A 288,358-nucleotide genomic window follows, 5' to 3' on the forward strand; every position below is an offset into this window, starting at 1 on the left:
AATGAAATCAGCTAAGCAGGAGCTGTGATGGTAAAAGGTTTGGGGGAATACCACACCAAGGATCTTATATCTAACAGCAGTTAACAGTAATTGACCCAGTCCCTTGGAAAGAAAGCGGTGGGAAGGAAATCTGCATGTAGTAATTAGCTTTTCACACTACACTTGTGCTGGGACAGACCAGGCCCACCGCCATTAAGGTGAGAACACAGACCTCTGGAGCCAACACAGAAGGGGCTCGCCCTTAAATTTTGTTAGGAAGGAATCACACAGCTGTGTCTGCTAGGGGATAAGCTCAGAAGAGCTCTTACGAGAGACTACTTAAATTCATCATTTTGGATTGTCCCATAATGCTGTTCAGAAAGTTTGGGTCAGAGGTGGAGGGACGATGTAGCATCCTAACATTGAACAGGAGTTCCTGGCCCCAAAAACTTCCCACCGCTGCTTAAAAATCCTTGCAAAATGAGAAGGCCGTGGACATGGGAGGGACAATGTTAAATGAATGCCCAGGTAGAAGGAAAAGACAACTGATGCTCTGTAGACATACATCCAGACATGTCCTCTGCACTACTTGATGTATTACTGCAGATACAAAAGACAATTAAAGGAATTTTAAAGTTTTTAGTAGGGGTAAACAAAAATGAATAGACCCACTCATCTCTCATGCAAAACATAACTGGATATTACAAAAGTGATTATCTGTTTATCTACAATAGATGTGATGCCAGAAAATGAGCCCACCAACCTGTTGAATTATTTGGCAGGAAAACATCATCTTATTAATGTTTTACCTTCTGATATACAAATAATCAAGCAAACACAAGGAGTTGATGGACGGAAACGTTTCAGACACTCACCCCCAGTCACAGATCTGGGTTGAATCCTTCATTGTTCTTTAGCTCACTTTGCCACCCAAGTTCAGACCCAGTCGTATGCAAATAAGTCTTGATTCTGTTTCTCATGGGAACAGTCTGGACCGAAGTGCCAAGCCAGGTCTTCCCTGTACCAGAAACAAGCATCCTGGGACCAGTTTCGGGGTAACCGCCACCAAAGCATATAATAGCAGTGACAGTGGATACCCCTGTCTGGTCCACCTGGAGATGTTAATGCTAGCAGAGACTGCATTACCCACCACTACTCGGGCTATCAGATCTGCGTATAATTTTGAGTCAAATGAAAATCTCACCAGCACTGCAAACATGAACCTCCACTGAATAAATGCTTTCTCAGCCTCTAGGAACATGGCCACTGCTTAAAGTTCCAGGTCTACCCTTTGTAAGGTTCAGAAGAGCGTTGTCAAGTTGTGAGTCAGACTATGGCTGGGGACGAACCCTCAGAGTACCCGCCTAGGTTGCCCCCGGACAATTCCACTCTCGGTAGCATCACGTTGTTGATTATTTACTGACTTGTTTAATCTCATTGTTGGCTGTCTCCTTAAAGTATACTAGTGTTGTTTAATACTTGTAAGGATGTGCACCACCCCCGTTCTCTGAAATGTACTCTCCATATTGACTATTTCCTTCTTGAAGGCATCCAGCCTGCCCCTTAAGGAGCGAAGGACACCCGCATGTTTTGAGAACGTGATCCCTCAGTCATAGGCTTTAAAGGCTTCCCATACTGTTGAAAGGTGGCAACTGAGCCAACATTGTGCTGGAATTATTCCTCTAAGGTTTGTGTCAGTCCAGCTCAGAAGACAGAATATAGTAGAGTACTGCGGGAAATGCCAAATAAAATCCGAGACTCTTCGCACTTGACATTCTAGTGTCAGCTCGACTGGAGATTTCAGACCAATGGAGATCAACCAGTAATCTATTTGAGTGTGCTTGTCATATACTGAGGAGTAGTGTGGGAATCCTTCGCTGGTAGGGGATCTGTGTCTCCATAGGTGGATCAAATTCTCCCTCCACATAAAGTCCATGATGGCACAGACCACCACTGATAGGAGCCTTGGGAGACCTTTGGAGCGATCTATATCTGGATTTAGTATGTAGTTAAAATCACCTCCCCAAATCTGTGGGAGCCCTGCCATTGATACAGCTGTGCCCCCAAAGAGTGATAGAACTGGAGGGTCATTAATCATACTTCGGCCAGTACACTCCTATAAATAAGAAGGCCAAATCATCCTTATAACACTTGGCTATTATGAATCTGCCTCCCAGGTCCTGGCAAGTCCCTGTTACCCTCACCCCAGAGTGCCAGCCCGCCCAAATCAGAACTGCCCTGGCATGTGATGTAAAGCCAGATGCATAACACTGGCCCTGCATTGTGCACTGTGTCAGTACATTATTGTGCTCTTTAAGATGGGTTTCCTGCAGAATTGTGACTTTTATTTTGTGCCTCTTGAGGTATGCGATGACCTCCCTGTTGTCATCGAGGCCCTTGAAGTTCCTAGTAAGTAGCCTCAAAATCTGCCTGTCAGCCCGGCCTGTAGCCCCTTGGTCTACATCTGTAGTTGGGCCATGCAAAGTTCTGTTTGTGTGCAACACTTGGTCTCAAATTCAATCATATTTTCTCCTGATCAGAACAGAGCAAAGAGTGCAACAATAAAATTCCCGCTCATGCTATATGTACCCCCAACTTCCATAGCTTCCACGCATTCCTCCCACCCACCACTAATCAGTCCCAACAAAAATAACATCCTATAAGCATTACACTGAGTGGAACACACATGGAGGCAATATTGCCAGCTCTCCAACTCCATGACCTTCCCCACCCCCAGTTATGTCACGTAGCATGCTGGAAAAGCCCCTTCCAGTCACATAAAGCCCCAAAAATGCATGGCCCACAATACAAATCCTTTATCATAAATGGTACACCATATGCCATTTTGGACAATGCAGCTTCAGTATTTTACACAAAGTCAAATGCACCTTCCTACTTTGTCTACAACACAAATACAATGCCTTTGCCGGGAATTATCGAAACTGTCTGACCAACATCCAGCCTCTGATGATCCATCTGGAGCAGTATATCAATGCCATCAGTGACTGGAGTGCAGGAGAGAAGGACACTACAGTCATCCTTCTTGTTATGCAAGAGCTTGTGCTACAGTAGAAGATTCCAGAGAGTGCCGAAAGTGCAATCTCATACCTATTGCCACCTTTGCAGGTCCACTTGTGCGATTCATTGCTCCTCTGTAATTCAGCAGTCTAGCAATAATGGGTCTCGGGGCAGCCCCCGGCACCGGACAAGGCGCCAGTGTCTGATGGGCCCTCTCCACAAAAAATATATGGGAAAAAGTGTTTCTGTCCAGCAACTCAGTCAACACCTGCTCTACGTACTGCTCCATGTTGTTTATGTTGATCGATTCCACTATGCCTAGGATTCTAACGCTGTTCCTTCTTGACCTCACTTCTAAATCCTCATCTTTGGTTTGGAGCGACCGCAGGACCTTATACATTGATTTATGTGCCATGAATTTGGCTTGCAGTGCATCCTCCACATCAGAGACCCTTTTTTCAACTGTGCCATTCCTCTTGTTGTGCTTGTCTAAGCATTCAGACATCCTGTCCATACAAAAGGTGGGGGGCATCAATTTTCCAGTCAATTTTCGACAGACTTTGTTGCATTGTGTGCAGTTTTGTTTCAGGTCTGACTCTAAGAGTGGCTTGTGTCATCAGACACCCACCTTGCCTGTAGTATCGACATCCCGAGGCCTGGGAGTTCTGCACTGGTTGAACTGTAACTCTGATTGTGACTTGTCAAGTATGTCCATCTTGTGGATTTGTGAGTGTGCTGTTTGTCCACCACTCGATCTCAGCCTGTGACATGGATTCACCTTGATCAGCACACTGATGCACATGTCAAGGCACTTTAGCACTCTGATGGCACCCTGATTAATGTTGATCCTCCAGTGCAATGTGCCCACCAACACTGTGGGAGGTCACAAAGAGCAAGCTCTCTCAGTTGTTTCTGTCCCACAATGTGGCACCTATTGGTAATGAGGCCATGGCCTATGCGCAATCCCTCTTGGGCTAGGCCAGTTCCCACTACCACCAGGTTTAGGCCTTGTGTTTACTGTTGTATGTTTCTGACTCAGACTATTGCCACATTCATGGGTGCTCAGTTCCCCAAGCAACAGTGCCCAATTCAGATGGTGGCGCGCCCCGGGGGGCCTTCAACATGCCACGCATGCTGGGATTGCTTCACAATCTGTTTTCCGGACCTATGGTACCCACTAGCATGACGGGACGTCCCCACGGGGGGTCTGACCCACTACTGGGTACCACAGCCATTTGTCCCTTGCCTCAGGGCAGCACCACTCTCCCTGACCGCCTCTCCACAGAACAAGCTGAGGCGGCCACAACACAATCGCGCCAGTAGACACGTATTCAGCCCCGTCACAGCAGCCATGCAAACCAGGCACTGTCCACAGCTCAACAGGCTACCCTCTTATTGTCGGTATTCCAGCTCCTAGCAGGCACCACCTGATGATCTGATAGCCTCCAATGCATTCCACCCTCACTGACTCGCTGTTTGTGGTGGCACAATATTGCGATGCCCAGGTAAGGGCTGGGTTCTTGGGGTTTCTCATCAGCGCTCTCCCGTCTGGACTGGGAATGACATCCGTAAGTGACACCGAGGCCACGCACATGTTTGAGGTGGTAGGCTGCGAATGTGTCTGCCGGTATCAGGGTTCCAATTGATGATTTTGCAGGAGTTTCAGTTACTCACTCCCTTCCTGACACATTCTTAGCTGTATCAGGCCAGTCAAGTCAAGTTGTCAGAAAAGGATACTTTGAAGCGGCCCCCTCAGGAACAGATGCTCTTGCCCCAGCACCCCCACCGACTAAGTCCAGAGACTGCCTTTTAGAGCTTGCAGTCCATAGAATTAGCCCGAGGGGGAAAGGGGAAGTGGAAGACAAAACAAGAAAGACTGCTTCTCTTCTGGCACTGAGCCTGCCTCTGGACGAACCTGGCTACTCTCGCTCAGTGCGTGCAAGGAAGCTAGCTACTCTCCAAAATGTTTTGTCTGTTATATATTGACAATCTGAAAACCTGAAAGAAACCCTGGTGCTTGGTGCGTTAATCCTGCTTAACATGACACCTTAGTTCAAGTTCCTCTCTCAAAAGTCTTTTCCTCAAGGTGAAAAGATCGTCTTAGCTCAAGCCAAAATAGTTCTCTCAGTTTTTTCTGAAAAACAACGAGCTCTCACAACATCTCCTGGAATTTCTTGACAAGAAACTAACTTTGACACAAGTCTTTAGAAGTCTTGAAATTCTCTGAATAGGTTACAGTCTTTTCCTCTGGTTATGACTGGCAGTACAAGAATAGTCTCTATAGGCTCGAGGCGATAGATACTCTCAACTGTTCATATGAGAGGGAAGACGCCTCTGGGTCATAGCCTGAGACTCAACAAAAATTCTAAACATGCTTACTTGAGAATGTGGGGTCTTCTCTTGACTGAAGACGCCCCAGGAAAGTCTGCTCCTCCTCACCAGACTCTAGAAGGTGAAAACGCCAAAAGAGCTTCTCTTCAAACGATGAGTTCTGAGGAAAAAAGGTTTAATTAAGAAGCGCTTTTAACATCTCACTAAAGCGCACTTTTCTTACTTCCCTCTTAGTAGAAATTCTGAAGCCATAAACAAATATTCTGAAATGTATCGAATTCTTTGACAGAGAGCGTGAGGGAAGCTCTCACTCAGGGAAATCGTCAGTTGAAGTGCACAGCACGCAACGCGCGCATGCGCGAAGAAGGAACGCTCTCGCGACTGAGGAAATCAGCTAGACTGCTGACTTCCACCGAGAACGGAACCACTTCAGCCTTCGTAAGATGGCGGAACGCTGCAATTCTGCCAACAGCTGCCGCAAGGAGGTCTTCCAACACGGGTACCTGCGATTGCAAGGTCCTTTTAGGTAGCGACTTCGTTGAGAAGAAGGATGGATCCTGACACAAGTCAAGTCAAATTAGTCTTTATTCGATTTTGTAATCATAAAAGACAATAACCGTAAAAAATTAAAATTCATCCTTAAAATTACAAGATATGAGATCCCCAGGACATGATCCAATGTTGCATATTCAGAACATAAAAAGTACAATAAGTTAATATAAAATTCATTTTAAAACTGTAATATCCATGATACAACCACCATACAAATTCCAGGTTCAATAAAAACAATTAATACAATCACATCTCATAAATTCATTAGTTATTCAAGCCATATTCAGCTGCCCCAGCCAAGGGGCGCCGGGACGCCCCTTGGCTGGGGCAGCTGCACGCCTTATAAAAACTATTAACATAACATAACATAACATAAGCAAGGAGTATCCACATTCCATGTAGGAATTTAGAGATAGCAATTATACTTAGATCGTTCCCGTCTGTTTTTAAAATCCTTAAGGTTTCAGTGCCTGAGGTAATCCCCATCAGTTGACAAATCGGCTTTAGCCATTTATGCCTCAAATTCCTATAGACTGGGCAGATAAAGAAAACATGACTAATAGATTCCACTTGTGATGGACAAAACGGGCATGCTTGAGCCTGTACCCATTTACCTGTAAATGATTTGATAGGAAGGGTGCCTGTCCTAAATTGGTGGTACCATTTCCTATCACTGGGAACTGTTATAAGGTCCCAATACTTTTCATAAACGGGTACATGTTTAGTCTCTAAAAAAACCCTGGACAGGGAGTTGCTCGTCATAGACGAAAATCATTTAATCATCACCATATTCCAATATAGCCTCTTTAGTTCTTTACGGGTCGGAAATGGAACATTAGTTGGATTTTGCCACAACAAGTTCAACCCCAGGTCACACAATATTGACTTGACCTGCTTCAAACACAGAAATGCCCCCACACCATCTGTATCCCTGAACTCCAAAAGAGCATGGGCATACTCATCACAAACCTAACTGTCACCTTCTGCAAACAGTCAATCAGGATGATGGGCCTATAATTTCCTGGATCTTATCTATCCCCTTTTTTAAAAATGGGTAAGATCTCCGCTCCTTTCCATGACTCAGGGATTGGGGAGCCCTTTGCTATCACCTTTACAAGAATCTGTATGTAGGTTACCCAAACTACCTTATTGTGCAAGAACAGATCTGCAGGAACACAATTGATCCCAGGAGCTCTGCCACTTTGTACACTGTTTAGGGCAGCTTCAACTTCCTGTTTGGTAAAACATAATACAGGAATACCAACTTGATTTTCCAAGCACCCCTGTAGTGTGTTACAGTCTCCCTGTTCCATAGCAAATAGTTTTTTATAATCAGAGACCCATTTCTCGGGCGCTACATGATTAGTTGGTGGTTGGCTGAATATACCATCACCCCACTTCAGGAGATGCCAGAATCCAGCCATATTCCTATCTAAGCTGGCTCCATACAACTCTTGCCAGTATTCCTCTTCCCACTCCTTCTTGGCTTTGTATTGTGCCAGCTTATACTCCACTCGAGCTTGATGGATAATATCCCTATTCTTAGATGTAATTGCCAAAGCTAATGCTTTGTAGGCCACCCTACATGTATTCCCATACCATGAATCTACGGAAACCTTTGCGGGATCTTTCTTGTTAGGTATTTTAGAAATAAAATAGCCTTTCAGCTTATTAAAAAAATCATTGTGCATCATTGCAACTTTGGACGCATTTCCCGGTTTATCTTGACAACTTAAGAGATCTACCATTGCTTTAGACACCAAGGTATTTATAGCCTCCAACTGGTCCTCTTTTAATATTATTTTAGACTATTTTACCCTTCTTGTGTCATTGCTTAGATGGGTTTCTACTCCCATGGTGGGTACTACATCTGAATTTTTACCCACACATACCGTTTTCAACAACAGGGGGTTATGATCGCTCTCCACCCTTTCCTCAATAATCATATCAATTAGGTTTGCCCAGAATTCCTTATTCACAAGTATGTAGTCAATACGACTACTTCTTGTCCCGCAGCTGTATGTTGGTGACCCTTCCTTATCGGACATCGTTCTCCCATTTGCTGCTCTAAGTCCATGCTCCAAGCACATGACTTTAAGTTGTATGGCCGCCTCCGACCATTTCATAATCGGAGCCAGGGATAATTGAGGAATATCAAATAGCAAGTCTTCTTCCTGCCCTAAATCGATAATATTTAAGTCAAGTGGCTCAAACGTACTGTTAAAGTCACCAGCGACCACTATATCATTCACTCCTTTAAACAAATTAGAATAAAAATCTAAAAGAGCAGCCCTCTTGCATATAAATTAATAATTATGAGGTCCCTAGCACCATTTCTTTTTATCTTAATTGCCAATATATCGTTGCCATCCATATCCAACTGCTGAGCTGAGTACCTATCAGACTACCATACCCAAATGATAAGCCCCCTCATCGGTCTCCCCCTTTGGGCAGCAATGGCAGGTTTATAAAAATTAATATATCCTGATCTAAATGCCGGGTCTACTAGCCATGTCTCCTGAAAGACCACAATGTCATTAGTATCAATAAAGGACTGCCAATCCAATGACTGTAGTTTATTTTTCAGGCCAGCTATATTCCATGAGATAGGGCCAGGATTGCATACCTCGTTTCCAATATCTCCACCATTTAGCAACACACTAGAACTTTCCTCGCCACATATAACAGTCCCAACCATTTGTGGTGACATTACCTCATGAGATAATACTAGGGGACTTACAGCTGCCTCTGAGATAATTTCCTTACACGATTGGCCAACTAAGGGATTGTGAACCCCTCTGTTGATGGCCAGTCTTATGAGAACCCATCTTTCCTGAAACCCTGTTTACTAGTTGCACGTAGTTACAGTCTTGAGATGGGTAACCCAGTCAGTCATTTTCTCCCAATGATCTCAGAGCCTCATATCTATTATGAATAGGGACAGCATAGTTAGTACGTCCCAACATTTGACCCTGATACATAAGGGTTGCCCCTCTTTTAAATGGGCTAGCAAGATAGAAAAACCCCAAGGGAAGAACTGAGGGGATGAAGCCCTTTCTAAAATACACCTGACTAACTTGGGGGACCTAAAACCGATGACTATACAGTCCCCTACCAAACCTTTCACTGATTTACCCACCCAAGCCACCCTTCTAACCATCAAAAATTCATCAAGTAAATGATTCCCAAGCCCAGTTTTTGCATCCAAGAAGTGAAGAACCTTATTTTTTAGTGAAGGCCAGTGTTCTTCCTCACAAGGTCGCAATAGCGGAGCATTTGCCAACACAATGGTATAGGGTGTTGCCTCTGGGGGTAAGTCTAAAAAAACCCTTTGGGTTCTAACACCGCTGCCCTCCACCCTAGGCCTCAACACCGTGCCAGTTGGTGATTGATTACACAGGTGTAAAGCATTAGATGATAGTCTTACCGGGAGAGGTGAACTGTTAGGACATGCCAGAGGGGGAGTACAGTTAGGGGGATCTTCACTAGCCTGTATTTAGGCATGAGAGGTCACAGTATTTCCTGCCCTCATGGGCCCTGATGCTTCACTGGGACCACTCCCTTTCGGGTTAGCAATCGCTTTAGAGAGAGGGTCTTCTATTTTAGCTAACCTTTGATCTATTATGTTTAGTCTACACAAGAGTGGATCCAGTAGGACAGTGAATACATCTTTGAGCTGTTTCATAGAATCTTCACTAAGCTCATTAGAGTAACGATGTGGCTACCCATGCTGCAAGAGACCCATAGCTGGTGCATCATCCCTAGTATGTATTAGCGCAGTTGTTACCATGTCAGACCCTCCTCTCACAGGACCTGTACTTCTATTTTTAGCTAATTTTGCAACTTGAGCACTTGTTCTCGGGGCGTTACATGCTTTCCTTTTCTTAGTTTGAACAACTGTACCAGGGGTTATTGTTGCTTTCCTTTGCCTGGTTCTGGCCTTACTATCGGAAACTACAGCATTACTAGCAGTTCTACAGTCATCGGGGGGGTCTAGCTGAGAGCCACCACTAGAAAGAATTGAAGATTGAGAGCACCTTGTGGGACTAGAAACTAAATCTTCAGTAACGACTTGTCCAGGGGGTAGGCTTACAGGATCTAATGAAAATCTCCTTTCCATTATCTCAATTTCTTACATAACGACACTTTTTGATTGAGAAAAGCATCCAAGGTCCTAACCACTCCTGCTCCCCCTTTACGTGTGTTCTTATTCATGACTGGACCAAATTAGCTTAAACACAGTACACAATACTCAATACAGATATACAGCAGTTTTGCTCAGAGTCTTAGTGTCCTTGAGTGGCGTTAGGGGGGTGGCCCAGTACAGTCTCTTTCAGTCGGTGACAGGCGTGGACAGGCCCGCCCTTGTCCCGGGCTTTGCCCGGAAAGTACCAGGGCACGCCCGCGTGCGTCCCGCGCTGCGGGAGGTGCCCTGTTGTTTTTAAGTACCTCCGGGCACTGATTGATGACGCTGTGAGGATGCGCAGCACAAGGACGCCGGGAGAGCGAGTCCCCTCACAGGCAGGCGAAAAACCCATGCTCCGGCAGTGCAGAATGCCGGTAAGTCCGTTTAAGCCTGTGAATTATTGGCAGTGGCAGAAAAGTTTTCCAAAGTGATCCCGCGCTGCGGGATCGGCCCTGCTGTTTTTAAGCGCCTCTGGGCGCTGGTTGATGATGCTGTGGGGATGCGCCGCACAAGGACGCCGGGAGAGCGAGTCCCCTCACAGGCCAGCAAAAAACCCCAGCTCCGGCAGTGCAGAATGCCGGTAAGTCCGTTCAAGCCTGTGAATTATTGGCAGTGGCAGAAAAGATTTCCAAAGTGATCAGTCAATACTTGAAGGGCACCAGGATTCTGTTGGATGGTGGTGGTGGCTGTGGGAGCTTCCCCAGTTAGCTGCCATCTTGAAGACAGGCAAGCTCCACCCCCAGCCTCTCTCCCTATTTAACCAAACCCCAGGATTAATGGATATTCATTAATTAGATCTAAAAACAGTGGGCTTTATGGAAACTAAAGAAGTAAAGAAATTACATTTCATTTCATGATTTCATTCTTGGCTGCAAATACATCTGTAAAGCTGAGGAGGGTTTGAACTCTTTGGGTTTGTCTCCAAGATTGGAGATTGAAACATATTCATCAATGGTGGATGCTTTGTTGTTCTGCATCTACATGAGGGTATGGTGGAAAACCAAGTCTATTTTCATCAAAATCAGCATATAGATAGTACCTACCCTACAGATGAAAGCCAAGGAAGTGTTGAATGTCAGCCCAAAACAAGAGAGAACTTGCATTTTGTGGCTACAAACTATCTATATTGAACTAAAGGCAGTTTAAGACTTTTTATTAAATATAAGTATTATTCTCCTCCTTAAGATTATAGCAAACATACAGCATGGTTATGTGGAAAATGACCATGTATATGTACATAAGCGGCGTTCATTTGTGTTCACCATACCCCTCTCTGTAAGCAGAACGAATACCGCGAAGCATTGACTGCATCATCCCGCCAGCGTAGGCCCATGCACGCACGTACGCGACAGCCATTTTAGGCACCATGGCTTCTTTGCCTGTTTGTTAAATCCCCAGCACCCCCCGCGCATTGAACACCCCCCCGCTCTCTCATGCATAGACCATAAAACCCTCTTCCTCTGCGCGACCCTACTCTGGAAGTGACACCCCCGCCTGGCCCACACCCCCTGTATTTCCCCTCAGGAACACCCTTCCCCTCTTCTGATGACCCCCCCTCCCGGCTACACCTGGCCTCTCGACCCGGTCCCAAGTCATAAGACCAAGCCTCGGGGATGTACCCCCCCCCTTTTTATTGCCCAGCATAACAAAACGTGATACATCAACTAAAGTGCCCGATCTTATCGCCTGCCCACCCTTAGATCTGACCATCCCCTCTCGCCCTCGTGTCCTTTTGGAATGTCCGGCTGCAAGATTACAATCACTTGTTACATTTGGGAGGGGGAACGACATCCGAGCGACGGGTATGGTAATAGGCCTGAAGCTGGGATTCCAAACATGCCCTTTTGTACTTCAAAGTGTCTTTATTGCAATAAGGAATGTTTGTGCATCGTAAATCTGTGTATAAAAGACGAAGCCTCAGAGAAACTTGTTAGAGCACCTCTTGAAGACACTGTGTGCGTGTCCGAAATGACAGGCTCTCCTCATGAGAAATAAAACTCTGTTCTTGCGTCCCTGCTTCCAGCGCCCGTCTCTTTATTTGGTAACTGTTCAAGATGGGAACTAAGAGGCGTATTGTGCCAGCAGCCTGGGCATCGGTTGTAATTTGGGCTGATTTTCCTCAATTGGCATCCCAACGCGGAGTCCATCAGCGACATAAGGTCCGGTAAGAGAGGTCCAGACGATGGGGTGAACATCTAAACGATTGGAGTATACCTGCCTTGAGAGGGCCCTCGTCCGGCTGCCGATCGAATGAACTTCACCGATTCCGAACGGACCTCTCTCAGGCGACCTACTGTCCTGACTGGAATCCCACAGGAATGCTGCGGTAAAAACATGGAGTAAGAGAACGATCGGGCGCTGGAAAGGGAAGGCGAAGAACTGTCCACACAGTCCGGTCCGGGTAAGGTTAAGTAGGACGTCTTTACGTCTGATTGATAGGATGGCTTTATCCATCTGATTGATTGATTGATTGTTTGTATTGGAATCGGTATTTAAATACTGGGATTTTTCATTGATTGGCTCATTTTGCCTTGGTTGCTACTTGAAGTATTGGTTCTCTTTGAGACATTCTCTGTTTGCAAACAGCGACGAATAGGAACGGTTCTCTCTTTTTGCAAATAGGGAAGGATAGGTAATGCAGACTTTTGTCCCCCATTGTAATCCGTCATGCCTATCTTTCTCCCCACTGATTGTTTGTTATCGATTTTTATCGATTATCGCTCTTTTGAGATATTCCCAGTCTACAAACGGAGAAGAATAGGAATATTCTGTCTCCCTTTGCAGATAGTGAAGGATAGGTAATGCGGACTTTTGTCCCCCGTTGTAATCCGTCATACCTGTTTTTCTCCCCACTGATTGATTGATTGTCTGGACATTTATTGTTCAAGGAATAGTTCTTTTGAGGTATTCTCTGTCTGCAAATAACGAGGAATAGAAACATTCTGTCTAGTCTTTGCAAGTAGTGAAGGGTAGGTAATGCGGACCTTTGTCCCCCGTTGTAATCTGTCATACCTATCTACTCCCCACTGATTGGTAAACTAGTTCCACCCGGACCATTTATTAGAGGTAGATCATCTGGCTCAACCGGAGGGCACCCCTAATAAAAAGGACATATGAAAAATACGAAGTAATCACTGTATCCTGTTAACAGAAACTTTAGCATGAAACACACTCGAAAAGGAAGAAAAAAGAAATCGAGCAAAATCAGTAGGCCACTGATGAGTTTGTGACTTCGCTAGAAATGAGAAACGTTAGAAACAGCCCGCAATAATAAACATGAAAGTGGTGAGAGAAGCCAAGCTTGACATCACGGCAGCCACAAGGTAGCTAGGCTCCACCGCCCCTCACTGCTCCAAACATGTCTGTCTCACCGCCCGCCACGCCCAATAAAGGTAACATGAGATAGATACAAGTCAGCAGATACCTACCCCCATTCCGGAAACTCCCGAAGTGCAACAGGCCCACGGTTACGCCCATCCGGAAGATGAGGCCTCGACACGTGCAGGGCGGGGCCCGGCTAACCGCCATCAGCCGGAGAGGTCGTGGGATGGTCGGCCCGGAATGTACTGGTCCTCCCATCCTCTTCTGGCGCCTTGCAGGCCACGGGGGGGGGATATCTTGCTTATGCCTCCGAACCCCCCCTCTTATCGCCTGGTCCGGCCATCACGAATGTCCGCGCCGGGAGACGGGGTGTGGTGTGCTGGGAGGAAGAGGCGGCGCGGACGAGCCTCTCCCACCTCCCCAGGTGGAGGCCCCCAGCTGCACCCCCAACGCTCCACTCACCCGACAAGGGTTCGTCCACTCTTGCGATGCAGCGGCGCTCCACTCACCCAGCGGGGTCTTGTCCACTGTTGCGGTGCAACGACGCTTTGCCCGAACCAGCCGAGCTCATGAAATGGGCAGTCGACCCTGCAGGAGCGGGCCCGGCGTGAAAGGATGGCCAGGTCGCTTGACAGCTAGAAAATGAGTCCCAAGACCAGAAGTGTTCTCCTCGACTTTGAAGATTCTATGAGAGCCGCGTGGGGGAGGGGGCCGACCCCCGCGGGCACCCTCGATGGGGAATGACTGCCATGGTCACCCACGGAACGACCATGATGTAGCCACGAGACGATGGCGCTCTCATGCCGGCGCCAGCCTCAGTGTGAATGACTAAAATCCTGCAGACTACCAATTTGATCAGTTCCGGTGGGACACCAGTATGACCCGGTAGGAAAGATTGTTGCCTCCCTTCCCCTTTTTGACTGATGGTTCATATCGCCAGTCCCTTCTGTTGCCCTTTTACGAAAACTATTTGGACTGCCGAAAGAGGTTCTGGTCCAACCACGAGTTGGTGGAGACATTTTGACTATACTTGGACCTGCCTGACCTCATCCAAAATGGCGCCGGTACAAATGAAACTCGCAACTCCTTGTTGTGTCCTGGTTGCTCAGCCTTGATATCATGAGATATGTATGCAGTTTTTAGCACATGGTGGGAGGGGATGGGTACTGATTATATGTTCGGACAATGAATTGATATGGGATGGGTACTTATTAAACATCCGGACAATGAATTGATGTTAAGTTTTGGCGCATCATGTTATTGGAAGTTCGAATTTTCGAAGCTTATGGTACTTGCTCACAATGAATTTTCAATATGATTTTATTGCACTTGTCGCACTTTTATTATGAAACCAATGACCACCGACTCCGTTACGCTTTCCACGAATAAATATCCCCTCATGCACAGTTCCAGTCTGCTCCATGGCCGGCCCACGTGGTTGTAGGCCCGTATTTGTGCGCCAACATTTTTCAATAAAGGTTTTTGAAAAACAAACATAGTTATAGCGCTTAGATTGGCAAGTTTCGAATAAATGGCCACTGCCTCCGATATAAGTAAAATACAGGTGAAACGAAACAGCTCAGAGATATTACAAATGTAAATGGTCCAGGTTTGTTGTATTTTTTTTTCATTTTTGTGCAACGTAAAGCAATCGATAAAGATGCCGGTATTTAGCCTTTACTTTATATGCCACATGTATCAGGGAAGTTGTTTTAGATGCCCTAAGCCATTCCGAAGGAATGCCACCTAGCCCTCTATTTTCCGTGCCTGACGAACGAAAACGACCCTGTACCACTGTAAACCATCCCTCTTCCTCAAAGGAGAGCACGAGCTCACCCCCCCCACTCTACACCGACTGCCCTTTTGTTTTGACCATTCCCTACACCGACCTGAAATGCCACGCTTGAGCGATCTATGCAAATACACAGACCATCAATAATTATCTCTCCCGCACTACCGGTCCCTCTGGGCTTAAACGCTGAGATGGTAGGGACTGCATCCCGTGGAGATAGGTCGAGTATGTGGTAAGTAAAAGCGTTTTCGGGTTATGCGCGCTGGTGTGTTTTAAAGCGCTGCCCCCGCCCCCTTCTTTTTCCCTTCTTTCCGCAGGTCACATCGGAACGTCGATTAAAGAACGGAGAAGTGATGATCGAACGGCCTATGGAATGGGGAAAAGGGGTCCAAACATGGTGCCTATACATGACGAACAAACAAAGATATAGCACTCCCTTACTTAGAAATGACCATTTCTCTCTCTGAACCCAGCGACTGGGAGGGTGGTCTGAAGCAGAAACTTGACAGGTTATTACAGTATGACAAAATATGACTCCAACCGGTACCCCAAATAATGCAACCAAGAATGACGTGCACCAATGAGTAAATTCATATGTTAACTAAGTAGGGAAAGGTTAAGGAATATTCCGGGGTGAGGTTTACCCAAGTACCCTCCGCCTGGAGGACTAGAAATGTTGCCAAATGTTTAGGATTTACCGCCCCCTTCTTGCACCCTCATAGACATGAAACTCAAAGCTGCCCCATTGTTCTCCCGACTGACACCCTCCGTTGCCTCAGCCTGGAAACACATTCGCTAAAAATGATTTGAAAATCCCACCATGAGTATTAGCCCGACCAGGTTAGTTCCCGACCAATTGACAAAGGTGTAAGTATTTGCAACCAAAGCCACCAGCAAGGGCAGCCTACAATAAGAAGGAAGAGAAAGGTAAAAAGCTCAGCCCCCAGATGAATTAAGTAGGATACTAAGGATGCGCAGCATGCAGGAAGAAATCTTTGTGGCCAGAAACTGTTCTATGTTTTGTCTTGGATTTTTGTATGTAATACATGTACTATCTCCCCCGCCTGAATTTGTGTGTACGTAATGTGTGGATCTACGTCGTCCTTCAGCCTGTGTTTCTATATAACTTGACCCCTGCTGTTCTGTGTTGTGTGCGCACTAAACGGCCTATTATTGTACACGACTCTCTCTCTCTTTTTCTCTCTCTCCATGTCGTACGTGTACCGAATAGCTCGTTTACAATGCGGACGACTCTCTCTCTCTGAGGGTCCCCCTGTTCCCTCTTCCTTTGTGTAGTAACGTTGTGCCCCACCGGCACAAGCCTAATTAGTTTTTTAACACAAAGGTGTTCGGAAAAAATTGACAGAAACTAAAACGATTGTAATTTGCCATATTACTACCTCTCCTTTCTGCGAAATGATGGAACTTGAATTGGCTAAGAAGGAAAGGACAGGTAAGACGACTGATGTCCCCTAATCTGGCCTTTTTATAGGGGGAATATATGTCAGTGGCCTTCCGTTTTCAGTTCGTTAGAAAACAATCTCCAATGTCCAGATTGCCCCACCTCTCCGCATCCAAGTACGAATGTCCAAAGCGTCCTCGCTTCTCCCGATTGACCCCAGCTCCATATCTGCTGTCCCCGAAGTATAGCAGATGACCCTGATTAACCATTGCTCTCCGAGAAAAGAATGTTTAGCCTCTGTCCCTCTCTCATGATGTTAGCACTCCCCCCTGTTCGCAAGAGTTAGCCGACTCTGAAGGAAGATATAAGACTGTCAGGACTCGGGTTAGAAAAGCGAGTCTCTACCGAAGGCCAATTTTGAGTTTGATAGAATATGCAGTCGATAGGAGTCTGACTTCTCTCCATATACGCCATGAATTAACACCAACTAGACTTAGTACAAACTCAGTAGAAATGCCCACCTACATACTCCATAGTGACGACTTCTGACCGTGACCGATGAACGTATCCCCAACTACTTAGGATTGGGGACGGAATTGAAATGTATAAATGTCTTCTCCTGCCGGTTCTCTAAAGCTTGTTTTGTACCCATTCAAGGATACACAATCACCGGAGAAGAGGGATCGGATGTGACGCTCAGCCTGGCCACAGATCATGAAGCACATGTGACCTCGACCAAAGGTGGAGCCGCAGAGCAACGAGACGCGGGACGAGGCAAACTCTCAAACACGGAAAATAAAAGGATGAAGGGCTGCCTTGAAGCCCTCTGTTTTGCTGACCCACTTGTGCCAGAAGTCCCCCGCCCCTCTGAGCCCGATCAATGGGCCTGCCTACTCGTTATCCTTTGCTCCCTTGGTTTGTTTCAAAGATCTAATCCCGCTCCGCCCTCTCTTCCCTCGGTTATCCAGCAACACCCCCGTTTTCCACATGGATTTTGACTCAGAAAAGAAGAACAGCATTTAGGTAGAATAGGGTTTTGCCACGGAAGGAGAAAGAAATGCAGGTGCCCAGCATGAGGTTCCCCTAAGAAGATTAGTTAGGAAACAGGACTGTGGTCTAACAGCAGAGGACAGATCGCACCCTGCAACATGTAAGGTTGGATCCGAGCTGGACCTATAGCTCCACCGCCGGTGCTCAACAGCGCCAACGGAAGAAGACGGACTACTAGAGCCTACCAGTGATGGCTCGCTGCTAAAAAGACACTGTGGCGAAGACCCCCCCTTTTTTTTGAACATTGTACCCCCCTTGACTAAATGCTTGTATCGAACTGTATTCCTCCCTCTACCACTTTGTATTGCTTTCAAAATGTTTTGTCGGTCACTTTTAACTGTACATTGATACCACCAGAGAGAGAGAGTCAAAACATGGTTCTATAATGTGTCGGAACATTTCCTTGATTGACCCCGACTGAGTAGTACACCGGTCTCCAGACTCGTATGTATAACACAACAAATGTAAATTCATATGTACTGCACCTCGTCTATCGCTTCGACTGCACATGGTTATATGCAATCCACCAGTATTGACAAATGCTATTTCATTGACCACACATGGCTATATGTACACCCCGTCAGTTATGATAATCACAGAAATTAACTAACTTATGTTAAAAAGCGGCGACTGTGGAAAATGACCATGTATATGTACATAAGCGGCGCTCATTTGTGTTCACCATACCCCTCTCTGTAAGCAGAACGAATACCGCGAAGCATTGACTGCATCATCCCGCCAGCGTAGGCCCAGCCATTTTAGGCACCATGGCCTCTCTGCCCGTTTGTTAAATCCCCAGCACCCCCCGGCGCATTGAACACCCCCCCCCGCTCTCTCGTGCATAGACCATAAAACCCTCTTCCTCTGCGCGACCCTACTCTGGAAGTGACACCCCCGCCTGGCCCACACCCCCTGTATTTCCCCTCAGGAATACCCTTCCCCTCTTCTGATGACCCCCCCTCCCAGCTACACCTGGCCTCTCGACCCGGTCCCAACTCATAAGACCAAGCCTCGTGGATGTACACCCCCCCCCCTTTTTATTGCCCAGCATTACAAAACGTGATACATCAACTAAAGGGCCCGATCTTATCGCCTGCCCACCCTTAGATCTGACCATCCCCTTTCGCCCTCGTGTCCTGTTGGAATGTCCGGCTGCAAGATTACAATCACTTGTTACATTTAGGAGGGGGAACGACATCCGAGCTATGGGTATGGTAATAGGCCTGAAGCTGGGATTCCAAACATGCCCTTTTGTACTTCAAAGTGTCTTTATTGCAATAAGGAATGTTTGTGCATCGTAAATCTGTGTATAAAAGACGAAGCCTCAGAGAAACTTGTTAGAGCACCTCTTGAAGACACTGTGTGCGTGTCCGAAATGACAGGCTCTCCTCATGAGAAATAAAACTCTGTTCTTGCATCCCTGCTTCCAGCGCCCGTCTCTTTATTTGGTAACTGTTCAAGATGGGAACTAAGAGGCGTCTTGTGCCAGCAGCCTGGGCATCGGTTGTAATTTGGGCTGATTTTCCTCAGTTATCTCAAAAGTTCAGTGCATTGGATTTATTATAAGGTTCCTTCAAAATTATTAGGAAAACAAAACTTCACAAAATATATAGATTGGGTCCACTAATATCATCAGTGATTATTAGTTTATTGTGTTAGCTCACAGTACCACATGTAAACTCCTAACTTTACCGAATTATAGATGTTGTTAATAACCTGACCACTCCGATTCCCAAGGAATTCATGGAAACAGATCCAACCCTTTTGTTTTTCAATTTTGCATGCCTAAGGTGTCACAAAGAATAGATATGATAATGCATTTTCAAATGTTTATTAAAAAGCTTTAGTCTTTGTAAGTAAAATATAAACTGTGTATATTAAACAGATAAAACACATAATTACTAAAAGAATTATTAGAATAGAGGAAAACACAAACAATTCAACCATGTTAGTTGTTCATAATGTTACTAAGGTTATTCCTATCTATCATTAGTACCTCTACTAATCAAGAGCATAGCGAGAGTACCCTTCTGACAGACCTGTTAAAATGATCTAACCAGATACCTTGCTCTGTGTGTCAACAAGCCAACCTCAGTGCATTAAATAATGTACCCATATGTAGGAAAGTAAGATCTGCTTTTATGGTTACCCCCCACTTTTTTAACCTGGTGTTATGTTGTTTCTGACTAATCTGACTGGTATCCTGCTAATTGAGACCCCAGTCTCTGTACTTTCTCCCCTAAATTTGACATGGTGTGTAATTTGGTACATCCCAGTTTGTCTACTGGTATACCCTTGTAAGTCCAGAGTAAATGATACAGAGGTACAGAGGGCATAGGTACACCAGGGGTCTCCCATGGGGTGAACCATGTATTATGCCACCCATGAGAGACCACTGAAACTGTGACCACAAGCGTGCCACTGCAGCCTGTGTAAGCTGGCGCTAACATCACTTATGACAGATATGGGTTTGCTTATATCTGAGGTCACTGCACTTAAAACCTATAAGTCACCCCTAAGGCAGGCCTTTCAATCCTGAAGGCATGGTGCTCGGTTCTAAGTGTAAGGGTTTCACTAGCATTAATTGGACACCCCTAAAACCTTCAGAGTGCATTTGCCTGGGTTGTAAGTGCATCAGCCGTTACGATCTATAGAGTGGCCATGCATCATTATGCAAGGACCATCTCTAAACTGGCTGGTACGAAACCTGTCATGTTTGGTATCAAACATGTTGAAATCATACCGCTACATGATTCCATGCACTGTAAATCTACTTCTGGAGGCCCTCAGTGCTCCTGGTAACAGTCTTTCAGAACCCGAGAGCAAGCTAGGGCTGCTGCCAACCTGAGACATGATTCTGCCCCTGTGCTGCTGAGCCAAGCTCGAGCAAGGGAAGGGAGAAGAATAGGTATCCTGTCACAGTGACCCCCTCCCAGATAGGGTTTAGTGAATTGGGCCAGTGTGGGGGTGCATGCCAGTGCCACTCAGACTGCTTGAGGGGCACATTTGATGCCCTGCTTGTATACTCCAGCACGGGAAGCCGTTGGCTCCCACTCTGGCTCGAAGCTGGGCAAAGGACATGGGAGTATCCTCCCCACTGTCTGATACCTCCCCTGGGAGGGCCCCCTGAATTGTCTCAACTCTTTCCTTAGGGTACTTAAAGGCTTACCTGTAGGTGGGTCTCTAGATTCATTGTGGGATTCGATCCAGATCAAACTCTGCATCCTCTTCAACCGTCTTGACATTCTGACGAATCGTGCAGATGGTGTACGACTGACCGCAGGCACCAAAACACAAGCCAACCGATTTCTGATCCTGGTATCCAACTGGATCGGTAACACAGGTGATGGATCTACAACTTCTTCAAAGCCTGCACTGTCTTAGGCTGAGTCTGAGGCCAGTTTCCCACATCAACACCACTGGAACCAAGGTCCTGTTCACTGCGTCAGCTGGCTGTTGCTAAGGCTGGGTAACTCTTGTCTCCAGAGATCTTTGGGCCCTGTCGACGGTCTTCTTTGATATGAGTGGGCTCCCCCAGTTGAACATGGAGAGTCCATTGGGCCTTGCTGGTCCGGACACTGCATATTTTTTGCTTGCCATGTTGTTTGCAGTTACCAAGGCTGGTTGGTGCTCCCGACGGACACCGCCCCTCAACTCTCGAAATCTGACATGGGACAGCCTGTGAACGGCTCCTGCTCTTCCATAGCATCACCTAGTCCACACAGCAGCAGCTCCAAGGTCACCGTCAACTCTTCTGCAATACCCAACATCAGTGAACATTCATCTTCTGTGCCTCCTGGCCACTCCTGAGTGCCCCCTCTGCTTGCATGTACTTCTCATTTTGAATCCACCTTTGGGTTCCACCGGACACTTTCACCTTCTTCAACACCAGCATCTTCTTGAAGTCCACCATTGCGTTTGACTGTGGTTTCCGATGCCACTTCACACCTATGCACCCAGCTTCCATGGTGTAGTCCCAGTTCCGGGTGGGGTATCTCTCCAACTTTCTGTCTTTCACAGGTTTCTTCAGGGTCCACTGGGAAGGGTCCTTCTTCTTTAAAATTACAACTGCAACTTACCATTCCATTCGATAACTTTATTTCGGTCTCAATGGAACAATGGAACATAAAAGTTCACAATAAAATGCATACATTGCAAAGATTAAAATAATAAATACAGACTACACCTAAAACACAATAAAATGCACAAATATGTGAATTAGAGCTTTAGCACTATACAGTACCATAAAACCTGATTAAACATTAAATTAATTATCGAAAATTCACATTGTGTTTAGAACAGAATAATTCCTACTGGTCAATGGCTGCATTAATCAATTTCCTACGTCTATGCCACATTCTATTTAAAAAGCTCAAGAGGCGAAAATGATAGGGGGGTGCGTATCATATTTTAGCACTCTAAGTGCTAAAGAACACTGGCGGAAGCCTAGGTTATTACAAATCGGTATCACCCAGTGTTTTCGTACAGCCTGATACACAGGACAAAAAAAGAAGACATGAGTTTCATTTTCCAGGTAGTGTTCACAGGCTGGGCAGTCCGTGCTCTTATTACTATCCCATTTGCAGGTGAACACTCTAAGTTGGAGAGTACCCAATCTAATTTGCATATATCATTTTCTTGCTGATGCAGGGTATATCAAGTCTAAAAATTCTTCCTTTTTATAGTCAACTTTAATTTTGAGGAACTCAGTGGTCAGTCTCCCTCCCTGAGAACTGGCATGGAGGGATGCTAAATTATCATTCCTGTAGTGGCAGACCAAGTCAGCTTTGGTTAACTCTGGACAGGTTACATCAGGATTTTCTCAGAGCTCCGATAGACCGATCCTGGTACTGATTGCCTTTATATGAGCCAACCACCAATTTTCGGGCTTTTCAGTGCATCCCAAATTTCCCGAAATTCGGTTTTATAGCAAACGAGTTCAGGCACGGACTATAACCTTTTCCAGTATGTTAAAGGGCGTAGTGTCATAACCTTCTCAATAGGGAGTAGGCCTAGGTCCATACGGAGAGGTACGAGCGGAGTGCTCACAGGAACACCTAATATGTTCCTCATGAAAGTGTGTTCTACCTTGGCTAATTTGGAGATTTCAAGTGGCCCCAAAGTTCGACCCCATTTAATGCTGCCGATCTAGCCTGTACATTGTAGATTTCAATGACTGGGGCTGCAGGCTTAAACTCAGACTCTCTGTGCAACTTCTGGATCCCCCCCACCACTTTTGTTAACTTGAGCGCAGCTTTTGCCAACTGAGAATCCCAATCCAGGTGTTCTCCCAAGGTGATATAAAGTACTCGAAGGTCTTAACTCGCTCCAATGGAATTCCACCCAGAAGGGGGTTAGGGCTAAGCATGGGCGGAAAATCCGTTACGCTCGCGGATTTTGCGGATTTTCGGTAAATTCGCAATCCGCGAGATTCGCGAATTTCCCGCAAAATCCGCAAATCCGCGAGCAGCGGATTTTATGGCTTGCTCGCACTGTTCGCGTGAGTTCGCGGCTTCCCAGTTCAACTTCGCGCCCCGCGAATAAGCGCTAAATTGCAGAAATACGATCTTAGCAAAACTGAAACTACTTACCAGGTTCAAAAGTTCAAGCTCATCATTTGTAGCCATTTCCTGTAGTGCTTCCTGAGGGGCCCCTCCAGAGTTCAGTTGCCTACTTGCAACTATTATGTGACCCTGCTCTGACCCTCAGAATAGTTACACAAAGGTCCTGAATTACAGCTAAGGCAGACAAGCAGGAGCCAGGCTGGAAGTTCAAATCCAGTGACACATTAATCAGCCCCTAATTCATTATTGTCAGTTGGGGCAGGGCAGGTGTTGTAACTAATTTTGCAACAATGAAAGCACTTAGCAAGTGCAAAAGATCACTAATCAGGAAGCACTAAGGAAGCAGGTGCCAGCTAAAAAAATATTCTGTGACACATTAATCAGCTCCAAATTAATTCAGGTCACTTGAGGCAGGGAAGGTGTGCTTTACTTTGCCGAAAATAATGTACACTGGACAACCAGAGGGTGCGGTGATGAAACAGAGGGTGGCATGGGTGGGCCAGAGGGTGGCATGAGTAGTCAAAGAGTGGCAGTGGTGACAGAGAGTGGCAGTGATGAAGAAGAGTGTCCCAAACAGGCTGGACACGTAGAAACAACAAGTTCGCAAAACTTGCGACCCGACAGGTAAGTTCGCGTTTGCGAAACTGTACAAAACCCTCGCGAACTGGCAGAAACCCGCGCGAACACAAAAAAAAAATCCGCAAATTCGCGAGAATTCGCGGATTTTGCGGATTGCGAGTTCGCAAATCCGCAAAATTCGCGAACGTGAGATTCGCAAAATTCGCCCATGCTTAGTTAGGGCGAGTCTGCCTCGGGGGTTAAAAATCATAAACTTAGTTTTATCTAGGTTTATCTCCAGACCCCTGGATGCACAGAAGTCAGCAAAGCCATCCAAGGTTCGTTGGATGTCCGTTGATGTCTTGGACAACAACAAAGTGTTGTCCGCGAACATCAAAGTGGGCACCCAACCTGTAACTAACCTCGGGGCATCTATATCCTCGGCTTCAAGTAGGTGATTGACTAGTCCATTGATGTACAGGCAGAACAAGGTGGGAGCCAGGACACATCCCTGGCGCACCCCTTGGTTCACCGGGAAGCGGGCTGACAGTTCGCCGTGCTTCCGGCACCTAACTTGCGCATAAGTACCAATATGGAGCCTCATTAAGACATTCAAAAGATAGCATGGTAGACCAAGTTTGAGTAGTACACTCCACAGTTTGTCCCTGGGGACCAGGTCAAACGCTGACCGTAGGTCAACGAAGATCATGTAGAAGCTGCCACCCTCTACAGTCACCGTTTTCCAGTATAAGACCTGGAGTCTAAATAACTTGTCCACAGTTGAAGTGCCCTGCCTAAAACCAGCCTGAAATGGGGTTAGAATCTCATTTTCTTCCATCCAACTCTGTATTCTGTCTAGGATAATCCGTCCCATCAATTTTTGGGTAACGTCTATCAGGCTGATAGGCCTGTAATTAGACGGTTTAAGGGGGCAGCCTTTTTTTTGTAGATAGGGACTATTTCGGTGTCACGCCAAGTGTCTGGAGGATCCATACCTTTTTATATGACATTATGAAGGACACATAAATATGGAGCCCATATTTTTGGTTCAGACCAAAAGAAGTCCCCCGGTAGCTTATCTAGACCAGGAGCCTTGTTAGGAACTAGTTTGGAAATAGCAGTTTCCACCTCCAGGGGGGTAATCTCCCAGGCCCCCTCCAGTCGATACTCGTGGGGGAGGCTTGGGCGAGAAATTACAGGACCGTCATTGCTCGGGGAAGTGTACAGGGCCCCAAAATGTGCTTCCCAAGCGGACGCAGCTATGTTGGGTTCATTTGCCAAATTGCCTGCCCTACTCCCACAGCTGACAATTGTCCAAAAAGATTTCAAATCTTTGGACTTTAGTGCAGTTCTGAGGTCTTCCCAGTTGTCTGCCTCCCACTCTTTCTTTTCCTTCTAAATGACCTGCTTGTACAAGTGTCGATAATGCCTTATCCCTGTCTTATCCTGTGATTTAATCGCAAGGATCAGATCCTTTTTGGCTCTCCTGCAGTCGGCATTATACCATGGATGGACCGACGCTGATTTTGCCTTCAATCTTCTTTCCGGGTAGAACACTTCGGATAGTTTCAGAATAAGCCCTTGATGAATGTTCAAGGGCTTGTCTCCTGGTACTAGGTGCAAGGCATCAACCTCCCTCTCGCCCATGTCACTTAAGTGCAGCAGGGCCCTTTGATATAAATCGGCAAGTTTATTAGGGGAGCCTAGTATCTGTGGCCATTTAACTCCCCACCTATTGTTAGTTAATAAGAGCGGAGGAACTATTGAGTTAAGATCAGAATCTGGATTAGACAGACCCAGACTCCCTCGTTTTAACGTCATGACCAGGGGGTTATGGTCACTGTCTTTCCTAGAGTAAATCTGGAAGTCTAGAACCAAGCCCCATGTGCTAGGTTCCACTAAGATATAATCAAGGATGGAATTATGGCATTCTCTATTGAACGTCATTCGGCCGGGTCTATCCAATTTTGTCCTCCCATTGCAAGCTCTAAGAGAAGACGAGAGGGTAAGGGAGTTCATTTGGAGCACCAGCGGGGAGCAAGCTCTAACTACCGGAATTTGATGTTCCGGGATATACCAATGGTGATCCTCATCCTCTAGGCCATCTTGGGTTGTAAGAGTCAGTGGTTAAAGCTGGTAGTTAAAAACACCACCCACTATTAAGGTGAATGCTGGATCAAGTCTACTGAAATAGGCAAACATCACTTTTCTCCACAAATGATCCAGAGTCTGGGCAAGACAGTTTATTTTTGATCCCAGCCACATTCCAAGAGCCCCACCCCTATTTCAGGTTGCACTTAATTAAAGCAGTCGCTCCGAGCAAGCGGATCCTCGGTAACATTCCCACTAGAGATTCGGCCCGTCTCCTCTATCTCCCTATCAGAAATCCTACCCACTTCCGCCGGGGCTGCTGCACAACTCACATTCACCTGAGTAGTAAATTGAGAAGTTCCAAGCTCTTTATCAACCGTGTGGATCCCACTAACCCCCCTGCCCACATACCTTGGAACCTTCCTGGCTGAATGGCCCCCCCTGGGGTCTAGATACAGTAGTAAAACGCACATATATCTCAGTGCCTACACGGGCACTGAGGGGAACTGGGGTAGACAGGTAATAAGCCATCAGTCTATTTGGTATAAAATACTGAATCTATTGCTCAAGGGAAAGAAGTCACTTCTAGGGATATAAATGTTATCACCCATCTTGGGAACTTGTGCCACCTGAATCCTAGAGCCAGAAATGTCACGACCTCTCCAAGACTGGGCCCCTCTAGGACCGGTAGAAATAGGATAGAAATAAGTCAGGGGGAGAGATTGGATTTGAGTTCCGGGACACACCGGGGGCCCAGTTAGAGATGTAGTCCACCACCCAACTGTTCCTAAAGTTAATTACTACGCAATCTCCCCTTATAGTTTTCGCCCTTGGCCCTACCCAGTCCACGCGTCGAGCAAAAAGAATTTCGCAGTACGCGTGCAGGGGTAGTGGCCTGTTGGAATTCAACCAGTGGATACATTTCTTCTTGAGGTCACCATAGGCCTCCCTTTTCCCCTGGTCCAGGGCCGCAACCCCAGTTAGGACTATTACATACAGAGCAGACTCCGGGGGAGATCTTGACTCTGTCCCCTTCTAAATTATTATTTAAAATGCTCTCACTAGACTAAACCACATGGTTCCCAACCGGTACGCTTTGGGTGGTCAAGCTGGCTAGATTGTTCAGTTGAGGTAGCACAGGAAGATGGCAGGTTACATTGTCACATCCTTGGGGTCTTTCTATATTGACAATTCCAACCATTGCTAGAGGACCTACCCCCTCCCCCGAAACCGCTGGATAAGTTGTTCGAAGCATAAAAGTCTACTTTCGATAGCATTAAGTCTGTCATGAAGAGGGAGACAGGTCTTAGTAAAGATGTTTTCCATTTTAACCCAGAACTCTTCTCCGTATTCCGTCGAACATGCATCATCCGGGGCTGGTGAAATCATAGACGTTTGTTCATTCCGCTGGTCAATAGCTGGACTATCAATAGTTGTTGACGTTAGTCCTTCCACCATATTGTTACATTTCTGGATTTTAGCTTTCCTCTTATTTATAGCGGGACCTCCCCGCTTCCCTTTGAGACTGTTGCAGAAGCTTCAACACCCGTCTTTAAGCTACTAGCAGATCTGGTTTGCAGTCTCAGAGCAAACGGGTCCAGTGAGTCGTGATTTTGGACAGAGGTACCTTGAACAATGGGTACAACATCCACACTGGCTAGAGAATCTGATGGTCTAATTTCTATTTGAACCTGATGACGGCCCTCGTTGCCTGCACCCAGAGAGGCAATATCAGCAGATCCTTGCCGGTTAGGCGATGGTGCCTGCGCCAAACAGCCCAAAGATGACCGGTTGTCAAAAGTAGGGTCAAGAGATAGCCTCCTTTCTGTAATATCTATTTGATGTGCCAGCATAGAAGATGCCCTGGTAAGAAATTCATCCAGGGTTCCTACAAACGATCCCCCTGGAATCGACTTTCTCCCCTTTCCCACTTTGGAGGACGCCATTACAAGGTTTGATTTCAGAGATAGCTCCTCGGAACAGGTAGAATGTAACTAATACTGAAAAAGTCAATCAACAGGGACAACTAAATTATCTTGGTACTAACCTTGGCTTGATCGATCGATCACAAGCGAAAGGGGGTGGCCCGTCCCATCCTCGTTCGGCCTCGAACGGGCTCAAACGAGGCGGCCCTGGGCCCGGGCTACGCCCGGCGGGTGCCCGTGCGAGTCCTGCAGAGCGGGAACGGCGAGGTCCTTAAATGTAATCAGGCCAGGTGCGGGCGTGGTCAGCGGCCCCCTGGGACAGCGAGTCCGTATGCAGGCAAGTAGGAGTGATGGCGCTAATCCCCTGCAAGCGCTGTGGCTCCCGTGGAGCGGGAGCGGCGAGGTCCTTAAATGTAATCAGGCCAAGTGCGGGCATGGTCAGCGGCCCCCTGGGACAGTGAGTCCGTATGCAGGCAAGTAGGAGTGATGGCGCTAATCCCCTGCAAGCGCTGTGGCTCCAACTTACCCGTTCCTTGGGTCCCCGGCACTTCTATGTCTTCTGGGTATAGAATTGACTTGAGTCGTGGTTCGCATCCCACTAATTTAGTATATGGTTTTGTCTCCCCCTGGTGACCACTGTGTATTTGTGCTACTTACCTGTTTTGTTGTCAAAGTATTGTGTGCATTGTTTATATATCTGGGTAGGAGATATTTGTATGTGTTAGTGAGCGTCTAATAATAAATAAATATTTTTATAAATACACTGTGTGGTTCTTTTCCACTTAATCTAGACCAATAGTATTATGTTCTGGTAAAACAAGCAGCTCTACACTGCTTCTGGACTAAGCCTGAAGGATGCTCTACACAGCTACCACTTGGAGAGCCTTCTAAGGTTGTCTAAGACTACTAAAATTACCATAAGTGTTGTCTGGTTTAGTGCAAGGTGCACACCTAATAAAATGGGCACCATATAATAAGTCAGCCTCCTATACAGGCCTGCGCACTTCACTCGCCCGGTTACATTCATTCTCAAGATAAAGGTCGGGTCAGCAGGTCTGCATCTCAGTAGCAGCTCTCAGCAGCTTTCATAATTACTCAGGCGCAAAGTGAAGCACCCCCCACCGACTTTAGAATGGATGCTGTTCAAATGATAAAACAGCAAGCTTATCATACTGTGCAAGGGGTGCAGATCAACATCCTTAATTAGTCTGTTGAGAGCAAAATATCACACAATATCCTATTCTAGTTGGGTGACCCTGAAGTCTGATTCAGCAGACTACAGACTGACAATGCCTACCAGAATAAATGTTTGTGTGGCACAATCTCTAATTAGGGAAAAACATGTGCAGACTACTTTTTAAAAAACAATGCTAGGCTAAAAAGGAGAGCTAAAACTGAAACCAAATGGAAGCTCTACAACAGATCTGGAGCTCTCTTTCAGCCTAAAGTTATTTAGTTGGAATGTGCAAGGTAATCAACAATGTGCAAAGGGGGAAAACTTCAGATTTTTTTTAATGAATAGTGTGTTATCTTTCTGCAAGAAATATGGTTGCTTGAGAACCCAAACATTGAAGGGTTTGTATTAATTTGTAAATCAAGACATACCAGGAGATAAGGGAAATTATCCGAGGGACTGCTTACGTTGACCTCTACAAGGATAATAAGTAATATACGAAGAATAGAATCTGAATGTATATGGTAACAACTACCTATTACTAAGGTGCAGATAGGATTATACCAAAAAGAAACATCAATCAATCAATCAATCAATCAGGAGTTTGTTAAAGCGCGACTACTCACCCGTGAGGGTCTCAAGGCGCTAGGGGTGGGGGGGAGGGGGGTGCAGGTTCCATTCCATCAAGGAGGGGGTCTGTCGAAGAGCCAGGTTTTGAGGTTTCTTGCGAAGATGGGGAGCGATGTTGTCTGTCTGAGGTGGAGCGGAAGGGCGTTCCATGCTTTGGCCGCGAGGAAGGATAAGGAGCGGCCTCCCGATCTGGTCTTTCTGGTGCGAGGGAGCACGGCGTAGGAAAGCTGGGCTGATCGTAGGGTCCTTTGGGGTGCTTGGAATTTGAGTCGGCTGTTCAGGTATGCTGGTCCGGTGCCGTGGAGGGCATTGTGTGCGTGGGTGAGCATCTTAAAGGTGATTCTCGCCTCAACGGGGAGCCAGTGGAGTGTGCGCAGGTGCTGGGAGATGTGGCAGTGTTTTGGCAGGTTGAGGACCAGTCTTGCGGCGGCGTTCTGGATGTTCTGTAGCTTGCGGATGAGGTTTTTGTTTATTCCGGCGTAGACTGCGTTGCCGTAGTCGAGTCTGCTGGTGACCAGGGCGTGAGTGACTGTCTTTCGGTGGTCGAGGGGGATCCATTTGAAGGTCTTACGAAGGAGGCGGAGGGTGTGGAAGCAGGAAGATGAGACAGAGTTGATCTGGCGGTCCATTTTGAGCTCGGAGTCCAGGATGATTCCCAGGTTGCGTGCATGGTCTGTGAGGGTTGGCGGGTTTCCGAGGGCGGTGGGCCACCCGGTGTCGCTCCAGGCGTCGGGGTTTGGGCCCATGATGAGTACTTCTGTTTTGTTGGTGTTTAGTTGTAGGCAGCTGTTTTTCATCCATTTGGCGATGGCTTCCATGCCTTCTCGAAAGTTGCGTCTGGCGGTGTTGGGCTCGTTGGATAGGGAGAGGATGAGCTGGTTGTCGTCTGCGTATGACACGATGTTGAGTCCGTAGGTTCTGACGATGGGGGCAAGTGGAGCCATGTAGACGTTGAAGAGCGTCAGGCTGAGGGAGGAGCCCTGGGGGACTCCGCAGGTGGTAGGTGTGGGGTCCGAGAGGAAAGGGGGGAGTCTGACCCGCTGCGTCCTGCCGGAGAGGAAGGAGCAGATCCTTCACATTAATCTAGTAAAACTATAACTTCACAAGGAGGCAAAATCAAACTTAACTTTTTGGAAAAACTAGGAGTCATGTTGTCTACACTAAGATCTGAGTGCATAGAATAAATTCTGATCATAGCGGGAATTTGAAAATTCTAAATTGATTAGTTGAAAGTGGATGAATCACTAAATTACATCATACAAATGAATAATATTCCAAATGCAATTTTTACAATAGCCCTGCCTTCGGAAGAATCATATGTGCCTGGTTTTGTAGAAATTGTTGATTTGCACAAGATTATCCAGCTAGAGAGACTTCAAGGTTTTGATTCCATCACTGCCAAATTGACTATTTTATTTATTTATTGTTTTAAAGAGCGCAAACCAGACCTGTGAGGGTATCAGAGCGCATTACAGTAGTATTGGGTGGGATAACAGGACAAAGGGGGAGGAGAGCAGAAGGGATAGGGAACAAATAGAAAGATACAGTACATGGCAAGACAAACAATCATAATATCTGACTGCCTATTGGGATAGGAACAAAATGATACAATAAGCTGGAAAAGCAGTCTCAGCACCCTGGAAAACTATTCGGAAGAGCCGGGTGGGTAACATAAGGAGAGGAGGCCAAGGGATAATGTTTTGGTCCTGATGATTTATTTGTATTTGAATTTATTTTAGAATTATTTTGAGAATTAGCTATATTACAGAATGACGGAAGTGGCCAATTGGTATTACCTGGAACACTTACTCTAAAGTAAGAAGTCCTAGCTGAAAATGGGTTCATAATTAAATGGATTTTTCACAAAACTAGAGTACAGATCCTTGTGCAGAGCAACTCCATGCATTTTTGAAATTTCGGCTGTCCTATGAACCCGATAATAACCTTTCAATTTATACGAATACATTTGTATGGTTTGCTTACCTAAATGACAATTTACTTGCATGTTTATGTTCATATTTGAACACAGTTTGAAAGATGAAGAATACATTATTCTAGAAATCGGAAAGAGAGTTGGTTTAACCAAGATTGTATAAAAAAGAAGAAAGCATTTTAGAAATCAATGCCCTCTGATAGGAGTGGGTTTATATTTTGTAAAAGCAGAAAGGATTCTCTGGTGAAAAATAGTTTAGCAAAAATGAGATGGGAATGTTATGTCATAAAAAAGGAATGATCATACAATCAGGTGTTTAGAAAAAAACTTTGGGATTTGGTAAACAATATATTTGATACACATGCAGCAGCACATCCCTATACGATATCTGAAGAGGACTGGGCCATACATGTATCAAATGTATATGGCTCCCTCTCGTTAAATGTACATGAAAGCAGGCATATAGATGGCCCACATATAATATATTTAACCACAGTGAAGCCAAAAAAGAACAATATCTGCATTTAAATTAGGCATGGCTATTGGACACAATAACTTTCCAGCAATTATTATGAAAACTAATCAATTGGGGGGCAGAAAATCTGAAGATCCTCTTCCATTGGATATAAGAAAGTGGTTGTTTTCTTGACTCATGGAGGGAGTTTGTGATTAAACCATTAAAAACACTGGTGATGAGATAATTAATGTTAATTAAAAGTTAATTAGCCTGTTATGTGCATCTGCAAATATATTCTCTAATATCCTTCTCTCAAGTTTTGAGGTTGGGGTCTCAGAAAATAAACTTTTGTCCTGGAACAACGTGGTTATCAGGCTTCACGTTCCACGGTTGACCATAGTTTTGCTCTATGGGTAATTACAAACAACTGTCTATAGAAACAAACCAGAGGCTTTACGGTTGTTTCATACACTTTTGCACCATTATCAATACAGTGGATAGAGGGATTCTGTGGAGCAAACTGCTAAGTTGGAATGGAGCATGGAGCCTATTATGCCTTATCTAAACATTGCACACTTCTCATTGAGCCCAAGAGGAAATTCACTCTTTGGGCTATTTGACCAGCCGCGTCCCATGTAGGTAAAACGATGTGGTGGTGGGGCCAGGTGAGTGGGGATTTCGATGGATGATGAAGAGGGAAAATTAATTATTTATTAAATTTTCCCTCATCATTGTCCGCGGAAATGCCCCCTCACCTGGCCCCACCGCTCTTATCGGCATGGACCGCCGCTGCATTTGATTGAAAAGCTCTCTATAGGAAGTGGTCTGCGTCAAGGCTGTGTCCTAGCCCCAATTCTTTTTATTCTTTACATGGCTGACTTACCAAGTGTTTTAAATAAGACAAATTATTTTTCACCAAAAATGTGGACACGTGACATACCCTGTTTAATATGGATGACCTTGTTATATTAGGTTATACTCCAAGAGGCCCACAGAAAATAGAACAGAGGCACAAGAAAATAGAAAAAGAAATGCAAAAAAACGTGAAAAGGGGGCAGGGTAAAAACACCCTGACCCCCTAGGCCTGCTTAGGGGGTCCCTCAAGGACCGCGTAGGGTATGCGTACCCTGCTGATTCCCCCAAAAAAATTAAGGCCCCACTCTGCAAACGAGCCCCCTGGTGCGTTTGCAGAGGGGGAAATAATTCCCCTTGAATACTGGAGGTCCCTGGCGGCCAAGTAGCCCACCAGGAACATCCAGTATGTGCCAGGGGGCTGCCTTGCAGAGACGTGTAAAGAGGCCACGCCCCTTTTTACAACTCTCTGCAACACAAGCCCCTGCCGTATTTTGGAGGTTCCTGGTGGGCTCGTTGGCCCCCTGGGAGGGACCCCAGTATTCAAGGGGAATTAGTTCCTACTCTGCAAACGCACCAGGGGGCGTGTTTGCAGAGGGGTGCAATCTGTCACCTCAAGTCCCGCCCCCTCCCTGCACCACTCTGCAAACGCGCCCCCTGGCACGTTTACAGAGGGGGAAGTAATTCCCCTTGAATACTGGGGGTCCCTGGGGGCCAACTAGCCCACCAGGTACCTCCAGTAAGCGCCACAGAGCTGCGTTGTAGAGTGTTGTAAAAAGGGGCGTGGCCTCATTACACCTCTCTGCAATGCAGCCCCTGGTGCATACTGGAGGTTCCTGGTGGGCTAGTTGGCCCCCAGGGACCGCCAGTATGCAAGGGAATTAGTTCCCCCTCTGCAAACGCGCCAGGGGGCTGCCTTGCAGGGAGGTGTAAAAAGGGGCATGGCCTCAGTACACCTCTCTGCAAGGCAGCCCCCTGGTGCATACTGGAGGTTCCTGGAGGGCTAGTTGGCCCCAAGGAACCACCAGTATGCAAGGGCAATTAGTTCCCCTTCTGCAAACGCGCCAGGAGGCTGTGTTGCAGAGAGGTGTAGAAAGGGCCGGGGCCTCCTTACACCTCTCTGCAACACAGCCCCCTGGCGTATACTGGAGGTTCCTGATGGGCTAGATGGCCCCCAGGGACCCCCAGTATGCAAGGGGTATTAGTTCCTCCTCTGTATGGCTGAGATACCCACCACCCCCTCTCAACACAATCCCCAAGGATGGGAAACCGGAAACAGTTCTGAACTTTTGGAAGACGGGAGGGAGTGACCCTCCCGGCCGTATTTATTAAAATATGAAACAAAATTAAAAACATTAAAATAACAGTTTCATATTATGTACAATTTCATTACGACATTGCGATGTTTGGCTAACCTTAACATATTCTCTAATACAAAGGTTCTCCTAGCCGAACTAACATCCTACAAAACATTTAACTTGAAATTCTGAAATTGTACATCCTAACGTTTAAGGGCCAACGGCACGGTCGTAACCGGTGTCAAGATCCCTAAACCAGAAATATCCCCCTCACTTGTGAGGGGCGACCGCACAGAGGTGTACCTCAAGTGCAACTACCAATTTCCCTTGACTTGACGGGGGCCCCAATAAACTCGACGCCACTTAAAGGTCGTCCGAGGACTCGTGTGAGGTATCTAGAAGGTAGCGTAGACCCCCCCCCCAAACTCCACACAACTTACCACATCTGCCGTCGCAGATGTCCTTGCCCCGGGAAATTCTCCAGGAGGGGGCTGTAGCCCCTCCTACCCAGGAAGGGGCCTTGACCGCCTTTCCTTTCCTTTCGGTGGACCATCCTTAGAAGGGACCGCCTCCCCGTTGAGGGGCCAATGGCCACCTCCCCCGAGCGCTCCCATCCGTAATGGGTGACGCCCACTCATAGGGATCTTCCAATTAGTGCTCACCGATCATGACCTTACCGCCCGACCAAAAATAAATACGACAATTCTAAACTAAATGACTAATTTACTTAAAAGACAGTAACAACAACAACTTTATTAAAAGTATGCTTACTGATCAACACTAAAGCAGGATTACTTTATTAGCACAACATACCACAAATTGACCATTCTTTATTGCATATTCAAAGTTATCACGATAATAATCCGAACCTGCAAATAAAATTAGAGTTACCACATCAAACTTTATTCAAAACCACTTGCTGTCCTCAGGGGCTGGTGGGTGGGTCAAAATTGGCTCTTCGTTCCGTCTCGAGCTCACGTGCAGCGAGGTGGTGCAGCTTCAGAGCACAGGAACAAGAGGATGCTTCCTTGGCTTGTTGCTCCTTTTATCCGTCTTCAGGGCGGGCGTAAACCCGCCCCTGCCTGCCCCAAGGGCGTGGCCGGCCGCGTCAGTGTCTAGGCCAGCCCACTCCAGGGCGGGAAAAAGGCGCGCCCCGGCTACGCCGCTTCGGGCATACCAGCCGAGACTCGCCTCCCGCCCAAGATGGCTTCCCGGGGGGATCGTGGTACTCCACCATACGTTCGGGGGGACCGAATGGTCACCCCTTTCCATATGGCTGAGATACCCGCCACCCCCTCTCAACACAATCCCCAAGGATGGGAAACCGGAAACAGTTCTGAACTTTTGGAAGACGGGAGGGAGTGACCCTCCCGGCCGTATTTATTAAAATATGAAACAAAATTAAAAACATTAAAATAACAGTTTCATATTATGTACAATTTCATTACGACATTGCGATGTTTGGCTAACCTTAACATATTCTCTAATACAAAGGTTCTCCTAGCCGAACTAACATCCTACAAAACATTTAACTTGAAATTCTGAAATTGTACATCCTAACGTTTAAGGGCCAACGGCAAGGTCGTAACCGGTGTCAAGATCCCTAAACCAGAAATATCCCCCTCACTTGTGAGGGGCGACCGCACAGAGGTGTACCTCAAGTGCAACTACCAATTTCCCTTGACTTGATGGGGGCCCCAATAAACTCGACGCCACTTAAAGGTCGTCCGAGGACTCGTGTGAGGTATCTAGAAGGTAGCGTAGACCCCCCCCCCAAACCCCACACAACTTACCACATCTGCCGTCGCAGATGTCCTGGCCCCGGGAAATTCTCCAGGAGGGGGCTGTAGCCCCTCCTACCCAGGAAGGGGCCTTGACCGCCTTTCCTTTCCTTTCGGCGGCCCATCCTTAGAAGGGACCGCCTCCCCGTTGAGGGGCCAATGGCCACCTCCCCCGAGCGCTCCCATCCGTAATGGGTGACGCCCACTCATAGGGATCTTCCAATTAGTGCTCACCGATCATGACCTTACCGCCACAGGCCGGATAGTTGACCGGCTATCCGGACCCCCCACAAAACTCCTACCTAAAGGTCATGTTATAACGTCTTTAGCCATGCTAAGAAGTCTCCTATGAGTAACTCGTTCCCCACCCGGCACAAATGAACACCATCCCCCAAATACATACTGTCACCAGTAATACAACCATGTGAAATAGAATGCAGTGTATTGGAACGGAACAATCTACTCACTTTGTTATTAATTTTTCTTACTGAATGATTCAGAGCAGAAACAGAAATAGCCCCCCGCCATACTTTTCGTGGGATCATATGGGACCATGCAATTGTGCACCCTGGAACTCTCCTCGCTAACCAACTTACAGTGGAGAGCATCGCCTCAAGAAGAAGTCGTCTACCAGTGGTGACCAAGTCATTGCCCCCAAGATGTACTATGACTATAGACGGCGGTGACCTCGTCCGCCCTAGCAAACCCTCGAAAAATGACTGAAACTGGTCAATACAGAGTCCGCCCCTTCCGTAGAAGGACACACTGTACCCGTATTCCCCAGCCACGTGAATCATGTCACCTGCTTTGAATACGTCCGCGGCACGCCTCACGTATGAGTGGCCCACGACCCACACCTCCTTTTTCACAGCCGGTGAAGTCTGACCGCTGGCCCGGTGTTGGGTCGACTGCATAGTCCGCCCCGCCTCGTAGGCTTGCGCAACTGAAACCAAACAAAAACAAGAAGCGTGAGTACAACATTACAGCTTCACAACATGTGCAACCGCACATACCTTTTATAACAATTGGAGGACCAACGCCCCACACGTTTAACTTGTTCGACATTCAGACCCCTGGCTGTAGCCTCTGTAGCAGCCCCTATCCGAAAGGAATGGGTCCCAAACTCGCCCGGGTTCAAGCCCGCAGCGGTAATCGACATCGCAAGCACCCGCTGAAACTGAAACCTCGTCAGTGGGGTGGCGTCAGCGTGTCTCAACAAGGTCCCCCCCATGATGCCACCCTTTGTGCTAAATATTCCTCTACACAACTCACCGGGCACATGGAGGACCCGGGAATCCTTTGTATGATTATGCAATCACCCATCGCACCCTGATCGGTCTTGGACCTGACAAACGAGACAGTCATTGCCCCCCCTCTGACCTGAACGTGCTCTCGGCACAGTCCCCCCATCACATCCTGCTTGTTCCTTGCCACTAGTTCGCTTACCCGCATAGCCCCATGGAATGCCAGCGTAAAAGCGGCTCGGAATAACACTGTTTCATACTGGGATGAACACGTTGCAGGGAGTATGGATAACAACAGGGCCAACCTATCCAAACCTATCGGGCGCCTTTCATCTACTCTGCGACCCTCAAGGCGTTGCCACCCACGTAGCGCTTTTTGCACAACGAAAGACGCTGTCGGGTCCTGGATCCCATGAGCCCTAGCCACAAAGGAAATGGCGGCCCGATGCCTCTGGGCCGTAGCCACTGATTTGCCTGCCTGATGTAAAGACAGCAGGAATTTCACTACCAACTCCTCCTGGCCCCAAAGCTCCCCTCTAGCAGCCCCCAAAAAGGCCCAATAGGAACGGAACGCCCCTTCATATGACTTCCTCGTCCTGGGTGCTAAACTCTCTCCCACGAGGTTACGAAGTTCGGGGCACCGAGAGACCAGAGAGCTTCGGGAAAGGGTGCCGCCACCGGGTCCGCTGTGGGCAGAAAACCCCAGAAGGCCTGCATACGAAAACGAGAAAGGGCATCAGCCGCCTGGTTCATCACCCCCGGCACATGTCTTGCCTTAAATAGCACATTCAATTGCATACACAGTAATACAATTTCCTTGAGCAATCTCAGAATCCATTTGCATCGTGCTGCCTGGCTATTGATACACTCAACCACGGTCATGTTATCAGACCAGAATACCACAGAGTGATCTCTGAACCCCTCGGGCCAAGTTCTCAGGGCCACCAGAATGGGGAAAAGTTCCAGAAAAGCAATGTTACTTGTCAGTCCACTATCATGCCACCATGACGGCCATTTTTGTGCCGACCACTGAGTGCCGAATATGGCACCAAAACCAATGCTCCCTGCCGAATCTGTCCACAGCCCCAGCTCCTCAGAGGACACCGCCGGTTTGTTCCAGACAATTCGACCATTGAAATCCGCCAGAAATGCCAACCAAATGCGCATGTACTGGCGAACCTCTGCCGAGAGCCTTGTGCGATGATGACCCTCCTTCAGGCCGACCATGGCTTGAGCGATCGAGCGGGAAAAGGGGCGGGCCATCGGTATTACTCTTAGGGCAAAATTCAACTGTCCCACCAATTGTTGTAACTGATGTAGCTTAACCTTAGACTCATTTATACACATTTGCAGGGATGCCCTGAATCTTAACACTTTGTCACCTGGTAAACGAAAACAACCTTCTTCGGAGTCGAGCTCGATCCCCAGAAACTCGAGGCAAGTCGAGGGACCCACAGTCTTACCTGGTGCCAATGGCACGCCAAAATGATTCATCAATACACAAAATTCATTCAAAGCCTGTCCACATTCCGGATCCCCGGCTGCCCCCAGAAACAAAAAATCATCAAGATAATGCATAACATGTTGAAACCCCGTCTTCTTTGTGAAGACCCATTGCAGGAAACAACTGAACTTTTCAAAATAGGCACAAGATATAGAGCACCCCATCGGCATACACCTATCCATGTAATAGTGACCCTGAAACATGAAACCAAGGAGACGCTGATCGTCTGGATGTACCGGGAGCAACCGGAACGCTGACTCAATATCTGATTTAGCCATCAGCGCACCGGGCCCCAGGCGATTCAATATGGCTACGGCCTCATCGAAGGATGCGTACCGCACCGAACATACTTCCGGGTCTATCGCATCGTTTACGGAAAGACCACGTGGGGCTGATAAATTATGTATCAGCCGAAACTCCCCCGGGTCCTTCTTGGGGACCACCCCTAAAGGGGAACAAACAAAGTTAGCAACTGGTGGCACATTAAATGGACCGGCGACTCGACCTCGAGTAACCTCTTTCCCGATCTTTTCCTGTACCACGGTCGTATGCTGCAAGACCGATATCTGGTTTTTACATTTCGCTATACCCTGAAACTCCCCCACTGGGATTCGGAAACCATATGAAAACCTGTTCCGCAACACCCCAGCGGAAGCGTGATCCGGGTATTCGCTGAGCCAGGGAATCATTGCCATGGTATCAATCGGGGTAGGTAAAGGCGCCCCTCGGACTATGTCAGACCTGTTTGGCGCCTCCTCTACCCCCGTTATCACCCGTTTTGGCTCTGCACATGGACTCAGGATGGGATGATTGCCCACACCCACCACATTCGTGCCTAAATTTGCATGACCCCTGGGGCCTGGTACATTTACCCCTGTTAAAATTCCAGCAAATCCCCCTTTTTCCTGCGTTGCCGATTGGCCTCGAGTGGTTGTCGTTACTCGTACCTGATCGAAAGGGCGTCCCAGCATATTGGCGGGAGGATTCACCCACGCTACTCCCTACCAATGGCAACTTCAACATACCAGTATCTTCCATTTTGGACCAAGACACAGAATCATAACAATCCCAAGTTAAGTTTTTATCATGTTCCTTCGCTTTTCTGAAAATATTATCGTAACAGAACCATTGATTGCCCTCGTGTGATACAGAATACCCCATGATCCGTGACTGATAAATCGGCAATTCGGACAGCAAATCGGGCCTACGTTCACCCATGATGGATGTAAAAATCCCCCATGCTTTGCCCCAATTGCCAATATTTTCATTTACCTTAAAGGCGGCCATCTTTGCGCGCCAAACACTCGGATGCATGAGCTCCTTCTGGCCCTTAACATGCTCCATCTCATAATGATCGGTAAGCAACGAGAAGATGTTTATATACTCCCCTGCCCATATCTTCTCTTTGATAGCCAGAGGGACATGTTGACCCAACTTTTCCCTCCGAGAGGGTGCCGACTCATCCCTCACAATCGGCAATGGCCGCTTACCTGAACCGGAAGCTGTATCTGCGACTGGACCTGTCCCAGGTGGTTTCTCTACTGCCGCAGCCGGCGATGGTGCCTTCGTCGCTTCCCTTGTTTCACGCAGTTGCTTCATCAACACCTGCGCGTCGTCAGCCGTGGCGCCCTTGCTACCTTTACCCAACCACGCTGCTAATTGTGCTGCCAGCTCGGGCGGCATATCCTCCCCGGACACGGGGGTGACCACTACGGGAATCGGATTCCCTTCCTCCGGCACGGGAGTTGATGCCTCAAGCGGGGCCTCGAGTGGGGTACAGGGAACCGGGATGTCTCCCCCAGCTGCTCCCCTTCTGGGCCTCTTGCCTTTTCCTCCTGGAGCTGCTCCTGCCAAAGGACGTTTCGGCCCCCCTTCCTCGTCTTTATCCGCCATTCGCTTCTTTAGGTCGGTCACCTCTTTCATAAGAACACGCAGCATCTGGTCGGTAGTCATTCGCTTTCCCGCCTTCTTGGGCATTCTCCGACAGAGTATCTGCAAAACAAACACGAAAGATTACAACGCTCAAAATTGGCTCTTCGTTCCGTCTCGAGCTCACGTGCAGCGAGGTGGTGCAGCTTCAGAGCACAGGAACAAGAGGATGCTTCCTTGGCTTGTTGCTCCTTTTATCCGTCTTCAGGGCGGGCGTAAACCCGCCCCTGCCTGCCCCAAGGGCGTGGCCGGCCGCGTCAGTGTCTAGGCCAGCCCACTCCAGGGCGGGAAAAAGGCGCGCCCCGGCTACGCCGCTTCGGGCATACCAGCCGAGACTCGCCTCCCGCCCAAGATGGCTTCCCGGGGGGATCGTGGTACTCCACCATACGTTCGGGGGGACCGAATGGTCGCCCCTTTCCACAAACATGCCAGGGGCCTGTGTTGCAGAGAGGTGTAAAAAGGGGAATGGCCTCATTACATCTCTCTGCAATGCAGCACCCTGGCTCATACTGGAGGTTCCTGGTGGGCTAGTTGGCCACCAGGGACCCCCAGTATGCAAGGGGAATTAGTTCCCCTCTGCAAACGGGCCAGGGGGATGCACTGGAGAGAGGTGTAATGAGGTCACGCCCCTTTATACACCTCTCTGCAACGCAGCCCCCTGGCACATACTGGAGGTTCCTGGTGGGCTAGTTGGCCCCCAGGGACCGCCAGTATGCAAGGGAATTAGTTCCCCCTCTGCAAACGCGCCAGGGGGCTGCCTTGCAGAGAGGTGTAAAAAGGGGAATCGCCTCAGTACACCTCTCTGCAAGGCGGCCCCCTGGTGCATACTGGAGGTTCCTGGAGGGCTAGTTGGCCCCAAGGGACCACCAGTATGCAAGGGCAATTAGTTCCCCTTCTGCAAACGCGCCAGGAGGCTGCATTGCAGAGAGGTGTAGAAAGGGACGGGGCCTCCTTACACCTCTCTGCAACACAGCCCCCTGGCGCATACTGGAGGTTCCTGATGGGCTAGATGGCCCCCAGGGACCCCCAGTATGCAAGGGGTATTAGTTCCTCCTCTGCAAACATGCCAGGGGCCTGTGTTGCAGAGAGGTGTAAAAAGGGGCATGGCCTCATTACATCTCTCTGTAATGCAGCACCCTGGCTCATACTGGAGGTTCCTGGTGGGCTAGTTGGCCACCAGGGACCCCCAGTATGCAAGGGGAATTAGTTCCCCTCTGTAAACGGGCCAGGGGGGTGCACTGGAGAGAGGTGTAATGAGGTCACGCCCCTTTATACACCTCTCTGCAACGCAGCCCCCTGGCACATACTGGAGGTTCCTGGTGGGCTAGTTGGCCCCCAGGGATCCCCAGTATGCAAGGGGACTTAATCCCCCAACTTAGAACATGCTACGGGGCGCGTTTGCACAATGGTGAAGGTAGAGGCGGGGCTTGAGATGATATGTGTGCAAACACGCCATGTGGCGCGTTTTAAGTTGGGGAATTAACTGCTCTTCAATCCAGAGGTCCCCTAGGGCCCAACTAGTCCAACAGGTACATCCAGTAAGCGCCACGGAGCTGCGTTGCAGAGTGTTGTAAAAAGGGGGTGTGCTCTCTGAACACCTCTCTGCAATGCAGCTACCTGGCGCATACTGGAGGTACCTGGTGGGCTTGTTGGCTCAAAGGTGACCTCAGGATTGAAGAGGAATTAATTCCCCAACCTAAATTGTGCCACATGGCGTGTTTGCACACATGTCACCTCAGGCACACCCCCTTCCTCCACTATTGAGCACAATATTCCTCTAAAATCAGCGGAACTACACATTCCGATTTACTCACCTGTTATCACGAGAGACATCAGTGCTGCATCTTTGAGCCCAGTACGGACCCTGAAAAGTAAATCTAAGCGTACTTACCAGTAACTTGTATTTCCTTCCATAGGAATCTATTGTGTGGTTTTCACCTGAAACGTTTTTGTGTCTATTTTTGAAACGTACAAATATTCCTCTAAAATCAGCCGAACTACAAATTCTGATTTACTCACCTGTTGTCAGGAGAAACCTCAGTGCTGCATCTTTCAGCCCACTATTGATCCTGAAAAGTAATTCTAACCATATTTACAGTAACTTGAATTTCCTTCCATAGGCTAATATTGACTGGTTTTACTTGGAAATTCTTCTAAGTGTGGAGTTTTGGAACTTTAAAAAATGCCTCTAAAATCAGACGAACTACGAATTCCGATTTACACACCTGTTATCAGGAGAGACCTCAGTGCTGCATCTTTCAGCTCACTACTGATCCTGAAAAGTAATTCTAACCATACTTACAGTAACTTGAATTTCCTTCCTTAGGCTAATATTGACTGGTTTCACTTGGAAATTCTTTTAAGTGTGGAGTTTTGGAACTTTAAAAAATTCCTCTAAAATTAGCCGAACTACAAATTCCGATTTACTCACCTGTTATCAGGAGAGACCTCAGTGCTGCATCTTTCAGCCCACTACTGATCCTGAAAAGTAATTCTAACCATACTTACAGTAACTTGAATTTCCTTCCATAGGCGAACATTGACTGGTTTCACTTGGAAAGTCTTCTAAGTGTGGAGTTTTGGAACTTAAAAAAATTCCTTTAAAATCAGTCGAACTACGAATTCCGATTTACTCACATGTTATCAGCAGAGACCTCAGTGCTGCATCTTTCAGCTCACCACTGTCCCTGAAAAGTAATTTTAACCGTACTGACCAGTAACTTGAATTTCCTTCCATAGGACATCATTGCCTGCCATACAAAATATATATATATTAAAAAAATATTAAATTAAAAAATAAATATTACAATTTCAATATTTTTAAAAACATTTTTTTCAATTTATATTAAAAATATGTAATGTAATTTAAAAAATAAAATATCTAAAAATAAATACTTTGAAACAATGTAGTAAATCAGTATAAACAAAATATAACAATTAATACATTTAAAAATTATCATTTACAAAACCTTTGAAATTCACTGAAAAACCATAGGTTTCAGCCACGTTATAGTTAGGAATTAGCATTTAAAAAAAACCTTAGAAATTCACTGAAAAAAAACATAGGTTTCAACCACGTTATAGTTAGGAATTAGCATTTAAAAAACCTTAGAAATTCACTGAAAAAACCATAGGTTTCACACATGTTAAAGTTAGCTGGACATTTCACTCATACAAAAACATTGAAATTCCCCCGTTATAGTTAGTTCAGCTAACTATAACATGCGAGCCCACAATGCACTGCTGATGACGTCACATATTACATCATTCATGACAGGGTCAGTGACATCACTCATTACATCACTGATGACATCTCAAATGACATCACTGATGACATCATCCTTGTGAAAGAGTGGCAGACCTCCTCTCACCCTAATATAACCTTTGATACACACATTCAAAAATAGAAACTACAATGTTCAAAACAATGAAGATACCAATACCACTTACAACAACCTATTCAGTAATTCCAAACTCTACATACACATCCACTCATTCACCAACAGTTCTATATAGTCACTCATACATGTACTCACTCATCATATACCTATACATCCTGTTACACACCGACACTCATTCATAGAGTTACTCACACACATACTCACACATGCAAATAAACTATCAAACATCCATTTATTTGCATATACAGCTATACACACACCACTACACTTACTTCTACAGAAACGTACACATACTTACTCTCTTAAACAATCACTTATAGAAACACATACATATTTATAAAGGAACTCTTCCAATCTCTCACTCTCACATATACTCACTTATATACATAAATACTCACATTTGCTAGTTTAAAACATATGTAGTTACTCATAAAGATACTATTGAGACAGTCATTTACTCACTAACACACCCATATACACACTCATTCAGCCATACAGCCCTGCAGACATGCTGTTTTCAAAACACATACAAACAGTGAGTCAGTCATTCATGCATCTATGTGCTAAGTAATACTCCCCACCAAAGCATACAGACACTCATACCCATATTAAAAAAACAACTAATACCCATATAAGCACTTGTGTAGCTACTCACAAACCCATGCAGCCACTTATGCACAAAGTGAGACACTGATATATATATTTACATATTTAAACATTACTCGCTAATATATGTATTCACTAAGATACACTTAATAAATCAGTTATACAATCATTTTCACAAAAAAATATCCATTTAGACACTTATTTACTCATTTTTTCTTCCATTGACCTTTAGATATACATATATAAAAAATATTTATTTTTCAGAAAGACACACATTCACTGGATGATATCATCAGTGATGTCATTTGAGATGTCATCAGTGATGTCATCAGTGATGTCACTGACCATGTCATGAGTGATGAATTTGTGACGTCATCAGCAGTGCATTGCGAGCACACGAGTTATAGTTACCTGAACTAACTATAACGGGGGAATTTTAATGGTTTTGTATGAGTGAAATGTCCAGCTAACTATAACATGTGTGAAACCTATGGTTTTTTCAGTGAATTTCTAAGGTTTTTTAAATGCTATTTCCTAACTATAATGTGGCTGAAACCTATGGTTTTTTCAGTGAATTTCCAAGGTTTTTTAAATGCTAATTCCTAACTATAAGTCTATAACGTGGCTGAAACCTATGGTTTTTCAGTGAATATATATATAAATATATAGATATATTCACTGAAACAACCATAGGTTTCACACCAGTTATAGTTAGCTGGTCATTTTACTCATATAAAACCTTTGAAATTCCCCCGTTATATTTAGTTCAGCTAACATTAACCAGCGTGCCCGCAATGCACTGCTGATGACATCACATATTACATCACTCATGATATGGTCAGTGACATCACTGATGACATCACTGATGACATCTCAAATATGACATCACATATTCCCAGATGGAATATGTGGATGAAGAAGTGATCATTTATGTGCCGAAAGTTATTACTTTTACAAAGGAAAGTTTGGCTATGGCATCATGATGATGGTTTCAGACTGGTATGTGAAGATGGTGCCAGAGTCTACCTTTCATATTTGACTCAACCCTGTCCAATCATTGGGATGCAGCAATCATACTAACAGATCAAGTGAAATGAAAGACCAGTGGCTCACCTACACACTGTAACCTCTGGGCTGTGAAGGAACCAAGGGGCATATTAGCAAGGGGAAGTATCGCCGCTTTTTCGGCGCATTGTGCAGAGAAAGCGGCGATACTTCTAGAGCCCTATCCACAAGGGCATTTTAACGCCCGGCTCAAGCCCACTTTGCATGTCGGTGACAAACATCACTAATGACATGCAAAGTGGGTGTTCCCACATCCAACCACATGTAAAATGTGGTTGGAAGTGGAAACACCCTATTACCAAGGCAGGCGTTGGGAGAGGCAGACCTGCGATAAACTCGTTTATCGCAGGTCTCCCAATGCCTGCTCTGACCAGGTGTTAGGGCATTGATAACATGGGGGTGTGGATCATAACGCTGATTCCACCTCCCCATAGTATCAATGCACACATTAACGCATGAAAACAACGTTTGTTTTCATGCGCTAATGTGCCATATCGCCAACTATCGCCGGATTTCATTTCGCCTCCGTGATGCGCATTGATAATTGCGCGCTATCACGGCAAAAAAATCCGGTGATAGCCGGCGATATGGGAATGTGCGTTGTGTGTTTTCTAATGCACTTCTAGGTAATATGTCCCCTAGAAACCAGAATGGAGCTGTAATGCAGGATTAACGTCTAGAAGTAAGCCTTTTTGCCTGGTGATCTTATGCAACAAGCAAAAGGCTACGATGATCTTGCAACTTCTGTTCTAGGGAGCACTACATCATCCGATGTATGACCAAGGCATCTGAAATGGGGCTTGGCAAAGCCCAGCACCACTTGCAACAAAGACTTGTGATCTTTGTTTTACTGTTGTTACCATGAAAATACTGCTGATATTCCATTTGTGCATGCAATCAATGTTGCTATCATGGGTCTGTTGGGTTGGGGTGAAGTTATGAGTGAATAGCTTTATGAAGCCATTTTATGGGTGTGCATGCAGTTCCAGTGTTAGTTAAATAGTTTTTCCTAATAACTACAGGTAACTTAAACCCCCTGCGATGAACTACCTCTCACAAACTTAGTGTCAAAATGTAGCTGTCTTGTGTGCACTCTGGAAAAATAGCATACACTTAAGTGAAGTAGCCCCTAGCAATGCACAGTAGAGGCTCTTACTGCTCCAGCGTTTGCTTGTCATGCACCAGACACAGGAGCAATAGAAGTGAAATGTTAGAAAGACTCAAGATTAGAATAATCATTCTTCACTATAAGGGAGGACAGGCTATGTGTGAGTGACATGAGTGGAAATTATCGTGCACATAAGGGGTGATACGTTTTGTTTGAGGACAGTGTGAAATAAGCGGAAAGTCAAAATCTAGTTGGAGTATAAAGGTGATTTGCTCTTCTCTGGCCCTGGAAAAGGCATGGAATACAACATGTCAGAGTGCATAGATGAGAGGATACACTCATCAGAGAGGCTCAAGCAAAGGACAGATACAGGTCAATCACCAGGTAGAGCCATTGCCACCTTTATCCTGGGAAACTTCACTATCACTCAACTCCTCTTATCTGGCCATTTCATTTTTCGATCTCACACACTGCATTTCTTAATTCCCAGTTTGCCCATTCAGTGACCACCAGGCCACATGGCCCCCTTCTCCACACACTGTGTGGAGGAAGACCATGAAGTACCCTGCAGTGATCCACTACAGTGTTAACTACAAGCTCTGTCTCCCCCTCACGTCAGTTCCTCTACTTCTGGATCAGGATGGGATGGCGTACAAAGGCTGATACTTGAAGTATGACCACCATGTCTTCCTCAGTACAAGGGGAAGAGCACAGGGGATGGGCTGTCTTTATGTGCTTCCAGTGTTAATGTTTGACAGGTGTGTGGTTTTACTCAGGTTTTGGCTTTTATCCTATTCTTTTCAATTCATACATATATGTAGTATATGCAAATAGAATAGCCAATCCTGCAGAAAGATACGTTATTGGCATATACTTAAAATATACCCATAATGTAACCAACAGTAACTTTAGACTTGTATTTAGAGCTGTATGTGTCCCCAGAAATCCAGGTAGGTGTGTGCGGACATGAAGTCCGACTACAGGGCATAGATATCCTGCTAGAGTCTCTGGCTTGCACCTCGGCAGATATTTACACCTGCGTTTAGGTGTGAATCTATTTGTGTGTAAAATTCCACTGATGAATTTACAAGAGTGAATTGGTTCTAAATCATCAGTTCGGCCATGTGCTCAACTCCAGACCCCGGACTGTTTTCCCATCATGGAAAATCACTGCAGTCTGTCCTCTGGTTCCTATGCCGCTCCCTTTCTCAAGTACTGTGGGCTTTTTTCGGGTAATGGGGAGCAATCAAGTTGCCAGGAGCGATGCAAATCCTTACCAGCTTGTCACTTGACTGTCAGGAAAAGAAAATCGAGGATTTGTAGATGTGGCATTAGATTAGTCTTCATTTCAACTTGGGTTTGGCGCTCTCCAATGCATACTGATGAGCTGTTTTATTTGCCTTTCATTCACATTTGTGATCAGCTGTATATATAGTACAGAGTAAGAAGTCATATGGCCTACTTCAGGAATTATTGCCCTAGTTTTCTCCCTTTTATGAGGCTCATTGTGAAGTGTTCCTACAGAGGAATGTTGGGCTGAGTACGTGGTTAGAATTCATAAAAAAAGTAAAAATGATAATGCGGGAAACATCATCTTCTAGGGTCACCTGGATGTCACCTACACTGTCTAGTAACACCTAGGACCCATCAGAAAGCACACCTTTAAAGTCATATCTTCATATGATCAATGGTAGACAGCTTAGGGAAAAATAAGAAACATCGATGGTGGCAGACAAGACAAAATAAGTAGACATTGACTAAAGCTGCTTGTGCACATGAGATGGCACACTCAGAAAGATCTATAACAAAGCAGCAACTGGTTCATGCATGAATTATCTGTAGTGGGCAGTTTGGAGCTCCCCCTACACTTTCCAACTTCCATCCTACACCTATGAAGGTTTGTAGGTTGCATTAGCTTTCCAGTGTAAGAAATTCGGCTATTGGATGACTGCGGTGGAAACCCCTCTCAGGTAACAACCACATTCCTTGTTAGGGTGAGCCATAAAAGTCACTAAATTGACCTGTGCTTACTCTAAGGAAGCTTGGCACAATGCAGTCAGCCTTAACTTAGAAGCAATGTGTAAGGTATTCATGCAGTACATAAACAGCAGTAAAAGAAAAACATAACACAAGAAAAATCACAAACCAATTTAGAAAGATAGAGTATAATAATATAAGTAGAATGATACCAGAACAAATCAGATCCAATAATTAGAACTGGACATATGTAGTTTTAAAGTATTAAATAAGTATAACATCTTAAATCACAAAGCACCACTTACAGTCATCTGGTCGTGCTAGACAGGAAGAACGTCACACAAGTTCAGGCTGCCCACGATGGAGCATGGGCCAGATCCAAGAACCAGGTTAGTCCAGCTGAAAAATGTATCTTCTCAAAGTCTGATGGATGGTCATCGCTGTAGCATGATTACAAGGCCTGCCACTGCAGACGATCATTGCGGTAGTGAGAAAATCCAGTTGGTGTCGCTGTTGGTCATTGAAGGAGCTTCACATTGTTGGTCACCTTGGGTTGTCATTGCTCTCCTGCAATGGGCAGATCTCACATTGCACTGGAATTCGCTGTATTGTGAAGAGTTGGGTACACCAGAGCTTCGCACTAGAGGACTTTGCGGTGGCTGAACGGGCTTGTTAGTGGTCACGAGAGCACAAGACTTCAGGATATCACCTTCTTCCATAGGAGAAGCTTAACTGATGCCACCCAAAGGTCTCAAACCTGTGGAGACAACTCTTGGGGATCAGGAACTCTAGCAGAGGCCAGTAGGGGTCAGGGATATCCAGTTGCAGGTCCAGTGCAGCAGGTCAGCTGTGTTGCTGTAACTCAAATAGTGGGCCAGCCAACTGACTCTTCGAGTCCCTCCGGTTAGCCTGCGATGCAGTGAGCCGGTCCAGTCTTCCTTCTTATACAGCAGGGCAGGCCTCAGGCAGCATAGCAGTCTTCTGGGGAACAAGATAAGTCTCAAGCAGCAATGTAATCCTCTTGTAGCAGTAGGTCAGTCCTCTGAGGACCAAGGCAGGCCTCAAGCAGAAGTGCAATCCTCTGCAAAACAAGCCAGTCCTTCTTCTGTAGTGGTTATTACTTATTAAGTGTAATAAGGTAGACCCATGTTAGTTAATAGGAGAGATAGGCCTTGCAGCAATGAAAAACAACTTATGAAGTTTTTCATTACCAGGAGATGTAAAACGTAAACCCACAAGTCCTACTTTTTAAACACAACGCACCCTGCCCTATGTGCCTTTAGTGCCTACCCTATGGATCACTTATATGTATTCAAAGGAAGGTTTAGGCCTGGCAAAAGGATTATTTTGCGAGGACCAAATGGCAGTTTAAAACTGTACTGCAGGCTATAGTGGCAAGTCTGAGACATGTTTTAAAATGCTACATCAGTGGGTGGCACACTGAATGCTGTAGACCCACTACTGCCATTTAACTTACATGCACTGGGTACCATGTAGTACCATTGCCAATTGTGCCATGTTTTACTGAGAGAACAAGCCTTCAGTACTGCCTAGCAGTGGTAAAGTGAACTATTTCATATTGCCACCAAAAGAGAATTCAGACAACAGGAGGGGTGAATGCAAGGAGGTTTGGTGGGGACCCTAAAGAGAGGCCCAACCCCAAAATCTAGAAATTTCTTAAAATTGTCGACAGAGTTTTAGTCGCAATCTATTCGTAAATGTGTGAATTTGAAAGCAAATTCTAAGCTTCACTTAAAAGAATATTCACAAGCATATGTTCGATAGGGGACCAGCGAATATGTTTTAAATGTGAACACCACTTATATTATTTATAATTGCATATCAAGGTAAATAATTTCGTAACTGCCTTATTCGTTAAAGGAACTACAACTGAAAAAAACTACTAAAATGCATTACGTCATTGTCCAAACCTATTGACAGTCACTTTTTAAAATGGCCTTGTACATTTCTCGGAGCTTTCACTGACAGCAGTCGTGCGCCATTTTCTAGAAGAAACCTTGAATGAAACACAATGCAAAAATGTCCTCGCATTTTCAGGTTTTATAACCGCTACCCCAAGGTGAACTGCCTAATATGAATTGAAGGTGAACTCCGCCGCTATTAATTAGGTTCACTTAGAAGGTTGCTTCCAGAAAATCGCGTCTAAGTACGTAAAATATTGCAAATAGGTGATATTTCAGGGTTTAAATTTTATACCAAAGTCTAAGTGACATTGAAACTGAGAGTGCAGAGCGAAAAAGACAGATGATATCTTTGGAGATAACATACCGCATATATGATTAACAGTGATGAAGTGCCGTAGTGCCAAGTATCTGTCAGCGCTGAGCCAAATACAAGATGAGGTGAAAATGGAACTTTCAAGGCTGGTATGAACATTTTAACCGAAATCGCAAAATAATGTTCTATGATAGGCCTGCCACCAGCTAAATGTGTCGTCTATTGAAGTTCAACTGCAGTGACATCAATCTACTATAGTAATTAACTGGTTAACCATTAGATCTGAATAAGTATTGCATATTTAAGTGAAGTACAAGCCATGCAGCAGTAAGAGAGTATTACTAAAGTCCTGGTGAATTCTCTCATGTGTGTGTGTGTGTGTGTGCGTTTGTGTGTGCGTGCGTGTGTGTGTTGTATGCAAAAATGTTCATTTTTTTCTTCTACTTTGCTATATGTTCGGACATAACAAATGGGTGGTATGTGCACATGAGTTAAAGAATATCGCTATTTAGATGCAGGACTTTTTATTTGTCACATGCTGATTAAAACTTAGTGATCATATGTCACCAAAATACAAACACGTTTTCCACCGAAAAGATGTGTGCAGACGAGATCTATGTGGAAATAATCAGTGTGGTGCAAAACCTTTCTCCTGATGTGTCCACACCAGGAATTGACCAAGGAATTTCAGTGCCCAAGTCAGAATAGAAAACTTTCTGCTGCTACCTTTCCCTTTTAAAAAGACCATTTTTCAATCAGCTATTTAGCAGTAATTTTCCACAGCACTAGGGCTAAATGTATCAATCAATTTTGCATTCCGTTTGTAAACACAAAAAATACTTTTTACATGTATCAAAACCCATTTTGCGATTCGGTAACCTGTTACCGAATTGCAGAATGGGTTTGCGATTTGGCATTTGGAAGGGGAGTGTTTAGGGCGTCCCTTCCAAATAGCGAATGGTATGTATGAATGAATGTTTTATGACCGTGAATGCCATCGTAAAACATTCACATTTTACCACCTACTTCACATAGGTGGTAACACATTCACAAATGGTTAGGGGTCCCCACAGACCCCTTCCCCTTTGGGAATAGTTGTAAAAACGTTTTTTAAGAGCAGGCATTGGTCCCATGGACCACTGCCAACTCTTAAAAAAGAAAAAGGAAACATTATTATTTTCTTTTTTTTTAACGTAACCACTTTTTATTTAAGGAAAATGGGCTGCATTTATAAAACACAATTGATTTATTTAAAATCAATCACGGATATAGTGGTCTGCTGACCCCAGCATGCCACCTGTAAGATCCTTGACAGCAGAGGAAAGGATCACGCAAAGCAGGTTAGCAGTAAATCTTCAGGTTTACTGCCGTGTAAGAAGAACCCATCCAGGTCCCAGCCAGTAAATCCAAACAGACCTTTTCTTCATTTGAACAACTGCAGTCCATGTACCTAGGATACCACCAGTAGAGGATGCATTACCAGCGTACAATGGAGTCAGAAGCACAACAAGCTCCAGATGCCACACCACCATCCCTAGAATTTTAGCAATTCCTACGGGGTCGCAAATTGCGATCTACCTCATTAATGTTAATCAGGTAGAGTGATTTACGACCCCCTAGGAATCAATATATGAAACTTTGAATTTCATACATTGTAAATTGCGATTACCTAAACCCGATTCTCAGAAATATGCAATTAGGTATTTGCAATACAACATTTTGGAAAGGGGCGACCACTCGGTCACCCCGAACGTATGGTAGGGGGCCCGGATCCCCCCCGGGAAACCATTTTGGGCGGGGGCGTGTCTCGGCTGGTATGCCTGAAGCGGCGTAGCCGGGGCGCGTCTTTTTCCCGCCCAAGGAGGGTTGTCCTAGACACCTACACCGTTGGCCACGCCCCGTAGGCGTACCAGAGGAGGGTACACACCCTCCCGAAGAGGAATAAAAGGAGCAACAATCCAAAGAAGCATCCTCTTGTTCCTGTGCTTGGAAGCTGCACCGTCTCGTTGCACGTGAGCCCTCGACGGAACAAAGAGCAAATTTTGAGAACTTGTAATTCTTGTGTTTCTCTTTCAGCGACTCCGTACCTTCGGATCCAGGACCTCGTACGCAACAAGGATCGAATATCCGACAACGATGCCCGGCAAGAAGCCCGGAAAGAAGGCAGGGACTGACCAGATGCTCCGCATGTTAATGAAGGAGATGGCGAGCATGAAAAAACAGATGGCGGCAATGAACAACTCGGGCAGACCGAAGAAGGTAATCGGCCCAGCATTGCCGGGAGTAGTCCCCGCTGGGAGAGGTAAAAGGGCCAGGAACAGGGCGACAGGGGGGAGGCCCCAGTTCCCGAGTCACCCCCGGCAAGCCCGGTTAGTCCAGTGGAGACCCCGGTTCTGATCCCCGACGCAGGCCAACCAATTCCAGTTGTAGTGACGCCCACTAACGAGGAGGATATGCCTCCGGAGCTGGCCGCCCAGTTAGCCGCATGGCTCGGCAAAAATACCAAAGGTGCTACGGCACCAGGAGACACGGCCAAAGAGGCCAGATTACTAATGAAGCAGTTGCGGCAATCGAGAGATGCTGCGAAGGCGAATCTCTCTCTTGTCCCCCCACAGGTTCCCTCGGAATGACCGGCGTCTGGCGTGGGAAAGACACGTGACCAGCTACGGATTCGGGTAAGCAGCCACTGCCAATGGCGAGGGAGGGAGCGATACCCTCAAGAAGGGAAAAGGTGGTCCAACATATTCCGCTGGCCACGAAAGAGTTGATTTGGGCTGATAAATATGTAAATATGTTTTCTCTGTTGACTGACCACCACGAGGTGGAGTATGTTAAAAGTCAGAAAGATTTGTGGCACCCGAATGTGTGGCGTGCAAAAATGGTGGGATTCAGGGTGGATGAGACGATCTCAAATTGGGCCAGGGCATTTGCGATGTTTACCGCTATCATGGGGGAACGTAGGCCCGAAGTGTTGACCGAATTGGCCTGCTATCAGACGCGTATAATGGATTTCTATGAATCATATGAAGGCAATGAATGGTTGGGTTATGATAGTAAGTTTCGTAAGGCCAAGGAGCACGATTCATCTCTGACGTGGGATTGTCCCAACTCCATCTCTTGGCAGAAGCAGCTCCTGCCGGGCCCGACGAAGTTGTCTGCGCCTAGCGGGAATGGGTCGGCGCCCTCCCGCCATCATTCGGCGGTGCCCTTTCGAGCAGGCGCCAATGGTGACCACCAACCAAGGAGTGGTGGGAACGGAGGTAAAAAAGGGGTTTGTTGGAACTTTAACAGAGGCAAGTGCACGAGGCCACAAGTGACATGTAAGTTCAGGCATGAGTGTGCAGGGTGCGGACACTCTTCACACCCTGAGAGTTCGTGCAGAGCCAAGAATGGTGATACAGGGGGTAGAGGAGGGACCAAACAGGTTTAATGTCGACCATGGGGTACCGCTACCTACCCCCGTAGATATCATGGCAATGATCCCTGGCTAAATGAATACCCTGATCATGTCTCAGCTGGGGTGTTGCAGGATGGCTTCTCGTATGGTTTCCACATCCCGGCGGGGGATTTTCGGGGGGAATCACTGTGTAAAAACCAACTGTCGGTGCAGCAGAATACGGCTGTGGTGGAAAGTAAGATTGCAAAAGAGGTTGCCCGGGGCCGGGTTGCTGGCCCATATAGGCACCCGCCAGTCCCAAATTTCGTTTGTTCACCGTTGGGAGTAGTCCCCAAGAAGGACCCAGGTGAGTTTAGGTTAATTCATAATTTGTCGGCCCCAAGGGGTCTTTCGGTGAACGATGCGATTGATCCAGGAATTTGTTCGGTGCGGTATGCATCCTTCGATGAGGCCGTCGCCATGTTGAATCGCCTGGGGCCCGGAGCGCTGATGGCTAAAACGGATATTGAGTCAGCGTTCCGGTTGCTCCCGGTACACCCACTGGATCAGCGTCTGTTAGGCTTTGTGTTTCAGGGACGCTACTACATGGATAAATGTATGCCAATGGGTTGTTCTATCTCTTGTGCCTATTTTGGAAAATTCAGTTGTTTTCTGCAATGGGCGTTCACCAAAGCCACTGGCCATACCCAGGTTATGCATTACCTAGACGATTTTTTGTTCCTGGGGGCTGCTGGCGACACACAATGTGCACTGGCGTTACAGGACTTTTGCACTCTCATGAAGAGTTTCGGGGTGCCATTGGCACCCGGTAAAACGGTCGGACAATCCACTTCACTCGAGTTTCTGGGAACTGAGCTCGATTCGGTGGAAGGATGTTTCCGTTTGCCGGTGGGGAAGGTAGCGAAGTTCAGGGCTTCCCTGGAACTGTGCATTAGCAAAGAGAAGGTTACTCTCCATCAGTTGCAACAAGCAGTGGGCCAGCTTAACTTTGCCCTACGAGTGATACCAATGGCCCGCCCCTTTTCCCGCTCTATTGCACAAGCCATGGTTGGTCTCAAGGAAGGACACCATCGCACCAGACTGTCTGCAGAGGTTCGCCAGGACATGCGCATATGGTTGGCATTTCTGGCGGATTTCAACGGTCGAGTGGTGTGGGGCAAGTCACCAGCGTCCTCGGACGAGCTGGGTTTGTGGACCGACTCGGCAGGGAGCGTGGGATTTGGCGCAATCTTCGGTAATCAATGGTCGGCACAAACATGGCTGACGTGGTGGCACACCAGTGGGCTCACAGGTAACATTGGGTTTCTTGAGTTGTTCCCTATTTTTGTGGCTCTGAAGGCATGGCCGGATGAGTTTCATGATCGCACAGTGGTGTTTTGGTCCGACAACATGACCGTAGTTGAATGTATAAATAATCAGTCAGCACGCTGCAAGTGGATATTGAGATTACTGAAAGAAATTGTACTACTTTGCATGAGACTGAACGTACAGTTTAGGGCGAGGCACGTGCCGGGTGTGTTGAACCAAGCGGCTGATGCACTCTCTCGTTCCCACATGCAGGCCTTCAGGGGTTATCTAACTTCCGCGGACCTAGTGGCAACACCATTTCCCGAAGCTCTCTGGTTACTCGGTGCCCCGGATTACAGGACCTCGTGGTAGCAAGCCTAGCCCCCAGGACAAGGAAGGCATACGAAGGAGCGTTTCGTTCCTATTGTGCATTTTTGGGTCCAGCAAGAGGGGATAATTGGGGGCAGGAGGAGTACGTTCTAAAGTTTTTAGTAGCACTCCACAAGGCAGGCCGATCAGCGGCAACGGCCAATAGGCACCGGGCCGCCATTGCATTCATGGCACAGGCGCATGGCATCAAAGACCCCACATCGTCCTTTCTGGTAAAGAAGGCACTACGTGGGTGGCAACGCCTCGAGGGTCATAGAGCTGACGAGAGGCGCCCGATTGGGTTGGAAAGATTGTCCCTGTTGATGTCAGTACTCCCCGCGACATGTTCCTCCCAGTCCGAGGCAGTGCTGTTCCGGGCCGCTTTCGCATTAGCATTCCATGGGGCTATGCAGGTGAGCGAGCTGGTGGCAAGAAATAAGCAGGATGTGGGGGGAGGACTGTGTCAGGAACACATTCTGATAAAGGGTAATTCAATGGTAATCACAATAGCCAGGTCCAAGACCGATCAAGGTGCTATGGGGGACAGTATTGTTATCCAGCGCATGCGAGGGTCCCCCATGTGCCCGGTGAAATGCGTTGAGGAATATTTAGAGCAGAGGGCGGTAACATGGGGGGGAAGCTTGCTGAGACACACCGACACCACCCCACTGACTAGGTTTCAGTTTCAGCGGGTGCTTACAATGGCAATCGCGGCAGCGGGCTTGGACCCGGGCGATTTTGGGACCCATTCCTTTAGGATCGGGGCTGCTACAGAGGCTACAGCCAGGGGTCTGAGTGTGAAAAAGGTGAAACAATTGGGGCGTTGGTCCTCGAACTGTTATAAAAGGTATGTGCGGTTGCACATGTTTTGAAGCCAATGTCATGCACTCACGCTTCTTGTCTTCTGTTTGGTTTACAGTTTCGCAAGCATACGATGCGGGGCGGACTGTGCAGTCGACCCGACACCTGGGGACCAGCGGTCAAAGATCACCGACTGAGGAGAGAGTGGTGTGGGTCATGGGCCACTCATACGTGAGGTGTGCCGCGGACATATTCAAAGCAGGTGACATGATTCACGCAGCTGGGGAATACGGGTACAGGGTGACCTTCCACGGAAGGGGCGGGCTCTGTATTGACCAATTTCAACGTTTTGTTGAGGGACTGTTAGAGTGGACAAGGTCACCGCCGTCTGTAATCATAGTACACCTGGGAGGCAATGATCTGGTAACACTCGGTAGGCGAGTACTACTCGAGAGAATTCTATCCACTGTTAGCTGGTTGGCAAGAAGGGTCCCGGGGTGCATGATAGCATGGTCACACATGATTCCCAGGAAGGTGTGGCGGGGGGCCCTCTCTGTATCAGCTTTGAATCATTCTGTGAAGAAAGTCAATAACAAGCTTGGTAGGTTGTTTCGCTCGGCGCAGTTGCACTGTATTCTGCATGGATGTATTCGGGGGGATCACATGTATCTCGAAGATGGGGTCCATTTGTCCCGGGAGGGAAATGTCTTACTCATAGGAGACTTCATAGCATGGTTAAGGGGTTTGTAAAAGCATGACCTTTAGTAGGAGTGTGGGGTGGCCAGATAGCCGGTCAACTATCCGGCCTGTGGCGGTAAGGTCATGATCGGTGAGCAGTAATTTCAAGGTCCCTAGAGGGGGGCGCCACCCATTATGGATGGGAGCGCCCGGGGGGAGGCGGCCATTGGCCCCTCACACGGGGAGGCGGCACCCACTAAGTATGGGGTCGCCGAAGGGAAGGCGGTCATAGGCCCCTCCCAGGGGAGGAGGCGGCTAGATGCCCCTCCTACGAATTTCCCGTGGCCAGGATATCCGCGACGGCGGATGTGAGAAACAGTGTGGGGTGGGAGGGGGGTCCACGCTACCTTCTAGACACCTCACACGAGTCCTCGGACGACCATTAAGATGGCGTCGAGTTAAATAAGGGGCCCCCGCTAAGACAAGGGAAATTGGAAGTTGGCACAGAGGTACAGTCCTCTGTGCGCCCGCCCCTCACACCGTGAGGGGGGAATTTTGGTAGTGGGGACCTGACACCGGTTACTACCTTGCCGTTGGCCCGTAATGTTAGGATGTACAATTTTATTTAGAAAGTATGCATTTGCAGGATGCTTAGACTCGGCTAGGAGAACCTTTGTATTAGAGATCTGTTAAGGTTAGCCAATAAACATGTCTGCATCGTAATGTCATAAATAGAAAATTGTACATGATATGAAACTGTTATTTTAATGTTTTAATTTTGTTTCATATTTTAATAAATACGGCCGGGAGGGTAACTCCCTCCCGCCTTCCAAAAGTTCAGAACTGCGTCCGTCTTCCCATCCTTGGGGATTGTTTTGGGAGGGGGTGACAGGCATCCCGGCCATATGGAAAGGGGCGACCACTCGGTCCCCCCGAACGTATGGTAGGGGGCCCGGATCCCCCCGGGAAACCATTTTGGGCAGGGGGCGTGTCTCGGCTGGTATGCCAGAAGCGGCGTAGCCGGGGCGCGCCTTTTTCCCGCCCAAGGAGGGTTGTCCTAGACACCTACACCATTGGCCACGCCCCGTAGGCGTACCAGAGGAGGGTACACGCCCTACCGAAGAGGAATAAAAGGAGCAACAATCCAAAGAAGCATCCTCTTGTTCCTGTGCTTGGAAGCTGCACCGTCTCGTTGCACGTGAGCCCTCGACGGAACAAAGAGCAAATTTTGACCCACCCATCAGCCCCTTATGGCCACGTTAGTATTGCAATAAAATTTGTTTTGGCTTTGATAATATCCTTTTCTCCTGATTTAGTGGTTAATAAAGATGTCGATGTCTGTACTGCAATAAAATGATTTGCTGCATAACATTTTCCTCCCCAGTGAAGCAGAGTATCACAGTCTAATTGAAAGATGTGTTGAATGTTTAAGTTAAGATGATAAATATTGCAACGTAAAGTTTAATTTTCTTTCTTCAATAGGTAGATAAAACGTCGTATTTATTTTTTGGTCGGGCGGTAAGGTCATGATCGGTGAGCAGTAATTTCAAGGTCCCTAGAGGGGGGCGCCACCCATTATGGATGGGAGCGCCCGGGGGGAGGCGGCCATTGGCCCCTCACACGGGGAGGCGGCACCCACTAAGTATGGGGTCGCCGAAGGGAAGGCGGTCATAGGCCCCTCCCAGGGGAGGAGGCGGCTAGATGCCCCTCCTACGAATTTCCCGGGGCCAGGATATCCGCGACGGCGGATGTGAGAAACAGTGTGGGGTGGGAGGGGGGTCCACGCTACCTTCTAGACACCTCACACGAGTCCTCGGACGACCATTAAGATGGCGTCGAGTTAAATAAGGGGCCCCCGCTAAGACAAGGGAAATTGGAAGTTGGCACAGAGGTACAGTCCTCTGTGCGCCCGCCCCTCACACCGTGAGGGGGGAATTTTGGTAGTGGGGACCTGACACCGGTTACGACCTTGCCGTTGGCCCGGAATGTTAGGATGTACAATTTTATTTAGAAAGTATGCATTTGCAGGATGCTTAGACTCGGCTAGGAGAACCTTTGTATTAGAGATCTGTTAAGGTTAGCCAATAAACATGTCTGCATCGTAATGTCATAAATAGACAATTGTACATGATATGAAATTGTTATTTTAATGTTTTAATTTTGTTTCATATTTTAATAAATACGGCCGGGAGGGTAACTCCCTCCCGCCTTCCAAAAGTTCAGAACTGCATCCGTCTTCCCATCCTTGGGGATTGTGTTGGGAGGGGGTGACTGGCATCCCGGCCATATGATACATGCAGCCCTAAGTGGCCCCCTAACCTGGGTTCCCTCATTGTGTGTAAAGGCTAGTCCCTCCAACAAAAGAGCGAATGGTGATAGACACGATGCACTGACAGAAATCCATGCAGGGCTGGAAAAAGCTGTGCTGCCCTGACTGTCCATTTTCTCTATCCTATCCAATATGTCGCCGCACTGGACATGGCAAACTGTAAACCAGCCAATGGTGTTTTATATACTTTTTTTTGCAATCTTTTACAGTAGAGCCAAGACACTACACTAAGGACCTCTTTAAATGATCCTGGATTTAGGTCTAGCTAGTATCCTTTCTTCTAAAAAGTACAAGTTACTTCTCGTAGAATGAGCAATATGGGGACCCAGCAATACCGGCTCCAAATCTGCACATTTTATCCTGGAGTAATATCATGCCTGGTTTGAGGTCAGAGAATGTGAAGGGAGGGCTAGGTGAGCATTTACAGAACAACCCAATTGATACTGAGCGCCTCTATTAGAGATGATAGTGTGCGGCAATAAAAGAAGGTGAAAAATTTCAGTCTAGAAGGGTTGGAGAAAACAGAACCATCTTTAAAAAAGTGTCTGTTGTCACGATTTTCACTCAACCTGAGAAACTGAACATTCTGTTATAAAATCTGTACAAATCATATGCCACGGTTTGGGGGTCACTGATAAAGGTTGAAAAAACCCAAAGTGCTTGGAGTACAAAGAGAATATAAGCAAGAACATATTCTTGGACCTAATTGGGCACCACAACAAATGTATGACCAAATTCAAGCTGTCCTAGTTCCTCTGCAGCTGAATGTATATGAATCATGATATATAGTTACAACTTCCACCCGTAATACCTATTTTGAACTTAAGATAACTTGGGGACTAAAATACAGCCATTTTATTAAAAAGGGTCTTTGAGTTTTAAAGGAGGATTTCATTGAATTCCTGAAAGAAATACAATCATAGAAATAAAAATGAATACAATATTAGAACGCAGAAAAATAACAAGATCAATAAAAATAAAGTGGAGGGAAAGTAAGAGGAAGATTTAAGCACAAACAAAATAAAATCACATATATGTCTGATTGTAATTACATTAATAGTATTAAGATATAAAACAAGTATAAATACTAGAGAAAAGAATATTGCAGCAAAAGTGGAAGTCAGGGAGGTTTGAGTACTTCTTGAGTTGCAGGTAGAGGTGCAAAGGATCTTTTGGCAGAATCATCCAAAAACTGAGTAATGGGTGTCCAAAGTGCTCGAAACAAGAGATATAGGTTACATATAGGCAGTATCTAATCTATGATAGTAACACTTTGCATGCCAACATGCTTTAGACAACAATTGCTTAGAGTTCTTCCAATGCTTTGTACTTTGTTGGAAAGCAATTGCTAACAAAATGTCCACTACTTGCATATTCATTGAAACATTTCCCCACGCATTAGAAACACTTCCAAAGGGTACTTCGAAAATAGAGTAAGGAATATTCAAACCAAAAAGGGAGTTAATTTGATCTTAAACTTGTAGCCAAAAAGTGGAGACATAGGGATAAATAAAGATTTATGGGCTGATTACCTGATTACGATGTCGGGCAGACTTCAGTCCACCCAACACCGACTCGGTCCTGGGACCGACTGACTTCCGGTCGGCTGTCCCGACCGGGGCATTACAATTTGACAAAACACTTAAGTCACATGAACCCTCTTCTCAATGGGAGCTCATGGTACGGCCGGAAACCAGCTGTAACACAAGCTCTCATTGAGAAAAGGGAAGTCAAGTTCATCCCTGCCCCCGTGGCAGGCACCACAAGGTTCTTGCCATGTGGTGCAGTATTCAACACAGGTCTCCTTGGTCCCCAACCAGAGGCTGCAAGCACAAGGGGGGCCTACTAGGAGCCCCCAAGCACACTTTCTGACATGGTTTCCACGTCAGATAGGCCAGCATGGAAACCGTGCCAGAAACCATGTATCTTAATCTCAAGGGCAGGAAGGCCCGCCCCCAAAATTACTGGCCAATGGGCTCCTAGAGCCAATTGGAAGCCAGATGGAATGACCGGCTAGTTTAATTTCCGACTGCCTTAATCATAATTAGGCTGTTGGAAAGTAAACCCAGGCCAATTATGATGCGGCCTTGAATGCTCCGACCTGTGGTCAGAGCTATAACGGGCTGCATCGTAATCGGCTGCTAAGTACTGAAGGTCACTGTGTTGTGCAGAGCAAGTCCAATAAGTGTCTGTAGCATCTAAATGAATCTTATGAAGGAGAACAGATGTTGTAAAAAGTCTAATATAGACAAATACATTTTTGTGTTGTTGTTGCTGCATCAGAGAATCTGCTTCCAGGTAGAAATATTGCAGATAGAAATAGGCAGGGTGATTCGAAGATCATTTTCCCAAGTAAGTTCTGATGGTGATTTAGGGTGATCATTAAGTGAGACTTGAATAAATGGAAGAAGCTTTTGGATTTGAATATACAATATACAAGATAAGTGAGATTAATGAAGGATGTCATAAGTAGGATTGTATGGAGTAACAAAGATTCACAATTTGCAGGTGTCATTAAAGATCGGGACATATATTTTTGGAGGTTTATGCATACATTTGATGATTTCACCTAATGAGAAAGGAGAAAGGAAATCTCCCTCTAAATCTACCCATAATGAAGTAAATGAAGATGACATCTAATGTGTGTTTAAAAGTAATTGGCACAATTCAGGAAAATGTACATCTCCCTCTGATTTAGGACATTTCAGCTTGGATTGTGACATACAAGATTTTTTATTATTCCCAAGTAAAGAGGATAACATAGAATACTTTTTAAAGATGATTTAAGTGGAATATTTAACTGAATATTGGATATAGCAAACAGAAGATTAGGGTCTAACATCATTTTAATCATGTCAATCCTACCCCACCAAGATAAGTGTAGAGAATGCCATCTAGCTATTAAGGAAGTAATCTTATGGATAAATTCATCTAAATAATTGGAAATGGAAGTATTACGTGATTGAGTAAATTGACAAACAAGATATGTAATTTAAATAGGTTGCCATTTATAATTGGAGAAAAAAAATCATTCTTAAAGGGGAATTTAATTAATGGTAAGATTTCACATTCGTCAATGTTTAATAGTGTCGAGACCAGAGCATAGGATGCAACCTTTGACGAAAAAGGAGGGAGGCAAGAATGGGTTTTAATATAAATAGTAAAATATCAACTGAATATGCAGCTAGTTTGATGTGTTAAACGCTATATGAGAAACCCTTGACAATTGAGTTTAGTCTAACTCTAAATAAAAAAGGTTCAAGCACCAGATTAAATATAAAAAGAGAAAGGGGCATCCCTGCCTTATTCCCCTACCTAAAGGAAAGAAGGGAGAAGCAAGGCCATTTGCACAAATGGCAGCTTGTGGAGAGGAATACAGGAGGAATATTACATTATAACTTTAGGGCCAAAAACAAACCAACTAAGGGTATGAAGTGATAAGAAATTAATATGATGCTGATATCTGCAGTATGTGAAGATTGGGTAAAATGATGTGAAATAAAAATATGATGTATCCGAGATTGTGTACGATGAACAGGAAAAAAATATGTATACTCCCTCAGAGAACGACTGCAAGACCGCCAAGCATCTGTCAAGTGTTGTTGACTAAAAGCATGTACAAATGCTTTTTGTGATATGTTGGGAATATAGTGGGCTGAAGAGTGTCTGCCTACAATGGGATCAATACAATGATTACAGTCTCATGCTAATAATAAATTATCGTTTGAGTGCTGTAATAATTTCTGGGCAATAGTGGACCAAAACTGACAATCTGGGGCAGTCGGACCATATATATTGAAGACAACAATGGGAACTTTGGTAAAAGGTAATGTAAGCAGCAACCATCTGCCTTCTGAGTCTAACTCTTGGAAAAGCAGTTGAACCTGTAGCGATTTGTGGCATAAGATAATAACATGATTTCTCTCACCATTTCCTGGCAGAAAAATCACAACCCCCACTAAATCCCTATGTTTTTTCATTCAATCCTGTTTATTAAGATGTGATTCTTGCAAAAATGCAATGTGAGCATTAAGATTCTAAAGTGTGATAGGACTATTTGACGTTTGATAGGGGAGTTTACACCCCTCAAATTCCATGAAACTACTGTCAAATTACTTAAAAGAACAAATGAAATGAATACAATCAGACTTATCCTTAAAAAGGTTAGAAAGCATCATACAATCCATTAGAAACAAAAAATGTAATAAAAGTGAAAAAACACAGTTTCATGTCCAAAAGAGATATACAGTGTTGAAGAAAGAACAAGAAAGTTAAAGAGGAGAGACAGATAATAGGAGAGGAGAAAAAAGAATAGGATGTTTGAAAGAGAATGCATGAAAGAAGAAAACGGTAACAATAAAAATAAACATGCCTTCAAGAAATGTTTATGAGGACTGAGGGGGAGACCACATGAGAAGACAGGACGTTGAAAACCCAGAGGAAAGGGAGGCACACAAAGGGCAATTAAACACATTACAGGAGACAGGAACATGTGACAACTCAAAATCAAACCTGCAGGGGAAAAAGTATTATAGTTAGCGAGAGGCAATAAATATTACCCAACAAACTCTTCCAGTATTGTATATGAAATTCAAACTGCAAGTTACCTTTGGGAACACAACTATCCAATTTCTCCACATATTTTAAGTGAAAAACCAGTACAGTAGAAGTAAAAAAGTTAAAGTCATGAATCGTCATTTTGACAAATATGATGATACAGTAAAATCAATTTTTTGTCTTCCGACTCGCAAGGCAGTCTTTCAAGTGAGATGCATCATCATATATAGCAGTTTTAATATTGTATGTGACTTTTAACAGACAAGGGTGGAAAAGCCCAAAACGAGTTCCAAGCGAGCAAAGGATTAGTTGAATACTTTATAATTCCTTCCGCTGGTCTGCATTAATCTTGGCATAGTCCTGGCAGAAGAAAAGATCATGTCCAGACCATGATATACTTTTGAGTTGTCTGGAAGCTGAAATTGCTGTGTATTCTAGAAAGTACAAGATGACTCCTCGTGATTTCTTAGATGTGGTCTGAACTTTAAGAGAGTGGGCAAATCTATGAGCCCATTGGATGTTAAGAGACTGACCTTTGGGAAGATTTAAAATCTGTGGGAGGAAAATGTTAAAAAAGGATATAGGTTTAGTGTCCTCTGTGCTCTCATGTAGCACATAAATGCAAAGGTTTTTTCTTCTATTATGATTTTCCAAATCCTCAACTTGCCAACACAAATGAGTTACTTGTTCCTAAAGAAGAATAACCTTGGAAGGAGTATCCTTGAACTCACCAATTTGCTGTTTCACACTGGAGATACGTTCCTCCATAATATTCCATCTGTCTGAAAGATTTTGTAGCCCAACATCAGTTTATTATATGAATGGGGGCAAAGCTCTAATTTCGTCCAGTACCATGTCAAGAGATGCATTAGGAGGAGACTTAGAAGGTGACAGTGGATCGGCCTTTAGTCTTTTAATTGATGTGTTGATGATATTAGCTTGAGCAACTGTAGGAGGGGAGACTGAGGGAGGAGATACTGAGTCATTCTTGTGTTGTGGAGCAGTCTCCATTTTGAAGTAGTTGCAAAGTGCAGGGGTAGGTTTAAGAGACTTGCCTGTAGAAATCCTGCTCGAGCACTTCTTATTTTGTAATCTACTCATACGTGAGAGCCAAATATCAGTTGCTGAGAAAACGCTCCTCCAATGGAGAAGGAAAAGAAATGCAGACCTGACCAGTGCTTGAAAAATGCCCCTGCATATAAAAATTGCCTCTAAAGAAGCTTTAAGTGTATTGAAAACATATTAGAATATACTCTTTTAATCCTTAGCAAAAATTAGAAAAAAGAGAAAGCAAGCAAATACTTGCTAAAGAAAATACATACACAGTTGATGTAAATTGTCCATGAAGTGCCAGTCAGAAGAGAGAACAGTTCAGAAAAACATAAACTGTAGACCGAAAAAAGTTACTAATGTCGAGAAATATCAGCTTCCAATTTGGCTTGCTCGAAATAGTTAACAACTCCAGTAAAGCCTCACTAGAAAGGGTTCAATGCAGAAGCCTTTGTGTAAACTCTTTATGCTTCAGCACTTCCCCTTAGGGCACCATAAATTACACCCATGAAGGAAAGACCAGTTCCTGAAAGATGAAGAACTACACTCTCCCAGCCCATAAAAAGATAATCAGCAGCATCCAGTGACCTTTGTGTGGAAATCCCTGGCAGAGAAGCCGGTTTGAAAAAGGAAAGCAGCACTGCATAGGTCTCTTTGTGTGCCTTCACTGGGGGCCTCAGTGGCGCTCAGTCATCTTCTATCAGAATCAAGCCGCGCCCCAAACAAAGTAGTCTTTAGATGAAGATCTTGACATACCTTTGACCAATTTTTGTGCAGTCTTAATACCTTTCAGAAATGAATTAACTAAATCAACAATATTTTTTTTAGAAATTATAGAGTGTTCATCAGGAAATAATAGCTCTCAGCAACAGTGGAAAAGCCATCTGCCACTACATCATTTAAACCACGAATATAAATGATGATGCAAATCCAACTGTGCAAAGAAAAATGCCCGTCATGTCTGACAGATGTTCATGTATTGAAGATTTCTCAAACCTTTCAAATTACGAATGTGAGTTCAGATTTTAAATGGTTCTTCGGAGATCATAAAAAATGGTCTCAATTTACCATAACATTTTCATAGCCAAAAAGTTTCTTTTAGGTACAGAATAATTGAGTAAATAATCTGAACATAGGACAGGTAACATACAGGATGTTACTTAACATCAGCTTTTGCAGTATAACTGTTTACAGTGCTCTCTTAAAGGCATCTGTTTCCGCAGTGAACTTGAAGTGTCTGGATGACGCTGGAGGGCACTCAAACACACATTCTTTTAATGCCTTGAAAGTTCTTTCTGACAGTCCTAACAAACTCCTTTCTTCAAATTCTCTTACTTTTAGTTGTGAGTAATGTAGCCAGTAATTTCTGTAAGACCTTTGATACACATTTGTGAGCTGAAGTAAGCTTTAGGTGTCTTTAGCCCTTGCAAGAGAAGAACAATTCAAATGATCAACTACTTATTTCAGATTCATAGAAAGGCCAGAGGCATTTAATCCCAAGATATTCAACTTCCTCTCTTTCAAACTCACAATTCTCTGTTTTACAGAATAAATAGTATTTTTACAGTCTGAGCAGTACCAGAACAGGATTGCTTTGTTTCTTGTGGGTCTTTGGACATACCAAAATGTCAGTAAAGCAAGAAAATCTGATTTAAGACATCAAAGAATACTGAGTCCATGAAGCATTAGAAATGGGCTGGTGCATTGCACAACCCAAATGGAATCGCACTATATTCATAGTGTTCAAATAAGGTGGAGAAGGTCGACTTCCCCTCATCACTTCCTTTGATACATGGCAGATTATATGCTCCTTGTACGTCTAGCTTTGTTAAGTTTCATGCTTCATGAACTGATTCTAAAATATCATCTATCAAAGGGAAGAATTTCTATCCATAATTGTGATCTTATTCAAACCCCCATAGTCAATACAATGAGATTATTTACAGTTCGGTGTCTGGTCTGTTAGTCTGCCATGAGAGAGAAGGGATTCACTGCCCTTGTGGAAGATCGAGCACCACTTGCAAGGCAGGTGGACATCTCTTTGCAATCAGCAGAGCAACATTTTTAGTGTCTGAGTTAAAGCCCTGGAAGTTTGCTGAGTGCCCACCATGTTTAGTTCAGCAGCTCAGCAAGGTTAATAGGGAGTTGTAGGGGTCAGGGATTAACGTTAAGGGGTAGTAGGTATTTTTAGGGTTAGAGAAGGTTAGCATTAGGGCAAGGTTTGAAGTTTGTAAGGTTCATGGATGGATAGCATAAAATGATAGTAAGAGTGTTTTTATGGTTCAGAGAACGTTAGCAACAATTGAAAGTAAGGAGGTTGTTTTTCAAATATAAAAAATAAATGTCACTGACACACTGAGCATTGTCTATGAGTGTGTGGGGTTCTTTTTTGGATTTCTTGTGCAGAACTGCCAGGCTTTCCCTGGACGCCCCAAACAGGAAAATGTTACATTAAAGCAACCACCACAAATAGGGCTGCTGGTCTCAGTTATGTTTTTTGTCAGTCGGGTCGTCAATCAAAGAAATTGAATGCTCTGCTGGCAGAGCCAGTGGAAACATGGCAGTTCCCCAAATCTAAACAGAGTGGGCAGACAGCGATTTTAGTGTACAGGGTACTCTGCCACATTTGTAGTGAATTACACAAGCAACCAAATTCTAAATTAGACCCAAAGTCTTGTTCCGTCTGAGGTACTGAAAACAAGGATGCCCCAACAGATCATGAAGATGCAACAATCATCCTACTATTTTACTGTGTCAGATGGTAATGTATCCAACAAAAAAATGGAGTAACCCTTGACCCCTGGCCTTTGCTACTCCCTCCGCTGCCACTGCCTAGCTGTTTTAGATGCCTGCTTTGCTGGCAGCCCTGAGTCTGCCGGTTCCAGTTCCGTAGTCCCACTGTCAGGTGACCGCCTAGGACTGCTTGTGTCCTTCTGTTGATTTTGCCTAATCTTACAGGTACTGTTATTCCCTTGGATGCAGCTGCCCACTCTTAGCCGGTAAATTCTCAGTGTCCTCACTTGTATACTTGTGTTTTCTTTTCCATATCTTTTTTGTATTCTGCTCCATTTACCGCTGTTTCCTTCCCACTCCTGCTGTTTCCCAGCTTGCTGCCCTCCCTCCTCCCAGGACTACTTATGGAGGCTGCTGCATGGCTGTACTGTTGGTGAACTGAATAAAGCCTGTATGTGCCCATCCATGCCTGGGCCACTCCCTCCACCAGGAACCCTGGCCCTCGGCACTCCCACAGGAACTCCACCACGTATCTCTGTGCCCTGTACCCTGGAGAACCAACAGCTGATACCTCCCATCGGCTGTGTCCATAGTAGACCTTTCACCTGCAGCTGCTGCCGGTTCAGTTCCACACCAGGCCAACCACCATCACAGCAACCAACGCCACACAGGCCGCGGTGCCTGAGACCTCCCTGGAATGACTCAGATGCCTCCTAATCAATGCCAGGTCGCTCTGTAAATACACCGCCAAAGTCTGGGACACCATCTCCATTTGTGCTCCTGATGTGACCTTCATCACAGAGTCCTTGTGCACCCCTGTATCAGCCCGGTACATTGCCACCCTAACACCCATTAGCTACAAGATGAAACACTATGACTGCGCCAACAGACACAGGAATGGCATTGCCATTGTTCACAAACAATCAATCACCTGCATGACAAAATCACACCAATCATGGAACACATGAATTTCCAGCTCTGTACTGATGCCAAAAGCACCATCAAAGGAGCCCTCACCTGTAGACCCCCAGGTCCAAGAACCGGTCTCAGCTATGCCATTGCTGAATTCATCCACCCGCTCACCATCGAATCTGAATACTTTGTATTTCTGGGATACCTCAACTTCCACCTGGAAAACCCCACTGACACCAACTCCATCAACCTCTTGGAATGATTGGACATCAGCCTCAAAGCAACTGGGCTCAGACCCATGTACAAAGCAGGACACAAGCTGGACCTCATTTTCACGTCCAGCAACCGAATCAAGTACAGCCACACCACAAAACTCACCTGGTTGGATCACTCCATCGTAAACTTTTCCATCGCCCCCTTCCACAGCTGGACCAAGGTCAGTCAGCACCAATGGACCAACACTCTCATCATCACCCAGCCCATCATCACCACAAATCTGAACCAGGCAGTAGAGAACTTCAATGCCTTGATCATGAATGCGGCTGACTTAGTTGTCCCACAAAACCGGCCTGAACGCCCGGTTTCGCTAAACTGGAAGAAAGTGGCGAACCTGCAGGAAAAAGTGACAGAGCCACCTTCATGTGGGCTCTCAACAACCACCACTGCTAGCACAAAGCTGAGAAAAAAAGGACCCTGATACACCAATTGAGACCAGCACCACCAAACCATGAAACATTTCACCATTGTCAGAAAGGTCATCTGCCCATCAGGAACGAAAAACTTGATCCCTTTGTCACAGCACCTGTGCAACACCCTCGCTGATTACATCCACAACAAGATATCAACCATCTACAGAAACTTTGAATCTAACCCACCCATCTCTTCAGCATCCCATCAACCTCTGCCGCCGACCATCCGCTCACCACATGTGAAAAGCTCAGCAAACTGAACACAAACACTACATCCACTCTGGAGCACCCACTGAACCATGTCCCTACAACCTTGGAAGAAACAAGATCAGCTGATAGCTCACCACCATCCTCAAACCCTCCATTGCCACTGCCACTTCCTGGATGCCTGGAAACACACAGAGGTCACACCACTTCTCAAGACACCTCAGCGAGTTAAAGAACTAGCATCTCATCTCACTGCTCCTGTTTCCTGTCATAGGCCTAAAGAGGCCACCAATCTCCAACTCACCAAACACCTGGAGAGAAACAACCTGCTGGACCCCTCCCAATCAGGATTCAGGGCCAACCACAGTGTCCAGACAGCCCTGATCACTTCAACAGACAAGATCCACACCCTAATTAACAGAGGATCAGCCGCCCTGATCTCACTCGACCTCCCTGCAGCCTTCGGCACTGCCTCCCACAACACACTCATAGATTGACTCCACATGATAGGAATCACTGGCAGAATGCTCAAATAGATGTCTTCTTTTCTCACTGTGTGCCCCAAGAGAATCTGTATCCCACCCTTTACCGCTCAACCCAAGCTCACCATCTGCAGCACCCCTCAAGGCTCATCAATTAATCCAATCTTCTTCTACATCTACATGACACCACTCATTGACATCGTCAGAACCCACAGCATCAACATTGTCTCCTACGTTGATTACACCCAACTAATCTTCTTGTTCTCAGAGGACACCACCACGATGAAGAACAACTTCCACAACAACATGAAGAACATTTCAGCCTAGAACTAAACACAGACAAAACAGAAGTACTGATCATTAGAACACCCCCCTTCCTGGTGGCCCTCGGAGCTCAGACTGACCTCCACTCCAAAAGACCATGCCCGAATCCTCGCCATCATCCTGGCAGCAAACTCTTCATGAAATGTCAGGTCAACCATGCCTTTGGCGTCTTCCATATTTTCCATACGCTCCCCAAAGTCTTCAAGTGGCACCCCATCACAACCAGGAAAACTGTGACAGGCCTTTATCACCAACTGGCTGGACTATGACAAAGTACCACCGCTGAACTCCTGAGGAGACTCTAGACAATCCAGAAATCAGCAGCCAGACTGATCCTCAACCTGCAAAAAAGGACCCATATCAACCAGCATCTGAAAGACCCCACTTAGATGAATCACTGCCTGAACTTCTGCCTACCTTCCAGGAACGTCAGCTCTGCTCACCTTGCCCTCACACAGGTACCACGACCCCACTATTGCAGCACCAGAGGACTCCCCTTCTCCCTCCTTGCAGCCAAGTCTTTGAACACTCTTTCCCTCCACCTTCGCACTTCACCTTTTCTGACCCACTTCAGGAAGGGACTCAAGACCTCCTCTTCAGCTGAGTCTGCAGCACAGCACCTGGAGTCCCTCTTGGGTGACATGCACTGCTTTATAAGTACAGTATGATTGATTGATTAATCAGGTTCAGTAGGAATAGTCCAACCATATTGTCAATGAGGAAGAAATAAGCAAGCTTCAGTCTTAGAGAGAACATTAGAAAAGACGTTATGCTGCAAAAGCACTGAAGTGAGGGTAGACACTATAATATTGAATGTGGCATGTCTCATTTCATCAGATGGTGACCATTAACTTCCTGAGTAATAACTAGGATCACCCTTGTGTTTAGAATGATTTCGAATGATTTAGTTATTGTTGGCCAGATTATTACATTATCAAGGAATTTAAAAATTTACAGAGAAGCTATAAGGTCAAAAGATGACACCAAAGTATGAACATCAAAACATACTTGCAATGGAGAATACATATCACATTGTGGGATAGATGTTAATGGTAAGCCATCAACACTTCTTATCTCTTCAGGCATCTTCTTCAGTCTGTTACAAAAAAAAATCATATGGCATAATCCTAATGAATAAATATTTCATATCCATCCATCAAGTCAGAGATAAACTTTCCCTCTTCTTTCTTATTACATTTAGTAAGATGGACAAAAGTTTATCAGCTTTGCTAGTAGACGATCTGATATGAAGGAGCCAATGCACTCCCATCTTCTTCACAGGAGAACTTGGTGACTTCAGCTTTCTAGGACAAGTCTTAAACATATGTCTCTTGTTCTCACAATACAAACATACCGTAGCTTTATGCTAGCACTCCTCACTCTTAGGCAAGGGACTATTCACGGCTCCAAATTGCACAGGCTGTTCCTGTGACACTGTGTCAATAGGAATCTCTGATTTCCTGGATGAAAAGACTTTAGGGAATACTAGATGACGAACTCACAACTTCCTGTTTTCCCTCTGCCTTTCATATAATTAATGTTCATTCAAGAGTGTCAAATCAATAAATGTAGAAAAACAAGTAGGACACAGTGATCAAACTAACTCATTAATTAGTTTCTCCTTTTCTCCACATCAAAATAATATCATGTAAGTTCTTTCAACCAAGGTGGTTTGCAAAGTTATTTGAAGTAACTGACTCACCAAAATCAATATATGTATTCCTCTTTGCTGTATATCATCCAAAGCCCCTTTAGAAGAGAATACTGAATCATCTTTTTAAAGGCTGATAAAAAGACATTATTGGACTGTCAAAGCCAATGCATATATAGTAAAGCAACTGATAATCTATCCCACTTTGATGTGATCGTGATTAAACTGTGCAGGGTAAAATGCAAAGAGAATCATAAAAGAGAGTCCAAAAATTCACCCCAAAAGCCATAGTGTATTTGAAGGGACTACTGGGTGTCTCCATATCATGACAATAAGATCTGTTTTACAATATCATTTTCACGGCACAATTATTTAATCACTTTCACCAGGTTCTGAGCAGGATCTAGAGTACTACAGAACCTACAGTGTCAAAGGTATTGCGATTTTTCACGGGCAAGGTGCTATCAAGTTTTGTTAAGTACCCTTCTAGATTGTCCAAGGAAAGCGCCACTGCCCTCATGACCCAAGCTGCTACGTTTCACAGAATACTGTACCTGAGAAGTGATGTCTCTCCTCTAGAAGGTCACAGTTTGGAGGAAAGCTGCCAAATGAAGGAAAAATATTTCCTTTGCCAATCTTAGTTAATCTTGATTTAAAATGAAGATAGCTTTGTTGACAATATAAACACACCATCAGGAGAAATAATCAGTGTCAAACATTCATACAAAATGGGCGCTGAGCATGCTGAAAAATCATGGAACAAAATTAATTATGATGCAACATCCCTTCCTTGCCAGAAGGAGAAAGAATAAGAATCAAATGTTCATAGCAAATGGACATTGAACTTCATACAAAATCAGGGACTGAAATGTATGGTCATACAACATCACGTTCAAGCACTGCTTTATATATATGCTTCAAGGGGATTGACATCACAGGAAGAAACACTGCTAGGTCTTGGATTAGGATACACCAGTAAGTTCCAGTGGACTGACTCCTATCTTGGGAAGTGCATTTTATAAAGTTTAATTCATCTCTGTTTGAAAATTCATGCCATCCATTCCACCTTAAAAAAGAAGTCACAGTTTGACATCCAGTTCACCATGGAGCATTCTGAAACTCTGCTACTGTAACATGCACTACCTGCAATCCACATGAAAAACCTTTGTGTGAACATTAACATGCAATCAGCGGGCCGACTCCAGCAGCGAAGGAGCTCCCTGTCTGACTGAACATGGTGTTCTTCAATGTGCTAGCGTAAAGTAAGTAAGAAACAATATTATCTTCTGAATCTACTTAACCATAGGTGAGCTTGTGATAATGTCTTCTGCATGATTGTGAAATCCTCAGGTACCGCTCCAGCCACTTGTAATGAGGCCCTTAGATCATGCATTTAAAGTGTACCCTCACTCTATGTTAAGGGTAGTTCTTCTCCCTAACTCCAGATTTGGACAATAGTGTTTGGTGGTACCTTGTTAACAGGCAATGTGCACTGGCATTGTTACCTGTACTCTTCAAGTGTAACTGGTCTACTTGTCATACCTACATAAAATTTGATTAGTCCTCCATAACTTGAATGCTTTTCTTCCTAACTCTGTGATCTTTGTAGTGTAGAAACAGTATGGGTGTACAATGTGCGTGGTGCCAGGAGACCTTGTCTAGGATAACTGATGCCTACTGAGAGACCGTTTTGAGCCAGTAAGAAAAAGATAGTTCCTGTAAAATATGTTTTAATACTCTAAAACACGTGGGACATGAATTCCTACAACTGCGTTTTTCTCGTTTACTGGCCTGAAATTGTAGCTATCTGTCCTTTTACACCAGTTTTCCCTCCACTGAAATTTTTCCCTTCCTTTGTTCCTTTTTTTGCTGGTCACCTGGCAATCAGGCAAGCCGGAACCTGGCTTGTATATACTGTCTATTTTGATCAGTTCTGACAAGCCAGAACAAAGCTTGGCTGCCTTAACAGTAATAGAATAGTGAAGATAAATGTGCACTTTCTTGTGGATGTTGTTAGATTTCAGATTTTGAAAAAAGCTGACATGTGTGCTGTCTCTAACTTCCAGTCAGTGCCTTCAGCTCTGAATAAATACTGAATCTCATGGCCAAGTACATATTATTAATCTGAATGCGAGAGGTGGTGCTGTCTATGAAGTAGACTAGTGAAAATAGTGTGGGCAAAAGTAGACTGAAAAAAGTTTCAAACATTGTTGTCTACTACAAAACAGCATGAGAAATAGTTGTGGCTACAAAAACAGAACAACACCTTTTGTGCCTTATAGGGCAAAGGTAAGTGTTCTGGGAAAAGGGTAAGCGACCGTCCTCTGGCTGAAGTAGAGAGGAGCCTTTACAGCGCGGTACGGTGGGAGGGGGAATACTGAAGGTTTTATAGGATTCAAGGATGGGACACGTTAAGGGCTGTTACCTATTTATAAGGGATCAACGATTAGTAATGTTTAAGGGCAGTAGGTTTCTTTATGATACAATGAAGGGTTGTCACAATCCTAGTCTCCAAGAGAGTCCTTGATATGTGTAAGCCCATCAAAAGACTCAAAGGCTGTCAGATCATGAAAACCCCACCCACTCACACATGCAACTAGGACCTCTGTGTTGGTGTGTTTTTGTCTCTCATGATTTGTACAAATGAGAGTGTGTTTACATTGCTGCTTTGTTGTATTCTATTACAGTTGGCTGTGATAAATGTGTACTCAGTTGCTTAGGTAAATTGAAGCGGTCTCACATCTAATTAACACCATTATTCTTTTGTTTTACTTTGTTTATGTATGGGTATAACCATTCTCTTGATGTTACAAGAGGAAGTCTGCAATTACTGACACCAGCACCGGTGACAATGCATTGCCTATAGCGGGATCTGCAGGGATTTTGTATGATCTCAGCAAAACCCCAGCGGCCATGTTTGGGGAGGTTTGTCTAATCAAACCATGCCCACCTTCTGGAAGCTGCTGTGCCTCGAGACTCGATCAAGGCAGCGGCTCGTCTTTTGCTCCCACAGCTTTATTCTCTCTCCCTGAATTGGACGTACCTGGGACCTTGATCCCGCCTGGCAATGGGATTCTATGTCAGGACCGGAGGCTTCAGATTATGCGTTTCTCTCTCCGCTGTTTATTAACAGAAAACACATAGCAGCCAGAAAAGCAAAACTTTGTAAAGGATATGCTATACCACTCAACACTGGGATAAACATATCGCAAAAAACATCAAACACATGGGATAAACTACAACTCCCATCAGTCCATAAACATAGTCCTTCCATAGTGTCCACTGCGCTAAGGTAGGGCGTCCATCTTGTGATCCCCTCCTCTTTCTTCGCTGCTGCGCAGCCAGTTAAGTGCCTTCCCTGTTCTCTCCCTCGTTTTTGGGTGTGGTGAGAGCGTTTGGGGGTTTTGGTACTGCGTGTGTTAATACGATTGTGTGGGCTCTTGTTGTGGGGGTTTAAAACGTTTTGCTTTTCCCTTACAGAGCCCGTGTTTATTGCCTTTGTCGCGGGGACGTTTCGCCCCTGACGCGACTGTCCCCGGAATTGCGGCTCGTTTCGCTTGCCGCTAGAGGGCGCTGCCGCGTCTCGTTCTCCTCGGCGCGTCTTTCCCTTCATCGGGAGCCGCGCTGAGGAGAGCGATCGCGCCAGAGCCTTCGACTGCTGCCCCACCGTGACGCCCGGCCAGGGTTGTACTGCCCCAGTATCTTGACGCCCGTTTGTGGGTCTGTACTTGCGGTTTACCGCGCTGACGCCTACGGGCGGTATTTAGTTCAGCACTTGCCGATTTTACTCGGCGTGATTTGCATATTGTTCTGTGAGCGCGCTGGGGGGCGGCTTGAGACCCGGTCTTGATTAAGATGGTCATCGCGTTACGAGGAGTGCTGCCTCTTGCTGTCTGGTGTGCCAGATATTCAAAGCCTTTGCTAACCTCTGGTTAGCCCACATTGCTGGTGCCTGGGCCAGTCTAACCCTCCTTCCCCCGCCCTAAGGGACTTAGTCATGGCAGAGGGATATTATGTGGAGGAGGAAACCCACCAATACTTGGGGGATGACGAATTTTATGAAGCTGTAGATCAGTCCATCTATAGGTGTGTGCAGGAGATCGTGGAGCCAATGGAGGATAGACTCTCGGCCCGCATTGTGGAGGAGTGCACTAAATTGGCCTCTACGGCACTGGGTGCCCAGGGTTCTGCCCCTGCCACTTTTGAGATTAAACCACCTGCCCCCAAGAAGGTATGCAGGGATAGTGGCTCCGGGGGGTCGCAAGGGGTGGATAAGGACGCCTTTGAACGCCTCCGGGATGCGTTCCTGGCTAAGGCAACGGAGCCTGACACCCCTGCGTCGCTCCCAGCCCCAGGCCCTTCGGGGTCGACCGCGACAGCCCCTTCCTCCCCGGGAGGGCTCTCCCCGGTGGACACGGATGACGACGAGGATTCAGTGCGCTCGTGGCGCCCGTCCGGATCAGCGGCGGAGTTGCCTCATGATGCCTCAGGTATGCTTGACCCAGACGATATTATCCATCCGAGGTCGGCAGCCTGGGCACCGGGCGACAAAGTCGCGAAGTTCGTGGCGGGACGTCTGCGCAGGCCACTGGAGAAGGAGGCACGTAGTTGCCTCAGGGGAGAGTGTCCGCGGCCTACACTGGAGGGAAAAGTGGCCCTGACCCCTGAGTTAGACGGGAAAATGGCTACTTTTATGGCAAAGTTTGTTAAAGACCCGCGAAAAGGCATTGATCGTTCCTGGCGGTCATGCCAAGACAAGCTTTTAGATACAATAGGCCCCTTAACGAAGATCCTAGACATGGCGGAGGAGGCCAAAGTTTCCGGTTCCACCATTTCACCGGAAGTTCTCTCTAATTGGGCTCAGAGGGCAGTGATATTTTTGGGCAACGCTAATTGCGCCCTTTCAACAGAGCGTAGACGCTCGCTGCTCATTAAGTTTGATCCTAAATTGGGAGACCTAGCCTCGTCAGAGGCGGGAGCAGTAGCGCAGGGCGGCCTATTTGGAGATCCATTCATAAAAGAACTGGGGAAATTGGTCTCCACCTTTTCATCCCTAGACAGAGCACAGTCCACCATAAAAAGGGTGTTTAACCAACGTTTTTCCCGGGGGGGCGGTCGTGGAAGGGGCCTCACGTCCTGCCGTGGTGGACAGAACCAACCGAATAAGGGTCAAGGCTCCGGCAGAGGTCAATACAACTCCTCAGCCAATTACACTAACTTCTACCCCTCCAGGGGTCAACGCTTCAGAGGAGGCCGCGGCGGCTTCAGGAATGACGCAAACAACAACAATTCTCACGGTGAGTGTAATCCCGGCGGACCAGGTCCAGATTGGGGGGAGACTGGCCTGCTTCCAGGAGGCCTGGTCAGCACTTACGAAGGACGCGTGGGTTCTTCAGACAGTGCGTGGGTTTCACATAGAATTTTACGATCACCCGATTCAATTAAGGGATCCACGGCCCATTCTTTTTTCCCAAGGGGATGCCCGGTTGATCGACGAGGAGGTCTTGGCGCTGTGCCAGAAATGCGCCATCTGTCGTTCAACACGGCATCCTTCAGGTTTCCGCAGCAACATCTTCCTGGTGGAAAAGACGGATGGCGGGAAGAGACCGGTGATAAATCTCCGAGAGTTCAACGGTTGGTTGGTTTACAACCATTTCAAGATGGAGGGGATCCATCTTCTCAGGGACGTCCTACGGGCGAACGACTGGATGGTCCGTTTGGACCTGAAGGACGCTTACTTGGTAGTGCCCATCCACCCGCCTCACCGTCGGTTCCTGCAGTTCCTCTGACGGGACCAGGTTTACGAGTTCACAGCCCTTCCTTTCGGGCTCTCCTCGGCCCCGTGGTGTTTCACCAAATTGTTACATCCAGCGGTGGAGGTCCTTCGGAGTCAGGGCTTCCGAATGATCGTCTATCTAGACGACATCCTTTTAATGGCGCAATGTCCCAGCAAGCTGATTCTTCAGCTCAACCAAACGATAACGTTATTGCAGGGTCTGAGTTTCATCGTCAACAAGGACAAGTCTGTCTTGACGCCTTCCCAGAGAATGGTGTTCCTGGGGTTCATAGTGGACTCGGTGCAGGCCTCCCTCAGTCTGCCATCACGGAAGATGGCCAAGATCAGGCACGAACTCCGGCAGACGATCGCCAAGGAGCGCACGTCCCTGCGTCAGATCGCCAGGGTGGTGGGCCTCCTCTCGTCCTCCATCCAGGCGATCTTTCCGGGTCCGCTTCATTATCGGGCCCTTCAGCGCCTCAAGGCGTACCACCTTCGGAAAGGTCTATCTTACGAACAGTTGGTCCCATTGTCCGAAGAGGTAAAGGAGGAGATGTCCTGGTGGCTCTCCCACATGGAGGCCTGGAACGGCCGGGCGATTTTCGGGTCGGTTCCGGATCTAGTAATAGAGTCGGACGCCAGCAGATCTGGTTGGGGCGCCCGTTGCGGCGATTTCTCCACAGGCGGAGGCTGGTCGTCAGAGGAGCAGCAACTCCATATCAATTGTCTGGAGCTCCTCGCAGGTTCTTTCGCGGTCCGTTGCTGGACCAAGGATTCAGCGTCATCGTGCGTCCTTCTACGGATGGACAACATCTCAGCGGTGCGCTATGTCAATCACCTGGGCGGCCCTCGGTCCAAAGCCTTGGCGAATTTAGCAAAGGATTTTTGGGACTACTGCCTAGCCCACCAGGTCTCGGTGACAGCAGAGTACCTACCGGGTCGAGCCAACCAGGTGGCGGACTGGCACTCGAGGTACCTGCGGGACTCGAGTCTCTGGAAGTTGGACACACAGGTGTTCCATTGGCTACAGACCATTTGGGGCCCGTTCTCGGTGGACCTGTTTGCGTCCCGTCTCGACTTCCAGTTACCAAGGTTTTTCAGCTGGAGGCCGGATCCTCTAGCGGAGGCCACGGATGCGTTCCTACAAGACTGGAGTCAGGAGCGCCCGTATGCTTTTCCACCTTTTTCAATGATAATGAGGTCGGCGGCCCTTCTTCACCGCCAGCAGGCGGAGGTGGTGATGGTGACGCCGTGGTGGAGGTCGCAAGTTTGGTTTCCGGTTCTTCTGGAACTTTCTTGGGATTTTCCAATCCTACTCCCCCGGCTCCCTCATCTTCTCCTCAATCCAGACGGGGACCCGCATCACCTGATAATGCAGGGTTCTCTCCGCCTCATGGCATGGAGGCTTTCCGGAGACGCTGGTTGCTCCCTGGCCTTTCGGGAGCAGCTGACTCCTTTTTGTCTAAAGCATGGGCCAGCAGTACCACGAAGAGATATAGATCAGCGTGGTCCAGGTGGGTGCGTTGGTGTCTTCGACGGGACCTGGATCCCCTGGTCGCAGGAATCGTTCACGTACTGAATTTCCTGGCGGAACTAGCGACTAGTGGTTTGGCCTATCGAACGATTAATGCCGTTCGCTCGGCGATTTCGGCGGCACATGAACAGATAGACGGTGCCCCGGTTGGGGAACATCCCCTGGTGTGCAGGCTCCTTCGGGGGGTACGTCTTGATTTGCCCCCGGAGCCAAGGTATTCTGTCCTTTGAGACGTTAATTTGGTCCTGAACCTTTTCCTTTCTTGGCAACAGAATAGATATCTTTCTCTGAAAGAACTATCGGCAAAATTGGCCATGCTATTGTGCCTGGTGTCGTGTCGGAGGGTGTCCGATGTACGTGCTTTGGATATCTCAGCGAGAGTGTTCTCTCCGGATGGAGTTACCTTCACGGTGGGTCGTCGAACGAAGTCCGCAACGAGATCTATATCTTACCCGGCCTTCGTGGACGTTCCCAAACTATGTGTGGTCCAGTGCCTAAAAGCATACGAAGATATGACTTTAGATCTTCGTCCTCCGGGCGCACAGCAGCTCCTGATCGCACTGCGAAAACCGCATAAGGCGGTATCCTCTCCCACCATAGCCCGTTGGTACGGTGGATATTGCAAGAGGCTGGCATTGATACCAAGCAGTTTGGAGCTCATTCGGCCAGGGGTGCTATGGCCTCGAAAGCTTTCTCCTTGGGAGCGCGTTTGGAGGACTTAATGCGTGCTGCAGATTGGTCCTCGGATTCCACTTTCAAACGGTTCTATTTCAAGCCAGTGGTGGATATTGCGAGTTTGGTGGTCGGTCAGCTTTAAACAAGCATAATCTGAAGCCTCCGGTCCTGACATAGAATCGAAATTTGCCTAGCATAGTAACGGTAAGTTTCAATTCTATTAAGGACACGGAGGCGAGGATTATCCCACCCACTCTCCGGCGGAGATCCCTCCCCGTATTGGTGTAAGTAAAAATTCTTGAAAGTACTTGCTTCTAACGTATTGGTGTAAGTAAAAACACTTGAAAGTGCTTGCTTCTAACGTGTCGGCATATTTATTGTTTCTTACCTTGTTCAAATCACTTATGAACGTTTGCGGCGCTGACGCTGTTGCTTTTTTCCTTCCAGGTAGCGAATCTAAACAGGATCGTGGTTGATTTGGCGTGACTCGCGCGAAGAAAGAGGAGGGGATCACAAGATGGACGCCCTACCTTAGCGCAGTGGACACTATGGAAGGACTATGTTTATGGACTGATGGGAGTTGTAGTTTATCCCATGTGTTTGATGTTTTTTGCGATATGTTTATCCCAGTGTTGAGTGGTATAGCATATCCTTTACAAAGTTTTGCTTTTCTGGCTGCTATGTGTTTTCTGTTAATAAACAGCGGAGAGAGAAAAGCATAATCCTCGCCTCCGTGTCCTTAATAGAATTGAAACTTACCGTTACTATGCTAGGCAAATTTCGATTCTCCACTCGGCTTCCTGAAGGTCATCCTCAAAACAAAAAAGAAAGAACAAAGCTGTAACTAACTTTTGGCATTACCTTTTGGCACTAACTTATGGCACTAACTTGTGGCACCATCTTTGGGACTAACTGCACAAGTTGGGCTTAATACGGCTGGGTACCTGGGTACCTGTGGTGAGAAACAGGCTACCGGCATTTCATGTTGCAAACTCCCTGTGTTCCCTTCAAAGGTCGTAGGCTACCCCACCCTATGAGATCTATGTCTATCGCTTACCAGTATGTTGTGGTGGCATGTGTGGGTGATGGAAGGCCATTGTATGTGTTCTAAATGGTTGACATGATTATACTTGCTCTTGTTATTAGGTCCCTGGTAAAACCAGTGTTATGGCCTTCATAACCAACAGCCAGAGCAGAATCTGATGTAAAGACAGTAGCCGCACGAAGAGTATTCCAGACACCACCAGGACATCACGATTCTAGTAACTGTCTTGCAGGAAGGAGGGCTGGGGTACACTTTAGAGAAATTACTAAGCAAAGATAGGGACAAAGCTGCAGGACGTAGGTTGCTAATAACCCATCTCTTTTTCTTGTCTTAAAGGTCTTTCAATTACATAAGGGCATCCACAACAGTCTCCATACTCAGGCCCTACTCCGTGGCCCTTACCAAGCTCCCCTGTGTCCATTCATAAAAACACAGGCAGTAAGGTAGGGTACGCGGAGTTGGCTCTATATCGTCATTGCAAATCAAGCAGTGTGGACTATTATGTAAGCACTGCATTGTTGCGGCCTAACAAGGGTAGCATTAAGCAGAGGATTTGGGTTTTTAGGGCTCATGAATGGATACCATTAAAGGATAATAGCAGTTATTTAAGGTTCTGGAAAGTGTAGCATTAAGGGGAAGTAGGGAGTTTTTAGGAACAGAGAAGGGCCTTATTATAGGATAGTAAGGAGTTTTTAGGGTTCAGGGAAGTGTAGCCTTAAGAGATAGTTTGAGGTTTTAATGGCTCGAGGATGGAGCTTGTTAAGGTGTTATATGCGATTACTAGAGTACTGTGAGATAACTTAGAAAATAAATGTAACATAAACAACTTTTAAAATTTGAAGATTTTTGGGATTGTCATCAGTAATAATGAAGGACACAACATTATTTTATTTAGAGTTTTTAACTCGTCTTTAATATAGTTGACATTTTAACAGCTGACTTTATTACATACAACCTCTACAAACAAAACTTCTTTTTGAATGGGACACAGCATAAGACACTGTTAGAAGGATTAGCACAATACCCTGCTCAGAAGTATGAGGAGCCTGAACTGTCCAGAGAGGAAGGAGAGTAGCATGTCCTGACCAAAAGTGAAAAGAGAAACGACCAATTGACTTATGCTTTCTTGAAGGTTGTTGCAGAGGATCCACAAGGCCTTCAGATTCCATGAACCTCTACTTAGTATTAACTCCAGGAAGCTTGATCTGCCTTTTTTTGGGACTTGCAGGATCTCAAATGCACTGACTTGCTCGGCTTTGCACCTGGAACTGAAGAGTTATTGGGTCAGCTGTCATGCATAAATGTAGACACTTTATTTTTCAGTCAAGACAAAATCTCTCTGCCTGTTGGATGTAAATAAAAAGTGCTAATCGTCACTGATGTATATACATGCGTACATGAAAATTGGCCTTCCACAATGCAGAACACAAGTATATTGGATACAAAATTATAAAATGTATTCAATAAGTTACACAACTCTCGAGAAACTGAAAAAGAGAGAAATATCCCGATGGTGGGAGGTGGCATCATTAAGACGCTATCTAGAAGTAAATCGAATTCCGTGGGGGCTCCGAACAATGATTTCCCCTTCATCTGAAAACCCAGATATTGGAATGCTTGAAGAGTGGGCCGAAAATAGTGCTGGGAGTTCGAAAAATATGATGCAAATACTTCTGAAGTACGCGGAGAAAGAACGATTGGAAGTAATTGATAAACTAAAAGATCTGACTGAAATATTGGACAAACATTATGATAAAACAAGAATTGAAAAATGTAAAACTGATCTGAAGCCCAAACTTGAAAAATATGAAAAACGTATCAAAGATAGGAAGTCCACGAAATTTATAAGGGACCACATAGACTATGAAACTGGGCGGATTTATACATTCGCGAAGAAATTCGACATAGTGAGGCGCCAAAAGATCTTCAGTGGACAAAACATCCAGCAGACACCAATGCAGAGTGATGCAAGCTCTGAAACGGGCTCGGAACAGGAATCAGATGATGGCAGCCGGAAAGGACCAAGTGATGTACGGTTGCCAGTAGCTGACGAATTCCGTTTTATGATCATGGAGCAACAGTCAGACCATCGTACGGGGAAAGGAAGAGGATGGGAAAGGGGCCACGGAAAAGAAGACAAAGACGAGGGGGCGAAGGGTACAGGAGGAGTACAAGGCTGGCAAACAAAAATCTCTACGTTCGAACAGCAAGAAGTAGTTAATATTGCCAACAAAGACACCACAATTATCAATCTGAGCTCAGTTCAATTGACCAGTGAAGATGAGACAATCCTAAAATTGGGGCTCTCCTACTGTGACACTAATGAATTTAATTATCCGAACAGCAGGATGGACCTTTACCGATGTATTAGGAAACTTAAACTCACAAAGATGCATGTAACTAAAAAAAGTAACTCTGAACTGAGCCCGGTAATAGAATCAGATGCCATACAGCCATTCCTCACTGTCAATGAATTACCCGCTTTAACTGATATGATATGAAATAGAAATATTTGCCTATGCCTCCAAACTACTTCAAGTGCACACTCATTTACGTGCAAGTAAACCACAATTTGTTAGTTCACAAAAAACACTTTATGTTTTCAATTTTTTCAATTTTTTGCACAGTTTACAAAAGAAAAATTCACAAAAGACAGAGCTCAGACCACTATCGACCTCATGTCTTAGCCATATTACAATTTCAAAACACTTAATACAAATGTGCGAAAAACAAATAAATGGTGAACAATTCAAACAACAGTGACTTTTTAACGTAAAGAACAATATCATGAATACATGGACCACAAAACCTTATACATTTGTGAAACAAGAACTTTTTCAAACAGTTAGAAAACTCGGGGAGACAATACAACACAACGTTTTCAACAGTTGGACTCCCACGACCTGAACAGGAGTTAATCAACTAAATTACAGGAGTATTGCCCATTTCCGCAACAACTGACATAGGCCAACTGGCCAAACAAAAACCCAAAAAGAAGGGGGATGCCGACGCGTTTCGAATCCTGATTAGCGACTTGCAGGATTCTCGTCAGGGCAGTCTGAATCTAGTCCATGGGAACTGTTCAAAATAAGAAACAAAACAAAATGATTTACTATCTAGCGGGTCCTCTAGCCACTACTCTCAGGACAGTGCGATAACCATACAGTTCATACCTTGTATGAATCCTGCCCACAGTCAGTTCTGTTTGTGTGGAAAATGTCGTCTAGGCTTGTTGGCCTGCGCTGCAACAGAGTAATGGGATGGCTTAGAATTTAAAAAGTAGAAAAGGGGGGAAATTTTGCATGGGAGCCATTGTTCCTCATTTACCTGCGTTATTCTTGGAAGCTTAGCCACGTCTTCGCCACATGGGGTGAAGTTCTTTTAATTTTCTGAAAAGAAGTGACAGAATGCGACTTAATGCCTTGCTCACTCAGGGCCACGCCGGTCGCGTGTGAGTATTAGTAGATAAAATTAAAGACTTACTTAGACATCAAACCGCGGTGGCCATAGTGGGGGTTCCGATTGCACAGCCGCGTTTCTCCGCCCAAAAAGCAGTTTGTTAAGTGTCCGTGAGGGTTCCGATTATCTCCGCACGGAGGGCAGTTGAGTGATTATCTGTGAGGGGTGAGGATATGAGGGGTTTGTTACCGCGTGATTGTTTAATAAGTTGCTTTGGTAACAGTTAAAAGAGAGGCCGCTTCCATGCTTACCGCAATATGTTTTGGAAGGCTTCCTAACAGTATCCTGGCTCCACCACAACAGACCAAGGGTTGTCAGTGTCCTTGGGTGTCGCTGGTCTTAAAACAAAACCTCGTGGTTAGTAGAGAGCCAATCAGACAGGCGGCCATATAATGATGTATGATGGGACCTGTAGTGTTAAGGAAACAAATGAAGGTTTCTGACAACCAATGAGGTGCATTATGGGACATGTAGTGTCACCCACCGGGCCCGGGAAATTTTACGCCCTATTTATTTTGCTGAGACTGTTCAGACCTTTATTAACGCTGTCAAATTTTAGAATTAAGTACGCCTCCTTGCGCAACAGCATTGTGTCGACATCTTGGAAATGTTTGTGGTCGATCCATGCCAACGTGGTCCATTTGAAGTCATTCTCAGAATGGCCGTTATTGATAAAATGTTCCACCATGGGGGCAGTCAGGACTTTTTTCTTAAGCCGGGAACGATGCTGAGTGATCCGGGCATTGATGGGCTGATTTGTTTTGCCTATGTATACTCTGTTGCACGGGCAAACCACCGCGTAGACGACATTTCGAGTCTTGCAATTAGTGAAGCAATCATGCTTACATCTAATGCCATTATTTTCAAAAGTGTCACCTTCAATGGTGCTCGAACATGAAACACAATTGCCACATTTGTGATGTCCGCATATTGGCTTCAATTTCCACTGTGTGACAAGGTCGCTTTTTGGTGCTGTGATATGACAATCTGCTTTGATTAGGTGTTGCCCTATGCTGCTGTTCTTGCGCATAGCGAAGATGGGTTTAGAGAGGGGGTGCTCCAAAGTCTCAAGGAGATGCCAATTATTTCGAATTATGTTCTTAAATTGATTCGTATGTTGCCCAAATGTTGTTACACAAACCAATTGTTCCAGATCTTTCTTTTCTTTCTTCTCAAATAATGTCTCTCTAGGAGTGAATTTGGCCCTGTTTTTGGAATGTTTTAAAAGTTTCTTTGGGTATCCTCTCTCTGCCATCTCGCTGCAAAATCTCATTGCGTGGGAGTCGAAATCACAAAGGTTAGTACAATTTCGCCTGATCCTCAACAATTGCCCGTAGGGCAAATTGTTTTTTAATGATTGAGGATGCGAACTGGTATAATGCAGAATGGTATTCCGATCGGTTTCCTTCTTATGCAAGGAGGTTGTAAACCTGCCCTCACAGGAGCCTACCGTGACGTCCAGGAAAGTCATTTCTTTTGGACTGTAGTTAAGAGTGAATTGGATGTCTGGGTGCCTAGAGTTTAACCACAGATGGAACTGCTCGAGGGCTGCGATTGGCCGCCCCTGGACAAAAAAGGAGCCGACCCTCGAGTGGCGCCTCGTTTGTTGAAATTCGACTGTCTTGAGTCAGGGGAAGAGTCAGAAGAAGTGGTGTCTGAGAAGGTCAAAAACCTGTTTTTAGATCTCCCACTCGAGGGTCGGCTCCTTTTTTGTCCAGGGGCGGCCAATCGCGTCCTCGTTTCAAGCAACCGTGGCAAATGCGAACTCGCAACAAAAACTACAACAACAACTAAATTTGTCCACTATAGTGAATCTGTCAAACAAGGATCTTTCTAGGGATGAAAAAATGCTTCTTAATCTTGGCCTCAAATTCGTTCCAACTAAACGAACGGACTTTACTAAACTAAAATTGGAGGCACTTGACTTTTGCCGCAAGATAAGGTTGAGAACCTACTTCGCGGGAGCCGAAATGACGTCCATACAGGAAACCACTGGTCTTAGAGTTAAATCACGTTTCACTCCAACTCTAAATATTCCAAAACAGGTCATAGCTTTTGAGCAAGCTGTACTGTCTTCCCTCACTAAACTTGAGCGGAAAACAAGTTTCACTAAGAACAATATCAGCAAGGGTATATTAAAAGCAATTGGTGATCTGAAATCTGACACTTCAATAGTGATTAAACAAGCCGATAAGGGTGGTGCAGTGGTCCTTTGGCCACGAACCATGTACCTTGCTGAAGGCCAAAAACATGTTAATAACAGGGAATGGTACAGACCCTCAAAAGAAGACCCTGTCCATGCAATCCAGGACAAAATATCTAGAATTACCAAGGAGGGTTTGGACATAGGTTTTCTAGGACCTAAAGAGTATGAATTTTTAAATAAAAAAATGCCTCGAACTCCGATTCTCTACTTCTTACCGAAGATCCACAAAAACGAAAAGGTACCCCCGGGCAGACCCATAGTCTCGGGATGCGATTCGGTGCTTGAACCATTATCTAAGTATATTGATTTCTTTTTAAAACCATGCATTTCAAAAGTCCGATCGCATCTCAGTGACACAACAGCCTTCATCAAACAGATTGAGGGACATGCATTCAATGATCAGACAGAGTTGATGGTGACACTTGATGTTGCCTCGCTCTACACACAAATACCGCAGGATGAAGCTCTAGAGGTCATTGAACTTTATTTAGATCAAAGGGAGAGACCCCATTGGGTACCTACCAACTTCATTGTGGCACTAGCTGAGATCACTCTTCGCAGTAACTATTTTAAGTTCGAGAACAGCTTCTTCATTCAAATCAAAGGGACAGCCATGGGTTGTCCCTATGCACCGGAGTTGGCCGTGCTGTACATGGCACAATATGAGGAGCGATTTGTCCTAAATGCCAACCCTTTCTCAAGACATATCATCCAGTGGTTAAGATACATCGATGACGTCTGGCTCCTGTGGCAGGGGAGCCAGGCGGCCCTCGAGCAGTTCCATCTGTGGTTAAACTCTAGGCACCCAGACATCCAATTCACTCTTAACTACAGTCCAAAAGAAATGACTTTCCTGGACGTCACGGTAGGCTCCTGTGAGGGCAGGTTTACAACCTCCTTGCATAAGAAGGAAACCAATCGGAATACCATTCTGCATTATACCAGTTCGCATCCTCAATCATTAAAAAACAATTTGCCCTACGGGCAATTGTTGAGGATCAGGCGAAATTGTACTAACCTTTGTGATTTCGACTCCCACGCAATGAGATTTTGCAGCGAGATGGCAGAGAGAGGATACCAAAAGAAACTTTTAAAACATTCCAAAAACAGGGCCAAATTCACTCCTAGAGAGACATTATTTGAGAAGAAAGAAAAGAAAGATCTGGAACAATTGGTTTGTGTAACAACATTTGGGCAACATACGAATCAATTTAAGAACATAATTCGAAATAATTGGCATCTCCTTGAGACTTTGGAGCACCCCCTCTCTAAACCCATCTTCGCTATGCGCAAGAACAGAAGCATAGGGCAACACCTAATCAAAGCAGATTGTCATATCACAGCACCAAAAAGCGACCTTGTCACACAGTGGAAATTGAAGCCAATATGCGGACATCACAAATGTGGCAATTGTGTTTCATGTTCGAGCACCATTGAAGGTGACACTTTTGAAAATAATGGCATTAGATGGAAGCATGATTGCTTCACTAATTGCAAGACTCGAAATGTCATCTACGCGGTGGTTTGCCCGCGCAACAGAGTATACATAGGCAAAACAAATCAGCCCATCAATGCCCGGATCACTCAGCATCGCTCCCGGCTTAAGAAAAAAGTCCTGACTGCCCCCATGGTGGAACATTTTATCAATAACGGCCATTCTGAGAATGACTTCAAATGGACCACGTTGGCATGGATCGACCACAAACATTTCCAAGATGTCGACACAATGCTGTTGCGCAAGGAGGCGTACTTAATTCTAAAATTTGACAGCGTTAATAAAGGTCTGAACAGTCTCAGCGAAATAAATAGGGCGTAAAATTTCCCGGGCCCGGTGGGTGACACTACATGTCCCATAATGCACCTCATTGGTTGTCAGAAACCTTCATTTGTTTCCTTAACACTACAGGTCCCATCATACATCATTATATGACCCCCTGTCTGATTGGCTCTCTACTAACCACGAGGTTTTGTTTTAAGACCAGCGACACCCAAGGACACTGACAACCCTTGGTCTGTTGTGGTGGAGCCAGGATACTGTTAGGAAGCCTTCCAAAACATATTGCGGTAAGCATGGAAGCGGCCTCTCTTTTAACTGTTACCAAAGCAACTTATTAAACAATCACGCGGTAACAAACCCCTCATATCCTCACCCCTCACAGATAATCACTCAACTGCCCTCCGTGCGGAGATAATCGGAACCCTCACGGACACTTAACAAACTGCTTTTTGGGCGGAGAAACGCGGATGTGCAATCGGAACCCCCACTATGGCCACCGCGGTTTGATGTCTAAGTAAGTCTTTAATTTTATCTACTAATACTCACACGCGACCGGCGTGGCCCTGAGTGAGCAAGGCATTAAGTCGCATTCTGTCACTTCTTTTCAGAAAATTAAAAGAACTTCACCCCATGTGGCGAAGACGTGGCTAAGCTTCCAAGAATAACGCAGGTAAATGAGGAACAATGGCTCCCATGCAAAATTTCCCCCCTTTTCTACTTTTTAAATTCTAAGCCATCCCATTACTCTGTTGCAGCGCAGGCCAACAAGCCTAGACGACATTTTCCACACAAACAGAACTGACTGTGGGCAGGATTCATACAAGGTATGAACTGTATGGTTATCGCACTGTCCTGAGAGTAGTGGCTAGAGGACCCGCTAGATAGTAAATCATTTTGTTTTGTTTCTTATTTTAAACAGTTCACATGGACTAGATTCAGACTGCCCTGACGAGAATCCTGCAAGTCGCTAATCAGGATTCGAAACGCGTCGGCATCCCCCTTCTTTTTGGGTTTTTGTTTGGCCAGTTGGCCTATGTCAGTTGTTGCGGAAATGGGCAATACTCCTGTAATTTAGTTGATTAACTCCTGTTCAGGTCGTGGGAGTCCAACTGTTGAAAACGTTGTGTTGTATTGTCTCCCCGAGTTTTCTAACTGTTTGAAAAAGTTCTTGTTTCACAAATGTATAAGGTTTTGTGGTCCATGTATTCATGATATTGTTCTTTACGTTAAAAAGTCACTGTTGTTTGAATTGTTCACCATTTATTTGTTTTTCGCACATTTGTATTAAGTGTTTTGAAATTGTAATATGGCTAAGACATGAGGTCGATAGTGGTCTGAGCTCTGTCTTTTGTGAATTTTTCTTTTGTAAACTGTGCAAAAAATTGAAAAAATTGAAAACATAGTGTTTTTTGTAAACTAACAAATTGTGGTTTACTTGCACGTAAATGAGTGTGCACTTGAAGTAGTTTGGAGGCATAGGCAAATATTTCTATTTCATATTGTGTGGCCCTGCCTACCCTCCTTCCCCCTGGGCCCAGCCACCTTTGTGCTTTTGATTAACTGATATGATGGCATTAATGAATGACACCTCTGTAGAAGATAATAATGACAATACTGATTGTGGGAACGACTTATTAGCTGGAGATCATACGCCATTCAGGGCTACATCTAAATTTCTTCCAAAAACACTAAAAGACAATGTAGACCTCTTTGGTGAAAATGTAACCAAGGATCTCAAGAATGTATATTATCAAGAAAATCAGAAGAAATGTAAGATGAATCTTAAGAAAGCTACTTTCCACAAAACAGTAAAGAAACTACAATTGGAGGATGGCCTCCTAGTGAAACCTTCTGATAAAGGAGGGAATGTGGTTCTCTGGGGAAAAGAACAATACAAGAAAGAAGCGATGGGTCAACTATCTGACCACAGTTGCTATAAACGAATAAGCCCCAGAGAATATGAGAATGTTATTGGAGAATTTCATGGGAGACTGGATCACTGGAAAGACACCGGTCTATTGAGCTGGGATGAACATAAATACATCAAACAAGATAATCCAGTGATTCCGGTTTTCTATATGTTACCGAAGATCCACAAAAATCCCACTAGTCCACCAGGGAGGCCCATCATTTCATCATGTGGCAGTCTATTTGAGAAAGCGTCTAGATATATAGACTATTTCTTGAATCCTATTGTCAGAACACTTCCATCCTATATAAAAGACTATACCGATTTTTTAAAGTGTATTTTCGATATTTGTTGGGACCCTACAACTATGGTTCTAATCACATTGGATATTTCTACTCTATACACGAGTATAAGACACACAGATGGTCTTAGAGCCTGTGAGCACTACTTGAATAGTAGACCAATACGTCTCGCCTCCCAGAATAGGATGATTCTTGAAATCATGGAATGGTGCCTAACTAAAAACATTTTTCTTTTTGGTAATGATCTGTACATTCAGGAGCGGGGGTCCGCGATGGGCACCTGCTTAGCCCCCAGTTATGCCAACCTACATCTCGGCTACTGGGAGGAGCAGGTGCTCAGAGGGGGCCCGCTTGATCATTGGTCGGAACACATTGTGTTATGGGTACGTTATATTGATGATGTCTTTGTGCTGTGGCAGGGCATCAATCAATATGTTTATCGAGGAGATTAATCAGAATTCTTTAAATTTGGAATTCATAGGGAATTTTAGCAAAATCTCGATTGACTTCCTCGATATCAGGATTACCCCTTTGAATAACAAATTAGAAACCACTGTGTTCCGGAAACAGACTGCTGGAAACTCAATACTGCACGCCGAAAGTGCCCACCCCACGGCATTAATAAGGAGTATTCCGTTTGGGGAATACTATAGGGCTAGGCGTACATGCAGCAGCGATGAGCAGTTCGACACCATTGAAATAGGAATGACCCAGAGATTCCTAGAAAGGGGATATAGCAAGACGATTCTTAAAGGTGCCTCAAATAAAGCTAGGAAATTAACCAGACACTCTTTACTCTTTCAGCCCTCTAGATCTCAAAAATTGAATAGAGCTCAACTAGATCGAGGAAGCTCAAGATTCATCACTACGTATAACACCAAACACAAGGAAGTGAGATCCATACTTAGGAAACACTGGTACCTAATAAAAAATGATCCAGTATTAGGCTCTAAGGTGAAAAAGAACCCTGAAATCACCTATAGAAAATCTAAGTCATTGAAAGATCTCATTGTACGTAGTGATTTTGTGGATAAGAGAAAAAGTAATGCTGACTGGTTTAAACCAAAACCTGGTTTTAAGAAAGTTTTTTAAATGTAAAGCGTGCCAGCACGGAATGAATCGCACGGATTTAAAAAAAAAAACTTTTAACAAAACCGTTAAAATAAGAAGCACCATTACATGTAAAAGTGAATACGTTGTCTACCTATTACAGTGCCCATGCCCAAAGACTTATATCGGTAGTACGATTTTACCCGTGCACCAATGGATTTTACAGCACAGAAGGGCAATAGTCAATCAGGATAGGTCCTACCCAGTGGCCCGACACTTTGAACTCCATCATCAAAGTAACCCCGAAGGCCTGCGATACTCATGTATTGCAGAGGTCCCAAAAAAGAAAAGAGGGGGGGACAGAAAGAGTGAATTGAGAAGATTAGAGACTTACTTTATATACTTACTTTATATTAGAATTCAACTGTAAGGAGCCACAGGGTTTGAATGTCGATGAAGACCTTTATACTTGTTTGAACTGATTGACTGTAAATATAATGAATTGTTTCTCTAACCCTCGAGTAGACTCAAACTGCATCCGAAAATCTTTTTGTTAATGATTTTAATTGATGAAAAATGTTCGATTTTATTGGTCTTATTCTGAGTTCCTTCCTTTTAAAATTGCATGGATAGTGATGGACTGATTTTTAATGAAATTGGCTTAGGGACAGTTATATTGCAATGAGTAATGCTGCTTTTCTGTGATATGCACTGACACTTTAGAATAGTATTTGCTGAGGTGCAATATGAGTGGAATGTTTACATCTATGAAGTACTGTAGTTGAAATTGAAGCATTAGCACTTTATTGAAACTTAATACACTTTAAAAAAAATATTTATAGGAGTGTAATATGAGTGGAATGTTTATATTTATGAAGTACTGTGATTGACATAGAAGCATTAGCACTTTATCCAAATTGAAAAGCACTGTTTAGCACTGGCACTTAATATTTCTGTTGTGCAATATCTGGTCAATTTGTTTACAGTATAGAAATACTAGTTTACTAAAGCACTTGCACTTTATGATTGAAAAATAAGGTTGTTGTGATTAACCAGCATTATCATTTGTAATAGTCCCATCAGGTCCTGTGACTTAACATGATCAATATAGCCAGAGGTAAATCCATATAAGACATAGCTGTGCGAACTTGAATACACTGTGGCAAATTACTTAAATAATATGAGATGTAAATTATGAATGATTCCCGTTTACAAATAGGGTCCTACTTTCTGAAATAGGCACTTGCCCTGATTAAATTGTGAAATATTGTGTTAACGTTTTTAACATGAAAATTGCACTTGCACTTTAAATATCGTAAATTGTCCTTATAAGTGGCACCATTATGTTTTGCTTATTTTCATTTGGGACAGTGACGTTTATTCACATGCGAATATATTCTGAAGCGGGGAAACTAATGTTTGCATTCATATTACATCTCTGTTAAAGGCATTTTGAATGTGTTAAAATGGCCGCTGTTTTTGCACATAACAGTCTGTCTTATTGTGAGTCCCTCTATTGTTTCCACCACCTTTTGCATGCACGAAAGGGAGGGCTCTGGACAATGCAAAAACATCGAGATCAAGGGAGCTTGACTCCTGAAACGCGTTGATGACATTGCTTTAAATAAATAAAGAAGCCAATGAAATAATGCTCGTGAGTGCCTGGATGTTTTCAGCCAGAGACTAATTGGAACTGAAATCCTATTCTTAATATATATATATATATATATATATATATATATATATATATATATATAGATATAGATATATATATAACTTCGCAACTTGCCTCGTCGCAGGGGGAGCACACAGGAGCTGGTGCCATCAGCGGGATCAAGGCAGTATCCCGTCGCAATATTCACACAAGTTGAAGAGTGATGGCACTCCACTCGGGGGACTTTTCAACAGCGTTTTATTTCACAGCTGCGATGACCTACGCGTTTCGAATGTTTCGTTCTTGTTCACGTTAAATGTTCAAACAGTGAGTCCCTTTTCACTTTTGCATTATATACACATTTTACACGCAATGCATTGTGGGCATTGTAGTTAAATTAAAGTCATTCAACTAAAATACAATTTACAATCAAAGACTGAATTGTGTATCTTTATGTGTAGGTTGTATTGACATCAGTGCGTCATGCTGTTATTTGTGTCATCATTTATCGGACTAAGTGCCCTTTATTGCCCTGCATGTGGTGTCTGTGTTACCATATTATGTGTCAGTGAGAATCATTATTCCCAGCTCGGTGTGGTATAGCGGTGAGGAGTACACCCTATGTGCTCAATTGTGTCTGCAGTGTTGTACAGTGAATGACTTCACTCTTTATAAGACAACTACTCCAATGTAGCAAAAGTGGGTGTTGTTCCATGTTTCCTGGGCTGAGTGCCCTTTCCACTGCTAGTAATTACCACTAGTAGCTGGAAGTATGTTGCTGTGTGAGTTTCAATTCATAATCATTAACAAGGCAGTTTTATACATCGATTTCTACAAGCATCAGTCCATCTTATTAAAGATGCACATGAAGTTCCACTTCTGTATTAAGTCCCATCGGTTGTATAGTTTTAAATCTCATAATTAATTTTGACTCAAGTTGTCTCAATTGCAGTTTTCTATCCCCTCCATGCTCATTGGGAGATATTGCAGCCAGACCTGAGTATGTCATGTTTGTCCACGTGTATCCAGGATGGTTTGACATATGTTTTGCCATGGCATAGGCGGGGTCCTTTCTCTGTATTGCCCTTGTATGGTCTAGGATGCGTTTTTTTAGCGGGCAATCATGAGTGTGTAAGCCCATTGGTACTAAAGCTCTTAAACTGCACTTTAGAAGGTTGCCCCTGCCTCAGGAAGGCATTCTCTCTATGAGCATACTCTAGTGGGAAATGATGTACTTCCCTTCAAGAATGTGTGTGGGAGGGGGCGCCTACTAAAGGCGAGCCCCCGGCGTTTCCCTGCTGACAAGGTAGCGAGCGCTGTGTTGCTGAAGCGCGCTGCGTGTTTTACCGCGTTTTACCGCGTTTTTAAAAATCTGCTAGCTGTACATTGATTTGTGTTGCGCGCAGTCAGGTGGGTAGTTTAAAATCAGCCCTCTTACCCTCACCGTAAATTGTGCCCCCCACCGCCGCTTGGCGGGCTTGGTTCCCGGGGTGGGCGCCATACTTGTTAGGGGCAGAGCAGCTTCATTCCGCCAGCGCTTACTGCGCATGTGTGTGGGAGGGGACGCCTACTAAGGCGAGTCCCCGGCGTTTCCCTGCTGACAAGGTAGCGAGCGCTGTGTTGCTGAAGCGCGCTGCGTGTTTTACCGCGTTTTACCGCGTTTTTAAAAATCTGCTAGCTGTACATTGATTTGTGTTGCGCTCAGTCAGGTAGGTAGTTTAAAATCAGCCCTCTTACCCTCACCGTAAATTGTGCCCCCCACCGCCGCTTGGCGGGCTTGGTTCCCGGGGTGGGAGCCATACTTGTTAGGGGCAGAGCAGCTTCATTCCGCCAGCGCTTACTGCGCATGTGTGTGGGAGGGGACGCCTACTAAATGCTCCTCCCTTCCGTAGCGGGATCGCGGAGCGGGCGCGTCCTCGCGTGGCCGGAGTCGTGCCAGAGTCCTGCCCGTCTGCGCCCGTCCGCGACAGGACGTGCTGGACGTGGCTGGGCTCTGACCCCCTTCCTGACCGTACTACTTTACATCATGCGGTGCTATACCAGAGACAGTCTAGTTGCCATTAACAGTTCCTGGTCGACCTGTACTACATCCAGGGTGGACCCCCTATGCAGCCCGTTTTCGTGTGGTTGCGGATGTTTCACCTTGACCGCCCCCGTAAGCAGGAGCTGCAGGGATGCCCCTCGTGCGCCCCTAAGCCCACTGCCTAGTATCTGTATATGGAATCTCAATGCTAGGTCGCTTGTTAAGCACCATCTTGACATTTACGATCTGTTAGGTGGGGAGTTGCCTGACCTATTCTGTGTGACAGAGACCTGGCTGCAGGATGCCGACACGGCCATTGTCAATCTGGCCTTCCCGCCGGAATACTCGGTATTCACCTTGAACCGTACTTCAAGAGGCGGTGGAATAGCTCTCGCTGTCAAATCCTGCTATTCCTGTACGTGGCATGGGCAGAAAATCCCGGGGTGCGAAAGCGCTTTGTTTAAGGTTGCCATTACATCTAACTTCACCCTGTCGGGACTACTGATCTATCGGCCCCCGGGGAGCGAAGTGGCCTTTAGAGCAGCGCTACCTAACGCCGTCAGTGAATTGGCTACGGGGTGCTCCAATTTTTCCATCATGGGAGACTTAAATCTGCATTTTGACAACTCCATCAGTGCCTCAGTATCCAATTTCCTGGCAGACCTCGAGGCGCTCCAGCTGAATCAGCTGGTGGCACAGCCCACCCATTCAGGGGGTCATACCCTTGATCCGTTTTTCACTAATCTTACGGAAGCCTGTATCACCAGCTACACACCTCTGGCTTGGACTGATCATTATTTGATACAGATCCACTGCCCTATTGTGGCTATTCAACCTAAGCCAGTGGTGTGCTCGGTTCCAAGACGACGCTGGAACAAACTTAAGCTGGATGAGTTTTTCCACCTCTTATCGGCTGACCCGTTTGACATCTTGGGTTCGCCTGATTAGGTCTATGACAGGTTTTGCAACTGGGTCTCCAGGGCCTTGGACACCCTTATTCCCTTGGTAACCTGTAAAACTGGAGCTGGCAAGGCCAGCCCCTGGTACGACGACTCGCTGCGGGCTCTGAAGGTCTCTTGCAGGCGCGCAGAGCGGGCGTGGCGTAAAGCCTATAACAGCACGAAGAAAGTTCTATATCTGTCGACTGTGAAAGTGTACCATCGGGCGGTATGTAGAACTCGTGCCGCATTTTATGCTGCACAATTCAGGAATAGCTCGAACCCGCCTAAGGCTATCTTCAAGGTACTGAAAGACCTCACTGCCAAAAAAGTCACAACGTCACACCAGAGCTCTGTTGAGCATTGTGAAAAATTGGCAGAGTTTTTCTTGGAAAGGGTGAATGCCATCTATCGGGCCTTTCCTTCGGTCACTCCCTCGGCTAATCCATTTTCTAAGCCGTTACCATCTGAGGGACTACACTCCTTACCTCTGCTAACATCTGATAGCCTAGACACATTGGCCCGCAGAGTGAAGTCTGGGTCCCCAGAGGATCCACTTTGCCCTGATGTGTTCAAGGACCTAGCGGTACACGGCATCTCACCGCTTTGTTCCTTGATCAATTTGTCACTAACATCTGGCAAAGTCCCACTGAAGTGGAAGCGAGCCATGGTTCGGCCTATTCTTAAGAAACCCAGCCTGGACGGGAGCAAGCCGGAGAGCTATCGGCCGATCTCACTCCTGCCGTGGCCGGCTAAGGTTATGGAGGCGCACGTAAATGCCGTCCTCTCGGAACATCTCTGCCGTGCAGATATCCTCGACGCTACGCAGAATGGGTTTAGGGCTGGTCATAGCACGGAGACGGCTCTGCTTTACATGGTGGAGCATCTCCGCTCCGTGCTTGACGTGGGACAAACGGCAGCGCTTGTGTTATTAGATCTAAGCGCTGCCTTTGACACCGTCTCGCACCCTATCCTTCTGCTGCGTCTAGAGGAGGCTGGTGTCACCGGCACCGCTCTCGAGTGGTTCCGGTCGTTCTTAACCAACCGGGCCTTTAGCGTGACCATCCCACCTTATCAGTCCAAATTCCATCCGTTAAACCTGGGGGTCCCCCAAGGCTCCTCGCTGAGCCCTACGTTGTTTAATCTGTACGTAAGGCCGCTAGCTGAGGTTGTCAAACTATGGGGTATGACCATGGTGTCATATGCCGATGACACCCAGCTGGCGGTCACGATCAGCGGGGATGCCGAAGTCGATGCCCCCAGGTTTCAACAAGGACTAAAGGCGGTCGCCAGCTGGATGACGTCCAACTGTCTTCAGCTGAACGCTAGCAAGACCGAGGTCATGGTTTTTGGCAGACAGCCGGAACTGTGGGGAGAGAGATGGTGGCCGGGGGATTTGGGTCCTGCTCCCATCCCAGTCGCCGAGCTTGAGAACCTCGGGGTCTGGCTGGACCCTTCCCTCACGTTTGTGTGTCACACCAAACGCACGGCTGCCAGCTGCTTTGGCATCCTGCGCGGGCTCCGTCCTGTGCTTAAGTTCTTCGATGCCCCTACCAGGCAACTCATGATCCAAGCTACTGTCATCTCCAGGCTGGATTATGCGAGTTCCTTGCTGGCCGGTCTGAATCTGGCAGAGATCGGGCGCTTACAGAGGATTCAGAACGCCGCAGCTAGAGCGGTGGTAGGCCTCCCAAGATTCTGTCCTACTTCCAGTACCCTGCGGTCACTGCATTGGCTTCCGGTTGCCCAGCGGATCCAGTTTAAGGTCCTCTGCGTCGCCTATAAAATTCTGAAGGGGTCCCCAGCAACGATCCTTACGGCCCTCCTGGCCAATTACATCCCAGCGCGACCCTTAAGATCTGCAGACCTTGAACTGGCCGTTGTGCCGCGCTTCAAGCGGAGTAGGGCCGGTGGACGCTCATTTCGAGTGCGCGCAGCTGCTCTGTGGAACTCCTTGCCCCCGGCAATTCGCGCTATGAGCGATTTGCTATCCTTTCGCCGCGCGGTGAAAACTTTTTTATTTCCTTAGTTGTTTACATATGTTGTTTCTATTGTTTAGTTGTGTTGTGCAGCTGCCTTGTCGGGCGCCTGGACGCTCCTTAGCTGGAGCATCTGTGCGCCAAATAAAAACGCATAACATAACATAACATAACATAACATACCAAAGAGTTGTGATAGGAAAAAGAAATGGGGACGGAGGTGTCCTTGTTGTTTCTGTGGGGACATCAGCCATCCTCTGACTTGCAATGAGTGTTTTAAACTACAAATATATCTTTGATAGTTTGCAAGAAATCCTAAACACATGTGCATTGTATGTGATAGTGATATGTCTTTCATTATCATGTCTTCCAATGTGTTGGTCATTATTGAAAAATCAATGCAGATAATGTTCAAGTTAATCACCATTCTTAAAAAAGACAAAAATGTATGGTCTCCATTTGCGCCAGGTCATTAGAATTAAAGTACACGAGGAGGTCAGTGGGCATCACCATTGATGCAATTATTGCACAATCAAATGGATATAATGATGCCAGTATCCTATTCCTGGACATAAATATTGAGGGGGCTACCCCATGAGACTTTAACTGCTTCGCTACGGCGGGCATTCCGCTGGGGCGCGGGCGATTCTGACACATGCGCAGATCGGACGGCCCCCAGCTGTCCTCCGCACACGCCCACCATGACGTCGGATGGCCGGGGCCATCTGACACATGGAAAAGGTTAAGCTGTGGGGACTAAATTATGTTTTTCAAAATAATAGGTTCCAACATGAAAGTCCTTAGGGGGCACCAGATCTGTAAATTTGTTGATCCTCAGACAGAAGGGGCTCCTTAGCTGAATCAAATGAAAACACAGGGATAAAAATAATTTTAGGATTGAATAAGAATTTCTTTATTTTTTGAAATATTTTGTAACCCTTCTTAACTTTGTAAAAATACATTAAGGGCCAGATGTACGAAATGATTTTGCATGGGCAAACTGGCTTGCGGACCCGTTGGCGCATGCAAAATCACTGTTGGCCATGTACAGTTCCTAAATAGCGGGTCGGAAATCATTTTCGACTAGCTATTTAGGAATTGCGAGTCGTAATTAGGAAGGGGCATTCCCTTCCTAATTGAGTCCGCAATGCTATGTGCGAATGTTTTGTGACCATATTTGCAGTCGCAAAACAGTAGCAAATTACCACCCTCTTCAAGAGAATGGTAATGCAGTCGCAATTAGAAAGGGGTCCCCAGGGGACCCCTTCCCCTTTGTGACTGTATCTAAAAATATTTTAAAGGGCAGGCAGTTGTCCCAGGGACCACTGCTTGCCCTTAAAAAATTAAACGAAAATGTTTCATTTTATTTTTAAAGGCAAACGGGATGGATTTTTTTTTTTTAGAACCTGCTTTTGCTTTATTAAAAAGCAATCCCAGACATGGTGGACTGCTAGGCCCAGCAGGCCACCGTCCCTGGGAGGGCTGGCAGTCCCATTGGGCTATAAAATTACAAGAGGGTCATTAATATTAATGGGCCTCGCAATTTGCGACCCCATTAGGAATTGCAAAACAGTGTAATAACACTGTTGTACAATTCATTTAACGCCTCGCAATTTGCGACTCGCAATGAGTCGCAAATTGTAAGGCGCTAAATGAAAGGGTCGTACATCTGGCCCTAAATTTGATGTTTTAGGTGGAGGGAACAGAGTTACTTCATCTCTAAATCTATTTTTATTATTTCTCAACAACAAGTGAAGCCAAGTAAGTCATGTAAATCACATTTCGGTTGCAGCAGTGTACTTAGTCATGAGGATAACCACATTCAAAGTACAGTGAAATAGGAGGATTTCACATAAAATCTCTGTTACAGTGGTTCTTGTGGAAGACAGGATGGAATTGCCATTGGATGATGTGTGGGGCCCAGGGTATAGCAAGCACAAGCAAACTGTGAGTGCAGAAGCAAACATTAATGAACATGAGGTGCAAGGTCTGGTGTACACTTCTAATATCCCTCACCCTTTGGGTTGCAGCAGTGTGGGAGGCATGTGGGTCAATTATGTCACCCGATGACAGTGGTTGTCCTGTGGATACAAGGAATTCCCTTAAAGGTGAGCAGATATTGTTCTTAGCTTCGATGTTTACAATGTAAATGTCCTAATTATCACTACCCACACATGCCATTCCCATTGTAGTAGTGTAGCCAGACATTTATCAGTGTTGGGGGACATGGATGTTTTCCAATGCATTGTGATCTGCTGTTTGAAGAGAATGAAAGCCAGATCAATAAATCGATGTAGGCATTGTCGTGCTGGGCCTCAGGCCCGCATGACGGGAAATGATGGACACTAACACAGGGTTCGTAGTCTGCCAACTGGCCACGAGCACGAGCGCTCGGGCCCCTTTTTTCGCCAGGCCACCTGACTCGTGACGCTGGTGGTGGGAGGGTGTATCAGTGTGGAGTTACATAAGACAACAACTCGAGCGTGTCCAGCAGGACACTACAGGCGTTTGTCTCCTTTGACTTTGGAACGAAGGCCGAGGAGGTAGGATTCAGGGATGGGTGTCAGTGCATGACCTGTTAAGTCTGCTGTAGTGGTCATGATTTCCACCCATGTCAGGTGTACTGGAGGACTTTCCTAAACCATGTGGTAGAACCGGGCCTCTGTAAGCTGACATTTTGGCCATTCGGGTGTGGCTGCAGGGTATATGCACTTGAAACGCTAGTGGGAGAAAAATGTCTGTAAATAAATTGCATAAATCAGAATGTAGGATTTTGAGACACATGTTTATTTGTTCGAGAAACGCGTGCATGCCTTATCTGTCAGTGTTTGGGGAAGCACTTCATTCCAATGAGTCTGCACCTTTCTCACATCTGCCAGATCACTTGTCATTAGTGCCAGATATAGTGTTAAGCTGTTGCAACGCGTTGAGCCATGTGTGAGGATGGCATGTAATATGGGGGATTGAGGCAGTTCTGCTCTCCAGTTCTCCATGAAGTTCCCACCATGTGCTGAATAGCACATTTTGTCCAGAAGTGCCCCCAGCCATGGTACATGTATCCATTATGTCTGCGAAGACAAGATCCCCAAGTGATAAATCCCCGCTGTTTTCGGCAGTTTCAGGTAGTGTTGGTTGATCAACCCTTGCATGCCCGGAAATTTATCTAACAAGATTAATGGTAAGATAGGGATGATGGGGTTCTGTCCGTGCACAAACCGATCCCAGAATGTCCTCGCCATCGATCCTTGCTGTGGGGGGCAAGTATGTCTGTTAGTCAAGTTTCTGCCAAGCCTAGAGTGGACAACCGTCTGCTCAGAGCTCTAATTAATGTCAGGCCAGCGCAGTGGCCATTGCAGTTGTACTGCTGCATAATAGAATTCAAATGAAAAGTTAGCGCTGTGCTATGGCAAGAGTCACACGTCAGTGACTAGCTCCCTATATCAAAGCTAATAGGAGGCCATTAACTCTTGGGAAAGCATTTAGGGAACACTCTGCAGGCAGTGGAGCAAAGAAACACAGCAGTCTAGGAAGCACTAGCATCTTAGCCTTTGCCACCAGCCTAGCAAAGACAGAGGTAGCGAGCACCAGAAGGAGAGGGATCCTTATGGTGATTGTACTGCTTGATCCACATTGCCCTCTTTGAGAACCCAATAAGTGCGGTATATTTGTACACCTAGATATTTGAACGTGTTGCAGCACCATTTGAGTTGGTGTTCCGGAGAGGCATCTCTGGGGGGTTCCGGGTTGTTGGAGTGAGAGGAAACAAGATGTTAACCAGTTTACTCTGAGGTCTGAGACAACCTCAAAGTCGTCCATAAATGAATCAGTTCTAGTTCCCAACATTGTGCAGGTAAAGCAGCACGTCATCTGCGTAGAGAGATATTATGTGATGGTTGTTCAGTTATTGGATCCGCCAGGCAGGGGTCCCTCAGCCGCAGATGACAAGCAAGTAGTTCCATGGCAATTTCAAAGAGCAATGGCGACAGCAGGCATCCTTGCCTAGTGCTTCTCAGAACTGGGAAGCTTTCGGCTATCAATTGTTCGTTCAACTTTAGCTGTTTGATTTGACTACAAGGTAAGAATCCATCCCGTAAATCCCTTCCCAACTCAGGTTATGAAAAGCTTTCTAAATGTTCTGTGGCATCAAAACCATGTCATATGCCCCCAGGGGTGTGTCATGTATAATCTGTAAATGCAGGCGTATATTGAGGAAAGTACTGCGACCTGGTATAAATCCTGATTGATCATCGTGGATCAGTGAACCGATCAACAGGAGTAGCCTTTTGCAAGTACCTTTCCCATGACCCTGCATGACCCTTCAAGGTACAGGAGGGACAGTGTACGGTATGAACGTACATACAAGGGATCACATCCTGGTTTAGGGAGGACTTCTATGAGTACCTCTTGTTGTGGATATGGAAGCTGGCCTCACAATTTGGCTTCATTAAACACCTCCAGGAGGGAGTGGGTTAGCAGGGCAGAACATGTGGCATAGTACTCAACAGGCTGTCTGTGTCAAGAGTATTATTACTAGGTAGTTGGGCTGCAGCCAACCTGACCTCTTCCAGCCGAGAGTGTTCCTCCAATTCAGCTTTCTGAAGTGGAGACAAGTGGGGTAGTGGGAGTACAGTCATGAAACTCTATAGCTGGTCGGGGGTGGCGGTATCCACATCTGTGTACAGAGTACAATAATAGTAGTTTTGGAATGCGTCATTGATATCAACCTGTGTAGAGAGCATGTAGAGGCCAACAAGCCATTGTCTTGTCTGAAAGCTTCGATTAGGATGTGCTGTTCGTCCTCCTTGACCAACCAAGCAAGCAGTCTGCCTGTTCAGTCACCCTCTGCATGCAGCGTAGTCAGTAGGTGTTTGGAGTCATGTCGACCAGTCTCATCTCCACCCCCATATATTTTTCGCGTAAGCGCTGGAAACGCTCAACCCCCATCACCCGGACAGCTACTGTTTTCTCCAATGAACACAGTTCCCCTTCTATTGTTAATAGTTGATTGTGTAGTGCTCATCGGACCCCTCAGGTTGCAGCCTTGCAATGTCTCCATGCCACCACCATATGTGCATCCCATTCTGTAGCCCTGAGTGGGGTGGATACTTTGTTCAGGTCAAAGTAGTGAGTCATGTATGTGGCAAGGTCTTCATTGAAAGGGGGGTCTGATAGTGTTTCAGTTTGAAGGTGCCAGGTAGGAATTTGTGTGCAGTGCCACTCCAGGACCACTTGCAGTGAGCAATGATCCGTGAGCGTGCAGGCCATGTACTCTGACTGGGGAACCAGCGGACCCAGCTGGTCAGTGCAGAGAATCAGTCTGGTATGCATATCATGAACCTAGTAGGAGACTGAATATTCGCTGTCTTTCGGATGACCTAGTTGCAACACAACATGCAGTTGTCTCTGCATTTGTCCATTCCGGAAAGGCTGTGTCATCCGAAAGCATGCTGCGCCCCGCATGAGGGGAGTAGAGCGATCCCAGATCATGTCTGGCACACAATTGCAAATCCCATCCCAAAGGTCCGGCACCAAAGAATTACGGAAGAGCACAGGAGTGAGCAAATCAAAAGGTCTGTTAGATGGGACTTGGGTGCATAAATCCCCATGAGTGTCAGCTGCGCCTCATCTAGGTGACCTTCCAGTAGCACGTGCCGACCCCCCAGCATCTGCACTATACCGTTCCACAATGTATGGGACCCCAGGTGCTATCCATATGAGCATGCCACTTGCGAGAGCCCAGAGGATGTACCATAGACATGCCCCCTCCATTTAGCACCGACCTTCTGGAGTACTGCAGCTGTAAGGTGTGTTTCCTGAAGCATAGTGATATGAGTGTGCCGGTTCTTAAGGCATGCATGGAATCGGTAACATTTAGCTGGGGTCCCCATTCCACGCACATTCTACGTTACCACTTTATACTGTGGGGTAAGGGTGCCAATGAGTGGCCCCATGGTGCGTCTCTGTAGTATATGCATCTGAGGTCAGGTCATGTATGGAATAACATTTGTATCTCATGTTTATAATAGCTCACAAGTAGCTAATATATTATCCCTTCCCTCCTATACGCACCCCAGTGGCTTCACTTAGACCAACCAAAAACAACAAACATAACACAACCATTGTGCTCCACCAAGGTCAGACGCTGCTTAGCAGAAACCATAATGCAAACAAGTTGTAAAATGGGCAAAACATGTCCACTTTGTATGTGTGGAGCGTGGACGTGCTAATGTAAGCTTTCTCCATATATTGGGCCCAATACAGGGGAATCAGCACTTAGCCCTTCCAAGTTTTAAACCTTACCTTCGGATGGCTCAGACACATCAGCAATCAAGGTGCTGGAGCCTGCAATACCTGTTCTACAACGCATCTGCATATGGTGGGGTGACTTTCGGCCCTGGTAGACACCAGCTGTTGATGTGACACAGCCGCCTGATTCCGATCCAGAGCATAGAAGAGGGAAGGAGTTTGTGCTGTGTTTTGTGGCCTCTGACACCGCCTGTACCTGTTCCATGGTATGTGGAGAAGTGTGGCTCGTTGGTTAGAAGTGGCAGACCATGAAGCAGAGGTCAGACCGGGGACTAGGGTTCAATCCCTGACGCGGCAGGGTCTTGAGCCCAAAAATGTCCACGGACTCAATAATTCTCGCTTCGGTGCCTGCTCGAATCAAGGGTTCACACTCTGCAACTCCGGGCAATAGCTTGCTTAATCTCCACTATGGCCCCCCGCGGCAGGATGCCTGGCGTTCACCTTGGGGGTGCCCAGTAAGGGTTATCTCACAGCGAAAAACCAGGACGGGTTCCCAAAGCAAGCGCTTAGAGAGCATTAGTGATAATGCGCTATATAAATATAAATTACATTTACATTTACACTGCCACTTGATCCCGGTAAGGCTAATTCCTGAAGGGTCTTCGCTTGCATCGCTGAGGCCTAGGCATCAACCATTCTCCAGCATTCAAATCCTTGTATCCTCCGGTAAGGGGAAGATCTGGGTAATCTCTCTGTCAACCACTCTGAGTTTTTCCGGGTAAAAGAAGCGCATACTTAAGGTTCAATTCACAGAGATGTTGTTTGACTTTGTAGTAGGAACTACAGAGTCACTGCACTTCCATCGTAATGTTAGCTTAGGTCATGATCACTGTATTTTCATATTGTTAGGGCACCGTAGCACGAAACTGCAGTAACAACAGTCCTAGTCCTGGTAATTAGGAAGTTGGGCTATGATGGGATGCGTTGGGGACCCCAGTGGGAGGTCTACACGGTAACCAGTGTGCCCTTTCCATGAAAAAATATTTCTGCACTTAGTCTTTAAGTATCATCGTCATCAGTTTTGAGTAATAGGTCTAAGCTGGGACCCTCAAAACACTCAGGGAATCCCAGTAAGTGGATGCTGTTGTGCCTAGAGTGACCCACCTTATCCTCTGCTCTGCAGTGTAGGCTGGCCACATCCTCCCTCATGGTCTTCAGCCCTGCTTGCAGCTCCTGTACTGTCTGTCTCATCATGGTGAGGGCAGACTCAGATTCATCCACCTAGTCAGCCAGCTTGCGTTGGTCCGCCTTCAATAGATTCACATCCAATGAGAAGTTGTCAATCCGGCCACCAGAGAGGTTTTAGTGCCCAAATGGCCTGCAACACCTTTTCAGATTGGGTGGAGTGGGTTCAAAGAGTTGCTTCAAGGTGGTGCAGAGTGTCCAGAGTCCTGTTTCAGGAGCAGAGGATGTATTCAGCTAGCCGGTACCATGAGGCCATGGTTTGGTGGCATTAGGTTTCACCATCATTATGGCCAAATAGGGTAGTCCTAGGGGGAATTTGGAGATGGTGGTAATAAAGTCAGTCACCAGGTGGGCCCGAAACACGTTTCCAGGTCTGCTAGGTGAGAGCAGGTGATGGGGCAACCGCAAGCTCACCAGTGCTTGTATTGTACATGTTATCAGGTGTGGTCAAGGCTAACAAGTTCCCCCTAATGCCTGGACTCCTGAATACCTGGCATGGAGTACAGTGCTCATGGCTTGGAGCAAGACGGGGCGTGGCTTGCGTGCCGCTACGAGATGGCGTGCCGCGCTTGAGCTCCAGGGAGACGGAGACGGTCGGGTTGAATTACGATCCCGTTCGTACATATTTTCTCCCCAGCTACGGCCTTGAAGTGGCGGAAGGTGCCGTGAATGCTCTCCCGTCTCTTGCCACAGCGTACGACGGCTGAAACTGCCTTTTTCTCCCTCGTAGTCCTCACTGCCAGCACTTCAGTAAGCGGCCACCATTTCGTTTGTGCGGTGGCGTCGCTCGTTTTCTGAGAGACAGGGCTCTGGACTTTCAGAGCAACATGTTCAGGCAGAACATTGAGGTGAAGTTTATTATATTTTCATTTTGATGGCCCTCTGCAGTCGTTATTTACTGCCTGGAGTTATTTCTGATTACTATCTTCCATGGTTTTTTGGCTGCTTTTCTCGGATATATGTTGATACCACGCATACTTTTAGCACGCATACCATTACCACGCATTTTTTACAACGCAGGACCCATTACCACGGATACCTTTACAACGCATTACACTACAACGCAGGTACTATTACAATGCATACCATTACAACTTAAGTATAGGTAAGTATATAATATTTTAAAATAATGTAATTAATAATAATTTAAATATTTTAATTAATTAATAATTATTTAAATTATTAAATATTGTAATTAATAATCTTAATTTTTATTTATTATTTTTTAAATAAATATATAAAAAATACCCCTGCGCCCCAAAATCCAAACCCAGCCCTGAAACCTAAAAATACCCCTGTACCCCAAAACCCAAACCCAACCCTGAAACTTAGAAATACCCCTGTACCCCAAAACCCAAACCCAACCCTGAAACCTAAAAATACCCCTGTACCCCAAAACCCAAACCCAACCCTGAAACCTAAAAATACCCCCGTACCCCAAAACCCAAACCCAACCCTGAAACCTAAAAATACCCCTGTACCCCAAAACCCAAACCCAGCCCTGAAACCTAAAAATACCCCTGTACCCCAAAACCCAAACCCAGCCCTGAAACCTAAAAATACCCCTGTACCCCAAAACCCAAACCCAGCCCTGAAACCTAAAAATACCCCTGTACCCCAAAACCCAAACCCAACCCTGAAACCTAAAAATACCCCTGTACCCCAAAACCCAAACCCAACCCTGAACCCTAAAAATACCCCTGTACCCCAAAACCCAACCCTGAAACCTAAAAATACCCCTGTACCCCAAAACCCAAACCCAACCCTGAAACCTAAAAATACCCCTGTACCCCAAAACCCTAACCCAGCCCTGAAACCTAAAAATACCCCTGTACCCCAAAACCCAAACCCAACCCTGAAACCTAAAAATACCCCTGTACCCCAAAACCCAAACCCAACCCTGAAACCTAAAAATACCCCTGTACCCCAAAACCCAAACCCAATACCCCTAATAAATGTTATTTAAAAAAGATAAACTTACCTATAAACTTACCTAAACTTACGTTGTAATGGTATGCGTTGTAATAGTACCTGTGTTGTAGAGTAATGCGTTGTAAAGGTATCCGTGGTAATGGGTCCTGCGTGGTAATGGATCCGTGGTAACGGTACTTCGTGCTAAAAGTTGCCTGCTAACAGTAACATACCGCTTTTCTCACCTCACTTGTTTTTGGCGCTCTAAGGTCTCTTTGGCTTCTTTTCTTGTGTCCTTCACCTGCTATGGTCTGCCATTTGGTACGCTGATCTCCTGGACTTAATCTACGCCTATGGGGCTTTTTCTTCCTGGCACTTGGTAAACTTTTGGTTTTTGTTGATTTTTGGTCCTTGCTCAACTATATTTACGTCAAGTAATTTTGGTGGGGGTGTTTTTGACCTGTCTACTGTGGTCTATTCTTATGGCGGACACCATGGGGCCTTCCCCTACTGCGAAAGACTCTAAAGGGACTTTGAAACGTTCTAAGCAACAGTCCCCCTCTCCTGAATCGTGTCAGAAGGATACTAATTCCACTTTGGATGTTATTCTGTCACGCCTTAATGACGTCCATGATATTGTGCAGTCTACTAAAACAAATACCGGCTTACTGCAAGTTGAGGTGGCTGCTATCAGGAATTACTTTAAAGCTTTGTCTGTCAGGGTTACGAATGCTGAATCTCGTATCAGTGTGGTAGAAGACTCTTCACACCAACATTCGAGATCTTTTCTCCAACTAGAACGCTCAATGGCGGCCTTACGCAGAGACCTTACAGAGCAGGAGGATCGTAACAGGAGAAGCAACCTGCGTATTTTTGGCCTTCCTGAAAATGCAGAGCAGTCCGCTTCTTCAATGATCGAATTCCTCTCCAAATGGATTCCTGCTACTCTCCAAATCTCCTTTCAAAAAGGCTTTGAAATTGAGAGAGCTCATCGGGTGCCTACGTTCAAGCCTAAAAACTGCACTTCGCCCTGAGCAGTTATCCTTAAACCTCTGCGCCATCAGCACTCAGAACAAATTTTGGCCCATATGAGGAAAGTCAAGTCGGTGTCTTGGGAGGGCCATCGGATTAATATTTCCCAGGACTATGCCAGAGACACTGTAATTCGCAGGAAAGGTTTTCTCAATCTGCGGAAAACGTCTGTTGGACATGCAAATTCCTTTTTCCTTTGCTGGTCCATCCAAGTTTCGTATCACTTTCAAGGGCCGCTATCGGATTTTTGATGAACCTGCTGATCTTTCTTCGTTTTTGGATAATCAACTTGAATCTCAGATGGATTCTTCTTCAGCCCCTGGCTCTTCTGGGACTTGAGTTTTTTGTCTTTGATGTTTCACGTGGTTTACTGAGTTTTGCTGTGTAGCATATACCTTTGTTCTCTTGCTCCATATGTTGTTTGCTGGTTGTTTCTTGTTTTCCGATGGCTTTGTTTGTCACTTGTCCATTTTAGCTTAACTTTCATCTGATTTTTCAATTTTTTCCGCTATTTGTCTGTGGTAAATTTGTTTTTCCTGTTTGTTCTACTTGTCGTGGGCGATTTTTGGTTATTTGTTCATGCATTTTATATTTTCGGATATCTGTTTAATATTGTATTTTTTCCCACCATTGATATTTGCTTGGCTCTTTTGGATTTTGAGTGTTCTTTTGTCTTTTTTGTTTCTCGTGGTTTAGTGCGTCTTGCTGGTTGCCATCTGTCTTGGTTTTTTCATTTCATTTGTTAGTCGCAGGTTGCTATTTGGTCTCCATGTGACTTGTCTGTCACTTGTTGGCTTTAGCCTGACGTGTTATTGGTCTTTCTTCCACTTTTTCCCAGTATTAGTTTGTGGCCATATTGTCTTTCATGACTATTCTCCATGTTATGGTTGATTTTTAGCTCATTGTTTTGCTGACCTTTGTTCATGTTGTACTTTTCTGTTTCCCCACTTTGGCGGTTCTTTATTCTTCCCTTTTTGACGTCCGCTTATAAGTCTGTTTCTGTCAGAAGTTCGGTTCGTTAGCGTCAACTGTTTTCTTGATGCTTATTCTCTTGGTTTGTGTTTCTTTATTTACTTATACTGTTACTATTTTATGGTTCCCTTCCTCGTTTTTTCTTCTTATCACCTAGTAATGATTTGTTCATACCTTCGCACTATTTGTAAGCTTTATTCCTACTGTTGTTTCATATTGCTTGATATTTTTATGCTTAATTCCTTTATTTTTCACATGTATTGTTTTCTTCTCTCTCACTATGTACCATGTATTATTGCCTATGTGTTTATATATTTGCAATTTCTAAATTTGCACCATTTTACGCTTTCTAGTTATTGTCATTTGCTTCTTCTATTTATGAGATTGTATTTGATATGCCTCCTATTGCATCTCTTGCTGTTTTCTTTTTTCAATTTTTGACCGAGTTGACTATTCTGTATTTAGACATTGTAGTTCTTCTTCCCTCGGTTTCAAGTATATTGTAAGGTCTGCTTTTATTGCTTTACTACCCTAGCTTATTGCTTCCTTCTCTCTCGTCTGGGATCTCTCGCTATCTCTACTGTTTTTCCTGACGGTCCTCTGTTTCCCTCTCCATGTTCCCCCTGGTATGAGTTTGGTCTCTTACAGACCTACCCTAACGGGTCTCTTTTTTCTTTCTTTTTTCACTCTCCTCTTTCTCTATCTCTTTTTATCTTTTTCTGTTCTTTTCTTATCTTCTTGCTTTTTTCTCTTCCCTCTTGGATCTCCTGGTGGTGCTTTTCTTTTTTGTGTCAGATGGTACTGTTCTGTTCTTACGTTCATTCTTAATTCTTAATTCTTAATTTGTTTGTCTTTCTGGTCCGAGTATCCTCTGCAGTGGCGAGTCGTATTTCCGACTTGCGCCTCAGCACTACATCGATGGTGCAACGCCTGTACGGCCATTGAAGCCCTACCCCAACAATCCCGTTTTCCACTTGCCCATTGAGGAAGGAAGTGCGCAAAACCAGACGAAAACGGGTAACCAGTTTTTCTATAGTAAAAACTCTCATTTGCTTTTGGATCCCAATAAGGACCTCCTTGAGTTGCAACCCCCGGCCTGACGCCACGCCCAAACGACCGTCTGATGGTATGCATTACTCAGATGTGCAGAAAACCTCTCACTGAGAGGCTTTGTCACCTCAAAAATAGAGGCTTGTTACATTCAGGCATATTTAATTCTAAGTCCTGATGATGATCCCATTTATTTAATTGAGCAATAGGGATCGAAACGTCGACACCCATGAGTGGGGATACATTCACGATATTGTTAATAAGATTGTGTGTGCTCTACTCCAGGTGATACTGTCATTACTCTTTAATTTACTTACAGTACCCTGCTTTGCTTCTTTCTTTTGCCTGAAAAACACCCCTTTCACTCTACTCTCATTTTTCCTTCTCCTTTTGGTACGGCACAGGCTGGTGTCACGCTATTTTTTGGAATGTATATTTGACATTGTTTCTTGGAAATAAACTCCTTGCCCGGCTGGGCAAGGAAACCATAACGTATAGTATTCCATTTTGTCCTATACTGAATCATATTGGTGTTCAAGCACAAAAATCTAAACGGTTGTTATTGAAGAATCGTGCTGGTAAGATTTTAGCGGCCACGTTAAAGATTCAAGATTCCAGTTTTAAGTCATCTCAAATTTCTTCTATCTCTGATAGATCTGGCGCTAAAAAATTTCAAACTAAGGAAATCCTTGAGGTCTTTCGCGATTTTTATGATACTTTGTATACTCCTACTAGTCCATCATCTTTTGAGGCTTGCCAAGAGTTCTTGAAAACTATTCCTATTCATTCAGTTTCTGAGGCGGATGGGGAGAAACTAGGTGCCTCAATCACAACTGATGAAATTACTCTTGCTATCAAGGCTACCCGATCTGGCAAAGCTCCGGGACCCGATGGATTTCCCATTTTGTTCTATAAAACTTTTCTCCCTTTCTTGGTCCCTCGGCTGAAACTCCTTTTTGATGTGTTTATTCAGCAAAGTGCGGTTTCGGGTACAGCGGCGGATGCTACTATTGTGGTCATTCTGAAGAAAGGGAAGGATATCACAGATCCTAAAAATGTTCGTCCTATTTCCCTCCTTAATATGGAGGTGAACATTTTTGCCAAGATTCTTGCTAATTATCTGAAGTCCTTTATCCCTTCTCTAGTTCATCCATCTCAGACGGGGTTTGTTAAAGGAAGGCTAGCTAGAGATAACATTCGTACCTTTTGCCATATTTTGGGGGCAGCTAAACGCTCTACGCTTCCTGCTGCAGCTTTAGCCCTTGACGCCGAGAAGGCTTTTGAGAAGGTCTCTTGGCCTTTTTTGCAAGCCGTTCTCCGTGCTCATAATCTTGGGGATTCTTTTGTCAACATGGTGATGTCTCTTTAGGCACTCGTCAGGGTTGCCCCCTATCCCCGCTTTTGTTTTTATTAGCGATTGATCCGCTACTTAGGTTAAATAATCTTCATCCAGACATTAAAGGGTTTACGTTTGGTTCACAGTGCATGAAGTTAGCGGCCTATGCGGATGATGTCCTTATTTTTTCTGATGACATTGTCTCAGCTATTCCTGCGATCACAGACACAATTGCTCTTTTTTCTAAGGTCTCTAGTTACACGTTAAATAGAGACAAGACGGAGATGTTTCCCCTTAATGCCTATCGTTTTCCGGCCCATATGGATTCTGCTGGTTTCAAATGGCAGTCTAAGCAACTTAAATATTTAGGGGTCTGGTTTTGTAGTACTTTGTCTGATACAGTGGCGTACAATGAGGCACAAATCTTATCTAAAGTTCGTCACCTTTTGGATACTTGGTCTCCTAAACACATTTCCTGGTGGGGTTGTGTTCAAACTTTTAAAATGATGATTACTCCTATTATTAACTTTATTTCATCTATGCTTCCGTTGAATCTATCCGCTTCCTTTTTTCGGGAGATTGATTCCATCACCTCTTCATTTCTCTGGAATGATAGGAGGGCTTGTATCGCAAATAAATCCTTAAGGAAACCCTACGATATGGGTGGCTGCAATTTCCCGGATTGGGGGAAGTATCAGGTGTCTTTTTTAGCTTCTCAAGGTGCATTGTGGTTTTCCTCACTTCCTGGTCATACACTTTCTTGGTTGGTCATCGAACAGACCCTCTCTTCTCCTCTTCTGGTCTCTTCATTTTTAACCACATCTTCATTATCTATTCTTTTCTCTTGAGCTAATATTTTGGATACTGTTGCCGCTGTTAAATTGCTTGATCGGAAAATGGCTACTCCGATCCATAAATCCAGGTGGTCGTCTTTGTGGCGTATTCCCCGAATCAAAGTTCTTATTGATCCCCCGCTAATTCAGTATTGGTCTGACAAAGGTATCAAGTTGGTGCGTCATCTTTATGACTCCACTGGTGACCCGCTACCCTTTTCTTCTTTAGCTAGACAATTTTCACTTTCCAATCTGGATTTTTACACTTTCTTGAAAATTAAAGTTGCCCTTGCCAAAGTGCGTCTTGTCCCTGACGCCCCTTTGATTTCTTTGCTTTCTTTGTGGCTCAAGACTGGTCATGTTGCTTCTCGCATTAATACATTTTTGACCTCAACATCTTCAGATTCTTGTACCATTGCGCAGCTCAAATGGTCCCGCCATTTTGGTCCCGCTCTAACGGAGCATGTGTCGTCAGACACCTGGCAACTAATAGGTACGCTCTCTCTGCATAATAAAATCGACCCTTCTTTATTTCAATCCAAATTCTTCTCAATCAACCTTCTTCATTGGACTCCTAAGCAACTTTGGGCCAGATGTAGGTCGGCATTTACCGACCGGTAACGGCCGATTCGGCCATTACGACCGGTAAATGGCTATTCTAGATGTAGGTGGCCCATTTTACCGATTCGGTAAATTTACCGAATCGGTAAATTTACCGAATCGGTAAAATACCAAATCAGTAAAATACCGAATTGGTATTATTACCGATTCGGTAATTTTGAAATGTAGGTGGGACTCTTTTGAGTCCCACAGGCCTTAACGAATCGGTATTTTACCACCCAATCCAATTGGGTGGTAAAATACTGATTCCAGGTGTGCATGCACACCTATGGCATGTGACAGACAAACATGCCCTTAGGGCATGTCTGTGTGCCACATGTCCCACATGCCTAAATTCGGGGTGCTAGAGGGTGTCAAAGTGACACCCCCTGCACCCTTGCAACATTCGGTATTTACCAAATCGGTAAATACCGATTCGGTAATGCCCATTGATTCCTATGGGCTTCAATGCCCATAGGAATCAATGGGCATTACCGAATCGGTATTTACTGATTCGGTAAATACCGATTCTTACAGAATCGGTAATTCAATTACCGATTCTATGTACGTCTCCCCCCTTCTATTTTACCGATTCTTTAATACCGAATCGGTAAAATTCGGTATTTATGAATCGGTAAAATAATATACTTACCTACATCTGGCCCCTAGTTCTCTCCATTTAAAGGATGATGATTTATGTTGGAGTTGCGGCTTGGAGGTTGGTGACTATCCACATATGTTCTATCATTGCTCACTTCTCCAACCTTTTTGGGATATTATTCATAAACATATTATGTTAATCTTTCAAATTAAGTTTCCTCTTTCCTTTCCTATGGTCTTATTGGGACCCTTGGCTTCCGAGAATCCTCTGCCGTGCACACACCTCTGTGGATAGTGCTCATCTCACTCCCTCTATCTCTTCTAATGTGTGGAGAACTTTAGATACTTATATGGATTTGGCCTCTAGAGGGTTGGTCGACCAATACCCCTTTGTGACGTCTGACTAACTGTTGTCTGTAGTGTTTTGTCTTGTTGCGCCATCAAGAGAGATCCTTCTTCTCTTTCCTCTTTCTTCTTTCTTCTTTCTTCTTCTTTCTTTCCTTTCTTCTGTTCTGTTCCCTTTTCTCTGTCTCCTTCCTTTTTCTATTTTGTATAAAATGATGCAGTTTATGAGTTCCTCTGATTCACTACTGCCACTCTGTTCCCTGACTCTTATTTTACTTTTAAGAAGTATAAGTTGTGGCATTTTCTCTGTTATTAATGACATACTCTGATACACCTGTGGATTTTTTCCTTATTTTTCCTATCAGTATCATTATGAACTGTACCTAACTGTTTTTATCCTTTTAAAATCTTAATAAACAAATTGAACTCAAAAAATGACTTGGAGCAAGACATCAAGGACAAAGTAAGGTCTTGTGCTGTGCTCTCATCACTTAATCTAAGGCTCTATAATGTGGCAAAGCCACTGTACATTGCGCATCCCCACAGTCGGGAGTACGTCTCTCTAGGGTGCAATAATTGAAGGGGTCTCTGCCAGTTAATGGTGGTGAGATGTGGCTAATATGGGGGCTATATCCCGAGCATTGCTAGTTTTGAGATAGCTGCAGCAATAGATTTGTTGTGCATTGTGCCTGTGTGCAATGTCTTGTGTTGTAGACTCTTGGGGGCCCCCAGGCAAGGAAAACAGAACTCACTGTGCTCCCTTCAACTGTAAATTTTTGAGAGACCTCCGCAGTGCAAATTGTAGGTTCACTCTGCCATTACACCACTTCAGCGGAACCACAGCTAGCAATATAATAAATGTGCCATTCTCAATCAAGACTAAAGCGTGGATCTTGCAGACCTTGAGCCCAAGTGAGCTGGGGGCACTGCAGGGAAGAATCAGGGATTTGAGGAACACAGGCCTAAGCGCAAGGGTAAGTGGTCTGAAGACAGCAGGTATCGGCAAATTTAACTCACCCCTAGATCATGAGCAACAAGCACCAGTAGTGCACACAGCCTCACTCACACCTAATTAATTCTCTGGATGGCAATTCACCAGGTGTAATGGCAGTGGGGCTATGCCGGGCCGCAACAGTTGAGCAGAATAACTCTGTATGCCCCGCTTCAGTCCTCAGTCCCCCAAGGCTGCCTCAATAATAAACCAGAGCTACTGTTCCCACGGCAGCAGGGCCACAGCAGAACTCAGTGGAAGCGGGATATTAGCAGGGCTCGAGTTGGGGTACCACACGGGTGGACGGCGTCCCCCCACTTATTTTACCGGGTGGATGCCGTTCCCCCTGCCAAATAGCTGGTCTTCACTCTTTGGCCTCTCTGGGACGAGATCGGAGCTCACAGCACGGTGCTCACGCGCTGACTTCTCAGATGCAACCGCATCTAAGAGGTGAGAGAGGGGAGGCAATGAACCCGATGGTGCAAGCCACCTTTCGTGACGTCACTTCCTGTCGTGACGTCACTTCCGGTGACATCGTCCCCCCCACTTCTTGTTTTAGGACTTGTGCCCTGGATATCAGGCAAATGGCAGACCTCCCCATAACACCAACTTCGGCGTGGGTCAACGCAGGCATGGTAGACGCCTGCGGGGGGGGGGGGGGTACAACCTAGCACGCCCTCACTGACAGCACTAGCTGTCAGCTGGGTACATGGCAGCAAAGCAAGACCTCCCTGGGCCTGTGCCGCAGCGAGCAGGCGCGACCTCTTCCATAGGGCAGTAAGCATTCCTCTGGGAGTGCAGGCAGACAGCAATGATGGCCTAGATCTCCAGTCAAGTCAAGTCAAGTCAAGTCAAAAGATTTATATAGCGCACTACATACCCGGAGGGTCTCAAGGCGCTTGAAGAGGGTGGGGAATTACTTGTTGAATATCCAAGTTTTAAGCTGCTTTCTGAATGCTAGGTGGTTCTGAGTGAGACGAAGGTGAGTGGGGAGTGAGTTCCAGGTTTTGGCTGCGAGGTAGGAGAAGGATCTACCTCCCATGGTGGTTTTGTTGACGCGAGGTACGGTAGCTAGGGCTTGGTTGGAGGATCGTAGCTGGCGGGAGGGGGTGTAGAAGGAAAGTCGTGTGTTGAGGCATTCGGGTCCAAGTTCGTAAAGTGCTTTGTGTGCGTGGGTTAGGAGGCGGAAAGTGATCCTCTTATTGACGGGAAGCCAGTGGAGGTTTTTCATGTGACTAGAGATGTAGTCTTTGAGCGGGATGTCTAGTATGAGTCTGGCTGATGCGTTCTGGATGCGTTGGAGTTTTTTCTGGAGTTTTGCGGTGATACCGGTGTAAAGGGTGTTTCCGTAGTCCAGGCGGCTTGTAACCAGTGCATGGGTGACCGTTTTTATGGTTTCGGTGGGGATCCAGCGAAATGTTTTTTTGAGCATGCGAAGAATGTTGAAGCAAGATGATGAAACGGCATTGACTTGTCTGTTCATAGAGAGTGAGGAGTCGAGGATGACGCCCAGGTTCCGTGCGTGGTCCGTCGGGATGGGTGCTTTTCTTTGCGATGGTCTCCCGGTGCGATACTGGTGCTGTACCAGAGCCGCATCCCAAGAGTCCTGGTGGTAGGGCCCCTCCACCGATCACTTCAGTAGGCCCTGCAATCAGTCCGGGCTTGTTAGCGCTCGTTTGACAGTTGCTGAGTTGGTGGACCCCGATGCGGGAGATACGCCCAACAGTCAAAAGCAACAATCGGGGGCAGAATGTGAAGGATTATGTTCGAACTGCCATCTTGGTCACACCCTGGTAACAGTATGTTTGCAATTTTTTTTTCTTGTGAGTGTTACTTGCCACGGATAAATCATACGAATTTTGTATGCAAGCACATTCCTTGCTTAGCTTATCTTGCGATACTTTGAAAAAAGAAGATGCAGGAAAATGCGATCATTTCGTATGTAAGTGTGTCCCTTGTTTTGGATATTTTCACAAGTGACTCAATGTGAAAAATGTTTGTGAAAGTAAGCATTTTACACAGTAGCACCTATCTCATTGAACAAAGGGTAATTTGCGTGTTTTTGCAGTTTTTATATAAGAATTATGACTATTTTCCAAAAATAAAATTGTACGACTTTGACCACGCCCACCTACACATGTCACAGAACATTCTTACCTTTTATGTTAGAACAATATCAGCAAGTCTTTAATACTGCGTTCTTTATGCAATGCAGCCATAATGTTCAAACAGATGGGGCCGGATGTACATAGCTCTAATCCCAAATTTCAGCCAGCAGAGGAAGACTTCTCCATGCACTTATGGAGCAAAACCTGTAACATAGGCTTGAAGAATTATGTAGCTATACAGGTCTGCAGCAGAAACATAATATGAAAGGTCACATTTCTCACTTTATACATTAACTGTAAATGTGTATTTAAAGGCCACGTGCAGCATTTTCTATTACACTCTTTGAATTGTTTTTTTTGTGCAAGCAAACGGTAATTACGGTTTTAGAGCCATGGTTAGATGAGGAGTAGTTTAAACATGACATTTTGTTTTAAAAGCTATTTCTTCCAACTTCTGTTAGGAAATATCTAAAGAAAAGAATTCTTATAGACATTAAAGGGGACATCCACTATAGGAAAAAAACAATGATATTTACCTAGTTCTGCTGCTCTAACAAACAATAAATAGGCATTCAAGGCTGTTGCTCTGTTCGATGGCATTTGCTTGGATTTTAAAATCTATTCTCCACCCAATGGCGCATTTTAGTAATTTATGTAAAAAAAATCCTTGAAAAACACAGAAAACACAATAATAGGTCAATCGGTCTAATACAGCAATAAAGTGTTGGGGTAGACCTTTCTCAGGACGATTCAATATGATAAAGAATGCCACCCTCGGGTGGGTGAGGGGAATCGTCCTGAGAAAGGGATACCAAACACTTTATTGATGCAATATACCAAGTGACCTATTATTCTGTTTTCTTGTTATAGCGAAGGGGATTCGGACCCTGTTGGTCTATAAACATTTCCTCATGTCCCTTTGTTTAATTTACATTACTATCACTGCAAAAATGTAATTTCGTATGATTGTTGTGACTGAAGATGTGACCTGTCTAAACTGCTGGCAGAGAACCTTCTTTATATCAGTCCATTAGGGGATCAAGGCTATTATTATTATTATTATTATTATTATTATTATTATTATTATAAGGCTAATGAATATTTTTCACACATCATCACATCCTGTGACCATGTAGGCATTTCCTAAACTAAGTCATTGCTGTTACTGCATCTCCATCAAGGAATGACCTCTGCCTATTAACGGATTCTGTAACACCAATTTCCTTCCAGAAGAATGGCCATAGCCGATCGGGTGAAACCAGTATTCACAGATAGTGAGAAAAGATGTACCTAGAAGTGGTGAAACTATTGATGATCCTTTGGGGCTTGAAATGAGCTGGAATTTGGAGAAGTTGAGGAAATGAGGAAACTAGGCTTGAACTTGTATTGCTGCTTTGGAAAGCCAGAGCGCAAGGCAATGTGTGATTTTTCTCTAGGAAAGAAAATTTGAGAAACAGGGACTGGGTAAATATAGTAAATGTTATGTGGGGAATATGAACAAGATTCAATTAGGTAATTCTTCATTGAAGAAGTGCTGCAACTATTCTTGTGGCATAGATTTAAAAAGCACTAAAAGCAGAGTGGGCTACTTACTAAGGAAATTGCACGTGCCTGAGTGACAAATTTGGAGATGAGTCACCAGCTTTATGCAGATTCTGAGGACCTGAAATCTGCTCTGGAGCTTGAAAAAGGCAGTCTTTTACTGACCTAAAAGGATTTTGTTGCAAATCCAGGTTTGCAACAAAAATCCTGTCTGCTGTGGAACCTCTTTATTGAAGTCAGGAAAGTATGGAAGATCCTGAGAATGGCGACAGGTCTAGCTACCTAGAAGTGGTAATTAGTTTTTTTAGTTTGGACCTGAGTAATGGTGAGAACCCTTTTCATTACTTAAACCCAGGGCTTGATTTCCAGGTTAGCTAGGCTGATACTTTGGGGATTATAGCACACTATAAATGAAGTTCTGTGACTTTTCCAGGAACTTTGCAATTTTCTAACTCTTTACCCAAAAATGTCTAAATTCTGGTCCTTAAAAAAATGGACCAGGTTGAATCACCAGCTTGCATTTAACCTTTGTCCATTGCTGATCAAAGCAGGTGGAATCAATAGGTCCTGATCAACCTCCCCTCTTTGACTTGGAATGGGTTTGGTTCAAATTTTCTTAATGGATGTTTAAGATATTTTCATACTTCCTTTTCACTACTTCTAATATCATTCATTTTTATATCATTTAAATCATTAAGTATTAATCTTTCTAACTCAGTTCATTTGTAAATGTTAACTTCTTTATTTCTTAAATGGTGGTTGTTTTGATGTTGCTGCGCCCGAATCACGCATAATATTCGAATAAAGACCCTTGCGGTTTATACCAAACTACCAAGGTTAAGCAATGAATTCTTCTCAGAAACCTTGTAATCTGTAAGAAATTGCTTTGGTTTAGGGGGAGCTCAGCCACTGATCATATTAACATGGAGGTCTTGCTCCCACTCTATTTCTAAATAGAAGTCTGGCCCCTTGATCCATTCTATACAGTCACTGCTATGGTAATCTGTGAGTCACTCCCACAGCACAGGGAACAGCGTTTACAACGCAACTTTCACCACGCAGTACCTTTACCACGCAACTTTTACAACGCAAGTCATTACAACGACTTGCGCTGGGGGTTGCTGTAGGATAGGGAATAGTTAATTTACTATCCAAAACATTCCCTACTATCCACGGGGACTGGAGTTGGAATAGTAAATTAAACTATTCACTATCCAGCGCCCCCCAACGCAATTCGTTGTAATGACTTGCGTTGTAAAACCTGCGTGGTAAAGGCATGCGTTGTAAAAGCATGCGTAGTAACGACATACATCCCACAGCACAGGAACCTCTGTCCTCACAACCTGCCCTTCTGTATAATGCCTCTGGCATAACATTTATGAGACATATAGCACATAGGCATTCTCCATCTGGCTGTTTCCCCTCCCGATGCTCACCCCATCTAGCCCAGCTAATCATGATCCCTCTCATCCTAGGTTGAATCCTCGTCCCCTTTTTTATAAGATAATTTTGCAGCATATCTCATAAATCTTGGGGGAGGGAGACGGAGGCATGTGCGTTCCATATCTATCATACATTTTATTACAGTTCATCCTATTCGATATCCATTTCTTAACTGTTGGTCATGGCCGCCTACCAAGCACACAGCCACCACTCTTTTGTCCAACAGCAGCCCCATTGTGCTAAATCATCTCATGGCTATTGGTATGCATTTAAGGCAGCCCAGGAGAGCCACCAGCAGGGAAGGGGCCAGCTGCACCTCTGTAATCCCAGACAGTTGATCACAAACATCATCCAAATAAGATACAAATTTGTGGTATGAGTGGGCCAGGTGAATTAAGTTTGCACTGAGATGTCGGCATCTTAAACAGCTGAGTTCGACATCTCATCCAAAGTTGTGCAATCATGTCAGCCTGTAGTACCCCATAGCGGTACAAAAGGGGGTGGTGATGGACGGAGCATCTGAACCAATCAAACACTCACACCTGGTCAACAGATATGGGTTTAATCCATCACCGTTCTTTAGCCCACTCTGCCACCCCAGTTCAGACATGGCCATATGCAAATCAGTCTGACCCTGTGCCTCATGGGAACAGTCCAGCCCGAACTGCCAGGCCATGCCTTTCCTGGACCGGAAACAAGCTTCCTAGGACCGGTTTCTGGCCTTTCAGCCGTCTTCAGCCAGGCTTGCTTGCATCCAGTTGCAAAGTGAGCAAGGGACTCAAGTCTGAGCATACCCTGCCAACTTATGGCTAACAAAGCGCTACAAAAGGGGGTGGTGATGGACGGAGCATCTGAACCAATCAAACACTCACACTCAGTCAACAGATCTGAGTTTAATCCATCACCGTTCTTTAGCCCACTCTGCCACCCCAGTTCAGACATGGCCATATGCAAATCAGTCTGACCCTGTTCCTCATGGGAACAGTCCAGCCGAAAGTTGGCAGGGTACGCTCAGACTGATTTGCATATGGCCATGTCTGAACTGGGGTTGGCGGAGTGAGCTAAAGAACGGTAATGGATTAAACCCAGATCAGTTGACTGGGGATGAGTGTTTGTATTGTCAACGCTCCGTCCATCATCCCCTTTGGTTTTTCTTTGTTCGCCCTAAGTTGGCAGGGTATGCTCAGACGTGAGTCCCTTGCTCACTTTGCCACTGGATTCAAGCAAGCCCGGCTGAAGACAGCTGTAATGCCAGAATCAGGTCCTGAGAAGCTTGATTCCGGTCCAGGGAAGACATGGCTTGGCAGTTCGGGCTGGACTGTTCCCATGAGGCACAGGGTCAGACTGATTTGCATATGGCCATGTCTGAACTGGGGTGGCGGAATGAGCTAAAGAACGGTGATGGATTAAACCCAGATTAGTTGACTGGGGGTGAGTGATTGTATTGTCAACGCTCCGTCCATCATCCCCTTTGGTGTTTCTTTGTTTGCCCTAAGTTGGCAGGGTATGCTCAGACGTGAGTCCGTTGCTCACTTTGCCTGTGGATTCAAGCAAGACCGGCTGAAGACGGCTGTAATGCCAGAAACTGGTCCTGGGAAGCTTGATTCCGGTCGAGGGAAGACATGGCTTGGCAGTTCGGGCTGGACTGTTCCCATGAGGCACAGGGTCAGACTGATTTGCATATGGCCATGTCTGAACTGAGGTGGCGGAGTGAGCTAAAGAACGGTGATGGATTAAACCCAGATCAGTTGACTGGGGGTGAGTGTTTGTATTGTCAACGCCCCGTCCATCATCCCCTTTGGTTTTTCTTTGTTCGCCCTAAGTTGGCAGGGTATGCTCAGACGTGAGTCCCTTGCCCACTTTGCCACTGGATTCAAGCAAGCACGGCTGAAGACTGCTGTAATGCCAGAAACTGGTCCTGGGAAGCTTATTTCCGGTCCAGAGAAGACATGGCTTGGCAGTTCGGGCTGGACTGTTCCCATGAGGCACAGGGTCAGACTGATTTGCATATGGCCATGTCTGAACTGGGGTGGCGGAGTGAGCTAAAGAACGGTGATGGATTAAACCCAGATCAGTTGACTGGGGGTGAGTGTGTGTATTGTCAACGCTCCGTCCATCATCTCCTTCAATTTTTCTTTGTTCGCCCTAAGTTGGCAGGGTATGCTCAGACGTGAGTCCCTTGCTCACTTTGCCACTGGATTCAAGCAAACCTGGCTGAGGATGGCTGTAATGCTAGAAACCGGTCCTGGGAAGCTTGATTCTGGTCCAGGGTAGACATGACTTGGCAGATCGGGCTGGACTGTTCCCATGAGGCACAGGGTCAGACTGATTTGCATATGGCCATGTCTGAACTGGGGTGGCGAAGTGAGCTAATGAACGGTGATGGATTAAACCCAGATCAGTCGACTGGGGGTGAGTGTTTGTATTGTCAATGCTCCGTCCATCATCCCCTTTGGTTTTTCTTTGTTCCCCCTAAGGTGGCAGGGTATGCTCAGACATGAGTCCCTTGCTCACTTTTCCACTGGATTCAAGCAAACCCGGCTGAAGACGGCTGTAATGCCAGAAACCGGTACCAGGGAAGCTTGATTCCGGGCCAGGGAAGACATGGCTTGGCAGTTAGGGCTGGACTGTTCCCATGAGGCATAGGGTCAGACTGATTTGCATATGGCCATGTCTGAACTGGGGTGGCGGAGTGAGCTACAGAACGGTGATGGTTTAAACCCAGATCAGTTGAATGGGGGTGAGTGTTTGTATTGTCAACGCTCCGTCCATCATCCCCTTTGGTTTTTCTTTGTTCGCCCTAAGTTGGCAGGGTATGCTCAGACGTGAGTCCCTTGCTCACTTTGCCACTGGATTCAAGCAAGCCCAGCTGAAGACGGCTGTAATGCCAGAAACCGGTCCTGGGAAGCTTGATTCCGGTCCAGGGAAGACATGGCTTGGCAGTTCGGGCTGAACTGTTCCCATGAGGCACAGGGTCAGACTGATTTGCATATGGCCATGTCTGAACTGGGGTTGGCGGAGTGAGCTAAAGAACGGTGATGGATTAAACCTAGATCAGTTGACTGGGGATGAGTGTTTCTATTGTCAACGCTCCGTCCATCATCCCCTTTGGTTTTTCTTTGTTCACCCTAAGTTGGCAGGGTATGCTCAGATGTGAGTCCCTTGCTCACTTTGCCACTGGATTCAAGCAAGCCCGGCTGAAGACGGCTGTAATGCCAGAATCAGGTCCTGGGAAGCTTGATTCCGGTCCAGGGAGGACTTGGCTTGGCAGTTCGGGCTGGACTGTTCCCATGAGGCACAGGGTCAGACTGATTTGCATAGGGCCATGCCTGAACTGGGGTGGCGGAGTGAGCTAAAGAACGGTGATGGATTAAACCCAGATCAGTTGACTGGGGGTGAGTGTTTGTATTGTCAATGCTCCGTCCATCATCCCCTTTGGTTTTTCTTTGTTCGCCCTAAGTTGGCAGGGTATGCTCAGACTTGAGTCTCTTGCTCACTTTGCCCCTGGATTCAAGCAAGCCAGCTGAAGACGGCTGTAATGCCAGAAACCGGTCCTGGGAAGCTTGATTCCGATCCAGGGAAGACATGGCTTGGCAGTTCGGGATGGACTGTTCCCATGAGGTACAGGGTCAGACTGATTTGCATATGGCCATGTCTGAACTGGGGTGGCGGAGTGAGCTAAAGAACAGTGATGGATTAAACCCAGATCAGTTGACTGGGAGTGAGTGTTTGTATTGTCAACGCTCCGTCCATCATCCCCTTTGGTTTTTCTTTGTTCGCCCTAAGTTGGCAGGGTACTCTCAGACGTGAGTCCCTTGCCCACTTTGCCACTGGATTCAAGCAAGCCCGGCTGAAGACTGCTGTAATGCCAGAAACCGGTCCTGGGAAGCTTGATTCCGGTCCAGGGACGACATGGCTTGGTAGTTCGGGCTGGACTGTTCCCATGAGGCACAGGGTCAGACTGATTTGCATATGGCCATGTCTAAACTGGGGTGGCGGAGCGAGCTAAAGAACGGTGATGGATTAAACCCAGATCAGTTGACTGGGGGTGAGTGTTTGTATTGTCAATGCTCCGTCCATCATCCCCTTTGGTTTTTCTTTGTTCGCCCTAAGTTGGCAGGGTATGCTCAGACGTGAGTCCCTTGCTCACTTTGCCACTGGATTCAAGCAAGCCCAGCTGAAGACGGCTGTAATGCCAGAAACCGGTCCTGGGAAGCTTGATTCCGGTCCAGGGAAGACATGGCTTGGCAGTTTGGGCTGGACTGTTCCCATGAGGCACAGGGTCAGACTGATTTGCATATGGCCATGTCTGAACTGGGGTTGGCGGAGTGAGCTAAAGAACGGTGATGGATTAAACCCAGATCAGTTGACTGGGGATGAGTGTTTGTATTGTCAACGCTCCGTCCATCATCCCCTTTGGTTTTTCTTTGTTCACCCTAAGTTGCCAGGGTATGCTCAGACGTGAGTCCCTTGCTCACTTTGCCACTGGATTCAAGCAAGCCCGGCTGAAGACGGCTGTAATGCCAGAAACCGGTCCTGGGAAGCTTGATTCCGGTCCAGGGAAGACATGGCTTGGCAGTTCGGACTGGACTGTTCCCATGAGGCACAGGGTCAGACTTATTTGCATATGGCCATGTCTGAACTGGGGTGGCGGAGTGAGCTAAAGAACGGTGATGGATTAAACCCAGATCAGTTGACTGGGGGTGAGTGTTTGTATTGTCAATGCTCCGTCCATCATCCCCTTTTGTTTTTCTTTGTTCGCCCAAAGTTGGCAGGGTATGCTCAGACGTGAGTCCCTTGTTCACTTTGCCCCTGGATTCAAGCAAGCCGGCTGAAGACGGCTGTAATGCCAGAAACCAGTCCTGGGAAGCTTGATTCCGATCCAGGGAAGACATGGCTTGGCAGTTCGGGCTGGACTGTTCCCATGAGGCACAGGGTCAGACTGATTTGCATATGGCCATGTCTGAACTGGGGTGGCGGAGTGAGCTAAAGAACAGTGATGGATTAAACTCAGATCAGTTGACTGGGGGTGAGTGTTTGTATTGTCAACGCTCCGTCCATTATCCCCTTCGGTTTTACTTTGTAGTACCCCTTAAGCAGAATTTTAAAGTGCTGTACAGAGAGATTGTCTTGGTTGGGTAATAACATAATTTTCGTGATTCATCTAAGTTCAGGGAGCATATTTTTTCCTTTCACCATTCTCTGGCTACTTCTATAGCCCGCTAGTTAAAACTAGATATGAGAGTATTGAACCAGGGTGTCATACCTCTGTTTTTTGGGTCAGTTTGAGAATATTGACTTTGCCGATGTGCTTTGTTTTATGCTCACTTAGTATGTTGCAATCTATAATAGAAAAATATGTTAAGCAAGAATGTACCTCCTAGAGATGTAAATAGTGTTTGTGATATACAATGTTCATGTTTAAACAAACAGAAAAAACAAAGTGTAACAATGGGTCAACAGAAAAGTAAAGCAGCTATCTAGACAACTATATGTGATTTTTTTTAAAAAGAACACAATCCCAGAATCCAAAGTATTCTTGGTGAAAAGTTGTTCCCATCAGATACCCGTCCTGTACCGTCCTACATCACTTGGGATCCTTCACCAGAAGGAAGTGGAACAAACCACTTAGGATTAGGTGGATTGTGACCTAATCGAAGTGTGAAGGAATGTAGGGTGTGTGGATAGACTATTATGATGGTATCAGAGGGCATAAAAAAAGCAAAAGGCAGTGCATTAAGTGCTCGCTGTGGCGTGTGGAAGTGAGGAAGTTAATATTGGGTTGAGGGAGTGGAGACAGAGTTTATTATGTTCCTACCCTCACCCAAGGTTAAAAAACAGTGCAAGTAGTAATAACAAATAACTACTGAGATTTTATATTGGTCGACATGTTTCTGCAGTATTAGGTTCAAAGGATACCAGTCTGCTTCATCAGGACCTAGTTGTTAAAGGAGTGCTACTGCTCATCTTAAAGTGTATGGTGTGTATAAAAAATCATATCACCCATGTTCTGGGGAATGGACTCTCCACCTCACCCGGCAACAGCTCAGGTACAAATGGAGCACCGCTCTGTCCGTCGGTACTCCGCGCCTTCCTCTAGGCTGACTGTGGGAGGTCCTAGGTGGCAGAACATGGGTGATTTGGCCACCAAATTTAAAGTTAAGGGTGGGAAATTCACCTTCCATAATAAAAAATATGGCCATAGGTCGAGGATCGAATTCTTCTTGGTCGGGATAAAAGCTAGGCAAAATATCAGTCAAGTTAGCCATGTTCCTGAGCATATGTCCAACCATTCGGCTGTAAGTTTGAATATAGCTGTCTGTAAGACCCAGTCTCATAGAAGGTATACTATAAATTGAGCATTATTATTGGAGCAAAATATAATCGATAGGTTGAAAGGAGAAACTAAAGAGTTTTTTTATCTAAACTTAAATACCGCCTCAATTCAAACTGTATGGGATACATATAAAGCTCTGAGGGGGAGTTAACAAGTATATCCTGGGCACAAGCAAAGAAAATAAAAGAGGAGACCAAAAATCTGGAAAACGAGATACAGAGACTGTCTGATAGTTTGGAGGGGGACAATGAGAATTCGACTATTACAAACAACTTAACATTCGCTAAATATAAACTAGCTAACTGTCTAGAAGCTATACTTAAGAAAATGGGATGCCAGTATACTGGCACACCATGAGTACGGCGAAGGGTGTAGCAAGCTTCTGCGTGGAAAAAAAAGACAGAACAAACGAGAAACTGGATAAAAGACATACGACTTTCTAATAATGGTAGGGTAGTCCCAGAAAGTAATGAAATTGAAGAAGCTTTTGTCCAGTTTTTTAATAAACTGTATACAGAAGAGGAGATCATAGATGAAGCCTGCATGGAAGAATTTCTATTTGAGATTGATCTCCCCTCTCCCCGACAAGTAGACAGAGATGTCATAAATGGTCCCTTTACACTGGATGAATTAACACCTTTCCTAGACAAATTACTTAACTCCTTTTTCATAGAAGGAAATAGCCCCCCAGTATGTAGGGAGGAAGCAACAATAATAATCCTTTTAAAACCTAACAAAAATCTGCGAGACTGTGAATCCTACCGTCCAATCTCACTGTTCAACTACAACCATAAAATCTACACGCAGGCTATAACACAACGATTAAATAAAGTGTTAGGGTCACTTATACATTGGGACCAAAAAGGATTTATGACGGGGAGACAATTAGGTGAGTTGACTCAGGATCTTATTAGAGCTATAGATGTGTCACAAACATATAAGTCCCCTCTGGCAGTAATGACATTCGATGCCGCCAAGGCTTTTGATCAAGTTAATTGGAACTTTCTATTTAAAGTAATACAGCGGTTTGATTTGGGGGGAAATTGCTTAGCAGCAATAAAAGACATCTACAAACACCCTCCGCTAAAATCCTGGTTAACAGGAATTTGACTTGAGCAATACAAATTAAAAGAGGGACCAGACAGGGGTGTCCTCTTTCTCCGGTACTTTTTAACATGTATATTGAGCCCTTAGCTTTTAATTTAAGAACATCGCGGAAAATCATCCCGTTTAGGTATAACGGATGGGGAAAAAAATAGGGTTGTATGCTGACGACCTTATGGTATACACTGGGAATATAGAAAAATCTTACCCAGAAAAATGGCTGAAGATAGAGAGTTTCGGAAAGGTCTCAGGATATCTGTTAAACCAACAAAAAACAGAGTTAATGAAATGGAATACAGAGTTCATAAGTACCTATGAAAAGAAGGAGATAAGATACCTGGGAATCCAAATAACCCAAAACATAGATAAAATTGCGCACGTTAATTTCGACAAGGTTACAAAAGAAGTAAACTCACTCCTAGGATCTTCGGGGCCTATGTCTCTTTATTTTATGGGCAAATCCAATTAAAAAAAAAATATCGATTCTCCCTAAATACACCTTTTTATTTAATACTATTCCCCTTGAGTTCCCAAAAATTTGGTTTAAGTTGGGGCATGGTCTTTTTACAAAGTTTATATGGGGAAATAAGAGTCCTAGGATTTCCCAGAAAAAACTTAGAAAGAAAAAAGAGTACGGGGGGATTGCTAGCCTGGATCTTTATTTGTATATGTGTGCAATTCAGTTAAAAAATGTCCGACAATTAATGCTGGAACACAGTGCATTTTCACCCCTTTTTAAAGCACTTACACGGGCATTATCTCAACAAGCCGATGGTTTTCTTCTCAAATTTGGCAACCCTAAATTTAAAAAAAAGTTACATTGAAGATTCTGCTGACATCTGTAAAACTTTGGTCGCAAGTAAGCCGCCTCTTAAAAATTCCATATTATAATGATATCACCCCGATTTGGAATTCTCCGGGGAACCAGCATGTTTGACAGATGCATTGGCGTTACCTTTGAGAAACTGTGGAATTCTCTCTTGGGGCCAATTGTTAACTGACGGAGATCCTATATCTTGGCTGCATTCATCAACTGTAACTGGAAATTTGATCTCAAAGTTTCAATATTACCAATTAACAAGCTGGACAAAAGCAGTCGGAAAAGATCTGAAATGGAATTTGTATTTACCATTAAAGATTTGCTCTAAAAGCAATAAGGGAAAGGAGGAGGCAGATTGGTACTGGCTATTGGTACAAAACGGAGAAGAGGAGCAGGCCTCATTTATGAAAATTTGGAAAAAGGACCTGCCAGATGAAGATCTCGAATCTATGGGGCAAGTATCAATGCCACTTCTTTATTCATGTATAAATGCTGCACCATTAAAAAAGAATCACCTTTTTACAGCTCATAAAGCATATTGGACGCGCGGGGAATCTCAAAGATGGGAAATCGTGAGATCAAGAAATGCCCTAAATGTGGAGAAGATAATGCTAACGAGGTCCAAATGTTTTGGAGCTGTCCGGTAATATATAAATTCTGGAACAAAGTTGGTAAGACCATATCAGATGTTATGGGGATGGAAATAAAATTAACTTCTAAATCAGTAATTTTTGGGATACCTCCTAGTGGGGGGGGGGGGGTAATTTAATACTAACAAAGAAACATAAAGCTTTGTTTTTTACCCTGATTTTCCTAGCTCAAAGGGAATTATGTATTAAATGGATATTAGCATGCCCTCCCACAGAGAACAAATGGATGTATTCCATTCAGAGGATAGCACGTCTAAACCAAGCAGGCAATTTCACAAAAAAGACCAAATATTGGGAAATCTGGGATAATTGGGTTGAGACAGGGGCTTGACATATATAATGAGGAACTGGGTTTTAAATATTCTAGTTTATTGGTTTACTTTTCTTTAATTGTTAAGTAGATCTCGGTGTTTCTGTGTCCTATGATTAATAATATGCTTCAGACATGGTCCTGGGGACTAGTCTGAAAAGGGCCACTCACTGGCAAGTGAGAATATATGGGCTGCTTTCCTTTTTAAGATTGTGGTTTTTAAACCCTAAAGAAGTGGTTGAAGGTGCAGCTCTTGAGATTTATAGTGTCCTTTCTCCTCTGTGGGGGTGAAACCGGACCGGTAAGTAAAATCTCATCCTTCAGACTCTAGAAGGGGTCTAGAAAAGAACCATCTTTCTTGTTTTTTTATGGAAGCATATTATCTTTATATGAGGACGCAAAAAAAAATAGCTTCAGCAGCTACTTCCTCTTACATTACCTGTTTCTGTGACTTATTTTGCTCTATTCTTTCTTCATTACCTGCATTTTAGACAGTTATTATTAATCAAAGAGTAATTTACTCTGATGGGTATCAATCTTCAACATTTTGGTTTCAGAAGCAAACTATAGTATTGTGACCGTCAAGCTGTGTGCATTTCTCTGGCCAGTGCATTGTATGATACCAACAGTAAGTTACTGCATTACAATCAGTAACCTCAGTCCAGTACCTCATTATCATTTGTTATGTCATTAATGCAGGTCTCATTTGGTAGAGTGGAGAGTCAAATTCAGCTTGTGCACAGAAATGTATTGACATGGTGTACGAGACAATTAGTCCTGAATAGTCTAATATCGTACATGCCACTGTGGTCTGAGCTCCCTAGGTTTGCATAGTGGAATCTGCATGGCATTGTAGTCTGGGTAGTAATGAGTTGCAGTACATGATCTTGGCACAGCCATATCTTATTTCTGGGTAGTTGGCAGCATGACACTGTTTTTTTCTGGGCCCATCTCTTCAAATCTCCTGTCCACAAGAGATTTTCAGCTGCCGCCAGACAACGCAGCCTTCATATGGCCGAGATACCCGCCACCCCCTCTCAACACAATCCCCAAGGATGGGAAACCGGAAACAGATCTGAACTTTTGGAAGACGGGAGGGAGTGACCCTCCCGGCCGTATTTATTAAAATATGAAACAAAATTAAAACATTAAAATAACAGTTTCATATTATGTACAATTTCATTTCCACATTGCGATGTTTGGCTAACCTTAACATAGTCTCTAATACAAAGGTTCTCCTAGCCAAACTAACATCCTACAAAACATCTAACTTGAAAATTTGAAATTGTACATCCTAACGTTTAAGGGCCAACGGCAAGGTCGTAACCGGTGTCAAGATCCCTAACCAGAAATATCCCCCCCCACTTGTGAGGGGCGACCGCACCGAGGTGTACTTCGAGTGCAACTACCAATTTCCCTTGACTTGACGGGGGCCCCAATAAACTCGACGCCACTTGAAGGTCGTCCGAGGACTCGTGTGAGGAATCTAGAAGGTAGCGTAGACCCCCCCCCAAACCCCACACATCTTACCACATCTGCCGTCGCAGATGTCTTGGCCCTGGGAAATTCTCCGGGAGGGGGCTGTAGCCCCCCCTACCCAGGAAGGGGCCTTGACCGCCTTTCCTTTCCTTTCGGCGTCCCATCCTTAGAAGGGACCGCCTTCCCCGTTGAGGGGCCAATGGCCACCTCCTTCGAGCGCTCCCATCCGTAATGGGTGACGCCCACTCATAGGGATCTACCAATTAGTGCTCACCGATCATGACCTTACCGCCCGACCGAAATAAATACGACAGTTCTAAGCTAAAAAACAATTCTACCAAATGACTAAATGACTTAAAAGACAGTCAAAAGTAACAATTTTACTAAAACATGCTACTGATCAACACCACTAAAACATGCTACTGATCGACATTAGAGCAAGATCACTTTATTTGCAAAACAATACCACAATTGACCATATCTTTATTGCATACTTAATGTCTATCACGATAATAATCCGACCTGCAAAAAAGAGTTACCACATCAAACTTTATTCAAAACAATTCGCCGTCTTCAGGGGCTGGTGGGTGGGTCAAAATTGGCTCTTCGTTCCGTCTCGAGCTCACGTGCAGCGAGGTGGTGCAGCTTCAGAGCACAGGAACAAGAGGATGCTTCCTTGGCTTGTTGCTCCTTTTATCCGTCTTCAGGGCGGGCGTAAACCCGCCCCGGCCTGCCCCGAGGGCATGGCCCAGCTGCGTCAGTGTCTAGGCCAGCCCACTCCAGGGCGGGAAAAAGGCGCGCCCCGGCTACACCGCTTCGGGCATACCAGCCGGGACTCGCCTCCAGCCCAAGATGGCTTCCCGGGGGGATCGTGGTACTCGACCATACGTTCGGGGGGACCGAATGGTCGCCCCTTTCCATATGGCCGAGATACCCGCCACCCCCTCTCAACACAATCCCCAAGGATGGGAAACCGGAAACAGATCTGAACTTTTGGAAGACGGGAGGGAGTGACCCTCCCGGCCGTATTTATTAAAATATGAAACAAAATTAAAACATTAAAATAACAGTTTCATATTATGTACAATTTCATTTCCACATTGCGATGTTTGGCTAACCTTAACATAGTCTCTAATACAAAGGTTCTCCTAGCCGAACTAACATCCTACAAAACATCTAACTTGAAAATTTGAAATTGTACATCCTAACGTTTAAGGGCCAACGGCAAGGTCGTAACCGGTGTCAAGATCCCTAACCAGAAATATCCCCCCCACTTGTGAGGGGCGACCGCACCGAGGTGTACTTCGAGTGCAACTACCAATTTCCCTTGACTTGACGGGGGCCCCAATAAACTCGACGCCACTTAAAGGTCGTCCGAGGACTCGTGTGAGGAATCTAGAAGGTAGCGTAGACCCCCCCCCCAAACCCCACACATCTTACCACATCTGCCGTCGCAGATGTCTTGGCCCCGGGAAATTCTCCGGGAGGGGGCTGTAGCCCCCCCTACCCAGGAAGGGGCCTTGACCGCCTTTCCTTTCCTTTCGGCGTCCCATCCTTAGAAGGGACCGCCTTCCCCGTTGAGGGGCCAATGGCCACCTCCTTCGAGCGCTCCCATCCGTAATGGGTGACGCCCACTCATAGGGATCTACCAATTAGTGCTCACCGATCATGACCTTACCGCCACAGGCCGGATAGTTGACCGGCTATCCGGACCCCCCACAACACTCCTACCTTAAGGTCATGTCTTAAAGTCTTTAGCCAAGCTATCCAGTCTCCTATGAGTAACTCGTTCCCTACCCGGGACAAATGAACACCATCCCCCACATACATACTGTCGCCAATAATACAACCATGCGAAATAGAATGCAGTGTATTGGAACGGAATAATCTACTCACTTTGTTATTAATGTTTCTTACCGAATGATTCAGAGCAGAAACAGAAATAGCCCCCCGCCATACTTTTCGTGGGATCATATGTGACCATGCAATCGTGCACCCTGGAACTCTCCTCGCCAACCAACTTACAGTGGAAAGCATCGCCTCAAGAAGAAGTCGTCTACCAGTGGTGACCAAATCATTGCCCCCAAGATGTACTATGACTATAGACGGCGGTGACCTCGTCCGCCCTAGTAAGCCCTCAAAAAATGACTGAAACTGGTCAATACAGAGCCCGCCCTTTCCGTAGAAGGACATACTGTACCCGTATTCCCCAGCCACGTGATTCATGTCACCTGCTTTGAATACGTCCGCGGCTCGCCTCACGTATGAGTGGCCCACGACCCACACCTCCTTTCTCACAGCCGGTGAAGTATGACCGCTGGCCAGGTGATGGGTCGACTGGATAGTCCGCCCCGCCTCGTAAGCTTGCGCAACTGAAACCAAACAAAAACAAGAAGCGTGAGTACATCGTTACAGCTTCACAACATGTGCAACCGCACATATCTCTTATAACAATCGGAGGACCAACGCCCCACACGTTTAATTTGTTCAACATTCAGACCCCTGGCCGTAGCCTCTGTGGCGGCCCCTATCCGAAAGGAATGGGTCCCAAACTCGTTCGGGTTCAAGCCCGCAGCCGTAATCGACATCGCAAGCACCCGCTGAAACTGAAACCTCGTCAGTGGGGTGGTGTCAGCGTGTCTCAACAATGTCCCCCCCATGATGCCACCCTCTGTGCTAAATACTCCTCTACACAGCTCACCGGGCACATGGATGACCCGGGGATCCTTCGTATCATTATGCAGTCCCCCACTGAACCCTGATCAGTCTTGGACTTGACAAATGAGACAGTCATTGTCTCGCCCTTGATTCGGACATGCTCTCGGCACAGTCCTCCCCTGGTATCCTGCTTGTTCCTTGCCACTAATTCGCTTACCCGCATAGCCCCATAGAATGCTAGCACAAAAGCGGCTCGGAATAACACTGCCTCATCCGGGGATGAACATGTTACAGGAAGTACAGATAGCAACAAAGCCAACCTATCCAGACCTATCGGGCGCCTATCATCTACTCTGCGACCCTCAAGGCGTTGCCACCCGCGTAGTGCCTTCTGCACCACGAAAGACGCTGTCGGGTCCTGGATCCCATGAGCCCTAGCCATAAAGGAAATGGCGGCCCGATGCCTCTGGGCCATAGCCACTGATTTGCCTGTCTGACGTAAATACAGCAGGAAGTTCACTACCCACTCCTCCTGGCCCCAAAGCTCCCCTCTAGCCGCCCCCAAAAAGGCCCAATAGGAACGGAACGCCCCTTCGTATGCCTTCCTCGTCCTGGGTGCTAAACTCTCTCCCACGAGGTTCTGTAGTTCGGGGCACCGAGAGACCAGAGAGCTTCGGGAAAGGGTGCTGCCACCGGGTCCGCTGTGGGCAGAAATCCCCAGAAGGCCTGCATACGAAAACGAGAAAGCGCATCAGCCGCCTGGTTCATCACCCCCGGGACATGTCTTGCCTTAAATAGGACATTCAGTTGCATACACAATAACACAATCTCCTTGAGTAATCTCAGGACCCATTTGCATCGTGCTGCCTGGCTATTGATACACTCAACCACGGTCATGTTATCAGACCAGAATACCACAGAGTGATCTCTGAACCCCTCGGGCCAAGTTCTCAGGGCCACCAGAATGGGAAAAAGTTCTAGGAAAGCAATGTTGCTTGTCAGACCATTATCATGCCACCATTGAGGCCATTTTTGTGCCGACCACTGAGTGCCGAATATGGCACCAAAACCAATGCTCCCTGCCGAATCCGTCCACAGCCCCAGCTCCTCGGAGGACACGGCCGGTTTGTTCCAGACTATTCGGCCATTGAAATCCGCCAGAAATGCCAACCAAATGCGCATGTCCTGGCGAACCTCTGCCGAGAGCCGAGTGCGGTGATGACCTTCCTTCAGGCCGACCATGGCTTGAGCGATCGAGCGAGAAAAAGGGCGGGCCATCGGTATAACTCTTAGGGCAAAATTCAACTGTCCCACTAATTGCTGTAATTGATGTAGCCTAACTTTAGACTCACTTATACACATTTGCAGGGATGCCCTGAATTTTAACACTTTGTCCCCTGGTAAACGAAAACAACCTTCCACGGAATCCAGCTCGATCCCCAGAAACTCGAGGCAAGTCGAGGGACCCACAGTCTTACCTGGTGCCAATGGCACGCAAAATTGATTCATCAGAACACAAAATTCAGTCAAAGCCTGTCCACATTCGGGATCACCGGCTGCCCCCAGAAACAAAAAGTCATCGAGATAATGCATTACATTTTTAAACCCCGTTTTCCTCGTGAAGACCCATTGTAGGAAGCATCCGAACTTTTCAAAATAGGCACAAGATATAGAGCACCCCATCGGCATACACTTATCCATGTAATAATGACCCTGAAACATAAAACCAAGGAGACGCTGATCGTCAGGATGTACCGGGAGCAACCGGAACGCTGATTCGATATCAGATTTTGCCATCAGCGCGCCGGGCCCCAGGCGATTCAAAATGGCTACGGCCTCATCGAAGGATGCGTACCGCACCGAACACACTTCCGGGTCTATCGCATCGTTCACTGAAAGACCACGTGGGGCTGATAAATTATGTATCAGCCGAAACTCACCCGGGTCCTTCTTGGGGACCACCCCTAAAGGGGAACAAACAAAGTTAGCCACTGGTGGCACATTAAATGGACCGGCGACTCGACCACCTCCTTCCTGATTTTTTCCTGTACCACGGTCGTATGTTGTTGGACCGATATCTGATTTTTACATTGTGGTCTACCCTGAAACTCTCCCACTGGGATGCGGAAACCATATGAAAATCCGTTGCGCAACACCCCAGCGGAAGCGTGATCCGGGTATTCATTGAGCCAGGGAATCATTGCCAAGGTATCAATCGGGGTAGGTAAAGGCGCCCCTCGGACTATGTCAGACCTGTTTGGCGCCTCCTCTACCCCCGTTATCACCCGTTTTGGCTCTGCACATGGACTCAGGGTGGGATGATTGACCACACCCTCCACATTCGTGCCTAAATTTGCATGACCCCTGGGGCCTAGTACACTTCCCCCTGTTAAAGTTCCAACAAACCCCCTTTTTGTTTGCGTTGCCGGCTGGCCTCGAGTGATTGTCGTTACTTGTGCCTGATCGAAAGGGCGTCCCCGCATAATGGCGGGAGGATTCCCCAACGCTACTTCCTATCAATGGCACCTTTAACATACCGGAGTCCTCCATTTTGGACCAAGACACAGAATCATAACAGTCCCAAGTTAAGTTCTTATCATGCTCTTTCGCTTTTCTGAAGACATTGTCGTAACAAAACCAATGATTGCCCTCGTGAGATACAGAGTACCCCATGATCCGTGACTGATAAATCGGCAATTCGGGCAGCAATTCGGGCCTACGTTCACCCAAGATGGATGTAAAAACCCCCCATGCCTTGCCCCAATTACCAATGTTTTCATTTACCTTAAAGGCGGCCATCTTTGCGCGCCAAACACTTGGGTGCATGAGCTCTTTCTGGCTTTTAACATGCTCCATTTCATAATGATCGGTTAACAAAGAGAAGATGTTCACATATTCCCCTGCCCATATCTTCTCCTTAATTGCCAGAGGGACATGTTGACCCAATTTTTCCCGCCGAGAGGGCGCTGACTCATCCCTTGCAATTGGCAATGGCCGCTTACCTGAACCTGAAGCTGTATCTGCGACTGGAACTGATGGCGATGGTGCCGCCGTCGCTTCCCTTGTTTCCCGCAGCTGCCTCATCAGCACCTGCGCGTCGTCAGCCGTGGCGCCCTTGTTACCTTTACCCAACCACGCTGCTAATTGAGCTGCCAGCTCTGGCGGCATATCCTCCCCGGACACAGGGGTGACCACTACAGGAATCGGATTTCCTCCTTCCGGCACGGGAGTTGGTGCCTCAAGCGGGGCTTCGAGTGGGGGACAGGGAAGTGGGTTGTGTCCCCCAGCTGCTCCCCTTCTGGGCCTCTTGCCTTTTCCTCCTGGAGCTGCTCCCGCCAGAGGACGTTTCGGGCCCCCTTCCCCATCTTTCTCCGCCATTCGCTTCTTTAACTCGGTCACCTCTTTCATGAGAACACGCAGCATCTGGTCAGTAGTCATTCGCTTTCCAAACTTCTTCGGCATTTTCCCGATAGAGTATCTGAAAAACAAACAAGAAAGATTACAACGCTCAAAATTGGCTCTTCGTTCCGTCTCGAGCTCACGTGCAGCGAGGTGGTGCAGCTTCAGAGCACAGGAACAAGAGGATGCTTCCTTGGCTTGTTGCTCCTTTTATCCGTCTTCAGGGCGGGCGTAAACCCGCCCCGGCCTGCCCCGAGGGCAGGGCCCAGCTGCGTCAGTGTCTAGGCCAGCCCACTCCAGGGCGGGAAAAAGGCGCGCCCCGGCTACACCGCTTCGGGCATACCAGCCGGGACTCGCCTCCCGCCCAAGATGGCTTCCCGGGGGGATCGTGGTACTCGACCATACGTTCGGGGGGACCGAATGGTCGCCCCTTTCCAAATGTTACTCAACCCCTCCGTTATTTACCTTAATTTCTCCCATGAGCATGACATGCTCCCAGTTCTGGGCCCCCTGCAACTTGCCCCCTTGATCCTCCAACACTGGTCCACCTCCAATTTGATATTCATTAGCCCCTTGCAACCACTAAAGCGCTGATATTATTGACACCATGAGGGCCCACCACCCTCACGCCCCACCTTAATTCACTAGCCCTTCTTTTGACCAGTCATGCCTTCTGAATATCATCACTACCCGCGCCCGCCCCTCTTGCGCCTACCATTATGAGATTCAATACTTCCTTGCAACCAGTAAATTGTTGACATTACTGTCACCTCGAGGGCCTATCACTCACAAGCCCCACCTCTATTCACAAGTCCTCCCCTCTAACATTGATGCATTTTTAATATTACCACCACTAGCACCCGCCCTGCTCGCGCCTACCTTTCTCCCTTTACGTCCCTCTAAACACAGCCCCCTCCCCCACCCCCTTCTTTTCCCCATGTACAGCACTGTTGACAACCCAGTCCTGATGAAGATCCCAACTTATAAGGATCGAAATGCCGCTGACCACTCAGCGCAATTCTAGGCGCAACATACAATGTGGTTCATCTAAACTACAGCCAGCCCAAAGCAGAACCAATCACCTCAGTTCAGCTGGAACCATATTGTTTCGTCGACTCACTGTATATATTCATTTACCAGTCACCTTGCTCCGTTTATGCTGATCACATTGTCACTTGCATCGCCACTGTGTATATCACTTGCACTATTTGAGCACCAAGTACAATTAGGGTTGTATTATTTGTTTTATTACAGTGCTGATACAACTGTAACTTGTTCATTTCTTATTTTTGGATAAATAGGATGCCATGAGCACCTTTATAACTAAGAGTCTCCTTATTTCCTTCCTGATAATGTTTATAACATATCCTTTGTAACTGTCTTAAAATAATACCAGTTGGGATACCATATGTTTATATTTCAAATGGCACCAGCATAGATTGGTAGCACCTGCACAGTAGGGTGCATGCCACCAAAGACTTCTTCAAGTTCCTTTGCCTCCAGTGTCAGGAGGGAAGATGGGCATAGGCAGCTTATCGGACACAACAGTATAAGCACAGGTGCAGCCTCAGGCTAAACAGCAACCTCTGTTGCTATCAGGCATCTTAGGCTGAATTCCGCAGGGCCTCACCTCTCAATCCTTAGATTTGCTCATACACTATATTGTATTGTATTATAATTGCATTTATATAGCACTTACTACCCCTGACGAGGCGTCAAAGTGCTTTTTGGCCGAGTAGCATGCTACTCCGGGATCCATAGAGGATTAGTGTTCATTTAGTATAGTGAAAAATGCAAGTACATTTTAAGTGGTGGATAAGTTAGTCAGTTATTTGGATTTGGAAGGATAGCGGAAGGTTAGAAGAGGAAAACAGGTTTGTAATTATATAGCGTTTGTTACCCCTGATGGGGTGTTGAAGCACGCTATTCAGGAATATCATAAAGGATTAGTGGTGAATTAATATGGTGAAATATGAAAGTAATTTCAGTGGTGGATATTAGTCAGTTATTTGGAGTGAGAAGGATAGTAAAGAGATAAAGGGGGAAGAAAGGTTTGCATTCATATAGCACTTGTTACCCCTGATGGATGTTGAAGCTCTGTTCTGGTAAGTAGCAAGCTACTCTGGAACCCATAAAGGATTAGTTGTGAATTAGTATGGTGAAACATGAAAGTAATTTTAGTGGTGGATATGTTAGTCAGTTATTTGGATTGAGAAGGGTTGTGGAGGGGTAGAAAACAGGGAAGAGTTTAGAAAGGTTTGTTTTGAGGGATCGGCATAGTAAAAGAGATGTCAGATGATGCAAGGAGGGGTAGAGTAGGAGAGAGTCTAGAAAGAGTTATTTTGGGGATCATAGTAGTGGTATGGGCTTTGGGATTAATGAGTGGAGGTAGAGGATATATTGATAGATGTATAGGTTGAGAGATAGGGAAGGGCATTGGAAAGAGTAGTAGAAAGAAGTTTGAAGTGAGTCAGAAGGAACTTGCCAAATTAGAAGAAAGTGATATATATATATATTCACTAAAAAAACATAGGTTTGACACCAGTTATAGTTAGCTGGAAATTTTACTGACAGAAAACCATTGAAATTCCCACGTTATAGTTAGTTGGACTCACTATAACTTGCGCGCCTGCAATTCACTGCTGATGACGTCACATATTACATCACTCATGACATGGTCAGTGACATCACTCATGACATCACTGATGACACCATCCAGTGAATGTGTGTCTTTCTGAAAAATAAATATGTTTTATATATGTATATGTAAAGGTCGATGGAAGAATAAATGTTTAAATAAGTGTCTTAATGGATGTTTTTTTTTAAATGATTGGTTAACTGTCTTATTAAGTGTATCTTAGTGAATACATATATTAGCGAGTATTGTTTAAATATTTAAATGTTTGTATCAGTGTTTCACTTTGTGTATAGGTGGCTGCATGGGTTGGTGAGTAGCTACATGTGTGTGTATATGGGTTATTAGAGGTTTTTTTAGTATCAGTATGAGTGTCTGTATGGTTTGGTGGGGGTGTTACTTAGCACATAGATGCATCAATGACTGACTCACTGTTTGTATGTGTTTTGAAGACAGCATATGTGCAGGACTGTATGGGTGGATGAGTGTGTATATGTGTGTGTTAGTGAGTGAATGACTGTCTCACTAGTGTCTTTATCAGAAAACTACATATGTTTTAATCTAGTATATATGAGTATTGATGTATATAAGTGAGTATATGCGAGAGTGAGAGATTGAAAGAGTTCTTGTTTAAATAAGTATGTGTTTCTATCAGTGATTGTTTAAGAGAGTAAGTATGTGTAAGTTCCCTTAGATGTAAGGTGGTAGTGTGTGTATAGCTGTATATGCAAATAAATGGATGTTCAATAGTTTATTTGCATGTGTGATTATGTGTGTGAGTAACTTTTGGATGACTATCAGTGTGTAACAGGATGTATAGGTGTTTCACTACATATGATGAGTGAATATATGTATGAGTGACTATATAGAACTGTTGGTGAATGAGTGGATGTGTATATAGATGGTGGTATTACTGAATTGGTTGTTGTAACTGGTATGGGTATCACTATTTTTTTGAAAATGTTAGTTTCTATTTTTGAATATGTGTTTCAAGGGTTACATTACACTGAAAGGAGGTCTGTCACTCTGTCACTAGGATGGTGTCATCAGTGATGTCATGAGTGATGTCACTGACCATGTCATGAGTGATGTAATATGTGACATCATCAGCAGTGCATTGCAGCCGCGCAAGTTATAGTGAGCCCAACTAACTATAACGTGGGAATTTCAATGGTTTTATGTCAGTAAAATTTCCAGCTAACTATAACTGGTTTCAAACCTATGTTTTTTTCAGGGAATTTAATAGGTTTTTTAAATGCTAATTCCTAACTATAACTGGTGTGAAACCATTTGGTTTTTTCAGTGAATTTCATAGGTTTTTTACATGCTAATTCCTAACTATATAAGGTCTGAAACCTATGTTTTTTTCAGTGAATTTCAAAGGTTTTTTTAATGCTAATTCCTAACTATATAAGACCTGAAAGCTCACCAGGAATCTCCAGTATGTGCCAGGGGACTGCATTGCAGAGAGGTGTAATGAAGCCACGCCACCTTTTTACACCTCTCTGCAACGCAGCCCTTGTGCATGTTTGAAGAGGGGGAACTAATTCCCCTTGCATACTGGGGGTAGCTGGGGGACAACTAGCCCACCTGGAACCTCCAGTATGCGCTGGGGGCTGCATTGCAGAGGTGTAATGAGGCTATGCCCCTTGTTACACCTCTCTGCAACGCAGCCCCCTGCCGCATTTGCAGAGGGGGAACTAATTCCCCTTGCATACTGGGGGTCCCTGGGGGCCAACTAGCCCACCAGGAGCCTCCAGTATGCGCCAGGGGGCTGCATTGCAGAGAGGTGTAATGAAGCCTCACCCTTTTTTACACCTCTCTGCAACGCAGCCCCAGTGCATGTTTGAAGAGGGGGAACTAATTCCCCTTGCATACTAGGGGTCCCTGGGGGCCAACTAGTCCACCTGGAACCTCCAGTATGCGCCAGGGTCTGCATTGCAAAGAGGTGTAATGAGGCTATGCCCCTTTTTACACCTCTCTGCAACGCAGGCCACTGGGCGGGTTTGCAGAGGGGGGACTAATTCCCCTTGCATACTGGGGGTCCCTGAGTCATATCTACCCAAACACCGATATTCCGAACGATTGAAATTGACTTTTCTTGAGAAACATTTGGATTTGGATTATCATGTCCTATACTTTGGAATTTTTGAAAGCCTGACTTTGAGGATGCTATAAATTACTCAAATCTGCCCGAATTGTGTGGGTAAAATTGATACCTAGTCACTTTGAATAAGAATGTACTTACGTCTCGTCTAACATTTGGAAGAAATATCTAGTTATATGACAACAGGATACCGACATAAATAAGAACGCCCTGAAGAAGTTCTGTTGTACAGAACGAAACGTTTCGGCTGGCTGTGGTACATAAACTTAAGGAAAATAAAAGCATTTGAATATACACCTAGTGCCAGCGCCTCAATAAGGACTCTAAGTGATATGATTTGATTGGACTTATTCTGCAAGTGGTGCTGTGCCAAACTTTGGAATATTCTCTACTACTCTCTACTACTTACTCTCTCCTACTCCACTACTCTCAAATACTCACTCTATACTACTTATTCTCTACTACTCTACTACTCTCTACTACTCTCTCTCTACTACTCACTCCCTACTACTCACTATCTACTACTCTCTCTCTACTACTCTCTCTCTACTACTCACTCTTTACTACTAACTCTCTACTACTCTCTACTACTAACTCTCTACTTCTCACTCTCTACTACTCACTCTCTACTACTCTCTCTCTACTACTCACTCTCTACTACTCACTCTACTACTCACTCTCTACTACTCTCTACTACTCACTCTCTACTACTCTCTCTCTACTAGTCTCTACTACTCACTCTACTACTCACTCTCTACTACTCTCTACTATTCTCTCTCTCTGCTACTCACTCTCTACTACTTTCTACTACTCACTCTCTACTACTCACTCTCTACTACTCTCTACTACTCACTCTTTACTACTCTCTACTACTCACTCTCTACTGCTTTTTACTACTCACTCTACTACTTACTCTCTACTGCTCTCTACTACTCACTCACTACTACTCTCTACTACTCACTCACTACTACTCTCTACTACTCACTCTACTATTCACTCTACTACTCTCTACTACTCACTCTCTACTACTCTCTCTACTGCTCTCTACTACTCTCTACTACTCACTCTCTACTCCCTATTACTCACTCTATACTCTCTACCTCTCTACCTCTCTCTACTCTCTCAACTTGTCTCTACCTCTCTACCGCTACCTCTCTACCTCTACACATCTACCTCTCTACCTCTCTCTACACGCACACATATACACATATATATATATGCATATATATGCATATGCATTTATTTATATGTATGTGTATATATATACATACATATATAAACATATATAATCTGCATATCTATATAAATACAAATATAAATGCATGCATACATATACATATATGCATACATATGCATGTTATTTACATGAAAGTTTTAAAAACACTCATAAAAGCAAAGCTAAAAAGCCACCTCATTACAAACAGAATGGCTTTAACTTAAACGAGGGCGAGATCTATTGCATTTTCAATGCTTGTTTACTTTGGTTCCATCAAGAAGGCATTCAGATGTGTCACACATTTGCCATAAATCCTGAATGTTAGCACTCTAGTTGCTCATTAGATCACTGTAGTAAAGCTACTGCTCACCAGGGAAGTCTGCTGCTGGTATTCAAAGTGCATGTTTCAGTCTGCATGTCAGAATTTTTTTAATGAAATAGAAGAGGATTTTAGAAGTCACTCAAAATTATCCCTAATTTTTCTTTCTGAAGCACTAAGCATACTTTCTATGGCAAAATGAACCCCCTCATTTTGTTCCTTTTTAAATTAAATGTTTTCAGACTTACCACTTCATTCCAATCAAGATGGCTTCTGATGTGCCATACGTCATAAGTAAGACTGTTAGCATTCTAGTTGTTCTTTAGAACACTCTGGGACATTCTGTCATTGGGCTATACTTGGGCTACATCTGGGTGATATTTGGGCTACATTTATGCTCTTTTGTCTCTGGTGGCCATGTTGGGAGACTGTATGTCAGAATTTTTTAATGAAATTGAAGAGGATTTGAGAAGTCACTCAAAATGTGCCCTAATTTTTCTTTCTGCAGCACTAATCATACTTTCTATGGGAAAATATACCCCCTCATTTTGTTCCTTTTTAAATTAAATGTTTTAAGAGTTACCACTTTATTCCAATCAAGATGGCTTCAGGTGTGCCATACCTTTGTAATAAGTACGAATGTTAGCGCTCTAGTTGTTCTTTAGAACACTCTGGAACATTCTGTCATTGGGCTATACTTGGGCTCCATCTGGGTGATATTTGGGCTACATTTGGGCTCTTTTGTCTCTGGTGGCCATTTTGGGAGACTGCATGTCAGAATTTTTTAGTGAAATAGAACAGGATTTGAGAAGTCACTCAAAATGTGCCCTAATTTTTCTTTCTGCAACACTAATAATACTTTCTATGGCATAATATGCCCCCTCATTTTGTTCCTTTTATTCCCATCACAACGGCTTCAGGTGGGCTATACCTTTGTAATAAGTAGGACTGTTAGCGCTATAGTTGTTCTTTAGATCACTCTAGGAGGCTGCAGTAGAACACAAAGGAATCAACTGACAGTAGCTGTCCTTGTTGGATGTACATGTTTTACTGAGAATGTCAGACTTCATTCTCACATGACTGAGAAAGATAATGTGAATTTACAGAATATATGCTTTCAGTTTAGCTTAAAGATCCCCTTCCAAACCACTGTGGGAAAATCATGAGATATTAGTTTTCTTTCAAACATGATTCATGATATCACAGCAGAAGGCTTTTTCACATGGTAAAATCACCTTAGAACACACCACAATTCCTAAAATGAGTATAGTACCATCAACAAATGATTTATAATGTAACTAAAGTCCTAAAACCCTCTATTAACTACAATGCTTATTAACCCCTTTAGTGCTTCTGACGGCCAATGGTCGTCAGAAGCACTACCTCCCTGGTGCTGCGCACGTTCATTGAACGTCACCAGGGAGGGTTGTATTTAATTATTTGCTGCATCGCACCTGTGTTTTTTTTTTTAAAGCTTTGCTGTGGGGGAGACGTGGAAGGCTTCAGGCATCATCTCCCGCCCCCCCTTCCGCCCATCTGTGACGTCAGCGCGCCACGAGGCGCTCTGACGTCACTGAGTTCCCCACCGGAGCCGAGGACAGCAGCAGGTAAGGCCGCGCTCGACTCCGAGGGGGAAATCTCGCTGGAAACAGCCTCCCCAGCTTTCAGGGAGGCCTCGTTTGAAAGGGGAGAATCTCCCCTTTCAAACGAGGCCTTCCTGAGAGGGTTTCCTGGCCGTGGATCGCAGCAGCGCTGCGATCCACGGCCAGGAAACCCCACTAGACACCAGGGATGTCTTTGGGGGGGTCGGCCTTTGTGGTGACGGGTCGTCCCCCCCCCTGGGGGCACATTTTTTAATTATTTGTCTCTGCTTTCCCTGGGGGGGTGCGATCGACCCCCCAAAAATATCGATAATACGCAGTAAATAAAAAAAAAAAATGGCGGCGATATTTACAGAGGGTCGGTCCTTTTGATCAGTGGCCGACCCCCTCTGGGGGACATTTTTTTTTTGTATGTATATTTCTAAGGCCCAGACTTTACCCAAAGGTCTCTGTGCGCCTGACATTACGTTACATGAGGCAAACGTGCCCATTGTGAGCAAACACATGCAAGAGGTAGCACACAGTACATTGCAGGAGGAAAAGGTGATGTGTGTGCAGGTTACAGAAGCATACAAAGTACAAGTTGAGTATCTGCCATTGCAGTATTATACCTCTAACTCAAGATCAAACGTTAGGTAGGCAATGGTGGCACTTGTGCAAGTATCAAAAGCAATCAAAATGTAAGCTTTGAAAAAAGTGACGTGTGCATGTTACAAAAGTCAGAGAGCTTCACAATAGCATCAGTACTGATACATGATGTGAAATTTGTAACTGATCAATTTACAAAAGCAAACATTAGGGTACATGAGGCATAAGTGACAATTGTGAGCAAATACATGCAAGAGGTTGCAAACAGTTTATTACAGGATGGAAAAGGTGATATGTGTGCAGGTTACAGAAGCATACAAAGTACATGTTGAGTATCTGCCATTGCAGTATTATACCTCTAACTCAAGATCAAACGTTACATAGGCAATGGTGGCACTTGTGCAAGTATCAAAAGCAATCAAAATGTAAGATTTGAAAAAAGTGACGTGTGCATGTTACAAAAGTCAGAGAGCTTCACAATAGCATCAGTACTGATACATGATGTGAAATTTGTAACTGATCAATTTACAAAAGCAAACATTAGGGTACATGAGGCATAAGTGACAATTGTGAGCAAACACATGCAAGAGGTAGCAAACAGTTTATTACAGGATGGAAAAGGTGATATGTGTGCAGGTTACAGAAGCATACAAAGTACAAGTTGAGTATCTGCCATTGCAGTATTATACCTCTAACTCAAGATCAAACGTTACGTAGGCAATGGTGGCACTTGTGCAAGTATCAAAAGCAATCAAAATGTAAGATTTGAAAAAAGTGACGTGTGCATGTTACAAAAGACAGAGAGCTTCACAATGTCAAGTCAAAGAATTTATATAGCGCACTACATACCCATAGGGTCTCAAGGCGCTTAGGGAGGGGAAGAGGATTACTTGTCAAATATCCACGTTTTAAGTTGCTTTCTGAATGCTAGGTGGTTCTGGGTAAGGCGAAGGTAAGTGGGGAGTGAGTTCCATGTTTTAGCAGCCAGGTATGAGAAGGATATGCCTCCCATGGTTGTCTTGTTGATGCGAGGTACAGTGGCGAGGGCTTGGCTGGAAGAACGTAGTTGGCGGGAGGGGGTGTAGAAGGACAGTCGTGAGTTGAGGCATTCTGGTCCGATGTCGTAGAGTGATTTGTGTGCGTGGGTTAGCAGTCGGAAAGTGATCCTCTTATTGACGGGTAGCCAGTGGAGGTCTTTCAGGTGACCAGAAATGTGTTCGTTACGCGGGATGTCTAATATGATCCTGGCTGAGGCGTTTTGGATTCGTTGGAGTTTCTTCTGGAGTTTAGTGGTAGTACCTGCGTAGAGGGTGTTTCCGTAGTCCAGTCGGCTCGTGACCAGAGCATGGGTGACTGTTTTTCTAGTTTCGGTGGGGATCCAGCGAAATGTTTTTTTGAGCATGCGAAGAATGTTGAAGCAGGATGAGGATACGGCGCTGACTTGTTTGTTCATTGAGAGTGAAGAATCCAGGATAACGCCTAGGTTCCGTGCGTGGTCTTTCGGGATGGGTGCTTTTCCAAGGGCTTCCGGCCACCAAGAGTCGTCCCATGCAGAGGGGGATGTACCTAAGATGAGGACTTCTGTTTTATCTGAGTTCAGTTTCAGACGGCTGTGTTTCATCCATTCGGCAACTTCTTTCATTCCTTCGTGTAGGTTAGTTTTGGCGGTGCTGGGATCATTGGTGAGAGATAGGATCAGTTGAGTGCCATCCGCGTAAGAGATGATGTTGAGGTTGTGTTGGTGGGCGATGGCCGCGAGGAGGCTCTAGCATCAGTACTGATACATGATGTGAAATTTGTAACTGATCAATTTACAAAAGCAAACATTATGGTACATGAGGCATAAGTGACAATTGTGAGCAAACACATGCAAGAGGTTGTAAACAGTTTATTACAGGATGGAAAAGGTGATATGTGTGCAGGTTACAGAAGCATACAAAGTACAAGTTGAGTATCTGCCATTGCAGTATTATACCTCTAACTCAAGATCAAACGTTACGTAGGCAATGGTGGCACTTGTGCAAGTATCAAAAGCAATCAAAATGTAAGATTTCCAAAAAGTGACGTGTGCATGTTACAAAAGTCAGAGAGCTTCACAATAGCATCAGTACTGATACATGATGTGAAATTTGTAACTGATCAATTTACAAAAGCAAACATTAGGGTACATGAGGCATAAGTGACAATTGTGAGCAAACACATGCAAGAGGTTGTAAACAGTTTATTACAGGATGGAAAAGGTGATATGTGTGCAGGTTACAGAAGCATACAAAGTACAAGTAGAGGTATAATACTGCAATAAATGGCAGATTTTCTAACACAAGATCAAACGTTACGTAGGCCATGGTTGCACTTGTGCAAGTATCTAAAGCAAACAAAATGTAAGAGTAGAAAACTGTGTAACAACAGAAAAATGACGTGTGCATGTTACAAAAGAGTACCAAAGACAAGTAGAAGGATAATGCTGCAATAAATGGCAGACACTCAAACCACAAGAATACACAGGAGGCACTTACATAGTCATGGAGAATAGAATTTTCTATAATGCAAGGGATTCCTTCAGATAAAAGAGAGGGCGTGAATTGAATTTGGAAGTGTCTTTGAAGGAGGAGAATTTTGAGGTCAGATTTGAGTGCCTGGGAGGAGGTGGTGGTCTGGAGCTGATGCGGAAGTGACTTCCTGATTCTCAATTTTTTTTTAAAGTAAATGAAAAATGGTACTGATATTGACAGGGGGTTGGGCCTTCTGATCAGTGGCTGACCCCCTGTGGGAGACATGCAATCAAGTATGGGGGCATACTTGATCATTTATGTGCCTGGATTTAACTGGGGGCGAGATCGCCCTTCAAATATTGAAAGACAAATGTAATGGAAAATGGTAGCGATATTGGCAGGGGGTTGGTCCTTCTGCTCAGTGGCCGACCCCCTGTGGGGGCAATGTTGAAAATCTATATATATCGGAAAATATTGGAATTTCTGTTGGGTGCACCATTGGCTTCCAGGAGAGGCATAGGCATGCACATAGCAAAGTGCATATGTGAAGAGGTTAGTGGGTTACTGCTTTTGTGCCCTTTTGTTTTTCGTGCTTTCCCAGTATAAGGACTCAAACTATATTGCCTACCAGTATAGATGGCATGTTACTGCTAGACTACATCATGTCCTGTATGATGTAGCATTTCCTATAAAGTGATGTGCAAATGTCTCTGTGCAATGTGTGTGTGTTGTAAAGTGCTCTGACACGGTACACTGGTGTGAGTGTTATTATAAAAGTGAAAGAATCTGAGACACAGTTGTTATTGAAATTTGAGGGGCACTATGGAGCTTGTGAGGGAATCCATGGCAGAGGTGGTCATTGGTGGGCTTCCTTTGAGTTATAGTATAGCTTGATTTTTATTTGGAATAGTAAAGCGGTGATATTGCAACAAAACACTGGTCCACCTGGAAGGGCGCCTTTTCTTGTAATGATTTATGTGGATATATATATAGGTATATATAAATTCAGAAACACAAAGGATGCTGTACTCCAGAGATTGGTTTCTGCGTTGTTTTATTTTCACCACAACAGGTGGTGGTGAAAATAAAGCAACTATGAAACCTGTAGTGCGGCATCCTTTGTGTTTTCGAATTTCAATCTTGGGTAAGGTTTCTACCCGTTGCTGCCTGCACCAGGTATTGAGCACGCTGACATTTTGAATTGTTAAATTTATATACATACATATTTGCAGAGATATTTCTTAGTGCTGAAGATCTGCATTATGTAGTCAGGTAGGTGGATAAGTAAAGCCACACAGTAGAAACACTTTGTAACAGATTAAGTGTATGTGAGAGAGGGGCTATGGAGAGATGAGGGGCACGTTTGCAAGATTGGTAGTGGGCGCATCAAAGATGGTCATAATGTGCAATTGTAAATCACACGTTCCTCCGTAGGCATCTTGGTGCCAAAATGATGGTCGCACTGGCTCCCACCAGCGCTAAAAGGCTGTGATGATGGGTATGTGGCAAGGTAAAGTAATACTGCGTTTTTGTTTCTTTCTTTCTTAGTCTTTTTTGGAGAGCGTACTGATTTTTCAAAGGTAAGGTGACTTCGTCATTATTGATTGAAACACTTTACTCTTGCACACACCCACTTACACGTGAAAACCAACAATCTATCTGCCTTCTACATAGTTTAGTGTTTTAAAAGGATAGTTTAGGCACTAAAAGAGATGGCCCATCGTTGGATGAATGCCACCCAGGCCCTAAATCTGGTTCTGGAGTCCAGCTCTGAGGCAGGATCAGAGACTGAAACAGCAGATACTGAAACAGCATCTGAGGGAGAGGACAACGGAGCCGAATCTGGGAGTGAATTTTCAGTCGGCGCAGTTCAATCCGATGACTCATCGTCCAGCGATTCTGAAGGAGACGATGTCAGTTGTGCTGTCCCTTTGCCAGCACAGTCTGTGCAGCAGGACACCCGTAACCGGTTACCTCAACCCAGAGTGCAGGCACGTGCGGCTGCACACACAGACGGTGTGCTGTCTTGGCAGCCTCCCAATTTAGTTCAGCCCCAAATTCCGCCTTTCACTGGCGATGCTGGATGTAAAGTTGATACGGCAAATTTTTTGCCAATTGACTACTTCCATCTCTTTTTTGGGTTTGACTTCCTAGAAAAAATTGTGGAGCAAACAAATTTGCGTGCCGAACAATTTCTGAGGGAGCAAGGAGGCACTCTAGGGCCTCATTCTCGGGTGCGCAAGTGGACTCCCACTTCTGTAGGGGAGTTGAAGATATTTTTAGGCCTCACGCTTAAAATGGGGATAGTGCATAAACCAACCTTGCTATCCTATTGGTCTACTCGCGCGGTTTGGTTAACCCCCATCTTTGCACCATACATGAGCAGAGATCGTTTTTTGCTTTTGCAGCGCATGCTGCATTTCAATGACAATTCTGCTGCATTGCCCCGGAACCATCCAGACCATGACAGGTTGTTCAAAATTCGGCCTGTTGTGGATCATTTGTCTGCCAGGTTTCCAGAGGTTTGTACTCCTGGAAAGAATATAGCCATCGATGAGTCCTTGATCTTGTATAAAGGGCGGCTGCTGTTTAGGCAGTACATTCCAAGCAAACGTGCTCGCTATGGCATCAAGCTGTACATGCTGTGTGAGAGCACGACTGGCTATGTGTATAGCTTGAGAGTGTATACAGGGAAGGACACAACTCTTAACCCTGTAGGTTGCCCTCCTATGCTAGGAGTCACAGGAAAGATCGTATGGGAGCTTGTCCAGCCACTTCTTCACAAAGGTTATAACCTTTATGTGGACAATTTCTATACAGGAGTAGAGCTCTTCAGTGAGCTCTACAAAGCTGGCACCGTGGCTTGCGGTACAGTTCGTTGTCGCCGCAAAGGATTTCCGCAGGAGCTTGTTTGCAAGAAGCTCCAGAAATGCCAGAGCCTTGCGTTGCGTTCCAAAGAACTGCTCGCAGTCAAGTTCTCAGATAGGCGTGACGTGTATCTGCTCACTACAATTCATGATGAGAGCACTTCCCCTGTCACGGTTTGGGGTCAAATGGCCGAAGTCCACAAGCCTACATGTATACTTGATTACAACAAGTACATGGGCGGTGTGGACAAGAACGACCAGGTTCTTCAGCCATACAATGCGAGTCGTAAAACTCGCACTTGGTATAAGAAACTGTTTACGCACCTGATGCAGATGTCAACATACAATGCGTATGTTGTTTATCGTCAGACCACCACAGGAATTCACATGTCTTTCCTTGACTTTCAGTTGTCCGTGATTGAAAGTCTTACTGCAACAGAAGCAGCGGCCTCTACTTCAGGTGTTCTGGAGGACGTGGCAAGGCTGCAGGAGCGACACTTTGCAGATAAACTTCCTGTAACAGGCAAAAAGGAGCGACCATGTCGTCGTTGTAAAGTGTGCTCAATGCAGGGAAAAAGGCAGGAGAGTCGTGTTTACTGTCCTCAGTGCCCAAGTACGCCCGGCTTATGTTTTCCTACTTGCTTTATGTTGTATCACACTAAAGCAAAATACTGGGAAATTGACTGAGGTGGAGCTGACAATAGGTTAACCGTTCAGTTGGTGTGCATGGATACCTACTGTGGGCCACACCTTTATCTGTTTTCAAAACTTGGTAGTTGTTCTGTTCGCCAATTGACAAGTGCATTATAGTCCCCAAGCTACTCATACTGGTGGACAGAACATATGCCACGTTGTCATGGAGTATCCGCGTTTCCCATTCCACCGTTCATCGTAGTTTATTATTTTCTTTTTTGCAAGTTTTTGAAAATTCCAGCATGTTTGTCTTAGTTTCAAAGGTAGATATGCTTGCTCAGCTCGAGATATGGCCTTGTGGAATACTCGGGCACCCACCAACTTGCATCCACACACTGGAGGGAGTTGGATAGAGCATTGTGAGAGCATTGATTGCTTGTGGCAGAAATGATCACTCAAGCTTCAAGTTGCTAGTGATCGAAGGCATTAGTATAGAGGTTCTTAACAATTTGATAGGGTTAGTGTGGACTCTGAGGACAGACACACAAACGGGTTAGAACACCTTACGGTATGTATGCTTTCCAATGGTTATTACATAGGTAGAAGGCAGATAGTAAAGGTAGTATAGATACACGTTCTGCCTTTTTTCTTCTCCATAACTCGAAATCCATTGCTGCCACATTCACACTGAATTTCCTGTAGCACTTATGGGTCAATGCTGCTTGCCATGTTCATCCTCCGTTAGAACTTAGTAGATGGTCAGTTTGCTGTTTGATAAGTGCATTACAGTCACTGCACATAACGGTTTATTGCACATATGCTACGTTGTCACGGACTACCCTTGGTTCACAATCCTCCGTTCATAGTTTATATCGTTATTTTTTGAACATTTCCAGCATGTTTGTCTTAGTTTCAAAGGCAGATATGCTTGCTCAGCTCGAGATATGGCCTTGCGGAATACTCGAGCACCCCCCAACTTGCATCCACTAACTGGACGGAGTTGGATTTAGCATAGTGAGTGCACTAAAGGTGCATGAAAGTCATGTCTTCCTGAGCCTTGTGTGGCTGTCATGAAAGCCATTAGTATAGGTTCACTGGGCATGCATTTGGTAATGTTTCTGAAAGGTGGGGGTAGAGACTTGACAGGTTGGTAAAAAGTCATTATGTTTTGTGGCATATGACTTATGATATGTTTTGAACATTTTCAGCATGTTTGCCTTAGTTTCAAAGGTAGATATGCTTGCTCAGCTCGAGATATGTCCTTGCGGAATACTCGAGCACCCCCCAACTTGCATCCACAAACTGGAAGGAGTTGGATTTAGCATAGTGAATGCACTAAAGGTGCATGAAAGTCATGTCTTCCTGAGCCTTGTGTGGCTGTCATGAAAGCCATTAGTATAGGTTCACTGGGCATGCATTTGGTAATGTTTCTGAAAGGTGGGGGTAGAGACTTGACAGGTTGGTAAAAAGTCATTATGTTTTGTGGCATATGACTTATGATATGTTTTGAACATTTTCAGCATGTTTGCCTTAGTTTCAAAGGTAGATATGCTTGCTCAGCTCGAGATATGTCCTTGCGGAATACTCGAGCACCCCCCAACTTGCATCCACAAACTGGAAGGAGTTGGATTTAGCATAGTGAATGCACTAAAGGTGCATGAAAGTCATGTCTTCCTGAGCCTTGTGTGGCTGTCATGAAAGCCATTAGTATAGGTTCACTGGGCATGTGTTTGGGAACATTTCTGTAGAAGGATGTTGAGACTTGACAGGTCTGTAAAATACAGTCAAAGTCATTATGTCTTGTGGCGTATGAATGTGATGGGCCCTTGCATGGCAGCAGTATTTTTCTGTGAGTGCAAGTGAAATGGTTGTTTGGGCCCGTGGCTGGCGGTATGGAAGTCTTGTGTGTGGTGTGTGAATGGCGTGTGAATGGACCATAAAGTGGTTGGTGCCGTGACGTGGCTTTATGGCTCCCCTTCAGAAGGCTTGGCTTTAATATTTTAATATTTTAAGTATTTGTCCTTTGAAGCCAGCGTTTCTGGAGGTGCTAAAACCAATCTGTGTAAGTGGTGGATTTGCTTATCAAATTAGTGTTAGATTTATATTTGTGTTGGTTTAGTGGTCTTTTGTGATATTTTGTTTTTTTGTTAAAATGGGTAGCAGGGGACTTTCCGCCCTACCTCAATCCTCACATAGGCAAACCTTTACATTTTTGAGTAGTAGGAAAACCATTGTCACCATTGTCAAAACCACCAGCTTTTGCAAGAGGGGTTACCTGGGTTTTTGGCCCCGTGCTAGACGGCCATCTAGGGCAATCTACCAAACCCACACATTTCTGAAAAGTAGACACCCGGGGGCTTCCAAGGAGGTATGGCTTGCGTGGATCCTCCAAGGTCCCTTTACCCAGAATCCCTTGCAAACATCAATTTTTGCAGAAGAAATCAGTTTTTTCACACTTTTTTTGTGTGGGAAAGCGTGGCGTCACTGGGCTCACACAAATTTCCTCCCACCCAGCGTTCCCCCAGGTCTCCCGATAAAAATGGTACCTCACTTGCGTGGGTAGGCATAGTGGCTGCAACAGGAAACGGTTCAAATCGAACGGTGGTGAATTTACAACACCCAATTGCAAAACAACCTTGATTTTTGTGGGGGGGCACCTGAGTTTACGGCCCGGGGCTCGGTGGTATTCTTTGGAAAGTACTAAACCCAAACAGTTCTGAAAAGTAGACACCTGGGGGAGTCCAGGGAGGTATGGCAAGCGTAGGTCCCCCAATGTTTTCCTACCCAGAACTCCTTGCAAACCTTAAAATTAGTTAAAAATATCACTTTTCCAAACTTTTTTGCGTGGGATCTCTGTGCCGGCAAAAATGTCCTACCACCCAGCGTTCCCCTTGATCTCCTGAGTAAAAGGATACCTCACTTGTGTGGGTGCCCCAAAGCAGAACAGTCCGAAAATGAATTTTGAAAAAGTAGTATTTACGTTTTACAAGTTAAGCCCCCCTGCCTTAGTCACAGGCCTTGGGCCCACCCACACAAGTGAGGTATCATTTTACTCGGGAGAACAAGGAGAACGCTGGGTGGAAGGACATTTGTGCCGACACGGAGATCCCACCCAAAAATATATGGGAAACTGTTTTTTTAACCTAAATTTATGGTTTGCAGGGATTTCTGGGTAGGAAAACATTGGGGGACCCACGCATGCCATACCTCCCTGGACTCCCCCAGGTGTCTACTTTTCTGAACTGTTTGGGTTTGGTAGTTTTCAAAGATGCCCGCCGAGCCCCGGGCTGTAAACTCAGCCTCCCCCCCAAAAAAAGAAGGTAATGTTGCTATTGGTTATTGTAATTTCTCCACCGTACGATTTGGACCTTTTGCTGTTGCAGCCACTATGCCTACCCACGCAAGTGAGGTACCATTTTTATCGGGAGACCTGGGAGAACGCTGGGTGGGAGGAAATTTGTGTGAGCCCAGTGATGCCACGCTTTCCCACACAAAAGAAGTGTGAAAAAACTGATTTTTTCTGCAAAAATTGATGTTTGCAAGGGATTCTGGGTAAAGGAACGTTGGAGGATCCACGCAAGCCATACCTCCTTGGAAGCCCCCGGGTGTCTACTTTTCAGAAATGTTTCGTTTTGGTAGGTTTCCCTAGATGGCCGTCTAGCACGGGGCCAAAAACCCAGGTAACCCCTCTTGCAAAAACTGGTGTTATTGACATTCAATACAACCAGCTTTTGCAAGAGGGGTTACCTGGGTTTTTGGCCCCGTGCTAGACGGCCATCTAGGGCAATCTACCAAACCCACACATTTCTGAAAAGTAGACACCCGGGGGCTTCCAAGGAGGTATGGCTTGCGTGGATCCTCCAAGGTCCCTTTACCCAGAATCCCTTGCAAACATCAATTTTTGCAGAAGAAATCAGTTTTTTCACACTTTTTTTGTGTGGGAAAGCGTGGCGTCACTGGGCTCACACAAATTTCCTCCCACCCAGCGTTCCCCCAGGTCTCCCGATAAAAATGGTACCTCACTTGCGTGGGTAGGCATAGTGGCTGCAACAGGAAACGGTTCAAATCGAACGGTGGTGAATTTACAACACCCAATTGCAAAACAACCTTGATTTTTGTGGGGGGGCACCTGAGTTTACGGCCCGGGGCTCGGTGGTATTCTTTGGAAAGTACTAAACCCAAACAGTTCTGAAAAGTAGACACCTGGGGGAGTCCAGGGAGGTATGGCAAGCGTAGGTCCCCCAATGTTTTCCTACCCAGAACTCCTTGCAAACCTTAAAATTAGTTAAAAATATCACTTTTCCAAACTTTTTTGCGTGGGATCTCTGTGCCGGCAAAAATGTCCTACCACCCAGCGTTCCCCTTGATCTCCTGAGTAAAAGGATACCTCACTTGTGTGGGTGCCCCAAAGCAGAACAGTCCGAAAATGAATTTTGAAAAAGTAGTATTTACGTTTTACAAGTTAAGCCCCCCTGCCTTAGTCACAGGCCTTGGGCCCACCCACACAAGTGAGGTATCATTTTACTCGGGAGAACAAGGAGAACGCTGGGTGGAAGGACATTTGTGCCGACACGGAGATCCCACCCAAAAATATATGGGAAACTGTTTTTTTAACCTAAATTTATGGTTTGCAGGGATTTCTGGGTAGGAAAACATTGGGGGACCCACGCATGCCATACCTCCCTGGACTCCCCCAGGTGTCTACTTTTCTGAACTGTTTGGGTTTGGTAGTTTTCAAAGATGCCCGCCGAGCCCCGGGCTGTAAACTCAGCCTCCCCCCCCAAAAAAAGAAGTTAATGTTGCTATTGGTTATTGTAATTTCTCCACCGTACGATTTGGACCTTTTGCTGTTGCAGCCACTATGCCTACCCACGCAAGTGAGGTACCATTTTTATCGGTAGACCTGGGAGAACGCTGGGTGGGAGGAAATTTGTGTGAGCCCAGTGATGCCACGCTTTCCCACACAAAAGAAGTGTGAAAAAACTGATTTTTTCTGCAAAAATTGATGTTTGCAAGGGATTCTGGGTAAAGGAACGTTGGAGGATCCACGCAAGCCATACCTCCTTGGAAGCCCCCGGGTGTCTACTTTTCAGAAATGTTTCGTTTTGGTAGGTTTCCCTAGATGGCCGTCTAGCACGGGGCCAAAAACCCAGGTAACCCCTCTTGCAAAAACTGGTGTTATTGACATTCAATACAACCAGCTTTTGCAAGAGGGGTTACCTGGGTTTTTGGCCCCGTGCTAGACGGCCATCTAGGGCAATCTACCAAACCCACACATTTCTGAAAAGTAGACACCCGGGGGCTTCCAAGGAGGTATGGCTTGCGTGGATCCTCCAAGGTCCCTTTACCCAGAATCCCTTGCAAACATCAATTTTTGCAGAAGAAATCAGTTTTTTCACACTTTTTTTGTGTGGGAAAGCGTGGCGTCACTGGGCTCACACAAATTTCCTCCCACCCAGCGTTCCCCCAGGTCTCCCGATAAAAATGGTACCTCACTTGCGTGGGTAGGCATAGTGGCTGCAACAGGAAACGGTTCAAATCGAACGGTGGTGAATTTACAACACCCAATTGCAAAACAACCTTGATTTTTGTGGGGGGGCACCTGAGTTTACGGCCCGGGGCTCGGTGGTATTCTTTGGAAAGTACTAAACCCAAACAGTTCTGAAAAGTAGACACCTGGGGGAGTCCAGGGAGGTATGGCAAGCGTAGGTCCCCCAATGTTTTCCTACCCAGAACTCCTTGCAAACCTTAAAATTAGTTAAAAATATCACTTTTCCAAACTTTTTTGCGTGGGATCTCTGTGCCGGCAAAAATGTCCTACCACCCAGCGTTCCCCTTGATCTCCTGAGTAAAAGGATACCTCACTTGTGTGGGTGCCCCAAAGCAGAACAGTCCGAAAATGAATTTTGAAAAAGTAGTATTTACGTTTTACAAGTTAAGCCCCCCTGCCTTAGTCACAGGCCTTGGGCCCACCCACACAAGTGAGGTATCATTTTACTCGGGAGAACAAGGAGAACGCTGGGTGGAAGGACATTTGTGCCGACACGGAGATCCCACCCAAAAATATATGGGAAACTGTTTTTTTAACCTAAATTTATGGTTTGCAGGGATTTCTGGGTAGGAAAACATTGGGGGACCCACGCATGCCATACCTCCCTGGACTCCCCCAGGTGTCTACTTTTCTGAACTGTTTGGGTTTGGTAGTTTTCAAAGATGCCCGCCGAGCCCCGGGCTGTAAACTCAGCCTCCCCCCCCAAAAAAAGAAGGTAATGTTGCTATTGGTTATTGTAATTTCTCCACCGTACGATTTGGACCTTTTGCTGTTGCAGCCACTATGCCTACCCACGCAAGTGAGGTACCATTTTTATCGGGAGACCTGGGAGAACGCTGGGTGGGAGGAAATTTGTGTGAGCCCAGTGATGCCACGCTTTCCCACACAAAAGAAGTGTGAAAAAACTGATTTTTTCTGCAAAAATTGATGTTTGCAAGGGATTCTGGGTAAAGGAACGTTGGAGGATCCACGCAAGCCATACCTCCTTGGAAGCCCCCGGGTGTCTACTTTTCAGAAATGTTTCGTTTTGGTAGGTTTCCCTAGATGGCCGTCTAGCACGGGGCCAAAAACCCAGGTAACCCCTCTTGCAAAAACTGGTGTTATTGACATTCAATACAACCAGCTTTTGCAAGAGGGGTTACCTGGGTTTTTGGCCCCGTGCTAGACGGCCATCTAGGGCAATCTACCAAACCCACACATTTCTGAAAAGTAGACACCCGGGGGCTTCCAAGGAGGTATGGCTTGCGTGGATCCTCCAACGTCCCTTTACCCAGAATCCCTTGCAAACATCAATTTTTGCAGAAAAAATCAGTTTTTTCACACTTTTTTTGTGTGTGAAAGCGTGGCATCACTGGGCTCACACAAATTTCCCCCCACCCAGCGTTCTCCCAGGTCTCCCGATAAAAATGGTACCTCACTTGCGTGGGTAGGCATAGTGGCTGCAACAGGAAAAGGTCCAAATCGTACGGTGGAGAAATTACAATAACCAATAGCAACATTACCTTCTTTTTTTGGGGGGGAGGCTGAGTTTACAGCCCGGGGCTCGGCGGGCATCTTTGAAAACTACCAAACCCAAACAGTTCTGAAAAGTAGACACCTGGGGGAGTCCAGGGAGGTATGGCATGCGTGGGTCCCCCAATGTTTTCCTACCCAGAAATCCCTGCAAACCATAAATTTAGGTTAAAAAAACAGTTTCCCATACATTTTTGGGTGGGATCTCCGTGTCGGCACAAATGTCCTTCCACCCAGCGTTCTCCTTGTTCTCCCGAGTAAAATGATACCTCACTTGTGTGGGTGGGCCCAAGGCCTGTGACTAAGGCAGGGGGGCTTAACTTGTAAAACGTAAATACTACTTTTTCAAAATTCATTTTCGGACTGTTCTGCTTTGGGGCACCCACACAAGTGAGGTATCCTTTTACTCAGGAGATCAAGGGGAACGCTGGGTGGTAGGACATTTTTGCCGGCACGGAGATCCCACGCAAAAAAGTTTGGAAAAGTGATATTTTTAACTAATTTTAAGGTTTGCAAGGAGTTCTGGGTAGGAAAACATTGGGGGACCTACGCATGCCATACCTCCCTGGACTCCCCCAGGTGTCTACTTTTCAGAACTTTTTGGGTTTAGTACTTTCCAAAGAATACCACCGAGCCCCGGGCCAAAAACTCAGGTGCCCCCTCCCCAAAAATCAAGGTTGTTTTGCAATTGGGTGTTGTAAATTCACCACCGTTCGATTTGAACCGTTTCCTGTTGCAGCCACTATGCCTACCCACGCAAGTCAGGTACCATTTTTATCGGGAGACCTGGGGGAACGCTGGGTGGGAGGAAATTTGTGTGAGCCCAGTGACGCCACGCTTTCCCACACAAAAAAGTGTGAAAAAACTGATTTTTTCTGCAAAAATTGATGTTTGCAAGGGATTCTGGGTAAAGGGACGTTGGAGGATCCACGCAAGCCATACCTCCTTGGAAGCCCCCGGGTGTCTACTTTTCAGAAATGTGTGGGTTTGGTAGATTGCCCTAGATGGCCGTCTAGCACGGGGCCAAAAACCCAGGTAACCCCTCTTGCAAAAGCTGGTTGTATTGAATGTCAATAACACCAGTTTTTGCAAGAGGGGTTACCTGGGTTTTTGGCCCCGTGCTAGACGGCCATCTAGGGAAACCTACCAAAACGAAACATTTCTGAAAAGTAGACACCCGGGGGCTTCCAAGGAGGTATGGCTTGCGTGGATCCTCCAACGTTCCTTTACCCAGAATCCCTTGCAAACATCAATTTTTGCTGAAAAAATCAATTTTTTCACATTTTTTTTGTGTGGGAAAGCGTGGCGTCACTGGGCTCACACAAATTTCCTCCCACCCAGCGTTCTCCCAGGTCTCCCGATAAAAATGGTACCTCACTTGCGTGGGTAGGCATAGTGGCTGCAACAGGAAAAGGTCCAAATCGTACGGTGGAGAAATTACAATAGCCAATAGCAACATTACCTTCTTTTTTTGGGGGGGAGGCTGAGTTTACAGCCCGGGGCTCGGCGGGCATCTTTGAAAACTACCAAACCCAAACAGTTCTGAAAAGTAGACACCTGGGGGAGTCCAGGGAGGTATGGCATGCGTGGGTCCCCCAATGTTTTCCTACCCAGAAATCCCTGCAAACCATAAATTTAGGTTAAAAAAACAGTTTCCCATACATTTTTGGGTGGGATCTCCGTGTCGGCACAAATGTCCTTCCCCCCAGCGTTCTCCTTGTTCTCCCGAGTAAAATGATACCTCACTTGTGTGGGTGGGCCCAAGGCCTGTGACTAAGGCAGGGGGGCTTAACTTGTAAAACGTAAATACTACTTTTTCAAAATTCATTTTCGGACTGTTCTGCTTTGGGGCACCCACACAAGTGAGGTATCCTTTTACTCAGGAGATCAAGGGGAACGCTGGGTGGTAGGACATTTTTGCCGGCACGGAGATCCCACGCAAAAAAGTTTGGAAAAGTGATATTTTTAACTAATTTTAAGGTTTGCAAGGAGTTCTGGGTAGGAAAACATTGGGGGACCTACGCATGCCATACCTCCCTGGAGTCCCCCGGGTGTCTAATTTTCAGAACTGATTGGGTTTGGTACTTTCCAAAGAATACCACTGAGCCCTGGGCCAAAAACTCAGGTGCCCCCTCCCCAAAAATCAAGGTCGTTTTGCAATTGGGTGTTGTAAATTCACCACCGTTCGATTTGAACCGTTTCCTGTTGCAGCCACTATGCCTACCCACGCAAGTGAGGTACCATTTTTTTCGGGAGACCTTGGGGAACGCTGGGTGGGTGGAAATTTGTTGATCCACGTAGATTCCAGAACTTTCCACCACAGAAATGTCAGGAAAATGTGTTTTTTTTGTCAAAATCTTAGCTTTGCAAGGGATTCTGGGTAACAAAACCTGAGGGTAGGCCAAGGAGTCACCCCATCCTGAATTCCCCTGGGTGTCTAGTTTTCAAAAATGTATAGGTTTGCTAGGTTTGCCTAGGTGCTGGCAGAGCTAGGGCGCAAAAACAAAAGGTAGTCTTTTTGTCCAAAAGGACAAAATTTCATTGGGAAATTGAGGTGCGACCATGTTGCGTTTTGCGCTGTTTCATGTCGCAGCCACTATGCCTTCCCACGCAAGTGAGGTACCATTTTTTTCGGGAGACCTGGGGGAACGCTGGGTGGGTGGAAATTTGTTGATCCACGCAGATTCCAGAACTTTCCACCACAGAAATGTCAGGAAAATGTGTTTTTTTTGTCAAAATCTTAGCTTTGCAAGGGATTCTGGGTAACAAAACCTGAGGGTAGGCCAAGGAGTCACCCCATCCTGAATTTCCCTGGGTGTCTAGTTTTCAAAAATGTATAGGTTTGCTAGGTTTGCCTAGGTGCTGGCAGAGCTAGGGCGCAAAAACAAAAGGTAGTCTTTTTGTCCAAAAAGGCCAAAATTTCATTGGGAAATTGAGGTGCGACCATGTTGCGTTTTGCGCTGTTTCATGTCGCAGCCACTATGCCTTCCCACGCAAGTGAGGTACCATTTTTTTTGGGAGACCTGGGGGAACGCTGGGTGGGTGGAAATTTGTTGATCCACGCAGATTCCAGAACTTTCCACCACAGAAATGTCAGGAAAATGTGTTTTTTTTGTCAAAATCTTAGATTTGCAAGGGATTCTGGGTAACAAAACCTGAGGGTAGGCCAAGGAGTCACCCCAACCTGAATTCCCCTGGGTGTCTAGTTTTCAAAAATGTATAGGGTTGCTAGGTTTGCCTAGGTGCTGGCAGAGCTAGGGCGCAAAAACAAAAGGTAGTCTTTTTGTCCAAAAAGGCCAAAATTTCATTGGGAAATTGAGGTGCGACCATGTTGCGTTTTGCGCTGTTTCATGTCGCAGCCACTATGTCTTCCCATGCAAGTGAGGTACCATTTTTTTCGGGAGACCTGGGGGAACGCTGGGTGAGTGGAAATTTGTTGATCCACGCAGATTCCAGAACTTTCCACCACAGAAATGTCAGGAAAATGTGTTTTGTTTGTCAAAATCTTAGCTTTGCAAGGGATTCTGGGTAACAAAACCTGAGGGTAGGCCAAGGAGTCACCCCATCCTGAATACCCCTGGGTGTCTAGTTTTCAAAAATGTATAGGTTTGCTAGGTTTGCCTAGGTGCTGGCAGAGCTAGGGCGCAAAAACAAAAGGTAGTCTTTTTGTCCAAAAAGGCCAAAATTTCATTGGGAAATTGAGGTGCGACCATGTTGCGTTTTGCGCTGTTTCATGTCGCAGCCACTATGCCTACCCACGCAAGTGCGGTACCATTTCTTTCGGTAGACCTGGGGGAACGCTGGGTGGGTAGAAATGTGTTGATCCACGCAGATTCCAGAACTTTCCACCACAGAAATGTCAGGAAAATGTGTTTTTTTTGTCAAAATGTTAGCTTTGCAAGGGATTCTGGGTAACAAAACCTGAGGGTAGGCAGAGGAGTCACCCCATCCTGAATTCCCCTGGGTGTCTAGTTTTCAAAAATGTATAGGTTTGCTAGGTTTGCCTAGGTGCTGGCAGAGCTAGGGCGCTAAAACAAAAGGTAGTCTTTTTGTCCAAAAAGGCCAAAATTTCATTGTGAAATTGAGGTGCGACCATGTTGCGTTTTGCGCTGTTTCATGTCGCAGCCACTATGCCTTCCCACGCAAGTGAGGTACCATTTTTTTCGGGAGACCTGAGGGAACGCTGGGTGGGTGGAAATTTGTTGATCCACACAGATTCCAGAACTTTCCACCACAGAAATGTCAGGAAAATGTGTTTTTTTTGTCAAAATCTTAGCTTTGCAAGGGATTCTGGGTAACAAAACCTGAGGGTAGGCAGAGGAGTCACCCCATCCTGAATTTCCCTGGGTGTCTAGTTTTCAAAAATGTATAGGTTTGCTAGGTTTGCCTAGGTGCTGGCAGAGCTAGGGCGCAAAAACAAAAGGTAGTCTTTTTGTCTAAAAAGGCCAAAATTTCATTGGGAAATTGAGGTGCGACCATGTTGCGTTTTGCGCTGTTTCATGTCGCAGCCACTATGCCTTCCCACGCAAGTGAGGTACCATTTTTTTCGGGAGACCTGGGGGAACGCTGGGTGGGTGGAAATTTGTTGATCCACGCAGATTCCAGAACTTTCCACCACAGAAATGTCAGGAAAATGTGTTTTTTTTGTCAAAATCTTAGCTGTGCAAGGGATTCTGGGTAACAAAACCTGAGGGCAGGCAGAGGAGTCACCCCATCCTGAATTCCCCTGGGTGTCAAGTTTTCAAAAATGTATAGTTTTGCTAGGTTTGCTTAGGTGCTGGCAGAGCTAGGGCGCAAAAACAAAAGGTAGTCTTTTTGTCCAAAAAGGCCAAAATTTCATTGGGAAATTGAGGTGCGACCATGTTGCGTTTTGCGCTGTTTCATGTCGCAGCCACTATGCCTACCCACGCAAGTGAGGTACCATTTTTTTCGGGAGACCTGGGGGAACGCTTGGTGGGTAGAAATTCGTTGATCCACGCAGATTCCAGAACTTTCCACAACAGAAATGTCAGAAAAATGTGTTTTTTTTGTCAAAATCTTAGCTTTGCAAGGGATTCTGGGTAACAAAACCTGGGGGTAGGCAGAGGAGTCACCCCATCCTAAATTCCCCTGGGTGTCTAGTTTTCAAAAATGTATAGGTTTGCTAGGTTTGCCTAGGTGCTGGCAGAGCTAGGGCGCAAAAACAAAAGGTAGTCTTTTTGTCCAAAAAGGCCAAAATTTCATTGGGAAATTGAGGTGCGACCATGTTGCGTTTTGCGCTGTTTCATGTCGCAGCCACTATGCCTTCCCACGCAAGTGAGGTACCATTTTTTTCGGGAGACCTGGGGGAACGCTGGGTGGGTGGAAATTTGTTGATCCACGCAGATTCCAGAACTTTCCACCACAGAAATGTCAGGAAAATGTGTTTTTTTTGTCAAAATCTTAGCTTTGCAAGGGATTCTGGGTAACAAAACCTGAGGGTAGGCAGAGGAGTCACCCCATCCTGAATTCCCCTGGGTGTCTAGTTTTTAAAAATGTATAGGTTTGCTAGGTTTGCCTAGGTGCTGGCAGAGCTAGGGCGCAAAAACAAAAGGTAGTCTTTTTGTCCAAAAAGGCAAAAATTTCATTGGGAAATTGAGGTGCGACCATGTTGCGTTTCGCGCTGTTTCATGTCGCAGCCACTATGCCTTCCCACGCAAGTGAGGTACCATTTTTTTCGGGAGACCTGGGGGAACGCTGGGTGGGTGGAAATTTGTTGATCCACGCAGATTCCAGAACTTTCCACCACAGAAATGTCAGGAAAATGTGTTTTTTTTGTCAAAATCTTCGCTTTGCAAGGGATTCTGGGTAACAAAACCTGAGGGCAGGCAGAGGAGTCACCCCATCCTGAATTCCCCTGGGTGTCTAGTTTTCAAAAATGTATAGTTTTGCTAGGTTTGCCTAGGTGCTGGCAGAGCTAGGGCCCAAAAACAAAAGATAGTCTTTTTGTCCAAAAAGGCCAAAATTTCATTGGGAAATTGAGGTGCGACCATGTTGCGTTTTGCGCTGTTTCATGTCGCAGCCACTATGCCTTCCCACGCAAGTGAGGTACCATTTTTTTCGGGAGACCTGGGGGAACACTGGGTGGGTGGAAATTTGTTGATCCACGCAGATTCCAGAACTTTCCACCACAGAATTGTCAGGAAAATGTGTTTTTTTTGTCAAAATCTTAGCTTTGCAAGGGATTCTGGGTAACAAAACCTGAGGGTAGGCAGAGAAGTCACCTCATACTGAATTTCCCTAGGTGTCTAGTTTTCAAAAATGTATAGGTTTGCTAGGTTTGCCTAGGTGCTGGCAGAGCTAGGGCGCAAAAACAAAAGGTAGTGTTTTTGTCCAAAAAGGCCAAAATTTCATTAGGAAATTGAGGTGCGACCATGTTGCGTTTTGCGCTGTTTCATGTCGCAGCCACAATGCCTACCCACGCAAGTGAGGTACCATTTTTTTCGGGAGACCTGGGGGAACGCTGGGTGGGTAGAAATTTGTTGATCCACACAGATTCCAGAACTTTCCACCACAGAAATGTCAGGAAAATGTGTTTTTTTTGTCAAAATCTTAGCTTTGCAAGGGATTCTGGGTAACAAAACCTGAGGGTAGGCAGGGGAGTCACCCCATCCTGAATTCCCCTGGATGTCTAGTTTTCAAAAATGTATAGGTTTGCTAGGTTTGCCTAGGTGCTGGCAGAGCTAGGCCGCAAAAACAAAAGGTAGTATTTTTGTCCAAAAAGGCCAAAATTTCATTGGGAAATTGAGGTGCGACCATGTTGCGTTTTGCGCTGTTTCCTGTCGCAGCCACTATGCCTTCCCACGCAAGTGAGGTACCATTTTTTTCGGGAGACCTGGGGGAACGCTGGGTGGGTGGAAATTTGTTGATCCACGCAGATTCCAGAACTTTCCACCACAGAAATGTCAGGAAAATGTGTTTTTTTTGTCAAAATCTTAGCTTTGCAAGGGATTCTGGGTAACAAAACCTGAGGGCAGGCAGAGGAGTCACCCCATCCTGAATTCCCCTGGGTGTCTAGTTTTCAAAAATGTATAGTTTTGCTAGGTTTGCCTAGGTGCTGGCAGAGCTAGGGCGCAAAAACAAAAGATAGTCTTTTTGTCCAAAAAGGCCAAAATTTCATTGGGAAATTGAGGTGCGACCATGTTGCGTTTTGCGCTGTTTCATGTCGCAGCCACTATGCCTACCCACGCAAGTGAGGTACCATTTTTTTCGGGAGACCTGGGGGAACGCTGGGTGGGTGGAAATTCGTTGATCCACGCAGATTCCAGAACTTTCCACCACAGAAATGTCAGGAAAATGTGTTTTTTTTGGCAAAATCTTAGCTTTGCAAAGGATTCTGGGTAACAAAACCTGAGGGTAGGCAGAGGAGTCACCCCATCCTGAATTCCCCTGGGTGTCTAGTTTTCAAAAATGTATAGGTTTGCTAGGTTTCCCTAGGTGCTGGCAGAGCTAGGGCTCAAAAACAAAAGGTAGTCTCTTTGTCCAAAGAGCACAAGATTTCACTGGGACATTGAGGTGCGACCACGTTGCGTTTTGCGCTGTTTCGTGTCGCAGCCACTATGCCTACCCACGCAAGTGAGGTATCATTTTTTTTGGGAGACCTGGGGGAACGCTGGGTAGGTGGAAATTTGTTGATCCACGCAGATTCCAGAACTTTCCAACACAGAAATGTGAGGAAAAAGTGTTTTTTTTCACATTTTTTTAGGTTTCCAGGGAATTCTGGGTAACAAAACCTGGTGGGAGGCAGTTGAGTCACCCCATCATGAAATCCCCTGGGTGTCTAGTTTTCAAAAATGTATAGGTTTGCTAGGTTTCCCTATGTGCCGGCCGAGCTAGGGTACAAAAACTACAGCTAGGCATTCTGTCAAAAATGGGTCATTTTTCACTGCGAAAATTGAGGAGTGTCCACGTCGCGTTTTACGCCGTTTCCTGTCGCAGGCACAAGGCCAACCCACACAAGTGAGGTACCGTTTTTATCGAGAGACTTAGGGTAATTCAGATTTGTAAAGTAACTGTTATTGCCTGTTGAGTTTTGATGCTTTTCTGCCTTCCAAATGAAAGACATTGTGTAAAAAAGAAGTCATTTTGAAAAATGACCAATATTTCTCATGCTAGTATGAGTATTCCCAATTTTGAAAATGTGTAAATATGAACTATTTCTAAAATCTATAATTTGTACCCGTTTCAGAAATACAGTGGTGTATTTCATAACGATTATTCCAAGTATACATTTTCAAAGAATAATTGCTCTAAAGCCAGTAGATAAAAAAATTCCATTGCAAGTTGCTGCGCAGTTTTTGGCTCTGGATTCGTCGGGTTCTTGGTAAACCTACAAGTCCTATATATCCCCACAACCAGGAAGGTCCAGCAAATGTAACGGTATATTGCTTGCAGAGAGCAGTCATAAATATAAGAAGTTACAGGTGAAAACGTTGACACAAAAGGCTGTTTTTTTCAACTAATTTTCATTTTTTCCAAAAAGTAAATGCATGTTTCTATAAGGAAACCTTCATGGATTTAGACAAATAACCCCATTCTGAATTCAGAATTTTGTCTACTTTAATTAAATGTATAGTATTCCAGGATCCATTATTGCTTTCATACTAATTTTTACCATTAACTAGAAGGAGGTTGGAAGCACTAAAAATAGCAAAAAAAGGCTATGTCCCAGAAAAATGCCAAAACTGTGTGAAAAATGTTTGTTCTATGACAAAAGACTGCCATTCCCTAACAACTGGGGAAATGGTGATTTCAGCCCCACAAACCCTTTTTTGATACCATTTGCAGGGAAAAACCCAGAGGCCTTCCTTTGCAGCCCGTTTTTCAAATTTTTCAAAAAAACCTAAAAATTCACTGTATTTTGCTTAATTTCTGGGACCCCTCAAAGGGGATCCACAAACTCTGGGTACCTTTAGAATCCCCATGATGTTGGAAGAAAAGGACGCAAAAATGACATGGATCCCTTATGTGGTCAAAAAGTTACAGAGGCTTAATCGCGAACTACTACAAATAGCCAAAAAAGGGCTCAGCACTGGGGGGGGAAAGGCCCAGCAGTTAAGGGGTTAATGAGGTGCTATCATGTATATTGGTCCCAAGATGGCTGCCAACACTTCTTGGATGAAGTGCTGACAGCCAATCAGATCAGATGTGGGGTTATGCTCCACCCATATATATATATATTTTTTTTAACCTAAATTACTCAAAATCCACTGGAGCACATATCTTGAGACATAGCAAAGGCACATCAGGCTACCAGTCCCTACAATTTTGCCAAGTTTTGTGGAAATCCATTCAGCCGTTCGGGCTAAAAGTGAGTCCAACCGCCCTATGGAAATTAACATGGGGAAAACACGTTTTGGGACCCCCCTTTTATCTCGGCCCCCGCTTGACAAATCCCCCCCAAACTTTCAGGGAAGGAGCGCAGCGAGACAAATTTAAGGAAAATTACAGGCAGATTTCTCAACCGGCGCCAAAGTTATTCCCAATAGAATGTTGCCGATTTCCTATAGAAAACAATCATAACTATAACTACCTACTGTCGACCGCCAGTAGGTAATATATATATATGTATATATATATATATTCACAGAAAAAAACATAGGTTTTAGGCCATATATAGTTAGGAATTTGCATTTACAAAACCTTGAAAATTCACTGAAAAAACCATTGGTTATAGACCATATATAGTTAGGGATTAGCCTTTTCAAAACCTTATTTTACTCACACAAAACCATTGAAATTTCATATATAGTTAGTTGCACTAACTATATATCGCGCACCCGCAATCCACTGCTGATGATGTCACATATTACATCATTCATGACATGGTTAGTGACATCACTGATGACATCACTGATGACATCTCAAATGACATCACTGATGACATCTCAAATGACATCACTGATGACATCACTGATGACATCTCAAATGACATCACTGATGACATCACTGATGACAACTTCCAGTGACTGTATGTTTCTGTAAAGTTAAAATATGTCTTACATATTGAAGAATGAGTGGATGTATAAGTGTCTGGAAGAAGGATTTAGTAGGTGCATGACTGACTGTATGAGAGAATGATTAAATGTGTCTTACTGAGTGCATTGGTTAGTGACTAAACTGACTTAATTTGTGCATCATTATATCTGTTGTTCTACAAAATGCTGCATGTGTTGATCAGTAGCTATATGAGTAACTGTATGGGTTATTCATTGGTTGTCCAAGTATTTGTATGGGAAACTGAGTGTGTGTGTATGGGTGGCTGGGAGGTGTGTGACTCTGTACATAGATGTGTGAGTAGTTGATTCACTATATGTATGGGTTCAAAAGTGCATGTGGAAACAGCTGTATGGGCGGTTGACTCTGCATGAGTGTATTGGTGAGTGAATGGATATCTCAGTGCTACATGTCAAAGTAAGTACATATGTAAAACACAGTACATGTGAGAGTTGACATATATAAATAACTGTGCATAAGAGCCAGTGAATGTGTGAGTGGCTGTATGGATCATTGTGAACATGTATCAGGGATTGTATAAGAGAGTAAATATGTGTTAGTATATGTTTGAATAAGTAAGGTGTGTATAACTGTATAGTTGAGAAAATGGAGGTGTGATTGATTTTTTGCATAACTGACTAGGTGTGTGAGTAACTCCATGGATGAGTGACAGTCTGTGACTGTCTGTTTACACTGATTGTATCTAAGGTTATATTAGAGTCTGAAGAGGTTCATGGTATTATCACATGAATGATATCATCAGTGATGTGATCAGTAATGTCAAATGAGATGTTATCAGTGATTTTATCAGTGATGTCATTTGAGATGTCATCAGTGATGTCATCAGTGATGTCATTTGAGATGTCATCAGTGATGTCATTTGAGATGTCATCAGTGATGTCATCAGTGATGTCACTAACCATGTCATGAATGATGTAATTTGTGACATCATCAGCAGTGGATTGCGGGTGCGCGATATATAGTTAGTGCAACTAACTATATATGAAATTTCAATGGTTTTGTGTGAGTAAAATAAGGTTTTGAAAAGGCTAATCCCTAACTATATATGGTCTATAACCAACGTTTTTTTCAGTGAATTTTCAAGGTTTTGTAAATGCAAATTCCTAACTATATATGGCCTAAAATCTATGTTTTTTTCTGTGAATTTCAATGGTTTTTTAATAGCAAATATCAAAAGCTGTCAAATGTCAAGTACGTGATAGGTAAAAACTTTTTCGTGTTTATGCACACTGATGTGCTTTGAACGCTGCCCCCCCCCCTCTTTTCTCTTAGTAGTACTTTCTCTTTGCAGATAGTGAAGGGTAGTTAACGCAGGCCTTTGCCCCCGTTGTAATCTGTCGTGCCTGCTTGTCTCTCCATTTGATTGATTGTTATCCAAGCATTTACTGTTTTACAATTGATTCTCTTTGGTTCATTCTCTATTTACAAACAAGCACAAAGTCGCAATACTCTGTTTAGTCTTTGCAGATAGTGAAAAATCGTGAAAAATCGTGTAAAAAAATAAAAGTAATCGAGCAAAATCAGTAGGCCACTAATTGGATCTCTTTTTGACCTCGCTAAAATAGAAACATTAGGAACAACCCTTCATGAGAAATACGAAAATAGTGAGATGAACTGAGCTCCACACCATGAGGGCTGCAAGACAGCTCGGCTCCGTCACCCACCCCGCCCAAAATAACGACAAACCCTATGCAAATATTAAAAATATATACAACACACCAGCAAAGTAACAGGGTAAACCATTTTATTAAATAACTATTTACATAACTATTTTATACTTTTTGTTGCCCGATCCGGCTAGCTCAATCGATCGAGCATGAAACTCATGCACTCTGATAGCAAGCGTTGCTGCTGACGCTATGCAGACCAAAACTGGTTTTCAGTTTGTACATTCTTCTCGATTTTTCCATCCAAGGTTGGTTGAGTTTGTAGAACGATGGCTTCAGATTTTCAACATACGGTGTGGTGGCGCGGACTGGGAGGGGGCGCTTGGCTCCTGCCCCCTCCCCAAGTAAGATTTTCATCCGTGAAAGTACGTTAATGGTTTTGGTCCCTGAGTTGCTTCGATGTCACTGCCATTCTCAAATGGCATAAGTTCTGGATGTTGGGTGCCATAGTTCAGAGTTCTGAGCAGCGCTTGTAACACTGTCTGAAGCTTATTTGCACCTACTGCAGCTTCACTATTCTCAAAGTAAGTGAGGGCCGTTTGTGGACCTGACTGCATTTGAAAACAATGTGATATGGTACCTCCCTAAACCGCTTGACGGATGCCCCCGAGGGGCGGTGTGATGTCACGGACTCGGAGAAGACGCTTGGCTCCGACCCCCTCCCCAAGTCTTATAGCACTGGTGTAGCCTGAGATCGCCCCCGACATAGGCGGCCGGCTCCCGCGGTCCGGCGGAACTTTTTGCCTTTTGATGACTCTTCTATTCTGGACCTTGTCCCACAATCCGTTTGACCTGAAGACACGCTGTAGTGGGGCGCCCCTTTACCGTTTTTGTTGCCATTCCGCCCGCTTTTGCTACACTGTGCCTCTTCCGCCATTCAGCTGTTTACCGCCCGCTCTTGCGACTACAGCGTCTCGCTCACCATGTAGTTGAGTTGCTCCCGCTCTTGCGATGCAACGATAGGCGACTGCCACAGGACTCTCAAGATGGCGGCCGGCTCTTCAGATTTGGGCGTGGTCCACTAAAATGGCCCTGGGACACCTTGGAACTCGGACGCTTGCCTGATAGGGCTTGGGTCCCATTCTCGAAAGCGTCCCCTCAGCCGTGAAGATTCTACAAAAGTCTTGGGGGCCCCCGACTCCCGCAGGCTTCTGGTGGGGAGCGGCTGCCATGATTGCTTGTGGAATGGCCACGACGGAGCTACGAGATGGTGGTGCTCTCATGCTGACGCCAGCTTCAGTCTGAAACATCCAGAAACACTGTAGACTACCAATTCGATCAGTTCCGGTAGCGCCCCAACATGACCCAGTAGAGAAGAACTTGCCCTCCCCTCTTTGACTGATGGTTCTTGTTGCCTGTCCCCTCTGTTGTCATTTAACAGAACTTTTTGGACTGCTGAAAGGGGTTGTGTTCCGAACGCTGGTTGGTGGAGACATTTTGACTATATTCTTGACCTACGTTGTCGCGTAATGCATTATATGACACGCCGCGTTAGCGCACCAGGAAGTGCTCCGGTGCGCGAAGCGCAGCTTCCCGGAAGCGATCCGGGGCGCAGCGCGTAACGTAAGCATAACAGGTCATGTGACTTGTTAATAAAACTTTTCATTGGTTCATTTTACTTTTGTTATTTTAATGATGAAAAGCTTGGTCATATGACCTAAAAATTACGCTTTTTATTGGTTTTGAACATTATTTTTTTTTAAACATATATGTTATAATGTTCCAGACTAATGTACTTTCCCGGAAAATTTACAACTGTCCTGCAAGTAAAATATATTCCTTTTTCAAGAAAAAGGGCGTTTCTTCGTCCCATGACGGAGCCGTTGAGTAAAAGAGGCTCGGCCTGCTGTCTTAGTCGCCGATACGCCTGATTATCAGATTCTTATCGATCTTTTTATGTTGCAGGAGTGGAAAACACAACTGCCCTTGACCATTTATCTTTACTGCGTTCCTACGTATTATACCTTTTATCCATCATGTAATTGGACTGCTTTATTTCACTTGCCTTTTACTGATTCGAAAACAGTGACTAAAAGTAGAAACTTTACCAATGTAAATACTACTACCATGTTTTGTTTTAAAAACCTTTATTGTGAACATGTCAGTATACAAATACGGGCCTATAACCACGTGGGCCGGCCACGGAGCAAACTGAAATCGTATATGATGAGGAGACATTTACATTGTAGAGGAACGTAACGAGCGGGCCATTAGGTTGCAAGAACTAAGGTGTCTAACAGTTGCGGAATCGGTGGACGTACACTTTGTAATTAAAATACGACAGGGCCACTTACAAAATTTTTTATCTATATATACATTTGCGGGCAAGTACCATGGGTGACGTTAATTCGAACTTTCAATAGTACAGTAATCAATAACACATCAGAACTTAATATCAATAGGGATGTCGAAATATTCAATCAATTCTCGTCCCCGCCCGCCATGAGCATCAAAACTGCATTCATATCTCGTAATATCAAGGTTGTTCAACCAGTACACAACAAGGAGTTACGAGTCCCATTTATACCGGCGCCATTTTGGGCGAGGCCGGGCAGGTCCAAGATATAGTCAAAATGTCTCCACCAACCATCGGCCAGACCAGAACCCCTTTCGGCCCTTTATGCTACAAGATGGTGTCTTCCATTCAGAAAATATTGTTGGCAGCATTTTGAAAGGAAAGATAAACAGCCGTTCTCCTGGTGAGTCTCACATTGTTACATTTAGGAAGAATGTTGAAGAGTAGTATGTTGAAAATCTGAAGCCATTGTTCTACAAACTCTCAATCAGCCTTGGATTGAAAAAAAAATCCTGAAGAATGTACAAACTGAAAACCAATTTTTGTCTGTATAGCATCAACAGCAACGCTTGAGTCAGCTTTGTGTGAAGCCACCATTTTGATTCAATCAATAACGTCCCCCTGCACACATTCAGGGACCTGGTCGTGTCTTCAGGTCAAACGGATTGTGGGACAAGATGCAGAAAGGAAAAGGAAAAAAGTTCCGCCGGACCTCGGGAGCCGGCCGCCTATGTCATGGGCGATCTTTGGCCACACCAGGGCAATAGTGAAGCTGCAGCAGGTGCAAATAAGCTTCAGACAGTGTTACAAACACTGCTCAGAACTCTCAACTATGGCACTCAACATCCAGGACTTGCCATCCGGATCTTGGCACCTTGTGCTGGTTCCGACCTATTCACACATCGGTCCACTACTGACATCACCTCATAAGCCAACGGGGCACCCCACGCCGACTTTCGGCGCAGCATTGTAGGAAGGCCACACCAGTGCGGCAACTTGCTGGACACCACCTTGGTGCCATCCGGATCTCGGCACGTTCGAGTCACTGTACCGCAAGAGTGACCGGAACTCAGCTGGACACGCCGTCTTTCGGCGCAGCATTGTAGGATGGCCACACCAGTGCGGCAACTTGCTGGACACCACCTCGGTGCCGTCCGGATCTCAGCGCGTTCGAGTCACTGTACCGCAAGAGTGACCGGAACTCAGCTGGACACGCCGTCTTTCGGGGCAGCATTGTAGGATGGCCACACCAGTGCGGCAACTTGCTGGACACCACCTCGGTGCCATCCAGATCTCGGCGCGCTGTGCTGCCTTCGGCCTACTGTAGCCGCAAGTGCGGACGCAACTCAGTTGGACGGCGAGTGAAACGCTAAGGGGCGCCCCACTGCAGCCGAGGAGCCTCCATCTTGGGGGAGACGCACAGCCCCCACTGACTGACGCGACCTCACAGGCCAACGGGGCGCCCCACGCCGACTTTCGGCGCAGCATTGTAGGATAGCCACACCAGTGCAGCAACTTGCTGGACACCAACTCGGTGCCATCCGGATCTCGGCGCGTTGTGCTGCCTTCGGCCTATTCGCACATCGGTCCGCTACTGACGCCGCCTCACGTGCCAACGGATTTTCTACGCTTTTTGTAGCCCTATGCCGCATAACAGGTCATGTGACTTGTTTATAAAACTTTTCATTGGTTCATTTTACTTTTGGTTTCCTAATGATGGAAGGCTTGGTCATATGACCTAAAAATAACACTTTTCATTGGTTTAGAACATTTTTTTTTCCCAAACGATGAAAGCCCCACCTTGTTTCTGGATGTTTCAGACTGAAGCTGGCGTCAGCATGAAAGCACCACCATCTCGTGGCTCCGTCGTGGTCATTCCGCGAGCAATCATGGCAGCTGCTCCCCACCGGAAGCCTGCAGGAGTCGAGGGCCCCTAAGACTTTTGTAGAATCTTCACGGCTGAGGGGACGCTTTCGAGAATGGAGCCCAAGCCCTGGCAGGCAAGCGTCCGAGTTCCAAGGTGTCCCAGGGCCATTTTAGTGGACCAGGCCCAAATCCGAAGAGCCGTCCGCCATTTTAAGAGTCCTATGGCAGCCGCCTATCGCTGCACCGCAAGAGTGGGCGCAACTCAACTACATGGTGAGCGAGACGCTGTAGCCGCAAGAGCGGGCGATAAACAGCTGAATGGAGGATGAGGCACAGTGTAGCAAAAGCGGGCGGAATGGCAACTGAAACGGTAAAGGGGTGCCCCAGTACAGCAGACGAGCCTCCACCTGGGGAGGCCCGTTCACGCCGCCTCCCCCACGCCCCCCCGGGGCGCCCCACGCCATTTTTCGGAGCAGCATTGTAGGATACCAAAACCAGTGCGGTTACTTACTGGACATGACCTGGGTGCCATCCACATCTCAGCGCGTTCTGCTGCCTTGGGACTATTCGCACAACAGACCGCTACTGACGAGGCCTCCCCGCGCACCCCCCGGGGCGCCCCACGCTGTTTTTCTGAGCTGCATTGTAGGATACCAAAAACCAGTGCGGCACCCAGGTAACATCACCTGGGTGCCGTCCAGAACTCAGCACGTTGTGCTGCCTTGGGACTATTCGCACAAAAGACAGCTACTGACCATTGTTGCTTCTTTTTTCCAAAAAATGTTTAAATGTATTTACAGTTTTTGTTGCGTTCTATATATTTATAAGTTAATAAAGTTTTATAATCCTACTACTTTGTTGGAGTGCTATATATTTTTTAAAAATCGGGTGAATGGGGCCTTGAATCGGGTTATTGTCATGTGTGGGCTTTGGAAGTGTGCTGCTACAGGATCGGACATTTCAAACTCAAATGCACGTTCTTTTTCTTACCTTTCCGAAGCATGGAGCGCAATAGCAGGCAGAGAAAGGGTGATGCAAGTGTTGAACACTGCCTGGCCTGGCAAGTTGCTGGCAGTGCCCCCCCCCACCCGCTCCTGAAAGAGGGCACACACACACCGCCGGCCCGAGTACTTCACAGATCTTTAAAAGACCATGCGCTTGTTAATGAGGCTTAAATGGTTTATCACCCCTTCTAGAGCCCCTGCATCGGCCCTCTGACATTTCCTGGAAGAGTTAGCACGTAACACAATACCAAGCCCTGTCAGCTGAAACCCCCGAGGAATCGGGTTTTTGCTTGCAGGAATCGGGAGGCGGGAGACTAGCACTGAAATCGGTAGTCTCACGCCTGAATCGGGAGGGTTGGCATGTCTGGATTCTCTACAGCTGGGGCCATAAACTACATCCGCAGGGCTAGGCGATAGCCTGGGACCGGCCTGGGCAATCGGACACAGAGGAAGAGGAGTGTCAGAGGGTGCGGTAGTGAATAGGGTGAAAGGGAGGTGTCGGGCGGGCACAGGGTGTGATTCTCAGGGAAGAGCAGCGCAGATGGGGGGAAGTTTATGGCCCATGCATGAGAGAGAGAGCGGGGGTGACCAGTGCGTGGGGGAGATGCTTGCGAGGGTGGGGAGCCGTGCTGAGAATCGACGGCGTGCAGAGAGTGGGTCTGGTCAAGGCATCTAAAATGGCTGCCGTGCACGACAAAATTGTGGCATTGGAAAAAAGGCAAGATGGCGCAGACAATGTTCATCAATAAGGATTCATTTATAACAAAATATTTTATCGCAGTGACAAATTGGCGGTCAACACTTCCTGATTTCCATCGAATCGAACGTTAACAGACGTCACGCAGCAAAAAAAAAAAAACGCTCACGCACAGCCGCTGGAAGACATGTATCAACATATATGAGCCTCCTCACACGCACAGCCGCTGGAAGACATGTATCAACATATATGAGCCTCCTCAGCCACCCTCAGAAAACATAAGGGATCAGGATACGTCTCCCACACCCCCTTATACCTAGTAATTTAATTAAAACGAAACACAAAATGGCGAATTCCCGTTTCGCTACCAGTTTGCGGCCCGGTTCGCGGCCCGGGAAGCGCTTCTACCGTGAAAAATCAATTTTTTTTTATTTTCCCCACGGGACCCTTTAATAACCCCAACATCATTCCTAGGGGGTCAAGAGGGGTCTACCTTGCCCCCTTTCATTAAATTCCCCCTTCGTTTTTCACCTCTTCTTCTCTCTCGATCCTACCGAGAGATAGGATGGCGGCCGCTCCGGACTGTTTAGAATGTTGACAGACACCAGAAAGCCAATCAGCTTCGCATCGCAAAGTTCCGTTTCGCGAAAAGTACGCGAACCGGAGCGCAGCCCGGAGCGCTGTTACAGATATATATCTTTTTTTGAACGTTAATTTCTCAAGATCCACTGAAGCACATATATTGAGACCTAGCAAAGGCACATCGGGCTAACAGTCCCTACAATTTTGCCAAGTTTCGTGCAAATCCATTCAGCCGTTCGAGCTAAAAGTGAGGCCAACCGCCCTATGAAAATTAACATGGGAAAAACGCGTTTTGGGACCCCCCTTTTTTCTCGGCCCCCCCTTGACGAAACCCCCCCAAATTTTCAAGGGCTGCTCAGAAACAAAATGTGCCATTTTCCTGAAAATTTCAGCCGATTCCGTCCACAAACGCCAAAGTTATTAGACATAGAATTTTCAAAAATCCCATAGGGAAAAAATCCTAACTTTATATACCTACTGGCGACAGCCAGTAGGTAATATATATATATATATGTACTTTTCGCGAAACTGAACTTTGCGATGCGAAGCTGATTGGCTTTCCGGGGTCTGTCAACATTCTAAACAGTCCGGAGCGGCCGCCATCTTGTCTCTCGGTAGGATCGAGAGACAAGAGGAGGTGAAAAACGAAGGGGGAATTTAATGAAAGGGGGCAAGGTAGACCCCTCTTGACCCCCTAGGAATGATGTTGGGGTTATTAAAGGGTCCCGTGGGGAAAATAAAAAAAAAATGATTTTTCACGATAGAAGCGCTTCCCGGGCCGCGAACTGGGCCGCAAACTGGTAGCGAAACGGGAATTCGCCATTTTGTGTTTCGTTTTAATTAAAATACTAGGTATAAGGGGGTGCGGGAGACGTATCCTGATCCCTTATGTTTTCTGAGGGTGGCTGAGGAGGCTCATATATGTTGATACATGTCTTCCAGCGGCTGTGCGTGAGCGTTTTTTTTTTTTTTGCTGCGTGACGTCTGTTAACGTTCGATTCGATGGAAATCAGGAAGTGTTGACCGCCAATTTGTCACTGCGATAAAATATTTTGTTATAAATGAATCCTTATTGATAAACATTGTCTGCGCCATCTTGCCTTTTTTCCAATGCCACAATTTTGTCGTGCACGGCAGCCATTTTAGATGCCTTGACCAGACCCACTCTCTGCACGCCGTCGATTCTCAGCACGGCTCCCCACCCTCGCAATCATCTCCCCCACGCACTGGTCACCCCCGCTCTCTCTCTCATGCATGGGCCATAAACTTCCCCCCATCTGCGCTGCTCTTCCCTGAGAATCACACCCTGTGCCCGCCCAACACCTCCCTTTCACCCTATTCACTACCGCACCCTCTGACACTCCTCTTCCTCTGTGTCCGATTGTCCAGGCCGGTCCCAGGCTATCACCTAGCCCTGCGGATGTAGTTTATGGCCCCAGCTGTAGAGAATCCAGACATGCCAACCCTCCCGATTCAGGCGTGAGACTTCCGATTTCAGTGCTAGTCTCCCGCCTCCCGATTCCTGCAAGCAAAAACCCGATTCCTCGGGGGTTTCAGCTGACAGGGCTTGGTATTGTGTTACGTGCTAATTCTTCCAGGAAACGTCAGAGGGCCGATGCAGGGGCTCTAGAAGGGGTGATAAACCATTTAAGCCTCATTAACAAGTGCATGGTCTTTTAAAGATCTGTGAAGTACTCGGGCGGCGGTGTGTGTGTGCCCTCTTTCAGGAGCGGGTGGGGGGGGGCACTGCCAGCAACTTGCCAGGCCAGGCAGTGTTCAACACTTGCATCACCCTTTCTCTGCCTGCTATTGCGCTCCATGCTTCGGAAAGGTAAGAAAAAGAACGTGCATTTGAGTTTGAAATGTCCGATCCTGTAGCAGCACACTTCCAAAGCCCACACATGACAATAACCCGATTCAAGGCCCAATTCACCCGATTTTTTTAAAATATATAGCACTCCAACAAAGTAGTAAGATTATAAAACTTTATTAACTTATAAATATATAGAACGCAACAAAAACTGTAAATACATTTAAACATTTTTTGGAAAAAAGAAGCAACAATGGTCAGTAGCTGTCTTTTGTGCGAATAGTCCCAAGGCAGCACAACGTGCTGAGTTCTGGACGGCACCCAGGTGATGTTACCTGGGTGCCGCACTGGTTTTTGGTTTCCTACAATGCAGCTCAGAAAAACAGCGTGGGGCGCCCCGGGGGGTGCGCGGGGAGGCCTCGTCAGTAGCGGTCTGTTGTGCGAATAGTCCCAAGGCAGCAGAACGTACTGAGATGTGGATGGCACCCAGGTGATGTCCAGTAACTTGCCGCACTGGTTTTGGTATCCTACAATGCTGCTCCGAAAAATGGCGTGGGGCGCCCCGGGGGGGGGGCGTGGGGGAGGCGGCGTAAACGGCCCTCCCCAGGTGGAGGCTCGTCTGCTGTACTGGGGCGCCCCTTTACCGTTTCAGTTGCCATTCCGCCCGCTTTTGCTACACTGTGCCTCATCCTCCATTCAGCTGTTTATCGCCCGCTCTTGCGGCTACAGCGTCTGGCTCACCATGTAGTTGAGTTGCGCCCACTCTTGCGGTGCAGCGATAGGCGGCTGCCATAGGACTCTTAAAATGGCGGACGGCTCTTCGGATTTGGGCCTGGTCCACTAAAATGGCCCTGGGACACCTTGGAACTCGGACGCTTGCCTGCTAGGGCTTGGGCTCCATTCTCGAAAGCGTCCCCTCAGCCGTGAAGATTCTACAAAAGTCTTGGGGGCCCCCGACTCCTGCAGGCTTCCGGTGGGGAGCGGCTGCCATGATTGCTCGCGGAATGACCACGACGGAGCCACGAGATGGTGGTGCTTTCATGCTGACGCCAGCTTCAGTCTGAAACATCCAGAAACAAGATGGGCTTTCATCGTTTGGTAAAAAAAAATGTTCTAAACCAATGAAAAGTGTTATTTTTAGGTCATATGACCAAGCCTTCCGTCATTAGGAAACCAAAAGTAAAATGAACCAATGAAAAGTTTTATAAACAAGTCACATGACCTGTTATGCGGCATAGGGCTACAAAAAGCGTAGAAAATCCGTTGGCACGTGAGGCGGCTTCAGTAGCGGACCGATGTGCGAATAGGCCGAAGGCAGCACAACGCGCCGAGATCCGGATGGCACCGAGTTGTGTCCAGCAAGTTGCTGCACTGGTGTGGCTATCCTACAATGCTGCGCCGAAAGTCGGCGTGGAGCGCCCTGTTGGCCTGTGAGGTCGCGTCAGTCAGTGGGGGCTGTGCGTCTCCCCCAAGATGGAGGCTCCTCGGCTGCAGTGGGGCGCCCCTAAGCGTTTCACTCGCCGTCCAACTGAGTTGCGTCCGCACTTTCGGCTACAGTAGGCCAAAGGCAGCACAGCGCGCCGAGATCTGGATGGCACCGAGGTGGTGTCCAGCAAGCTGCTGCACTGGTGTGGCCATCCTACAATGCTGCGCCGAAAGACGGCGTGTCCAGCTGAGTTTCTCCCGCTGTTGCGGTACAGTGACTCGAACGCGCCGAGATGCGGATGGCACCGAGGTGGTGTCCAGCAAGTTGCCGCACTGGTGTGGCCATCCTACAATGCTGCGCCGAAAGACGGCGTGTCCAGCTGAGTTCTGGTCACTCTTGCGGTACAGTGACTCGAACGCGCCGAGATCCGGATGGCACCGAGGTGGTGTCCAGCAAGTTGCTGCACTGGTGTGGCCATCCTACAATGCTGCGCCGAAAGTCGGCGTGGGGTGCCCCGTTGGCTTATGAGGTGATGTCAGTAGTGGACAGATGTGTGAATAGGTCGGAACCAGCACAAGGCGCCAAGATCCGGATGGCAAGTCCTGGATGTTGAGTGCCATAGTTGGGAGTTCTGAGCAGTGTTTGTAACACTGTCTGAAGCTTATTTGCACCTGCTGCAGCTTCACTATTGCCCTGGTGTGGCCAAAGATCGCCCATGACATAGGCGGCCGGCTCCCGAGGTCCGGCGGAACTTTTTTCCTTTTCCTTTCTGCATCTTGTCCCACAATCCGTTTGACCTGAAGACACGACCAGGTCCCTGAATGTGTGCAGGGGGACGTTATTGATTGAATCAAAATGGCGTCATCACACAAAGCTGACTCAAGCGTTGCTGTTGATGCTATACAGACAAAAATTGGTTTTCAGTTTGTACATTCTTTAGGATTTTTTTTTCAATCCAAGGCTGATTGAGAGTTTGTAGAACAATGGCTTCAGATTTTCAACATACTACTCTTCAACATTCTTCCTAAATGTAACAATGTGAGACTCACTAGGAGAACGACTGTTTATCTTTCCTTTCAAAATGCTAATACGTAGGAACGCAGTAAGGATAAATGGTCAAGGGCAGTTGTGTTTTCCACTCCTGCAACATAAAGTGATCGATAAGAATCTGATAATCAGGCGTATCGGCGACTAAGACAGCAGGCCGAGCCTCTTTTACTCAACGGCTCCGTCATGGGACGAAGAAACGCCCTTTTTCTCGAAAAAGGAATATATTTTACTTGCAGGACAGTTGTAAATTTTCCAGGAAAGTACATTAGCCTGGAACATTATAACATATATGTTTAAAAAAAAATAATGTTCGAAACCAATAAAAAGCGTAATTTTTAGGTCATATGACCAAGCTTTTCATCATTAAAATAACAAAAGTAAAATGAACCAATGAAAAGTTTTATTAACAAGTCACATGACCTGTTATGCTTACGTTACGAGCTGCGCCCCGGATCGCTTCCGGGAAGCTGCGCTTCGCGCACCGGAGCACTTCCGGGTGCGCTAACGCAGCGTGTCATATAACGCATTACGCGACAACGTAGGTCAAGAATATAGTCAAAATGTCTCCACCAACCAGCGTTCGGAACACAACCCCTTTCAGCAGTCCAAAAAGTTCTGTTAAATGACAACAGAGGGGACAGGCAACAAGAACCATCAGTCAAAGAGGGGAGGGCAAGTTCTTCTCTACCGGGTCATGTTGGGGCGCTACCGGAACTGATCGAATTGGTAGTCTACAGTGTTTCTGGATGTTTCAGACTGAAGCTGGCGTCAGCATGAGAGCACCACCATCTCGTAGCTCCGTCGTGGCCATTCCACGAGCAATCATGGCAGCCGCTCCCCACCAGAAGCCTGCGGGAGTCGGGGGCCCCCAAGACTTTTGTAGAATCTTCACGGCTGAGGGGACGCTTTCGAGAATGGGACCCAAGCCCTATCAGGCAAGCGTCCGAGTTCCAAGGTGTCCCAGGGCCATTTTAGTGGGCCACGCCCAAATCTGAAGAGCCGGCCGCCATTTTGAGAGTCCTGTGGCAGTCGCCTATCGTTGCATCGCAAGAGCGGGAGCAACTCAACTACATGGTGAGCGAGACGCTGTAGTCGCAAGAGCGGGCGGTAAACAGCTGAATGGTGGAAGAGGCACAGTGTAGCAAAAGCGGGCGGAATGGCAACTAAAACGGTAAAGGGGCGCCCCACTACAGCGTGTCTTCAGGTCAAACGGATTGTGGGACAAGGTCCAGAATAGAAGAGTCATCAAAAGGCAAAAAGTTCAGCCGGACCCCGGGAGCCGGCCGCCTATGTCGGGGGCGATCTCAGGCTACACCAGTGCTATAAGACTTGGGGAGGGGGTCGGAGCCAAGCGTCTTCTCCGAGTCCGTGCCATCACACCGCCCCTCGGGGGCCTCCGTCAAGCGGTTTAGGGAGGTACCATATCACATTGTTTTCAAATGCAGTCAGGTCCACAAACGGCCCTCACTTACTTTGAGAATAGTGAAGCTGCAGTAGGTGCAAATAAGCTTCAGACAGTGTTACAAGCGCTGCTCAGAACTCTGAACTATGGCACCCAACATCCAGAACTTATGCCATTTGAGAATGGCAGTGACATCGAAGCAATTAAGGGACCAAAACCATTAACGTGCTTTCACGTATGAAAATCTTACTTGGGGAGGGGGCAGGAGCCAAGCGCCCCCTCCCAGTCCGCGCCACCACACCGTATGTTGAAAATCTGAAGCCATCGTTCTACAAACTCAACCAACCTTGGATGGAAAAATCTAGAAGAATGTACAAACTGAAAACCAGTTTTTGTCTGCATAGCATCAGCAGCAACGCTTGCTATCAGAGTGCATGAGTTTCATGCTCGATCGATTGAGCTAGCCGGATCGGGCAACAAAAAGTATAAAATAGTTATGTAAATAGTTATTTAATAAAATGTTTCACCCTGTTACTTTGCTGGTGTGTTGTATATATTTTTAATATTTGCATAGGGTTTGTCGTTATTTTGGGCGGGGTGGGTGACCGAGCCGAGCTGTCTTGCAGCCCTCATGGTGTGGAGCTCAGTTCATCTCACTATTTTCGTATTTCTCATGAAGGGTTGTTCCTAATGTTTCTATTTTAGCGAGGTCAAAAAGAGATCCAATTAGTGGCCTACTGATTTTGCTCGATTACTTTTATTTTTTTACACGATTTTTCACTATCTGCAAAGACTAAACAGAGTATTGCGACTTTGTGCTTGTTTGTAAATAGAGAATGAACCAAAGAGAATCAATTGTAAAACTGTAAATGCTTGGATAACAATCAATCAAATGGAGAGACAAGCAGGCACGACGGATTACAACGGGGGTAAAGGCCTGCGTTAACTACCCTTCACTATCTGCAAAGAGAGAGTACTACTAGGAGAAAAGAGGGGAGGGGGGGGCAGCGTTCAAAGCACATCAGTGTGCATAAACACGAAAAAGTTTTTACCTATCACGTACTTGACATTTGACAGCTTTTGATATTTGCTATTAAAAAACCATTGATATTCACAGAAAAAACCATAGGTTTTAGGCCATATATAGTTAGGAATTAGCATTTACAAAACCTTGAAAATTCACTGAAAAACTCATAGGTTATAGACCATATATAGTTAGGAATTAGCATTTACAAAACCCTGAAAATTCACTGAAAAAAACATAGGTTATAGACCATATATAGTTAGGAATTCGCATTTACAAAACCTTATTTTACTCACACAAAACCATTGAAATTCCATATATAGTTAGTTGCACTAACTATATATCGCGCACCCGCAATCCACTGCTGATGATGTCACATATTACATCATTCATGACATGGTCAGTGACATCACTGATGACATCACTGATGACATCTCAAATGACATCACTGATGACATCACTGATGACAACATCCAGTGACTGTATGTTTCTGTAAAGTTAAAATATGTCTTACATATTGAAGAATGAGTGGATGTATAAGTGTCTGGATGAAGGATTTAGTAGGTGCATGACTGACTGTACGAGTGAGTGATTAAATGTGTCTCACTGAGTGCATGGGTTAGTGACTAAACTATCTTAATTTGTGCATCATTATGTCTGTTGTTCTGTAAACTGTTGCATGTGTTGATAAGTAGCTATATGAGTAACTATATGGGTTATTGATTGGTTGCCCAAGTATTTGTATGGGAGACTGAGTGTGTGTGTGGGTGGCTGGGAGGTGTATGACTCTGTGCATAGATGTGTGAGCAGTTGATTCACTAGATGTATGGTTTCAAAAGTGCATGTGGAAACAGCTGTATGGGCGGTTGACTGTGTGCATGAGTGTATTGGTGAGTGAATGGATATCTCAGTGCTACATGTCAAAGTAAGTACATATGTAAAACAAAGTACATGTGAGAGTTGACATATATAAATAACTGTGCATAAGAGCCAGTGAATGTGTGAGTGGCTGTATGGATCATTGTGAACTTGTATCAGGGATTGTATAAGAGAGTAAATATGTGTTAGTATATGTTTGAATAAGTAAAGTTTGTATAACTGTATAGTTGAGGAAATGGAGGTGTGATTGATTCTTTGCATGACTGACTAGGTGTGTGAGTAACTCCATGGATGAGTGACAGTCTGTGAGTGTCTGTTTACACTGATTGTATCTAAGGTTATATTAGAGTCTGAAGAGGTTCATCGTATTATCACATGAATGATATCATCAGTGATGTGATCAGTAATGTCAAATGAGATGTCATCAGTGATGTCATCAGTGATGGATTTGAGATGTCATCAGTGATGTCATTTGAGATGTCATCAGTGATGTCATCAGTGATGTCACTGACCATGTCATGAATGATGTAATATGTGACATCATCAGCAGTGGATTGCGGGTGCGCGATATATAGTTAGTGCAACTAACTATATATGGAATTTCAATGGTTTTGTGTGGGTAAAATAAGGTTTTGTAAATGCGAATTCCTAACTATATATGGTCTATAACCTATGGTTTTTTCAGTGAATATTTATATATATCCACAAGGAGGTGTGAATATTGGGCAGCATTCCTGGCCCTGGTCCTGGTCTGTCTCGAACAGGCTCAAACAGGCAATTGCCCTTGTCCTCTCCACCCTTAACAGGCTCAAACAGGCAACTGCCCTTGTCCTTAGCCTCAACGCCAGGGCTGAGACGCTTTAACCCTGGCCTTTTATAGCCCTAGTAATCAGGTGTCCCCTTCAGCCATTGGGAATCCTAGCCCTAACACTATCCAATCACAGCAAAAGCCTGAAAAATCGAGAACCAATAGGAGACCAGGACCTTACAGCTAATCTTAGCCTTAGTCCAAGCCCACAATCAATTCAAAAACCCTGATCTCTATGTCCAATAGAGGCCCTAGCCCTCCCAGTAGTCCCAACTCAAGTCCAAGCCACCAATGGCACAGGAAGGCCTAGTCCCTACTTCCAATGGAAAGCCTAACCCTACTCTTAGTCCCACAACTAGTCCAGCAACTAATCACACCATAAGCTCTAATCGCTACTTCCAATTGAAGGTCTAACCCTAGCCCTAGTCCCACCCTAGTCCCAACAACCAATAACACAGGAAACCCTAGTCCCTATTTCCAATAGAAATCCTAACCCTAGCCCTAGTCCCAACCCTACATTGATTGAATCACAGACCCAGAAACCAATCAGAATACTCAAATACCCAACCAATGAGGACACTAACCCTAATCCAATAGAAACATCAGATACAACCACCAATCAGTGTATACATGTACGAACCACTAGCACACCATATAAGGTCCCAGCGACCTTAGACAAGGTTTGCTCGCGAGGGAGTTGGAAGCTGCTTTTCCTGTTCAGAATCTCCTAGGAGACAGACAGGCTCAATCCACACTTTGAACTTCTGCAGGTAAAGGCCTCACTAACTTGAAATCTAATAATACGGTCCCCTCGTGCTGAGGAACTGACCGGTTGCTGCCGCCCGGAACGCCACTCTGCCTCTGCTTCCCAGTTGGACTCCCCGTATCCCTGGAGGGATTGACCGCCCCGCCGCGTGGTAACAGCTTGTAGCACCCGCTTCGCGGGTGCCGCTGCGCGGCGTGAGGCGTGGGGTCAAGGCCACTGGAGTGCGATCAGCTGCGGGCGGAGAAAGGAGGAGGAGGGAACATCTGAGCCAACTGAAGGCGCGAGCTGCAGGGACTCTCAAGACCAGGAGTCCCTGCGCAGCACAGGTGTGCACGGCCGCGCCCCCAGCAAGACACGCCCCCCGGCCGACCAGGATTCAAAGAGGGAAGCCTCGCCATAGAAAGGGGGACCCCTCGTGCTGAGGAACTCATAGGTTGCTGCCGCCCGGAACGCCACTCTGCCTCTGCTTCCTAGTTGGACTCCCCGTATCCCTGGAGGGATTGACCGCCCCGCCGCGTGGTAACAGCTTGCAGCACCCGCTTCGCGGGTGCCGCTGCGCGGCGTGAGGCGTGGGGTCGAGGCCACTGGAGTGCGATCAGCTGCGGGCGGAGAAAGGAGGAGGAGGGAACATCTGAGCCAACTGAAGGCGCGAGCTGCAGGGACTCTCAAGACCAGGAGTCCCTGCGCTGCACAGGTGTGCACGGCCGTGCCCCCAGCAAGACACGCCCCCCGGCCGCAACGCTCGGCACAAAATCAACGGGTAACCGCTCAGCGGGACGGCAGCGGGACGCCGAGCGAAGCCCGAGCAAAGGGCGCGCAGTCTGTGGCAGTCAGGGGCTGACAGAGGCTGGGCTGGGCCACCTCCCTTCATCTATTGCCTCAGGTTCAAGACCCCGGAGTTCACCTGTGGGTCCCGTAGCCATCATGCCAACTCGCTCCGGCAAAGCTTTGAGGGGCGGTGTAGAAAGTGCTTCAGGGGGTACCATGATGATTGGCAATATGGACAAATTCATTACCAGGGTGGCCGCCGTCATTGAAAAGGAGATTGCAATGACGGAACGTCGCCTCTCACTTGACCTCCTTCCATCCAAACGCTCTTCCCTGGGAGCTGCGGCACATGTCTTGTCCCCAACTTCCTCCATCCCCATTGCACCTCTGCCTGGGACCCTATCTGGGGAGCAACATATTGTAGCGTTAGAGGCTGGAATAGACAGGATAGAAAGCCTGATATCTGATTCTCTCCCCAGCAGTCCTTGCACGGCGGTTGTAGATTCCGGCCCCGCTCATCCTATAGCTAGCTCTCCCGGTAGTAGGTCTCAATCTGGTTCTAATGTTCCTACACCCGGCCCAAAACCATTGTCCCAGATTCGACCTACCCGGGTGCATAGGAAAAGGAAAAGGGGGACCAGTATTCGGAAGGGATGTTACTCCACGCTCTATAAGCGCCCTAGGACCCAGCCCCAAAGGGGTTCTTCACACTCAGACTCAGGAGGGCCTGAATCTCTTGGGAATCCCAGCCCCCCTCAGCTTGCAGCTGACACCCCGCCACCTCCCCCCTTGGTCCCGGCAATACTTTTTCCGACAAACAAGGGACCCTCACTCGAGCCCCTTGAGAAACTGGTAAAGTCCCTGCTGGTACCACTCTTCGACCAAGTTAAGAGTCTGGGGGATAGGCTTGACAGATTTGAACAGGTCACCAGGGACAATTTTTTCTCCCTGAAAACCTTGTTGAAACTACAGCCAAAGCTTAGTGAGGACAACACAGACAGGAATGCTGGAAAAGGGGTGCCAGTGAGCCAACCATCAGGAGACCAGTCGACACTGCCAGCCAAGCCACTAGCTACCGGGAATGCTCCTACTTTAGCTTCCCAGGCCGGTGCGAAGCAGGCAAGGCCGAGTGTTTCCACTTATGCTGCTCAAGTGCACGTTACTCCCCCCCCAGCAGCGATAATACCCGCGCCTAATCCTGCCCATAAGAAACAACAGAAGGGAGGGACTGGTTCAAACTTGCAACCCGCGGCTGCTCCGCTCGCTAAAGCCAGCGGAGTAGCAATAACCTCTAAGGCTAAACCTACCACCTCTTCGCCTAAAAATCCCTCCCCAGTGGCCATCCCACAGAAACCGACACGTAAGTGCCCCCCGGTTAATCTCCCCCCCGAGTGGCACCCGTATGTTGTTGTCCTCACCAAAGTTCCCCCCCTAAAAGATACTCAGCAGGAAACTCACCAGGCGCTAAAAAATAAGGTCATCCACTGGCTGAAAACCAATAGACCCCTTCCATTGGGCGTGGATGGCCTGATTCTTGGGGTACGCAGGGTGGGCTGGATCGGACATGGGAAAAAACCCTTTGAGGGAGACTGTGTGGTGGTCAATTTTCAAGACATAAGAGCTGCCCATTCAATATGCTCCCAAGGGCGAACCGTGGCTGGTCCGGGAGTTGATGCAGTTGATCTATCTTTCTTCTACCCGCGGCCGGCCCCGATTATCCCTTTCATCCATCCCGGGCCCCCTTTCCAAAACAACGTCCATGGCCAATTTCTCCCAGGAACTACTCTAGCGCAGTCCCATCCAGTTCCACCACTACCGAACTGGGGTTTCTGGGGCTGTTGACTTTGTGACGCTCCTGAGGAGGCTTTGGTGGCTTGGAGTCCCGATGTTGAGTTCTCCCCTTCTGCTAAAATTCATAGCCCTCCAACCACACCAGAAGACCAGGTCATTGTCGAGATTGCAAGGGTACCAGGGGAGGCGAGGGCACCACTTGACCCCCCAGTTGGCTTCCCAGCTGCGGGTGCTGTGGACTCATTTGCTCCTGTCGCGACCTGTAGCATTGCGGCTGTGGCGGACCCATCCCTTAGGGTTTTCAGCTAGAATGTAGCAGGCCTCGAGAGAAAGCTGGCATTGCCCGACTTGAACTCGCTTGTGGAGCAATACTCCATATGCCTGTTCCAGGAAACCTGGAGCAAGGAGCCCCTACACAAGGCAGGATACTCTACCCACTATTTACCAGCTGTCCACACAGTAACTGGTAGGGGTCGCCCTTCAGGCGGCCTCCTCATCTGGGTGGCTTCTGAACTCAACTGCAGGGTGGTGGAGCGGGATACTAAATGCCCGGACCTTCTCAACATCTCCCTGAAAAACCCTCAGGGTCGAGTCATCTTAAACATCTTTAACATTTATGCCCGAGGCACGAAGGGGGGTAGAGAATCCCCAGTTATAGCTTGCCTAGAAGCCCTGCTCCGTTTGTCACCTTACAAGTATTGCACTCTGGTGGCGGGCGATTTTAATTGCACCTTTGAGCCCCTGGGCTCCGAAATTTTACACGATCAAGAGGAACACGACATCAGGTGGTGGATACCGTCCTTAGAACTCAGCCCAATCAAAAAGTGGACAGAAGTGGCCCTTCAGATTAACTCCATTACTATGGAGTTTGGCCGGCAGGACTGGTTCTGATAAAGCAGGGGCCCATACTTACAACAGGCCTGGACATACGTCAAGAATTGATTATTTTCTTCTTGACGTAAACTGGTGGAGTATGGTAAAGGACATGGTGATCATACCATCTGTGGAGAGTGATCACAATCTCCTCTCGCTCACCTTGTCCCATAGGTGGCTGTCTAGCACTGCGAGTAGAACCACTTGTAATCCCGCCCCGGACTTGACAGCAGTTTCTAACTGTGGACGACGGTTAAAGTGGGCGAAGCTGTCGCTCTCAGAGGAGAAAACCTCTGTCATTAGGCAGCTTCTTACCTCAGCTCTAGATAGCCTTGACCCCTGCGAGGATGGGTTGTTGGAGGTGACCATTAGGTTCTGCACCCTAACTCAGGCCATCAGTGACCTTTTCGTAGTCCCAGCTAGTACTAACAGGAGGAAACCCCGTACACGGGCTAGACAGGGCTGGTTTAACCAGAAGTGTAGGGAGGCGAAGTCGCTTCTTATTGAAGCAGTTAAGTCTAAAATACTCTTCAGGACCAGGGTGGCCAGGAGGCACTATTCACTCTGCCAAAAAAATGCCAAGAAGGAGTGGGAGGACAACTACTGGCAGGACCTTTTGGCTGCCAGTCATGGGAAAGATGCCAAAGGTTTCTGGGACTTGGTGGGAAACAGGAATCGTCCCGATGACACACTGAGGACCTGCAGCATCAATGCTCAGACATGGTTTACCCACTTTCAAACACTCTATTCCGCCATCGAAGGGCCACTTAATGATCCCTTCATCCTCCCGCTTTACACCTTAGACAGAGACCTGGACTTGTTTTCCGTACTGGATGTCACAAAGCAGAATAAAACTTTGGTGCCATTAAAAGCAGCTGGCCCGGACGGTCTCCCAGGAGACATCCTCCGAGCCTACCCAAAAGGATGGGGGGTATTGATCTCGGCCCTTCTTAACGCAATCATCGAGGGAGGATCTGTGCCAGACTCCTGGAAAGGGGCAGAGGTAGTCCCTATTTTCAAAAAGGGTAGCCGGGAGTTACCTGGGAACTATAGGCCCATAAGCCTAATAGACTCGAGTCAGAAACTGGCGGGGAAAGCCATTTTGGGGAGGATCTTACAATGGGTGGACGACAACCACATTTTGTTTGATATGCAAGCCGGGTTTCGTTCAGGAACCGGAACTATCGAACAAGTGTTCAGGCTCCTGTTATTGCACTGGAAGGTGGTGGAGCTAGGCAAAGGCAGTCTATACCTGGCCTTTATAGATCTGAAGACTGCCTTTGACCTGGTTCCTAGGGAGGAACTCTGGAGGGTGCTACTTGGCCTAGGGATGCCTCCGTACATCTTAAACCTTCTCATCAAACTGCATAACCACCTATGCCCAGGTTAGATGGGGCTTGAACGGGGAAAAGACCGACAAGATCAGGGTCGAGAGGGGAGTGCGGCAGGGCTGCGTTCTGGCTCCCACCCTATTCTCCCTCTACATTAATGGGGTGGTAGAGCACCTGCTCGGCGAACCAGCAGACGCTCCCACTTTGGGAGGCGTAAAAATCCCAACTTTGCTGTTCGCCGATGACACCCTCCTCATTTCGAAAACCCCCCAAGGACTCCAGAAACTCCTGAACTGCTTCCAGGACTTCTGCACTATCAGAGGATTAGTCATCAATGTGGAAAAAACCAAGTATTTAGTCATGCACCCTCCTCGCAAACTTGGCCGTCCCCCTATTTTGAACTCCACCCCCCTTGAAAGAGGGGCAGAATTCGATTACCTGGGAATCCGTTTAAGTGATGCGATGAGCTGGACCGCCCACATCAACAAAATGACAATTGGTCATAAAAGGGTGGGGGGGGCCCTCCTCAAGGAGTACAATAATTCAACCAAACAATGTGTTTCCCCGTTAATAGACATTTATAAAGCCCGAGCTGTATCCGCGTCACTTTACGGAGCTGAACTATGGGGCCTAGGTAAAGTGGATTCACTGAGCAAGGCCGAGAATAAATTCATTAAAGACCTCCTTGCCATCCCGATGAGTACCCCGACACTCCAAGTCTTAATGGATGTAGGCTGTAAAGCAATTGGGGATCAGGCACGCCTCCGACCTTTCTTGCTTTGGGCTCGCCTGTGGAGGGTTCCGGAGCTAAAATCCTACGCTGACAGTCTAGCAGAGGTGATGCGCTCCGACGGTTGGCATAAGATCAAATGGCTCCGAGATATTAACCACATGGCTGCTGGCAGTTTTCCCGTCCTGTGCTGAAAAATCCAGGATGCCATTAATTCATGACGAGCTCAGCTCGTCATCAGCACACGACACCCGTGGGTGATGACGAGCTGAGCTCGTCATCAGCATCGAAAGGGTTAAACAACTTCTAGGGGATCTAGGTCTGGACTCCTGTTGGCTCAGTCACTCAGCCCCCCCCAAAGGAGTCCCTAAAAAACTTTATAGGGAATGGGTCTTCGCGAAGCGCATCAGCAACCAGCAGCACTGCAAAGCCACCGCAGCCTTCTTGCTAATAAAAGATGTTGTTGCCTTTGAGCCCTACATGGATATAATTACCATCGCCATGGACCGGTCTTTGTACATTAAATTCCGGTTAGGAACCCTAACCCTTGCCGACCTTTGCTCCAGGTGGAACAAATCCCAGCTAGCATCACGCCATTGTGCCCTATGTCCTGACAAACCAGAGACGGTGCCACATCTTCTTATTGAATGTCCGGACTATGGGCGCCCTAGATCACGATGGCTCAAACCAGTTTGGAGAGAATTGGGCACTCGCCAGCATTCGGTCGCCCTCCGGATTCTTTTAACTAATACAGCCCCTCCAATTGTCTGTGCCGTTTCCAAGTTTTTAAAACGGGCTTGGTTGATTCGACTTAAAAGACTGTCCATATCAATTTAATTCTGTCTTAGCTAATTTATGCTGATCAAATGTGTTTTTATTCTTTTTATTCTTAATGTACAGTCACACTTTTCGACATGCTGTTTTTATTCTTTGTACTGCTTTTATGATATATGCATATCGAAATAAAGCAATCAACCAACCAACCAATAATACGGTTTGAATAAAACTTTACTCCCTCTCCTGGCCAAAAAACGAAGTGCACAGTCCCTAGTAAACACAGTTTAAACAGCTCACAGAAGCACCCTCTGGTGTAGAATATACCTGTTGCAGGGGTGGGGAGGCAGGGGGGCTGATTTCAATGGCTTGTGAACACAAAATAGTGGCTGTCATGAGCTGGAAAAACCACAAGTTTCAAAAACAAAACAGGTGATAAAATATGCAATCACAGGCAGGTTAAAACTACAATTTTAAATTGTAACAACCGCAGGCAAAAACAGTAATCACTGAAAAGGGAAAATAGTTTTTTTAAAAACATTTTTTTGGGGGAAGAGACAGCAGTAGTCTGCCTCCTTACCACTTACTGGACTCTGTTCACTGCAATCTGGGGCACAGGGAGGCTGCAACTTACAAGATGGAGGAGAATGATTTGAGGTGCACCCGGCAAGGCATTAAGCGGCCTGGGCAGGTGTGAGGGGACGGCTCAGAATTGCCTTGTAGTTGAATAGCCAATCCCCAATCCTGGGTCTGCTGGCCTAGGGGAGGGGGAGGGGGCTGGCTGGGGAGCTGCTTTTTCCTGTTCAGAATCTCCTAGGAGACAGACAGACTCAATCCACACTTTGGACTTCTGCAGGTAAAGGCCTCACTAACTTGAAATCTAACAATACTGTTTGCTTACAACTTTACTCCCTAGTAAACATAGTTTAAACAGCTCACAGAAGCAAATCCTATTAAAAATGCAAAGGTTTCCTTAGAAGTGCCTACATATTGAAGCTGTCTGTTCTTACTGACAGGGTAAAAGCGTTAGGGCCTCATTTAGGAGGCCCCTTGCGCCATTGGAACGTCTCTTTTTGATACGTTCCGTGGCGCAGAAGCCTGCTTGATATTTATCAGGCAGAACTAAGCCACTTTTTTTGGCTTAATGCTGACTGATAAATATCAGTCCCTTTAACATAGTGTTCTGCGTTTAAAGGGGCGTGCAATGGGTGTTGCTGGGGTCCTTCCCAGCAACAACCATGGCCTTTTGACACTGCCCCAGATTTACAAGAAATCGTAAACCTGAGGCAGTGCCAAAAGCTTGCGCCTCCCCAGGGGAGGCGTTAGGGAGGCAAAACGGGGAGAAATGTCTTTATTTCTCCTCGTATTTCCTTTTTCTATGTGTGCTGCATTCTGCAGCACACATAGAATGAGGAAAAGCCCCTTGTGATTATTTTTGTACAGAAAGGTTTCCCTTCCTGTACAAAAATAATCATCCCCGCAACGCAGGCACCCTTGCACCATTGTGCAAGGGTGCCTGCGCTGGCGCAGGCAGCCCATTGTGCGCTGGCGCTGGGGAAAAGGACAGGAATGCGCCGTATCTTATAGATACGGCGCATTCCTGCCCTTTTCTTTTGCCGTAGGGAAGCGCAGCAGGAATGCCTGCTGTGCTTCCCTACGGCAAAACCTCATAAATAAGGCCCTTAGTGTAAACATGTTGCTGCTTTGAAAACAGTTGTAATAGTTATAACTGCTGCTTTGATAACAGTGCTAGCACCATAAGATGAAAGTGAACACATTTTGAAAAACTTTTCGGGAAAAAAGGGACTCATTATTTTAATACTACTTGTATTGGGATGAAATATGCACAATTTTCCCATAAATATATCTGTGTGAAACTCTCACGCTTCTATTGCTTGTTTCATGCGGTAATACAGCAATTCGCAGTTGAAAGTGACCAGTTAAAGGTTTGCAAGCGTTTGCAGTGCGTTGTCCTCAGTATGCCATGTATATTTCATTTACATTCGATTTGATGTTTTTGAGAAGATGTTTAAAAAAAAAATATGCAGCAAAGGAATAATAACATGTTAAATGTCTAGTTTTTAGCAATCTTTCAATTCCAGTGGCCATGATCACATCTCAGGTTGTAAATCACGAATTTGACTGTTCTTCACAAATACATCTCATATGCTGGGCTGCACCTGCAATACACAACAACAATTGCCAGTTTTTTCGGTGTCCGATTCTTAAAGCTCATGTGGGAAAAGTTTGGAATCTTATCAACAGTACACCACATTTTCACGCTCACTCCCACCTTTTTTTATGAGTACATTTGGAGATGTAAATCGAGTGGACGTTCTATTAGTCTGTTTGTGAAAACACACAATTATGCAACTTTATGAGTGCTAACAACCTTTGCAGTTGCCAACCTCCTACCTTCAAAGCGTAAATTCTTACGTCGAACACAAAACTAAAATTAGAGGAAATGTTACCATCATGCCACCACTGCAACAGAAAATTCATGAATTGTCATGCAGAAATTAGAAGCTTAACGGCATCTTTTTTTTACTCACTGGTAAAAAAAAATATTTTCAAATCAGTACCGAAGTATTCCTTTATATATTGATTCATTTCAGCTTTTTATTATCAAAGAGCATCTTTCAAAAACCAGATGAGGAGAGAACAGGCAGTAAGCGTCCTTCTAAAGATTCTCAGAAGGCAAAAGGAAATGGCCGCTCCATAAAAAAGATTCATTGGTTAAGGCAGGCAATTGCAAATAACTGAGTGCATAGAGCTTGTGAAAGTTCAACTATGCCTTGTAAAACCCTCATCCACTCTGAAGAATGCCTACAGACCTTTGCCGTCTGACAAGATATAGAGCGTGACTCTAAAAAATATATCTTAAAATATTGCAAAAATGTTATCACTAAAATATTGCAAAAATGTCGATAGGTTCACGGCACAGAATGACCCATTGAAATGTATTTTAATACTTTTTTCGAAACATGCATAAAGCGAGCGTGATTCATGTGTACATTTGATGGGCATTTGTAGGGGAAAGTAAGTATCTCATTCACATAATAGTTGCACATAAGAATGCACGCATTTTGAATTAACTGTGCCTAAGAATACATCTTATTTTATCTTCTAATTTAAATGAGTCAGCAGAACAACCCATTTCATGAGACACATCAAATGTAAGTGGTATCTGTAAGGATGAAGAAAATGTCTCCTCAGAGACTTCAGAAAAGGTCATTCTTCTGCACAAGAATCCCCCCAGGCCCTGAAGGAGAAGATTGCTTCCCAATATTAAGCAACCAGTAAGCCTGCGTAAAAACGTTCCCTAAAGTAGTCCTCAACATGTGTCAATTTCACACTCTGTGGTCTGCATTTTTAATATATATGTGAATAATTGCGCAACTATTACATGCTTGAAATAACCCGAAGGAACAACCCTCTTCCCTTCCCTACAGCGCGCCCTCCTTCACCGTCCTATCTTATTTAAAGTAAAATTGCAATCTTCTCTTTCGAAATGTGATCAGGACAGCAAATAAATGCACCACGCGAATGAAGAGCAAACAAATAGAGTGCTGACCAAGGAACATTCCACTATTGCTGCCCTCTGGTGAAACTGCAACTTCAGTTAACACTGGTAAAGATGATCACATGCAAATTAGACTGCTAACCCTCAGTTGACATTAAGGGGTATATGTACAAGAACTGGTGCTTTGCTGTTTTGCTGCAGCGGAGCACCAAAATGTTTACCGCTGTTGTACGACAGATCCTAACAGCATGTTATCGTTGTATTTACAATACGGAGCTACATGGTGGTAGAAAGAGCTAGCGGAAGAAAAAACTGTCGCTGATGTGCTCATCAAGTCATAGACAAAATTCATGCTAGGGTAGAAAAAGTGTTATTCGGCCAATTACATGGTTAGAAAGTAAATGCTAGTCATCCTAACATCACTTTTCTGTGCATAGCGTGGAACTAAAACACAAAAACGCCACTACTTGCAACAACAAAGAAGCAACACTTTCCTGAAAGCAGCAATGGAGCTGTCAGGAGTGAGCATTGCACAGGACAACAACCCCAGCAACCACACTACCAGCCAGGATGACCAGCCAAAGTCCCAGAAAAAGAGGAAGAGCAAGTGTACGTTCAGGCAGTAGGAGAATGAGATCTTGATCAGGGAGGTGACAGGGCACCAATGCCAGCTCTTCATCAGCTCCAAAGTGTCATTGGGGAGGAAAAAGACCATATGGCAGTCCATAGGTAACAAGGTGAACAGTGTTGCTGAAGTCAAGAGGACAGTGACTGATTGTAAGAAGTGTTTGGAGCTGTGGGACAGAACCGTGCTGGCTACGATGAACTACGTCAGCAACAGGTAAATCCCAAGAAGGGCCAAAATGGGGAAATTCGTAATGTTGTGTAGTCCAGGTCGCTATGTACCAGCACTCTGCTGCACTGTCTGCAGGACAAAGGATAGGCACCTAGCTTATCTATGACATGAGATCAATGGAAGGCTCATGGGCATTTCGATAATATATTGGTGTAGGGCAGTGTAGAAAGTCTTCTAACTGTGCTATCCAACATCAAAATGAAAAAGCAGCAATGTGCCATTTCTACAAGATACAGCACATTGCTGTCCTTACAGCCGACCCTGGTGCAAATACAGCAGATGTCCTCCAAGGCAGGCCCCTCGGCACTATGGTGCAATGGGACCTGCATTGGTGCTAGCCAGCTGAATGTCCACCAGCATAAAGATAAGCGCAGGGGTGCATTGTATTGTTATAAACACAGGCCAAACCTGCACTTCCTTATTCATGCAGCTTGGTGCAGCAAGATGGTGTCTTGCTCTGTGCTACACTACATGTCTATGAAACATGCCCCTCTGCCTCAACTGGGCCAATGCACATTAACCTTGCTTCCAAATTCCTAGCATAGAATTGGTATACCACAGGAGAAACAACACACCTGAGGGGTGGGGATATGTGGGCCATGGGAAGTACTCATATGTTGGGACATTTCAAGAGTCACAGTCATACTCACTTAGATTAAACTACATGGTACACAGCTGTCTTGGCATGCAGGCTCAGACCACACAGGTGTCAGCTGCCATGGTAGGGACCACCAAAACTCCTCTCATCAACTAAATATGACTTTGTGAGGGGGTGAATTCATGTGATGTACACCAGAGTACCATGGGCCATATTTACAGTGAAAAGTGTGTCATTGCAAACAAATCTGCAGCACTGAGCTGCATCATTAAAAAAATGCATGGATGGGTTGTATTTACTGGAATATGTGCCATATCTGTGCTCACCCCGGTGCCACTTTAAAAAGTACAGCTGTGCGCCAACACAGGCAACTTTGCACCATGACGCAATAGTGTCTGTGTTGGTGCTTGGCTTTTTTTTTCTGGGCCAGTGCAAGGGAAAACATATGGGGTGTGCCATATCCTATGTTTGTGGAATGACTCAGGGTGGTGCAGCTAAAGTGCTTGCACAGTCGTGTTCTGCCATTTCTATAGGAACATGCACCTCAGTAGGTACATGTCACCATTCCCAGCACTACTAACATTTGGGGTGCTGCCTGACACATGTCTCTTTATAACAGCCCACCATGTCAGTCCATTAGATATGACCATGCGTAATGTAGGTGTTGTAGCAAATGAGAGTCATTGTATGATCAGGGTGCACCTGCACCAAATTTGCAACCGTCAGAGGAGGCAAGTACACATACAAGTGCATGGGTCTGCTGAAAATGATGTGTGACACCCTGCAGATAACCTATTCTTGTCCTGATAAAAAGGCTTGATCGACAGTGATCATAATCTAACTACCATGGATAGGCCCATCCTCTTAAAGTAGCCACACAGTGGTAGTGATAACAATGCTGAAAACTGTCATCTGAAAGGGAAATGCTGTGGTATTTGCAATCAATACTCTTGCTTAATAGCTGTGCTACACATTAACGAGGAACTGAATGTGTAACATGTCACAGTTTGATTGTTAACTGCATTGCTCATGTCACCATCTAACAGACATCAACAATAGCATTTCCCCATCTCATTGCAGAGGATGTACCCCTACCTCATAGTCAGCATTCTGTCTCAGATTTCAGCAACGATGCGAATGATGACAACTTGCAAACCATTGACCAGGACACCCTCCAAGAATTCCTGGACTCCAAAGGGACACCATCCCCAGACACGGGGAGGGTCAGCAGTCTCATGGTGTCTCCACATACCTCACCTACCAACCAACAGGCACCAACAGCCACCCCACCCAGACCCCTGGACTAAGAACAACCACGGATTACCTTCCAATGTGCTTCGGTGTGGGCAGAGATGGAGACTGTGGCCGCAACCCTAGAGGCAGTCCGTGGGTGCCTCAATCCTAATAGGTTTGTACCAGTGAGCAATCCGAAATACACTTAAGGGCTTGGGTAAATATATATGGAAAGGTAAAGAGTGCCTTCAAGGGGATTTATTTTGAAAATGTATATTTGAAATGATTTAGGAAAAAGCTTATCAGGACAATTCAATGGTCCTATAGTGAAATCAATCAAAACATTGAGCTTTCTTCAATTTATAAAGGGTATACACACTGTTACACAACATAAAACAAATACAAAAGAATAAACACTAAACGGGCGTATAGGAAAAATATTGAATTTATCATAAAGTTTAAAAGGCAATGAGTTTGAAGTACAAATATATATAAACAGGCCTACAAGGATATCGATGATACACAAATATATAACTCTGTAGGTCCTGTTAACACCTTTCCTGATTTTCAATTTGATAGATGGATAGGAAAAGGCACTGGTCGACGTTTCGGTCTCCTAATTTTTGAACTTGAACTTGAGCATTCAATATTGGACTTACAAGTAAACGCCAAAAGTGTAAATTGGTACGGGGCAGCAATCAGTGTGTGAGTCCAAAAAGCTATGAATTGGCCAAAGGCTTCAGACCAAAACATCCCTTTGAGGCATGTTGCATGATGTACCCACACAGAGATAATGTATGTGAACATGATTTGCACTGTACATAATTTCCATCATGTTTGCCACGTCCACTGCTCACCAATGTCTAATCGTAAGATGTTCTAAAGTCATGGCCAACCAGACAGATTCCCGTCCATACCTAAAACACCTACTCACACATTGCCTAACACTGCTAGCAAAGACATATGAATGTACATAACATTTGCTGAGTACACATGCTAACTCCCATGCAGTAAATCATTACATATACATGTTTGTTGCAAACAATGACATTTCATGTCAACAGAATGAAAAGAAAATCAAACTGTTAAACCTAAACTACAATAAATAACTATACTAATCTACACATAACGATATGCTAATCATCCCTAATCTTAGCTTAGCCTACCTAACACTACACATTTAACACAACGCAATAAACATCAACTACCCACCCCCTTAAGAGTTGTATACACACGAGGCCACCAGAAACTACACCTATACATCAAGTACACATATAGTCCTAAACAATATTATATTTTTGGGGCATTTTTTAAAATGTTTTGTATTTTATTTTTATTTTCACACACACATATATGAACACATCCACTGCATCATCCCCAAAATAACAATATGCCTCTTAATACTTACATGTAACTCAGCCCTAAAAAATCACTTAAAAATCCTAACACTAATCTATCCCTACTCTAACTAATTGATACAAATCTAAAAACCCATCAATGCAAAAACATCTTAAAACCAGATTCTGGGGAAAGAGTAGGTAGGCTTCCTGTGATAAAGACATCACTAAAGCTTAGACAGTGCCTGCTTGATCTCCTCTAGCATTGTGAGGGTCCTGTACATTTTGTGCTCTAGCACGGTCTGAGAGGTGCTTTTTAATCTCTGGGTCCAATGACCTTGGCTCTCTATGTGTTGTGGTGTAGGTGGTCTTGAGGGTTGGTTTTCGGTTGTACTGGGAACTGGCCCCTTGGTTGTTGCTCGGTCTGCCTTGGCATCATTGTCCTTGCTGGCTTTCAATACTGTTTGCAGCTCCTGAGGGAAGCAGACCCATTTCCCAAATGACTTCTCCTCATAACGGTGTTTTATTGCCCTGTGTGCTTTGGCGACTCTCCTGAAATGGAGATGCCATTCCTTCTGGAGGTTATGGGCGTGCTTCATCTCAGGTATTATGTTGTCTGTTAATGGTATAATGTAAAGGGCGACTAGCTACAGGTACATATCAAATAAGACAACATTTTGTGAACAGCATCAAGATAGCAGCCCCTACACAGCCTAATATCATCATGCAGCTTAGAGGGACCAAAAACATGCTCAAAATCTATCAATTCACATGCATTTATTCCAAAGATCTGAGGCATGCCAACTGTTGAACATTGTAATGGTAGCCTCCTTCCATATCTATGTATGACCATGTCAGTACATGTAATGCTATGCTACTACGCTGCATTGTACTCATGGGATGGTACACCTCACAACCTCACTGAACAGTGGCGTACCTTCTGGATTCTACAATGGACATAATTGCAAATGGCTTTTTCCACAGCTACATGTCCCAATTATACCACGTACATTTCTGGTGTCAGAATGTGGCATAACGTATATGCTAATGACCCTTAGCATGGCACAATACTAACTATACTGAACCCATGGCATTCCTCACTTGTAAAAATGGATGCTGGATATGTAACACTCATCACACTGACACACATGACACCTGTTCCATCCGGCCAGTTGTAGATCCATGGTGGACCTATCCACCGGTCATTACATGCTCCCAATGCCATTACATGTGCCACAGACATGAATTATGAGACTCACCAATCCACAGACATGTACAGATGTGATTCATCAACCACATATAATCCCAGATCCTCTCAGTGCGGCCATGCCACCCCTGTCAGGCCTCTGCCAGATATTCCATCACAGATTGGCAATGCATCCTCATAGACATTAGTGAGAGGCAGATTAACTTGCATGTGTCAAGACCCACTACATCTTATCTATAATAACACAAATACATGTGTATTAGTATAAGGGACACACATCAGTGCCGCAAATTTGCACTGCATCAGACATCACACTCACTCTTTCTGTGACACAATTAGCATAGATGAAGGCCCTCACTGGTGATGTTGACGCCCATGAAGGAATTCACCTCAGAACAGGAGATTGATGCTGGTCCAACTACAAGACTAGGCTTGCAAAACAATTCAGTCCTCGTTAGACACATTCATCTTCAAGAGGCCAAATCAGCAATGTACATTATGCATACATATTGACTATGTAAACCTTCTGATTGCATTTAAGTAGATGAAGCTCAAGCCTGGCAGTTTCCACCATCTCGGCTATCTGACCGAGGCTCAAAAAATCCCAGTGCCTGCAGACCCCCTAGAGTGACAAGTCGTGCTCTACAAGACCTCATGATTGATTGATTGACAATGTTGACCAGCATGACCACTACACATGGGTAAGGAAAGAGGAAGTGTACATAATAACAATGATTCAGGGCATGGATCTCCAGAGAAATTATTGGATCCAGTCCTGCATCCTCATTACTGGCAGATGTCATCACGGCAGCTGAGTCTCAAGAGTCGCATGACCTACATAACTCACAGAACATCTCTGCAAGCGATTGCCCAAAACCATGCCCGGATCAAAGTTGACACCAGGAGGTTAGTCCCCTTTAGATGTCACATGTCATGTTTAACTGAGCTCTTTGCAAGGTCAGTTCTGTGCATGCCAATGCTGCACAGTACCAGGAGCCATTCAGACATGTCCCAAGCACCTAAGCTGCACATTATGGGCCAGATGTAGGTAGCCCTTTACCGATCGGAATCGGCCGAAAATACCGATTTTCGGCCGTTTCCGATCGCTAAAGGGCTATGGAGATGTAGGGGCACATATTCAGTCATTTTACCGAATCGTTATTATTACCGAATGGGTAAATTTACTGATTCGGTAATATTTACTGATTCGGTAAAATTACCAAAAATGCAATGTGGGTAGCCAATTTTCCATTGGCACATGGCTTTCAGAATCGGTATTTTACTATGGAATACAAATCCATGGTAAAATACCGATTTCTGTGTACATGCACATCTGTGCATGTACACATGTGCCATGTGACAGACAGACGTGCCCTTAGGGCATGTCTGTGTGCCACATTGCACACATGCCCGTTTTGGGGGTGCTAGAGGGTGTCAAAGTGACACCCCCTGCACCCTTGACAAATTCGGTATTTACGATTCGGTAAATACCGAATCGGTATTTGGATTGAATCCTATGGGCTTCAAGGCCCATAGGATTCAATAGCAAATACCGATTCGGTATTTACCGAATCGGTAAACACCCAATTTCAAGGTATCGGTAAAAAATCCAGATGTTGGTACCTACATCCCATTTACCGATTTTGAAATACCGAATCGGTAAAATTCGGTATTTCAAAATCGGTAAATGGGATTTACCTACATCTGGCCATATGATACTTCACAATACCATATATTGATAAACTCATTAGATGTGTCAGATACTGCCTGTTACACCCTGAGATATGGTACTATGTATGTGTGCTCAACTCTGAAATACATTTGACATCATATACACTTCGAATATGAACTGGAGTCACATATGTTAGCACAACTCCAGTGGGTCAGCCTTCACCAATACCTCCATGATGCCATGCAAAGCCAATATGTGTAATTTGTGATGCATGCAGAAGTATGTAGTCAGACAAGCCTGTGATAATCACAGTGTACCCATTGTGAACATCAGAGAGCCATACCGGCCTAATTGGACTTGTTGATAAAGACTTGTGATAACTTAATACACCACATTCACTGGTTACCTGAGCATGTTAAGCCATGGCAGGCTTCAATTAATACTGACTACCCAGGGGAGGCATTGCAAGGAGGGTCATTGGCACATCATTATGTGTATTTGTAAATTGCAAGTTTGAAACATCTCAATGCACACTATCACAATTGTGTCACTCTGCCTTGGAGTTTCTGTGTGCTGACAGCTGCATACCATTTACGTCAGCAATGCACACACATGTGCAGCATAGGTCAAGTGCGAGTGTTCAAGGCAAAGAGAACAAGGTGCTGAAGGACAAGTAGCTTTCACCACTGAGGTCAAACCATATTACAAGTGTATGATGACACAACACCACAACTAGCGGCCTCAAAATAGACACCATAGTTGGTAAGGAGATCCCCTAATACTCATCTGCCTGCCCCTTCCTCAATGTGTCCTGTAGATATCTGTGATACCAAAGTCCTGCTGCCAGCACAGTGCAAATCCTAGAAGCGGTGCGCAGCAACATCACTTGTAAATTTCACTATCATGGACTTTGTCAGACCAGTGTGAGGCTTGCTTATAGGACCCCTGTGCCACCAGAGCATGACTTATACAAGTGCACCGCTGGGGCTATGCCTTGCTCCACAATGCATAGCAGCACACAGCCACTAACAGTGGCTTAACGCTGCCTTTTACATAAGGGCCTTTTTCACACATCCGTTTGTGTGCAAGGTGCATTTGTGTGCTTATTTGTGTGTTTCCATTCAACGCCCATTTCATTTTGACATTGAGCCGGATCGACTTGTATGTGGAAATCTTAGCCAGCGCTAATTATAAAATCTTAGCCAGCGCTAATTACATTCACCAGGGGATAGCAGGCCTAAGAGTGTTGCAACAAGGATATATACCTTAATTTGACTTTGTTGTTTGCACTTTCTATGTATGCTGCATTCTGCAGCACACATGACAGCAGCTACATGCTAGCCATGATGTTATTGGGCAGGAAGGGCTCCCTTCCTGGACAAGAATATCAATGAATCTATGGTAGTTTGCTATTTTGTCTGTACTGCAGAGAGTAGCAAACATATGAATGGTATATCACCATTTTTGATTGTTTATGTATAGGAAGGGACACTTTCCTGCTCACAAAGCAAGCATCCCTGCGATGCAGGCACACTTGCAAAATGGTGCAAGGTGTGTACAGCTATAGTCTGTGCCACTGCATGAGTACATACAGTGGTGCATTGTATTATTGTGACTACTGCATATCCCTTCATGTTTGAGATGACGCTGCTCAGCGATATTACTGCAGCGCAACACTGCACCATTTCATTGTAAGTATACCCCTCCATGTAAAAAATGATCATTGTTATGTTAATGTGACACACAAGAAAAGGGACAGTATTGTCCACTTACTAACTTGTCTACCTACGTAGTCCAGCAGGTCCGTCTCCCTGCCAGCCACATTCGCCCAATTTAAGATGGGCCACTGTCCTGTCAATGTTAAAGATGCACATAATCTGTTGCCACACCCTTTCTCAGAGGATACAACCCCCACTGGCCACCATTTATGATAGATAAATGTTGATGAGCCACAGGAAGATCACAAAGGCCACACCTGACATGCGACGCACCCTACCCTTCCCAGGCATAATCACAGATGGACAGAATTTACCCAAACCAAAACGGAACCTCGCCCAAACACCCAAAACTGCATGAAAGGGCCATGCGGTTGGTGTTCTTGTGGGGGTTGAACAGGATCACCGATAACTCTTTCACGTTAACTCCGAATTTACAACGATGTGTAAATATGAGGCAGTGCAAAATAACTAGCGCCATGCTAAAGCAAGTGTTAGATTGACACAACGAGGAGATATACTTAATATCTCCTTATTTTTGCTATTTCTATGTATGCTGCATTCTGCATCGCACATAGAAAAAGTCTAATACGCCATTATTGATTACTTTCGTGCATGAAGGGACACTTTCCTGCACATAAACAATCATGCCTGCAACGTAGCCACACTTTCACTATGGAGCAAGGGTGTCTGCATTGCCACTGATCAGCAATTTTTTTGCACCTGTGCAAGGTAATACACAGAGGTGCGCTGTATTCTTGCAAATACGGCACATTCTTGCATTTTGGACATGATGGTATGCTGCAAGATTTGCCACTGCCCGCACTGCAAAATTTCCCTATACATATGCCCCACTGTTGTAGCACAACGGCATACCTTACCAGAGGTGCCCGGTGTGCTAAGTATGTCTTAGCACCCTTTGGCATTGTATTAGCTTCCCCCAGAGATGCAACAGAATACAGCAGTGCCTAATTTGTAAAAGAATAAGTGCTGGGGCTCTCGTAGGGAAGCCACTGCAGTTTGCACTACAAAATGCCCCAGCCAGCTGCCAATGACAGTACAAACAGCTACTAACCATCACACTCTTACAAGTGTGACATTTCATACTATTCCAGGCCCCCAAAGCTATAAGAATGTCTTGAGAGGCAGGTATTAATCATTGTAAATGCAAATTGAATTATTAAGCAGCTGTTATGCTCACACCTAAACTAGTCAAACAGTGCCACCATGTGGCAGACTGTCATAAGCTCTGGTGCTGGCAATTAGGTGCCGGTGCCGATCACGGGAAATCACAGGCTCAAATTAAGCACTGACTACCAGTGACATGGATTCACTGCCCCCACATGTATGAAAGCTCAATCTACTGCCAAACAGCAACATGTCCCACAGTGGTGGCCTCAGCCTGTGCGGAATTTTCAAAGTGTGCAGCAATTGGCTGCACCCACCTGAAAGGGAATTTATGGGTAGGGCAATTAGAGGACTTTGAGTATTTGCCATTCAGATCTAAGGTCCACACCGCACAGGAAAGTTACAGAGCCATCATTAGTGGCCACTATGATCCTCAATCATGCTGATTGTGCTATGGCACATCACCATGCATGCCTTGGCATGACCTCCTACATATTGGTTATAGAAAGGCTGGGTAAACACACCTTATCTACACTCTGCATCAAGGCGTTGTCGCATATGATTAGCAGTGGGTGTTCACATCCAACACTGTTACGCTGGCATAGCATAGTATGTAGCATTAGTATTTGTGATATGAGATCACCCAATGGAATTGACATGTGGGTACAGGTATTTATGCAGCATGTAGACTGTAGTTTTGAGAGTGTGTTCCCATGCACATACTCTGTTGAACACTTCATAGTCATTATACTATGAGTGCCCTTCTACTATCTCCCACAAGATTGAGGTCATACGAGTGGCTAGTAGCAGGAGAGACACACACAAAGTCATTGCATATTATTCGACGTTACCACATCATGTGATTCATGGCTGGCACGGGAGCTTTATCTGCTACAGGTAGCTGGCATGCACACTATTTAGTTTGTACCAGATGAAGTTCAATGTTGTTTGTTACAAATACCTACATAGATTATCTGTTTGACAATTAGTAGCCGGACAAATTAGAATGTTTAGGTATTGATTGTGACTATGGAATCAAAATACATACACAGTGGTAGTGCTCAGACATTTTTTTTTTTTTACATCGATGAATGTTTCATCTTTCATCACTGTTTGATATCATGTTTCAGTCCGGGCGGAGTTACCCCGGTACACCGCGAAGTCACCAAAAAACTCTGCAGTCACTGACTTTAAAAGTGCAGACAGCACTTTAGAAGTGCAGACGGGTTGTCGCCTGCACTGTGAAAACACAGAGCAGCTTTAAAGCAGCCTCTCCATTTTTCACATGAATGTGCTGCCCCCCCAGGCAGCGCGAGTTTGCGGCTGCCTTGGGGGCAGGGCATTCACAATAATGCAGCTCAATTTCCTGGATCGCACTGGGCACACATTTTGAATAGGTGGGCCCAGCGCAATCCATGAAAATGCTCCGCTTTCATAATATGGCCCCCAGATCTACAAATATATAGCAATTGGGGAACGTTCTGAGGAAGAGCACAGCTAATATCCAAGGCATTGTATTGTGAATTAAACTGACTCGAAATCAACCCAGCAGCAAAACAAAAAATGATTACGGTCAGTCCTTTTGATCCACCCTGCCCTTTATTTTAATGTCCTTATCTTACTTGTGTTAGACCAAGCATCCTGCAAAATGCTTATACATGACAGGCAGATTGAGAATAGATGCAGCCAGCCTCTGCGACCAATATTTACTTGCCATGTTTACCAGCATGGCCTGTAGGTATAATGTAGGACGCAGGAAACCTTCTGCGGCTGATCATTTGCGTTTTGCAGGCTTATAATGACAAGCTCATGGGTGTGTTTGAGGCACTGTAAAGCTGCTCCACTCATAAGAATGCCCAGCATCATCCCCAACAGGGACTGTATCTGAACCCTGTATAAGAGACCAGTACAACTGTAAAATGTACCAACTGTAAATATATGCATGTCCAATAAATCTATTACATTTGCAAAAACACTTGTTATGCTGTTTTTTGTTTTTTTAAATCAGAGTGCATTTGTCCTCTGAGTTACAAAATATTCTCATGATGGTTTATGTTTTCAGGAGTCGTCTCAGGTTAAATAAGAACAGTTGATGCACTATGTGGAAAAGCGATGCAATGTGTGGAAAATGCGCATTAGCTTAGATGCCCTTATTGCCTTGGTGAGGGTAGAAGGAGCAAGTTTCCCTTGATTGATTTAGGTCCTTTTGCAACCTTGCTACTCCACTGGCTGAAACGGCCTGTTATTACATTTTCAGCACCTGTCGTCGGTTAGGAGGCGTGCTTGCTTGATCTAGTTTCTTGAAATGGCGACAATCATGGTGTTCTAGGCTCAGCAAACCAGATTTACAGCCACCTATTTGGAGATTTGTGAAATTGCTCAAACAGTTCTATTTTTTTCCGTCTCCTCAACCTTTTGGGGCGAAATTTAAGTACTTGGATGTACTCAACAGTTTCATTTGGAATACATGCTACAGTCTTAACTCCAGCTTTAGATTTCCAGAATGGAAACATTCCAAGATGGCTCAGCTAATTTCACAGTCCATGACAGCCCCTCTCATGAGTTTCCTAAGCACTACAACAATAATGATCCTTGTTTTCAGTTCAATTCGGGAAAGTTGAACATGTCAAAAATAAAGTCTAATGTTGCCAAAGGGTTCGTTTGTGTAATCATTTAATATTTTGTTATATTTAAAATATATTTAGACCTACCAGTATGGGGCAACGGAGCGCTAAGCAGTGCATGCATATTATTATACATATCATTATATGGGGGACGCATAATACAAAATATTAACATTTGTAATCTGCAGTGTCAAAGTATATTTGGGCTTTCTATTTTTGTAATAAGCTACACACTGATAATAGCCACTTTAGAGAACACTGAAAGCATGCCCAATACGAGCGCATGGTGCACTTACAGGGTATAAGATTGTACACTCCCCTTGCCTTATTTAATATAAGGCAAGGAATAGTAAATAGCATTGTAGGATCCGTGCTGTGAGAATGGAGGTATGGTATGAATACAGGGTGACCATCTGCAGTGGTTCAGTTGGAATGGGGAAGGTCCTGGGACATATGTCATGCAGTGCAGCTCAGTACAGAGCAGTAAGTTACCTGGCTGCACTGTGCTGCCTGACAGGGAAAGGGCAGGAATGCGCTGTAATTAAAAGAATGTGGCGCATTTCTGCCTTTGTCCCTGAGTTGACACCGTCTTGTCTACTTAGCACCAATGCAGGCACCATGGTGCAAGCTGCCTGTGTTGCATGCAGGATTGTTTTTGTTCAGGTAGGGGAACCTTGCTACTAAAAAACAATCCTGAGAGGCATATTACTCTTTTTATGTGTACTGCAGAGTGCAGCGCACATAGAAAGCGGAAATACTGAGGAGTAAAGATATTTCTCCTCGTTATGCTTCCACTGGGAAGGTGTATCTTTTTGACGCATTCCCAGGTCTACAACTTTTAGTAAATTTAGGATTGTGTCAGAAACCATTGGAGTTGCATTGCAACCCCTACGCAATGCTCATGGAATGCCTTCCCAGGGCAGAGTAATGCAATGCAGCAATTTGTGCTGGATTGCGTCACTCCAGAGTTATGAGGCCACTCAGGGCCACGCAAGGTGACCTTGCATAGCTTTATAAATCACATTTTGGGCTTGTGTCGTGCTTGCAGCATGTTGCGTGGCGAAAGAAAGACACAACACCCTCATAAATATGGCACTCAATCTCGTATAATGCATGATAACCCTAAAGAGCAGCAGTTTCAAAACAGAAAATCAAGTATTTTCTGCTTCACCGCAAAGCTATGGAATGCAGTATGCAAGAATGTTTGACTCTCCCACTCTCCTTACTGTCCGTAACATGCTGAAGCAGCCCTTACTCTGATGTACTCCTATTTTGTTTTCTTTTGTTACTTGTAGAGTGCTTCACAACAGAGGGTTAAGACAGCATTTTACAAAACGTTTAGTAGATAGATTACTTAGTAGGTGGTCACTATTTTATGTAAATATTTAACGAGGGGCATGGCTTCATGGAGGGTGTTTGGGGTGTTACCCCTTAATACATGCATTTTCTGTAAATAATTGGGTGCAGGTGCTTTCAGCCGGGTACGGTGAGGTGTCTGTCAGATTTCAATAGCAATTTTTCGATACACAAAAACAAACATGTACAAATTCTCTCCCCCTCTCTGTTTTGAAAGTCTTCAAAAATATCAGTTACTTTATAAAATATTCTGTTTCTCTAGGTACCCCTACCAATTCGCATTTGTCTCCCTTTCCATTACCCCCGTAGCCACTCTCATGCACCATGCTTGTCATATAATATATTTTAACATTATATGCCAGCTTGCTTGCTGGAAAATCTGAAGCACACACCCCTATAATCTAATCCTTCTGACCAACCTACGCCCCTGTAGTTAAATGTTTTTTTTTCAGAATGGTGTGCATGGTTTTAATATTTGGATACAGATGGCCAACAAAATGCTGATAATTGACTACTGGTGGATGATTTTCAGATCCTTAAGCATAGCATTCAGTGGTTCTACTTTTGCACTGGATTGATATGAAAAATGACCAACTAATTTGCCAGCTTCCTTTTTTTGCTTTTTGACCAAATATTTTGAGGCAGCTTCCTCTAGCCTCCAGCAAACGTTTTGTGTGGAAAATGCTAGATCCAAAAGATCATTGTTTTGGAGATTGGATAAGCATTGACCTAGGGAGGATGATGGTTATAAGGTGCTCTTGATTCAATTAGATCTATCTGCCGCTTTTGACCCTGTCATTCACCCCCTCTGATCGACTGGATTTTGGTCTGCAGCATAACTGTTTATGGGCTCAAATTATTTGCTTCTTTCGTCACAGAGAGATCCAGACTATTGTCGCTTCTCCCTTTAAATCATCATCAGTAATTGGTCCATGAAGCTTGCTACAGAGATTTGCACTCTTGTGTTTACTTTTCAATTTCTACACAACACCATTGGTGAACTTAGTTTACGAGTAATAATTCATTTTTTTCATGTACGGTGTAGTGACTTATAGGGGAAACTGTGGAACACTGAATATATGGTTTAGATGCAAACATATATTTGAGCTATAGTCACTAAATCAATTAGTAGTACAATTGAAATGTTAAAATTATTTGCAACTGTATTGTCTACATTGTAACTACATTTATGTATCAAACACAACATCCAGAAATTTCATAAAGGTTGACAGCTATATATCACACAAAACTCATAGTGGAGTTCAGTAAGGGTCCACAAAAAAACAAACAAGAATGCATAGGAGTACTGGGAAATTATAGGCACCAGCCAAATGAAATACAATGAATAATCAAGATGTGTATAAATATCTCAAAAAGTCCAGAGCAGTGTGTAGAAAGAGTCCTCCAGATATCAAAACGAGAATCCAGAATAAAATGACAAAATACAAGAATTTACCTCTGTGATATAGGGATTTGAAGATGTGCAGCCTAATGTCGGTTTTGAGGAATGTGCGGATGGATTCTTTTACTCACTTGGGGGATATTCACAGGGACTCAACTCCGATTAATACCCACCCTAACGCAACAAATGTGGAGCTAGATTTAACACCCCATTCACAAGCTGGTGCAAACTGCAGACATTGCCAGTATTCCAGCGATAACTGCCTCGAAATATATCCCCACGGTGGACACCGCCAACTAACCCTAATTAGATGCAGAGTAGGCGTTCCCTTGCAAAAATGCACGAAAAAACCACAACACCATATTCACAATGAACTGCAGGATCAGCAAAGCAAAACAAAAACAAGCGATAAGCCGTGATAGAAGTAGAGAACTAACACCTGCCTACTGCTGGTGTTACGCGGTACAAAAGGGGGTGGTGATGGACGGAGCATCGGAATCAATCAAACACTGACACTGAGTCAAAAGATCTGGGTTTAATCCATCACTGTTCTTTAGCCCACTCTGCCACCCCAGTTCAGACATGGCTATATGCAAATCAGTCTGACCCTGTGCCTCATGGGAACAGTCCAGCCCAAACTGCCAAGCCATGTCTTCCCTGGACCGGAAACAAGCTTCCGGGGACCGGTTTCTTGCATTCCAGCCGTCTTCAGCCCGGCTTGCTTGAATCCAGTGGCAAAGTGAGCAAGGGACTCACGTCTGAGCATACCCTGCCACACTTATGGCGGCCAAAAGCGGTACAAAAGGGGGTGGTGATGGACGGAGCATCTGAATCAATCAAACACTCACACCCAGTCAAAAGATCTGGGTTTAATCCATCACCGTTCTTTAGCTCACTCTGCCACCCCAGTTCAGACATGGCTATATGCAAATCAGTCTCACCCTGTGCCTCATGGGAACAGTCCAGCCCGAACTGCCAAGCCATGTCTTCCCTGGACCGGAAACAAGCTTCCGAGGACCGGTTTCTGGCATTCCAGCCGTCTTCAGCCCGGCTTGCTTGAATCCAGTGGCAAAGTGAGCAAGGGACTCACGTCTGAGCATACCATGCCACACTTATGGCGGCCAAAAGCGGTACAAATGGGGGTGGTGATGGACGGAGCATCTGAATCAATCAAACACTCACACCAAGTCAAAAGATCTGGGTTTAATCCATCACCATTCGTTAGCCCACTCTGCCACCCCAGTTCAGATAAGGCTATATTCAAATCAGTCTGACCCTGTGCCTCATGGGAACAGTCCAGCCCGAACTGCCAAGCCATGTCTTCCCTGGACCTGAAACAAGCTTCAGAGGATCGGTTTCTGGCATTCCAGCCGTCTTCAGCAAGGCTTGCTTGAATCCAGTGACAACGTGAGCAAGGGACTCACGTCTGAGCATACCCTGCCACACTTATGGCGTCCAAAAGCAGTACAAAAGGGGGTGGTGATGGACGGAGCATCTGAATCAATCAAACCCTCACACCCAGTCAAAAGATTTGGGTTTAATCACCGTTCTTTAGCCCACTCTGCCACCCCAGTTCAAACATGGCTCTATGCAAATCAGTCTGACCCTGTGCCTCATGGGAACAGTCCAGCCCGAACTGCCAAGCCATGTCTTCCCTGGACCGGAAACAAGCTTCCGAGGACCGGTTTCTGGCATTCCAGCCGTCTTCAGCCAGGCTTGCTTGAATCCAGTGGCAAAGTGAGCAAGGGACTCATGTCTGAGCATACGCTGCCACACTTATGGCTACCAAAAGCGGTACAAAAGGGGGTGGTGATGGACGGAGTATCTGAATCAAAAAAACACTCACAACCAGTCAAGTCAATCAAACACTCACACCCAGTCAAAAGATCTGGGTTTAATCCATCATCGTTCTTTAGCCCACTCTGCCACCCCAGTTCAGACATGGCTATATGCAAATCAGTCTGACCCTGTGCCTCATGGGAACAGTCCAGCCCGAACTGCCAAGCCATGCCTTCCCTGGACCGGAAACAAGCTTCCGAGGACCGGATTCTGGCATTCCAGCCGTCTTCAGCCGGCTTGCTTGAATCCAGTGGCAAAGTGAGCAAGGGACTCACGTCTGAGCATACCCTACCACACTTATGGCGGCCAAATGCGGTACAAAAGGGGGTGGTGATGGACGGATCATCTGAATCAATCAAACACTCACACCCAGTCAAATCAATCATACACTCACACCCAGTCAAAAGATCTGGGTTTAATCCATCACCGTTCTTTAGCCCACTCTGCCATCCCAGTTCAGACATGGCTATATGCAAATCAGTCTGACCCTGTTCCTCAGGGGAACAGTCCAGCCGGAACTGCCAAGCCATGTCTTCCCTGGACCGGAAACAAGCTTCCGAGGACCGGTTTCTGGCATTCCAGCCGTCTTCAGTCCGGCTTGCTTGAATCCAGTGGCAAAGTGAGCAAGGGACACACGTCTGAGCATACCCTGCCACAGTTATGGCGGCCAAAAGCGGTACAAAAGGGGGTGGTGATGGACGGAGCATCTGAATCAATCAAACACTCACACCCAGTCAAAAGATCTGGGTTTAATCCATCACCGTTCTTTAGCCCACTCTGCCACTCCAGTTCAAACATGGCTATATGCAAATCAGTCTGACCCTGTGCCTCATGGGAACAGTCCAGCCCGAACTGCCAAACCATGTCTTCCCTGGACCGGAAACAAGCTTCCGATGACCGGTTTCTGGCATTCCAGCCGTCTTCAGCCCGGCTTGCTTGAATCCAGTGGCAAAGTGAGCAAGGGACTCACGTCTGAGCATACCCTGCCACCTTTATGGCGGCCAAAAACGGTACAAAAGGGGGTGGTGATGGACGGAGCATCTGAATCAATCAAATACTCACACCCGGTCAAAAGATCTGGGTTTTATCCATCACCGTTCTTTATCCCACTCTGCCACCCCAGTTCAGACATGGCTATATGCAAATAAGTCTGACCCTGTGCCTCATAGGGACAGTCCAGCCCGAACTGCCAAGCCATGTCTTCCCTGGACCGGAAACAAGCTTCCGATGACCAGTTTCTGGCATTCCAGCCGTCTTCAGCCCGGCTTGCTTGAATCCAGTGACAAAGTGAGCAAGGGACTCACGTCTGAGCATACCCTGCCTGCCACACCTACTGCTGGTGTTAAGCAGGACGACTACTTGCATCATGAAAGGGAGCCCAGCCAAGAGCCACACCTGAAGACCCACAGATGCCATGGTGAGAATGATCATGTAACGCGGATACCCATGACAGCCACTACACCCACCGCAACCCCCCAGACCCGCCACCATCCCCAGTTCTCCCCCCCCGGACATACAAATGCTGTGCACTTCACAAGAGCCACAACAAGCGCACGATGATGCACTGTGCCAAAATAAATACACACATGTGTGGCGAGAAGAACGAGAAACATTCACACAGCAGTGAAGTAACAACCAAAAACTTTATTGAAACACATCACAAAACAGCAATGCAGAAGATTCCTGTCGGGTCAGAGAGGGAAAATCTCGAAGACACAGCCTGGAAGAGAAAGCAGGATATCAGGATGTGTGTCATGCGCACATCAAAGAAGCGAGGCACAGAGAAACAGAGAAGGAAAGTGAGACAGAGAGACAGAGAGAGAGAGAGAGAGAGTGAGAGAGAGAGAGAGGGGAAAGGGAGATAGAGTGAGAGAGAGAGAGAGAGAGAGAGAAGGGAAATAGAGAGAGAGAGAGAGAGATGGAATGGAGATAGAGTGAGATAGAGAGAGAGTGAAGGGAGATAGAGTGAGAGAGAGAGAGAGAGAGAGAGAGAGAGAGAGAGAGAGAGAGAGAGAGAAAGGGAGAGGGAAGGGAGAGAGTGTGAGAGAGAGAGAGAGGGAAGGAAGGAGGATAGAGTGAGAGAGAGAGAGGGAAGGGAGAGAGAGTGATAGAGAGGGAAATGAGAGAGTGAGAGAGAGAGAAAGGGAAGGGAGAGTGATAGAGAGAGGGAAGGGAGAGTCAGAGAGAGAGAGAGAAAATGCCGCCCCTGCGCACACAGGCCCCACTGCTCACCTGCTGTCACCGGTATGTCCATCAGTAGGGACACCGCGTGCCTGTGCAAGCTCCAGGCCCCTGTCAAGCCACCATGGCATGGTCCACATCATGCAGGTTCGCCCTGACTCCCAGCATGTCCCACACATGACGCTGAGTCCTGAGTCATCTATGGTGTAGACAACATCAGTGCACACATCATCATCACAGGCTGCACACCTGCTCAGCAACTACATGTGCCACCGACCCTGTGCAAGGCCAATCAGCGCCACGTGGTGGTAGGCCCATGTCGGCCGCAAAGCCTTGGTTGCCACTAACCCTATGCTATGCCAGTCAGCACCACGTGGTGGTAGGCCCATGTCAGCTGCAAGGCCTCGGATGCCATCAACCCTGTGCGCAGCAAATCATGGGCCCTTTATAATTGAGCACCGTGGAGCATCTGTTATCCAGACATCACTGGCAGAGGGAAATGTGATGCTGTTGGCCCCTTATATTAGCGGGGTCACATGTTATGTTATGTTATGTTATGTTAGCCTCCATTTATAGCGTGCACAGATACTCGAAAGTGTCCCGGCGTGAACGCCAAACGGTAGAAAAGGAAACGGGTTGGCCCGACGTATGATTATTTAAATAGCAGGGTTTTAAGCTGTTTCTTAAACAGCCTAAGGCTCTCAATATGATGTAGTTCAGAGGGCAAGGCATTCCAAGCCATACGCAATATAGGCGTTATTATTGACAATAAATTGTCAATGAAACAACAGGCAGTACAAGTTGCAGCCACCTGTTTTACCATCTTAAAATGGCTAAGAAAAAATAATCTGGATGCTCCCTGTGGACACCAAAAAGATGGTGGTCCAGGCACTTGTAACATCTCGCCTGGATTACGGCAACGTCCTTTTTTTGGGGTCTAACAAAGATGTACTTCGCAAGCTCCAGGTGGTGCAAAATTCTGCAGCCCATTTGCTCTGTGGACTTACTAGAATGTCTAACACGGGTAACGCTCTGAGAGAATTACATTGGCTGAAAATAGGACATTGTATAAAATGTAAGGCCCTGTGTTACATGTTCAGAATTAAGATTGTCTCTGTGCCTAAATACTTACAAGATCTGGTACTCCCTTATCATTCTTCTCGACTTCTTCGCTCTTCTGCAGATGAGCTCTTTGCGATTCCTAGGATTAAGCTGTTGAGAATGGGTGGCCATTCCTTTTCCCTGCTGGGACCCACCATGTGGAATTCCTTGCCTGCTGTAATGAGGAGGGAGAAGCTGTTTCCCAACTTTCGTAAACAATTACAAACTTGGCTTTTTAATCAATATTGCTAATGCTAGATCACTGTTATGCTTCTGTTGGCTTGCGCTGGGAAACCCTTGTTGGGTAGCTATGCGCATTATAAAAAATAATTAACATAACATAACATAGCCGCTTTACCCGACATGGAACTGCCGGCTAATCTAATCTGGAGGTACCTAGGAACAACAGCAAGGCATTGGCCTATAGATCGAAGCTGTCGAGGTGGTACGTAAAATGAAAAACGTCTCCTAAGATATTGAGGCCCTGTCTTATAAAGGGCACCATGAACAAGTGTGAGAACCTGACACAGAACCCGCTGCTCGACCGGGAGCCAATGTAGATCACAAAGGTTCTGATTAACACTAGATTTACAAGGCATACCCAACAAAGCTCTCGTCGTCGCATTCTGAACAATCTGCAGCTTTTTTAGCTGATACGCCGGGAGACCAATGTTCAAGGCATTAGCGTAATCTGGCCTTGACAGAATGAATGCACGTGTCACCATCTACTTAGCCATTTTAGGCAAAAGAGGCAGGAAATTCTTTAAACGTTTCAGTGTGCCAAAACACACACCTGCCAACTTAATATTCTGGGGGAGGAATTTCAGATCCTCACCAAACCAAAACCCCAGATTTTCCGCCGGGCACTCCGAGGAACTGGGCATAGGGTAGCCCTTAGGCCAGATATCCTCCCTAAAAAGCGGGGGGAAGGAACCGTAAATGAGCACCTCAGAGTTCTCCTCGTTACATTTCAATTGGGCCTTTGCTAGCCAATTAAAGACTTCGGCAAGGCAGTTTTTAGGAATTGGCGGAGAGGAGTCAGTTTTGTTGCACGTGAAGAGGAGCTGGGTATCATCAGCATACGCTATGATTTTAGCACCCATCTCCTCTGCCAGGTAGACCAAGGGTGTCATGTAAATATTACACAAAAGGGGGCTCAGTGTAGAGGCCTGAGGGACTCCCATATTTAAGCTTCTAGGCCTAGAAGAAAAAGGAGATATCCATACTAGCTGTGATCTATTGGCTAGAAAGGATTCAATCCACTTCCATACCTGCCCCGAGATGCCAATATGAGACAACCGTGCCATAAGTTGTTGATGAGGCTCGGTGTTCAATGCGGCAGAGAGGTCTAAAAGCACTAACACTGCTCTGCCGCCAGCATCCAAACACTCTCTAATGGCTTCCGCCATCTCAATCAAGGCCGTCTCGGTACTGTGAGAAGCCATAAAACCTGATTGGGCGGGGTGGAGGGTGCCAGATGACTCAATAAACTCTGAGACCTGCTCAAAGGCAACCTTCTCACACACCTTTGCCACAACCGGGAGGAGTGAGATTGGGCGGTAGCTAGTCGGGGTGGTGGGGTTAAGTGTGGGCTTTTTCAGCAAGGGAAGGAGTTTTGCCTGTTTCCACTCCAGTGGAATTGTAGCAGGCAGGAGGGACATATTAACAATTTTGTTAACTTCTGAGTTGACTACATCTGCAACTGCAGCCAATAGCCTTGCGTGGCAGGGGTCAGTATGAGAGCCTGATTTTAATGATTTAAGAATAGTCAGGGTGTCAGACAGCGGAGTGGAGAAGAATGTAGCCAAAGACGGGTGCACTGAGCCCAGTGCACCGGCTATATGATGGAAGTAAGTCTCCGGAGGCTGATTGATAGACCCAAAGTTTTTCTGTATATCAATAATTTTATCGATAAAAAAGTCTGAAAGCTGTTTGCACCAAGCCTTAGAGCCAGGAGAAGTCCTCTGTTCAGCAAAGGGATCCAGGAAGCTTTGAACAATAGAAAATATCTATTTCAAATTATTTTTCAATTGGGCAATAGGCTCTGCGAAAAAGTGGCCTTTGGCCACCTTCACCATAGAATTATAGGTATTCTGAGCTTTCCTAAGAGCTATTTTGGCAAGAGGACAATATACTTGTCTTCATTGCCGCTCTAACTTCTTACATAAGGATTTTTGTTCCTTGAGCTCCTTTCAGAACCAAGGTTGGGATGGGGATTTCCGTGCTCTTTTATGGACTGTTGAAACAGAAAAGCTCCCCACCTCGCCAGCCAACCAATTCTTGAAACTACCAACTGCTTCCAATAAATTGCCTGCGATGTCTGGGCGTGTATCAGCCAAGACCTTGCCAAAAGTCGCCGGCTCAATATGAAGGTGAGGTCTGGCCACCGTCGTATTCATAGAAGAAGCAGATGGTTTAATGGACCAAGAAAATTTAATTAGAAAATGGACAGACCAAGTGGCTGTGAGGGGATCTAGTACAGTTAGTGGAAAATTAGAACAAATTCCATCAATAGTATGGCCTCCCCTATGGATGGGGGAGTTAATCGACTGTCAGTGGGGGAGTTAATCCATGGCTTGTGATGCCTGTGCCGAATGGGTGTGGTGTGTGTGCAGACCTGCCCTCAGGGTGTGGCGTGAAATGCTGACAACTAGACCAGTGATCTGCACACCACCAGCAAGTACGCCTGCGACAGGTAGCTATGTGGGCCCCCCCCCTCGGAGCATCAGCGGAGTGGTCCGGTCTGGCATACGCCGGACCAGTGCAGGGCTTGCAACAATGACTCGGGGGCTCTGGGCATGGTTCAGTCCATGTCCGGACACAGAAGTGACTAATGCATGTGTCCCAGTTGTAGTGTCCATTGCACCCGGGACACAATAGGCAATGTAGCACATGGGAACAGGCATCCCACTAGATGAGCATCATTGATATGATGGAAATGGGAAACAGTCTTAATAACAAATCTTTCACAAAGAGTGTTGTAAACAACGATTCTTAAACAACGACCTTTTAATGAACAACAACTTCCTAAACCACGACCTACACGAACAACAACCTCCTCATAAAACTGACAGTAGATGGCACTGTAACCCACGATTAGAAAAGGCACGAGTAAGGTACCTAGTTAAGTTATGCATCTTCATTTTGCTGCATCGTGATTAGGAGGCAGCAGTGGTTTCCTTTGCATCAAATAATCAGCCTCAAGGTCTTTGAACTACCTCAAAAAAACTATTTCAGGGAAGACACTCTGGGCGCCAGGTTTCATCTGAAGCACTGTTGTTCTCAAAGGACTCTGAGACCAGTAGGTTGACTGCTACACATGCCATTTAGTTAGGTGTTTTTTGTTTTAACATTGCTGAAGGTTGAAAAGTGTGTGTTTTTCTATATTCAGGATCTTTGCAAAGCTCCATAGGTTACATTCACCAAAATAGTTTTTTATAAAAGACATGTTTAAATAATAACTTTTTTATCAGGGGTTTCAAACATCTGTTTAAAAAAAAACATAGTTGTATGTTTGGGAAATGTAGCAAAAGATTATTTTTCGTCATTAAGGAAGTCGTTGTAAAGAATGAAGTGGTTTGGCTGTGTTCGTGATTTAGCCTCCATGGTTAAGGCATTCGGTCTTTGAGTAGTAGTTGTTTTAACCATACATCCAAGGGAAATCACCACTTCCATCCACACATTCATGTAGGAAGGATGGAAGACATGACACAGCAATGCGTTACTGGATGTTTATTGCCAGTGGAGTGTTGCAGCTGGAGTGGTACAGGGCCATGCCAAGAACAGCACACAATATGGGCCCATGGAGGACCAGCCAGAGTCCATCTGGGGATGAGAGGGCTGCGGAAGAGGAAGGGAACCTTCCGCTGTCTGGTCGCCATGTCATTGGTCATCAAACAGGATATGGCAGTCCAGTCACAACCCAAGGTGAGTGCAGCGGAGTGTGTCGGCGGTCAGTGGGAGGTTATGATGCCATGTGTGACACCAAGCAGAAACAGGCCAGGTGGCAGAGATGAATGCTACTGCCCCTTATAAACTCATTCCCTACACATCCTTGTCCTCGGGTGTGTGTTCTGCCCCACCTGAGGGTGTTGCAATGCGGCACTGTGTGCCACTGAAACATCAGGGGCCGGAGTAGAATTGTTGGCTGCACTGTGTGGCAATGGCACATCAGGTGCCGGAGTGGATACCCCTGCTGCATTGTGAGGCACTGACACACCAGGGGGCAGAGATGTGGACAGTATAGGGGCAGCAGCATTCATCAGCGCCACACATTGTGGCAGCAATGCCATGTTGAAGATCTGCAGGGCATGGTAAATCCCAGCTACATCTCTCTGATGTGTAGTGGTGGCTGCCATATTTTCTGCCTCAATCCGCACCATGTCCTCCATGAGCCTCCGCATTTGTGGCAGCTCATGGCTGGAATCGCAGGAGCCAGTGGATGACTCCAGCGATGTCATTCAGGGCTCCTTGTAGAGCATGGCTGTGGGTGTCCATTTGGGACTGGAGCTGGTCCCTGATGGGACCTAGACACCCATAGTTGGCATCCATTTTGGCAGCCAAGAGGCCGAACCCCACCTGCACCTGCTCAGCCATCTCCTTCTGGCCCTTCGGCACACAGCGTTAAAAGGACATGGTTTGTTCCTGAGGGTCTCTGGGGAGTGCCGGGGGTGTGGGTGCCTCCTCCTGGGTGCTTTGGGTAGTTGGTGGGGTCTCGTTGATGTAGCTGGGCTGCCCTGATCCAGGAGGTGAGTTGTGGATGATGACCATGATGTTTTGGAGGGTTTTGGTGTTGATGCTGGCGTTGTCCTCCTCGTCATCAGTGAAGAGTGGCTGGGACTGCTCTGCAGGGGGTGTTGACGGTGCCCCTGCAATGTGAATGGGAGATGGTGTATTATAATATGTTCACATGTGTGTAGCCGCATGGTACATGTTGACATTCAGACAGCATGGCATTGTATAGTGTGACAGTGTGTGGATCAGAGACATGACCCAGAGTCATTGTGGGTGTGCACTGCTTGATTGTGCATGTGTGCCATTGGGGCCCATTCCGCCCTTCCCCCCAAGTGCCTAGTCATCACTCACCTTGTTGTGGTTGTGTCCTGTTGAGCAGCATCCGGTCCCCCGACTCTGGCCACAGTCTCCAAACTGATGACTGTCAACACTAGCTCCTCCACGTCATCCAGCACCAGCTGTGGTGCTGGGCCCCCACCTCCAGTCTGCATTGCAGCCTTCTGGTTGGCTGCGAGTTTCTCTTTGGTCTTTCGCTTGATGTCAATCCATTGCCTCTTGGCCTCGTCCATTGACCTCCTGTGCTCTCCGGCGGCATTCACCTTGTCCACGATGTTCCGCCATATCATATTTCTTGTAACCAATGATACGTTGGAGTTGACGAGCAGTTGTTGATGGTGTTCTATCACCTCTGTGACTAGGATCCTGTTTTCCTGCGGACTGAACTTCGTCTTCCTCTTCTTTTTGTCCTTGCCCTTCCCTGTCCCCGAGGTCCCAGGCTGGTCGTCCAGGGTGCTCGTGGGGTTGCGCTCGTCCTCTGCGCCTGCTCCGGCTGCCTCCATGGTGCTTGAGTGTTGGGCAATTTGTGTTTGGGTGTTTTTTCTACTTTTATAGTGATTTTTCCTGCCTGCCATGTGTGAATTTCAGGCCTGGCGCTGCTTATCGCTGATTTCCTCATCGCTTTTTGGCTCATCGCATGTTTTTCCTCATTGGGGTATATGTTTTTATCGCAATCGAGGTGGTTGTATCGCGGACATTGGCCGCGGTTTCGGCAGACTATCGCATGCTACTGCCTTGTTGTGAATTCCACGTTAACGCAGGGTTATTTTCCTGCGATAGGCTGTAATGTGTAAAGGTGTGTTAGCTTTTTTTGCAGATGTTTAGCACACGTTCTTGTGAATATACCCCTTGGTTTGAGAGTTGCTTGGAAGGATGACATTTGTGGGCAAAAATAGGTAGGAGTGCTATATGGAGGCAATTGCGATGAGGTTAAACATTTCATTGATGCACATTTGGGTCTGAAAGTCAGATGGAAGATAGCTGTGCACAATACTGAGTGTGAGAATTGGCAGCTTGAGAGACTTATGGTTTGAATAATTGATGAGAGTGCAGGGCTGAATAGAACAGTGAGCAATGGTGAATCCTTAGAAATAGATTGCAAGGTATGAAGGTCAGGCACATGTGTGGAGATAGGTATGAGCCATATTCTTTTGATGAATAATAATAATATTAATAATCCACATTTGTAAAGCGCACAATCACCCGTAAGGGTCTCTAGGCGCTGGGGGCGATCGGGATGATTAAGCAAGCTATTACCCAGAGTCACATGGTGCTGGGCTAATCTGCTGCGGAGCCGTGGATCGAACTGTGATCCCCAGATTACCGAGTCAGTCGCCTTAGCTGCGGCTCCACATCTCTTCCTTGAAAAGTATATCTAGGTTGTATTGTGTGTGCTGTGAGCAGTGTGAGAACTGAAGAAGATACACTGTTGAAGATGAGTTGAGCAACTTGAGTGGTGTTTATGTATTGTTGGAAATGACCATGTTTTGCTTTGCATTCTCTTAGATTTTTGCAATCAATACCCTATTTTTGCTGAAACCGTTCATGCTGGGTTTAGGACCCTGCACCATTTACTGCTCAACTCCTGACCGGCAGCTTCACCGGACCTGACACAGAGCCTTGAATTACAGCCCCAAAGACAGAGGGTACAAATCCCAGCAGACTGAACCTGGTCCTGTATATTTATATATATATATATCTATCTGAGAATTTATTGTAGGCACATATAACATTATAAGAGTGTCCATGTGGTTACACATTGCACTTTTCATTTGCACGTTTATTTCGCTATTGGATACTTTTTCACATGTTATGTTTTTATTTATCTTTAAGGGTTGGTGAAGGATATCTACCCTACTCACTGTATATTTTTTTTAAAAAGGAGCATTATTCACAAGAAAAGAGAACAATACCTTATAGGTGGGACTGACTGTTAGTAACATTGCGTTTTGTTGTTTACAGATTCCCACACCACTCATCTTTAAATCTATTAATTGCTGGTCCTGATGAAGGTGGATTAAATATGAAAGTTTCTACCAAAACGTATGTTGTCTTGGTTGTTGTGATAACCCAGCCTACAACACCTTCGCGGACATCTTACTGAATTGTTCTTTCATTGATTTCCAACAGGGTATGCGATCTAAGCGGGCGGGGTGCTAGATATATATGATGAGAGAGTGGCAGTGTGTTGTAGTGTGTGAAGTCAGAATGGTTGTGTGGTGAAATTGGGGGACACATTAAACGTTATACATGCATACACATTTCTTGAGAAAAATGCGCTTGCGCGGGAGCACGCACATGCGCATTTTCTGAAGCATTACCGGTATGGCAAGGAAGAGGAGGAGGGCAGTCTGGGTACGCCGCAGTAAAGAGGTAAGTGGTTTTAAGTTTATTTTTAATTCCTGTAAACTTACTTCCTAATAGGGGGTGGAAGCGGGCGGTGTAGCGTAGCGAAGCGAAGCTGCACGGAGTTTGTTTGCAACTCTGTGGATCTCCGCGTAGCTCCGCGGGTTACGCACACTATGCCTGGGATTACCCCATCCCATAAGGGATTATGGATTTGCCCTTTATCTTTATTCACACGGATGGTGGCTTCCTGGGCTCAGCATGCCACCATGTCTGCAATTGCTTCTTAAGAGGGCAATTATTTATTTATGTAAACCGTTTATAGGACTTCATTTCTTTTTTTTTTTTTTTTATTTATTTTGAAAGTTCATGACAATATAATGCACCCTTGTACATAGGATTGAATATTAATACATACTTATAAATATAAACACGAGGAAAATGAATACACAAAATAAATGCACATAATGAGAGTAAAGGACTCAACAATCATAGGATGTGGTAAAAGACAAATACAATAAATACAATAGTAAAGGCTACGTTAAAACAGCTGCCGACCCCCACTTTTTAGCCGCCTCCATGATGCCACTGGCGCCCATATTCTTAATCCCATTTCCCTGGATTTCGCGCCCTTTAGAGCGTATAATTCGGACTCGATGTTGTGAATCCCGAGCATCCTACACATCCACATTTGGAAGGTTGGGGCCTCAGCATCCTTCCATGCGGCAGCGATTAAGATTCTAAGAACAGCTGTTGATAAAAAGACAAGTGCCTCGACTTCTGTACTTAGGCCCAGTTTAGCATCACAACCAATTATTAAAAGTGTAGGGGATAGGTCTATTTTGACAGCTAGCAGCCCCTCTAGGAACTTTTCGATTTCATTTTTGATAATCCCTAGTTTCCCGCAGCTACAAAACATGTGTAGAACGTCTGCCGGCCCATTCCCACATCTAGGACAGTTATTATCCACCCTTTTTCCCCATTCATGCAGTTTAGCAGGGGTGTAGTATAAGTTGAAGAGAGTCTTAAAATGCTGTGCTCTTAAATTTGAAGAGCGTAGGAACCTTTTATCCATTAGGATAGCTTTATCCAGATCAATGTCAGGGTCTCCCAACTTTGCGGCCCACGCCGCCTCTGTCTTTAGCATATCATCGGGCAGTGTTTCCAAGAATAGCCCGTAAATTGATCTAATTCTACAGCCACCTCCCTTCATGTAGTCTAATATTGTACAGTCTTTTGATATATCTATCCTCGGTCTTTTTGATTTAATTGTGTTGGCTAACTGTATATATTTGAACTCTTGAGATCCTTGGAGTAAATATCGAGATTTCAGAAGTTCAAGGGGCCTCAAAACATCCTTTATCATCACTTGACCTAATGTCGTAATTCCCTGAATTTCCCAGTGTCTCCATGGGCCATCTCTGCTTAGATGCGGGAATAGTCCTGAGTTCCACAGTATAGTATGTTTATTATACTTAGGGATGTTCTGGTTCTTCTGAACAGAGGACCATAACCCCCAGACGTCTTCCAAAGTTTTGTAGCCTGTTGCCTTGTAAAATCGTTTATCATATTTCCTTAGTAATACCCCGTATGCTTCGCTCCCTAAAGCCAGCTGATAAATAGATGGAATATCGCCCTGACTATGAGGCATAATACCAGGAAAAAAGAGTATAGCCATTTCTGTCAAAAGACAGGACCAATTGTAAAACTTAAGATTAGGAATTCCTAACCCACCCTTTTCTTGAGGGAGAGACATATATTTAATTGATCTCCTCACCTTGCCATATTGCCACACAAAGTTCATGAAGATTGCCTCTATTTCCTTGATCAATATGTCATCCACTTTAAAAGGGATAGACCTAAATTTATATAGAATCTTTGGGAACATTGTAATTTTGATGACATTGGCCCTGCCTATAATTGACAAATGGAGGGTATCGATTCTTTTTAGATCCTGTTTCATCTTTTCAAGTAGGGGCAGAAAATTGTCTTTGATGATTTCCCTTGGCTGAGCATTAATTATTATTCCCAAATATACCACTGAATCTACATATCTGTCGTCTAGTTTAACAATATTTCTTGAGCATAGTACCTGAGTTTTTGCCACATTTATCCGATACCCCGATAACCTCCCAAAGTCAGAGGTAATACTGACTATTGTGCTCATTGTCTGGATCAGTGGTAGTTATGGCTAGATCATCAGCATACGCAAGGATTTTGGTATGAAATCCATTCGTGACAACCGGCTTTATATTGACGTTATTCTTTATAAGTGTAATTAGGGGGTCTATGTATAGTGCGAAAAGGATGGGTGAACACGGACACCCTTGTCTCGTGCCTCGCGTGATATGAATCTGCCTAGAACTTTCACCCATAAGTTGGACACTGGCTGTTGGATTATAATACATGGCTTTAATTGCCTGCAAAAATCTAGGACCAAAACCTCTATCCTCCATCACTTTCCACAGAAAGCTCCATTTGACGCGGTCGAACGCTTTTTCTGCATCGAGGAGGATCATCGCAACCCCCCCCCCCGCCAGCCGCATTGATATCGAACAGGGTTATGGCCCTTCTAATGTGATCAGTAGTGCCCCTTCCAGGGACGAAACCATGCTGCCAGGGCGAGACGAGAGTCGCGATGATCCTCCCCAGCCGTGTAGCTATTATCTTTGCATATAGTTTGTTGTCGCTATTTATTAATGATATGGGTCTATAAGATCCCGGGCTTTCCTTGGGTTTACCTTTCTTGTGAAATACAACTATATTGGTTGTGGTCCAAGATTCTGGAATAACACCAGTATTTATAACTCCATTAAATAGATCTAACAGAAGAAGTGCAGTTTCTTCCTTCAAGTGTTTATAGACCTCCAGGGGTATGGCATCAGGCCCTGCTGCCTTGCCTACTGATAGATCTTTTAGTGCCTGGGAGAGCTCCTCCATAGTAATATTCTGCTCCAGAGTTTCTATCTCACTAGGTGTTAATTTAGTGCCTGTATCCGGCCAGTTCGAGCTCGAGTCGACTATATCCGTTTCTTCTTTGTAAAGATCCTGATAAAACCTCCTAAAGACTTCAAGAATTTCAGTTGGTTTATTATAAATCTGATCACCTTCTTTAATTTCAGAAATAGTATTTTTTGATGTGGCTTGCCTTATCCTTAATGCTAAAGCCCTGCCAGCGTTCTCCCCTGTTTCATACATACTGGCTCTTCGGTTCTGATATTCTGCTGCAGCTTTTTTTGCCAAATGCCGGTGGATATCTGCCTTTATACTATTCAGCTTTTCTAAACTCTGGTTTCCCTGATTCCCCTGGCTGACATCTCTCCTGTGTTGTTCCTCTGCCTCCGCCAGTTTAACCAAAAGACGTTCTCTGTCTTCCCTAGCTTCTTTCCACATCCTACCCGAAAAGCTGATTGTCTCTCCCCTCAGGGCGGCTTTAAAACTATCCCAGACCATAACCCGGGAAGCACTATATCTATTCGCATCAAAGAACGACTGTGACCAGTTCTTAATATATGCTAGATAGTTACTATCCAATAAAAGCTTTCTGTCAAAAGGCCAAGGTCTACTCTTCTCCCTTTGTATATTCATGGTCATAGTAAGGATGAGGGGATTATGATCTGAAATTATCCTAGGTAGCATTTCGATTTTAACATTAGGAAGACACGTTGCTGATATTAAAAAATAGTCCAATTTTGTGTGTTTGTTAAATGGATGTGAAAAGTATGTGAACCCAGGCTCGTCTTTCCTTAGGCTACCCCAAACATCCCTCAACCCATAAGATTGAGTTATAGAAGATACGGCCCTAAATACTCGGGGTTTACGACCGATATATGGGATATCCCCTGAAAAATCTGCTGAGATATTAAGGTCTCCGCACATAACTATAGGTGAGGGCCAGTTAATAAGCTCCCTCTCAATATGGTTCATCACCCCTGGATCATCCATATTAGAGCCGTATACTGTGCATAGCGTTATACCTAACTTTAATTCACATATTGCCCATCTTCCCAGTGCATCAGCTTTTGAGTGTTTTACTCCTCCCAGACCTACCCGACCCATAATGGCCACCCCCTTTACCGTTGATGTCTGTGAGGAACAGGATAGAACTTCATACCCCCTTAGATTTAGCCAGTGTTTCTTTTTCCATGGTAAGTGGGTCTCTTGTAAACATATGATATCAGCCCTTATTAATTTTATATACTCTTCAAACCTGCCCCTCTTTTTCCAATCATTCAGCCCACCGATATTTAGGCTAACTACCCTGATACTAGACATAGCCCTGTAGGGAGCAGATCCAACATTCTAGCCAATTACATTTTCTCCTACACTTCCCGTGACTGCACATATCCACTCTAAGCATTACATTTATATTGAGAGACACATTAATTGCATGAACTTTCCTTTTTAGTTTTTGCTTTCCCCACCCCCCCACCCCACTCCAAACCTTACCCCCCCCAGCCCCCCCTGCCCCAACCCTCCCCCTAGTGAGGCGCGCAGACTAAGTCTGTGCGTGTGATGGATGCAACCCAGCAGTGGACATTTAAAAAAAAAAAACTACTGATTGGAACACACCCTCAACTCATCAATAAACCATGAACCACCTTATCGTGACACCATTAACTCTATAAGCCTTGAGCATAGAGAAGGAATTAAACTTACAAGTCATACCCACCCCCGAAAAAAAAACAAAAAAAAAACTATACAATAGCTTGATATCATCCCCCTAAGTCGCATCCTACTTATAGGCCATTTAAAGACTGATAGTAAACATATTTCACTTAACTAGTAACTCTGGTATAATATGTGTACGATACGTCTACACTACACAATCTATATTAGTTCCGTAATAGTTTGTGAGCCATGCTACATTGAGTCCAGATACTCCCGAGCTTTGATTTCTGAAGAGAAATATAAAGTCTTGCCTGAGTGGATTATTTTTAACTGGGCAGGATTGATGAGATAGACCTGTACTCTTTTGTCCTGAAAGGGCTTAATTAGTTGTCTCAACCGCCAACGCCGTTCGACGGTGGCATGACAAAAGTCAGGCCTTACAAAGAAAGAGCCTCCCTCGAAAGTTCTTTTGGCATCTGGTCTCGCTTTCTCTGATATGGACTGGCGTAGAAGAAAGTTCCCTATGTAGATTAAGATAGCTCTGGGCTTATCACCTTCTCTGGTATTCTGTCTCGGTTTAAATGGAGTCCTATGTGCTCTCTGAATTTCAGTAGTCCAATTCCAACCAGCAATGTCTGGGAAGGCTTTCTCAAAGGTTTTCACTATAAAGGCTTTAACATCCTGCCCTTCAATTCCTTCCGGGATCCCGAGGACTCTAAGATTGTTCCTTCTTTGGCGATTTTCCAGGTCCTCCAGCTTCCACTGGACATCCATTGCTTGTGCACCAAGGGATTCCACCCTGCTCGTGGAAGCTGCAACCTCTGTTTCAGTAGCGACGATCCTCTCTTCCAAATTAGAGACCCTATCGCCTACATTTGTGCAGGCTTTCGATAGCTTCCTAACCACTCCTTTCATATTTCGCATTGCAGCTTGGGCCTTGAGGCTGTCTGACCGAGTCTCTTCTCTATGTGCCGTTATTCCTTGGTGGATTGATTCCATCATTGCCATTAGTGACATCATTGAGAGTTGCGTAGACTCCTGGTGCTGTGTCTGAGCCACCCCCTGATTAGAACTCCCCTGGAGAGATGTTGTAGGGGAGTGATCCCATGTTAGTTCAGGGAGATCCCTCTGAGAAGACATGTTTTTAACAGTAGTTGATGGCATCCCTTCCTCGTTTTCACTTTCTGTTTCTGGGTTACTACAATCGATGTCAGAGCTATGGGGCTCCTCTTCCTCTGACCAGTCGGCCTCCTCTGTCACGGAGAAGAAGCACTCACTGGGAGTCTTCTCCTTTTCCTTCTCCTTTTCACCAAGTACTGACCCAGAGACATTTCCGCAAGCTGATTCGGCAAGTTCAGCTTGATTCGAGGTGGATCTGGTATCCACTTTCAGTGCCTCGTCTGTTGCTGAGCCTTCTTGTGCATCTTCATTGTTAGTTGTTGAGGGAATGGGAGTGCACTCTGTCATGTCTTCTGGTAAAGAGTCTAGAGTATCCTTAGCAGTTATAGGAGCTATACACTCACTGGCCCCTTTACCAATCCCCTCATCTTCCTCCATAATCATAACAATAGGATGAGTCGTCTGTGATATCAGAACCTGAGTACCACTTGAGGTGTTAGCCCCTGCTCCAGCTACCTGGTCTAATTGATATGACTGCAGCTGAGATTGAGATTGGGGCTGAGGCTGTTGGGGATGAGAGGGTGGTTGAGATATGACCTCAATGTCGGAATCAGGTTCAATCTCAATCTCTACGTCTTCTTGAGTGGTTGGTAATGCTGGTAAAGATGACACGAGGACCTCAGGGGCAGCTGCTACTGCTACCCCTGTCCCTGCCCCTGCAGCCGGTTCCAACTCTTTCTGCCTTTTCTTCTTCTCATTCCGATTCAGCATGTCTACGACACTCATGGTGGCGGTAGCTGTAGCTGTGGCTTGCCTGGTCCTAGCTGAGGGGGGTCGCATCACCTTTGGGGTACTCGGACCTAAGGACATCTGTTGCTGCTTTACCAGACCCCCAGATCCCACCTCTGGAGTTTCCCCCTCAATCCCTGCACCAATTAAGGGCACAGTATTCACGGAGATGTCTGTGGTACTGCCTGTATTGCTGCCTGTTATGCCAATGTTGTCAGCATTTCTCTTTTTAGACAAAGGCTTACCTCCAGTATTGGGTTTGGGAGCCATTAATGCAGCAAATACTGAGAGTAGAGACAGTAGTTGCTTCTCTCGAATCCAGTCCCTGCACACGTGAGCCCTACAGTTTCTTAGCACAGGACTGCCTCTGCCTCTGTCTGGACCGCAGATGCCACAACCGCTGGATCCACGAGCTCTGCAGTGAGCTCCTCCACCTCTGTTCCTCTCCTGCGATCCCGTCCCTGTGAGGCTCCACCTCCCGGCTCCGCGAGCTCCGCCGGATCTCCAGACCAGCCTCAGCCTTAGGAAGGATGATGCAGCGATCCTCCGCAGGGCCAGGGGGAGTGCCCTGAAACACCGATCAACCCAGTGCATCCAGCCAGCCAAGACGCCGAAATGCCGAGATGCGGAGAAAACAGACTCCGCTCCGCTCCGCTGTAGTTCGGCACCTTCTCCGTTCACCCGCAGTCCAGGACGCCAGCCAAGACGCCGAGATGCGGAGAAACAGACTCCGCTCCGCTGTTCCGTGTGATTCGGCACCTTCTCCGTGCACCCGCAGTCCAGGACGCCGAAATGCCGAGATGCGGAGATGCGGAGAGACAGACTCCGCTCCGCTGTTCCGCGATCTGAGACTCTGAGACTCTGAGACTCCGCAGGACTGTTCAGACCTCTATCTTCCCGGTAAGTCTAAAGCAGGCTCATGGCATTATTCCTCCAAATAGTTAGCGGGCTGTTGAGTTCATGCTCAAAACTTTGTCCACACTGCTGAAGTGGTTGCTCAGCCGCTCCTCACGGCCGCCATCTTGCCCCCTATAGGACTTCATTTCTAAAGAAAAACTTTTTTTGTTTGTTTAAAGGAGGTCTGTGGTCCCTTTTGTGAATAGGTTACCACCTCCTTTAAGGTGTTGGTACTATATCAATGATCTGCAACCAGATTTCAGTCACATAAATGTGATCATCCAGATTTGGTACTTGGAAGGAACGGCTACAACACAACCCTTCCAAATACCGAATAGATATCCAATTCTAAACACATTTAGTGATTCGGAAGCACTTTTCGTAATTGTTAAATGTGTTTAGTAAATAGGGAAAAGGGTTTACACTTCCACAAACTCTCTGGATTTACCGATTCGGAGGGTTTGCAAGTGCTTAAACCCTTTATGCATTGGTCCCTTAGCTATCAACTCGAACCTTTGATTTTTCATACTAATGATAGTTTTCACTCTATGCCCTCATCAATAAAATGAAGACAAAAATTCTGCTGAGATGTTTGAAATGCTTCTTCCCTATTCATGAAGGTGGTGCACTACACAAATACATATGTTTAAGAATAAACTTCAGTAAGGTCTAATGAAAGTTGCACAATAGAGAAAGTTGTAACTTTTTCCATCTCTCCACCAGTGCCGGCATTAGGTTCAGAGGCTTTATCATGTTCTCTTACTGTTTCTGGCTACAAGAGAGAACCACAAATAAATGCAAATATTATGGCGGGCGTTCAAAATCCCCAATGCCCTCACTTAAATAAATATTAATTTTGTTAGCAGAAAAGCATTTCCAGTGGAATTTCCGTAATTTATCGAAGATAAAACAAGGCGATATGAGAATACGTCAGTCAGTACTTTGCCTACTGTACTATCATTAAATATTCCCTAACAACTCATATTCCTATGTATGTCTTAAGCTAGGGGATTTAAAAAACAACGCTGCAAATGGAGCCAATACATTTGTGAAGTTAGAATTACATTAAAATTCAAATACATATTACCCTTTGTAATTAAACAATACATCATGTCCAAATGCAAGATTTTCATAAAAAGAGGGGCATGTTTACGACTTTTGTGGTGCATGGCAGTATAGCAAGCCACCTTGATGTGCTGCCCTGTGTCACCTGGAGAAGGCAGGAATGTGCCGTATTTGTCCAAAACGGCCCATTCCTATTATTTTCCTTTGCTCTGGAGTCTAGTGAAGTAATATCGGGGTTCCCAAGGCCTACACGCTCCGGAGATAACCCACTTACACTCAAGAACTGTTGGCACGGAAACTGTAAAAGGCAAAGAACAAGTTTATTAAAACCCCATGGGGTGGTGGTACACTCAAACAGCACCCTTCGGTAATGCTAGAGGTATCACCACCCCATGGGGTTTTAATAAACTTGTTCTTTGCCTTTTACAGTTTCCGTGCCAACAGTTCTTGAGTGTAAGTGGGTTATCTCCGGAGCGTGTAGGCCTTGGGAACCCCGATATTACTTCAATTGGCGACCACGAAGGGACTCATCGGTGACTCGGATGCCCGAAGGAGAGGTCGTGACGAAGGCTTGGAAACCCGCCATGGGCGCGCGCTGCCACGAGTGACCCGAGTCTTGGCTGCCACGGTGTTTTTTCCTTTCCTTCCGATCTGACCTTCCAGGTGGCGCCGGTCTCCGACTGAGTTTTCGAAGTGTCTGCATCGCTGAGAAAGTGCCGTTTGGCTGATTTGGCTTACAAGACCTTGGCAGTTGGAATCTGGACATTTGGGAATTTGGGTAAGCTTTGTGATCGGTAAGGTAGTCTGCGGACGCTTACTGAGGTCCTATGATTTGTGTTTGGTAAGGTAGTCTTCGGACGCTTACTGAAATTCTGTGATTTGTGATCAGTAAGGTAGTCCTCGGACGCTTGCCGAAGTCCTACGATCTACGTCTTTGACTTGAGTTAGCTAAGATTGTGAATTTGTGATCTTTGAACTTATATGTGTAGTGCACTTCACATAGGCAGGCATGTAGAGATGTTTCTCTAACTTTGTTTTTTCCTCTGAGCGGCACAATCGTGTGAAGAACTGTAAGTGCCATTTTGTCCGGTGTCACGCTTTCGTGCCTGTTTTCAGCACACTCCGAGGAATGTGTTGTCTTGGAGAAGGTACCTCAATTAGATTAGCAGAAGCACAGCCGGCTCCCCAAGAGGGAACACCAAATAGGGAAATGTATATAAAATTTGGCCTTCCCCCTATTATGTACAGTAAATTATGGCATAAGTACACCAAGGCCGATCCCGAATTACAATGGCCTCTACACGGGTCGTATGATTTAAGTAAAATACAATTTGTAGAGCAATGTTTGTTTCAATGCAGGTCTAGACAAAATATGTTTGATTGCGTGCGAATGTGGGAGAAAGCGGCGCATGAGCGAATGAAGCGTGAGGTTGCCTTGGCGGACAAAGAGCAGCGCAAGGCTGCTCGGGATAAGGCTTTACAGCTTGAGGAAAAGGAGGCTCAAGAGAAGAAAGAAAGGGAGGAACGGGAACGTAAATTGCAAACGACTGGTCAATTTCCAATTCGCCGACCACTTTATCCTGTCCTTAATAATGAAATTGATGATTTTTCTTTGTTAGATCGGTCACCGCCTCCGTATGTTTTGCCGACGGCTCTGGCTGCGGATTCAGAGGACGATGGACAGGATAAGTCGGACAAGAAGGGTATATCCGCTCTCAGGTTTACTACGGCGAGGTCCGCTCATTTACGCAGTTGGGCTCGTAAAGTGAATAAGAATTGTGTTACTCAGGATCAGTTGATTACGGAGAAAAGGGAATGGTCGGATCTTGAATTAATGTATTTTTTGTCTAGTTTGGCGGATGAAGTGTAGGCGCGTATCGGGAATTTTCAGACACGTTAGAACCTAAATCGTTGTCAGTGTATCGTGAAAATTTGGCTAAAGGTGATTTTGATCTTTCAGATGTTGACGACCTGTTCAAGCAATTGATCAAGCTGCGGGATGAGACAGCCCGATTGCGGGAGGAACGGAAAAGGAGGCAAAAGGAGTCCGAGTCGGAGAATAATGGGCAGATTAAGGAGTGTTCTCTCCGTGGTTCAGATAAGAGTTCTGCATTGCATGTTATGCCTATGCGTGAAGCCGCGCCTTTGTATGTTCCGCCTAAAGGGGAAGGTACGGATGATGATAAATCATCAAAGGATGCGAAAGGGTATTTTGTGTATAATTGGGTATATACGCCGTGGAATAGAGCAGATGTTATGGCATTGAAAAATTCTTTACCTGATCTTCGGAAGAATCCGGCGGCATTTTATGAGGGGGTGGAGGGGGCTATATCGTCTTGTGTGATGACTCTCGTGGATATAGATTTGTTTTTTGGGCTAATTTTACCACCTGATCCAATTACGACACTAGCACCAATGCAGACACCCTTACATCATTGTGCAAGGGTGCCTGTGTTTTAGGTATGATTGTTTTTATGCAGGAAGAGACACCTTACTGCACTAAAGGAAACCTGAGAGGCGTTTTCCTCTTTTTACGTGTGCTACAGAAGGCAGCACACATAGGAAGAGGAAAGACAAGGAGAAATAAAGATATGTCTCACCTCTCCTGGGGACCCGTATCTTTGTAGTGCTTTCCCAGGTTTACAAGGTCTTGTAAATCTGGGAATGCATCCAAACCAGTGGAGTTGCATTGGAACACCCAGGCAGCACCCATGGAAAACCTACCCTGGGCAGAGTCACGCAAAACAGTGATTTGAGTTGCGTTTATCCAGATTTTTGGAGCCACGCAAAATCTGACTTAAGATTTGCATCGCTGCAAGAGTCCGCATCATAAATGTGACCCTTAGAGAATATGGGCCGAATTTATAATTTTGGATAGGGAAGGATGGCAGGGTACATTGCTGCCCAGCCCTACGCCAAAGTGAAATGGTAGGAATGCACTGTATTTAAGCAACATGTGCATTCCTGTCCTTTCTGCCTGATCTGACACCATTTTGGCAGCCTAGCACCAATGTAGGCACCCTTGCACTATACTGCAAGGGTGCATCCACTGCAGTTAGGATTATTTTTTGCAGGAAGGGACAACTTCCTACACAAAAACAATCCTATGAGTAATTTTCCTTTAGTGTATGTGTGCTGCAAAAAGGTGTAATGCACCAACCACGGCTATCTGGTTGCTCTGGACCGGGGCAAACTGAAAGTTCCAAGCTGACCATAATCGAACGTGGGTCGGACACGATGAGTATTTGGGCACAATCAAGTGTTTACTGTCTGATTTAGTCACTTTTTGGAGCTTTTGCTCTTAACATCGAGTGATCGGTTCCTCGGATTCAGATTTTTAGTCGTTAACGGCAGCCTTCAGCACCGTGATGCCTTATGAGCACTGGAGTTTTTTTTCATTGTTGTTGACAAAAAGGAGCTCAGGATTTTTCAGCGAGGCAAACCTGCGAGGTTAGGCCGAGTCACAGTTCGACATCGCCGGCTTGATTCTCGTCATCGATGCCAGTGTTCCACTGGAGTTTTTTCACCAAACTTAGTCAAAACTTTCTAAACTTCCAGGAGTTCTTTTTAGAAGGTTCATTGATGCAGCAAGGCACTCCATGGCACCAGCCAAGGGTTCAGAAGCTCTGGTTTGCCTTTTGGGATCTGAGACTACAACTCCGACAATGCACCTGGTCAGTCAAAAAAAATCCAGGGGAAGTTGGTCAGCTGGAGTTGTACTTCTAGTGGATGTTGCAGGTGGCTTCTTCCAGCACTTTTCTACCTGTTGCTTCTGAGGAAGTTCACTCCATATCCTTAAAGACAGACACAGTTCTTCTTGTATGGCACCTTTAGAGTGCAGCAGGTGCAGTCCTTCTGAGTGCAGTCCTCTGTTGTGCAGTTCAAGGGTCCAACTGGGCAGCCCTTCCTCTCCAAATGGTTATTTATTCTCCATTCTGGGCATTCAAGAGGGCCAGACATCCAAACAAATGGGGTTCAAGTTGTGACCCTCTGCCATGAAAAATTTCCTGGGGTGTTTGGCAAATTGTTATTCCAGAATGCACATCACTTCAAAAATTAAAATAGAGACAATCTCTCTTTGGAGTTCTTGTCTGGCTAATCCACCCCACAAGCGTGACTAGCTTTATGGTGAACACCCCTTGCAGCCCCATTCCAAATTTAATCAGAGGGACTTCCATCTGGCTGGGAATCAAGGAAGTGGGTGCTAGCCTGGGTCCTGTGACATGTGTGCTCCTACCTTTAAAGAATAGTGTTTCTCCTTGTCCCCCTTCCTTTTGCTTTCTTCTCTAGGAAGTAAATCTGCTCCCACCAAATGACTATATTGCTTCAGCCCCAGTTCTCTTCACACCTAACCAGGGAGCAGCTTGGCTCAGGCTGTCAGTGGCTGGCTAATCAGAAGAGGCTTCAACAGGGTGGTTTTAAGCAACGTCAGAAAAGAATGTTCTAAAACTACTCTCCTACAATAGTATTAATGAATCCCATCATGGCAGGTTGTAGGATTTATTGTAAGTATTATTTTTATACTATGACTCATGCTGCTAGCTAACTTCTGTCAAAAGTTAGACTTTATTCAAGTTTAATCACACCTTCCCAAGTTACCTATAGAGCTATTAGCACTACAATGGGAAAATTACTTAGGTTTTTTCTCCAGGTCATATAAAACATATTTAAAAATGTCCCTGCTTTTTTATAACAAGGTACCCTACCCATGGGCCACCTACGGCATACCTTAGGGGTGACTTATATATAACTAAACAGTTATTTTGGACTTAGGAAGTACTATTAATTCAAAAGTCGAAGTTGGACACTATTTTATTTTACAACTAGCCTGCAGGGCATGTCTGACTTTAAAATGGCACCAGACACCACGGCAGTGCACACTTAAGAGTATTAGGTCCACTGGGGTTTCTAAACCTACATGCCCTAGCATATTCTATGGTTGTCTGAACCAATTGTTCACTCAAGGACAGAGCACTGGCCGTGGGTCTGGTCAGCAGAGTCAAGGACACTTTCAGAGTCAGATACCTCCAGTATCACTTATTAAATGGGGGAGATCAGGGCAAAAAGAATGAATTCCATACAGTGATGCTAGGTGGGCTGCCATGTCATGGCTGCTCAACCACTCACCATTATTATTTTTTAGAGGGAAAACAACCTCAAAGCTGAGGTTTGTTTCTGCAAAACAAAAAATGTCTCTGGTGCACCGGAAGTTTTTCCCAAACACATTGGTGACATATTCAAATGCTGTACATTTGTATGAAAAATATGCATCATAAAGGCTGGCTGAAAGAGGTTAGGCTTTCAGCATTGGCCATGTAGCAGCAGGCTTCCTGCTTAATGTTTCTGCTAGTAGAGCCATCTGAGGCCCCGCCATTGGAAACCCAGTGGTTCCATCATGAGATTGCTGACAAGACAGACACAGATTTTTTGCAAAATGCCCGGCATCCAAAACCCTCTAAATAACTTATATAGGCTCTCATTATGAGTAGAATAGCAATTGGACTAGTATGTCCCCAACCCCACGGTTGCTATTAACAGACGTACTGGTAACCTGAGGTGGGGAAATTCATCCCATTGTAAGTTGGACCCTCAGGAGTTATTAAGAAATGAAGAATTACTTGGGAAATCATTTGTTCTGCATCAGAACCCCTAGTAATCTCATTTCTCCCGGACTTCTTCATGGCGTTTTCAAATGTTTGCATCAGTCGAAATAGTCATGCAAAATTAAAGAGTCCCATGACTCAACAGTCTACCTTTTATGTTACTGCAATGATTTGTATCTTCCCAGAACCATACCCCCATTCAGTGTTCTCAAAGATCTCATAATTCCAGTGGGGCCAATATCTATTGGTCATGGTCCCAACAAGATTAACAGGTTAATCTTAATGAGGGCGTTAGTCTTAAACCATAGCAAAAGTCCCCCTGTCTAAAATGTGCTGTTCACAACCCCAACGTGTCTTTGAAACCAGATTGAACATTTCCTACTTATTTGTGTTGGTGGAATGTATATATATATATATATTCCCTGAAAAAACCATAGGTTTCACACCAGTTATAGTTAGCTGGAAATTTTACTGACATAAAACCATTCAAATTCCAACGTTATAGTTAGTTGGACTCACTATAACAAGCGCGCCTTCAATGCACTGCTGATGACGTCACATATTACATCACTCATGACATGGTCAGTGACATCACTCATGACATCACTGATGACACCATCCAGTGAATGTGTGTCTTTCTGAAATATAAATATGTTTTATATATGTATTTGTAAAGGTCGATAGAAGAATAAATGGTTAAATAAGTGTGTAAATGGATGTTTTTTAAAAAAAATTGGTTAACTGGCTTATTAAGTGTATCTTAGTGAATACATATATTAGCGAGTAATTTTTAAATATTTAAATATATGTATCAGTGTTTCACTTTGTGTATAAGTGGCTGCATGGGTTGGTGACTGACTCACTGTTTGTATGTGTTTTGAAGACAGCATATGTGCAGGACTGTATGGGTGGATGAGTGAGTATATGTGTGTTTTAGTGAGTGAATGACTGTCTCACTAGTGTCTTTATTAGTAACGACATATGTTTTAATCTAGTATATGTGAGTATTGATATATATAAGTGAGTATATGTGAGAGTGGGCGTCCCGTTAGCGCTATTGCCGCGAACGAAAACATCATCGTGACGTATCGCGTAGCCGCGTCCGCGTGATACGCACGGCGTAAGCGCACCCGGAACTCGAGCGAATACGATCGCGCAACGTAAGCATCCGACCCGGGGGCCCGCAGCGTAAGCGCGTCGGGTCATGTGACCTGAAAATAACACTTTTTATTGGCGCAGAACAGTTTTGGTTTCCAAATGATGAAAGCCCGGGTCATGTGACCTGAAAATAACACTTTTCATTGGTTCAGGACAGTTTTTTTTCCAAATGATGAAAGACCCCACCTTTTTTCCTTATTCTGACTTTGTCCTTTGACTGAGGAAGACCTGTTTGGAGATCTCTGAATAATATTTTGTACTTTAAAATGGCTACAGTAGCAGCAGCAGCTGGAGCATCTGCACCACCACCACCACCATCACCACCAAGAGGACCACCACAACACCACAGTGGTGGAGATGAAGAAGAGGAGGAGGAGGAGGAGGAGAAGGGGAGTAGGACATTCCCATATAGGCCAAAGCAGCACATTGTATGGGAGTTTTTTTCCATCCCAGAGGGCAAGAAGAAAGTGAATGCGCCAAAGTGAATGCGTCAAAGGTGACTTGCCTAATCTGTAACATGGAACTTTCAAGGGGGAACCCTAATAAAAAATACTCATTTGGCAATAACACCATGATTCGGCACATGCAGCACAGGCATCCCAACAACTATACTGCGGCAGAGGTGAGAGAACTGGCCAGCAACCCTCCCCAATCTTCACCCAGCACCTCCAAACGAAAGCAACCCACTCCATCGGGACCAGAGACAAGGGAGATGGTCCCAAACATACAACCACAGTTTGGGGAATACAATATCTCTTGTATATTTTGTAGTAAGACCATCACCTATGCTGAGCAAAGCATAAAGCTCATCAACCGTGCTGGTGACAACCACAATTGCCCCAAAAAACAATAATTTTTTCCATATTTTTTTTTGCTCCAGTTGAGCTATTTACAATTCCCTGTTTTTTGTTTCTACCCATAAAAATAACAAAAAAAATATAAAATAGTTCATAAAAGCCAAAAAAAGTACAAAATGTTCAAAAAAACATTAAAAAAATATAAAACAACAAAAAGAAGAAAAAAAACAGTTCTTTTTAGAATTACCTCTAATTTATAAAAAAAGGCTACATTTTTTAAAAAGTCTGTCATTCTTTTTTCCTTCAGGTACGCTCCCCGGTCCGCTCTCCAGTGCGCAAATCGGAAACAAAAAAATGTTTTTGTCCCGCGGGGCCCTTTTATAGCCCCCACATCAAACCTAGGGGGTCGGGGGGGTCTACTCTGCCCCCTTATGGTCATTTCCCCCTTTGTTTTTGCCACCTCTTGTGTCTCGATCCTACCGAGACACAAGATGGCGGCCGCTCCGGACTGTATGGAATGTTGAAAGACACCCGAGAGCCAATCAACTTTCCGCGCGTGAACTCGTGTAGCGCGCTGGTTAGCGCTGCGGTGCGCGTACCGGGGTGCGCTTATAGATATATATATTTTTTTTAACCGAAATTACTCAAAATCCACTGGAGCACATATCTTGAGACATAGCAAAGGCACATCGGGCTACCAGTCCCTACAATTATGCCAAGTTTCGTGGAAATCCATTCAGCCGTTCAGGCTAAAAGTGAGGTCGACTGAACGATGGAAATTAAAATGGGGAAAACACGTTTTGGGACCCCCCTTTTTTCTCGGCCCCCGCTTGACAAATCCCCCCCAAACTTTCAGGGAAGGACCGGAACGCCGCGAGACAAATTTGAGGATATTTTCAGTCAGATTCCTAAACCGGCGCCAAAGTTATTCGCAATAGAATGAAAATATTCCTAACTATAACTACCTACTGGCGACCGCCAGTAGGTATTATATATATATATACCTTTGTAGCGATGATGTCACTGGTACTCCTCCCCCAGGTAGTAGTCCATTCACCTGTTAGAGTCCTCCCACCTTGTAGCTGACTCCAACCCCAAGAATGCACCTGCCATGTGCACACAGGGTGGTGGCGTGGGGAGCAGAGAAGAATGCTGCTAAATCCAGCGACTGTGAGCACTGCCGGTTTGACCCTCATTTGTGCTGCTGTGGTCCAAAGTTCCTCCTTGGGTCCCCTCGGGCTGTGACAGCCTGTAAACAGCATGTGGCCTTTATGCGGGGGCAGCCATGAGGCTCACAGCACCCTTACAAAGGTTAAATACCTCCTTCCGCATATGACTCACTCTGCTCACGGCGGACACCGGATTCCTTGATTCCTCAAGCGCAAAACGCACACCGCAAGCAGTGTGCTGCCAGCTTCTATGCGGGTCTCAAATGTCACAGGGCAATCCGTACTGCGCTTCTGGCATCGCGCAGAAATTATCACCAAACCACTTCACCCGCAAAGGAGAGCGCGGAGGCCAGAGGGGGGGTCCTTTGAAGAAAGCTTTATTTCACAGCATTACAGGTAGGTGGCGGCGAATGCATTTCGGCTCCTTCCGCCTTCGTCAGCGCCCTGCACCCACCAGAGTCCAAATGATTACCAGCTGATTGTGCTCCACCTTTGTAGCGATGATGTCATTGGTACTCCTCCCCCAGGTAGTAGTCCATTCACCTGTTAGAGTCCTCCCACCTTGTAGCTGACTCCAACCCCCAGAATGCACCTGCCATGTGCACACAGGGTGGTGGCGTGGGGAGCAGAGAAGAATGCTGCTAAATCCAGCGACTGTGAGCACTGCCGGTTGGATCCTCGTTTGTGCTGCTGTGGTCCAAAGTTCCTCCTTGGGTCCCCTCGGGCTGTGACGGCCTGTAAACAGCATGTGGCCTTTATGCGGGGGCAGCCATGAGGCTCACAGCACCCTTACGAAGGTTAAATACCTCCTTCCGCATATGACTTACTCTGCTCACGGCGGACACCGGATTCCTTGATTACTCAAGAGCAAAACGCACAATGCAAGCAGTGTGCTGCCAGCTTCTATCCGGGTATCAAATGTCACAGGGCCATCCGTACTGCGCTTCTGGCATCGCGCAGAAATTATCACCAAACCACTTCACCCGCAAAGGAGAGCGCGGAGACCAGAGGGGGGTCCTTTGAAGAAAGCTTTATTTCACAGCATTACAGGTAGGTGGCGGCAAATGCATTTCGGGTCCTTCCTCCTTTTTCAGCACCCTGCACCCACCAGAGTCCAAATGATTACCAGCTGGCTGTGCTCCACCTTTGTAGCGATGATGTCACTGGTACTCCTCCCCCAGGTAGTAGTCCATTCACCTGTTAGAGTCCTCCCACCTTGCAGCTGACTCCAACCCCCAGAATGCACCTGCCATGTGCACACAGGGTGGTGGCGTGGGGAGCAGAGAAGAATGCTGCTAAATCCAGCGACTGTGAGCACTGCCGGTTGAACCCTCATTTGTGCTGCTGTGGTCCAAATTTCCTCCTTGGGTCCCCTCGGGCTGTGACGGCCTGTAAACAGCGTGTGGCCTTTATGCGGGGGCATCCATGAGGCTCACAGCACCCTTACGAAGGTTAAATACCTCCTTCCACATATGACTCACTCTGCTCACGGCGGACACCGGATTCCTTGATTCCTCAAGCGCAAAACGCACACCGCAAGCAGTGTGCTTCCAGCTTCTATGCGGGTCTCAAATGTCACAGGGCCATCCGTACTGCGCTTCTGGCATCGCGCAGAAATTATCACCAAACCACTTCACCCGCAAAGGAGAGCGCGGAGGCCAGAGGGGGGTCCTTTGAAGAAAGCTTTATTTCACAGCATTACAGGTAGGTGGCGGCGAATGCATTTCGGCTCCTTCCGCCTTCGTCAGCGCCCTGCACCCACCAGAGTCCAAAGGATTACCAGCTGATTGTGCTCCACCTTTGTAGCGATGATGTCACTGGTACTCCTCCCCCAGGTAGTAGTCCATTCACCTGTTAGAGTCCTCCCACCTTGTAGCTGACTCCAACCCCCAGAATGCACCTGCCATGTGCACACAGGGTGGTGGCGTGGGGAGCAGAGAAGAATGCTGCTAAATCCAGCGACTGTGAGCACTGCCGGTTGGATCCTCGTTTGTGCTGCTGTGGTCCAAAGTTCCTCCTTGGGTCCCCTCGGGCTGTGACGGCCTGTAAACAGCGTGTGGCCTTTATGCGGGGGCAGCCATGAGGCTCACAGCACCCTTACGAAGGTTAAATACCTCCTTCCGCATATGACTCACTCTGCTCATGGCGGACACCGGATTCCTTGATTCCTCAAGCACAAAACGCACACCGCAAGCAGTGTGCTGCCAGCTTCTATCCGGGTCTCAAATGTCACAGGGCCATCCGTACTGCGCTTCTGGCATTGCGCAGAAATTATCACCAAACCACTTCACCCGCAAAGCAGAGCGCGGAGGCCAGAGGGGGGTCCTTTGAAGAAAGCTTTATTTCACAGCATTACAGGTAGGTGGCGGCGAATGCATTTCGTCTCCTTCCGCCTTCGTCAGCGCCCTGCACCCACCAGAGTCCAAATGATGACCAGCTGATTGTGCTCCACCTTTGTAGCGATGATGTCACTGGTACACCTCCCCCAGGTAGTAGTCCATTCACCTGATAGAGTCCTCCCACCTTGTAGCTGACTCCAACCCCCAGAATGCACCTGCCATGTGCACACAGGGTGGTGGCGTGGGGAGCAGAGAAGAATGCTGCTAAATCCAGCGACTGTGAGCACTGCCGGTTGGACCCTCGTTTGTGCTGCTGTGGTCCAAAGTTCCTCCTTGGGTCCCCTCGGGCTGTGACGGCCTGTAAACAGCATGTGGCCTTTATGCGGGGGCAGCCATGAGGCTCACAGCACCCTTACAAAGGTTAAATACCTCCTTCTGCATATGACTCACTCTGCTCACAGCGGACACCGGATTCCTTGATTCCTCAAGCGCAAAACGCACAGCGCAAGCAGTGTGCTGCCAGCTTCTATCCGGTTCTCAAATGTCACAGGGCCATCCGTACTGCGCTTCTGGCATCGCGCAGAAATTATCACCAAACCACTTCACCCGCAAAGGAGAGCATGGAGGCCAGAGGGGGGTCCTTTGAAGAAAGCTTTATTTCACAGCATTACAGGTAGGTGGCGGCGAATGCATTTCGGCTCCTTCCGCCTTCGTCAGTGCACTGCACCCACCAAAGTCCAAATGATTACCAGCTGACTGTGCTCCACCTTCGTAGCGATGATGTCACTGGTACTCCTCCCCAGGTAGTTGTCCATTCACCTGTTAGAGTCCTCCCACCTTGTAGCTGACTCCAACCCCCTGAATGCACCTGCCATGTGCACACAGGGTGGTGGCGTGGGGAGCAGAGAAGAATGCTGCTAAATCCAGTGACTGTGAGCACTGCTGGTTGGACCCTCATTTGTGCTGCTGTGGTCCAAAGTTCCTCCTTGGGTCCCCTCGGGCTGTGACGGCCTGTAAACAGCGTGTGACCTTTATGCAGGGGCAGCCATGAGGCTCACAGCACCCTTACGAAGGTTAAATACCTCCTTCCGCATATGACTCACTCTGCTCACGGCGGACACCGGATTCCTTGATTCCTCAAGCACAAAACGCACACCGCAAGCAGTGTGCTGCCAGCTTCTATCCGGGTCTCAAATGTCACAGGGCCATCCGTACTGCCCTTCTGGCATTGCGCAGAAATTATCACCAAACCACTTCACCCGCAAAGGAGAGCGCGGAGGCCAGAGGGGGGTCCTTTGAGGAAAGCTTTATTTCACAGCATTACAGGTAGGTGGCGGCGAATGCATTTCAGCTCCTTCCGCCTTTGTCAGCGCCCTGCACCCACCAGAGTCCAAATGATTACCAGCTGATTGTGCTCCACCTTTGTAGCGATGATGTTACTGGTACTCCTCCCCCAGGTAGTAGTCCATTCACCTGTTAGAGTCCTCCCACCTTGTAGTTGACTCCAACCCCCAGAATGCACCTGCCATGTGCACACAGGGTGGTGGCGTGGGGAGCAGAGAAGAATTCTGCTAAATCCAGCGACTGTGAGCACTGCCGGTTGGACCCTCGTTTGTGCTGCTGTGGTCCAAAGTTCCTCCTTGGGTCCCCTCGGGCTGTGACGGCCTGTAAACAGCGTGTGGCTTATATATATATGCTATTATGTAAATACATCATCTTAATAACTTTGACTACATGACCACATTTCTCACCCAATCAGCCTTGAGCATCTCTACCTCAACATCAATCAAAAAGTGTAATGAGTAGTGCATTTCCAGTTTCTGTCCAGTTAATTTGCATATTTAATAGATTTTATATAACTGTCTCCAACACTACGAAAATTGAACTAGTGCATTAATCATACAGTTGTATATCTTGATTGTTAATTAGTGAGGCCTTCACTGACCTGCATTTGAGCAGTATATTAGGAAAACATTTTTAAAAAATAACAGATTTCTTAGGATGAGAAAGCAGTTTGTCTTCATTTTCCTCGGGGTGAAGTGGGGGGGGGGGGGTCCATTCCCTCAGTCTTTTCCAAGGAACCATGTGCCTTCATTAGATGTCTTTGGCTGAAAAACTAAATAGGGCTCAGACCTTACATTGTAAAATAATAAAAGAGACTAGTTGGAGAAACACCCCACAACCTCCAGAACAGTTTTGCAGTAGCCCAAAGAGAACATCTGGGGCCTAAAAAATGATATTATAAACCCACAGATTTTGGGATTTTGCTTCGGGCTCTGTACACCCTAATAAAGGTTTGCAGTCCCAAGGACTCTCCAGGACACGGGACTGAGGATCAAAAAAGAAAATATTTAAAAAAAGAACTGCAATTACATATGACTGACTCTGCAACCACATGCTGGTTAGGGTGCATGCCCTGGTCGCAGGCACCAGGCTCAGTAGCCTATCCCCACCTGATGGATTAGTCACATCTTTGGTTATGTGTTGTATTTGCCAATGAGCCCAATGACTCCATTTGCGTTGTTATTTGTGACTTCATGGTTTGAAATCTGAAGCATTGGCACGGAGGAACAACATGGTTTGATCACTTAACCATAATAGATCATTTTTGTGATATTTGGTTTTTTTCTGAAGCATGTCATCACTTTAATCTAAAATTAATGTTTTATGGGCAAAAAGGCAGAACTTACCCTTAAAATGTTTTGGGCCCTTATAGGTGGCCAAACTTTCCATTGCTTGGTTTTCAGCTGTGTGTAGTAGGCATTTGCAGCAGGGCTTAGTTTATGGACAGGCCTTGCCTGAAGCCTCCTCTGCATATTGCTTGCAGGGCCAGGCCTTTGACCAAACTTTGTACTGTACTCCCCAATGGAGTAGCCAACCACAGCTGCATATGGCCTTTGACTGAGGTGTAAAATCATTCAATACGTTTTTAGAAATTAGTTTAATGGAAAGGTATCAAATGGGCTAAGCAGGGTTACATTCTAGAAGTGTTTTAACAGTTAATTTGCAAATCCATCTAGGATCCTTAAATGCATTTAAAGCAATAAAGTAATACCATTGGAAGACAGAGCCTTTCATCCTGACACCTTTTGCTGTGTTGAGGAGCCAGCTCTGGATCCATCAATCTGCTTTCTCTGATTGGCTGAATGTAACAGAAACAATTCCGTAATGGTCACCAGCACGGTGCACCAAACAACATGCTAGGGATAAAAAGCATTAAGACATTGATAAAAAAGTATATTTTGTATTGGAAATCCTAGAACCTGGGATGCATTTTTGGATCCGGCAAACGAGAATTAACAACAACCTGCAAGCCCCACTTTTCCCACAAACGTACCAATAGCCTATCTGCATCAGCCTCTAACTTACCTGCTCCCACTCCATAACTAGGTCCTAAAGTCAAATGGGCCCCAGAACTGCATAACCGGTACACAGATGAGCCCTCTGTGTGCAGAGAAAGCAACCACTATCCAAATGAACTCTTCACCAATACATAGCAATTCACCTACTGTTAGACTTGTCCCTTTCTGTAGGGTCATCCCATACTTTCTGCCTTCACCTTTCTGCTTTCAGACCTATTTTCCTTGGCTTTTAGTAATCTACACACTTTACCACTTCAAACCAGTGGTAAAGTGCTTGTGCTCTCTCCTTTAAACAAAGTAAAATTGGCTTACACCCAATTGGCATATTTAGTTTACTTGAGAGTCCCAAGTAAATTAACACTACATATGCCCAGGACCTGTAAGGTAAATGCTACTAGGGGGGTGGAGACCTCGAGAAGCTTTCTTCACTGCAAAGTGGGCACCAGTTATAAATATTGGTCGCTTAGACCTAACTCTTCAGTACACTTCTGGAACTTTGGACTCCACCACGGAGAAGGACTGCACCTGAAAGGACTGCCACTCTGCTGGGCTACTGCCCTGAAGGACTGATGCCCTGCTGAGCTGACCTGCTGCTCTGCTACCGTCTTGCCTAGGTGAGAAGGACTGGACCTGAGGGGCGTGGCTTCCACCCGAAGAAGATGGCGGTGTTTCCATAGCTCTCCCGTGAGGCGGAGACGGAGACCGGCCCGACGCAACTCTTTTCCTGATGAACGGATCCTAAAATGAGGGACATACCGTAGGAAGGTCTACAGCGTCGATGGATATCTTTCTGAGGCTTTTGCTGGACTTTCCTTTCGATTTTCTGACAAGTGAGTGTTCCGCGGAGCTGCCGCGGTGACGGCCGTCATTTTGTGTGATCACTGACGGAGCGCTGCTCCTATCGGTCTTTTGCTTTTCACTTGTGCCGCGCCCCACTCACATCGAATGCCTCTCTTTACTTGACGCTACACCCCATTTCATCTTTTTTGCGTGGGGAAGCCTTCCCGATAGGCAGTTTTTATTTTCTTTTTGAATGTCCCTTCACACACGGACTGCCGCCATTCTGCTCAGGACTGCCGATACAGTCTTTGTCTACACGCAGTAATTTGCTCATCATTATGAAGCACTGACACATTTCTTACCTCATATATTTTCAAGCTTGTCTCTTCATGGAGATGTTTGATGGAATTTCTTGAGTAGCCTTTATATCTGCAACACCCATGTGAAGCATTGACTTTTTTGTTTAAATTGCATATTGCTGTCTGCTACCAACCAATGCTCCCAATGCTTAAACAGTCTATCTTCAGCGATATTCCACAACCACATGCTTTTCATCTGTTTCAAGGACTATGCTCTTCTACTTTACCAACTAAATGCCTATTTATTGCCTGAATGCTTCCACATTCAATTATACCTGTTGCATGCACTGGTATGATGCTCTGATATTGTTATTTTATGAAAAGGCTTTATTTAACTAATACAGGTCTACTTCTTCATGTAATTTGCATCTACCTGTATTACTTCATTGTGTTCATTGTATTTACAAGGCTCGTACTCAACTGTTTTTTTCCTTATATTCTTCTCTGCACTCATTGCATTTGCTTCTAACACTGCTTTGTTATAGTGTTGATGTATGACTCATTTTACTTCTGCTCCGACAATATAGGTTATGCTGTAATAGCTATTTATTATGCTTTTTCAGATATCCCTTTTTCCTGTTATTGTTCTCTCAGACAGTGGTACTGTTAATTAATCCTCAGGGCCTTATATTTGTCTTACTCTTGAATTTCAATTATACTTGAAATATTTACCTTCTGTATGGGGAGGCTATCCAAGGATCTACACAAGCCTTCCCCCTCTGCACAAAATTTTTTGGTTCATACGAGCTCTCGCTATCAGTGTTTATCAATGGAGGACTTACTTGATCCGCCATCTTCTAAGGGTTCCTCAACATCCTCCATTCCATCAACGTCTGGAACTAACAAAGGCTCCATTAAAAGACTGAAGAAGGACCCTCCCTCTCCCCCTAAACAATCCACTTCAGCCACAATGGATATTTTACTAGACGAAATAAGGGCCTTGCGTCCTTTCATGGAAGAGACAAAATCTACACTTCAAATGCTTTGTGATAAATGGTCAAATGTTGATAATCGGGTCACCACATTGGAACAAAGGGCCATATGTATCAAGCTATTTAGCATTCGCAAAGGCCGAAATTCTGCGAATTTTGGCCTTTGCGAATGCTAAATACCGAAATGGTATGTATCAAACATTTTTGCATCAAAATAAGGAATCGCAAAATTTGCTATTCCTTATTTTGTGATTGCACTTAAGCAATCGCAAATTTTGCGATTCCTTAAATGCAATGTATCAAAGATAAAAAATGCAAAAAATGCCTTTAAGGAATCGCAAATTACCACCAACTTCTAGTTGGTGGTAAGTTGCGAATTCTTTTAATAATGCTTTTTTCAAACAAACCAAAGATGCCATATGACGCCCATACATGCCCTTAGGGCATGTATGTGCGCCATATGCCCCCAAATGTCTTTTTCAGGAGTGCAGCAGGGTGTTCTTGAGACACCCCTGCACCCTTGAAAAAACTCCTAATTTGCGATTAGCTAATTGCTAATCGCAAATTGCCCCTTCATTCCTATGGGCCTCCTGGCCCATATAAATGAATGGGTAATTTGCGATTAGCAATTTGCTAATCGCAAATTAGGAATGGTAAGGAATCGCTATATAATAGCGATTTTGTTCATACATACCATTTTGCATTTCCAAAATAGCGATTCCTTAAAATTCGCTATTTTGGAAATGCAAATTGGTTTGATGATACATATGGCCCAAAATGTTGCTTCACTTGAGTCTTCTGTATCCAAAGTTGATCCGCTATGTGCACAAATCTCAGTTCTGCACAAACAAATTGAACATTTTGAAAACAGGAGCAGAAGCAATAATCTTCGCATTTATGGTCTTGTGGAAGGATCAAAGGGTCTTACCCCGTTCCTTATTTCAAATCCTTTTTCCAAAAATTCTTCAATTACCAGAAGGCACCACTCTCAACATACAGAGAGCACATCGTTTAGGCTCACTCCCCGGTGTGATTTCTGCTTCTCCTACAAAGAGACCAAGAGGTGTTATCCGATACTTTCTTGAGTATACTGACTTACTTACAGTTCTATCTGCTGCAAGAGCCATGAATCGTATCACTTGGTCGGGGAACCCTCTTTACTTTTCACAGGACTATGCTAAATCAACGGTGGATCGACGTAAGGAGTTCTTGTCGTTTCGACCACAGCTACGTTCTATGGGAGCACGTTTTGGGCTTTTTCACCCCTGCCTATTTAAAGTGACTTTCAATAATAAGACCACTACTTATGATGACCCGTTGAAGCTAAGTAAAGTAGTTCTTTATTGTTGGTTAATTAAAACCATTACAATATATACAATTCCACAATGTTTAAAATGAACATTTAAGTATATAAAAAGAGAAAAAGTATGTATTCTAAGTGTCCAAAAGACTGACGTGAGTTTCAGTGAAATTATTCAAGACACAAATTGTCTTTGGAAACAGGGTTCTTAAGTCAAGATGAAGGTCGGACCTGTGACAATAGGTCTTGTTTTTTCACGAAACTGTCCAGGAATTTAACTGATCTACAAATCAGTTGAGGATCCGCAGTGCATAAGATTTGGATTATCGCAGTCCGGCAGGTACGAACTCCTTGCTCGTTGAGCTTGTCCTTTAACCAATACCGCCGACCTTGATACATAGCCGGACAGATGCAAACTATATGAATAATGTCTTGTTTACCTGCGCCACAAAGGTCACATTCCGTTGATTCTTGTGGTTTCCATTTTGGTTGATCAAATCTTGTCGGGAGGTTACCCAGCCTTAATTGAAGAAATTTACATTTGATAAAGAACGAGAAGGCCATGTCAAAATAAGCTGCTGGTATGGGCTTTATGTATGATTTGATGGTCATCCAGGCGTGGGTCCGGGCGCTGAAGGTTATTTTATCGTTGAGAAGCGAGTGTTTCTTGGCGATCCTCACGACCGCTTGTTTGAACGAAGAAACTGGCAGTTTTGTTCCCCACAGTGGTCCCAGCTCGGTTGTATCCAGTGAGAGGTTTAGGTACTTTGCGTGCTCAGAGCTCGGGTTTGTGTGGATTGCTTCCCGTTGAAGCTGAAAAGTTTTCTTTATTCCCACAATGTTCACAAAATGGATACCGCTTCCACTTCGAGTTCTAAGTAGTTTTCTTTAAGTGAAGGATTTTCAGTTTAATAGTTTTGTAGTCACTGTTCTTGCCTAATATTCATAAGTAACATGTTGTGATGCATACGTTTTCTACTTTGTTGTTCATCCATTTGGTTGTGTTTCATTGTCTTTTTTCTCCACACAGATTTCCTCCCTGCGCCTCATTTCCTTCCCTTCTGTTTTTGGAGTCCGTTGGGATCGTTCTCCCATCCCGTCCTCCCTTCTGAGCTTTGGACACGTCATTGTTCTATGTGGCCTCCACCCTCCCACCCCTTGTATGTTCTAGATGTTATGTAAGTTAATTATTCTCCACATTATCTTCATATCTTCTGTCACTGTTTTCCTTCTTCCTTTTCTTTTTTATTCATGTTTCTTCTTCGATCCCCTTTTCACCTCAGCCTGTTTTATGTTTTATCCAATCTTCATATTTTTTCATTACTCCCTTCTCACTTTCCACTTTTTCTTGTTTTCTTTCTTTCATTTCCAATTCTTTCTATTTTCATACAGTTGGTTGGTTGTAAAACTTAGTTTTCACTTTTTTACGGATATGCTTTAATTGGCTTTTGATGTTTATTTACGTTTTTTTCATAAGCCTCTAAAAATTGTATCTTGGAATGTTCGAGGTTTGCAGTCTCCTATTAACCCCTTCCCTGCTGATGACGGAACCGCTCCATCATCAGCCGCGGAGGCGCTGTGCTGATGACGGAGCGGTTCCGTCATGGCCCGCCTGACGCTCCTGCGCGGCACAAATTGCGCGCCTGCACTGAGCGTTCTATTGAGCGGCCGGGCCATGACGGAACCGCTCCGTCATAAGCACAGCGCAACCGACGCTGGTGACGGAGCGTTTCCGTCACCAGCATGCGCCCGCTGCATTTCCACCCCGCCCCCTTAGCACTGCGGCGGAATAGCCGCCGCAGTGAAGGGGTTAAGAGACAAAGAGTTTTAACGCACCTAACCAAACTAGGCACAGATATTGCTTGTATACAGGAATCCCATTTATCTGCTGAGGAGTCTGTTAAGCTGAAAAGGGGTTGGGTGGGGAGGTTTTCTTTTCCCCGAAGGATGGCAAACGCAATGGAGTCCTTATTTTATTTCGGAAATCCTTCTCAGCCAAGATATTGACGAGTTGCATGGACCAAGTAGGAAGATGGGTTTTGGTCAAATTTATAGTTGATAATGTGTCCATTTCCCTCCTGAATCTCTATGCTCCTACGATTAGTGACGCCTCCTTCTGTACCTCCTTAGCTCCACATATCACACAATATTATCATGATAACTTTTTACTAGCAGGCGACTGTACTGAAGTTTTTGACCCTTTCTTAGATAGGCACTCTTCTAGTGTATAAATTCCTCACATATCACACAAATCTTTTACACAACTTATTAGTCAATATAAACTTATTGATGCCTGGAGGCTCTGCAATTCTAACCTGAGAGAGTATTCCTTTTATTCACCGTCTCATCAAACCCAATCACAATTAGATTACTTTTTCATTTCACACCACCTTTCCCAATCCTTTACTGCAGCTGATATCGGCTTCATTTTGATATCTGACCATGCACCAGTCACTATACATTTGGATATATTACAGAAACCCACCCTTACTCGAAAATGGCTTTTTAATAATTCCCTCCTTCTGGACTCGGTCTTTACATCTTCCTTTACTTCCTTTTTTCATGAATACTTCCTGTTGAATCAATCTGATGATGTTTCTTTCCCTGTAGTTTGGGATGCATTTAAAGCATCCGATAGAGATTTCATTCTTAGATTCGTTTCGCGTAAACAGAAAAAAGCACAACAAAATTAAACGACTGGAACACTCTTATTTCACCTCTAAGTCAAAGGAATGTTTAACTGAACTCTTGAAGCTAAATTTCAATTTAACAAAGACACCACGAACATTGCCTCAAACTTCTTATTAGGATCTAGTGCTAAATTCTATGGTGGCCAGAATAAAACCGGGAAACTGTTGGCTAATTACTTAAAAGTAAAGCAAAAAAAAATTGACATAGATTCTATTTATGGCCATGATCGTTTACTGAAACATAAAGATGATGAGATTCTGAATGAATTTCTTCAATTTTACAAATCATTGTATTCTTCTGAAACTCCTCCCTCTGATCAGTCCATTTCCCAGTTTCTATCAAACATCAAGCTTTGTTCTGATAACCCTCCCGACCTTTCCCCTTTGGAAACGGACCTTACACAAAAAGAACTCCTTCTTGCACTGAAAACTCTTAAAAAGAAAAAAGCGCCGGGCCCGGTTGGCTTTACAGTGGAATTTTTTACCTATTTTTCAAATTTACTCATTCCCAAATTACTTAGTCTTCTATCTGCCTTTTTGAAATCTGGTACTTCTTCTGGTTCCTTCTCAGACGCTCGCATTTGTATTATTCCTAAAGCAGGTAAAGACACGCAATTTTGCAAAAATTATAGACCCATTTCTTTAGTCAATATTGATTAAAAAATGTTCTCGAAACTTTGGCCCTACGTTTGGAATCCCACTTGCCTGACCTATTAGGACGGGAACAGTCTGGCTTCGTTAAAGTCAGATTGCTTACAGATAATACTTGATTATTTTTTTATATTCTCTCTAAGACTTCCCTTTCCTCCCATTCTCTTGCAGCCATAGCCTTGGATGCAGAAAACGCATTCGATATGGTTGAATGGCCTTATCTTTTTCGTACGTTGAAATGGTTTGGTTTTGGTCCAAAAATTTCTACTTTGATTTCACTTCTATATTCTCATCCAAGAGCAGCTGTTTTGGCTAATGGTGGTATCTCTCCATATTTCTCACTTGGCAGAGGAGTACGTCAGGGGTGTCCATTATCTCCTTTCCTGTTTAATCTTGTCTTAGAACCTTCTTTATTACGGATTCGCCAAAACTATGACATTCTTGGCTTTAATTTTCAACAGACTACGCTCAAAATGGCGGCATATGCAGATGATGTTTTATTGTTTTTATTTCAACCCAAATCATCTCTTCCTGCCTTCTTGGATGAGGTTAACTCTTTTGCACAAGTCTCTGGTTACAAATTAAATAAAGATAAATGCAAAATTCTACCCCTTACTAAATTTACCTTTAAGTCTGACTTTATCAATTCGGGTTTTACATGGAATCCCAAATCTATTAAATGCTTAGGTCTCCATTTTGCACCCTCCCTTTCGAGCACAGTTACCCCTTTTTTATCCTCTTTTTGTGAACAACCTATTTGGCATAATACTTCTATTCTAATAAATAACAAACCGATATTTTGGAAATCTTGGAGACAACAAGGCCTTGTTTGGGTACACCAATTGTTTGATCAAGGCCAGATTATTTCATACTCACTGGCTGCTGCCTCTTTTCATTTTCCACCCACCTTTCGCTCTAAATATTCTATGCTAACATACGCTCTTCAACTCGCCTATACTAAACATACCATTTCCCTTCCTAAATTCATGTTCGGAACCTTTTAATATATCTGCTCTACGACCCTTGTTACTCAACCAATGGTACTAGAGCTTCCAGTATTTATGCGATTCTACATGCTTCATCTAAACCACGTGTTAAAACTAAGACGGAAACGACCTGGGAAGATGCTTTAAAAGTTTCCTGGCCTGTAGAGCTATGGGATAGACTATGGACTAAATTTCGTAAATCATCCAGAGCTTCAAACACAACTCAGTCACTCTTTTTTGTATATAACCGACTCTTACTGTCACCACTTGTTCTTAGCGAGAGATATTCTGACACCTCAGATAAATGTTGGACTTGTTCCTACCCACGTGCAGACTTATTTCACCTGCTTTTTAATTGTACCCCAGTTCATAAGTTTTGGGATAAAGTATGGTCACAGATTAACTCTATCTTTTCCTCTAATCACACTTTCTCTCTTTTTCATATTTTCTTAGGTAGCATTTCTCCTATTTGGGAACACTGCTCTTTTAACATAAGAATAATTGACCTGCTATTAGCAGTGGCTTTTCAGCAAATAACCAAACATTGGAAGGACTTTACCAAATTATCCTTTCAAGCATGGTGGTATGCTGTCTGCTATAATCATAGATTATACACAACGTTTCTTTACCCATCACATTTGGCCTCAAAACGGAGGGAACTCTGGGATCCAGTTATAACATGTATTGATATGAGTGCTAGGCGTTCTTTGTCTCAAACGCCCTTGCAACAAGAAGTTGCTAAACCTCCATGACTTCCTTTAGGTTGCTAAATTTCACGCTTCTCCATTCTCTTGTAAATATGTCCCTATTTGTTCTTGTACGATTAATTGCTTTGATGAATAAGTGAGAGGTTTGTTTGTCGTTTCAAATTATATTTTGAATTGCATGCTTGGTTGAGACTTTATGGTGGTACCTCAGTGGTTTCTGAGGATGGTATTTTTGGGTGTACCATAATCTACTATTCATCATGGACTTAACATTGTAGAACCACCATGATGCAGCTACCAGATCATCTGCTCAGGTAAAATGTCAGACCATGTGTCATGCACATACTTGTTGACCCTGCCTACATTCGTTGTCCTTCGGCATGGGTCTAGTAGGGGTTACAGTTCAGGGATGCAACCCACAACCAGCTATAATGATCTTACACACCTCAATAGGGTGTCCTATTGAACCTTCCTAGCTCCATTATGATCAAGGCGTCTGAAACACAACTTGAGGATGCCTTGAGCTCTATGGCTCAACTATGTATGGGTGTACTGTTGAACATCTGTTAAGGCTGTATGGTTGAATGCTGCACTGGGGGAGGAAAGTAGCAGAGAACGAATACCTTGCCCTTCCTGCAACAACATTTAATTTGTCTTTCAATATGGAGGTTGCGAGGGGCATTAGTGTCCAGCTCCAGATATTCTTTCAAATAACAGTTACCCCATTGGTGTCCAAAAATCAAAATTAACGCAACTTTAGAGGCACCTTATGGGTTCATAGACTGACTATAAGGCTTGACCTATGAATATTTTATCAATCAAATTTATAAATGAGGTAGGTTGCTATTCGCTACGCACTAGGAATTGCAGCCATTAAAGGGATTGTGGCCTGCTATGGTTGCTTTTTAATAAATACTTTTTTTAAATATGCAGCACACTTCCCTTAACGGAAACGGGACCATGTTTAAAAAGAAACATTTATTTCTTTTTCTTTTGCTTGTTTAAGAAGAGGGCCTGTGGATGACTGCCTTCTCTTAAACATATTTTTTTTTACATTCACAAAGGATAAGGGGCACCTTCCTGTTTCCGAATGCAGTCAATAAAGAATTCAGTCGCAAAACTTGAATACATATCATTTCTATGTCATATTTGTAAAGGTTGCACTTCCAAATACCGAATCCGTATGTAATCTCAATTCCAAATTGCTATTACGTATCATGCAATCACAATTTGGGATTAATACATACCAAAATGCTTTTTTGTGTTCTCAAACAGCCCGCTTCTGTGAGTTAGGTTGTTTGTGAATGCGAATAGACTTGATACATTTGGTCTCAAGTCTTCCACTTCCTATTTCATTTTCGCATTTTCCCTTGATGAAACAGACCAAACTATTATGTATAGGGCGCACTTTCCCTGTTTGCACCTGGTGCACCTTAAAACAGGTGGGCAGTGCACAAACAGGGAAAGTGCGCCCTAGTGCAAGGAATGTGCTGCCTCCAGGGCAGCCACAAACTTGTGCTACCCTGGTGGCAGCACATTCAAAATAAATACAGAGCAGCATTAAAGCAGCTACTCCATCTTTCACAGTGCCGGTGCCAACCTGTCTGCACTTTTAAAGGGGATTAGAGATCCCCTTGCATGTGGGGGCATTCAGTGACTGCCCCCGCCCACAATGGGATGTCTGGCGGGTCCATCGGACCCTCTTTGCCCCCTCCAGAGGCTACTGTCAGGCGGGGCACTGACAATGTACCTACGGAGAGCCTCTTTGCCTCTGGGCCCACGTTGGTAATATGGCACAGATCCAAAGGAATTCCCTCATTTGCATGGGGCCACACCCTCATCCAAATGAGTGAATGCCCACTTGAAGAAGCGCTTGCTCTGTATGTGCACCAGCACTTTCAGTATTACAGAAAGGGATGCACAAGTGTTTGCGCCCCCTTCTGGTATAACAAAGTTCCCCGGGGTGCGCAAAACAGGTGCAAACGCCTATTGCACACCCGGGGCGCCTTGTGTAATACACTCCAAGAATGCAAATATCAGGCAAGCAATTGACAACAACACCTCTCTGCTACTTCATTCACTATCAGTAGCAGCTCGTTTTCAGAACAAGTGGTGGGGTGGAGGAACCAGGGAATTTCTGGAGGTTAGGTGGAATATAATACATTTTTTAAAAAGCACTTATCTGCACTGCCGGCCACTGTGTTCGGATTCATCTGCTCCTTGTCCCTGCACACAGCGCAGGCCCCTAGATGCCAATCAAGACGCTGTTTTCATGAGAGCGATTCAGAAAAGGGGGTGGTGATGGACAGAGTATCTGAATTAAGCAGAGCACTCCTACCCAGTCAACAGATGGATCTATCCCTGATCTGTTGACTGGGTAGGAGTACTCTGTCCATCACCACCCCCTTTTCTGAATCGTTTTCATGAGGGCAGCACCGAGATTGGCCTGATCTGGCTTGGTTAACGCTCGCTCAGGTCTAAGGAGCATGTGCTTCTACTCCACCCAGCTGTCCAGCAAGCTCGGGTGGACAGAGATGAAAGTGTATATGACGGTTTGGACGGACTTAGAAGGCCGACCAAGCCGCCATGTGCACTTTACAGTGTGCACTACTACTCCCCTACACTCGTCATGGTCCCACTCCACCAAGACTTGGCTGCCTGCAACAGAAAGAAAAATAAAATGATAATAAAATGGTTTTACTGTCATTTAATTTTTTCCCTTTCTGTCTGCTGCCTGCCACTCAGCGGGGAAGCGACTGCTCCCAGCCACGGCCCGTGGAGGGAGTTACAGTGGGGCAGGAAGGGGGGTGCTAAAAATCAGAATATGGATAATTGGAGGTAAGTAAACAATTTAATAAATAAAACACATTTTGTAGCGCACCCTGCTTCACAAAATGCGTGGCAGTGCATGCTACGAAATTCGTTTTATTAATTAAATTGTTTACTTACCTCCAATTAGCCATATTCCGGTTTTTAGCACCCCCCACCCTGTCCCTCCCCCGCCCCGCCTTCCTGCCCCACCGTAACTCCCTCCACGGGCCTGGCTGACTGCTCCTCTGCCGTAGTGGAAGAGTCACCACTGTTTCAGTCTTCAACTCACTTTTCAATACTGATGCTTTCAGTTTTGCATCTGCCCTCTGACTCCAGGAATCAACAGGATCTGCTTGTCACTCGCACAATGACCATGAATCAGCAAGCCATGGAGCCAGCTTCAAAGACGCAAGGGAATTTTTTATGTTCTGTTATCGTTTTGGAAACATATGTCACATTAATAATTGTAATTTGGTAACATTAAATTATAAACGTTACCAAAATGTTTCATTTAGTTTAAATATAAATGGTCTCCCAATCCATCAAATACATCTTTGCCAGGAAAATAAGAGGAACGCGAAGTATCTCTCTAATCGATTGCCATGTCCGTGTTTGTTGCATGAGTGCGTTTCCGTATGTTTACTGCATTTATATATGTCAGTGGTTACATATTTGCACGTAACCTTGTGGGCTGCCAAGTGCGCATCAGTACAGCAACAAACGCATCACAGAGAGAAATAATAACACATGGCAGTCTTCAGGAAGGCAAGGACAAGAAACTGCACAGGATTCTGTTGCTGTCCCAGTTCTCCGCTTCAGTAACGTCAGATTTTCAGCAATTAGATCCTTGCTCGAGAGTTTTATCCTCACGCTCCAACGGGGTCAGAGTGGAGATCGAAATCCCAGTGGATAGATTGCCAGATCTCCCTGTATCCCTGCTTGATGAATTAGAAATTAGATCTTTCAACCTCCTATTGATCACACCCTGCATTTCTGCCTTCACCTTTAGGCTTCCATGTTATGTGTATTTTTTCCTTCTTAGGAACATGGCAGAAATGTGATATCACACACGGATATCACGGGGATCCCTTGACCCAATAATTACTGCCCCGGCTTTATAATTCCGTCTGCGCCTCCAGCAGCCGGTGACAGAGACAGTTAATGACAAACTTATATTATTACAATGAAACTGCTTTCCCTGGCTCCTGTGACTTATTCATCCTGACAAATCTGGTGTGGGGGCGGAAAAGGATTTGGAAACACTTGCTAATTGAGATATGTTATGGTTATGTTATCACTGATAACATTTTTATCGGTATCATATTGCAATCTGTGTTCTTGTAAATTGTTTAGTAGATGCAGGAGGAAGGATATTGTTTTCCAAGTAAGGTCATAAACGCTAAAATAACCTTTAAGAACCATTAGTAAAATTGTATTGTTTACAAATTGTGACCTTATTATCTCGTATCTGTTCTTTGTACAAAGTCTGTAAAAAGCGAATAATGCCTTGTTAAGTGTGCATTTAATTAACTGTTATTAAAAGGCTCACATCAATTGCATTTATGAAACCCCTTTTCTATTCTTAAATACAATCAATCATTTTTATTAGTTAATGCTTGAGATCGCATGCATATCAATTATAATTATTAACACCAATGCATTTCCTGGTTCATTTAACTGTGTCTGTGCACAATTATGTGTGACATTTAAAAAAAGAAGAGGCGTCATTTGCATAATGATACAATCATTTCTTTCATACTGCCAGCAGAGGCCCAATTTTCATTGTCTCTCACTCTCTCTCTCGCTCTCTTTCTCTCTCTCTCTTTGCCTTGGTACTAAACTAACAATGAAAGAGAAAGCCCTAAATAAAACAAGCATTTGCAATGCAATCGGTCTCGCCTTTGGGACCTTGTATGTGTTTAGCTATGCAGCACATTAGCATGGGTGCTGAAACATTTGCTGTTCTTTAACATGAAGGGAAAGTAAGCACTAAACTGCGTGACACGCAAGGTAGAAAAACATTGCCTCAGATCAGGAAATGGTATAGTCCAAAGCTCTGTTTTTAAAATAAAACCAGGGCCTTCGGTGGTCATATCACTGAAAATACAGGACATTACTTGTCTGCACCTTTATAGGATCCTTTTCTTTTCCCTTAATTCATATTGTTTGTATGGTCTACCCCTCCCTATTGCTCCGCCTCCAGCGTTAGTCTGGCGTTTAGTAGCAGCCCTGTAATAAAGCATGCCACAGCTTGTTGTGGGTGAGGGCAGTTTTTACAAATGGACTGTGCTCCTTAGTTAACTTCATATTCTCGTAAAATCTTTGCAACTTTTCTCACCTTACCTCCTTTTGTGTATATATATAGCATAAATGCTGGCACACAGCAAACTGGATCCAGAACTAAGCAGTATTTATGAACATATCTACATTTTGTGAACTCACAGCATGGCTGACCATGCCCTCTTTGATTCCGTGTGTGACCTGGAGGTGCAAAAATAGCTGATCACATTTAGAAGATTTAGTGATATTGGCCACAGAACGTCTCTGTGATGATAAAGATTGGATTGAACTATCAAAACAATTTCCACCCATGTTTCACATTCAACCCAGCTTCATCCCACAGCTTCAAAAGCATCGTCCATTGTGTGACTTTGATTGTTTAATCAATAGGCCGAGGGATATTGGTATGTGGACACCAAGAACCATCTGTAGATCCCCCTTCTTGCACATCTTCCTTCAGACAGTGTCTACCCTTATGTGTTAGGCTGAGCTTGAGACCTTGCTTGAGTGGGAGACCAGGGTTCAGCAAGTGAACCCAGCAGGCAAGTTTGTAGTGAGAATACTCCTTTTCTCTTTCTACAGCAATACTTTCTTTTATCCTGCATGACTTTCCACTCCCCCGCCTCATTGCCATCTCAGTGCATGCATGTGCACCCTATAAATTTCAGCCCTTTAATAATTCGTCTTTAACATTTAGATCACCTCATTTACCTTATTTCAGCTAATATTGACTCCTTTTGTGTGTATTATTTTATATGTGCCATTAATTGTCTGTTTATAGAACAGTGAAGGTTTTGGATCCAACAACTGCCCAGCCCGGATCTCAACAACAGGGAAAACAGAAGAAGGTGGCTGGACAGGGGGGTTTAACAAAAACAAATTTCAGACACGTAGTCAATATATACCACGTGACCACCGGGTGGAAATCCCAAACTGAATTTATTTTCCTTTCACTCAAATTGTTAAGAATTCAAAAGCACGGACACAGACAAAACAACTGTTACAACAGTGAGTTCAGTGATGACGCTATGTACAAATATACAAATTTTACAAATTTACAACACTTACAAAAGTGAATCAAGCAAGACAAATGAGCAGGACACACCAAAACAATACAGAATTCGGTGAACAACATCAATTGTCATTATATACAGTGCAAAAACTTCCGAGTATAAGGCGAATATGTGACCAGTCCATAAGAGTGTAAGACCATGGGACAGGCGGGGGAGATGGAATACAGTGCCTGCCTGTCAACCAAACCTGTGGCTAATTGTTTGTAACGGGTTTGCCCGAATAGGATCCACAGTAACTACATGAAATTCTATCCTAGGGGCATCCTTGAGGTTTGCCACAGGGTGGGAATGTCGACGCGTTTCGAACCAGCGTGATTACAGGTTCTCTTCAGGACGGGGACTGGGAGCTGTGATTCTGTAAAAAATATATATACAGAATGGGTGTCAGATAAGTATGTCATAGTGATATCACAAATTGCTCTGACTCCGGGGTGCATAGAAAAAATTACCTGCACAATGGCACAATCGCCGTAGTGTCGGTTAACCTCAACCAGGGAAGATTTCTGAAACAATAAGTAAAAATGGGGCTTAGCGCGGTGGCTGGACCGGGGGAGAGAGGGAGGGGGTAATGCAGAGGTAGCCAATAGTGTCAGTTGTTTACGTTCCTACCTGTGCTTCTACCAGCAGTCGACTGGAGGTAGGGTGCCCGTGAGGCGGTGCACGAGTGAAGTCGGAGACAGCTCACATGTTGTAGCGTCTCAGTGTGGGAGCTGGGGGATTGTAAAAAACATATTGTCCAAGGTCAGTGTGGCACTGGTGCCTGCAAGCTTCCAAACCTTACTCTAATCAACCCCAGAGGGAACCACATACCTGACATCCCACCAAACAAAGAAGTCTTTTCCACGCCAACAAGCAGTAAATGCTTTGGGTTCGTATCTGTTAAAAAATGCGGGCTTCGAGTTAGTGACAGGCTCGAGAGGGAGGTGCAAGGCAAGAATTACGGTACAACGCGTCCCAGGGGCGCGCAACACTTACTGTGAAGCAGGGAGAAAATCCGGCGTACCGAGCAGCAGCGCTGTCAATGGGTGAAAACGCCGCGCTCAAACGCGGTATTTAAAGAACACGCCCGGTCGGGCGGCCTGTGGGTATGACATTGAGGGCGGAACTACTAAGGAATGCAGGTCCGTGTAGTTCTAGCTACTCGCCTGGACGGGATGAGCATGGTAGTGGGTTCGAGCGTATAAATTGTGGGGCATATAACAACGAACAGGGCGCATACAAGCATTTTGGAAAAACATGAGACATATTCCGAAAAAATGTATACAAATGCGGAACGATCCCGCAGCATTAATGAAACATAGCAGGTAAAGCAGTCTCACAGCAAATCCATGTACAAAGTGCAACAGTACTATAATGATGAGCGTGATATCTGATATCATACACAGTCAGCGATCTCCACATAATCCCCAGAGAGTTCAACAGTTGAGTTTGAAAGTTATTGCAAAAGCACGTTCTCATAAAAAACACTTTCTCATAAAAAACACGTCCTGTAACCAACCCACAGACCTTGGTGATACGTTTGACAATATTTACAGCTCGGAAAGCTGACAATAGTCTCGGGCACCTAACCATCTAACTCATTACAGACCTTTATGACCCAACCCCGGTTGCCTCAACGCGCTAAACAGGGAAATTGTGCAAACAAGCACAGTTGTAGATTAGAAAACTGTATAGAGAAAAGGAAAATTGAAAAAAGCGCACAGTCAAGCTCAGCCAAAGAATTCAGTTCATAGGCTCGTGGATTCGGTCATTTCATTCAGGCCAGAATTCGATGTGTCAAATTTTAGGATGAGGTACGCCTCTTTTTGTGATAGACGGGCGTCTGGGTCGCCACTGCCACCCCTAATGACCGCTAGCACTGTCCATCTCATGTCATGACTGGAATGTTTCTGTTGTACGAAATGGGAGACCATGGGGGCCGTCAGGATCTTGTTGTTAATTCTTGATCGATGTTGTATGATTCTCTGACGGACCTCCTGTGTGGTTTTGCCAATGTATAACAAGTTGCAAGGACAAAGTATGGCGTAGACTGTGTATTTGGTCTTACAGTTTGTGTGTTCGTTGTGACGCCAACACTTATTTCCATCCGTGAAGAGTGAGCCTTCCATAGTGAGATCACAAACTGAACAGGTCCCGCATTTGCGATGTCCTGTGACAGGACTTGCTCCGAAGATGGTACTTTGGGTGACCTTTTTTGGAGGTGGTCTGGTAGATGTAATCATTTGGCCAATGCTCCTGTTCTTCTTAAGTGCAAACAAGGGAGCACCAATATCAGGGAGGACTTCTTGCACCAAATGCCAACTCTTTCTGATGATTTTCTGGAGTTGATTCGTGTGGGGGCCAAAGGTGGAGACACACACCATCCTCTCAGTCGTTGGTCTCGGTCTTTTTTCTAAGAGATGTTCCCTCGGTGTCCATCTGGCTCTCTTCATGGAATGCTTCAAGAGTTTCTGGGGGTACCCTCGTTCTTGTAGCTTCAGAGTGAGACTCCGGCCATGCAGCTCAAACTGTTCGATGGTAGAGCAGTTCCGTCTCACTCGGAGGTATTGACCATAGGGGAGGTTATCCCTTAGGCTCCGCGGATGGTAGCTCTTATAATAAAGAGCATTGTTCTTGTCCGTCTTCTTTTGGTACAGAGAACACGACAACACATTGTCTCTCACTGAAACTTCGACATCCAGAAATGGAAGAGATCTTTCGTGGTAGCTCAAACTGAACTTGATATCTGGGCTCCTATTGTTCAGCCACACGTGAAATTCTTCCAGTTGTATAGATGTTCCGTTCCACACACACCACACGTCATCTATATATCGGAACCATTGTCCAATGCAGTCTCTGTAAGGATTGTTATTCAGAACATATTTTTCCTCGAATTGGCCCATGTACAGAATGGCCATTTCGGGGGCAAAAGGGCAGCCCATAGCTGAGCCTTTGATCTGGAGAAACATTTCCTCTTCGAAGGTAAAAAAGTTCTTTTTTAGAGCCACAGTGGCCAAGGAAATGATGAATTCGGTGGGGATTCTGTGAGGGCGTGGTCGGTTGTCCAGGTAAAGTTCCATAACGTCTAAGCCATCTTGTTGTGGTATTTGTGTGTATAAAGATGACACATCCATAGAAGCAAGAAGTTGACTGGAGGGATCGAACGGAAGGCCTTCAACTTTGTTTATGAAATCCATGGTGTCACGCAGGAAAGATGGTACTTGCACCACAAGGGGTTTCAAAAACACGTCAACGAATTTGGAGATGAGCTCAAACACAGAGTCACACCCGGACACGATCGGACGGCCGGGAGGAAGTTTGGGGTCTTTATGTACCTTAGGGAGGAAATACAAATGGGGGATTCTTGGGTGTTTTTTGATGAGATATTCTGATTTCTTGTCAGCTTTCCGAGCTGTAAATATTGTCAAACGTATCACCAAGGTCTGTGGGTTGGTTACAGGACGTGTTTTTTATGAGAAAGTGTTTTTTATGAGAACGTGCTTTTGCAATAACTTTCAAACTCAACTGTTGAACTCTCTGGGGATTATGTGGAGATTGCTGACTGTGTATGATATCAGATATCACGCTCATCATTATAGTACTGTTGCACTTTGTACATGGATTTGCTGTGAGACTGCTTTACCTGCTATGTTTCATTAATGCTGCGGGATCGTTCCGCATTTGTATACATTTTTTCGGAATATGTCTCATGTTTTTCCAAAATGCTTGTATGCGCCCTGTTCGTTGTTATATGCCCCACAATTTATACGCTCGAACCCACTACCATGCTCATCCCGTCCAGGCGAGTAGCTAGAACTACACGGACCAGCATTCCTTAGTAGTTCCGCCCTCAATGTCATACCCACAGGCCGCCCGACCGGGCGTGTTCTTTAAATACCGCGTTTGAGCGCGGCGTTTTCACCCATTGACAGCGCTGCTGCTCGGTACGCCGGATTTTCTCCCTGCTTCACAGTAAGTGTTGCGCGCCCCTGGGACGCGTTGTACCGTAATTCTTGCCTTGCACCTCCCTCTCGAGCCTGTCACTAACTCGAAGCCCGCATTTTTTAACAGATACGAACCCAAAGCATTTACTGCTTGTTGGCGTGGAAAAGACTTCTTTGTTTGGTGGGATGTCAGGTATGTGGTTCCCTCTGGGGTTGATTAGAGTAAGGTTTGGAAGCTTGCAGGCACCAGTGCCACACTGACCTTGGACAATATGTTTTTTACAATCCCCCAGCTCCCACACTGAGACGCTACAACATGTGAGCTGTCTCCGACTTCACTCGTGCACCGCCTCACGGGCACCCTACCTCCAGTCGACTGCTGGTAGAAGCACAGGTAGGAACGTAAACAACTGACACTATTGGCTACCTCTGCATTACCCCCTCCCTCTCTCCCCCGGTCCAGCCACCGCGCTAAGCCCCATTTTTACTTATTGTTTCAGAAATCTTCCCTGGTTGAGGTTAACCGACACTACGGCGATTGTGCCATTGTGCAGGTAATTTTTTCTATGCACCCCGGAGTCAGAGCAATTTGTGATATCACTATGACATACTTATCTGACACCCATTCTGTATATATATTTTTTACAGAATCACAGCTCCCAGTCCCCGTCCTGAAGAGAACCTGTAATCACGCTGGTTCGAAACGCGTCGACATTCCCACCCTGTGGCAAACCTCAAGGATGCCCCTAGGATAGAATTTCATTTAGTTACTGTGGATCCTAGTCGGGCAAACCCGTTACAAACAATTAGCCACAGGTTCGGTTGACAGGCAGGCACTGTATTCCATCTCCCCCGCCTGTCCCATGGTCTTACACTCTTATGGACTGGTCACATATTCGCCTTATACTCGGAAGTTTTTGCACTGTATATAATGACAATTGATGTTGTTCACTGAATTCTGTATTGTTTTGGTGTGTCCTGCTCATTTGTCTTGCTTGATTCACTTTTGTAAGTGTTGTAAATTTGTAAAATTTGTATATTTGTACATAGCGTCATCACTGAACTCACTGTTGTAACAGTTGTTTTGTCTGTGTCCGTGCTTTTGAATTCTTAACAATTTGAGTGAAAGGAAAATAAATTCAGTTTGGGATTTCCACCCGGTGGTCACGTGGTATATATTGACTACGTGTCTGAAATTTGTTTTTGTTAAACCCCCCTGTCCAGCCACCTTCTTCTGTTTTCCCCATTAATTGTCTGTTAGCATAAAAGTGCTTTTTTGTATAAGTCAAAGCAATCATTGCACATTAACATTTTCGCCTCCTGTTGTATTGCAACAAGTCTTTAACCCGTGCCATCACCTCCTTTTGTAAGCCTTGGGCTGTTCTTCCTAGAACTAAAGGGGTGCAAATGCTTTTCATTGTGGGTCCTATAATAAAGTGGCCCAATACAACTAAGGGAAATGACTCCAGTTAAGACTTTTGTAGCCCTGCATGGGATATCCCTGGCCCAGTTCTACCAAACTCCAGTGCAATCATTGGATATGTGCAAATCCTTTCTGTTTTTGTCCGTTTAAAGTAGTTTCTAAATATGAGTCAGTATTGAACATGTTGGTGAAAGAGTGCCCTTGCTGAATAAATTGAGGAAAATAAAAAATAAAAACTGATTGGTGGATCGTTTCAATTAAACTCAACCACTGGTAATTATGATTGCAGCTGCGATCTGTGCAGGTAACAGCGGTGGGGCAGTGGGCCGCATGCGGGGGGGATTTCGCGGGAAGATGCCGTGAGAAAATGTATTATTTATTTAATTTTCCGCAGCATCATCCCTCGAAATCACCCCCCATGCGGCCCACTGCCCCACCACTGTTACCTGTACGGCCCGCAGCTGTATGATTGGGGGTAATCCAGACCATACTTCTTTTGCTCACCAGGCCACCTCAAGCAGCCACCACCCATATGCAATTCAGCCATAGACCTGCTCCAATAGGAACAGTCTAGGCTGATCTGCCAGGTCCCTCAAAAGAGAACCTATTTGGCCTTCTGTAGTAGGGTGCAGCTTGAGGCATATGGCACAGTGAACATGGGACCTCTGACATACCATCCCACTTCGAGCATCACACTGACGAAAACAAAAAAAATTATGGGTGGATCAATCATTTTATTTCCTGTGAATGGTAATGCCCAAGGTTCACAATTACTCCTGCTGATTATAGTTGCATATTATTATTGCAATGTTTAAATATCACACAGAGTCGAAGTCCAAATATATTGAGTGGTTACTGAAAACCATTACAGTCACCACACGTTTGACATTTAAAGCACAAATACATGCAGACTTTTTAAAAATAGAAACATACTATACAACATACCTACACTGTGCCTAAAACACAGAGGGCCTGATTACGAGTTTAGGTGTTGTATATCGCTCTTGATAAATAACAATATCATAGGGAATTTTATTTTACGGGGTGATAAATGACACCTTTTATGAGTTTATAGGAAATAACAAGCAAGTTCTGGTGTTTAACACACTAAAATGCACATGATATGATAATTACCGTATGTTTTTTCTTAATTACAGTTTGTTTTTCCTAGTTAAAACTTCGTCAGGTTTGACCTTCTGAAATGTAACAAATGTTGGATTATTTAAGGCATCCGATAATTATTGGATGTGTTAAATGAAACCAAACTCGCAATTTTGTCCAGTGCATAAACACGTTCACATTTTTAAAACTTGTATTTTATTCACATTTGTTTTCCATAGTGCAGTCTTAACCCAGTCATATTTCACAGAACTGTGTAACAAGTGGGACTTCTATGAAATAGTAAAATCCAGTTTAAGGACTATAATTAATGATCAGTTTAAGAATTTGCACATTAAAAGGTTAAAACCAAAACTATAAAATTTCAAATGGTATAACGGCCTTTGTAATTTGTCACTATTATATTTGCAGGAGTGCCATGATGTGCAGATTCCTTAGAAAACGGATGCAAGGTCAAACGCTTAGCAGTGGATAAATAGCAATATATACAAAATCAAAGAGAGTGGAAGAGAGATATATATGTATAGCCAGAGAGGTGTGACACAAAGATTGAAGTAAGACCGTCAACAGTGTTGTTCCTCCAAAGGTATATTTTCCTTTTGTGTGCTAAATCACTGTTCGTAACATCATAGGGTCTCTTACTCCACCAGGAGGGGTTGTTTCTTAGATTTTAAACCGTGTGGGATCCACAATTTGAAAAACAACTTTTTAACTCTTTCAATGCTGATGACGGCCGGAAGCCGTCATGGCACACAGTGCTCGTGTGCTGATGACGGCTCCCGGCCGTCATGACTGCACCCGCGATCGGAATGTGCCGCACAGGCGCAGAATCGCGGCCGCGCCCAAGGGGTTAAACAAAATATGCAAATGTGCACACACTAGTTGTGGTGCTCGTGACAATACAGGAGTCAACAATAGCAGATACCTCAAACTCAGAGTGACCACCCACAAAAATAGGAGGAGCCTTAGAGAAATGATAAGGGACAAAGGGCTTCATTTGCGATACATACCTTGGAAAGCTTCAAATGTACATAATCAGGATTAATCTTGTGGAGAATGGAAAAGGAATATAAACAACAAGAGTATCTACGGGTCTGAAACTTTACCTAACTTTAGTAGAACGCGAACATGTGAAGAATGACCACTATGTGTTTGAGCATTCCTATTAACAGGATGGATTCCCATCACTCACTGAGGTGACATGCTTCATCATCTGGGTCTCCTCCAAGCGCCACACTAGTGACGCCAAAGGCTACAACCCTTATACTAAGAAGGGGAGCTCACTGATGTTTTGCAGTTAACTATAAATGCGCAATGCCCACTCATACGAAATCCACTAGATGTGAAGAGGTGTTGTTTAAGAGAGTGATGGACGCAGTGCATGTGAGTAAGAAAGTAATATATAAAATGAACAAAAGGAGAAAGACATTTTATTGGGTATCTCCTAATGCCCAAGTTAAAAATAGTGCAATGACAGTTTTAACATAATAACTGTCCATGTGGAGAAAAACACAGAAAAGTCTACATGTTTCAGCCATACAGATTAAATGAATCCACAGCTTTCTTCAGGACCAAATGCTAGTTAGATTGCTACTGCGAATAACGTGCCCATAAAAAATAAAGAAAATAGTGAATATTAGCATGGTTAAAACAATTGTAACCACATGACCTATATTACTAGGTTCTCTAAATCCTCATCCTTACCAAGGATACTGTGAGTACACGTGTACTGTGAGGAAGACACTTCACCTCACCTGGCAATGGCTCAGGATAATGAGGCCCGCTCTAACCGTCGGTGGCCCGGGCTTGTAGGGAGCCGAAGGGAAGGTGAATGGAAAAGGACCTATAAAATGTGGGCTACATAATATTTTCCCATATCTAATGGGTAAACATTAAGACATAACCAAACCTTATTCCCTAACTGGTAATCAGGGCTCTCACATCTGTGTTTGTTAGCCTGTATTGTACTACTGTCCTGAGCCAGGGGCAGATTTTCATTCACAATCTTCCTAGTATTAGCCTGAAGACGAAGCAAATAAGATTTTGCCGGTATTCTTCACTGAGAAGAAGAAACTTCAAGACACACCTTGGGGTGAAATTCCTGGAGACAAAAAAGAAGAAAACCCAGTAGCACTATGGACACAATTATGAAAAGTAAACTTTGCACAGGGAAGTAATGCTCCCAACTTTTGAAAGTGGTACTACAAAAACATTGAAGGTTCTGCTCAAGTGTCTGATTGGATCTGTGCCTGAGTCCATTAGTTTGAGGTTAAGCTTTTCAACCACAAACTTCCTAGTATTAGGTTGAAGATTAACCAAATAAGATATTTCCGGTATTCTTCACTGAGAAGAAGGAACTTCAAGGCACATCTTAGGGTGAAATCCCTGGAGACAAAAGAAGAAGAAACCCCAATAGCACTATGGACATACGGCCAGATTCATGAAGCTCAATTGCGCTTGCAAAGGGCCAGATTCTCAGAATCTGGCCCTTTGCGAGCGCAATTTTTGCATTTGGGATTCATCATCCCAAATGCAAAAATCGGTAATAGCGAAATCGCTAATTTGCGAGGAATTACATTTAAGGAATCTCTATTTGAGATTCCTTAAATGCAATTCATTAACCATTTTTAAATTGGGAAATAGCAAATTCGGGCCGCTGTTTACCGCAAGGTCAAACCTCGTGGTAAATAGCGAAAACTTAGAAAAATGCTTTAAAATGCATTTTTCTAAGTTGCATGTTGCACACACACATGTCCTTTGGACATGTGGGTGCGCAACACCAATGTAGATTACCTTTCAGGGGTGCTACAGGGTGTCCTTTGGACACCCCTAGCACCCTTAAAATTGCATCCTTATTTGCGATTAGCAAATTACTAATCGCAAATAAGGAATAACTCCCAATTCATTCCTATGGGCCTTTAGGCCCATAGGAATGAATTGGGAGTTATTCCTTATTTGCGATTAGCAATTTGCTAATCGCAAATAAGGAATGTGTAGGAATCGCAATTTATTTTGCGATTCCTACATGAATCCCGTTTTGCGAGTCTGTAATAGCGATTCCTTATGAATCGCTATTACAGACTCGCAAAACGGATCTTGATGAATCTGGCAGATAATTATTAAAAGCAAACTTTGCACAGGGAAGTAATGCTCCCAACTTTTGCCAGTGGCACTACAAAAACATTGAAGGTTGTGCTCAAGTGTCTGATTTGTTCTCTGTATGAGTCCATTAGTTTGAGGTTAAGCTTCACCTAGAAATCGACAGGAAAGAGAATCTACCACTTTGTTCGAAGAATGAGGAATATAGTTAACCAAAAAACTAACTGGGCAAGAAAAAAGATCCCCAACCACCCAAATGACTATTTCAGCACTGAATGTTCTTGAGAGCTTGAAAGGTTCTGGTTGCCAGTCCTGATCTCAAAAGGATGTATAGCTCCCAGTAATAAATGCCCCCACTCAGTACATGCTTCTTTCAATACTAATAATTCCTGCTCCAAAACTGAATAATTTAATTCTTCTGGAGATAAAGAGCAGGAGTGAGTCTAGAGAGGCATCTTCCTGTATTTGGAGGAGAACAGCACTCAATGCAATTTCAGAAGCATCAGTCTTGACAAAAAATGTGCTTACTAGAATCTGGGTGTCGTAGCACAGGGGCATCATGAAAGGCTTTCTGTAAGCTTTAGAAAGCATCTTCAGCATGACTGTCCAGTGTAAACCTCCAAGCAGTTGTTCTTCTTTAATAAACAAGAGGGTTCACTAGAAAAAATGGGAAATTCAAGGTAAAATATATTTAATTTAACTTAATAGAAACCCAAAAAAATCCAATTCTTGGGTGTCGAAAATTTACTTTTCTGGATTACAGATTAAGGAATTCTTCTGTAATCTTTGTAAGACCTCCATCACTTGGTTTATGAAATGATCAAAATATCATCCAATACACTATCCAGTATGTTAGAGAACTACTCTCCATAAATTTCTGAAAAATGGAAGGAGAATTACTGAGCCCATAGGGCATGTCGGGTCTCAACTCCTCAGGATAGGTGTTATGCTCAAAATGGTCTACCTCTCGACAGCTTCAAGTCTGTTTGCTGTTATAGCACAGATCAGTGAAGTGCTCGAGCGAGGGAAGGGAAGGATGGGGACAGCAAGGAGGGAGACCTGAAATGACAGTAACAGTAACGTAAATAACAGCAAAGAAATTCTTGGTGTATTTAATAACCAATTTCTCCTATGAGCTGTCTTAGTACCTGTAAAGAAAAATAACATGATCTTGCATAAGAACCTTTAGTGGTGACCACATTTCCTATTTATTCTGCATAGGATTAGAACCATGCACCTTCAGAGAAGGACCCTTTGGATTAAATCAAGAAGATGAACAAAAACACAAGGAGACCACACAATAAATGCAACAGTCTTGGTTGTTTGTGATGATAAAAAGATGTCCAAAAATAAACCAGTTATGCCACTATAACCTTCTTATCTATTGCAAAGCCCGGCTTTACAGGGTAGTTAGAGAAACTGCCAACAGACTCTTCTACTATGCCCTGCTAGAACATATGGCCTGAATATGGGAAGAATAGAACATTTGATAATACAACCAGGGAAGAGACCAATATGTAAAGCACACAAATCAATTAAAAATATAACAATTCAGATTTATTAATAAAATTACATTCTCAAAAGTTTATACAAGAACATATTCATCACAATGTTAAAAAATACACAAAAATCTGTATAGCTAAAATATTTGTAACACAAAATCACAAGAAATTACTTAAAACATAGGTGGCAAACAATACAATTTGTCGACGCGCGTTTCGGCGTTGTCAAAACGCCTTCATCAGGAGCCACATACAATCTGTAAAACATGTTTTTTTTAAAAAGAGACAGTTAGAAACATTTCTTAATAAAAAACTCTTAACCAACAAACAATTGTTAAAAATAACTCTTTGTGCTTACATATCATGGACAGCCCTACACAAGACAGTTACCATATGTAACTGCAACTGATACAAACTAGTTCATTTATATTTATATTTGAGCAGTAATCATCCCCAAACTCTGTTTTATAAACCTACGGGGGGAAAAAAAGGGGGGGGGGGGGTTTGGAATGGGGGGTGAAAAGCGAATAATAAAGTTGAACATTGTATACAAGTTCTCACTTACATTTGGTATTTATGTCGTTTATTCACTAACAAGTAGACAATGCGTACAATTTATCTTTATAGTGATTATTCTAATCGTTAAATGGAGATAGTCTACATATAGCTTCTCCATTTATTCTTTGTATTTGATTCTGGGATCATCTTACCTAGTAAACACGGTATAGGTGATTTCTAATAAATCTGGATACGGTCCAACATCTGATTTCTTGGCCGTAACTGACACTTTGGTTAGTCTTATTCGACTATTATCGTCTGCAAAAAATATACTAATTAATCATGTGTTGTCCTTCTATTTAAACGATAGTTTTATTCATACACCTTGATTTGCAAACTTATTTTTGTGGGTAAGAGATCTTTTAAGGATAGTTCCTCTTTTACATTTACCACTAGGTATAATTGCTAGTGAATTTCCGCAAATGGGAGAGCACTCCTTTATTACATTATCAAGGAGGAAGAGGGTGTTCAGATTTACTAAAGGATTCGATATGCTTTCAGCGATAGCACTTAACAAACTAGTTTTGGCGTATATTTAAGAATTCGATATGTTGTCTTTAATTGCACCTAACTATCTACATTTGACATCTACTCACCATATATATTAAAAGGTATTGCTGACGACGCGATCGAAGCCCCAGATGTTGCTGTAGTATCGATATGTTTACAGCATGCTACAAAATAATAATAAGGGGCGTGTATCATTACTGTCGAACGATTCAAGGTTGCTTTCTCATATCAGTGCAACATCACATCATGCTTACCTAAAAAGTAGGGGAGGATGGCCGCTGCGTCAACCTGTCAAGAGCCGATTAGGTCACAGAATGTGCTAGTTTCCGAGCGTCTTGCAGCCGTTGGTATTATTTATATTTATCCTACGAGGGTTTAAAAGTATAGATAAATATTGCGCTGCAGGATGTTGAAACGAGTCTTGCCTCTAGTCTATCTGCTACATTGTGTCTCGCCCATTTATTCACTTACCTGAGCTAAGAAGAATTATAAGCCGACAATGCAGCCTGTTGGGTTCCGGAAAGGAATCCGTTTCTTGGGGCCTACAGCAGCGTATCACGGCCGTTGATTTGGGCGTGTTACGTCCTAAGATAGGTACAAGGCGGCAACGTGTCAACGTGAGAGCATCCCTTTCTCACAGTTCCTGAGGGTTCGTAGGAACTGTACAAATCTAGCTGATTACGATAGGCAATCTGTAATCATGCGCAAGAAATTTTTAGAGCGGGGTTACCCCCATAGATTAATAAGAGACTCTTACAAACGCGCAAGATACTTTGACCGTGACGCCTTACTAGCTCCAAAAGACAAACAATCAAAAGATCGTATCGTTTGTGTGACTACTCACTCGACGATGAATGAGCGTGTAAGACAGATTGTCAACGGAAACTGGCACATTCTCAATTGTAATCCTTCCTCCACATCTGCCTTGGCGAAGCCCATGTTTGCCCACAGAAGAAACCGGAATTTAAAGGACAAAATCGTCCACTCTAAATTCACCCACAAATTATCTAATACCCCTTGTGTCCAGAGAGCAATACTGACGAACCTGCCCGTTAGGGGCACAGTGCCTTGCTCTACCTGCAAATCGTGCAAAACCATCATATCAGGGGAATCATTTACACATAATGGTTCCGCCTTTACAGCAAATGATTTATGGAATTGCAAGACCGCGAATGTGGTCTATTTCATTAAGTGCCCCTGCGGTATGGGCTATGTAGGAGAAACATGCAGAGCAATTCAGACACGCCTTACAGAGCACAGATCTGCCATCCACACTAAGAAGCTTAATGCCCCTCTAGTGAAACATTTCGTAGAGGCTCAACACAAACCAGATGATATCCAATGGAGAGTGCTAGAAAAAAATCAAACTTGCAGATAGCAAAGGTGGGTGTGCTATTCGCAAAAAACGTGAGGTTTTTTGGATATTTGTCTTGGATACTTTTAAGAAGGGTCTGAATAATGAGATGCCGTGGGAGAATGCCATTTTTTGAATGCCCCACTCGCCTCCTTTAAATTCAGCCTTTAGACTCTGTATAAGCAAACATGAGTGTCCAATAAGTACGTTGCCTGAATTGTACTGTGAGCCAGTACACTATCCAACAATTGTTGATCCGGTCGATCGATAATTACAGAATTTCATCATTTGTAACCTGCATCCTCGGATGAGACAAGATCACCAAATATTTACCGCCTAGATAGATGTTATGCTATCAGTAGTCCTGAGCAAGCCATCGGCCTCTTGCCCTTTAAGAATTTAGATTTACGTATACATCCGGGTATTTAAATAGGTACCGCCCATTAGGCCGGTCGATTACTCTTTTCCAACGGTTGCGGGACGCTGGCTGAGGACATGTGCGCCGCGCCCGCAGGTTGAAGATACGGACCGATTTCTATCCTTTTCGGTAAGTTATCAGTGTAGATAGGGTTTGCCGCTTGAATATCTTTGAATTAGATGTACTGGCGTACCATCTTGTAACCGAGTGCCGCCTTGTACCTATCTTAGGACGTAACACGCCCAAATCAACGGCCGCGATACGCTGCTGTAGGCCCCAAGAAACGGATTCCTTTCCGGAACCCAACAGGCTGCATTGTCGGCTTATAATTCTTCTTAGCTCAGGTAAGTGAATAAATGGGCGAGACACAATGTAGCAGATAGACTAGAGGCAAGACTCGTTTCAACATCCTGCAGCGCAATATTTATCTATACTTTTAAACCCTCGTAGGATAAATATAAATAATACCAACGGCTGCAAGACGCTCGGAAACTAGCACATTCTGTGACCTAATCGGCTCTTGACAGGTTGACGCAGCGGCCATCCTCCCCTACTTTTTAGGTAAGCATGATGTGATGTTGCACTGATATGAGAAAGCAACCTTGAATCGTTCGACAGTAATGATACACGCCCCTTATTATTATTTTGTAGCATGCTGTAAACATATCGATACTACAGCGACATCTGGGGCTTCGATCGCGTCGTCAGCAATACCTTTTAATATATATGGTGAGTAGATGTCAAATGTAGATAGTTAGGTGCAATTAAAGACAACATATCGAATTCTTAAATATACGCCAAAACTAGTTTGTTAAGTGCTATCGCTGAAAGCATATCGAATCCTTTAGTAAATCTGAACACCCTCTTCCTCCTTGATAATGTAATAAAGGAGTGCTCTCCCATTTGCGGAAATTCACTAGCAATTATACCTAGTGGTAAATGTAAAAGAGGAACTATCCTTAAAAGATCTCTTACCCACAAAAATAAGTTTGCAAATCAAGGTGTATGAATAAAACTATCGTTTAAATAGAAGGACAACACATGATTAATTAGTATATTTTTTGCAGACGATAATAGTCGAATAAGACTAACCAAAGTGTCAGTTACGGCCAAGAAATCAGATGTTGGACCGTATCCAGATTTATTAGAAATCACCTATACCGTGTTTACTAGGTAGGATGATCCCAGAATCAAATACAAAGAATAAATGGAGAAGCTATATGTAGACTATCTCCATTTAACGATTAGAATAATCACTATAAAGATAAATTGTACGCATTGTCTACTTGTTAGTGAATAAACGACATAAATACCAAATGTAAGTGAGAACTTGTATACAAGGTTCAACTTTATTATTCGCTTTTCACCCCCCATTCCAAACCCCCCCCCCCCTTTTTTTCCCCCCGTAGGTTTATAAAACAGAGTTTGGGGATGATTACTGCTCAAATATAAATATAAATGAACTAGTTTGTATCAGTTGCAGTTACATATGGTAACTGTCTTGTGTAGGGCTGTCCATGATATGTAAGCACAAAGAGTTATTTTTAACAATTGTTTGTTGGTTAAGAGTTTTTTATTAAGAAATGTTTCTAACTGTCTCTTTTTAAAAAAAACATGTTTTACAGATTGTATGTGGCTCCTGATGAAGGCGTTTTGACAACGCCGAAACGCGCGTCGACAAATTGTATTGTTTGCCACCTATGTTTTAAGTAATTTCTTGTGATTTTGTGTTACAAATATTTTAGCTATACAGATTTTTGTGTATTTTTTAACATTGTGATGAATATGTTCTTGTATAAACTTTTGAGAATGTAATTTTATTAATAAATCTGAATTGTTATATTTTTAATTGATTTGTGTGCTTTACATATTGGTCTCTTCCCTGGTTGTATTATCAAATGTTCTACTCTTTTCTCACATTGTTATTTCCCTGCATTACGAACCCAGTAGTTGAACAGGGGGTCCTTGTTGTTCACACTGAATATGGGAAGAAACATAGTACATTCTGGCTGACTGAATGGCATATGCCTTGTAATTTAAGTATCACAGTTACTTCACCAGGAGTATATTTTTTTAGGCAAGACAGCGTCTAAATCATAAGCATGAATAAGACATACTACAGACATACTACATTTGTACATACATATAACATAAAAGATTTGCGCACCTTTGTTCTAGAGTGAACCCAATCGTTTGAGACCAGAGTTAGTGAGCTCAGCAATTCCAAACAATTCTTGTGTAATGCCACACACACAAAAAAAGATTGCCGATATCCCTACAACCTGAAAGAGACAACAAACGTGTGTCTCGCCAACTGGGAGGGACACCGCATTTAGATTGAAGCAAACTCGGCCTCCAAGGACAATATTGCAATGAGCGCGGACCCGCTCTGAGAATGCCCGAATAATGAGACAGGAGGTTTTGAGGTGTACACAACACCCTTACCGGATTCCAGCTAACAAAGCACGCTCAAACAAGATCACTCAAAGATACTTCCACCGAGGTTCAAGAGTTAGCGGCATCGTTCACAGGAAGCAGAGTTATTTTTTTCTCATCCGCTTGCCGCTTCCCGGAATCAATGTGAGCCATGTCCCAGTAACATGCGTGACGCTCCGAGGATCATGGGAACTGTAGTTTTGTCCATATTCCAATGCTTTTGAATGTGATTGAATGCGCGTTCAGTTTCACGTCATCACGTGGATTATGAAGGCACAACCAAGGAAGACCAAGAATGACAGGATCATTGGGTCACCTAATCAATCAAAAGTTAATCTTTCCCTGTGATTAAAGACGTTAATGAACAGATTGGGAGAACACTCTACCACTGGACCAGATAGTAATGGAGTGCAATCCACAATATGGATTATCTGAGCCTTCTCTTTCTCACCTCCAGGAATTTGATGGTGGTGAGCCCAATTATAGCCCAAAAAATGTCTGGTTCTAATAAAGCCATTGTCTGGACTGCCCTCTTCAAGAACAAGATAGATTGTAACAGTTAACAAAATAGCTGATTAGCTTTGTCAGGGACAAATATTGAAACTGACATTTAAAGAAAGTATAATCTCATTTAGAGCCAGATGTACGATGCGCAAAATAGTGCCTCCCAAATTGTGAGTCTTTTGCGACTCGCAATTTGTGAGATGCTATTTTGCATGTACAACAGTGTGTTTAACACTGTTTGCAATTCCCAATGGGGTCGCAAATTGCGAGGCTCATGAATATTAATGAGCCTCTCACAATTTGCAAGCCCATTGGGAATGACATGCCCTCCCAGGGATGGTGGCCTGCTGGGCTCAGTAGACCGCCATGTCTGGAATTGCTTTTAAATAAAGAAGCTTTTTATAAATGCAGCCTGCTTTCGTTTAAGGGCAGGCAGTGGTCAATGGGTCCATTGCCTGCCCTTAAAAAATATTTTTGGAGCCAGCCACATTTGCAACTTCATTACCACCCTCTTCTAGAGGGTGGTAATTTGCAAGTGTTTTGCGGCCGCAATTGGGGTTGCAAAACATTCATACATGGCTCTGCGGTCGCTATTAGGGAGGGAACGCCCCTTCCTAATAGCGAGTCGCAATACACTATTTAGCTAGTCGCAAATTATTTGTGACTCGCAAAATAGTGTAAGTACATGGCCTAGACTAAAATTGCATGCGCAAATGGGTCCCAAACCTGTTTGTGCATGGAAGTTGACATCATACATCTGGCCCTCAATCTCTCCTTCCTCTCTAGAGCTGAACATTAGCATTTCCTGACAACCTGGAGGTACAGATTCGACACTGCTTAAGTAAATGGCCCTAATCACCACAGAAAGACAGAAGGGTTTATTTACAAGCCCCTATCGCCATCACAACCTCACTTTTAGTGATGTTGTTGTGGTGATAGGGGCTTTGCCTTATTTATAAGCCAGTGTTAAGCCACGTAACATGGCTTAATGCTGCCTTGTAAACAAGGCAGCCTTTAGCTCTATACTTGCTCCACTAATTGTGGGTGCGGATTCCCGGGGGTATGGCAGGCATAGAAAGTCCGCCCGCCATACTAATGACCCCCTAAGTTATTTATATATTTCTAGTGCCTGGTTTTTTTAATCTTAAAATGCCTCTGAATCTGTATTAGTCTGTCTGTAGCTTTCTTTCTTTTGGTTTTTCAGTCAGCGTTTCCTCTCCCCTTTCTTATTTTATGGACTGCCTATTGGTGGTACTGTCAGACTGAGGGGAACCCATTGGTTGTTACTGCTATTAGTACTAGTACTCCGCTGTGCAGATTGCATACCCAAGTAAGGTATTCTATGCATGTGCATTCTATGTGATTTCTCCTGAGGCTCAGCCGGGAGTACATGCTATTTGATGTTATACTGATTTGCTGCCACTTGCTGCTCTAATTGCGATATTTGCACAAATTGCTTTATATTTTTAAAAATTACACTGCTAAATCTTTTTTAACTGTTATTTTAACTCTGTATCACCTCACCGTACCTAATTACTTGCAGCCCGATCTCCGGCACTGGTTAGCTGGCACTGGGAATGTGGGTCCGCCACTTTGAATAGGTCGGAAGGTTAGCAGGCTATGCTTTCTCGTCCCTGACTTGATTTAAACCCAGGATGCTGCGAGCGCACAGCGGATGCGCGCAGCGGGCGCCCCGATGCGCCCCAAAGGCAAGCCCTTCTGGCCCGTCCGCGATCATTCCGCGCTCAGCGCCAGCCACTATGCCCTTGGTGGCCCAAGTAACCGGCTTAAACTATACTATGATTGTTCCACATTAAAAGCTCTTAATGTTAATTCTAAAAATCAGGCATGCCTTTGCATTAATCCAATGAGGCCGCCCCAGGGGCCTCCTGATGGGGCTCCAATTCCAAAGTTACTGTTTGATACCATAGAGAGGTCCAGATCTCATGCAGCAAAGACAGAGAGAGATACTGTTTGGAACTTGGTCTTGATGAATGTTAGGTCATTGGTCAAACACAGCTCAGAATGTGCTTTATTCATGGAAGCTGAAAACATTAAAATAGCTTTTATTACAGAATCCTGGACGGATAATGCTTCCGGCCCAGACCTGGTCAGAGCGACGCCTCCGAATTTTGTTTGCCATACTCTGAATAGGCATAAGGGAAGAGGAGGCAGTCTAGTGGTTATCTACCATTCCTCCTTTATGTCGTCTTTTAGCCCTGGAGAGGTGGACGGCTGCGAGGCATTAGACTTTTCCTTCCACCTATCTCCCCATAATACCTTTCAAGGCTCACTTATCTACAGACCGCCAGGCCCTAGAGGCCTGTTCATTGAGCAGGTGGGCAAACGTATTGAATCTGGCATCCTGGCTAGTTCCTATACCATTCTAGGCGACTTTAATTTCCATCCGGAAGCTTTTTAAGATCCTGACTCAGCTAAACTACTAGATGTAATGAAATGTAGTAACATAGAGCAATTGGTGATGGAGGCGACTCATCAGGCAGGACACACTCTTGATGGTATCTTTTCAAATAATTCGCAGTTATCAGTCACCAAAATTACTGCACTTCCGTTGTCAGACCACAAAGCGGTGTTTTTTAATCTCTTTGTTCCAGAGCATCTTTCGCAGAAGCCAGTTGTAAAAAAGAAGCTGGTGAAAAATGCATAGAATAAAGTAGTGGCTGAGGATCTGTGTGATACCCTCAATAAGACCATAGGTGTGCCCCCCCTAAACTAGAAGATGCAACACGCTTCTTCTCTAGCTGGTTAGAAACAGCAGGGAATGTGCTGGCTCCTAAAAAAAGTTCTACCCCACCAGACTGCTGCCATCCGCCCCATGGTATTTACAAATACTCAGGGAACAAAAATTGATACGTAAACATCTGGAGAGAAAGTGGAGAATAGACAATAAGGATACCGACAAGAAGAAGTATAAATATGCTCTTTCCACCTATAAATAGCAGGTTCATCAGGCTAAACTTCTATTTTTCTCTATGAGGATTAATAGAGCAAAAAATTAAGCGAGGGAACTATTTAATACAGTTACTAGCCTGGCCAATCCAACGACGATTCCAGCTATGCCTAGTCAGGAGCTATGTAAAAAACTGGCTAGATTCTTTTTTGAGAAAGTGGATGCTATTTTTCCTACCTTTTCCAATGCTACACCTAAGAACATGGCAAATCAAACTGCTGATCGACAGATTGAGATGAAGGTGGTATTGGATACATTTGTTCCACCGTCAGCTATAGAAACTGGTAAACTTCTCAGTCAGGTGAAATCTGGACCCCCTTCGGACCCTTGTCCTATTGCTTTATTTAAGCTGGCGGCTGAGCCAGTATCTCAAGTTCTGACACCTATTTTCAATTTAATATATTCAGAGGGATACTTCCCATTAGATTGGAAAAAAAAACTCTTCTCTGCCCCTCCTGAAGAAACCCAATCTTGATACAAAAGACCCAAACAATTATAGACCTATATCTAGACTCATGGTACCTGCTAAAATTATTGAGAAAAATCTAAATATGCAGCTTAGCCAATTTCTGGAGTCCACTCAAGCCCTGGACCAAACACAATATGGCTTTCGAGGGGGCCACAGCACTGAAGCTGCCCTTTTGAAATCTACAGAAGAGATAAGGACTATTCTGGATCGTGGTGGTAAGGCTGCCCTGGTCCTGCTAGATCTCTCTGCAACATTCGATACGGTCCATCACGTTTTGCTGATGGATCGGCTGCAGGAAATCGGGGTACAGGGCTCGGCCTGGAGACTCTTAAGATAATTTTTGTCTAACCGGACGCAGCAGGTGGTGTTGGGTGAATTTGTATCTAAACCTTTTTCATTACCATGTGGGGTTCCCCAGGGGTCCTCACTGAGTCCGACACTATTTAATATTTATGTGTCCTCCCTTGCACCTCTTATTCAGTCCTTTGGGTTTAGTCTGACTAGTTATGCAGATGATACCCAAATAGTGGTGTCTCTTCTACCAACTGGATTAAAAAGTACGGGAGTCCGTTTTAAAGATTGTATGAATGCAGTGGGGATGGGCCAAAACTGCCTTAAGTTAAACTCCAGCAAAACGAAGGTGGAAAGTTTTGGGAATGATCCCAATTTTTGGACGCCGGAATGGTGGGTCCTCTTCCCCCACCCAATAGGAAGGTTAAAAAACTTGGGGTGTTTATAGATCAGAAACTTAATTTCAAAGACCAGGTTAATTCAGTGGCTTCCACCACATCTTTCGCCCGTAGGTTTGTAAGAAAATTCTGCCTCTGCTACCTGTCGAATGTCGTAAAACAGTGATCACAGCTCTCACTATGTCGAGGCTGGATTACTGTAACAGTTTGTACTTCAATATTCAGGTAGGTTCATTGCAGAAGTTGCAACTCTTACAGAACGCAGCTGCTAGACTGCTGCTGGGCATTCCTAAATATGCTCCAATAGCGGAAGAGATTTGAAGACTACACTGGCTGCCACTCAGGAAGCGTACTATGTTCAAGGCGATGTGTTTGGTCCATAAGGCTCTTTATGGAGTAGGGTCGGCCTACTTAAAAGAATGACTTTATTGGTACACGCCAAGTAGATTACTACACTCATCTGATGCTAAACTGGTGTATGTGCCTTTTGCTAGAAAGGCCACTTGGGGTGGAAAAAGCTTTGTGGCAAATGCAGCTAAAGCATGGAACAAGCTTCCCCATAGGCTTAGAGGTATACCAAGACTCCTTACCTTTCGAAAGGCTTTAAAAATGTAGTTGTTTACAGAGTAGTTTACTAAGTATCATGACATCGGCTGGACCCTTGATAGATTTCACATAGCGCCAGGACACCCATGGGTAACAGTGCGCTCAATAAATGCTATGCTATGCTATGTTTGTTGAGAGAGATTAGAATGCTTTCTTTTACTTTCTCATTCTCAATCAGTAAATTACGGTCACATTGGACGCCCCAAAGTTCTGCCTTCTTCTTGTTTAGGCCTACTATTATTAGCAGCAGTTGATGGTGAACTGATTACCTTGCATCATTTCTAGAAGGAAGTATGAGGAGTGAAGTGTTGTGTGTGGTGTATGTATTGTATTTTCAATCTCGCTAGTAGAAAAATAAATAGGGGGAGGTGTATATGGCATCTAAAAAAAGTGTAATGTTAATTCTAGGCATACTGACCATCAGTTGCCGGGGTGAGTGGGGAAAGCGACGCTAGCCAAGAGGGAGCAGATGCTGCAGCTGCAGGGGGTGAGTCAGCAGCAGTGGCGGGTGGTGGTAAGTCATATCCTTTGCTTATTGACAATCAAATTTATACACTGGCGGCAAGGGTGTACAGTTACTGTACACTGTACCATTGACACTAAGGGGGATATGTTATAGGAAGTGACGGAGCATGTCATTAGCCTCCTTGGCTCAACGACAAGATCCTCCACTTCTGAAACGCAAGGCTGCACCATATTTACAAGAATGTGGTGCAGCCTTGTGTTTCCCCCTGTGATGGAGCTAAGTTTAACAACATAGCGCCAACGCAGGCACCCTTGCACCAGAGTACAAGGGTGTCTGCGTGTAGCAGAGGATTGTTTATGTGTAGGAAGGTGTCTCTTCCTGCACATAAACAATCCTAAAATGCCATTCTGTCACTTTCATGTGTGCTGCTTCATGCAGCACACATGAAAGTGACAAAATTGCCTTTTTTCCAAAAGGTTTGTTTATGTACAGAAAGGGACTTCTTCCCGTACATAAAGAAACCATGGCATTTTGCTTTTTCCATGTGTGCAGCACAAGGCAGCACACATGGAAAAAGCAAAAATGAGGAGAAGTAATGCATTTCTCCTTGTTTCGCCGACTTAAGACTAGGGTTTTCCAGGTCTTAATTTTGGCACTGCCTCCTATGTACACAACCCTTGTACATTGGAGACAGCATCAAATACAATGGGTGTTGTGGTGGTACACCACCACAACACCCACTGCACACCCCTTTCACGCTAACAGTAGCGTGAAAGGGTGCCATATGTTTAAGGCAGCGTTAAGCCATGTTTAGTGCCTTAACGCTGCCTTGTACATAAGGCGCAGCCCCTATTGCCACCACAACCGCCATAAAAGTGATGTTGTGGTGGCGATAGGGGCTTGTACATATGAACCTAAGTTGTGAATAGTTGAAGAAGATTCCATTTAATTAGCATTAGCCAGCGTTGATGGCCTCTTTACTTCAATTCAGCAGAGAACGTTTTATGAAGAAGACTGAGAGTCAGACATTGATGGGTTAATGGAAAAGGGAAATAAGGATGGAAGGCAGTCGAGCGGTTAGCGCTCTAGTACCTAGTTGGAAGGACTATTTAGGCGGGAGGAAGCCTGGGCTCATTGCGGTAAGGGCAGGACAGTGGCAGTGTCTCCCGACCCCGCTTGGTACCAGGTAAAAACTCGACAGAGCGGAATTATTGCTGTCATAGCTTGTGGTATTTTAAATTGATTACGAATTTTTAAAATACACCTCACTTGCGCCGCATGTCACTTGATGCTTGATTTTAAAACGCACGCTGTGTAAAATTGAAATAATAATTTAACACTCACCCTCTGTGCCCATACAAGTTACCCCAGAACTGTAAGGGGATTCAGGTGCTCTTCCCGGTCTGTGCTCAGTGGTCAAGCCTGCCCGCCCTGGTCCGACTCGGCATCCAATGCCGTTGAGCGGAGGGCAGGGCAGGTGAGAGACAGACACGCCCAGCAACCCCGAGGCAGTCGAGCGGTTAGCGCTCTAGTACCTAGTTGGAAGGACTATTTAGCCAGTCGTCAGCCCAAGCGCGCAGCGGTTGCGCGCAGAGGGGCGCCTTCGACAGCGCCAAAGACCAGCCTAAGACCTGCCCGTCTGCGCCCGTCCGCGACAGGACGGGACCAGGGGCCCTGGAGGTCTCACAAAATGCCCCGCATGAACCGCTCACACACAGGATTACCTATTCAGCACAGGTAATCAGGGATCTCCAGACAGTTGATTGTCAGAGAAATACTAACTACATAGTGGAAGGGCCTTTCTCATGCCTGTATTGCAAGTCCCAGTTCTCAACCCAACTGAAGGGAAAAAGTTTTGAGAGATGCGTGATAACCCATACACCCTCTTTAAAAACTTCCAAAATCACAGGCCAAAAAAACATCCTCTGTAACGTACGCTCTCTACCTAAACACACCTCTGAAATATGAGACCTCATTTCTACGAACGAGCCTGACTTCTGTTTCATTACTGAAACTTGGCTCAAACCTCATTCTACCCCTTCCATTACGCTGGCCATTCCAACAGGATATAAAATAATCAGACTAGATAGACCTAAGAAAATAGGTGGAGGAATTGCAATTGTACATAAAAATAACATCAACTGCTCTGTTTTGGCAGAACTTAGCACCCCTGAGATTGAATTGTTGATCTTTAAAACAATTCATTCCTCTAAACAAACCAGATTGGGTGCTCTGGTATATTGTCCTCCGGGACCAAGTTCAAACTTTGTCAACATACTACTTGAAAACCTAGCACCATATGTTCACAAAGATAAAGAGTTCCTGTTAATAGGTGACTTCAACCTACACAGTGAACTCACAGATTGCAAAGGAGCACAATCATTTTTAAATGATCTCTCACTACTAGGTCTCGAACAACACAATGTGGGCCCAACTCACGTGGCAGGACATACCCTAGACCTTATAATCACTAATTTTTCCAGTGTTACATGCCTACCCCCCACACAAGTCAGCTGGACTGACCATTTTATCCTTGAGTTTAATACTCCCTATCCTGTAACCACTATCCTCGAACCTACCAACATTCCTAAAGTACGGCGGCAATGGCACAAAGTTAATGAGACTACCTTCGCAGGGAAATTTGTTCAACCCTTCTCTACGGTTCCTGAAGAAATTGACAATGCAGTTGATATGTTTACTAAAGCTACCAAAACGGCCATTGACGAGATAGCCCCTTTAAAACAATTTAGACCTCGACCAGCCAAAAAACAAGAGATCTGGTTCTCTCAAGAGCTCAGGAATTTGAAGCAAACAGACAGAAAATTAGAAAAGAAATGGAGGTCCACCCATCTTGCAACTGACAGGAGACATTACTGGGATGCATTAAGCATTTACCATAAAGCAATCAGAACTGCGCGAAAAGCCCATATCACCTCCCTTATCACGGCTGCAGACAATTCCCCTAGGGTTTTATACCAGGTCTTGCAGTCCTTTACCAATCCAGCAGCATGTGAGAGTCCCGACACTTCTTCACAATTACTTTGTGATAAAATATCTCTATTTTTTTCTAACAAAATAGATATCATTTATGCAAAAATAGTCAATTCTAACAATACGTTGACTACCAATGCAGTGTCCATCTTTCATGATTCAGAGTTTAATAGTGGCCCCCACACCTTAGACATCTTCCCCCCTATTACTCCTAAAGATGTGTCTCTACTCACTATGCAGATTAAAAGCGGAAGTCCTGATGACATCATCCCAGCAAGACTCATGCCCACTTTGTTGGAAACTCTATCCCCCACTTTTGAAAAACTTATTAACTTATCCCTGAGTACAGGCTCCGTTCCCAAACAGTGGAAATAGGCCTTAGTTAGGCCTATCAGGAAGAACACCGCAATTCTCTGGACCGATCTATCAAACCTCAGACCTATCTCCCTGTTACCATTCTTGGGAAAGCTCACTGAGAAATATGTCAATCGTCACTTATCCAGCTACATTGAGATAGCGGGCGGCCTAGACTACTCTCAATCTGGGTTTAGGCCGAAACACAGTACAGAGTCCACCCTCCTGTCGGTTACTGACGACCTGCATATGTTTTAGGACAAAGGCTACTCGGTAATTCTGGTGTTATTAGACCTGTCGGCAGCGTTCGACACCGTGTCACACAACATCCTTATTGACCGGTTGTCGAACGTAGGGATCAAGAACAAGGCCCTTGCCTGGCTAAGGAGTTTTCTTACTGATCGCACCCAGACCGTCACCATGGGTGAATATCGATCAACAGAGGTAGAGATTACAAAAGGGGTGCCACAGGGCTCCTGTTTGAGCCCAACACTTTTTAACATCTACGTGGCACCCCTGGCAAGAGTGATGCACAAATTTTGTTTCATTCCCGTGTCATATGCGGATGACACGCAGCTCCTCTTTCCCTTTCAAAAACTCACCACTGAAATAAGAAACTCCTTCTCCGCTGGCATGAAAGCCGTCGCACAGTGGATGTCCACCAACTACCTACAGTGCAATGTCAACAAGACGGAAGTAATGCTGTTTGGAGATGCCAAATTACTGTGGACCCCAGATTGGTGGCCGTCTGATCTTGGTACTGTCCCAGAGCCCAAACAGGTCGTTAAAAATCTGGGGATTCGTCTTGACCACGACCTTTCACTCAAACAGCATAGTAACATGGTAGCTGGCTCATGCTTTCACACCATCAGCATGATGCGCAGAATCTTTCCCCTGTTACCAGATTCTTTCAGAAAAACCCTAGTGCAAGCCCTCATACTGAGTCGCATTGACTATTGCAACGGATTGCTCCTCTCCGCTAATGAAGGAGTCCTGGACAGACTCCAGGTGGTTCAGAATACGGCAGCTCGCCTTGTCCTAAATGCCCCTCCCAGAACAGCATCAAAACCTCTCCTTGACAAACTACATTGGTTGAGTATTCGACAAAGGGCCAAATTTAAGATATGCTGCATTATCCACAAATGCTTAAACAGACATGGCCCGACCTACCTGGAACAGAAATTCACCCCCCATACTCCCTCCAGATCACTGAGATCTAGCGAAAATCTTTTGTTGGCAGTACCTCGTGTTAAAAAAAACAGACACGGAGGGAAAGCACTATCTGTTGCAGGGCCCACACTGTGGAACAAACTTCCTCTGGCCCTTAAGCTATGCACAGATCATTTGAAATTCAGGAAACAACTGAAAACTTTGCTGTTTACCAATAAAATCTAGTCCCATGCCTCTTCCTTGCCTATCTGTTGAAATCT

The sequence above is a fragment of the Lissotriton vulgaris genome, chromosome 8 (assembly GCF_964263255.1).
Source record: "Lissotriton vulgaris chromosome 8, aLisVul1.2, whole genome shotgun sequence".
Classification (NCBI taxonomy): Eukaryota; Metazoa; Chordata; class Amphibia; order Caudata; family Salamandridae; genus Lissotriton; species Lissotriton vulgaris.